A 288,358-nucleotide genomic window follows, 5' to 3' on the forward strand; every position below is an offset into this window, starting at 1 on the left:
AGTGAATTTGGAGGACTCTCGCTTCCAGATTTTAAATCATATTACCTGGTTACAGTGGTAAAAAAACAGCACACATAGATAAATGGAACCAAACTGATGATTTAGAAACATACCCTCACATCTATGGTCAAGTGATTTTTGACAAGCCTATCAAACAGACCCAACTGGGGCAGAATGGTCTATTCAACTAGTGATTTTGGGAAAATGGGATATCCATATCCAAAAGAAAGAAAGAGGAGCCCTATCTCATACCTTATTTTAAAATTTACTAAAAATGGATCAAAGACCTAAATATAAAAGCAAGAACCATAAAGCTCTGAGAAGAAAATATAAGAAAACATCTTCAAGACCTGGTGGCAGGTGGTGGATTCTTAAACCTTACACTGAAAGCATGAGCAACTAAAGAAAACATGGATAAACAGGACCTCCTCAAACTTAAACACTTTTGTGATTCAAAGGACTTTGGCAAGAAGATGAAAAGGCAGCTCATTCAATGGGAGAGAATATTTAGAAACCACATATCCGATAAGGGTTTGATTTCCATTATAAAGAGATCATACAACTCAACAAGAACAAAGCAAGCAATCCAATTTTTAAAATGGGCAAAAGATTTAAATAGACATTTCTCCAAAGAGGAAATATAAATGGTCAAAAAGTACATGAAAAAATGTTCCACATCATTAGCTCTCAGGGAAATGCAAATCAGAATGACAATGAGATATCATCTCACACCATACAGACTAGCCATTATTAAAAGAAAATAGAAAACAATAAGTGCTGGAGAGGATGTGGAGAAATAGGAACACTCCTTCACTGTTGGTGGGACTGTAAAATAGTGCAGCCTCTGTGGAAGACAGTTTGGCGGTTCCTCAGGAAGCTAAATATAGAACTGTCATATGATCCAACAATTCTTCTTCTAGGAATATCTCCAGAAGAACTGAAAACTGTGACAGGAACAGACATCTTCACACTGATGATCACAGCAGCATTGTTCACAATTGCCAAAAGATGGAAACAACCCAAATGTCTATCAACCAATGAATGGATATACATACGATGGAATACTATGCTGCAGTAAGAAGAAATAAAATTGGGACAAATATGATAACATAGATGAATTTTGAAAACAATATGCCAAGTGAAGTAAGCCAAACACAAAAGGACAAACATTAACATGAACTAAATATGAAAAATAAACACGGAGTTAAAACCTAGAGTATAGGTTATTAGGAGATAAGAAGAGGCCTGAGAAGGAATACTGATGCTTAATATATGTAGACATTTAATTAACTTGACTGTAAAAGTGTGGAAGTGGATAGAGTTGATGGTAACACATTATAGTGAGTAGTAGCAGGTTAATAGATGGGATTGTGGCTGAAAAGAATAGTCCAGGGATATAAATGTCAATTGAAAGAAAGCTGGAGAATAATCTAGGGACTGAATAACACAATGAACCCAGAGGTGGATGAGAATTGTGGCTGATGGTACAGATGCAAGAGTATCCTTCTGTGAGCTAGAGCAGATATATGTCACGATTGCACGGTGGTGGGAGTATGGAGAAGCATGAGAGAAATACAACTGGTGTGACCTATGGACTGTGATTGATGGTAAAACTGTAATCATGGATCTATGCAAAAAACGTACTGTGCTGATAACGGACGAGTATGGAAAAAGTGTGCCAAATGTATGCTATGGACCATGGTTAGTGGTAATAGTCTGATGATATTATCTCATAATCTGTAACAAATGTTCTACCATGGTGTAGTGTGTTGGTGAAGGGGTGTTCTATGGAACTTCTACAGATGGGCATGATTGTTTTGTAAACTCACAACTTTTGTCATAAAAAATATATTTAAAAAATAATAGAGTGGATTGGGGGCAAAGACACCAAATGTAAGATATGGACTATAGTTAGTAGTAATATTTTGACGATATTCTTCCATATTTTGTAACAAATGTTTCACAACAATGCAAGGTGTTGGTGGGGGGGGGGGGTGATGTATGGGACCCCTGTATGATGTTATGCATGTTTGTTTTGTAAGCTCACAACTTTCCCTATATACTTGTTTACATATGTTCACGTATGAATAACATGCTTCCATAAAATTTTTTTAAAAACCAAAAAAATTTAAGGGTTAGCTCACAGTTTTGATAGTAAATATGCCAGGCGGTGCCTTGACCCACCCATTCATATTTAAATCATGGCTTTACATTTATAATTTTAGAAAATTAATTCAGATACAAGTTGATAGTCACATTTACTGAAGATGATGAATAGAATCCCTGAGAGCTGTAGGTACCTGTACTGAACGATGTAGCTATGGTTTCAAGGTTTTGATCTTTGCGTTTTTTATCTTTTTTGTTGAAGAGCACGATTCTTAGGAAGGCCCATCCATCAGGTGGTGTCATTTCTGGCCCAGAGCATTGTTGATGGCTGAAGTTAACTTCCATTCCATTCTGTTCTATTCCACAAGTATTTATTGAGCTCCCATCATGTGCAATGAACTGCACTAAGTGCTGTGATAGATACGAAAATAAATAGATAGGAATAAGCTCCTGACCTTAGGGTATTTTATTATCTCAAAAGAGAGACAAACATTTACAAGGCCTAGACATGATACAGAGAAAGATTTGGCAAGTGGTAACTTAGATACAGGGCCAAAGAAAACTTTAAATTCCATGGGTGTTTACTTGGAATTTTAAAAGGTAGGGGGAGAATTCGAGCCCCTCTCGATTATATGCCCGGGTAGGACAGCGAGAAATTAGGTTTTTTCATTTGTTTGTCTTTTTTTAAAATAAGCCCAGTGCCTATCACAGTAGCTGGTACTTAACTTATGTAACTAAAGACGAGTTTTAAATGTTGGTCAGTCAAGAAGGGGCAGAGAGTGGGCATTTAAGCTTCAGGAAATAGTATGAACAAGAGCAAAGAAGGGTGACAATGGTTGGTGTGGCTTACTTGTGCATTTGTAGCGTGTACTGGCTCAAAATGGAAAAGTTAATTTGTTCCAGTTCTTGAAAGGACTAAGTGCCCTTCCAAGGAGATAAAACTTTGTCTAAAAGGATGAGGAATCACTTAGAGGTTTGGGGCAGGGAGTGACGTTACCAATTCTATACTGGAGGAGAATAATTGTAAGTGCCAAGGAATGTGGTTAGAAAGGTAGTAAGAACCTTGAAAGGAGGCTAAGTAGGACAGAAGTAGAAGAAACAGTAAAAGGAGCAGGGAGAAGTAGTGGAAAGATATTACAGAGGAACAATCAATAGGATCTGCTGGCCAATTGGATGTGGGTGGCAGGAAGAGGAAGTTGTTGATGAACAAGTGCCTGAGAGAATGGTGACATTATAAACTGAGATGAAGAATGCAGAAGCAGGAAGAGACAGAAAGTAGCAGGCAAAAACCTGGTTACTTTATTGAGCAGTTTTATTTTAGGTGCTTTATATGCATTATCTCATTTGATTTTGATGATGGCATTGTTGTATATAGGAGGAGTCTCCTCAGTTTAGGTAGATTAGTTTACTAATATCAAGTTGGTGGTAGGATGGGGACCCCAACTCAGGTTTAACTCCAAAATTGAAGCTCTTAACCATCACACCATTCCATTGTCTTGAAACATATAGAATTTTCATGTGGATTTATTTTTTGAGAAAATGGAAATGCAAGTCTGAAGCTCAGTAAATAGTTAGGAGTAAAAAAAAATACAGTCTAGGCATTCTTTACACAAAGATGAGTTCAGGTTAAGCTGAGGGAGTTCATAAGTTCACTCAGGAGAGTTTTTAAAGAGAGAAAAGACCAGAACTTAATTCTGGGAGGGTTGGTGCACAGTTCTGACAGTAAGGAAGAGAGAAGGAAGGACAGAGGAGGAAGAAGGACCTAGGAAAAATGAGAACCAGTGGCCCAAGGGACAAGAAAACAAGCAGAAAAATGACCTTACTAAGAGGTTGCATGAGAAGACAGTTTCAAGGAAGGGATTATTCAAATACTTCAAAAATTCTGAATAGGAAGTGGACTATGGCCACTAGATTTGGCATTTAGGAAGTCATTGGCGGCATTACAAAGATGAAAGGACGTACGGCAGCATCTGAGGACTGAAGGATGAATGGGATGGAGGCAAATGACAAAAGTGAATAAAAACTACTTTTCCAAAAAGTGTGGCAGCAAAGGAAATTAGAAAGTATGGTATAGTATTTGATGGTAGGTAAAACTGAGGGAAAGTTTTCTTTTTTAGGACTAGAAAAATGTGAGTATGCTGTTTGGCTCTGAGGAAAAAGCCACCAGAGAGTAATGGACTGAAAATATTGGGAAAATGAGGAAAATCCATAGAGGTATAGAGAAAAGGTGTGCTCAAAAGTGCATTTAGAAGGGATGGCCTGGGAAGACGTAGGGATGCTTCTCCCTCTGCCCCATCCCCGCTCCCAGATTGGATCAGAAGAGAGAGAGATTCGGGAGCTGAAGAGAATTGCTGAAAGAGCTTGCTTAAGGATAGAGAGAATACGGCTGAGGCTGAGGAAACCTGGAGTGGAGGCAGGTTTTAAGAGAAATAACCTCATAGTAAAACCACATGTGATATATGAATATGGGTAAAATTGCATAATATAGATTGTTTTTCTTTGAAGCTGAACAAATGTATGTTAATACTACAATACTATCAGACAAAAAATTACGCTAAGTGAAAGAAACAAGACACAATGTACTACATATTGTATGATTCCACTTATATAAAATGTAAACACAAATCAATTTATAAAGATGAAAAAAAAAAAAAAAGAAATGACGTGAGCTATGGAGAGGGAGCCAACTGGAGTCAAAGGAACTATTTATCTAGCTTGATCGAGGACCCCTCTGAGTTAAGGTGGTTTTAATCTGTAATGAAGCCAATCAGCTGGAATAGTGGCCAAAACTCTGCATCTCTTTTCCGTCCAAAATATTTTCAGACTGTCCTGAAACTCCAGAGATACCTGATTGGATTAGGGGATTTCTCAAATCTCCCTAACCCATTTATAGATCCTTAAGTAAGATTATTCTTTACTGATTTTGTCAGTCTTTGGCTGATTTTACTCCTTTTATTCTTCACTGTCAACAAATTCTAAGGGCATACATACAGAAGTCCTAATAGACTGACACTAGGAAAGAACTTCTTTCACTAAGAGATTTTCATAGAAAAAGATTGGGAATTTACCAAGGAATGGTGAATGTTTCAATCCTGAATTTCAAAATTTTATTCTTTAAAGACTTCAAACCCATTGAGAAACCTGTTTAAAAGCCTTTCGATTGATTCTAGTTTCCAAAATAGAAACAAGTTGAAGACATAGCTAGTAAGTATAATTTAATGTAACAGATTGTCTTCTTCTCATACATCCTATTCCGCATTCTACGTGAACAAACTAATGTTCCAGATTTTCTTATACACTTACATTTACTGTATTTATGTGACAAAGCCAATCCCAGATATAGGTATTAAAGATTGGAACCATGCCTCTGTTACTGTCCCTATGAAAGATAATGTAGGAATGTTATAACAAATATTTAGTTAAAAAAACTGAAAAGGGCTTTGGAAATGTAAAAGTGTAATATAAATGCTAAATAAAGATAATATATTCTGAACAGCAGGCTTCTTTGAAATAGGGCCTTTGAATTCCATTAGCACTCTCTGTTTACATGCTTTTAGGAACTTTTAGGGGGATGTTGCATGAGCATGCTTGTTGCCACACGATACCTAAAGCCTGGTGACCAGCCGCTGAAAGTGGCAAGTTAAATAGCAGATGTAATAATTCACATTATAATAATATTTCTCTTAGTCATTCAGCAAATATTTATTGCACCACTACCATATACAGGAGCACGTCTGGTTGCTGGGAATCCTACTGGGCACAAGACAGGAAAACTTCTCCACTCCAAACTAACATTTATGGATTATGTACCGTGTGCCCAGGATTTTTCTTGTGTGAAGTCATTAAATCCTGATAACAACCCAAATGAGCTAGGTGCTATTAGTATCCCCATTTTGCAGATGGAGAAACTGAGGCAACCTGCCCAAGATCACACATTAGCAAATGGCAGGGCTAGGATATGAACCTCTGGCTACCTGACCCCCATGTTCCACGACTGAGAAAAACGACTTGGGTCCTGGATTGAAGAAACTGACTACCTTTGCCCTCTTCAGTTTTGTCAGGCCCCAAAGATGAGTTACATACATTTGCTCCCTCTGGGTCTTTTGTTGATCTTTGGAAACACTACCAAATTGTCCCCAAGGGGTGAGGGCCTTACTGCAGAAACACTAGTGAAGATGGGAATTTTGCCTATGCAGGCAGTCTCATGGTGACCACAGAGTGGCCAGGCCTCTCAAAGACCAGAATGACATTTGGGACTAGAAGGTCACATGGAGTCTGGGGCTGCTCTGACGCCTGCGGAACATTACCTCTAGCTTTTGCTTGTGTAGGTTAACTTCTGATGCTCTCGACCTTAGGCATAGTTTCTAACGCCTCATGGCCTAGACAACTTAGGGCACCTGGGATCTACCTTTTTCTCCCCATGAATCTTTTAGTTTTTGCAAAGAGCTACCAGCTAACTTTAAGTGCTGTATCTCCAGTTCATCTGACCAAGCATGAGGAGATGATTGACCTGTTTCATCACATTCACTCATGCAGAGAAGCCCTCCAAGCTGACCCCCAGGGCACGCCCTCCTACTTGATCAAATGCCCACTCCCAGACCAATTGGTTGTAGCCAGGAGACTGGGCCAAATGGAAGGAACCTCCTAGAGCAGGGCTCTAAAGCAGGGAGTGGAAGACGAGCTGTTGGCACAGACACGTTCTGAAGTTTGGTTTGTGCCCTCTCTTATTTTTTAATTAAAATGTTTCTGGATTTAGTTTAAATGAGTAGGTGTGTAATGGGGAAATTAACAAATTATTTTTGCTTTTTAATTTAGGAGTCAGGTTTACAGTTCCATATTATCCCACTCCTTTGGATATGGTCTATACTATTTCTATCTTTACTTGCTACCTTCTTTGCACCTAAATGAAATGAGAGTAAATATTCACATCTATTCCAGAGCTCTTTATATATTTAATTTCCTTAAGATGTTTTAAATGTGATACACATTAGAAGTCTTTCATTATCTGATAAGTAATATACCTTTTTCCTTCACCCTCAGCACTTCAATGACATTTTGCTATCACAAGCATTGCTCTAAGAATGTATGCAGATGTGTCCCAGGAAAGATAATCAGTATTCAAATTAAGAGTACTTATAGGAACATTTCACTGTTATCTAGAACAGTAACAGGAAAAATCAAACTAGCTCTGACAAATATCAATAATAAGAATCTTGGCCAAATCAATGATAACGTCATTTTTATACTTGGAAAAACATGGAACACACAATTATGTAGGCTAAAAAAATCAATAACTTGACTCATACATACAAAGTAAGGTAATACATTAAAAGGATGATTTCAGGTATTGTTCATTTAGAAAAATTTCTATGAATAGTTTTAATTTTACCTTCAGACTTGTGACCAACAACACACATTGAAACATGGGTGTTTGGGGTCAGAGAAGTAGTTTGTGGCTAAGAAACAGATCAAAGCTAACTAGCCATTAGGGAATGGAATTCATGACCTTCGTCTCATTAGTGCCAGGCTTCAACCAAGTGCACAAGCTCTTCATTGACAATATTCTGATACCTAGCAGATGCATGTGTTTTCACTCCTTACTTGAAATCCTTTCTCAGTTCCATATCACTTGTACTAAAATGTGAAGGTGTACCTCTATGTGGGGAGAGGGGAAGGACACAGTGTTCAAAGAGACCTTAGAAATCAATTATTCCATTTTCTTTGTCTAACTATAGAGGTCTGAAGCCTGAAACACAAGGTGGTCTGCCCAATGGTCCCCTAATGGCAGCAGGACTGGATTAGAAGGCAACTCTCTTGGACTTCACTCCTGGGCACTGTCACTGTGTGAGGAGCTGGCAGCTCCTGGTGGAAGTCATTCCTCTTCTAGGACTCGAGGCGTGCGTGCTGGAGAACAAGTGGGAAGAGTGTGTCCGATCTGGACAGGACAAACTCAGGGTTAGTAAATGGGAGGTCAGGTGCCTAAACTGAAGTTGATGCAGAGTGGACGTGACAAAGTGGAGTGCAGTGAGAGGTTTCGAAAGACCTCCGAATGGGGGTGGGGTGCTGATGGAGCGCCCCAAAAAGTCTCTAGAGAGTGCAGTGACTTGTTTAAAACCTTCACCATATATAATGACTTTAGTTTCAGAATGATTTAGGAGTGGAATAACTTGCACTTATTTGGGGGGGGGGGAAGAGTTGGGGTGTAGGAAGTAAACATAAAGAAAAATAAAGAAGCAAGTTAATACTTCAGTTTGGGCTGCCAGGGAAATTATAGGCCACCTGACCCGGTTCTGAAGGATGAGGTAGTTGTGCCGCCGCGGTAGGGCAGGGCAGGGTGGCCGAGGGAGCTGGGAGGGTGGTGGAGAATTAGGAGATTAAGTGATTCTGGAAAGAAGGGATTCCTCATGAGTTTCTAAGGAGTGACTGAATGGTGAAAAGGTGCAGGGAAGGCAAAGAAGCTTCTAGCAGTATATTACTATTTCAGTAATAGGTTGAGAAAGATCACGTACACAGGATCTGTTTATATGAATAGAACAATGTTATCTAGATGCCGATTTGGCTTTCTGCCTGTGTCAGATGGTAGCACCAAAGATTCTTTGTGGAAAAAAAACATTTGGTAGCGGCCTTTAAAGCCATTATTCTTCCAGGTGAGGACTTCCAAAATCTTTACCATCCTGAACCACAGCACCTTGGGAACAACCGAGCTGAAATCTTCAGATTTTACTGACGATTTTTGTAGGGAGAAAGAAAATGTACTGTGGAGACCCTCAACTTATGCTTATTTTTGTTAGTGAACAATTCCCAGGCAAGTCTTGCTCTCCATAGCCTTGGGCCCTTACTCAGGCTTTTTCTGATTGGGTCACCTTCTCAGGCACCAATAAGCCATGGATATTGGTCCTTCAAGAATCAGTTGAACCATCACTTCTTCTGGAAAGCCTTTTCTCATGCCCACAAGTACTCCTGAATTGTGGTTGCTTTACAACTCACCTACTCTAGCATTTACTGAACCGTAATGCAATATCCGATTTACCAGATATCTTTCTCACTGCACCGAGTTCCTTGTGGTCAGGGAGGTGTTTTGATCATCTGCTTTATTCCCAGCACCTTGCAGAGTCCTCAGCCATATGTATATGGATATGTATATAAATATGTTTATAGAATGTTGAACCGATCTCTCTGAAAATCTACATATAATACAAACATCATCTAGAAATTATCCAGAGAGGTTGAATCTACAACAGGTTTGGGGGAAGAGGATTCTCAGATTACTCTTAGTTTATACTGGGGTAGGGTCTTGGATTTGCACGTAGCCCATGGCCTTGCTTTCCTTCTCCTTGAGCAGATTGCTTTGGCCATTACACTGCTCGTATTTCAAGGACTAGGAAGGAGAGAGAAGCTGAAATGCAGATCAGTTGGGTAGGTGGTTTGGGAGCACTTCTGCAAAAGGTTGGATGTGCTGTCTGAAATCAACAGTTAACTCTGGACATTTGGGCTTATCTATAGTTCTTGCTAACCCAGTCTTCTCCACTTCACACACGTTAAAGGCGCCACTTCACATATATTAAAGGAAGCTCAAGGGACAAGGCTTGTCCCTTGGTCCCCAAGTATTCGTGGAACCGTATGTCCTGATTTTGGGCTCAAAGAATTCAGCCACTAGACGGACAGAGGAAATCGTCGGATGGTCTACCTCTTCTGGGATAATTTCATGGTGCTGAGGAAAGAATTTAACAATTTATTTTCTGAAGCCTGTTCAAGGAACATTCCTTAAGTGAAAAAAATCCAATCAAAAATAATATTCCTTACACTTTGGAACAGCTTTTTAATACAGAATTTCCATCTGTGATATATTTAAATTCTAGGCCTCAGGCAGCAATTTCACAAAAGGGCCTCCTTTACCTAAGGTTAGATGCAAAATACATGGTCCTTTCTGGAGCTCGGGCCTTCGCCCTACCTACCCGTGCCGGCAAAAAAAACATGCCTTGCTCCCCCCATTTCTGAGCTCTCACAGGCCATGCGGTTTTCTCGCACAGCAAACTCTGTGACTGACGTTGACCTGGTTATCACAAGTTCATTTACTTGACTGATCGTGTGAGGACTCGCACCTAATAGCCAAGGAGAACGACGGGAGCCGTCCGAGAGGAGGCCCGCAGTCAGCAAGCGGAGAGCCGCCGCTCTGCCCTCCTCTGCTTTTGGTGCGTTAACAAAGACAGGTTTGGGTGCTTGGGGCGCTCAGCCATCTTGACTGAGTACATGTCGAGGGGCGTCCTCGCCCTGCGCCTCGCTGAGGGACCCGAGCGCCGATGTCCCCGTCGACCCGTGACTCCCCACAAATCCCACAGCCGAGGCCTAACAAGTTTCAACTGTCACTGAGGACAGCGGCCACTTCGAAGAGCAGAGCACCGGCGAGCGTGATACGCCCGCTTCCCCACGCACCCTTCGAGTCCTCCAAGAGGGGGCAGGTCGGGCTCGGTGACAGCTGAAAACTTTATTTCTTATTTTTTTTTTTCCTGACCTGGAGCGTGCCTTCGGCCTGGGGGCAGGGTTTGCGCAAGACGAAGGCCCGCTCTCGCCCGGCTGAATGCAGACATCGAGCGGCACATGGTGGATTGGCTGCTCTGAGAATTGCCTAAAAAAAAAAAAAAAAAAAACTAAAGTGAAAAAATAGACAAAGCCATCTCTAACCTTCGTCGTCTTTCCTATTTGTTTTGACCGCTCTCGCCGCGCCCCCGAGCCGGCGGCGGGGCTAGCGAAAAGATGCACCTGAAGCGGGGTCTGCGGGCAGCTGCATTCGCCAGGCGCCTCGCTCGCCGCCTTGCAGCGGCGGAGGCGCAGCGGCAGTGGCGGCGAGGCCGCGCGAGGCTCCCCGGCGGCGGCGGCGGCGGCGGCACCGGCACCAGCGCAGTTTCCCCTCTCCCCAGCCCTGACTCTACGCGCACATGCGCACTGCGCCCGCAGCCCTGGACCATTTGTCAGGACTACTCGTGAGACGGAGAAAAAAAAAAGCGAAAATTTGGGGGTAAGAAGCGGCGGATCTGCTCGAATCGCTCGTTAATCTGGAGATCTGTGCGTGCCCAAGCCATTCGTTGCTTTTCCTGGGCGAGGATGAAAGTTCCGAGACCTACCGAGGGAAGGAAGCGCACCCTGCCCTTGTGAAACAGACCCGGGGAGGGGAAAGGACAGAAGGGGTTTCTCCCCCACTTCTCGCCGCCTCTGGGAAAGAGGAGAAAACTTAATCCCGGGGAAAAAAAGTGGGCCAGCGACTCGGGGAGGGGGCGAGGGGGCGTCCCCGGGCATCTCCCTCTGAAGTAGTGAGTGCGAGTGTGAAAGAGGAACAAAAGAGCGAGAAAAGAGAAAGGAAAAATGGGGGGGAGGAGAGACTTGTATTTTTTCCTCTGCGCGCACCCGGGGAAGGGTGTGGGGGGCCGTGCGGAAGGGAGCCGGGCGAGGCGGCCGCGTCGCGCTCGGCGGGCGCGCGGGCGGCGGGCTGCGTGTGGGCCCCCTCCCCGCGCCCCCTGAGCGTGTCACTTTGGTCCCTTTCATGACACCGGGCGCGGGCGGGGGTGCGGGCCGGGGCGCGGAGGGGGCGGGGGGCGCCGCGGAGCCGCCGCCGGGGCCGCGAGCGCGGCGGCCGGGCCGGGCTGGGGCGGGAAGGGGGGGGCGCGGGGCGGGGGCGGCCGGGCCGCGCGGGAGGCGCGAGCCCCGCGCCCGCCCCTGCGGCCCCCTCCGCCCGTGTGGCCTTTGTGCCGGGCGCGCACCGGGGCGCGGGCGGGCGAGCGCGAGAAGTCCCGGTACGGGCGAGCGAGGCAGTGGGAAAAGAGGCCGGGCCACTTTCTCCGCACTCGGGCTGCGGAGAACGGACTGGTTGAATGTGCAGGCGCGCCTGCCGGCGTGTGCTGGGTGTGCGCGGCGGCGAGGCCTGCCCGGCTCCCACCGCGCACACGCACCCTCGCCCGCACGCACACACACAGCCGGCCCCGCGCGGCGCGGCGCGGCCCGGCGGACCGGAGTTGGCGTGTCCTGCCTCGCCGCCTCCCCGCTTCGCGACCGCCTGTGTGAGAATTTAATCGCGAGCAGCTCCAATTTCCGCCATTTTGGGAAAGTTGCACAAAAATAAACCCGCCGCTTTATTTCTGCCAGGGGCAGGAAAGTGCCCGGGCGGGCGAGGCGGCGCGGGCCCGCGGCGGCCGTGCGCGCGGTGGAGGCGCGGGAGGGCGCGGGCCGGAGCCGGTGCCGTCGCGGCGTTCGCCCCGCGCTGTGCCGCGCCGCCGGGGGCTGCGGGCGTGTGTCGCGAGGCGGCGGCGGCGGCCGCGCGGGCCCGGAGGGGGGGAGAGGGGGGGCAGGGGCCGCGGGGCCGCCGCGCCGGCAACTTGTTTACGCCTTCCTGCTCGCGGGGCGGCGGCGAGGGGTCCGCGCGGGGGCCGCCTCGCGCCGCGTGCGGGCGTGAGCCCGCGCGCCCGGGCTCCGCACGCTCGCGCCCTGGGCCCCGTCGGCCGTCCCCGCGCCGCGGCGGCCGGGCGGGCGGGGGAAGTAGAGGCCGGCGGGGGTGGGGATCGGGAAGCGCAGGAGCCCGGGCATCCGCCGCGCGCGCCCCGCGGGCTGGGGCGGTGGGGGGGGGGGGGGGGCGGGCGAAGCGGGAGGAAAACTTGCGAGTTCTCCCCCCTCTCCCCCGCGTGGGGTGCGTTGGCACGGGCGGGGGGGGGGTGCAACTTTTGTGCGGGTGGCAAAACTTTAATTACCTTTAAAGAAAAAAAAAAAAAAGGCCCAATGATTTTTTTTTCCCTTCCCCCTTTCTGGCCAAAGCTCGGCCCACAGCGCGACCGTGAGAGAAAGTTTGAAAGCGGCCGGTTTCCTCCCCGCCGGCCCCGAGAAGGGGAAGGGGTGTCAGTCGGTCCGTTTGCTCTTCGAAGGAGGTGGGGGTAACGAGCTGTGTTCCGGGGTCGCGAAGACGGTGGCACTTACCCCACCCTTCCCCGGGGAGAAGGAGGTAAAACGTCGCTTTGGTTTCCCTTCTCAGTCCGACCCCCCCCCCCCCCCCCCCGCTTCCTTTTCCTCCCCCTCGCGGCCGATTTTTCGAGGGGACCCGAAAAACGGAGTCTATCCTTATGCAACTTCCTCGGGCGCAGCGATCTCGGCCCTTCCCTCTCCTTGCATCCCTTGGCCGGCGCCTTGACCACCGCGGGACCAGCGCCAGAGGAAGGCATTAAAGATCATTTCGAGTTGTCCAGAAGCAAAAATAGGTTTTTAATTGTTGTAAGTGAAGGGAAACTACGATCAGAAATGGGAATTGGGGGGGGAGGTGCGGGGGGAACGTGCGGCTGGGGCGAGTGCGTCGAATTTCGAGTCTGATTTTCCTTAAGCACTGTGATGGCTTTCTTGGTTTTGGAAGCCCGAGAGAAAGCCTCTGTACTGTCTATCTCCGTCGCGTGGATTTTTGGGCAAGTTTTCAGAAAAACACTGACTCGAGGAGAGAGCAATTTCTCCGGAAAGTTTCAAGTGCAGCAAAATAGCGAACGTGCAAAACTGGCCAAGGGGAGACCTCTAGTGGCTAAACGCATCCTTAAGTTCGTAAGGCCGGGAGCAAAGTTTGGCCTTTACTTGTAGTTTCGTAGTCCATTCAGACGTGGAAGTAGTAGTTGGACGACCTCGGAGCGAGCCGTCAGATGTTGTGTGAAAGGATGCTGATCGGGAATAGAAGGTTTAGTCAACTAGAGAGCAGAAGCAGCTGAGGCTTCGAACCCTGTGACTTCCACCGCCATTACTTACCTGGGGGGAAAAATCATTTTGCTTTCATTCTGGGATTTGGGATTGGTATGGTTTGTTTTTATATTTATAGTTATCTGTGTCTTTGATGAGTTTTCCTTCATGAGTCATGACAAATAATTTGATTTTCAAAACTGATAAAAATACAAAGTGCAATATGGATTTAAACACTTGTAAAACTGAAAAAGACTCTTGGTTGAAAGTTGCCTTTCATGGGAGCTGCTCATTTTTATTCTCTAGTAAATTTTTAGGGTTAGTACGGACTTTCTTGGCTGTATAGTTATAGTGTGTATATAGAGAGAGTTATAGTATATGCAGTTCCTTTTAGTTCTGAGTCTGTAATTTTGTTTCGCTAAGAAATTATTTCTGAATACTTTGTATAATGTGTGAAACACTTAAGTATATGACAAAAGCTGCTTACATAGTATCTATTCCTTTGCTAGTATGTAGTATAAAGTATCTTTAATTTTAAAGATAAAGGCAATATGGGAAATTGAGGTGAGTCCAGTGTGACTTCCACCTGTTTGTCACATAATGGGACAGACTTTATTGGAGGAATTTAGAATATGGAACTGTTCTGAATGATTAAAACCCATTTCGGGGGTGTGGATGTAGCTCAAGTAGGTTGAGCACCTGCTTCGGAGTCCAATCCCCGGTACCTCCTCAAAACAAAACAAAGCAAAGGAGAAAACCAACTCCAGGGGGACTGTGTAACTTAGTGATTGCTCACGGGCTTCCGACATACAAGGCACTGGGTTCAGTCCCTCGCCCCTGTACCTCAATAAACGAAGCAAACAAACAAAAAGCCCATTTCACCTCATATCAAACTAGTTTATTTTATTTTGATATGTAGAGTGGCTTGGGGTGAAATTATGCATATGTCAGTGATTCATAATTTAAGTGTATTATTAACTGGGGGTTGTAGATTTGAAGGCTTATTTTGATGCCAGTGCTTTGAGTTTATCTTTCCTCTCTTTAATCAATGCTAGGCCTTCAGGAGAGGTCTTGGGGTGGACGGCAATCGTAAAGACCTCCAGAAAGTGTTACCTTTCTTCTTGGCTTCAAGGTAAGATTTGCTTGTTCAAACAAATTGCTTGAAATACTTGCCCATATTAAAGGCTGTATTTGGGGATCAGGAAAGAAACTGTGGGACAGTGTTGGCAGGAAAACATAATTTTGTGGGGATTCCTCCGAATGCGTCAAAGTATTGACACAAAGGGTGATTGAGGCTTGAATAAAACATTTGGAGAAGTTTCAAGATTGTCCTGGATTATCTTGGGGCCAACTTAGTTGCCAGATTCTTAGTTGGCATCTCAATTGCACCTGTTTTCTCCTGAAAGTAAATTGTTTTATTCTTTGGAATTGAAAAACTGGGGAAAGTAGAATGAAGCAATTGTAAATGAATATAAGTGTTAGATAGATAGGTACACTGCAAGAGCAGGGAGATTCTGAAACTTTAAATGGCTTTGGGGCGCATTGGTAAAATTTTATAGGTGAAACTTCCAATGCCAACTTTAGGGCTTTTAAGTAGCTTAACCTGGATGGTTTAAGTTCAAGATGGACTGACTTGTGCCAGATATCATGTCTTAGTGTTATAGTGAGACCCTAGTGTGTTAGTACAGACTCTGGCTTTTGAACATGTCTCTGCAGGGAGTAGAGCTGTTGTCCAGTAAGATCCCTTTGGTAACCTTGGAGGAAGCCGGCTTGTCTCAAGTAACCCAGGACCTACTCTAGGGTCACTGGTTGTTCTCATGCAGAGGGGCCGACATCTCGGGTAGAGCATCTGGGTACATATGGACTGCCCTGATGCACTCTACTGTTTATTCTTTTCCTCTTTTCAGCCTCTTTGTTTTCCCTTCTTTCTCCGCCTTGCATTCTAAAGAGGTTGCTAATTCTTGTTTGGAAAAAAAGAAAAGAAAACAAAAGTTCGGCTTAGTTTAGAGTAGGCCTAATAATCCTGATTGGGCCACCTGGTAACCAGGGTGGGTGTGGTCTAGAAGTCCCGGCTGAATAATTACAGATAGAAAAATGATTATTAAAAGGAACTTATTGTCATTTTCTGCTTACAGACCATCTTGAATAATGTATATAGCAAATTAAATTCATGTGGTCCCTGTAGATGGTGCAGCAGAGATGATAGAACAAAACAGCTACAGGAACGTCATGCAGACAGAAGTAAAGTTTAAGGAGAGAGTAAAATGTATTTCCTGGGATGGCAAGTTCTTTGTTTAGATATACTGGGTTGAAGACAGTGGTTATTTGTCTTCATTTGGGGAGTTACTGTGCATTCAGATAGATCACTAGAATAGGGATGAGAAGACTGGATTTAGTCATGAAATATATCACCTTGGGTAAGTCACTTTACTGCTTTCAGCTTTGATTTCCCCATCAAGAAAATGGGAGCTGTAAGATTTGCCTTGCTTCCTTTGTTAACAGGATCAAGTTAAATACTGTATAACCAAGTAAAATATATATAAAGAGTTATTCCAATTTTGGGGGTTGTACATCATCATCTTGCCTTAGTGAGGCTTTATGGGCAGGAGGTGGGTTGTAAAAAAGCAGGACACAGCTAAAATTGTTAGATAGGTTTCTGGTGTGTATATTGTATGGACTTATCAAAATAACTTTCAGGGCATATTTCTTTTCATGAGGAAAAAGTATTTTCACACTATTGGCTTCTTGAGGGAAGCGACCAGGTTTTGACATGGTGCTGATGTAAAGCCCTAAACTTATAATATTTATTCCAAACTAGTCCTTTAGTAAGTTAGAAGTAGTAAATGAAATAAATATCTCAAACTTGCAATGATATCTAATTGTGGAAATGGTAGGGTGAGGAAAGTAGAAGGATTGGTGTAAAGGGAATTGATGTGCTGTAATTAATATTTTAGTTGCATGAGCCTACAGGGAGATGAAAAAAATAGATAACTGGGGTAATAAGTATTTGAACCTTAAGGGCCAGAAGAGGTAAACAACTGTGAGTTTAGGGAAAGACCCAATAGGGTTTTTTCCTCCCTAAGTTTTCTAGACCCTGTTTGCTACTTTATTCAAAACATAGGCAACTATCTATAACTGATAATGAGAAAAATAATCAAAAATACTATCTTATCCTTATTTTCAATCTGAAGATACTGAACCTGACAAAATAAACCCCTCTAAGTTTTGGTTTTATTTCATCTTGCTTCTCATCTGCTCTGTGTTCTAAAAATATCCAAAAATCCAATAGAAGAAAAAGAAGAAATGCATGCCCTGCTTACTTAGCTTACTTGGTTCCTGAGTAATAGACAGCTGGTCTTGAATACTTTCAGCTAGTTTGGTAGATTATTTCTCAGAATTATATATTTCAATCAAGACTCATTATAGTAAATGCAATTAGGATGAAAAATTTACAAGAGAAACTTTTCACACCACTTTATGTGGTGTGACATGGATATCCTTGGGGCACCAAGAATGGGTAACTGGTGTGATCCCTCCAGCACAGCTACTGCTAGTTACTTAACTAGATTTTATTGAGCTCCTACAGTGCCAAACACTAAAACACTAGGTCTTTGCCCTGGAGGAATTTGTTAGACCCTTAACCAAGATTGCATTTGTTGTGCCAGTAGAAAGGAATAAGGGCTCCAACACTTTGGAGCCAGTAGCCAGGAAATGGATTTTTGAGTTCACGGTGGCATCTAACTATGCACATACAGCACGATCCATTGCTGTCTTCTTTTTTAATGCATAACCTTCATAAATGAATAAGAAGCTGTTCGCCTACTATCAAGGAATGCTTGAATTGTACATCTAGCAAGTATGATAGATTTGAACTGATTCTTTCCTTCTTTGGCCACAAGGTGACTTTCTGGTGAAGATCTCTTTGACCACTGTCCCCACCTGCTGCTATTGAGGGTTTCAATTCGCAGAAGATTTTGGAGTTAGGGTGTAAATGGAGATATTGTACTTAAAAAGAAATATTTATGTCTATGTTTATATGTTGTATATATTTATTTATGATATCTTGACATTCAAGGGATCAGAACATATATTTTGTAAAGGTCTTCATTTTGTTAGGCTGAATTATTTCTTTGACACATGCCAAATGAGGCAGTTGTAGCAAATTATGAATTAGTCTGTGTTGATTGTTGGCAGCTATGCACCAAGTAGATGAGTGTAAAGCAAAACATCAGGAAAGAGTTCCCTCAAAGTATAACTTTGACTTAGGAAGTCAAATTGGAAAAGCCCTGGTTAAATGTGAATCAACAGTGGAGATAAATGCAGTAGGTATTTTGGTGGTATGACTGCATGTGATGGAATAACCTATTCCTGTGGTAGGGATCTGGGGGGGATAGGGTGCCCTGTACAAAATATGGGACATGGGGTGGTTCTGCTTTCTTAGATGCAAGAGTTATTGAGTGCCTTCTGAATGTCAGGCATTAAGCTAGGTGCTTCATATTCATTTGCTTGCTTATTCTTTCAGTGAAGACTTACTGGGTGCCTTCTGTATGGCTAGCTACCGTTCAAGGCACTGAGTATTATTTCTGATATTTGTACGAACCATGAGCATTTGGAACTAACTGGTGCTCAGAGATACTTAGTAACTTGCAGTTTGAAAAGTATAGAACTAGAGAAAATGATACCAGTTTATGGTTGTTAGGTCTTGAAGTTTTTGATTTTCAAAATAGTAATTCCTAGGATATTTCTAAGAAAGCACATTTCCAAATTAATGTACTTACTCCTATACCTTGGTTTGCTAGTAGACTTGCTCCAATACCTTGGTTTGCTAGTAGACAAGCTGCAGTTATATTTCTTTTGTTTGCTCAAAGTATAAGGGAAAAATGATGGGAGGAAAACTGTATCACTTCACAATCTTTTTTTTTTTTTTTGACCAAGAAGTGAGAGAAGACATTACCGAGTTATACTGAAAAGAATACTGTGGTCTTGCCCTTAGCCTTGAAATGATCACAAGCTGTTAAAAAAGCATTACTCAGATTAGGTTTGGAGATGATTGCTCTTTGTAGAAGAGACCTGATGAGAAAGTAGAGTTATTCAATAAGTAAATAAACAAAGTGAACAAATGAATGAATAGGATGGGACCTAAATTTACCATCTAAAAATACCATGCAATTTACTATGAAGCCAGAATTCTAAAAGGAAAGCTGAAATGAGGAATAGAGATAATGGTAGGAGAAGGGAGACAAAAGAAAAAATGGAAACAGGGGATATGACTAAGAATGTGCTCCACAACATTGCCATAAATTACTGGTGTTTTACCTTCTAACTGGAAGAGTATGCAGTGGATGTTGGATAACATCTCTTTCATATGAGTTATGGTGCGGCCTGCCAAGCCTTAGCCTCACTTAGAAGGATACCAGTGCATGCACTGATTCCGGGGTTATGGATGGTTTCGCCTTTATTTTTTATTTTTTTAAACGTTTTTATTTTTTTTTAAATATTTATTTTATTTCTCTCCCTTTCCCCTCCATTGTCTGCTCTGTGTTCATTCACTGTGTGTTCTTCTATGTCTGCTTGCTTTCTTGTAATGCGGCACCAGGAAACTGTGTCGCTTTTTTTTGTTGTTGTTGCATCATCTTGCTGTGTCAGCTCTCCATGTGTGCGGCACCACTTCTGCACAGGCTGCACTTTTTTTTTTCCACACGGGTATCAAACCCTGGACCCTCCATATGGAAGGTGGATGCTCTATCAGTTGAGCCACAACTGCTTCTGGGTTTCATCTTTATTGAAGCCCTATGATTTAATAAACATTTTCCTGTGCACCTACTCTGTGCCAGGTCTTTTCAGGATTGGACCATCACTTTGTGTTATGTGTAGTTTTGTGGAACTAAATTAGTTAGCAGACAAACCTTTTGAGTAGGATGGTACAAAGTATCCATATAAGTTCATTTCTGCCCTCTGCCAAGGGTTTTAATGATTGAATGCCGAACAGTGAAATTCTTAAGCACCCAAGTTGGTCTGGTTGCTAAATGATCACCATAGGGATTTGTGGTCTCTTCTGGTAGACTTCAGGCTTCATCCATTGATAAGGAGGTTAGCTCCAAATGGTTATTAAAGATAAGCCTGAAGACTGCACTTCTGTGAGGAAAATAAAATCTGGTCAAATCTAATTTATTACATTCAAATGAGAAATAAAGTGTAATCTTTTTTTTAATTCTATAGTCTATAAAACATGAAGCAAAATAAAAAAGAATAAAATGCTGTTTTTAGCATTTAAAAATTATGAAGTAAAATAAAGCAAGATACTACTTTTAGCTCTTCAAAAAATTTATGTATATCTATATTTATTATTTTTGTTTGTTTTTAAAGAAGCTTTAGATTACATAATCATTGCATCGAAAATATAGGGGAGGGAGTGGATGTGGCTCAAGTGGTTGAGCTCCTGCCTCCCACATTGGATGGCCAGGGTTCGGTTCCCAGTGCCTCCTGGGAAAAAAAAAGGGGAAGCGGACTTAGTTTAATGGATAGAGCATTGGCCCACCACATGGGAGGTCCACGGTTCAAACCCAGGGCCCCCTTGACCTGTGTGGAGCTCACCCACGTGCAGTGCTGATGCGCACAAGGAGTGCCCTGCCACGCAGGGGTGTCCCCCGTGTTGGGGAGCCCCACGTGCAAGGAGTGCACCCCTGTAAGAAGAGCTGCCCAGTGCAAAAGAAAAGGCCAGCCTGCCCAGGAGTGGCGCCACACACACACAGAGCTGATGCAGCAAGATGATACAACAAAAACAGATGCAGATTCCTGGTGCTGCTGACAAGAATAGAAGTGGACACAGAAGAACACACAGTGAATGGACACAGAGAACAGACAACTGGGGTAGGGAGGAGAGAAATAAATAAGTCTTTAAAAAAACAAAAACAAAAAACAACAAGCAAAAAATAAACTAAAAAACCAACTCAGGGAAGCCAGTGTAGCTTAGTGGTTGAGCGCCAGCTTCCCACATATGAGTTCCTGGGTTCAATCCCCAGGACCTCAAAAAAAAAAAAACTAAAAAAAAAAAAATTATATATATATATATGTATTCCCTATACCCCACCTCCTCCCTGTTCATCTACATTAACACAAGTTTGGAAATATGTGTCAGAACAGGCACTTGTTGTGAATCCCTCTAAAGGGTATCAAATTTGTATTATCCTTTTAGTCCAGTATGTTGATATGATAGCTTTTTTTTTATACTTTTTTAAAATTTAAGTTAATACATATAGTAGTCTTTTTGAGGATACTTCTACTTCAAATTGGAATTTGTTACAATCTGTCCACTGAATGAACGTCGAATAAGAGCATTAGATTAGACTGTATTAAAAATGCTATAGGCCTATTAATGTCAGTTTGTGATTTCACTTTCTGTCAGTTCTCTAATGTAGTTTTTTTTTTTTTCTTGAAAGGCATTTTTCATTTTCTGTTTCTCCTTTAGAGGAAGTAAGTAGGTTAGGCCTCAGATTCTCAAATTATTGCTCCTTAAAGTAACAATGCAGGACAGGAAGTTGAGATTTTGTAAAGGTTATCTCTGGTGACTAACCCCTGGGATGATATAATCTATATGGCAGAAAAAAAGAGCAAATGAGAGAAACCAGTGCCTTGTTATAGAGTAGTCCTCATTAAAATATGATCAGGCGATAAAGGGGCAGTATTTTTGAGAAAATAGAAGAAAGAAGGAAACATCGAAAAATTACTTTCATATTTAAGCAAAGACTGGATTAATGGCCCCTGGGTAAATATTCAAGGATCGATGTGGAACGACCCAGATTTTCAAGGATGCTGTTCTTGGTGGTACTAAGATTTCAGTCCTCAATTTGACATGAACTAGATTTTTCCTGCCAAAAAGCGAAGAACTTGGGCCCTCAGGGCGACATTTCACATCTCTCCAGGACGGTTCTCAATTCCAAGGTGTGTAGATTCAGAGTTCTTATCAGGTAGGGTGAGTTCAATATCAAAGCTGGAATCTGTCATGCTTGATATGAAAGGAATATTTTTCTTTGTGGCAATATGTGTTTGTTGAGAGATGCTTCAAGTGCAAGTTTAGGTTTTTCTCTCATCCTTAACTGAATGAGCCTGCTTAAGAAGTGTGAATTTAACTCTTTTGATATGTCCTCCACTGACTCTTAAGTAAGGAGAATTTCTTGGAACGGTAATGTTACGCCTTTACCAAAGCAGCAAATAAATTCTTAGCAGCCTAGTTGTTGGTATTTTCAGTGGAGATGGGATATTTCTCTGACTCCCCTTCTCTCCAGTCCATCCCCCCATTACTCTGGGGCATCTTCATCTTCTCTTTTGTTTGATAAATTTTAGTGATACCTACTGTAGCTATTCAGAGGGGATAAAGATATGAAAAAAATCAAGATTCCTGTCCTTCACCATTTCCTGTAAGTGGTCACAATACAGCGTAATTAGTATTGTAATCAAGGTACAACTTCTGCCTTCTCAGCCCCCCTTCTCTAGCATGTCACCTGCGAACATTCCATCATCCACAGAGGAAGACGCATCGTCGTTACTGTCGCTCTTTTGGGGCGGATCCTAGCTTTGTTCTCTCTCCTACTGGCCTCTTGCTACAGTCTCTCACAGTCGCTTCTGTTTGCCTCTGTATCAGCATTCTTGAAAGCAAGTGCGTCGGTGAATCACAGTTGGTGAGGAAGTTGGTGTGCCTCCTCAGCAGAACTGCCAGTGAGGTTGCCAATGGCCTGTTCTTGGGTGGTCAGTCAGAGATGATGGCCTTACTTTTTTGGTTGTTAAAATGTGCTTTTCTTTGCAAGAACTTGGCAGAGCTAAATGTTATTGACCTTATATCTGCCTTCCAAATTCATTTTGAAATGTTGCTTGTCCCTGAAATCCCAATCTTAGCACTTCTCTGAACAACTTCTTCTCCCTCCCTTCATTGCTGGGCTCCTGAGAAGTCACACAGGGCTCTGTGGGGTGAAGGAGGTGGAAGTTATAACCTCTTTCCAGGGAGATTCCTTTGCCTTCTCATCTCTCTGCCTCCAGATCAAAATTCTGGAGTAGAAGCAGGTGCTTGGCGGGAATGTGGACGCTGGAGAGCAGCTTGTTTTCTTTTCTTCAAAACCATAATAGCCCTCGTGTACTGAGTGTCCACTATGGGTGCAAAGCACTCTAACACACTTTACTTTAAAAAATTCTTACATCTCTATGAAGTCGAAATTTTTATTCCGTTATGTATATGAGGATTATATAGATAAGGCTCAAGAAATTATATAGATAAGGCTCGAGAAAGGTTAGGTGCCCTGGCAAGGAAGATGTTTTACAGCCAGTAAATTGTGATTGTGAAGCAAAGATTCAAACTCTGGCTCTGAAGTCTTTTTTTTTTTTAAGTCTTTCTTAACTGAGTGATTTCAGTTTCCTCATCTGTAAAAATTAAGGATAAGAATTCTTATTAGTCTTTGTAGTTGTGAGTGTTGGGGGAACTGCTCTAGTTGAGATCCCTTTAAATGATAAAGCAATGAGGAAACCCATATGCTACAGGATGTCCTCAGCTCCCCTTAATGTGTTTTAGGGCTGTCAGTTTGGTTTGAGTACCCCTATATGGCCTTGAATTTGTAGAGATAGGATTCTCCCTTTAAAGGCTGTGCATCCTCTGGTGTCATCGAGTTATAAGGGAGGTCATCAGAGAGAAAATCTGAAAATGCAGGCAGGCTTTAGTAGCCTGGGGGCCGAGTCTTTCTCGGGATCCCTGTCTGGGTCTGGTCTTAAAGGACTGCAGGCTCTGGGGACATTCCCAGTATTAGACACAAGGCCTCTACATGGACGCAGGCTGGGAGCTAAGTCAGAAGGTAGCGTCCGTGCAGGGAAACCGCACCTGAATGTGAATACACTCTATCCTGCCCTTCATGTTGCTTCTGGAATGTATTTTCCATAGCTTAGCCTTTTGCAAAACGGGGGGTTCCATGGGACTCGATGTTTCGTGGTGATAGAGTCACAAGGCCAAGCGAGTGTGGGAAGCTGGGCCTTAGATAGTGCTTCGCAGATTGCCAGCATCTCCCAAAGGTCACCAGGGTATGACACATCTCTTTCACAAGACCTTTTTTTCATGGGACACAAATGAATGGTCTCTTAAAAGCCTGTGTTTTGGGGAACAGTCTTTGGGAATGTTGCTCTGGCTTTTATCGTTTTGTTTAGATGTCTTGGTCTGGTCTCCTGTGTGCAGTCAGACGATGTGGGGGTGGGTAAGCATTTGAGAGGCTCCCCGGGGAAGGGTGCCCTGTGGGAAGAGAGCGGGTCTTACATCCAGCTCCCTTCCCAAAGGGCAAATCCTCCTCCATTACTTCGGCGGTGTTTTTTTTTTTCTGGCAGCCCTCTCAAGAACCATGTAAATATGAGGAATTATTATTACCGTTATTAACAATAAAATATCTCCTTTTTATCTAGCAGTCTTGACATCTTGTGATGTAGGTTTGAACACAGGTTGTCTACTATAGGAAATACTATTGAAATAAAATGTCAAAAAAAAAGCCACTGCCTAATTTTAAAAAAATTTAAGATTACTGAGGAGAACACATGCACTAGACTGATTGTTAAAGCAGATACTATCATTAAAACATATTATTGATTTCTTACCCTGCGATAGGGGCAGTGTTTAAGGTGGGAGCCACTGCTCAATGTGGAAGGGTGCTTGTTCTGTCCGCATCTTTCAGTTGGGGAAATTGGTTCCTTTGTCCGAAGTTATAGAATAGGTAATTGTCAAACTTGGGAGAGTGAAATGAAGAGGAGGAAAGAAGGAAGGGGTTTAGGGATGGGTGAAAGGGATAGAAAAAGGAATTTCTGAAAATATGGCACTTTTGGAGGAAAATCCCCGACGTGCACCTATGGAATGGTGACGGAGCTGGGTGGGCACGGATGGCATGTTCAGAGCAGCTTATAGGCCATGTGAATGAGGGGATTCACAGTGGAAAGAGTCCTCTTAGATGATATTTCCAAATGATATTTAGGACTTTTGAGTATCAGTCACTATGTACAGCCTTTGGTTAAAGTGACTGAAAACTTCTACAAGGTAAATAAATGGCCACTTTCAGGTGATGGAAATTAGGCATCATAGAGCAATAGGGAATTGGATTCCCATGGTGGAGGTTGGCTTTTCTCATTGCTAGATCACTCTTCTGTACGGTTAGCACTTTGGCTTGGCTCACGTTATGATTTTAGGGTGAGCATTCCTGACTCACTGTTTACCAAAGACTCTTAACTGACAACTGATAAATTTAGTCCATTGACATGAGGCTTCAGTCATGTTATTTCATATGAATGGCAGAATTTTAATCTGATTCTCAGTTGATGCTTTTGGTTGTAAGTTCTAACCCTGTTGCACAGCCACTCTCAACTCATAACCATATTATCTCTGTACCTTGTTTTTAAAAACCTACCTGTTAGGTAGAAATTATAAAATACTATAAAATTATTAAAACCATTGACCCAATCTTAATGCACATGAACTAGCCAATATTTTTAATAAAATAGTTTGAAAACAATGGTCTGACCAGAAATGACCAGGCAACTATTGGAACACTTTCTCATGAATCCAGACTTTTGGGTTATCTAAGGCACAGACCTGCTCATAAGCTTTGTGCTTGAGCACACTGGGTTGAATTGCTTATCTTTCTGGGGATCCTTACCTTCTCTTTATCTCTGCTCCAGGCAGTCTCTTCATCTTGAATGTGCTGTAGGAGCTTAGCCTTTATGGAGTCCCAGCCTTTGGCTCTGAGCTTCTACTTTATCCACTCAGGGCTGCTGTGAGAGGAGTTGTAGAAGGGAGAATTATGGAGGACACACAAACTCTGTTTATCTCTAGACGATATTGGGCTGCACATAAAAAAATAAAGTAAAAAATTGAGCTAAAGAAGATTCTGGACCTTTGCGAGGGGTATGTTCCAAGACCACTGCAAATTCTCAACTTGAGGACATCATTGTAAGCACATCATTCCTTCCTTAAAATTGCTAAAGTGTAACTGAAAAATTTAAATCATCTTTCTAGACTTTTAACTACCTATCTCACTCAATGAGCAATTTTAGTACTGTCTGGAGAACTTACTGAAACAAATTCACACATCTTGTCTACTTATTTCCTTTTGGAGCATTTGGTAGTTTTGTTCACACAGTGTGTCTGAGTCATCATTGTATTTGACATTTCAGGCTTTATTTTATCTGAAACTTCTATTTTGTGGCTAGGACTACCACTTTCATAAACATTTCCATATTCCCCCCATTCTTGCATCAACACGAGCTTCAACTAGCAGTTTATTTTTTTCTTGTCCTAAATAGAAGCAGAGTTTTTAATCACTTTGTTTACAGTGTCCATGGTAGATATGACAAAGAGGCTACCTGGACCTTGGCTGGGCCAGGTCACTTGCTCCTGCCTTTTGGCTTTATGGCACGTGGGATTCAGACTCACACTTCTGCAAAATGACAAACTACCAAATGCCACGGGAACTTTAGGCCCACTCAGGAAAGACAGAGTCCACAGATAGTCAGACTGTGAACGCCACGGTCCTACTGAATAGTTGTAATACCTGTGTGATGGAGGGGTGAGTTCTACCCTTCCTCTTCCCCACCTGTCGAGCTGATACATTGACAAAGGAGAGCTAAATGCCCAATGGTTAAGTAACTCATGAGTTTTAGAGAAGGTGATTTCTCTCAGTGACTTTTAGTCTAGGGCTTCACTTGTTGGCATCAATAACAAACCAAATATTTTCATGGGAAGTTATGCCTTTCATAAAACAGACTTTTAGTAAACTTGAAACACAACTTAAAAATTCACATTTAATTTGTTTTTTCTTTTTAAATATCCTCTTCCTTTTAAAATTTTGAGTTAAAAAAAAAATTACTAGAGTCACATGATCCAGCATTCAACAAGTAAAAAGAATGTGCAAAGAGAAGGCTTTCTCTTAGGGCTGTCCTGCAAACCATTGCTGTTTCCTGGAGGTAACCAATGTTACTTGTTTCTGATGAATTCTTCCAGAGAGAGTCTATGTGTACATAAGAAATACACATATTTATATATACCCCCCCCATTTTTTCACACAAATAGTAAAGGACACAGTTTTTGTACTTTGCATAAAATAAGAAGCATTAATAGTATCCTGGAGCTCTTTTTATGTGAGAATGTAAAGAGCTTCCCCATTGTTTTTTGCAATAACATCATTATACATTATTCTGTGAATGTGCCATAGTTGTTATCTACTGATGGGTGTTTGGGTTGTTTCTGTGTTTTTGATATTATAAACAATGCTTAGTCAATGAATGTCCTTTATGTAGGTCCTTTTATACATATGTGCAAGAATCTATAGAATCAATTCCTTTTTCTCCATAGAGGCTCCAATTTAAAAGGCCACCATCAAGGATGATGGCCTGTTTCTCCATATTTTCATAACATTGGACTTTAGAATGTAAGAGCGCAATGAGATTCACTACTTCCTAATGTTTCCAGATTACTGGCAGTACATGGTAGGTTGGGATTGCCAGGGATTTATTTAAATGGGGGATTGAGGAGGTTCTTCCCATAGGTACAGTATCCCAGGAGAGAGTCAAGTTGTACAGCTTTGTTTTGGAGTCCAGGAGTGGTGCAGGAAAGACAGAGGAAGTAATTCTGAGGACAGTGTAATATGTCATTTAGTCTGTCCCCCAGCCCTTTTATTGGAGGTTTTGGGCAAGAAGCTTGCAATAAAAGTGGTAAAAGCTAAGCAAACTACTTCGCAAAAGGGGGACTTCAGGAGTGTGATAAAGTTGCCTTGGAGCTGGCGGTCATGATCTCTGCCTTCAGCCAAGACGTCCGCTTCTTGACAAGACATCTGTAGTGGGCATGGTAGGACATGGGCATCAGTGCCCCTGATTTTAGCCATTGGCATCCGTGGCATCTGTACTAGTGGGAACCACAACCTAGGTTGGTGTAGTCAGTGGACCCATGGGCCCAAAAGCTGCCCAGCAGTGGCTGAAAATCAGTAGGATTTGGAGGAATTTAGGAGGAAAGTGGTGGGTTTTGTCTGGTAGAACAAAAAACTGGTCATATGGTACACTTGTAAGATATTTCCTTGGGAAATCTCAGCACCATTGGTGAAAGATTTGGAATGGGATTTTTCTGCAGAAAGGGAAATACTGTATGTGATTTATATTGTGAGTGACTCTATTTCACATCTGGTTTTTGTGGCCCATGGAATCAGGTTTCATGTGGGATTATGGAATAGTACCAGGTGATAATTATAGAACTACAAAACAAATCAAAACAGACCATTTCTAAGTATGAAAAGAAATTGTTTAGCTCTTAGAAATATGATTTGTTGAAGTGAAAAGACTTTGTATGTTTGTACGCAAGTGTGCACACTTACTGAAGATGAAAACCAGGGAGAAAAGCCCTATGAGGGAAACGGACTTGGCCCAGTGGTTAGGGCATCCATCTACCACATGGGAGGTCCGCGGTTCAAACCCCGGGCGTCCTTGACCCGTGTGGAGCTGGCCCATGCGCAGTGCTGATGCGCGCAAGGAGTGCCGCGCCATGCAGGGGTGTCCCCCGCATAGGGGAGCCCCACACGCAAGGAGTGTACCCCGTAAGGAGAGCTGCCCAGCGCAAAGGAAAGTGCATCCTGCCCAGGAATGGCGCCACACCCACACTTCCCGTGCCGCTGACGACAACAGAAGCGGACAAAGAAACAAGACACAGACACAGAGAACAGACAACCGGGGGAGGGGGGGAATTAAATAAATAAATAAATCTTAAAAAAAAAAAAAAGCCCTATGATATCCCAGAAGGAGCAGCTTCTGTTAAAGTAATACTCGTTAGTGGTTGTTCTACCTGATTAATAAATGGTAGAAAAGCACCCAATCTGTGGTAGCCACTCAGCCTTCTTGTGATGGTGAAAATAACCACTGCCTCCAAAATTAGGTGATGGGAAAGACTGCCTAGCAGATCATTTCATGCTATAGTATTTTATACAAAATGTACACAAACCTCAAAATGAAGCAATGGATGTAAACAATTTTACAGATTTTTGATACGTGATTGTAAACAGAGTATACTGTGTTCATTAGCCATGTTTTGTCTAGTAAAAACATGTTCCAAGTTTTAAGACTTAAAAGATGTCATGAAATTTTAATGCAGGTTTTGTATAGTGTGTGCTTTTAGATTTCTCCTACTTTCTACTCCTCCTCCTAGGCACAGGCAGGAGTGTTGCTGTCAAGAATTTTATACATTTATGGTGTTTTAGGTAAAAAGAGACTGAAAATCTATTTGTATTGTGTGTATATATAGATAGATACGTATTTTTCAGTGACATATTGTTTTATTAAAAGAATATGTGCTTTACTGCGATGCAGAAATCAAGAGCGCCAGCCCTTTTAAACTGGTTTCTGAATTTGTTGTGTACCCAGAAGTAATGTAGGGAAAATATGTTTTGCCAGATTCTTGGAGGAAACAAGACCCTAATAGGGTGAGAACGGTGGTTGAGAAAAAAACCTCAGGGTTGGAATACACTGACCTGGGTTCAAATCCTAACTCTGCCACCACCTATAATTGTGGGTGAGTTACTGAACCTCTGCACCTCACTTTCTTCAGTGTAGACCAGAGGAATAATAGAACCCATCTTTTTTGTGAGAAAGAAAGAAATGAAATAACGTATGTAAATTACCTACTGCATTGAATCCTTTTCTGGGAGAAGGGGCTGAGGATCAAAGTAATCAATAAAAAAATGTTTGTGCTCTATTGGACACATAGTAACTGGTGAGCCCTTGTTACCTATTATAATTATAGAGATTGTAACAACCAGGATAGCCATACAAGGTACAACTGGGAATTTCATTACTATGAAGTGGTTTTGGAAAATTTCCTTAACCCTCACTTACCAAAGAAAATATTGGAACAGAGACTCTGGTTATTCAGAGATTTTACTAGAAAAAACAGTTTAACTTTTCTTTTAAAGGATCACTCGGATATTACCTAGTTTATCCACCAGGGGGAAAAATTACCTTGTCCCTCTTCTGTCTATCAGGAAAAAGTTGCCACTTCTGTATCATTTACCAGGAAAATAATTTCATTGCAAATCTTGACCTGTTTAGTGAAGTAGAAATCATACAGAACCCAAGTGCAAGTCCTAATTCACTTCATATTTTCACTATTTCTAGATTAATTCTTCTTTGGAGCTTTACATCTTAGTTACAGTTTTGAGGACTGAGTCTTAACAGAGAAATCTGAAGCTGCTTCAAATTTAGGCAGTATAATTTTTGAAATAATCAGAAACCAACATTATAATATGTGCTAATATTTGTTGTTTTCTCAATTAAAAGGAAATAAGGAAGAAAGAGTATTAAAACATCAATAAATTTCAGTAGAAGATAGCTATTATTCACAGTAATACAAGTTCTTTTGATTATTTTTAAATGAATGCATATTATATATGTAAGGAGACTACACTTTTAAACATTTCTTTGTGGAATTTATCAAGCATATATAAAACTCGAGAGTAGTATAATGAACCATCATTGGCCAATCCAAGTCTTAACAGTTACCGATACATGTCAGTCTTACTTGCCCATATATGGTAAATTCCTCACATTATTTCATCTGCCAATTTCAGAGTGTATCTCTAAAATATAAGGAAGAGCTTCCTGTGTGTGAAAGTTCATGTAATCATCTCCCTAAAAAAAAGCAACAGTATTCTCTAATAGCATAAAATAGCTAGTGAAGGTTCATATTTCTCCTCTGATAATGTTCTTTTTAATTTTTTAACAGTTTAAATCAGGGTCCAGATAAAATCTGTGAATTGTGATATAGTGACTGGGGTAACAACATGTCTCAAATTTTCTAAAATTTAAATTTAAAACTTCCTCTTCTATATTTTTTCTTATTCCTTGAAAAAGTATTTTGAGGAAAAAACAAGTTATTTTTCATATATAGTAGTGGCTCCCAGATTTCTTGGTCTCAGAACTCCTTTATACTCTTAAAAATTATTGAAAACCCCAAAGAGCTCTTATTTATATGGGTTATATCTACCAATATAAACTATATGAGAAATTAAAGTAGGCGATTTAAATATATTTATTTTAAAATAATAATTATTAACCCATTAAAGTAATAGTTAACACATTATATTACATTAGTATACATAAGCATAATTTTTATGAAACATTGTAGTTTCCAAAACAAAAAAATATATATAAGAGTGGTATTATTGTTTTACATGTTTGCTAATTTCTTTAATGTCTGGCTTAATAGAAGATATCTATTCGTATCTCAGCTTCTATATTCAGTTTGTTGCAATATGTTGTTTTGGTTGAAGTGTATGAAGAAAATATGACTTCATGCAGACTTGGGCTTTGAAGGAGGAGGGGTATTTTAATATTAGAGTTGTTTTATATAATGGTGGACACTGTTTGATATTATACCAGAACTTGACAAGTGGTAGTTTCTTAAAGAACAGTTGCAACGTGCAATTTGAAACCCTGTCAGTGAGCTTTCATACTCTGTTAAATTAAAATCATTGATCTATTTTATACTTTGAGTGGATATTTTACCCATGCGTGAGTTTACCATTATGCATCGATCATTTGGAAAATAGTACTTCACTGAGTTACGTAGATCTTCCAAACGTTGAAACATTTCGTTATACGATATTTTTAAAAAGTCACATTCATTAATATCACCACCCATCTCCTTCGAAAGCCTTTAGCTTTTGGGAAACTGTCAGACTCACAGTGGTTAATATAGATTTTCTAAAAATTTGATTTTCCCTTGAAAGTTCAAATTTGATCATTAGCAACATACATTGTCAGTATTTCTTTGAAGAGGCAGGCTCACTTTGTTCACTTGACATAATGTTTGCCAAATATCCACATCCAAATATCCATAGTTTGTTAAATAAAAATGACATTCTGTGAAAAAAGCAGCTTGTTCAGCTTGCATCTCAAAAAATTCTCATGTGCTTTTCCTCGAGATAATCATGCTGCTTTGGTATGCAAACGTGTTTTATATGTTCTTCCCATTTCAAAACATAGAGTATTAAACATGGGTGTATTTCGAGTCGATATTTAGTAAAATGTATTATTTTTTACTTCATTAAGGTTGGGCTTAAGTGAAATTGGCATTGTTTTCCTGAGTGCATTGTGGTGAAGAATACAATGGCTGCTACCACAGTGGAGGGCCACTGCTCCAGCAGTTTTATTCGTGATTGCTTTTGCATCTTCAGTGCAATTGTCAACACAGTGAAGAAGGCATATAAAGTGTTAGTGTTTTTATGAGCATAGTTTTGACTTCTTGGACCTTCCGGGGAAGGGTCTCTGGGACCCTGAAAGGTCTGTGGACCACACTTTGAGAAATGCTGCTGTAGAGTTTCTAACACTTTGGATTTTGCTCCCTATAAACTTTATGGTTGATTTAACATGTTCCTTTGTCTCTGGTGTTTCCTATAAATAGACTTGATCAAATTAGGTTTGATTTTTTTTTTCCTGGCAAGACTACATGGATGGTGTTATATTTGTATACTTAGCAGCTATTGATGACCATTGCCTATAGCGCTTACTTATTAAGGGTTGCAAATGGCAATATTCTAGTTCTCTTATTCTCTCTACATTTATTTGCGGGACTTCTTTCTAAAGAGGAGCTTCCTCCCATCAACTATTAATATTTGGTTGCCCTGAGATACTGTTTGAATGGGAAAGGTAGGGTAAATCCTTTATTCTTCTCTTTTTTTTCTAAATAATGAGTTGGTTCCCTTGTATCCTGAAGAGCTGATTGGTGAAGTGTTACTGGCTTGTTTGATTGTGTGTGTGTTTGTTTGGAGTGTCATAATAAACTCATGAATTTCAGCTTATTTGAAGTGTCTTAATTCATTGCAGCTCTTATCCTTTACTTTGGCAGCAGGAGCCTCTTGAGGTTGGTTTTTGAGTTCTTTTGACATGACCTCTGTTATCTTTGATAGTTCCCTTGCTTTCTGTTTTGACAAGCTGTTCCAGGCTCATCTAGTATCTTTTCTGCTACTGACCAGAAATCAGCTCTTTCTCTACAGAGACCTGGTTCTTTTAATGAGAAATGGTATTTAGAGACTACAATTTGGACACTAGGCTATTTGTTACTATTAAGTATTCCTAGGCTTTTTCAGTGGGCGAAGGTAGGAAATAAGTGTATTTTTAAAAGGTAAACTGTCTCATGAATTCATACTGATGCTTTGGTTTGGGTTTAAAATCCATTGATTTTACATTGGTTATCAAGGATGCCAGTATGCTTGCTCATTTGTTTTATCCCATACTACCCAGATAATAGTCTCAGAATAACAGTGTCAATAAGACCACAAACAATATGACTATAGAAAATAAGGTATAACAATTTAAAAAAAAAGTTAAAAGCATTATCACAGCTTAGCTAGCCAAATAGGTTATCTTAACATAGCCCCCACTATTGGTGCTTACAATAAATTTTGAAACTGTTTTCTGACTTCCCAGAACACAGAATGGCCTGTATTTCCACTGAATTGAAGAACCCAATTGACTGAAAGAATCAGTCACACCATGCATTCATTGTATCAATAGAGCAAACAGTTTATCAATTTAGTGTGGATGACAGCCAAAAATGACCCAAATTTTCTTGTTCTTTTTTTAAATTGTCTAAATAGCTTCATTTTTGTTTTACTATCAATATTTATATTAATTCTATCCTTTATCCATATCTCAGTACTCTTTTCAATATCTTTAAACAGGAAAAGGCTACTTAGAGAGCAAAGAATTTTATCTATATGGCATCATGATTTTTTCATTTGAAGAGAATATATTATGAAACAATGAATTTTTTTTTTAAGAATAGCAACATTTTTTAAATTTTGCGATTTTATTGAGGTTCTTTTCTCCTATGATTTACTATGGATTGCAGTGGAAACAAGTGTTAATTATATATTGGAAGCAGTCAGTTTTAGATCTATAAATATGGGATACTGTGATTAAGAAAATTATGTAATTAAGGGAAACTGAAGTGAAGACTGCTCAAATAAAAATGGCTTTGCATGTGCAATATTAGTGATAGGCCTTTTTGTTTTCCTTGCAGGTTAAAAAATAAATCATGACTGAATCCGCCTCTAGCACGAGCGGTCAAGAGTTTGATGTATTCAGTGTTATGGACTGGAAAGATGGAGTGGGCACATTGCCAGGAAGTGATTTAAAGGTAAGTTATCCATATTATATATAATTATTTTGTATGTGCATTTCTGCATGTTTGTTTTAAAATAAATTTGAATATTTACGTGAAATAAGAATTAAAACAATAAGCATAGCATTGTAGGTTTTAAATGATGATTAGAAATCTAAAATAAACTGTCAAGACAATTTGAAATGCTGGTGGATTGGCAAAAGCTTTTGTCACGTGGGATCTGGGACTCGGGACTGTTTTTGCAGTATGTGCTCATTTTGCCAAAATTGATTTCTGGCTCCAAGGAAGATTGTCTCGGCTTTGATTGTATCACAATGGCCAATAAATGTGCAAATGATAGGCTTAGAAGACCTAGCTTCTTATATTTTAGGCTAATGGGCTTTAACTGTAAGTGAATAACCACACTCCTTAGGTCCTCATTTTCTCATTTAAAAACTGGGTAGTGTTAAAATATTGAATAAACATGACTATTCACCTCCCTTACTGTTTATCCTGTAAATGTAAATTTTTGTATAATCATTTCCTCAAAAGCAGATCCTTCCAGTAAGTCAGACGACTTCTGTATAGATGAGAACTCACTCAGTCTGCTTCTTAAATGTGCTCACCCTGCCTCTTATTTCCCTGAATCCACCCTGGGACCGTATCTGATGCCCCATGGAAAGGGTTATGCAACCACCTACCTGGGGAGCCAATCACCCCCACCCTCCTTTCTAATTTGCTTTTGCTCCAGTCCTATCTCTGGGACCTTGAACCTGTCTGTGGCCCTTTAAACTTTGTGTTTGTACTTGGTCATTCCGGTGTTTGAACTTCTGCCCTCCCTAGCAGGCTCTGATCTGACTTGGCTTACATCTCTAATGCATGTTGCTCTGGGCTGTCTTGAATAGAAATTCCTGCCCCAATAATGACTTCTTGAAATCCAGTCCCTTCTAGTGACTGCTTGACATAGCTTAGCCAGGCTTGCCCTAATTTATCCTCAGTGGTGAGATTTGGACATTCTGGTTGTCGTTGGAAAAGTCCTTGGGTTTTGGTTGGGTTAAGTTTAATTAAGTGCAGTGTGCCAATGTAGCTTTCTGAGTTAGCATAACAAAATATTGCAGGGAGGTTTAGGGAAACCTGGAGAGGAGATTTGGTTTTTAGTCTTAGCTCTTTGTGCCCTTGATCAAGTCAGTTAATCTCCATGGGCCAAATTTCCTCTTCTGTAAAATGAGAAATAAATTAATACTAAGGATTTTACCTGCTCTAACATTCTCCAAATGTCCATCAGGATTAGGTATGATGGAGATAGAGTGCTGAAGCTCATAGATTATTGAGGAGAAATTCTTTCTACACTCCGATAATGTCAACCATACATTAACTGAGTGAGCTTTGTCAGGTTACTTAAATTCTCTATGCTTAGGCATTGTTATCTGTAGAACAGGGATGTTAGAATCTACCTCATGGGGGGCTTAAGAGGATTAAAAAATAATATATGTATGTGGGTTCCCTAACAAACAACTATGTTATCATAAGACAACCCACTGAAGTTAGATGAAGAAATCAGTTAATATATAGAAGTCAATTTCTTTTTTATATGCATCAGATAGTATTGCCATTTTGAAAGAGCTTTTTCTATAAAAGCCTCATGATGGCTGGCCAACTTGACTTATATCACATTTTCTGCTTAAAATCCTTTAGCAGTTGCCCATATCTTTCATGATGAAGTTGCTTAGTTATCACAAGGTGGTTTTTTGTTTCGTTTTGTTTTGTTTTTGGTAATCTGGCTCCCACTCTCCCTTCTGGCTGTGTCTCATTTCAGTGCTGAGTGAGTGCCACACTATTTTCTGCCTAGCCCAAATGCTACTTGAAGATTCACACCTTGGCCCCTTTTCCCAGTTCCCTGTTGCAGGAGTGCCCCTTCACCTCTCCACACTGGGCTAACTAGCTCTCAAATGAAATGGAACTCAAATATCTCCTTCTTTGGGTGCAGTAACGGAAAGAATAGAGAATTTGCTCTGTGACAAGTACTTTACATGCATCTTTTTCTTTAGTCCTTTTGAGGTAGCTTCTATCACTGCCCCATTTACAGATGGGGAAACAGAGGCCTAGGGTGGTTAAGTCATTTGCTCAAGGTCAAGCAGTTAGATACTGACAGAACCGAGTCTTTGGCTTTTCTGGTATTAAAACTGGTGCTCTTACCACTGCTGTACTATTGTCTAAAGTGAGACAAAGTTTTCATGTCAAAGAGGTGCAAAGAAAATATTACAGGAATTTAGAGAAGGTAAACATTTATTTCCACTGGAAGGGTTATTGGTAGCCTTTCCATTTGAGCTTCAAGTGTCTGAAAAATAAATTGGAGTTATTTTTGTAGTTTTTTGGGGGTGGGGATGGAAGGAAGAGAAGAGAGGAGGACTATCAGAAGAGAGCACAGCAAAGAAGACGCAGAGTGGAAAAGGAGAATCGTGCTCTGGAAAGTGTAGTGGTCATCAACAAGACATTTTTGCTTAAGAAAGGTTTGAATACTTTACCACTGTCTAATTGGCTCTTTTAAAACACAATTTAGTATTTGTGGATTAATGTCTCAGGGCCAGCCGTGAGAACAGGCAGGCAGCCAATGGTTAGTGGAAAGGCGCTGCCGAGCTCCACACGCTTAAACCCCTTCTCCACCCGAAATTTACCCACAGCAACTCTGTTCCTTTGGGTCATAAGGATTTAGGCTTTAGGAGTCCCTCAGTGAAAAATGCAGATACATTCCTGAGAGCAATGGCATCCAGAAAGTATAGTTGGCACCTCCCAAGAGCCAGACCCTAACAGCAGGGATGCAGAAACCACACTAAAATTTACCTCACTCAGTACCATTTTGCCTCATCTTGATTAACTTTAAAAGCACTGTAGTTCTTTGCCCTTGAAACAGAGTGATAATCAAACTAAAATTTCATCTCAGCTGTCTTTTAATGATTTATTATTTAAAACATTCACCTAGATGAAACAGGCAAAAGATAATTTGCTTTTACAAGCAAAAATAAAGAAGAGAATCCAAAATCAAAGGTAGTTGAGGCCAAGCCAAACAAAACTTTTGCAACCTCTTATGTGTTTCAGGCATAATTGGTTTCTAATGAGCTTAGTTGTATCCACATACTGAAAAAGTTACATTGTCAGCTGATACGTTAGATATGCTTAATAAATCTTTTCTGTAAAATTTATGGTTTTGATATTCTCGATGGTAGAACTGAGTCATTTGATAAATTTTTAGATTACTTTTTAGCTTTTTAGGTTAAAAGAACTCATCACTTGAAAAAAAATAAATGTGGGTCATTAGATGATGTTCCCATGGTTGCAAAGCCATCCATAGAACTTTCAGAATCTGAATTTTTTTGGGCGGAAGAAATGTTAGGGAATATATTGGTCTTGCAAGAATTCTGTTTGTGGAACTTCGGTAATGACGTGCATCACCAAATGATGTATGTGGTCTAACATTTTCTACAGCAGTAGTAATATCGTGGAAGACAATAAATCCGAATTGAGAAGCCAGAAAAAACTTTACTCTCATATCTTTTCGCATATGAGAGGATATTTTGAAAATGCTTTTGGCTTTTAAATTTTTGAGGTAAAGTAACTTTGGTTAAAGCAGATGTTCTTTACTTTTTCAGGGTTTTAGGATGCCTTTGAGAATATGATGAAACTTGTGATACCTGTTCTCAGAGAAAAACACATGTGCATGTAACATAATTTTGCACATAATTTTAGGGTATTCATTCATCAACCCCTGAAGCCCATCTGTGGACCTAGCTAAGCAGAGTTAAATGTGTCTCTAAGTGACATTGCATCTTTACTTTGTACATAGACTATAGGTTACTTTCTGGCAGTTAATGTTAGGAGAAGGAAAAGATGACTGGAATTAAGTACTGTATTGTAGGAATATATACAGCTTTTCGACTTTGAAAGTATTTGAGCCTAAAAGCTTCTGCATATCATAGGTCCATATATTTATTTGATGATTCCATTTGGTGTTCTGTTTGTGTTTGAAATGCAGGGTATTTTTCACTAGACCAGCAGTATGGAAACTTAAACCACATGAGACTTTCTGTTTAATGTAAATGGTACTGTTTCTCATATTGTGTATTGGCAAAAAAGCATAAATGTTCTCTGATAACAGCCAATAAGGGATAAGTTAGTTACCTGGAATGAATGATCAGGTCTGTGCCTATTTTTCTTTTTTATTTGGAGTGGATTTTCAATCACATTCTTTAGTATCAATAACTGATAATTATCAGGATAGCCTGTCTTTTCTTCTCTTGCCCAGTAGATGGTACTGTCAGCCTTATTTTGAAACATTGTTTTCAGATTTGATCATTTTCAAATTGATTTTTTTGTTGTTGTTTTGATTTCTTTTTCCAAAAAGTGAAGTTATTTCAGGTCCGTTTCTTTCCAGTTACTCACTTTTTGTCACAACTTCTAGTGACATTTATAAGTTTGAACACTAGGTGTGGTACACCTACTATTGCTTGGAAACTATGTAGAAAATGTCTTTGGAAGAAAGCATTCTCATTTCCCTTAACTTTTGCAACTGGTTCAGTCTAGAAAGCATTTAATAATTGTGGACTATGTACAGAAAATTGTTTAAGGTTCTATTTTCACCTGGTGGAAAGAATAATTTAATGATTGGTACCTTTTGCTTAAGAATCTTCTGATTTGCAGGCTGCATATAAGGAGACAAACTAAATAATTCTATTGTCTTGTAGACCAAATAGATTATTTAGTTTGGGAAATTATATATATTTTCATGCTCATAAATATGTATTTGTATGAAACTAAAATCTTTCAGACTTGACCATTTTAAAATTATTTTTTTTTCAGTTTAAGATTTCTTCTTCCAGAAAGTCAAGCTATTTTGTCCTTTTATTACTTTTTCGAATTGTCCTTTCAAATTTTGAACTTTTCTAGCTCTCCATCACCTGTTAATTTTAACAGAATCCCTAAAGTTTTGGGGGGAAAAACCCAGAAGGAATACAGAAAATTCTTTGACGTTCATCAATAGATACTGCAGAGAAGACCACTTTCCTGCATAGAGATAGTGGTGAAGCCTTCAGAGCACGCACACACATACACACACTCACACACTAGAACCAGTCCATTGCAGAAACTTATTTTGTTTGAAGCCTACCATGAGGTGAGAGGAAATGAGGACATTTTCAATATTTGGGATTGAAATGTCCATAAAATCAAAATGCCCTTAGTGGGAAAAAGAAAGGCCCTATAGTTAAAAGACGTGTTCCGGTTGTTTTGGAGAAATAGAGATGTCTATATTGAAGAACTCTTAAGAGCAGTGAAAGAAAGAGAAGTGTAGAGCTGGGCCCACATGGCTCACGCTTCAGCATTCCTTGGACCTGTCTTAGAAGCTGAGGATTTGGAAGGACAGTTCATTTTTTTCTGGACTCTTCCTTTTTGAACTGGCTAAGCTTGTATTAGACAAGTTGATTTATGGGAAAATAGTGTTTCTCTTTTCCCTAACTTCGATATTAATTAAGCAATAATATGAAATTTAAAGACAGTCTTAGCAAATTAAAAGATATGTTTGAAACTTCATATTATATAAGTGAGCTACTAGCTCTGGGGCAGCATAAGGTCATTTATATCCTTAAGTGGTACCTCAGTGCTTTGTTCTCTTCCCCGAATTCCAAAATTAGCAAATCACAAAGGTATAATTGTTTAAATTAATTTTTGAAACATGATTGACGTGCCTGAATACTGTCTTTGTCAGCCATTAAACAGTTACTGTTCTGAGCACGATTATAAATTTTGCCTCTTTCTGCTATGTTGACTGCTAGTTTCGGGTAAATGAGTTTGGAGCCCTGGAAGTGATTACAGATGAGAGTGAGATGGAAAATGTTAAGAAAGCAACTGCTACGACCACTTGGATGGTTCCAACTGCTCAAGAAGGTAAAAAAAGGGCTGGCTGCATTTGAATTTCTTTTCTTTCAAAAGTTTTAAATTAAGACTAAGGTTTTGTGATGGGATGGAATTTTGAAAACCTTGCTGATTTTCATGCCACATGTTCTTAAGTGAATTTCTGTAACGAAACTGAAATGGAGCTGGTGGTTATATTTTAAAATAACTACAAACTGTCTTCTTTCCGAATGCCAGATCTGCTATAGCACAAGGTTAATTGGAAATTATCAAGTAAACCCATGTCATAATAGCCTACCCAGATGATTTTAGCCAACAGTCTGCCCCTTTTTCTCATCTACTCCGATGGTTGTAACTAACACCTACATGCTGATGACTCCTAAATCTGTATCTCCAGCCCCGACCTCTCCCCCGAGCTCCAGGCCCGTATTTCCACCTGCCTACTGGACCTCTCCACCTGGATGTCCCACAGGTACCTCAAGCTCCACATGTCTGAAATGCAGTTCATTTTCCGTTTCTTTCTCCCCTCCCCCAAACCTGCCTTCTTCTGTATCCCCTATTTCACTAGACCTTCCACCCAGTGAACAATAAATCTAGGAGTCATCCTGAATTTGTTCTTTCCTATTCCTGTACCCTGTTACTCCTTTTGGTTTTTATTTCCTAAATATGTCTCAGATCTGGCCTTCTCTACCTATTGTCACTGCCACTGCCTTAAATTAGATCCTTATCAACTCTCACCTGAACTATTGCAGAAGTCTTCTAAGTAATCACTGTACTACCTGTTTCATACTCCCTTCCAATTTAAGTCAGAAGAACTTTTGTAGATTGCTTATCTGACACTTCAGCCATTTTTCTTGCTTCTTTAGCAAAGCCTACAAGGTTCCGGTGCCTTCTGTGTCTCCTCCCCCTCTGTTCCTTTCTTTGTACGTTGTGTTCTGGCACTGCCAGCAGCCCGAATTAGGTGTCATTCTCCCAGCACCTTGTGTGGTTTCATGCTTTTTTTTTTTGCCTTTGCTCTTGTTGTTTCCTTTGGCTGGAATGCCGTTTCTCTCTTTGTCCAGTTGCTAAATTCCTATTTGGCTTTCAAAATCCTCTTGAGGCTTTATATCAGAAAATCCTTCCCTGACCTCACCCCAGGCTGGATGAATCACTTGTTCCTCTGCAGTCCTTCTGGAACTTGTTCATGCTTCTATTATTGCATGTATCACATTTTATTGTAAGTGTTGGTTTTTTTGTCTGTCCTCTCTTCCGGACTCTGAGCTCTCTCGGGCAAGGTCTGTGCTGTCATTATCAGTGTCTAGTGTAAATGGGTGCCTAACAAATGTTTGCTGAATGAATGATTAGCCTAACAATTCAGGCAAAAGGTTATGTCAGTTCCTAAATGATTTGGATAATTATGATTCAGGAAGTCTACCTATCACTAGGCATTAAAACCAAAATAGAGAGATGTCGATTTAGCCAATACAGTAAAATCACTCATCCAGATGTTAGACATGAGATAATATAGATGACCCTTTTTAAATTTTGTCAAAGATACACCTATTGAATAGGATTGTACAGATTGACAGTTTTGTCTTCTGAATTTAGTGGCATAAAATTTTTGCCATTTCACTTTGAACTCTGTAGAAAATGTCTTGGGCAAGCTTTTGTTTATCTTTTCTGCAGGATGTTTTCTTTTTGGTGTGTAAATATGTCTAGTGATTCCTGCCAAGCCCATCCCCTTCTCCTTCCCAGATACCGCTGTTTGATCATTCATTCATTCGTTCATTCAGCAAACATTCTGTGATTGCATTGCTAACAACGTTACTAGAAGAAAAATTCTACGTGTACTGTGGGAAGTCTTTTGTATGGTGTTAACTTGGTTTTGTTCTTTTCATCTTCTAGTCTTTTCTGAGAAGACTGGGATGCCTTTCAGGTTGAAGGATCCAGTGAAAGTAGAAGGGCTTCAGTTCTGTGAGAACTGCTGTCAGTATGGCAGTGTAGATGAGTGTCTTTCTGGAGGAAACTATTGCAGCCAGAATTGTGCTCGGCATATCAAAGACAAGTAGGTTTTTGCCCCAATTCCATCTTATAAAAATGGGTTCTAGAATCAAAGGTCAAGGTGCGTGGGAATACAGAGGTGTTATGCCCTGACATGTCTTCCTTTCGTGCCTTTTTTAGAGACTCCCCCTTTATGGACCCTGATCCGGTTAGCTCATACACAGGTCCCTGAGGCTTTGGTCAGACCTGGTCTGACCAGGGGAGCTGTGGCTCCACCTGACATACCGCCTCTGCCTCTGCTTTCAGCCTCTTCTGTTCACAGGGACACCAGCAGTGACTGACAGTGACTGATTTTCCCATTTGGGACATAACTGACAAAATTCGTATTATCACCAAAAGTGTGTATTTCTTGCATCTAATGGTATACTACAAATAAATGACTTGACATTTATGCTTTGGTGGAATTATGTATATTTTTAATTAGCACGGACGTGGGAGTTGTCTCTTTTTGTTGGCCAACTGATGTTTTACCAAGTTACACATGGCCTGTTTCAGTTGGACTTGTCATTCTTAATAATTGCTATATCCTTGCTTTAAAATCACCCTAAACACTCAAACATCTCTAAATAATTGTTTCTTTTATTAGTGTGGTTAGCAGCTGTGAAAGACTTTAAACTTGTTAGAACCCATTTCACATATACTGCTGGTCCCCTGTGGAAATTAATACAGGGTAATTTCCAATTTCTATTTTGACAACTGTCATATGTCATAATGGTTTTAAGGGTTCCTTCTATATATGATGTTCTCATACCTACAAATGTCTCCCTGTGGTTAAATATTTTTCCTTTAGAGGGCAGTTTTTAAAATAATGTTGGCATTGATATAATCAACATGTAAGTGTTTGATAGGTATTGTTTCCTGTCACTTTTTTGGGGTTTATAAACGCAACAGAGATCAGAAGGAAGAAAGGGACATAGGAGAAGACAACGAGGAAGAAGATCTCAAGTGTAGTCGGAAGAAAAAACCAAAATTATCTCTGAAAGCGGACTCCAAGGAGGATGGAGAGGAGAGAGACGAGGAAGTGGTTAGTATCTCGTATGCCACTTGCGGTGAGCACAGGGGTGCTTCTAGAATGGACCACCTCACGCTTACAAGAACTGGCTCTGGAGCTGGTTATCTAAGTTCATGTACTGGTTCTGTGATTGTTACCATCACAAGTTGCCTTGCTTCTCCCTCCCTTGCTGTCCTCATCTGCAAAATGAGAATAATAGGACCCCTCCCTTGGGGGGGCGATGAAGTACAAGAACCTGGAAATTACTGCTGGGGCGAGAGAGACAGCAGCACAACCTTTAGTGCCCCAGATGAATCTTAAATTCCTCTTGACAGCAAAACACTGATCCCATTGTGGTAAATTTCAGATGGATGTCATAAAATCATGGGAGTGGATAGAAAATGGCAGATAAATATCAGGTATATTTGGGGAGAAATAATTAAAAATGTGCTAATGAAAATAATCCAATTAATGCCACTGAATTGAGCATTTAAAAATTGTTAAAATGCTCAATTTTGCTGTCTGTATGTTACCATAATAAAAATAAGTATTAAATATAACCACCAATGTCCCCCCCCAAATATAATGCTCTTATCCCCCAAAGTATAAATTAACAGTTCTATAGGAAAAGAACTGTGGGTCTTATGGTCTTTCCTCTTAGATCAGTATTTAGCAACCACAATTTCCCGGTTACTCTCCTAGGCAGTGGGACCCAGGCATGAATAAGACAGGATAGGTCTCTCAGGGGCCTTAACTTCTTTTTGGGGAGTGGACATATAATACACCAAGTTCATGGAGATATACTAGCTAGTGATAGGCTGAGACCTAAAATAGGGAGTTAAGACTGGCCGACTGCTTGGAATCAGGTTGTCTTGGAGCAGGTGACCCGAGCAAAGTGCCAGCTCTGAACAGTTAGGAGCTAGGAACCCACTGGGCAAGGTTGCTGCTGGGAAGATGTGCCTAAGGTGCATGTGCAGCAAGTTTTGTTCAAGGAACTCAGGAAGGACAGCTAGTGGAACACTGTAGGTTAGGAGAAGCATGGGGTAAGATGAGGTCCTACAGGGCATTATGATGAGTAAGTTGTTTTCATTTTATCCTGAATGTAATGGGAAACCATTGGAATATTGGAGGCAAAGGAGTACTTTATGAATTATGTTTTGAATGATCACTACAGCTTTGCCGTGTGGGAGCAAGAATAGAATCAGGGAAACTGGGTAGGAATTTATTGTTGTAAACTAGGCAAGAAATGAAGATAGAATGGACTGTGGAGATAGAAGCCAATGGATTTGGGATACATAATAGAGGTAGGACCGTCAGGACTGGCATGTTGTAGGTGGTATGAGGCAGGGAGAAGAATTAGGGCTAACTCTCAGATTTTGGGTTTGAACAATTGACTAGATACTTATGTCATGGATTGAGAACAGGAAAGTAAAGAAAGAGCAGATCTCTGGGTGACATTGAGAGTCAGGAGTCCTTTTGGCCTTGGCGAGTTATAGGTGCTTTTTTAGTGATCTAAGTAAACACGTCAAATGGGCAGTTGGATACACAAGTCAGGGAAGGAATCAGAACTAGAGATACCAATGGGCGGGGGGGGGGGGGGGGGGGTAGATGTTTGGCGTAGAGATGTCCTTTAAAGCCTAGAGAGAATGCTTAGATAGAGGAGAGAAAGGGACCTGGACTGGAGGAGACATCAGCAGGGAGACGTAGGCAGAGGATTTGGTGAGGACCACTGTGGAGCAGTGATGGAGCTGAGGGAATAAAATGCTTCAAGAAGGAGGGAGCTGCATCTGTGCTAGACCAGATTGTAATTCTTGGAAATGGTCTGACTTCATCAATGCCCTCAGGCCAAAACCCACACAGTTCTCCAATGACCTATATTCTTAAAAGTTATGAAGTGAAATTGAAGGAAAAGTACAAAAAACAATAATACTTTCTGACAGCTCTCTAACTTTTTATTGGCGCCAATTTCATGAACCTTTAAAGCCATAATTTTCTTTTCTTATTGCAGGAGAACAAACAAGATGGACGGATCCTGAGGGGTTCTCAGAGAGCCCGAAGGAAACGACGAGGTGATCCAGCTGTATTGAAGCAGGGTGAGTGGATAAAAGGGAAGTTTTATTTGTAACTTTGTGAAATGGAAGGAATTTCACATAGGTAAAAGTTTGCGTCTAATTCTAATGTACACTATGGCAGCAAAAGTATTACTCTGAGTTTTTGTTTGATTAAATTCATCAGTAAAAATTAAGGTTGTGAAGAAGCTTGTAATGGAGAAAAATAGAGATTAGTAACTTCCAGGTAACTTCAGAGCAAGCATGAGAACATCTTTCTTTTCCATCAAATATGTTTCTTTTCTTCTGACCTTTACTAAAACCCCTCTTCCTGTGTTTTATTTCCCAAGATTTTTAGGTTTTTTAATGTTTCCTCTCAAAACACAACCTTTTTCCCTTTCATTGTTCCTCAGGCAGCACTTTGTTGTCCAGGGGAATCCCCTCCTCAGGCCCTTCCTTGTCCTTAACATTTGGCTAGATTGACTTGCCGCCATACTCCCTGCCCTTTTGATCATTTCCGCGGAGGCCTCAGATCCTGCTTTTGGCTAGGGACTGGTTAGTCCTTCACCTCAGGTCACTCCACTTGCTTGGTTCCCTCCCTCCCCTCCCTGGCCGGCCATATTGTCTCTACAGATCAGTGCTGTGAAGGCAGTGCCACCCTGTAGTGCTTGCATTCATTCTTCACACGTTCATCTGTTATCGCCTCCAGAAGGCTTTGGGATGTTTCTGCCTGCCTCAAGCACACAGCCTAGCTTCTGTCAGTTGGCACATGACCTGTTTTACCTCACTGAGAGTAAAGGGAGTAAATTCCTCAGTTACCCTTTACCCTGCCTCAAAATGTCTCTTTCTTCATCCTTTCTCTCCCTTCCCCTATGTTTCTGCTCTGGATGAGACTCCAGGCCCTTGGTTCTTCTGGGACCTTGTTCCTTCCACCATCTTATCTTGTCCTCAGCAATGATGGATTGAGCAGTGTCTCCCAAAGATTTCAGGTTCATCTGGAACCTCAGAACGTGGTCTTAGTTAGAAGTAGGATCTTTGGGGATCAGCTCTCATTAAGTTAGTCAGTTAAGATAAGGTCATACTGGGTTAGGGTGTGTCCTGAATCCAGTGACCGGTGTCCTTATAAGAAGAGGACACACAGACATGAGAGAGTATGACCATGTGAAGACAGAGTCAGAAATTGGAGTGATGTTGCTACAAGACAAGACATGCCAAGTTTGTGGTGATTTGTTACTGCAGTCGCTAGAAACAGGTGCATTTGGGTATTTAGATTTTTTTCTCTGTGTGGGCTCCATCTTTGTCCACTAAGAGCTCATACCCAAAGTAACTTTCTTCCAACTACCCCTCACGCTATCATACTCTTTCCTCCATTCTCATCATTTATCAGATTAATCCGAGAAAATTCGTAATAGCCACCTCTTTATCTTTTTCATGTATGTATTCTTTTGAAAGTCAAAATCTGACTTTTGCCACATTGACATTTTTTTCACCCTCTCTCCAAGATTAGCAGCCATTTCCTAATCACTCAGAGCACCAGCCTTTTCTCTTGATATCTCAATCTCTTGATTTCCTAAGAAGAAATTTTTGAGCATCCTGCTTCTGAAAGTTCTCTCTTTCTGTGGTTTCCTTGATACTGTTCTTTCTTGTTTTTGTTTTTGTTTTCCTGTCTTTCTCATTTACCCTAAGTAGAAGAACTTCTTTCTTCTACCCTTGAAACTATGGATGTCCACTACAGTTCACTTCTTCCCTGTCTCCTTCGGGAGAGGAACAAGGAAAAAAGACAGAGAAAGACTGGCCTTGGAAATAAGAAAGGAGCCAGGCAGAGTAGTGGTCAGAGCAGTGAGAGGTCGCAAAGTACGTGTTCGATTTCTTAGCTTTGCAAATTATATCGTTTTGGTCTTTTTCCTATCAGGTTTGCCTCCTAAAGGAAAGAAAGCCTGGTGCTGGGCATCGTACTTGGAGGAGGAAAAAGCAGTGGCCGTGCCCACGAAGCTGTTCAAGGAGGTGAGAGCACGGCTCGTGAGGGTGAAGAAGCCCGAAGGCAGATCTAAAACTAGTGTTGTCCTGCCCATTGTCTGCGGAGGAAAGATGACTTAGGATAATTTCTCAAACACGTTGTATTTCTGCTGAGAGGCACAGTTAGCCTTGATGTATACACACTTTCCCCCAGGGCCTGGACAGGGGGACACTTCCACATCCACGTGCTCCTTTCTGTCAACACTTACCAGGCTTTCACTCCTTACTTTTAGCAGGAATGCTGCTTCTACTACTGAAAAAATCTAGTAGTTAAGAAAAACTGGCATGGAATTTCTTAAGATTATAGCTTTGGGAAAATAAAAATGAGTTACTCAGACTTACGAAATATCACAATAAAGCATCCAAACATGGGTCACTATAGTTTTATTAACAGTAATAAAAATATTTTGTCATAAGTGGTTAAAAATGTGAGCATCAAGTGTTAGTTCTGAGTAGGAGCCTATACCCCTAGATTCAAACAAGGGCTGGCAAACTTTTTCTGGAAAGGGCCGGATAGTAACCACTTTAGGCTTTTCAAAGGATACAGTCTTTGTTGCAACCACTAAGCTCTTGTGTTGTAGCCTGAAAGCAGCAGGAGACATATGTAAGGAATGGGTGTGGCTATGCACCAGTAAAACTTTTATCTGCAAAAACAGGCAGGGGGCTGTTTGCCAGCCCTGGCTTAAATGGTCAAATTACATTTAATCATTATGGGTAATAAATCTTTCATGGATACCTTTTTACGTATGTATGATACATAGGGAATTTTTAAAAAGTGTTAGGATAATTATATTAAGAGTATTTAATTTAAACATAAAATATTACATATGAACTTCTTTGATAGAATTATTTTCTGGAATTTTAGTCCTTTACAGAGTAGGCCTTTTTACTTTTTTTTTAAGTTTAAAATAGAGCTAATTACTTAAATCAGTAAAACATTCATGTAGTTCACAATGTTAAAAGTTACTAAAAAAAATATGCAGCCTCCCCCAAAGCAACTGCTGTCACCGGTATCTTATATAGCCTTCCTGGAAAATTATGTGTAGATAGAAGCAATATATCTGCACAAGTCACCCCTCCCAATCTTATGCCAAATGGTAACATGTCACGTGCTATTTGGGACTTTGTTTTTTTGGTTTAACTTGACAGTGGAGATTATTCCATCTTGGTTAATTAACACTTTGTTATTCTTTTACACCAATGCGTAGTATTGCATCTTCTCTGTTCCATAATGATTTAAGCTGTTTTCTATTGATTGGCATATAGATATACATTATATATTCCAGATGTTTTGGTAGATAGATGTTTTAGTGGATAACCTTGTACAACTCTCATTTTGCACATGTGTGAGTATCTCTGCTGGATAATTTCCTAGAATTAGAATTGCAGAGTCAAATATAATGCACATTTTTAATTGATATTATGAAATTACTAGAAGTTGTACTGATGTGCAAACCTACTAGCAGTGCATACGTGTATTTGTTACCCTACAGCCCAACAGTGGGTTTTAGCCAACTTTTTGATCTTTACCAACCTGATAAGTGAAATATATATCATTGGGATGTTATTTGGCATAACTTTTATGGGTGAGGTTGAGCATTTTTTCAAGTTTGTAAAATCCATTGAACATTTCCTTTTTTTCGGTGACTGATTATAGCTTTGTGTTGGTCCTTTTCTATGGGATTTTGGGGGTGATTTATCTATTTGGCTAAATAATCTTTATTTTAAGAATGGTAATTCACATTTTCAAACTAGACCCACGAAATTAAATACTAAAGCTGCAGTGTCCTTTTTTATTTCAGTATCAGTCATTTCCATACAACAAAAATGGGTTCAAGGTCGGCATGAAGTTGGAGGGCGTGGACCCAGAGCATCAGTCTGCGTACTGCATCCTCACTGTGGCGGAGGTAAGCTCTGCCTGGTGTTTACTTCTGGGATGAAATGATGATTCTGAAGTTTTAGTACTGAGCTCTTGCTTCATGCCAGGCCTAGTGCTTATTAGTATTTTGTGTACACAAAGGCCTGGTGCTTATTAGTATTTTGTGTACACAAACTCATATGTAGTCTTCACGAGAACCCTGTGCAGGTCCTGCTTTTTACCCCTATTCTGGACAAGGGGACAGACTCAGGAGAGGTGAAGTGAGGTCAGACAGGCCACACAGCTGCAAAGCGGTGCGCGCAGACTTGGATTCCAGGCCTGTCAGTCTCTGTAGCCTTTGCCGTACGGTGTTCTTGACCATAAGAAACAGACCAACAGGTATTTGGATTTTTTTTAGTATTTCAAGGTGGCTCTGAAACTTTAAGAAAAAAGGTTCACATCAGTGCAATCGAGTGTGAAGAGCACTTAGAATTAGTTTTTTTCCCCTTCTGTGTTAGTCTCCTTTCTGCTTCCTCCCTTGAGCCAGTAGAATATAGATTGTATCCTTTTAAAACTGTCCCCAAATAATCAGATGTGTGTTAGTTTGGTTGGCATTGTATTCTTTCAATGATGGAGTGAATTTGTAAGGAGCTTGGCTCCTATAGAACAAAGTAACATCTGGATGATGAAATCACAGTGAATAACGTACATTGACATAGTACATGCCATGTGCTAAGGGCTTTACCTATATTAGCTCATATTAGTTTTGTTTTGTGTTTTTGAATATACTTGGATTACATAAATCTTACATAAAAAATAGAGGGGATTCCCACATGCCCTCACAATAGTTCTTAAAACAGCTTTTTGAGCCCATTTGCCCCATTTCTCAGATGAGAAAACTGAGGCATACAGTTTAAGCAACTTGCAGCTTGTAATAATGTAATGAGTAGTGAAAGGAAATGGCTGGATTCTTTTGTTTATATCCGAAAACTGGTGTAGAACTTTGTTTTCAGTTTTACCAAGAGTGGGAGAATCCTCTCCGACTTGATCAGGCAGGGTTTACTTTTTCCCTCCCGGACTCCGGAGTCTTTGTCAGACGCCCCGAGTTGAAAGGGGAGAGTCAGAGTTCCCCAGTGGGTAATCGGCATTTGTCCTTCCCGATGGATGAGATTGCCCAGGGGAGGACAAAGAATGAGTTGCTGATCCTCAAGAATACCACCTATAAAGGGGTGAGCAAATGAAGGAGCTGGAAAAGGGCACTGAGCAGGAATGGCCAAAGACAGAGAAGGAAACCCGGGGCCTTCGAGCTAAGCAAGGAAAGCGAGGGGCTGTGGTCACCATTCCCAAGTGGGGCGAGGGCTTTAGTGTCCTCGCTCAGGGCAGTTTTCATTGAAGTGTTTGGGATAGAAGCGAGTTTTATCAAAGCATTGCAAGGAAGCAGATGCAGTAAGTGTTGACCGTGCTTTTGGAGAAACCTGGCTGTAAAAATGAAGGCAACTGTAACTGTGGGTACATATTTGTGTATTTGCATATGATTCAGTTCTTCTTGGAGGAAATTTATTTTTTATTTTTTATTTTTATTTCTAGAGAAGCTTTAGATTACATAAATGTTGTGTAAAAAGTATAAGGAATTCCCATATGCCCCAACTCCCTCCTCCATACTTTCCCACATTAACAACATCCTTCGTTAGTGTGGTACATTTGTTAAAATTGTTGAATATATATTGAAGCATTGTTACTAACCATGGACTATAGTTTTATATTATAGTTTACACTCTTTCCCACACAATTTTGTAGATTAAGACAAAATACATAATGGCCTGTATCCATCATTGCAGTGTCATGCAGGACAACTCCAGTGTCCTGAAAATGCCCCCATATTACACCTGTTCTTCCCTCTCCCTCCCCTCAGAATCTCTGGGGGCAACTGCCTTTATATCAATGATAAGAGTTCTTCCATTGCTAGAATAATAATAAGCCTACTTGAGTCCATTGTTCATTCCTCAAGCTGGGATGGTGAGGCCTACTCTGTTTCTAATTGAGACAGGGCTTAGATCCCATGGGGAAAATGGTGGGACTATCTTGCTTGCAGTTACAGACACTCTCTGTTCCTTGGAATGGGCATTGTCCATCATTTGATGGAAATTTATTTTTGTTTATCTAGTTTTTTATTTTAAAGTAATGTTTGCTCACTGTGAAAAATTCAACTTATTCAAGAATATATGTTATAAAAAATAGACATCCTCTATTCCACCCTCTTTCCTCATTCCACATCCTGATATTTTCTCTGCATATACACATAGATATGGATATATTTTTCTCTTTTTTATATATGAATGGTATCATATTATATATATTCTGCAGCTTGCTCTTGTGACTTAATATTATCTTATATGTCTTATTATATAGACCTACCTTTTTCACCATTGGTTAGTACATCCAGTTCATGGACCTGCTATAATTCATTTAGCTGCTCTCATATTGATGAGCAACAGAGTAGTTTTCACTTTCTCATTATTACAAAAAGTGTTGCAGTGAATACCCTTTTATGTCTGTGTTTATTTTTTCTTAAGTATGTCTGTAGGATCCTTTCCTAGAACTGCCAGATTAAAAGTTACAGACATTTAAATTTTTTATGCATGTTGGTATTTACCCTCTAGAAAAAGTTTCCTTTGCTATATTCTCATCCAGAGAGTATGAGAATTTCTTGGCCTACTGAGAGACAGTCTTTACTTGGTTTTTTTTTTTTTTCCCTTCTCTTTTTCCTTCTTCCCTCCCTTCCTTTTTCATTTCCTGAGATGGGAAGAGACTAGGGAAGTTTCAATTCTGAACTCACCACTAAGGAATAGAGTATTGGAAAGTTGCGAGAGCAGATAACTGATGCAGAAGGGATGGGAGATGGTGGGACCCAAGTATGTGAGGAGGGTCAGGCTTAGCATCAGGGGAGGAGCCTCTGGTAGCTTGAGAGGAGGGTTGAGGGAATGAGTGGGTGAGAGCAGGCACAGGACGCTCATCAGTTTGGAAGCAGACATTTGAGGGAACTTCTTTGCCATAGAATATGAATCACCAGCTGAGAGTGAGGATGGGTGGTGGTGGGAAGCTGAAGGGGAGGGGGAGGATTTGAAAAGGCCCTTGTGAAGAAGGAGAAGGGGTACTAGATGGGCAACCAGGAGGCCTGCCTAGCAGCTTGGAGAGCCCAGTGTCTAGGTGTCTAGCGTGCGCCCATGTATCTAGCCATGTAAAGGTGCAGAACAGGAGATATTTGGGTGGATGGAATTTTGCCCAGCAAATGTTTTGGGGAGGACATCTGGGCAAAAAATCTAAAAATATTGGCAATATGTTTTAAGTGATTGCTAGGGAAGAAGGCTTGAGGTGAGGAGGCTGCTAGGGAGAGAGTAGGAGGATCAAGGCGAGCTGCTGAGGTCTTTAGGAAGGGTGAGGAAGAGGTGAATTGGGGCATCCGGGGTAGCAAACTGAAAGGACAAGAGGATATCTTCACAAAGTTCGATGTTTTTATTTACTATTTTAAGAGGCAGAGCAGTTGGCTACAAGGACAAAAGGTCCGTGGGAGTGTGTGTTTGCAGTGGGAGGAAAGAAGGGAGTGGAGAAGCCAGGGTATCGAATGAGTCAATATGATGAAGAAGTCACTCAGGTTCGAGAGGAAGAATTAGTCAGAGCTTTGGTGAGTGAGAGGGGATGTTGGGGAGGTGAGGCTGTGGGGTGATGAGGGGAGGAGGGACAGCCCCGAGGTACAGCTCAGAGGGCAGAGTGGAGGAGCAGAGGCCTGGAGCAGCTGTGCGAAGGGAGGCAGCCCCCTCCTCAGGCCGCCGGGAAGATGGTGTGGGGGTGAGCAGCCTCCTCTTGGCAGAAGACTGGAGAGTGACCAGCAGGTGTGTCTCAGGGCAGTGGAGGCTCAGGAGGTAGGGGATGGTTTACCAGAGCACTGGGGAGCAGAGGGCAGTTGATTCAAGGGTGCAGAGGCTCAGGGCACAGAGCCGTGCGGGAGCCAGAGGGATGTTACTAACGGGCGTATCTCTTGGGCGTATCTCTTAGGCGTTGGCCAGGGACAGCTGAGGAAGGCGGGGTAGTTTTGCCCAGCAGTAAGGATTAAAAGAGAAGCAGCCAGAGCTCCTTGTCAGCGTGGGGTGGGGGTGGGGCCTGGGGACGGCCACCTTCCCTTCTGGAGAGATCTGATCTCCCAGGCACCCTCGTCTCTGCTCTTCAGAGCTTTAGTCCACCTAGGGGAGTCATCCTATATACATTTTTTAAATTTTAAAAGTAGTTTTAAATTTTATGTCATACACATTCAAATTGAACAAATAATTTATAAAGTAAAATGTAAAAAGTCCATCATTCTCCGTTGCCCCTCCCATCTCCCTCCTGTTTCCTCAAAGAAATTATTGCTAACAGTTTGGAAGCTGTCCTTCAAGACTTTGTTTTCTTATGAATTTGCACATGTATGCGTATTTGTGTATAAATACATACACACACATGCACATATATCACATACATATGCACATACATATGCACCTACATAAATATACACATGGATGTGCATATATACTTTTTTATTGTTTTCTTAACAAATCAATTTTATTGAGACATATTAAGCATCGATAACTCATAAACTGACTCACCCTGGATGGGTTTGTCCTGTCACCTGAATTTTAACAATGTGCTTCAGGGAACTTACCTTGGCAGTTACTTTCCAGCTCCTGCGCTGCTTTTGGATCAGTCGCCCTGGCCCTGCACTCTCGTCTCAGCTTTCTCACTCAGGCTCCTGCGGTGCAGGTGCTCATGGCGTGGCTAGAGGAAAGGTATAAAGTGGATCTTCTTGGAGTTTTAGAGGCTAAGCTCTCTCCGAGAGCTGAGGGCAGGTCCCATAAACCCACGCCACCTTTTAGCTCAGAAACACCCACCCACCCACCCAGCCGTGGGGCAGCCGTGGAACCTCCCTGGCATTCCAGGGAGCCTGGCTTATCTAGGTATGATTTGGGAGCATCTGGTCTTTCTTCCTTCCAGCCCAGTTACAGGTGGAGAGGAGAATCTGTTAGCTTCTCTGTACCTGGAGGAGGAGGTCACTGTGTGGTGAACTTGAGGGAGGAGAGAACCAGTCACAGACAGTGCCCCGAGAACACCCCCGGGGACTGCTGGGCCCCTGCTCGTGCCCTGTGGGGACTGGAGCGAGGACACATCTACCTGGGAAAATCATTCTTCACTTCCTTCTTTGTGCTCCTCATGTGACCAGGGAGGTTGCCAGAACCCTGCAGCTCAGCTCTTCCCAATAAGTACAGTAGCTCTTGCCTGGGGAGTTTGTAATTGGTTTGGTTGTTTTTGTTCCTGCTAAGGAGGGTGGTTTGGTTTACATAGGCTGTATCAAAGCTGATAGCCCTGTTAATTGATTTTTGTATATGAAGATTCTCTTGTGGTTTTTTTCAGTTGACCAACCTGCTCTTCCTATTTCAGGTTTGTGGATACCGGATAAAGCTTCACTTTGATGGGTATTCTGATTGCTATGACTTCTGGGTAAATGCAGATGCCCTGGACATTCACCCGGTTGGGTGGTGTGAGAAAACCGGCCACAAACTGCATCCGCCAAAAGGTGTTTTCCCTTTTTGGTCTCATATTTTAAACTCAGTAAAAACTCATTTTCTTGTAAGCTAATTTGGAACTTCTAAGAATTCAGACTTTATGATCATTCAGATGGACCCAATTTTAAGCTTATTGTTCATCATGATGAAAAATATGTTTATTAAAATGAAATAATTAAAAAAAAAAGATCCCTACTTAGAATAAATTATGTCCATGTACTTATTTCCATATAAAATAACATTTACCAAACTTTAACTACAAATAACTTTTAGCTACAGATTTCTGTTAGATGTATATTCTTGGAAAAACCTGATTTAAAAAATTTGTTCTAGCCAGTTAACACAACTAAGTTTATTTACTGATATTTCAGTATATAGAAAATCCTGGGAAATTATCCATTTAAATTATTGATTTTAATATGTAAGAGTTTGGAAAGGAGACACACTAAAAATTGGTGTGAGGGTTGTATTAATTTTCTTATGACGTAGTTCTTCTTAGTATTACAATCTGCTGATGGTTTTGCCAGTTTCATGTGTACATTAAGGTACGTGAGGAATGGATATCATCTTTTTCAGACTTCCCCCAATGTTTTTAATGTATTAGTTCCTCATTTTTCAGCTATTTTTACTTGATGTCAAAAATCTAAGTTACTAGTTTGACCTTTTTTCGCCTATCTCAGGGCTATTGTTTTTTTAATAGACTAGTCATCCTTGGCTTTAAGTGAAAAATTAGTGGCAGAATGATATTTTCAGAGGGCTAAAGGACAAAACAAGAACACGTAGAAGGGAATGGATGCAGCTCAAGCGGTTGAGCGCTTGCTTCCCACACGGAGGTTCCATGTTCAGTTCCTCGTGCCTACTCAAAAAAAAAAAAGCAGAAACAAACAAGCAAAACAAACCTCGGCGAGCGCATGTGGCTCAGTGGTTGAGCATTGCTTCCCACATAGAGGTTCCAGGTTCAATCCCCACCCCAATACCTAAAAAAAAAAAAAAAAGGAAAGAAAAACATAGAAAAGATGATGGTGAAAAAGGAAAGCTGTAAGCCTTTATGTATGACGGCAGTTCTTTTCTTGCTTCCTTCTGGACTTTAATGGAAGTAGAAGAGAGCACATTTGCAGATGAACTGAAATGTCCAATTTCCTTTTTAAAGGCTATGTTAGCTTTAATGAAATTCTGAAAATTAAGGCAAGGCTGTTTCCATTATTGTAATTTGCAGACATGCTTACTTCATAAACCTTGCATTGTCATTCTTGCAGTGAGGAGCAAAAAAGGATTTCATCTGTTTTACTAACTTTTTTTTCCAGCTTCCCATTTGTTCCCACAGTTAGCCTCTCAAAATAGAGCAGGTGAGGGAAAAATAAAGAATTTGACTACTCTGGTTCACTAGCCCACTGCTGAGGAATTCTACCAATATACTGATAGAAATAGCGCTATAGTAAAAACAATCACATCTGGGTACAATGTGTATTTGCTTCCTTGCTCCTTTTCTTATAACTGTTGCCATTCATTCATAATTTAAAAAATAATACCATCTGTTGAAAATAAACATGACCAAATCTAATTTATGAGTTAGACTTTGATTTTTTTTTAAGTAAATCATTTGATTGCTTGATTGGCGCATGTCGGAGTTGCAAATTGAAGTGGGAAGGGAAAACTGAGTATAAAATATTTTATTTTACTGTCTGTTGATACGTGCTTACTCTAGGATATAAAGAAGAAGAATTTAATTGGCAGACCTATCTTAAGACATGCAAAGCTCAAGCTGCTCCTAAGTCATTATTTGAAAATCAGAACATAGTAAGTATTTCGAAAATACTTTCCCTTTCAGAAGGGTGGACATGGAGTGTTTCACAGGATAAATTACAAATAACAAGGAACTATAATAAATTTTATTACTTTGGTAAATAGAGTACTCTTATCTTAATTAAACTTTAAAATCAATTTATAATCTAATGACATCTATGCTATAACAAAATCAGGGTTCCTTTTAATTGAATGGTAGAAGCCAACATAGTACAAAACTCAGGTCTTCTCTTCATGTGAAAGATATAGTTTACAATTGAGGTTCATAAACAATAGTTTAAATTAACTGGGATATTTAATTGTGATTCTTACTTATGTAGGATTGCTGTTCAAGTGGGATTCACATTGCAAGATGAGTCTAGCCCTGTTTAGTTTTACATGCAGGAGGCAGCTGGATGATTTACCTCCACTCCAGCTTACAGCTTTATAGGCAGTATAACAGAGCAAGGCTGGAATTGTGTGCATTTTCTGTTTCTCAACCTGTATTCCTAAGTTTCAATACATGGTCCTCTCTTGGTACTTCAGAGGGGGGCCTGTTTTAGGGCTGCTGTAACAAAGTACCATGAATTAGTAGGTTTAGGCAATGGGAATGTGTTATCGCAGTTTTGGAGACTAGAAGTCCAAAATCTAGGTGACTGTGGGACTGTGTTTTCCCTGAAGTCCTAGGGTTTGGGGGCAGCTGGCCAGCAGTCCATCACTCAGTCTCTGCCTCTGTCACACGGCCATCTCTCCCCTGTCTGTGTCCTTCTGACTGTGTCCACATTTCCTCTGCTTATAAGAAACCAGTCATATTGGATTAAGGTCCACCCTAATCCAGTTTGACCTCCTCGTCAGTAATAGCATCTTCAGAGTTTCTGTTTATAGGATGGAGGGTTAAGACTAGAACTCATCTCTTGTGGGGACATGATTCAGTTCATATTGGGGCCCTGGTATTCCTGGTGCTTGAGTTTTGGTCTCAGTTCTGATCTAATTGGGAAGAAAGGAAGAAAGCAAGCAGGTGGAAAACCAGAATGCCATCTCTCTAACTGATGGGCTAGGTTGGAGACATGGCCTGTGTCTGCAGACAGTGAATGTCTTGAGTCTGAGCCCTAGCATAAATGAGATTAACCAGCCACCCTCCTTCACCAACTGAAGCTCCTCAGGGAGCTGGGCCAAGGTGGACCTGCCCTCGTGCAGAGTAGGAGCTTGGCCCTAGAGGAGCAGAATGGAAGCCATGTCCCTGCAGGATGGCTTATTCTCAAAAGTATGGCCAGGTCCTTCTAAATTCACCCATCAGGGAACCGTGAGTGAGAGACTGCAAGGATGCCAGTAATGTTTCATTAATGGGGTTCCCTCCAAATGGCATTAAGTATCAGGGGTGGGGAAAAAACCAGCTCCCTCCAGATGCACTCCATTTGGCAAACCATTAACCTGTTGTTGTGGGGGCGTCATTCTAACAGCTGGAATGTTTCCTGATTGAATTAAACATACACCAGGATGATTTATGAAGAGGAGTTGAATGTGTGTCTTAATTTAGAAACCTAATAGAGATAATGAGCCAGATTATTTTAAGTCTCTTACTTGACAGATTAACTGCTGAAATTTAAATCCTGCTTTGTCAGTAGGTAGTCTCTGTCAAGAGTGACCCATGAGGAGGTCATGCAGCCTCTGTCGCTTCTCCACATCCCCTAATCCCCGTCTGATTTTCTGATGATGAGTTCAGTCAGGGGTGTGATTAGCTGCCTTGAACTGTCTTCTTCAATTCTGTGCATTACTGGCATACAACTTAATCTTATGCTTATCTAAGGGGCGATTATTTTTCCTATCTCTAGATTCCTCAACCTTGGAATGCTCAAATATTTCTGCTCAGAACTCTGATAAATAATTTTGGGACTTAAATATATAGTAAGGATGTCTGCCGCTCAATTCAGAGAGGACTTATTCTAACACTTTCGGATATACAGCTGTCTACAGTTCTGTAGATATAACTGTAATTACATTAAAAAGAGAGGGAATATCTCTTTTGCTTGAGGTGGTTAGACTAGTATCTGCTTTCTTCAGTCTAAGCAAAAGGATTTTTTTAGAAGGGTAGCAATGACTTATGAGTTGGGATTGGCATAATTGATATCCAAGCCCATTACTCTTCCAATAGGATATTTTTCCTCACAAAAGATTGTAAGGAGTTTATATTTCATTGTACCTCAAGTATTAACTCTTGCTGAGCTTGTATTTTTTGTTCCATGTCCCCCTGTTCCATGAGTTTTTTATTGTTGTGAATAAAAGTGTCTGTGGTGTTAAGTAGAAGTAGTAATAATTTGCAGCCTTTCCTATGTGAAGATGACCTACTTTTAGTAGAGTACTCTTTTGAGAGATCCTTTCAGAAGTGGGAGTGATTTGTACTGACTCATGCACATTTTTAACTTGATAAAGTGCCTATTTTAGGTGTAATAATTTTCATTGTTCAATCTGTAATCAAGGAAAAGCAGGAAAAAAGAGAATTCTCTGGTGACTAAACTTGCCTGACTAGAAATATTCTTCTAACTAAGGTACCAAACCTTATGTTAAAATTAATTATTTCAAACTCGGTGAGGTTGCGGGTGCTGTAGTTTTGAGGCTAGACAGTCTGTTGGGTGTAGCAGGAGTACTTTTTCTTATTGCTGCTTATTGGAAAGCAGCATTCTGTGAAATTTGTGTATGATTTTTAAATTGTTTGAAAACTGTGATGGATGGAGGACCTTAGAACCAGGAGGGCAGAGAGGGAGGAGGTCTAACTGTTAAGTATGTCTTTATCTCTAATTAAATCTATGTGTTTGCGTAGACAGTGATCCCATCAGGCTTTCGAGTTGGAATGAAGCTGGAAGCTGTAGACAAAAAGAATCCTGCTTTCATCTGTGTTGCTACGGTAACAGATATGGTGGACAATCGTTTCCTGGTACATTTTGACAACTGGGATGAGAGCTATGACTATTGGTGAGATATTTTCCATTGCTCTGTTCTTTTTAATTTAATGTTTACCCAAGTAAATCAGGTACATGATTTTTTAAAAATGGTAATGCAAAGCCTATAACAAAAATTAATAATATCTTTACCCATTTCAGATTTTTAACTTCTTACCTGTTCCCATATGGTGTGTATATTTTTAAATGCTTCAGTGGTACTTTGTGATTTGTATTTAATTAACTTTCTTCTATGGAAGTGAGGTTTAATTCTTACACACCCCATACTCCCAACATACATTCATACACATGTACATAGGTATACTCACATTTCCCCCCTATCTTGGGTGCCTTTTATCATTTTCTAATAAATTATTTTAATCTTCTTTTCATATTTTCATGCCCAGTATTTGATTTACTCATTCATAATAGCTATATACAAATATATCAGTTGGGGAATATTGTTTTTACTCCTTCCAGTTTTTAGATATAATGCATAAAGTGGTAGGAGCAACATATTATAAAATTACATAATGATAAAACTATTATAATAATTAAAGCCATCAGATTTTGATTTCACATGTCACATAATGATTTTCCATACCTAATTCTTGTTCAGTGATTGCTATAATTCAGTTTCTTGGTAAAAGTCATTTCTAAAGTGTTTAGTCTCTTAAATAGAACACTTGGAGCAATAAATTTTAGAGAAAAGTGACAAATATCTTTATAACATATGGCTAATGTGAATTTCTGTAAAGATAGCTTTTCTTCATATGATGCCTTTTTATTCAGTTTGCAATAAAAAGTTCCAACAATCTATAGACAATTTCAAGCATATACAAAATTGGAGAGAAAAACACAGTGACCCTCATGGAGCTATTACTGCACCAAAAATGATTACCTTTTGTCCAGACTTCTTGTTCTGTGTTCCTTCCCAAAAATCCTAGCTCCAGGACTATTTTCAGATCTTATAGCCTTTAGCTGGGAATATTTCAGTATGTATCTTTTAAACACAGGGACTCTTTTATTATTATTATTACTCTTTTCTTAAAATATAGCTACAATATTATAGTTAAACATTTTCCCCAGTTTTCTTAATTGGGGTTTTTTTGGTTGTTGTTTTGGTTGTTTGTTTTAGTCTCATGGTTTTCATTCTGAAGAAGGTACACATGTTGTGATTACTCGATGTGTCTCTTATGTTTTTTTTCCTCTTGCAGTCTTTATTGAAGGAACCACTTTGGTCCTTTTGTAGCATTCCCCAGTCTGGATTTGCTGATTGAATCCTTGCGATATGGTTTCTTGTGTATTTCTGTGTCTTGTATTGCCCATAAATTTGTAGTTTTTGTTTTATTTTAAATGCCCTATACCTACCTTGAGTGAGTGAATGGAAGAGAAAGCTTTAAATTTAGAAATACTGTAAGTCTGAATCCTCGTGCTTGTGGGGCACTGTTGATGGTGGCAGTTCCAATGTGATGCTTGGGATCCAGTCTTTTCATTAACAAAGGAAAATAAAGCAGTTATCAGAATTTACTGAGAAGAGAGCTTGTGTTTAAAGTTCTGTATCATTTTGGGGAGAGTGGTTTCACTTAACCTGATTAAACAAGATGAGTGGATTATGCTAGTTTAAGTTATTTTTGTGGTCTTGTATAAATATTTCAAAAGTCTAGGTTATTTATTTGACTAGTGTTTTCTTTAAAAACATTTTTCTGAAAAAAGGTAATATGAAATCGACAAGAATTTGTCACACTTATTTCACTTTAATGCCACATGCCTAGGGGAGAGGATCCTAGTTTCTTTATTTCTTCCCTTCCTCCCTTTCTTCCTTTTTTTAGGAACTCTTTAAATTTTAGACCTTAACTTCCTATTCGCAAACTCCACTCCATCCCCTGGTAACTAACATTGATGATTCTGGACTCTATGAGTTCACTTATTCTAAATATTTCGTATCAGTGAGATCGTACAATATTTGTCCTTTGGTGTCTGACTTATTTCACTCAATAGGATGTCTTCAAGGTTCATCCATGTTGTTACGTGTATCAGAATTTTATTTCTTTTTATGGCTGAGTAATGTTCCTTTGTATATACCATTTTATTCATTCAATGGACGCTTGGGTTGGTTCCATCTTTTGGTAATTGTGAATAATGCTGTTAACGATCATCAGTGTGGAAATATCTGTTTGAGTTCCTGCTTTCTATTCATTGGGATGTATCCCCAGAGGTGGGATCACCAGGCTATATGGTAATTCTTTTACTTAACTTTCTGAGGAACAGCCAAATTGCCTTCATCAGTACCTGCACATTTTAGAATCCCACCAGCAATCAATGAGTTTTACTATTTCTCCACATTCTCTCCAATACTTGCAATTTTCCATTTTCTTCATAGTAGCTATTCTAGTAAATGTGAAATGGTATTTCATTACAGTTTTGATTTGCATTTCCGTGATGGCTAATGATGTTGAGCACCATTTCCTGTGCTTTGTGACTATTGGTATAACTTCTTTGGAGCAATATCTATTTGAGTCTATTGCCCATTTTTAATTGGATTGTTTGTATTTTTGCTGTTCTGTTCAAGGATGTCTTTATAGAGTCTGGATAGTAAACCCTTATTGGGTTGCAAATATTTTCTCCCATTGTGTAGGTTGTCATTTTATTTTCAGTCTAAAATCCTTTGAGACACAAAAATTTTTAATTGCGATGAGGTCTCATTTATCATTCTTCTTTTGTTGCTTCTTCTTTGAGTGAAACGTCTTAAGAAACCATGGCATAACACAAGGTTCTGAAGATGCTTTTCTGCGGTTTCTTCTACGAGTTTTATAGTTCTGTTTCCTATAGGTAGGTCTTTGATCCATTTTGAGTTGGTTTTTGTGTATGATGTGAGGTAGGGGTCCACCTTCATTCTTTTGCAAATCGAGATCTACTTTTTCCAGCCTTATTTGTTACAAAGACTACTTTTTCACCATTGAGTGGTTTTTGCACACTTGTCAAAATCAGTTCACCATAAATGTGATGGTTGATTTCCGAATCCTCAGTTTGATTCCTTTGGTCTATATATATCTATCCTTGTGCCAGTATCATGCTGTATTGATTACTATGGCTTTGTAATACATTTTAAGATCAGGAAATGTGAGTCCTCCAATTTTGTTCTTCATTTTCAAGATGGTTTTTGGTTATTCAGGGCCATATAAAATTTGATGATTGCCTTTTCCATTTCTGCAGAGAAGGTTGTTGAAATTTGGATTGGAATTGCATTGACTCTGTAAATCACTTTGGGTAGAACTGATACCTTAACAATATTTAGTCTTCCAATCCATGAACAAGGAATTTCCTTCCATTAATTTAGGTCTTCATTGATTTCTTCTAACAATGTTTTGTAGTTTTCTGTGTACAAGTCCTTTATATCCTTGGTTAGATTTATTCCTAAATATTTGATTCTTTTCGTTGTTGTAAGTGAAATTCTTTTCTTGATTTTTTTTCTTTCAGTTGCTCATTACTAGTATATAGAAACAGGACTGATTTTGCATTCTTATCTTGTTACTCCGTCACTTTGCCAAATTTATTTATTATTTCAAAGAGCATTCTTGTGAATTTTTCAGGATTTTGGGTGCCTTTTCTTTCTTTTCCTTGCCTAATTGCTTTGGCTAGAATTTCTAGTACAGTGTTGAATAACAGTGGTCATGAGGGCATCCTTGTCTTGTTTCTGATCTTAGAGAGAAAGTTTTCAGTCTTCCACCATTAACTATGATGATAGCTATGGGTTTTTCATATGTACCTTTTATAATGTTGGGAAATATCCTTCTATTCCAGGATTTCTAAGTGTTGTTTTTATCAAGAAAGGATGCTGGATATTGTCAAATGCCTCTTCTGTGTCAATTGAGATGGTTATATCTTTTTTCTTCTTCATTTGGTTTCTGTGGCATATTAATTGATTTTCTTAAGTTGAACCACCCTTGCATGGCTGGGATAAACCAATTTGATCATGGTGTAGAATTCTTTTAATGTGCTATTGGATTCAGTTTCCTAGTATTTTGTTGAGGGGCTTTTACATCTATGTTCATAAGAGATATTGGTGTGAATTGTCTTTTCTTGTGGTAATTTTATGAGACTTTTGAATGGGGATGATATTGGCCTCATAGAGTGAATTGGGGAGTATTCCCTCTTTAATTTTTTTGCAAGAGTTTGAGTAAGATTGGTGTTCAATCTTCTTGGAAAGTTTGATAAAATTTCCCTGTGAAACCATAAGGTCCTAGGCCTTTCTTTGTTGGGAGGCTTTTGATTACTGATTCAATCTCTTTACTATTTATTGGTGTGTTGAGATCTTCTTTTTCTTCTGGAGTCAATGTAGGTAGTTTGTGTGTTGCCAGGAACTTATCCATTTCATTTAGGTTATGTAATTTATTCAGCTGTTCTTAACCTTTTTTTTTTTCAGTAGGGTTAGTAGTAATGTCACCCTTTTCATTTCTGATTTTAGTCATTTGTGTCCTTTCCCTTTTTTCCTTCATCAGCCTAGCTTAAAGTTTTGTTAGTTTTATTGATCTTTTCAAAGAACCATCTTGTGGTTTCATTGATTGTATCTATTTTTATTTTTCATTCTCTATATCCTTCCTTCACTTGCTTTGGTTTAGTTTGCTCTTTTTTTCCTAGTTCTTCCAGTTTTGAAGTTAAATCTCTGATTTGAAATCTTTCTTCTTTTTTAATATAAGCATTACATAATTTAATATAAGCGTTACTTAGAGCTCTAAATTTCCCTCACAGGACTGCCTTCACTGCATCCTGTAAGTTTTGGTATGTTGTATTTTCATTTTCATTTACCTCTTCTGATTTCCTCTTTAACCCATTGGTTGTTTAAGAGTATGTTGAGGGAAGCGGATTTGACCCAATGGATAGGGTGTCTGCCTACCACATGGGAAGTCCAAGATTCAAACTCAGGGCCTCCTGACCCATATGATGAGCTGGCCCACGCGCAGTGCTGATGCACGAAAGGAGTGTCGTCCACGCAAGGGTGTCCCCTGCATAGGGGAGCTCCATGCACAAGGAGTGCGCCCCATAAGGAGAGCCACCCAGCGCGAAAGAAAGTGCAGCCTGCCCAGGAGTGGGGCTGCACACATGGAGAGCTGACGCAGCAAGATGACCCAACAAAAAGAGACAAGGATTCTGGGTGCCGTTGACAAGAATATAGGTGGACACAGAAGAACACACAGTGAATGGACTCAGAGAGCAGATAACTGGGGGGCAGGGAAGGGGAGAGAAATAAATAAATCTTTAAAAAAAAAAGAGTATGTTGAGCCTCTGCGTTGTGCTGTGGGGAAGAGAGACAGGTTTGTAAGCCCTGGAGTGAGGTTCTGCTTGCCTGTGGTCGCTGCTGTGCACCGTCACCATGTCTAATCAGGAGGCGAAATCTTCAACTGAGGACTTGGGGGATAAGAAAGAAGGAGAATGCATTAAACTGAAAGTCATTGGACAGGATAGCAGTGAGATTCACTTCAAGGTGAAAATGACTAGGCATCTCAAGAAACTCAAAGAATCATACTGTCGAAGACAGGGAGTTCCAATGATTTCACTCAGGTTTCTCTTTGAAGGTCAGAGAATTGCTGATAATCACACTCCAAAAGAACTGGGAATGCAGGAAGAAGATGTGATTGAAATTTATCGGGAACAAACAGGGTCATTCAACAGTTTAGATATTCTTTAATTTTTTTCTTTTCCTTTAATTCTTTTTTTGTTTTTAAAAATAGTTCTTTTGTGATTTGGTGCTCAAAACAGAATTGAAAATTGGCACCCCATCTCTTGAAAACATCTGGTATTTTGAATTCTAGTGCTCAGTATTCATTATTGTTTGTTTTCATTGTGTTGATTTTGGTGTTCAAGACTCAGCCCCCTTCATATTGCTCTCTCCTTTTAAAAAATTACATGTGTGCACAGAGAGGCCACATTTTCCAGAACTGCATTTTCAGGCTGTGGTGTTAAGATCGACCAATGAGTATGTTCATAATGACTTTCCAGTTGGCCCTGAGATTCTAGCATGTGATTGCTTCACTGCTGGACTATGACTTTCAGTGGGGGATGGAAGTTTTTCAGAGAACCAAACTATAGAAAAATGACCTTTCCTTATCTTGAAGCTACTTTTAAAATCTGAGGGTCTGGACCAAAAGAAGAGGAATGTCTGGTTGGAGTTGAAATGACAGATATGGTGGGAATAATGACTAACTCCAAAGATGGTTTCACTGAAGAGACAAAGCAGTTTAAGATTAAAAACAATCTTATCAGAAGATCCCAGAAAAGTTCTAATTTTCATTAACAGTTAATAAAGTTATTCATGCAGAAGTGTATACAACAGAAAAAAAAGTATGTTACTTTGTTTATAAATATTTGTGAATTTTCCACCTCTCCCTCTTTTATTGATATCTAGCTTTATTCCATTGTGATCTGAGATGATACATTGTATGATACCAGTATTGTAAAATTTATTGAGACCTTTTTTGTGACTGAAGATATGGTCTGTTCTGGAGAATGATCCACATGCACTTGAGAAGAATGTGTATTCTGTTGTTGTTGGCTGAAGTGTTTGTACATGTGTCTTTCTAATTCGTTTAGAGTATTGTTCAAAACATCTATTTCCTATTGATATTCTGTCTAGATGTACTATCCATTATGGAAAGTGGTATATTAAAATCTCCTATTAATGTAAAACCATCAATTTCTCCCTTCAAATCTGTCAGCATTTGCTTCATATATTTTGAGACTCTGCTGTTAGTTGCATGCATGTTTATTTTTTTATTCAAACTTTATTTAAAATTCAAAAAAATAAAATAATAGAACCAGGCAGCTCAACAAGTTATGGAAACATTACTTCTAAAAAGTTCTCTCCAGTACTTATGTCTAAATATAATTGGGACTTCCTTGTACAAAACATGTTGCTTTTCTCTTCCAGCTTTCAGAACTCTCTCCTTGTCCTTAACATTTGACAGTTTTATCAGTACATGACAGGGCATATTTTTTTTCAGTTTTATACAGTTTGGTTCTCTGGGCTCCTTGGATGTGCATATTCATGTCTTTTGCTAAGTTTAGGAAGTTTTCTGACATTCCTTTGACTATTCCTTCTGCCCCTTTCTTGCTTTCTTCTCTTTCTGGGACTCCCGTATCGCATATATTGGTATTTTTGATGGCATCTCAGAGCGCTCTTCGGCTGTTTTCACTTTTTATATCTTTTTTCTTTCTGCTCCTTAGCTTGATTCATTTGTCTTCAAGTTCCCTGATTCTTTCTTCTGCCACTTCAAATCTGCTGTTGAAGCCTTACTGGGAATTTTTCATTTCAGATATTGTGGTATTCAACTCCTAGTTCTGTTTGGTTCCTTTCTTAGAATTTCTGTCTCTTTATTTAGATTCTCATATTATTCATTCATTGTTTTCCTAGTATCCTTTAAGTCATTCTCTGTATTTTCCTTCATCACCTTGGGCATATTGAAGTCATTTTTTTTCATGTTTAATAATCATTAATTCAGATGTAAAGTTTAATAGAAGCCATTTGTAATGGCTTGGGATTTGTTCTTTTAAAAACAAGGATGGGGGAATGCAGTAGAATGAAGATCGTTTCTTAAAGCGTTTGTCCAAAAATAAATAAATAAATACAGTGTCTGCTATGTCCACAGTCTGGCCTTTGTTGCTGTTTTCTGGATTTTTATCATCTCTTTTTAGGTGGGCCAGCTTTTCCTGCCAAGGCGAATGTGAAGTGCAGGGTCCTCCCTGTCTTTTCTGAGTCTTTGTCTTACCCTGGGCTTGTGCTTGATGGTTTTAGTTTTCTGTTGATAGGCGTTTGAGTGCCCTCTCTCCCCTCAGGCCAGGAGCAGACCTTCTCCCTCTCCTTGGTGTTCCACTGCTGGACTTTAAGCCCATAAGCCTTCACCTCAGGCCGTCCACCTCCCATTGTTTCTTACACTTCTTTCATTATTTCAGTGAGAAGACTAATTCTGGGAGAGGTGGCAGCCTGAGAGGGGTTTCCTAAGTCATTCTTTCCCAGCTGGAAAAAAAGCCAGGGGTTCACAAAGGAAGTCCTGGCTGCCTCCAGACTGCTGTGGAGATAGGAGGGAGGGGCCAGGAAGGGGACCAGGAGCTTTCCCCAGGGCTCCGGGGAGACTGCTTGCTTCACCAGCTCAGCAGGCGCAGCTCTGGGCTCTGACGAAGCGAAGTCTTTATGTCTCCTCCGCGGCCGCGTTTGTCCCGGACACATCCGAACATTGGCCACCCTCGGAGCGGGTCCCCAGTTACCCAAAGCAGCCAGTCGAAAGCTGTGAGCAGCGAACAGCCCGTGCCCACTCTGGTTCTTGGTGCAGTGGATTTTTCTCACCTTTTCTGGCACCAGCAAGCTCTGCGAGGGGCCGGACCCCACTATTGCCAGAGTGAGGTCTGGGTGATGGTAACCACCACATGGAGAGAGCAGTTTACTGGTATTTACCATAAAATTCCCACCTCTTCCTCTCGTCCCTCCGTGGATGTTGTACAGTGTCCTTCTGGACTCTGAGTTTTGAAGGAGTTTATTAAACAGGCAATTCCTGCCTGTTTTAATGGTTTTTCTGGTGGGTAAACTGATTCCTGGAGCTTGCTACTCTGCCATCTTCTCGAAAACCTTTTTTCATAGGAGCAAAAAAAAAAAAAAAAAAAACCAAACAATTCTTCTAGCACCTTAGTGAGCACAGATTATAATTATTAGGACGGATTGGAATGTGCTTGGAGAATTTACTTGTACTTTTATTAACATAAAATCATATTTTGTCAATTGTCAGAAAGAATACAGTGTGTTCTCTTTTCAACAGGCAATTAGGGCACATTGGAAATTGCTTTAAGTGCCCTGGAATTTCTCCACTATTATTAAATATTTTATTCTTTGATCTTTGAATTCTGGAATTATTTTTATCTGCATAAATTAGTTATGTAATTGAGGTTACAAATTGGATTGTCTTTACCAATTTAAATAGTTTGCAAATGGGATTTCCTTCCCTCCAAATTTAGATAGTTATCTTAAATCTCTTTTTAAATCAGTGGGAATTAAAAAACAAATATGTCTTTGTGCATTTGTGGTCCTGCATGTTTCATTGCAATAAAACATTTCTCCCTTCCAAAGGGGCACATTGAAACTTTATGGAGGATTGAAGTAGTTATTGTATGAAAGAAAAATTGTGTGTTTTGTGGGGGAAAAAATTGCTTTAGCTCTTGGATTCTTCTGTGCTTTAGTTGCTGGTGGTTGAAGACTGTGTTTTATTCTATCCCTTTGAAGGTCATTAGACTTAGAAGTAATCCTAAATGTCACAGACTGTGACAACAAGACATGCCTGTAAGATCCAGGATGACGCGTGCACTGCCAGGACCATGCCCTCTCCGAGCAGGGCACACCCACTCCTTACCACTGTCTAGTCTCCGGCTGCCCGAGGGCTTGGCTTTCTGTAGTTCACACACTGAGAGCAAGTCCCTCCCCCAGGCGCTGGGCAAGAATCCTTCTTTTAAGAGATGTTATTTTCTTGTGGTCTTGGGAACCCAGAGGATATCAGCACAGGACTTTGCAGCAGTGAGGTTGCCGCTTCAGCCTGCTCAGTATGGTATCCCAGTGAGTCAGGGCAAGAATCAGCAGCAAAGAGATCTATGAAAAAGTGTTAGTGAATCAGAAGAAGCAGGACTGGGACCTTGTCCCATTATCTTTAAATGGACTGCAAACTTCTTTTATTTTTTTAAAGAGATGCTTTTCATTTACATTTCTAAATCAAGGGTAACTAATTATTTTATGTATCTCTTGAAGTTACATAAAAATTTTTGCAGTGTACTGTGAATGTCTTAGAACGGTGTCAAAGTTAACATGGGTTACATTAGGGAATTTGGTGATGAGAGGGTGGAGATTAAAAGATGACAGGAACACCCTCAGCCTTGTGCTGAGGGGCCTGTGGTCTGGGGAGGAGAGAAACAATCATCGCTGTCTTGACTACGGGCCCCGGATGATTGGAGCCAGCCACTTGCTGCCTTCCTCTACGGTGGCCCACAAATGGGAAATACTGCTGTTTACTCATGGAGGACGTGGGATTTGAGCTGGACCAGGAAGGACAGTGGGAATGGGAATTGACAGGGAGGGTGAGATGGAACATTCCTGGTCACAGAGCACTTGCTTGTGTTTAGGTACAGTGGGGTAAGAAGGTGGGGTGTGTTTGGGGGATGGCAGCCAGTCTGTTGAGCAAATGACTATTCTCTGAACTTTAGTTGCCTCATTTGCAAAAGGGGTTAGTAACCTTTCTCATAGGGTTTCTGAGAATGGAAATATGGCAGTTTTAGGAGCAGAGACAAGTTCACAGAAGTTGGAAGAGCTCAACTAAGAGGCAGCAAGCAGAGAAGTTTCCCCTGAAGGGAAAGGAGAGTCCTGCTTGAGGGGAAAGCAACTTCTAAGGAAGGTGTCCTGCACCCTGGAGCAATTATGAGCTTGTTTGTAGTCTGAAAGAGGCCACTGTGTGTGTGTGTCTGTCTGTCTGATCTGAGTCAGTGGATGGTTAATTGGTAACACCAGGTCCCACAGGCTGGGCTAGACAGCAGACAGATGTTTTCCTTAAGTAAGCTTGTTGAAACATCCTCTGACTCCATCTTCAGACCCCAGCAGCTGGACATTGGCTTTGTTTAGCCTTTAGCTGTGACTGGAAACCAGGATTTCTTCTTTTTCAGCCCAAAAGGCTTGATGAAATCACTTAACCTCTTTGTATTTTCATAAAACAAGGATCCTAAGGTTTGCTCACTTGATGCTTTCATCATAAACATGCATTTTCCATGTGTTATTTCTTTGGTTTCTGACAGACTAGGGCTGATTTGATCTTAGTAGCTAGCCTTCAGAAATAATTTGCTCTTACTTGTGAAATGGACTTGTTTCAAGATGCGTGTGCAAACCCAAATAAAGAAACAGAGAAGTCCAGTGATTAACTTTTTGCCAAAAATTTCACCATTAGTTCTTTGTTATATTTTTTTGGGGCTACATTTATGCCTTTGAACGCTAGATGGGACTAAGAGATGACTTGTTTTATTCTACTAGCAGAAGGGATTTCACGGCCTTCCAACTTTTCAGTGAAGTGTTGCTATCTTATTAGAGTTTTCCCCCTATTTTTATCTTCTCTATTGAGATAGCTTCATTCTTTATTTTCATTGGTGGATTTGATCAAATTTATTTTAATAATTTTTAAGATTAAAAAAGTACCAAATGAGTGTCCATCATGTGCCACAGTATTTTTATTAATGGCAATTTTTGGGAATCTGGCAAATAATTTTAAAAACTACTCTACAGTTTTATTAGACAGGGCAGGAAAAAAGTCAAGCAAATATCATCTATTTGCTTTTTCCCCCTTTTAAATGTCATTGTGTATCAATTAATCCCTTTCCTTAAAACAAAAACAATGTATGATTAATAATTATCTGTGACCAAAATGATGATCTAGGAAAAGCTTTGTTTAGCTGGAAATAAGAGGTCCATAGCTTCACTACACAATTTATAATAGAATAATGCATCTTAAGGAATTATGTATTAAAATATCTTTTATGAAAATATGTATTGTAGGAAAGGTACTAATTGCTGTTTGAAGTTAGCATTCACCAGCTAGTGCTGCTTAGATACCTTTCAACAGTTCTAAAATAATGACATACACACATATAACGCTAATATGGATTAAGGAAAAAAATAGTGTGGGGGAGGGTAGGCAACAAGTAAATAAAGGAAAAAGGGTGAAACTTTTTAACTCTTAAGGTAAAAGTATTTTCTACTGAAATAAGTTCTGAGAAAATGAGCATTAAACTAAAGTTATATTAGCTCATGGTATATTACTCTCCTGAGCTGCTAATTTTGAAAAGCTGGTTGGGAAAGTGTTGACTCTCTCATTTACTTAAAACATTTCTTAGAAAGTTCTTTGTTATTCACGACTCATAAGACTTCTTTATTCACCAGAAACTCTAACCGCTGTTGCCTTGTGGGCTTTCTGCTTACTAATTTCCCATCTGGAGGACTATGTAGAGATTTCCTGAACAACGAGGAATATTAGTAGGGCAAGACTGGTCTCGTCAGTGTCTTTTAGAAGGCCAAGGATTCCCAAACCACATGTATTCTTCAGAGCACTAGAGTCCCACTTGATGGTCATGGGTTGCCCATCTAGACAGCAATTCATAATCATGTATTTTGAGGAAAAGACAGATTAACAATTCGAAACTGGTTGGTTTCCAGTATAATTTCACAGTCTAATAAGTTAATGATATATAACTGTCAGGTATAGTATGCTATGTTTTCCTGAAATTTTTGACCATGGAACCTGATTTTTTTTGTTTGTTTATTTTTAACTTCAGCATTTCATTATCCTAGGGCACATAGATTGGGAAATCCTCTAAATTCTCTAAAGTCAACTTTTTAAAAAATGATTTTAATTATTATGGAATATCTCTAGATGCCTGTATATTTTGAAATATCAGTATAGCTACTCTTTTTATAACTACAACTTCTACTTCCTCTGTTGTGCTTGGTAAATTCTCCACCTGGTGTTAATTCCATCTTTCTGCCTGCCCTCCCTTTCCTCGAGCAACTGCACATCACTGGGGAAAGACGGCAGGACTCTGGCGTCACCCCTCCAGTGACTTAGTCCTCCCCCACGATGCTTCTGCCTTCTCCTTGTCGATTCTTCCAGACCAGTAGGTTTCACACTCCCCCGTTTTCTTTCTCAAGCACCTCACACTTTTCTGAGCCTCTCCCCACTTCCTGTTTCATTGTAGGTGGGGGTGGTCACGGGGTTCAGAAGAGGTGTGGGCATGCTGACCCCCGACTGTTTACCGTCCTCATCTGGCCCGAGTCTGCGCTCTCTGAAACCGAAGCTGCCCCTGCTGCCACCCGAGGGAGTCCTGCCCGCTCTTGTGCACTGGACGCCAGTCCTACCCATGGAGCCAATGCTCCCTCCTCTGCATCCTCCTGCCTTCCCTGTCTGTGGAATTACTCCTACCAGCGCACAGACCTTCGGATGCCTGCTCATGCCTCCTGCCTAGAGCACTGCGTGTGGCCGCTCCGCAGCAAATCTTTCTTTAGTAAACATGTTCAGGTTTCCCACCTTCTTTTGAACCTTTAATTTTGAAGTAATTTTGGACTTTAAGAAAATTTTCATTATAGTACAGAGAATTTCCACTTAGCTTTCCCTAAATATTCCCCAACTTAAAACAGAGCTTCCCTTCTGGTATCTAATATCCCATTTCTCTGCTTTTTCTTAGAGCAGACCTCTTTAAAAGTATTTTCTCTTTTAGGTGTCTCTGCTTTGCCTCTCCTTCCATTTGCTCTTAAACCCCCTTTGTTCAGGCTTCTGTACCCCGCACGCAGATCTTCAGCTTTACCAAAACAGCTCTTGTCATGGGTATCAATGATATTTCATGGATGCATCCAGCGATTGCTTCTTGTTCTTTCGTGCATTTGACCTGTCAGCTTCAGTGACTCCATTTATTTCTTCTTTATTTCTCTTACCTCACTGGTCATCTTCCTTGGACTTCTTTCCCACCTACCTCTTCAGTCCTCTTTCTCTTCTCTCTCACATTCTCAAATTCACCTCAAGTTCTGATGACTCCCAAATTTGGACTGTCACACTTAATTTCATCCTTGACCTCCAGATTTTTATATCTAATCTACTTGACACACTTAACTGTTTGTTAAACCTAATGAAGTTAACAAAACCCTTCACTATGTGAAACCTCATAGACTGTGCCATCCAGAAAACGGCAGCCCCATTCTTCCATTTGCCCATGACTTCACTCGCAGTCTGTATGAAATCCTTCAACAAGTCCTCTTGGTTCTGCTTTCACAATGTGTATCTAGACATGACACTACCTGGTCTCTGGGACACCACTATCGGCTGTTGCATTAGCCTTCTACCAACTTCTTCTCTTGCTCCCTTTAGGGTTTATAGCCTGCACAGCAGTCAGGAGAATCCCTTTAAAATATCAGACAGATTATGTCACTTCTCTGCCTAAAACTCTCCATAGTGATGTTCTAGTTCACTCTGAAGAAAATCCACAACTCTACCATGTCCTCAAGGCCCTTCCTCTCTGACATCACTCCCTATTGTTTGCTTCACTCAGCCTATTCCTTCCTATTCCTGACACGGTCCCACTAGGCTCCTACCTCATAGCCTTTGTGCTGTGCTGTCCCCTCTGCCTGGAATGATTTCTTCCCCTCAGACACTGAGTGACTCAGTTCCTCACTTTATTCACTTCAGGTCTTTGTTCAAAGTCCCCTTATTTGAAAGACCATCTTGACTCTGCTATGTGAAGTTGTACCTCCCCACTCTCACATTCCATTCCTTTGTTCTGCTTTAATTATCTGCATAGCATTGTGCTGTTTGTTTTCTACTTATTTCGTGTATCTTCTCACTGAGTGTTAAGTTCATGAAGATGGGAACTCAGTGTATGCCTTATTTGCTTCTGTATGCCCTGTTTATATCCCAGTGCCTGGATGTCAGAGGCACTCGGTATTTGAATGAATGAGTGGATGAATGAATGAATGGAACATGTTGAATGTTGAGATGAGGAATATGTAGAGCAAGTTTGTTGAGGAGCAGGGAGTCAGATAGGTATCAGGTAGTGTATTAGCCAAAAGGGGTGCTGATGCAAAATACCAGAAATTGGTTGGTTTTTATACAGAGTATTTATTTGGGGTAGGAGCTTACAGATACCAGGCCATAAAGTTACTTCTCTCACCAGTCTATTTGGAGCAAGATGGCTGCCGATGTCTGCGAGGGTTCAGGCTTCCTGGGTTCCTGTGTTCCTATGTTCCTGGGGCTTGCTTTTCTCTGGGTTCAAGGTTCCTTTCTTCCTGGGGCTGGCTTCTCTTTCCTCTGCGTGCTGACTTCCCGGGGTGCCAGCTTAAGTCTTCAGCATCAAACTTCAACATCAAAACTTCGACATCAGAAACCCTCAACTCTGTTCTTTGCCATGGCTTTTATCTGTGAGTCCCCGCCCCTTGGTGGGTGGGGACTCAACACCCTAATCATGGCTCAGTCATGCCCAGGTACAGATCAGATTATAAGCATAATCCAATATTTCTTTTTGGAATTCATCAATAATATTAAACTGCTACAGGTAGGCATCCAAAAAAGTACATGCTTGACTGAAGTAAAGATGACAGGGAGGAGTAGAAGGCAGCAAGTAGAAGAAGGCATTACTTCTGCTTAATACCTGGTCTGGGTCCTGCCGATGGGTGATAGAGATAGTGTGTTTGTTCCCACTTCTGCACATTTGCATTTAAAGAGGCTGAAATCATTTTGGCTTGCCTGTGTACATAGTCTGTGTTTATTTTTCTGCGTGTTCTTAATGCATGGAAATCCTGCATTTTAATGATGCTATCTGTGAATGTTTGCTATATTTAGAGTTACAGAATATAAAATATCTTGGGAGGGGGGAAGAAAATGGTTTACCTGGTGCCAACCCCATTTGATATTTGTCTAATAAAATTCTGTGAGGCATTAATATATTAGAAGAATGGAATATGCTTTGGTTTAACACTGTTCGAGCAAATATTTTTCCAAATCTGTAAGAGGTTCACCCTGTCTAATAAATCTCTGTTATTTTTAGTAGCATTAGTGAGTTTATCCTGATAATCAGAAATTTTTAACTTATTTCTTCTACAGGTGTGAAGCATCAAGTCCACACATTCATCCAGTTGGTTGGTGTAAAGAACATAGAAGAACCCTTATTACTCCACCAGGTTTGTGTTCTTATATGTCTAATATACTTGGGAGTCAGCAGACTTCTGCTGTAAAGGGCCATATAGAAAATACATGGTCTCTGTCATAACTACTCCACTCAGAAATTGTAGTGTGAAGCAGCCATAGATAATGCATAAATGAATAAGTGTAAACGTGTTCCATTAAAACTTTATTTAAAAAGCTGGCAGCTGGCTCATAGTCTGTAGTTTCCCAAACCCTTCTATGTCTTGATTTTATGAGGTTCTGCCTTAATCCAAAACAGAATCTCAAATTTTTCCTTCTTTGGAATAAGAACTCATGTTATAAGAGATCTTTTCTTTTCTCCACTTGAAATTCATTTTTAGACTTTGCATTAGTATACATTTACATGTATTGCATGGCCATAGAAGTGAATTATACAAATCTTAAATGCATATTACAGGTGACAGCATTTGTGGATGGAACATTGAGTTCATGTGTCAAGGCTGGTTTTGGCAAAATCACAACATTCACAAGTGATAATTTGAGGCTTTACATTTTTTACCTAAACTAGAACTCATATATTCTCTTTCCCTTTTTCTGTTAAGATTCTTAATTCTATTTTGATTCCAAAATGGATTTTGTACATTAGTGCTGTTGTACCCCTCTGCTCTCTGAAGTTTGTGGACACTTCAGCTCTCTGTCCCCAGCCCTAGAGCCTTGTCAGCTTATTCATTTCTCTTTGACAGAAAACAGTATAGGTACTGATAGATAGTCTCCTTGTTTTCTGCCATTTGAGTATATTCTCACATGCTGGAGAACAGTTTCTCTGTTCTGGCTTCACCATGATCTATACAGTGGTTAAATATTTTTTAGCATATCACTATTTAGGGTGCCATGGCAAATACTGGTATGAAAAGGCAAGGGTCATCAGCTAACTTAAAGTGTCATTGCACTGTAGGTGGTTGCTCAGTGGATGCTGTCACAGGGAAAGGATAAGGGAGTTAAGCTCATCACTCCTTGGTTTACTAAAAGCTATTTTGTGGATGTAGCCCACAGCGTGTAAGCAGCAGACTGGGGTTTGGCGCTTTAAATGCTTTGCGTTCTTTTCTGATAGCTGGTCCTGTTTGTAGGCTTGCCCCCCAGTTCCTTGCTATAGTGCTTCAGCTAAGGTGCCTGATTCTTTACCTCCTCAGGACCAGTGGTTACTGTGTGGCCACGGCCAAGTCCCTTCCCCTTTCTGAGTTTTCTCATAGGTTAAAGAGAGAAAAACATCTCTCTTGACTTATCAGTGCTGTTTGAAGACCTAAGAGCATTTACGTAAGCAATCTGGTGGTAAGCAGAGACAAAGTGTCATTATTAATGGTTTTGTGGCCAAAATGTGGCCCCTGCCCCAGGGGCAGGAGGCCTGCAGGTTTTCCAGTGCCCAGCCCACCTGTGTCCCGTGGCTGCCCCCGCATCTGTGCAGCTTCTATGCAGGCAGCGCCCTCTTTGCCATTTTTACTGACTCAACTGTGGTGAGAATTCTGTTAGATTTCTCAAATTGATATTGATCCTTTTTTTCCCCTCAACCCCATTTTTGTCCATAACCGTGGATCTGGTAAATCAGCAAAGAACCAGTGAACAGCAGGTAGTTCTAGGTAATCTCCACAGCACCTTGTTAAGATACCTGGGAAGGGGAGGAGTTAGACATTATCACTGACTCACCTGAGGTAGTCTGACTCAGTCATCTGTCTTCTGTTGCAGATTTTAAAAATTTAATAGATGAGAAAACATAGCTTTCTGACAATTAAAAAAAAATACAAAATTGCATGGTAAAAAAAAGTGCCCACTAATAGGACTGATTTGATGGGCTGTGTGATGTGTGTTCTTTGGCTTCACGATGAAAAAGACACCTTTGTCTGGTGCCCTCACCCTGGCCCATTGTCCTTGGCTCTCACTGTCTGTCCTCTGGGCCGATTCCTGTCTCAGTCTCTGATCTCCTGTCCAGAAAAAAGGGACCCTCATCTCCCAGGCTCCTTGGGCATCTGCCCTCCTAGCACACCTCTGCATCTGGATCAATCCCAGGACCAGCCCTGCTGGCCACCACCATCTTCGTTTTCTTGCTAAACACCCAGCACATAAAAAAATCTTACATGTCTCTTAGAATTAGTTTTATTTTGAATTACCACATTCTTTAGAATTAGGTTTATCTTGAATTATCCACATTATACATCATAGTGCATGATTGTTTTTAAAAGCTTAGAGTGAAAGTAGAAATAACCAGTCATCTGTATTAATAGTTTTAACAGTTTGTCATTATGTCTTTCCAGGAAAAAACCTTTTGTCTATATGTATACACATATGCAAAGATGCACAGTTTTATTTAGTAGAATGTTTTGACTTCATTTGCTTTAATTGTGCAGGTTAGGTTCCTTAAAAATATGTTGTAAAATGTCTGTAGACATGGAAATAGGTTTGCCTATTTATTTGTTAAAATTTTTTTATTTTACAGCAGTTTCGAATGTACAGAAAAGGTGCAGGAATAGCACAGAACTCATTTATACCCTTGACCCAAAAACCCATTCAGGTTATGTCAGTTGTCCCAGTGATGTCATTTACAGCAAAAGGAATCCGGTCCAGGAACAAACCTTGCACTCAGCTGTCACATCCCTCTTATCTCTTTCAATTAGGCTCTCCTTGACTTTCGTGACCGCAGAATTTTTGAAGATTACAGGCTAGTCACCGTAATCACAGTAACCCAAACGTTACTCAGTTTGGGTGTGACTGATTATCCCAGAAGCAGTGTGGTGTTCTCGCTGCATCCTCTGAGGTGGCACATTTCATCTCCTTACCAGTGGTGGTTTTTCTGTTTGATCAAGATGGTGTCTGCCAGGTTTCTCCACTATATAGTTTTGTTTTTGTTTTTTTTTTTAACTCTTCTGTAGTTGTTAAATATTTTGTGGAGAGATGATACTTTGAGATTGGAGAAATAACCCATGCTTCCCAAATTAGCTCATTAGTATTGGCATCTCTTAATGTTTCATGTGTGAATTAATTATTAATCTGACAATCACTAAATGGTACTTTTTATAATTCCAGCATTCCTTTTGCATTTATTAGTTGGCATTCTTATTCCCATTTATTCATTCAGTTTATTTACATCAGTTTTCATTGATGGGTTATAGTACATTACTAGCATTATTTATTTTTTACATGTAGATTTTCTCAGATTTGGACAGGGGAAACACCTTAAACAAGTTTCCTTGTCCTTTTAACATGTTCTCACCATTTTCTGAGAACTTCTTATTTTCTGGCTCAACGAGGCCTTTACCTTGTACTTTCTCTGACCCAACCCTCAAGTCAGTCACTTCTCTAGGGATCCAGGTTCTTTAGTGGAGAATGGTATTGAGAAATCAAGATCTGAGCACTAATTCTGTATGTTGCTGCTGGAGTGTTGCTGCTTCCAGGCTCTCTCAGTGACCTGGGAAGTGTATGTGCACACATGTGTTTACATTTCTTCTTATTTCTATGTCTTTCTATAAACATTGAAAGTTTTGAGTTTACACCATTAACATTAACATATAGTACCTTCAAATGTACTATAATTTTTGCACATTTCTATATGGATTTTCATTTCACTTGTTGCTACATTTTCATGTTTACAAGTAATAGTTCATTGTCTTTGCACATATAGTTTAGAGTTATGTAGATTAGTAGAAGTAAAATTGCTAGATTAAAAGATATTTGGGTGTTATTTTGTGTCCTTTTGTAAGACAGTCCATCCATACCAATTGTGTGTATATGCATATATATTTATGTATGAATTTATATATATTTTTCATTTAAAAGGAACAGAGAAATCATGATTAAGATGAACACAATTTCATTATTACAGATAGTTCTTTGTAGCCAGTTTAAAGTCGTTATGTGTAGTATGAACCAAGTGTCCTAGTTTATAGTGGTAACAATGTGTCAGAGTTTTTGTAAGTCACTTTGTGGCTCTTACAGTCATTTTGGTTAAAGCTCCTAGGATTACTTTTCTCTTTCTTTTATAGGGTATCCAAATGTAAAACATTTTTCTTGGGATAAATACTTAGAAGAAACCAATTCTTTACCTGCTCCTGCAAGGGCATTCAAAGTGGTGAGAATAATGCATTTTACACTATTTGATTAATTTGTGTGAAAGATATCATTCATTCATTGAAATGTGAGAACACAAAGCAATGAGAATATTGAACTAGACTAGGAATGGGAGCGGAAGAGAAGGCCAAATAAAATGGCTTTGAATTTCTATAATTTTGAAAATCAAAATTGTTGCTGAAGTTTTTATTGATGACATCTAAAATGTACTTTGAACTTTAAAATCTTCTTGGAAAATAATTCTGCTTGAGACAGTGTGGAGTAAATTGTTATCTTACAGTAAACTTCAGTTTTTCCAACTAGATAACAAAACAGGACAGGATTTTTTTTTAATGATAAATATATTTATTAATTCCTCTGGATTTATGGCAAGCTGAGATGCTATTTTCTCTTTTATTGCTGATAAATCAGTGCGATTAATTATTGAAATTCAAGTCTATCTGCTTTTATTACAGTATCTTTCCAACAAGGGTCATTGCTTCTTGCAATGGTACAGCTTACTATGATTCAAAATAAACCGTATTCCTTTGCAGGGGAAGAATCAAAAATAAAATATATTTTATTAACCCTTTCATCTCAAATAGCTTGCTTTATAATGTGATATATTTAATCTCCCAGAAACAACTCTTTTCATCAAGTGATCCCTTTGGGTATAAATGGCTAGGAATTTAAATGATAGAATTAATGAATAGATATGGGCCCAAATTTAAAAGAAAGGAACATCAAAAAAATTCAAGAAAAAATCATATTACATGAAGAAAGCCACATTAAAGAATGGGTATATAATTCCTTCTGGTAGTAGGTTCAGTATTGAAAAAGGAATGATGTTTAGAATTATACCATATTTATGAAGTATTATTTTAGAAATCATTTCACATATACCTAGTCCATAAAGTAGATTATTCTATGGGATTCAATAAAGGTATGTCTTATACCTTCAAAGATATGAGTAATAATTCCCTGTTCCACCCTGAGTCAATCCATGGGGGAGAATGTCCCTGCAACTCAGAATAAAATCACACTGTAAAACAGGGAGGAGTCAGCATGTAAAGAACAGAGCCCACCAGCCGTAAAAGTAGCATAGTTGTAGAGATAAGATGTTCCATAAGCGTATGGTCGAAGACGATATGCCAGTGGGTCTAGTTATGAAAATCTGACTGTTGTAAACTATTTTGTTTGATGAAATCTTTGGAAGACAGACTGTGTTATCAAGATGGGAATGTTCTGCATAGAAGATAGAACAATGGAGTCCAAAGAAGAATAATTTATTGGCACTTATTGAGCATTGTCCAGAGGAAAAATCAGTTGGACATAGGGGCTTACTCATTTTGAAGGGATGGAGATTATTCAGGCTCATCCTTGATTTCAAGCTCCTCCTTCACTAGACTACAAATCTGTCCATTTCCCTCTATTTGGATCTCTTGCTCACAAAGGAAGGTTTCAATTATTAACATGACCTCTCAGGTATATTAACACTGAGAAGATATTAGATTGCACTTGGCCACTGGAAATATCTGCTCAATTATTGTCAGTTTGGATACTGAGTCAGACACTGGTCCTTTTGAGTATGAGAACATCATCGAGTTCATGGGTCTGTAAAATTGGAGACTGCACTTTCAGATGCCAAGGCACTCTGAGCTGAGATGAGGTTGCGTCCCTTCCTGAGATTTTTTTTTTTCCTCTTTTTTATTTTATTTTTATTTTTTTTAATTTAATTTTATTTTATTTTTTATTGACTTTGTAATAATATTACATCAAAAATATATATGTGAGGTCCCATTCAACCCCACATCTTCCTGAGATTTTTATCTGACTCTAAGTCTAAGCAAAGCAGAGCTACATTGTGGTTTGCTTCAAACTGGGTAAAATTACATCAGATCAGTCTAAAATTGATACCAAGAGAAAAACCAAGATTTCCCGAGTTCACCCTCTTAGATGCTTTGCAGTTGATCATTCCTTGGCCTTTGCATGATTTTCACAATTTTCAAAGCAACCGTTTTATTATGCTCATTTTACAAAATAGGGTACCAAAGCTCAGAAAATTTAAGCAATTCGCTTGGCGTCATATTTAAAATAATCACTTTGCCTCCCACCGCCTCTGATTTTGTCAGTGATTTAAGGGTGTACTCGAGATGTAGTTACAGGTTTCTGGTGACTCGAGGTATAGTTACTGATTTCCTCATTCCTGTTCCTGTAAGAGCTTCTCCATCTTACACGTTTTGATGGCTAAGTCTCTTTTCTTCAGATATCTGTTGCTTTTTACCCTCATTTCACTTGTAATCTCAGTGTCTTATTCTGCCCCTTCAATGTCCTCCCTTTTTAAAAACAATTTTCCATGCTCGTTGATTTTTGCCAACACACCTTCAGGTAATGGGAAAGATTTCTTGTTGTCCCTATGGCTAATCAAATAACCACGTTTAAATTTCATCTCAAGGTATTTTGCTTCATCCTTTCTCGTTCACTCCTATCATTAGGCGCTTGGGCTGTTTGGCCTTCTTCAGGGCTTGTGCCGTGTGTTGGGATTTTGTTTTTTGCTAGGGAGGGTAGGGTCCACCACCACGCCGGGAACTTGAGAGTTGGGAAGGTCTGGTTCTAAATTGCTCATCTTTTTAAAATGTTTCTGTCTTCGTAACATTGAATCCACCCGTTCCACTATTTTTTCCTCTTAATCTCACTTCCTCAAAATTGTCTGTTATCACAGAAACCTCCTCATGGATTCCAGAAAAAAATGAAGCTTGAGGTTGTAGACAAAAGAAACCCTGTGTTTATTAGAGTAGCAACTGTTGCTGACACAGATGATCACCGAATAAAAGTAAGTGTTCTCTGTTGTGGTTTTGTCTGTTTTTTTTTGTTGTAAGATATCTTGTATGGAAACTTTAGCAGACTTTATATGTAATTTATGACACTATATTTAATGTACAACTTATAGTAGCCCTATATTATTACAACCATAGAAATATGCAAATTAGGTTGGTGTGCATTTTTGTGATATTCCTCCAGCCTTTTACTTTAATCTGTAGAAGTTTTCTCTTTAATTATGATTGGCTTTTAATATTTTGAGTATGTTTAGAGAAAGAAAGGAAGCATAACATCATAAACTAATATTTCATAAAGAAAAGTCACAATGCTTGATTCTCTGATAGTATTGTCTTTTTTAAACTAAAGGTTAGTGTTTTTAAATGAAATTTTTTGGATGTAGACATTCAAAAGACTATCCTGTCAATGAAGTAAAAAGAAATAATTTTGTATGAAAATTAAATTTTAATGTTGGATTTTAAAAGTCAGATACCTCATAAAATAAGCAAACATATTTGAAGGGTGGGTCCAGCTTGTTTATGTTCAATTGTGATAAACTGGAGAAGATGTTCTGGATAAGAGACTGGAGGCCTCATCTCTGTTTTTTTTTTAAAAGATTTATTTATTTATTTAATTCCCCCCCTCCCCCGGTTGTCTGTTCCCTGTGTCTATTTGCTGCGTCTTGTTTCTTTGTCTGCCTCTGTTGTCGTCAACCGTCAACCGCATGGGAAGTGTGGGTGGCGCCATTCCTGGGCAGGCTGCACTTTCTTTCGTGCTGGGCAGCTCTCCTTACGGGGCGCACTCCTTGTGCGTGGGGCTCCCCTACACGGGGGACACCCCTGCGTGGCACAGCACTCCTTGCGCTCATCAGCACTGCGTGTGGGCCAGCGCTCATCAGCACTGCGTGTGGGCCAGCTCCACACAGGTCAAGGAGGCCTGGAGTTTGAACCGCGGACCTCCCATGTGGTAGACGGACGCCCTAACCAACCACTGGGCCAAGTCTTTTCTCATCTCTGTTTTTTTTTTTTTTTTTTCCTCATCTCTGTTTTTGACATCATCCATAACTTCACTCTCAAATAGGAACTACACTCATTCTACTTACTTCCTAAGATCGTTTACAGTTCTGTTAGGAATAATAATACTAATAGCAGTGAGATGTTCAGTTTACATAGTATTTTACCAAGTAACAGTGTTCTCACATTTTTGATATATGTAGAAACAATTTGGGAGATTTATGTAATTATCACTATTTTATCAATAAGGCTGGGGCTTGTGGCTCAGAAGATTATATAAATTGCTTACTAATTTCTGGCAGTGGTGAAACTAAGTCTCAGTCTTAGCTGTACATATAAGTTTAAGATCTTTTTCAAAAGAATAAATCACATTCTCACCTGCTTCCAAGGAGATGATTTATGAGAAAAATCAATTATAAAATAACATGAAAAACCTGTAAAAATATGGTGATGTTATAGAATAGAAATTTTAGTGTTTAGTTACTTATTTGTAGATTCGTATAACATTTTATATATTTTTAAGTAATGCAGGGCCTCTATTAAGATTTTTTTAAATTTATTTTTATTAGAGATGTTGTTAAGTTTACAGAAAATGTATGCAGAAAATAGAGTTCCCATATTCACCCCTTGCATACACAATTTCCCCTCTTACTAACACTTTGCATTAATGTAGTACCTTGTTACAATTGATGAAATAATATTTTTATAATAATACTCTTGATTATAGTCCATAGTTTACATTAGTGTTCACTATTTGTTATATAATCCTGTGTTTTATTAAAAAAATGTTCTAGTGAAGCATATTACAATTTAAAATTTCCCTTTTTAATTACAAATATATAATTCACTGGTGTTAGTTACATTTACAATATTGTACTACCAGCAAAACCATCCATTATGAAAACATTTCCATCATCCCAAATAAAAACTCTGTACCAATTAAGCATTAACTCCCAATTTCCCACCCTGGCCCCTAATAAACCTGTATTGTAGGAATAAAAATTTGCTTTTTTCCAATTATTTCATATCAGTGAGATCATACAATATTTGTCCTTTTGTGTTTGGCTTATTTCACTCATATGATGTCTTCAAGGTTCATCTATTTTGTTACATGTATCAGATTTTCTCTTTTTCACAGCAGAATAATATTACATTATGCGTACATACCACATTTTCTTTATCAATTCATCTATTGATTGACATGTGGGTTGCTTCCATTTTTGGGGAATTGTGAATAATGCCACTGTGAACATTGGTATGCAATATCTGTTTGAGTTCCTGTTCTCATTTCTTTTGGGTATATACATAGAAGTAGGAGTGCGAGGTCGTATAATAACTCTATACTTAACTATCTGAGGAACTGTCAAACTGTCTTCCAAGTAGCTACACCATTTTACAATCCCACCAGCAATGAATAAGTGTTCCTCTTTCTCCACATGCTCTCCAGCATTTGTAATTTTCTGTTGTTTTTTTTCAATAGTAGCCATTTTAGTGGGGATGAAATGGTATCTCATTGTGGTTTTGATTTACATTTCCCTAATGGCTAATGAGACTGAGCATCTTTCATGTGCTTTTTGGCCATTTGTATATCTTCTTTAGATAAATGTCTTTTCATATTTGCCCATTTTTAAATTGGGTTGTTAGTTTTTTTGTTGTTGATTTGTAGGATTTCTTTATATCTTCTGGATATTAAGCTACATACCAGATATGTGGTTTTCAAATATTTTCTCCCATTGAATAGGTAGTCTTTTTATTTTCATGCTAAAGTCCTTTGATGCACAAAAGTTTTAATTTTGATGAAGTCCCATTTATCTTTTTTCTTTTGTTGATTGTACTGTGTGTGAAGTCTAACCATCCTGAAACACAATTAAAAGACTTTTAAGGAATAGATTTTTTGGTATAGAGAACTAAAAATAAGGAATATAAAAAAAAAAATAGGTCTTATTCTCCATTGTTAACCTGTTTTTAAAGATTACATGCAATGCATATATAGTTAGAAAATTTTAATGGTATAGAAAGATACACAATGAAATGTTTTTCACCCCAATCACCTCCATGTCTCTTTCTCAAAAGATAACTACTTAATGATTCTTTCCAGAAAAAAAAATTTAGGCACAGCCATCCATATGCATATACTTTTAATAACTGCATGCTAATTACATCATAGGAGTATACCGTAACTTTTTAAACTAGCCTCTGGGTGGTGGACACTCTGATTATTTCTGGTTATTTTCTACTACAGGCAGTAAATTACTGGGCTTATCAGGTCAAAGGTGATATATTTTAAGTGTTGTTTGTTATTGTCAAATAGCTCTTCAGAAATATTACACCAATTAACACTTCTATCAATGGTTTATGAGTGTGCACATTTATTCTCATACTCCCCAGCTCTAGGAGTTACCAAAACATGAACGTTTATGGCAATCTCATATAAGAATTGTATCTAATGGTGTTAATTTGTATTTTTCAGATTATGAATGAAATTAATCTTTTCTTACGTTTATTAACCATTTATTTTCTTATGAACCATGTGTATCTATTTCTCATCTTTTTATTTTTTCATCTTTTGCAGATTGATATGAGGTTTTATAAATTGAGCAGAGCACCTTATCATATATATATATATATATATATATCAAATGTGTTTTTTGGGTTTCTTGTGGGTCTTCTGTCTTGCTTATTATATTTTCCACACAGACATTTTTAGTTTTCAAGTAGCCAAATTCATCAGTCTTTTCTTTTATTACTTTTGAGTTTTATGTCTTCTGTACAAATGCTAGCCCATGCTTACATTACAAATAAATTCATTCATACCTCTTTGAAAGGTATTAAATTATTTTTTAGAAAAGCAATGATAATTAAGAATGCACTTGTTGAAGGAATTTTTTATAAATTGAACATGTTTTTAGTAAGGCATCAGATAAAAAATAGAGAGGTCTTTTCAGCTCATTCTGATAGGCTTGGCCTTTCCAATGAAAGTTCTTCTTCCCTCTCCTGCCTCCTCGCTCTCCCCTCCTGACCTCCCTCCGCTGTCTATCCATTAACTCAGTCATATTGATTGTGTGTTTGGTGTTCATCATGTGTAGCTGTTATAACACAGTCTGTATTCAAGTTGTTTATTGTGTGGAGAGATTCACGATGTATCTGTGGAACTAATGTTCAGCTTTTATTGATGATTATATAATAGGTTGATGATGGGTCAAAGTGCCTTTTTTCTCTATAATCAGTGAGTAAAGTGCTTTAAATAATAAAATAATTTATTAGGTGTTAAGTCTACCATATAATTTAGAAGAATGATAATGGTTACTGTGGGCAGAAATTTTACCAGGGGAATTTTAGTGACCTGAATTGTATTGTTAATTTCCTTTTGCTCTACAGGTTCACTTTGATGGCTGGAGTAGTTGCTATGATTACTGGATAGATGCAGATTCTCCTGATATTCACCCTGTGGGCTGGTGTTCAAAAACTGGCCATCCTCTTCAGCCTCCTTTGAGTAAGAAGCATAAGGAAAACTTAGTTTCCAAGTTCTCATATAGCATGATTAATATTTCCTTATTGCCTGCCCTTATCTCTACATTTTCTTCTTTATATAATTCTTGTTGTTTTACTACATTTTTGATTACCTGATAGCCACAAAAGTATAAAATAAAAAAATGTTAATTCCTGAAAAAGTAAAATGTGTATAGACAATACAGTCTGCTACTTTTATTTAGAAACATCACCTTCGAAAATTAGTACTGGCATTTTGAAAGAAAATTTGACAGACTCTTTAAAAAATTAATGTATTTTAGTCAGTATTCTGATTGTAACATTATACTAGAGCTTTGCAAAATGGTACCATTGGGAGAAACTGGGCGAAGCATACAAGGGTCTCTATTATTTCTTATAACTGCATGTGAACCTACAACTATCTCAGTAAAATTTTCTGTTAAAAATTTCTATTTTAGTTTAAAAAGAAGTGCTCCAAGGACTTTACATACCATCATCTCAGAGTTCAAGGAAATTATATATAGGGTAGAAAAATTTGTGTGAAAATAATAAATTATCGTTGGAGTTTACAAAAATTTAATGTGCCCTCTCAATATAGCAGCTTCACTTTGGGGTGCTACGGTCAAACTTGGAAACAAACAGCAGTTAAACAAATTATGATGGGTTCGTGCTATAGATACCATGCAACAGCCATAAAAAAAATACTGGCATTGAGATGGAAAGAATGTAAGACATCTGTATTGCCCCTTTTTGTAGCAAAACAAAACCGACCACATGACACAAGTATGTACACAGATGTATATATGTTTCTAAATGCTTAGAACATCCTCTAGAAGGGCACACACTAAAATCAGTGGTCAGGGAGGGAAGGTAGTAAAATATGTGGTGGGGGGCCTGGAGTTCTGTAACATGTTACTCTATATTCTGCTGTGTTGTTTGAAGTGATTATGCTATTTACTTGCTAAAACTTGTTTGGAATCTTCTCATTAATTCAGATTCAAATAATTCTCGAATTTGTGACAGTTTGAAAAAGAGTTAGGTCAAAGTTTACTATTTCACTGTTGAAGAAAGATACATTAATACTGTGAACAAACTCAGTGGGAAAAACCTTTAAAAGATTTTTTCAGATTTTCTTTTTATAGAATCTGCTTCTCTTTCGGTTTGTATGTATTGATTCAAAAATAGGACTTTTAGGGATTTTTTCTCCTTTCCTATTCTGATCTTAAGACATTTGATGCTTATAGGCTTCCAGTTAACTTTTTGCAACCCTTTTCCTCTTTTTACTTTGTCATAGACCCCTTAGAATTAATGGACGCTTCAGAACACGGTGGGTGTTCAACTCCTGGATGCAAAGGGATTGGTCATTTTAAGAAGGCGAGGCACCTGGGCCCTCACAGGTACGTGTTGCTGCCATTCACAAGAGGATTTCTTAACTTGGTGTCCCATATAAGCACTGGTTAATGCTGTCCATGCATAATAAATAGATGTGAACTTGCTTCTAAATTCACATCCATACTAAATGTGGTTACCATGGTGATCATGTTGCAATGAAGGGTATATCTGCAGTTGAATATCTTCCTGGGAGAGAATGCATTCACACTTATGAAAATAGATTCACTCTACCTATTTGGCCTCTTCTTGGCAACCTGACTAGTTCTGAAGATACCTAGCTTCTGAAATTATCATTTTGAGTTAAAAACTAGAATAGTGAAAAGACAGTCTCTGTCAAATTGTTTGGAAGAATATAATGTGATTGAATAACTCCTGAATTTGAATAATGGGAGGTGGGCTATTGTAAATTAGCAGCAAAGATTGCAAAATCACTAATATAAATAGTCAAACATGAGAATTCAATATTTTTTTCAGTATTTCTCTTATCCTTAAGTAACTTATCAATGTTTTTCAGCATTTTTCTCTTATCTTTAAGTAACTTAGAAAAGAAACCAAATTTATACATTTGAAATTGGATATATTGTTTAGACAAATTTGGAGTCTTCATAGAAATTTTAAATATATTACAGAAATAAAGAAATTCCTGTAATTTAACTGGAACCTTTAAGAAATAAAAGTGTCACCTATTTAGGCATTTAATCCTAACACCCCAAACTTTTAAAAAATAATCATTTGGCAGTATAAATGACCTACTGCATATTAAGTGCATTACCCAGTAAGAAAAATTATTCCTTGTTTATCTAGTTAATACAAGTTGTGAATCAAATCTGAAGACTACACTACTTTTTGCTTTAAGACTTAACATGCACTGTAAAATTGGTAGAATTAATTTCATATGGCTATAGTTTACTTTTAAAAAGTTCAGTATGTTCCAGAGTAGAAAATGTCTAACCACAGACAGAATGGTGATTACATTTGCAAATAACCATTTAAAAATCCTTTTGGTTGTTCTATAGCTGCAAACCAAAAGTTACGTGATTAATTTAAACTAAGTTAAAAACCCTGCATCTTAGAAGTTACCAAATATTGGCTAGTGAAGACAGCTAGGTTATTTTTCAGATGTTAAATAAGTCTAAATGCCAGAGATAATTCATCAGCTTGCTTAATTATGGATACTATATATATATTCATAAAGTCTTTTGTTCAGTAAATATTTATGAGCTGCAATTTTTTCAATAATCTCAATGTTAGAACTAACATTTATTGAGCATTTATGTACTCATGCTATTGCCTTGCATGCATTGGATAATTTCAAAACAGCCCTCTAATATAGGAACTATTATTTTGTCCCAGTTTTCAGGGAGGCTGCTGTAGCCTCCCTGAAGGGGAGGTTAAATAATGGGCCTTTCTTTTTTTTTTTTTTTAAGATTTATTTTTATTTATTTAATTCCCCTCCCCTCCCCCGGTTGTCTGTTCTCTGTGTCTATTTGCTGCGTCTTATTTCTTTGTCCGCTTCTGTTGTCGTCAGCGGCACAGGAAGTGTGGGCGGCGCCATTCCTCAGCAGGCTGCACTTTTTCCTTCCCGCTGGGCGGCTCTCCTTACGGGTGCACTCCTTGCGCATGGGGCTCCCCTATGCGGGGGACACCCCTGCATGGCGGGGGACACCCCTGCATGGCAGGGCACTCCTTGCGCGCATCAGCACTGCACATGGACCAGCTCCACACAGGTCAAGGAGGCCCGGGGTTTGAACCGCGGACGTCCCATGTGGTAGACGGACGCCCTAACCACTGGGCCAAAGTCCGTTTCCCAACGGGCCTTTCTTGACAGCTGATGAGCGGGGCTCAGGAACAGTATCCCATCTAGCCGAGAGTCTGTCCATTCCACCACTCCTCTGTAACTTTCAAGGTACTGCTTCACAAACTAATCACAGACCCATCCTTCAAAGATTTCACAGACTCATGGAACTATCATAGCTGTACTTCACTTAAATAACGTAGGAAGTACAAAATAAAAAAACTAATCATCAAACTTTGGCAGACGTATCTTTCTACGGGACAACCCCAAGACAGTTCATCAGACTAAAGGAAGTTTGTTCCTTTGTGAAGAAAAGAACAAAGAAGTAAGAAATGGGTGAATACTGCTATATGTTGTTGGGGGCAGTTGGAGATTTAAAACAGTTTTTGGTTTTCCAGGAAGGAGCATTATAGTGGCATCCATAGTCTCTTGGGGATGCTTTTAGGTCTGAGCGGAGAAGCCTGCTGTCACCGCATGCTCTGTGGTGACACTGCTGTCCCCTCCCTCTGATGGCTCGGTCCCTCATCAGGACCACCTTCTGGCGCCCATTTCACAAAGTTTCAGTGTTTTCTTTGGAACATTTCTTCATAAATGCAGTATTACATTAAGAGAAAAACTATGGTGAGAATCACAGATGTGTTTATGGAGAGATGTGATAAAGAAACTTCTGGATCACTGGAACCATAAAGAGAGACATACTCATTTCCTTGGAATGCGAGAGTCAGAAGTATAGATCATGTGGCTTAAGAGACATACAGTGATAAAGGAACTCTGTTAATTTTCTTGTCACAACTAAGGCAAAGTCAGCAGTTACTGTGCCTTGGGTGGCATAGCTGGTTCGCTAGGACCTCAGGAACCAGGGAAGCAACTCGAGAACTCATGGCAGCTGCCACCTCCTGCCTGCGTGCTGTCTGCCTTCTCCTCAGCCTTTGAAGTGGGTTTTCTTAGGCCCCCTGCTGAGGCTGCCCTATTCACGCCACTCAAAGCTCTTTTTCTGGCAGGATATTAATCCTTCACAGGCACAGCCTCTTTTCCATGTCATTAGTGGACTTGTGGAATGGCTGCTGCCTCATGGATATTCTTTGAGCGGTTCATTTCACCAGTGCTTATTTTTGTCCTTGCTGAGAAGGCTGCGTTTAGAAACACATAATGAGAAAATTCTCTTTGGATTAATTTGCTGAAAAACAGCATAAATCAAAACATGCATTCTTCACCGATATAACAAGGACAGTTGCTCTTTTAGCAAGAATAATCAATTCTGTGAACATGTAAGCAGAGGACTATGTTGTGACTAGCATTTGTTGTTGGCTTCTCTGAAGTTTTCAGTAGTTGAATTTGATCTAAGAAGTGTTAGAAACAGAACATGAAATCTCAAAGATGCAATTCAAGCATGCGATTTTTTTTAAATGTTGAAATATAAATGAACAGTGAGACACTTGGATGCAGTACTCTGAACTCTGGGGATAATCCATGTCCAGATTGCCTTGTGCTTTGCTCTAGCCAGCAAGTATTACTATCAGTTGTGCCGTGGTGTTTTCCTCTGTCAGGTCATTCTTTTGGCACGCAGAGGTGTCAAAGAATGGGAGGAGATTAAAGGAGAACTGAGATGATCTGAAGGCAGATTCTTAACATATCTAGTGCTATCTGAAATCTCTTCTATGTAAGGCTTGATCTTGGGGAAATTAAGCAAGGACAGAAAAGTAGAGTATTTCCAACAACCTCTAAAGGGTACTTATAAATTCCATGTAAAGTTTTAAAAATTACAGTAACTGGATGAATACCTGTAAAATGTAAGCCTCGTTTTAATTAAACATCAATCCATCGAGCAGACGCTTGCTAAGTGCCTGCTCTGTGCCGCATTGGAGGGCAGGCTGTGCAGAGGAGAGGGCCCCTTTTCCTAAGGAGGCCTCCGTCTGGCACAGATTTTCAGGGCGCCCATGGAATTACACTCTGGGAAAGCATCACTTTTTTTCTGAGGAGGGCAGAGTCATCATAAATGAGGTGTAGTATGGAGGTTTTATTGCTGTTGTTCATTTGGTTACTTTCTTTAAACTTGATTTACAAACAGTCTATACCCATTTATGCATTTTTCTATTTTATTGTGGTAACAGATATATACCAAAATTTGTCTTTTTAGCCAATTTTAAGTGTACACTTCCATAACATTAATTACATTCACACTGTTGGACAACCATCACCACGAGCCATCAACAAACTTTTTCATCACCCTAGACAGAAGCTCTGTACCCATTAAGCAATAACTCCCCATTTCTCCTCCTCCCAGACCCTGGGAACTTCTGATCTACTTTCTGTCTCTATAAATTTGCTTATTCCAGCTATTTCTTTACGTGTTATTTGTCCTTTTGCATCTAGCTTATTCGCTCAGCATAATGTTTTCAGGCTTCTTCCATGTTGTAGAATATATCAGAATTTCATTCCTTTTCAAGGCTGAGTAATATTCCGTTATATGTATATGCCACATTTTTGTTTATTCATTCAACTGTAGAGAGACACTTAGGTTGTTTCCACTTTTGGATCATTTTGACTAATGCTGCTGTGAACATGGGCATGCAGATATCTGTTTGAGTCCTTGTTTTATTGTTTATTTTAATTGATGTTCTCTGATACAGTGTCTTTTTAGCATTTTTCTTTTATATAATAATAATGGGTGGCATGTCTTTATGCCTTCCTGTGCTCTGGGCACTGTTCTGAGCGCTTCCATGTATTCTCTCAGTTAATCCTCCCTGCACCCCTAGAAGCAGGCACTGTCCTCATCCCTGTTGGCAGATGAGGAAGCAAGTTTATGAGGTTCAGTGGGTGTCCAAGACCAAGTGGTGGTAGGACCAGGATTCACTCTGTGCCTGGGTGGTCCTGACCAGAGGTTGCCATGCAGGGCATAGCGGCATGGTGATGCCTGCCTCCTGTTCTTGCTTCTGTCCTTCCGAAGTGTCAGAACAGAAGGAGGATTTGTGTGAGCGCTGAGAAGACTGGAGATGGTGCTAAGTGTCTAAATGAATGGGTGCATCATTCGAAAGGTTTTAAAGGTGGTAGTGAGGAGCGTTTTGTGGCACCCACTTTTACCATCCCCTTCGCAGCAGCCACCAGCTGACTTTCTACCCCTTAGCAGAAGTGAGGATGAAGATGCATGGACTCATTCAGCTTTCTCAGGGTTCAAAAGAAGAGAGGGGTTAGAATAAAATCTGTACCTCATCATCTCGGTGTCCCTTGGTAAATCACCTAGGCCCTTTAGAAAGTCCCTGCTTTGCGGGACTGAGATTGTTCTTCCTTATAGGTTGAGATTTGAGTTCCTCTCCAGCCCTGGCAACCTGTTCTCCAGAGAAGGGGATTTGAGTCAGTAAGTCTCATTCTGGGGCCCAGCAGTCTTGCCTCTCTCTGAGCTATTCAAGTTTATCAGTGGGGCCCCAGAGAGACATTGTCTTCTTTCATTTATTCAACAAATTTTTATTGAACACTTCTTCTGCCGGGTGCTGCCCTCCTGGAGCTTAGAATTTGATGTTTTCTAAACTATAACATTTACTGTCATGCTTAGTTGGGGACTGAGCACATTTAAGAATCCTCCAAGACTTCCCAATGTCAGAGTCACGAGTGGGGTGAGGAGGAAGACCCGCTTTGCTCAATTCCTTTACTTTCTTTGTACCTGATAAAATTTCAAGGTGAGCGTGCATATGGTTATTCAGTAATTGTAAAGCCAGGCTATTTAATGATGAAGAAACATAACAGGGATTGAGATGTTCTAGAAATAGAAGTATACAGTGTGTGTGTGCGGGGGGCGGGGAGGGGGGAGAAAAAACAATAAAAAACTTTTTTTCCTGCTGGCACAGAATTCAACTAGATATCTTTACAATAAAAATATGTAATATGAGGAACAAAGAATATAATGGAGTCAAAAACGACCCCCAGATATAAGGCTTGGGTAATATCTTTCTTTTATTACAAACCAAGAATCAGGTGCAGCAGGAGGATGAACAGTCTTTTATTTGGGGGCGGGGGGAGGCAGGGGGAATGCTGGGGTCCTAGAAGATGCCCAGTTTGGCTTTAAACATGTTTATTATAAGATCATCCTGGGACATCTGAGTGGAAGTGTTTCAGTGGATAGCTGTAGTTCACCTGGAGTCAGGGTGAGTGGTCGGCAGGGCTCCACCTCGGTCAGGGCAGCCACAGGGAGCTGCGTCTGTTCAGGCTTTTGGCAGTTCTGTGGACAGGTGACCCGAGGTAGCCAGTCAGAAGCTACCATCAGGACTCCGCAGCCGAGCGGTGATGGGAAGAGGTGTTTGCCGCCTCAGTGGTCTGGAGCAGGGGTCAGTGCTACAGCTACCCCCTCACCAGTAGCCTTGCCCTGGGCATTTGGCTGTGCCCGGTTCCCTGCCCAAGCCCAGTTTTCCATCCTTTCATTGAGCAGTCAGATACTCTTTCAGGAGGTTTTTTCCTACTTGACGAACCAGAATAGGCTTTTGTCACTTGTGTTCAAGAACTCTCATTAGTACAGATATCCCATGACCATCTGAAGGGATGGTATTCCAAGGAGAGACTGAGGTAGGAAATGGAGATTCCTTCACATTCTTACTAAATGGTGAAATGAAATAGAATAGAATGGTCATTTTGCTTTCCCAGGTCTGCTGCTTCATTGCTATGTGATTAGGGCAAGCATCCTCTCTACCTGATGTCTAATAAACATTTCCACAATTGCTGATATTACTTCTCTCTACTCATTCTTATCTCAGGAAAGAAAGAAAGGGCATCCTCTTACCATGGGTTCTTCAAGCCCAAAACATCCTTTCTTTGTATCATTCCTCCTCTCCAGTCCATCCACGGGTCTTCTTGGAGGGATCACCAACAGATGTTGTCTTCTTCATCTCCTCAAGCCCCATCGTGGCATTGCTCTTAAATAACTTCTCTTCCTTTAGTGCTGGCCACAAGTAATCTGTTCTCCGCAAAGCTTCTTGAGTGATTGTTTTAAAATGTAAATCATATACTAGCCCTTCCTTATTTAAAATCCTCCGGTGGCTTCAAACCAAATTTAAAATAGAAATGCAGGCTCCTGACCTGGGTCTCCAGGGTCTGACCTAGTATCTCCCTGGCCTCCTTCGGCTTCATCTTGTCCCCTGCTTGCTAGCCGCTCCGTCTGGCTTCTGCTCAGCCATGCCAGGCTCTTCCACATTTGCACTTCCTTCCCTCTCCTGGGATCCTCTACCCCCAGGTGTTCATCGAGGGCCACCTCTCAACTGCTGCACCCTCAGGGGGCCCGTCACGGTCTCCCTCCTGCCATACTATTTTATTCCCTTTATGGCATTTCTCTATATGGGAAATCGTCTGCTTTACTTATTTGTGTATCTGTGTATTCCTTTCTACTCGAGGAGAATAGGGACCTTGACTTTTTATTTACCTCTGGGTCACCAGTGCCTGGAATGGTAATTAGCACATGATAATCGATCCTCCATAAATGGTGTGGAACAAATGAAAGAAATGGTTAAAGAATGAAGTTACATAACTTTCTAAGCCTTAGTTTTGTCATCTGAAACACCTTCCTCGTGTGTGGTTATGACAAAGAAGTAAAGCACTCAGCACAATGTGTGAGATGTAGTAAATGGTCAATCAATATTACTGGGTATTGGTTTTATTATTGCTGGATTAGCATTGTGCAAAATTACATCAACACATGATCCAATGTTGTTTTGCATTGATAATCACTGCAGACTAGCATGTAATTACAAGATAGAACTTATGTTTTTGCTTATGAGATACCTGTGATAAATTATAGGCCCTTATCATAAGCAACTAGGAGCTTTGTCACACACTTCCCTCCTTCTTCCAGAAAGGTATATCAGATTCTCTTGCTGGAGAGTGGACATGCACTGTTTAAAAAATTCCCCTGAATGATTTATCAACATTCTCACTTTTATCTACGTTGAAGAAAAGAACACATAAGACACTAATATAATTTACTTAAGGACCAAACTATTTCCAAATTTAAGGGAGCTTCCTAAAAAGGGAGAGGTAGGGTGGAACATTAATTGGAGGGGTCCCAGTTGTGTATTGAGATACAAATTAGAGCCCAGTTGTTCTGGAGACCAGAATGCCTGAGGCCCACCCAGAGACATGCCCTAATTGAATGCTGATTAGTAGTGGCCTAGAGTTCCTTTACTTGGATCCAGGAATGACCACCAAATGGGACATGAGAGACCATCAAGTGAGCAGAGATGAAGGGAAATGAGCTCGAAGGGCCATTATCCAAGTTGGCCTCTGGTCTTATGTATTAGGGACAGGGTTGGCTAATATCAGGTGTACATCCAGCCTAGAGCCGGGAACATGGGGGAACCTCCTTCCTTTGGGGGCGGCAGCTGGAATAAAGGAAATGAATGGGTGTGGCTGCCCTGAGCCTGAAGGATCACCAGAGAAAGCAGATCAGCTCCATCTCTCTCTCACCTCTCTCCCCGGTCCCCGTCTAGATCACCATGCCTCCTGCCATGCTTTAAGCATTTCTTTGTTTGGCCTGGTTGTTTCCAGAGATGCACAGGCTCTTGGACAATACAGAAAGAATCATGCAGTGACCATTGCTCATTTCCAAAGACTGCATCAGATTGCATCTCAAAATCTAGTGCAAAGACCCACTTTCTATCAGAATATAATACTTCAATTATATTATAGAGATATTTCATATTAGATATTTTTTCATATATACTCAAAATATATATATACAATTGAATTTCAGATTTTCTGTTCTGTAGCCTGTCATTTTTAGTTGGGAGAAATATATTTGCTCTAATGGGAATGTTTTCTTTTCTCTCTTACTCTTTTAGTGCTACCAACTGTCCCTACTCAGAAATCAATTTGAATAAAGACCGCGTTTTCCCAGACCGTTTAAGTGGTGAGATGCCCCCAGCTAGTCCATCATTTCCAAGAAATAAAAGGACAGACACAAATGAAAGCTCTTCATCTCCTGAGATCAGGTAATGAAATTGCTAATGTTAGTGTTGTGATTAGTAGTACCTGATTGAAAGCAGTTTTCTATCTTAGATGTTTTGTGTTCTGTGGGAAAGCTTTCTCATAGGTTGTTGAAAATGTGCCAGATTCAATGTCAGACGATATGGGGATATGTACTTGGACTCAAAAAAAAAAAAAAATTTGCCCATTAAAACATGTCAAATTGGACAGGAGTTCCTCTTACTTGTTCATCTTTTATTTTGAACTTGCTTGGTGTCAGAGTGGGAAATTCCACTCATTTTAGTGCATGCCTGTTTCATATTTCTGAATGAACTGATCATTATTTATAGAGAGCCATGCTTTATAAAAACGATGACAGGCTCCCATGGAGAATGGACATTATTTTTTTAGTGCTCGTTATATGCCTAGTACTTTTTTTTAATTAATTTTTTTATTGTCTTTTTTTCTAAAGATAAATATATCACACAAAACCTTATGTTAAAAAACATAAGAGCTTCCCGTATACCCCACTCCCCGCCCCACCCCGCTCCTCCCACATCAACATCCCCTTTCATCAGTGAGGCACATTAATTGCATTTGGTGAATACACCCTGGAGCACTGCCGCACTGCATGGACCATACTTTACATTGTAGTTCACACTCTCCCCCAGTTCATCCAGTGGGTTATGGCAGGATAAACAATGTCATGCATCTGTCCCTGCAGTAACATTCAAGACAACTCCAAGTCCTGAAAATGCCCCATATCACACACCTTCCTCTCTCTCCCTGCCCTCAGCAACTCCCGTGGCCACCGTCTCCACATCAGTGATACAATTTCTTCCATTGCTAGAGTCACAGCAGTTCTACAGTAGAATTCCAGCAAGTCCACTCCATTCCATATTATATTCCTCCATCTTGTGGACCCTGGAATGGAGATGTCCACTCCACCTCTAAATGGAGAGGGGCTTAAATCCCACATGGCTGATGGATGCAATTCTCCTGCTTGCAGTTGTAGACACTCTCAGTTCCCTGGTGTGGTGGTTGACCATTCTCACCTCCCTATCAGCTCACCTGGGAACATCAAATGAAAACCTGAGAGTAGGTGTTGCAACTCTGCTGAGGCTCAGGGCCCAGCTAGCACATAGACAGTCCACAGATTCAAGTCTCCTGAGTGTACACAAACCCCAGCGCCAGTCACAGGTTGAGTAAAAGTGATAGAAGAGGCATGTGTAGAGAGGTCACATCTGAGTCCAACTCCATCACAATCAGGAGCACCTGAATACTTTCATATGCATTATTTCATTTAATTACAATGTTAATTTCCCCAGAAGATTGTCCATTTTGTTTTGATTACATTTGTCGAGTTGGGTTGGGTTAGAATGTTTTAACCTCACTGGATTATTAAGTAAAGAACTAGGTTTTGTTTGATATATCCTTAAGTAAACGGTCTTTACATTTTATTAGCTGAGGATACTAGTAAAAGAAAGATCAGATTAGTAGAAGGATGTTCCTTAATCTTTAGATTTGGGGGTTCTTTTATGGAGTATTTTAAAATGTAAAGTAGCATAGTTCTTTTTATTTTAATATTTTATAACTTCCATTATTTTGGATGAATGAAGTGACATTTCACTTAATATGATTTTAAATTCACAGCAATGTTATTGGAGTAATGGCTTTTAAAGTGTCAAGTACCCTTAGAGAAAAGCAGTTTTGCCTTATTGGATGAGCATGAAAACAATAACTTCTTCAGTTAATAACAACAGTGATTTTTTTTTTACCCTTCAGAACATTACTGATGTAACATAGGCTCATTTTCCAAATCCGTCAGCCTAAAATAAGGGTGTATCACTTGAAGACATTTCACTTACGACAAATGAAAGTTAAGTGGTAATTCACATGGTAGTAGTTACAGGCACAGACTTCTTTGACGGAGAAGTGTAGAAGTAGTAAGAAGACCTAGGGTTTAGATTTCAAAAGCCAAGATATCATTTAAATATCGACAGAATACTCAGAAGAGCTGGCAGTTCCATCTCACAGCCTTTCACTAAATGTGTAGGCATCTGGACCAGATCTCCTCAGAGCAGAAAAGGCGATAGGTTGGGTTGATCCTTGGGTTTCCTTTTAGCTCTAAATCCCTATAGGAACAGAGTAATTTCTATGGTGGATCTAAATTCCAGTGTCCTCTCTTCTGTTGGGTGAGCCCTGCTTCTTCAGGTCTTCATCCTTTGTTAAGGAGACAAGCTGAGCCATGTTAAGTTTTCTACAATATCCCATTGCACATCTTGCATATCTAAATATTTTTTAAAGTTACACATTTATTTATTTCTTGACTTAGTCATTTGTAGCTAGAAGTAAGCTGAGGGGTTTTAATAGTTGCGTCAGTCAAAAGAAACGTGAGGGAGGCAACCCAAATGAACCCTAAAATTTTAAGGTGAATATTTTCAGTCAAGATTTTTTTCTTTATTTTTTTATGCTGAAGTATTTTTAAGAAATAATTATAGACATCATGGCATTCCAACCTACATACTTCATTAGATCTACCTTAAAAATAACATTTTTTAAATAACCAAAATAATATAGATTTACTTACTCTTAAAGTTGGCTTCAGGTTCTTTTTTTTTTTCTTTTCTTCTGGCAATCAGTGGTGCTCCCAATAATCAAAATGATACATGTTATTTTAGGAATAAATGAGCATGTAGTGGCAACATAGCAAATGTTAGAACAGAAAAGGAAGCTTGGTTGAGTTTTGGAAGAGACAACTGGGTAGCTGCAGCGAGCTGGCTTCTCTGCTGAAAGTGACTTCATATGAGCATATTTTTAATGGTTTGATTTTCCTTCCTTTTTTCATTTTAAAAGTGAACATAACATTATTCTGATTACTGATTTCCTTAACCTGCACTTAAAACCTTTACCCACGGAGGTCCTGAATTGATCATCAATTCAGATTTTCAACCCTAAGTGTCTAACCTAAAATGGAATTTATGCCTCTCCTCTTCCACCCCCTGTACCAAAGCAGCACTTTTGTCTGTTAGTTGAGCCTCCCCTGCCGCTCCTTCCCCTTCTTCCTGGCCCAGGGAGTCCAGCAGGAAGTGAAAACAGCTGAATCATTCTGTGCCTCAAGATGTGGTCTAAGTGTCTCTCAGAAGGTGCTGGTGGTTTCCTACTGCTGTGAGACAGGGCTGTCTCAGACCTCTTCCCTCAGCCATTTTGTCTCCATCCTAAAAGCGCTCATCTTCCATCCTGACTCCCATTAGAATCTTAGAACAGAGGCTAATTAGTAAAAAGTCCACAGTAAACACTGGTTTTTATTATTGTTGTTGAAAGAGGAAAATGACACTTCCTAGTTTCACAGATAATTTCTTTTATTCCTGAAGAACAAAAGGATGGCTGGCCCATTTATTTGGTATTCCAGGATAAACTTGGAATTCGTCTTCAGGCCAGAATGATTCTCATATCAAATTCTATTCTCTTGTCTTTTTCCAATAATCACGCCTCACCTGGATGTACTTTCCGAATCATGTTTTTCAAAAAACATGTTTTTTAAAGTCTTCTTTGCGTCATTCTTAATAATTTATTCACATGTGCTTTCCTAGTTTTACTGTTTTTTAAAAACGTGCTGTGGCACAGCAGGAGACAGTTTGCACCCCCAGAGTCATACCCCAAAAAGAGGTCTTGGTTGCATGTGGTTTATTTAAGGAGTGAAAACACCAGCAGTAGTAGGGGAGTGAGACAGGGAAGTAAAGCTGAGTTGTGGCGCCTTTCACTGCCCTGGACAGCAGGTGGGCAGCCCTGCTGGGAAGACTCGGGCATCCTTGTAAAACAGCCTCAGAATCATCTTCGGCGAAGCCCAGACGGTGCAACGCTCTCTAAATCCCAGTTCCCTTGGTCAGGGTCACGGACTGAGGGCTGCTGTGGGTGGAAGGGCTGGTTCCTTCCTCAGCCTGTCTGCCCTGCTGCCAGCAGCTAAGCCGCTGGAGCCCCGGGGACTCCCGCAGGAGCCCAGCGCAGGTGCGAAGCCGCCCCGTTCCCACCCACCTGCTCCGGGTGTCTGGGCAGTCGCCAACTCCGTGTGATATGCTTTTGATCCAGGAACTGGTAGGATCTGGCTATTAAATAGAGCCAGAATCAATTCACAATGCCAGAAACATGTTCAGAGCCAGTTCACAGGTCACCTGCTTGGGATATGCCAGGTGTGAAGTCTTTAAATAGTCCAGCTCTTGGGAATGTGAGGTAAACCTGTGCAGTTGTTTGGGTGTCCCAGAGAGAATCTTAGCTTTAGTTAAAATATACGCGTCTCTTGCCAACCACTGTGACACCGAGGCAACCATTCAAAGTGTAAGGAGAGGATGACTGTGTTATTGTTTTATGCCTGTGAAGCTGTTAGAACAATATTCTAACAAGATCCGATTTTATCTCCTTGAGTATCACTAATTCCCTGCTCAGAAGTCTCTTTTTTATACATTAGAAAGGCAAAGAGGCCTGGTTCTCTTTTCTGCTACAATAAAACGAGGCAGTCTCATCCTTCTTAAGAGACATGACCTTTATTTCCCAAATCTCACACTTTATGGAAAAGGACCTTTAATTTCTTAAGAGGATTGATTCATTAATTACTTAATTAGGACTTGCTGGAGGGATTTCCCTTGGTGTCTTGATAAGACCCACAGTATTTATTCATTATGTTCCTTTTTTTCACTGAGGTAGGTTTCTTATTTTAAATTACAGTTGAATTGCTTATAATAATCAAAGTGTTTTATGAAGCTTTTCACACACAGCCTCCTATTCATTTGTAGGAGGCACTGGAGGCATTTCAAGTGCTCTTCTAAAGCTCCTTTAAAGTTTAAACCCTGAGGTCACCATTCTCTGATCTTACCTATGAGAGACTGCAGTTCACTGGGGCATGCCAGCACACATCCTTTTCACGTTTAGAAGAGAAAACTCCCTGTGTTTTGCAACTCTCGCTAGCATTCTCTGTTCCCCTCACTTGTTCCTGGAGGCACACGTGGGGCCAGGACGAGGCCCCTCTGAGAATGGAAATCAGCTATTTCGGAAGAAGAAGGGTGGGATTATTTTAAGCTTCCTTTATATTTGAGCTACAGTAAGCGAAGCCAGGTCTCTGGGACTCGGTTCCTGGTATGACTCTAGCCTCACGTCCTAACCTGTATGGGATAGATTTCTATGACTTTTCGCATTCTACCGTCTCCTTTTCTATTGGACCTAGAAAGGTGGATGAAATCAATATACCCCTGCATTGAGGCAAAAGAACTTATTGTTTCATATTTTTAAAATATTATTTTTAACAGGCTTGGGACTGGATAAAACCTAATTGTTTAGGATTTTTTTTTTTTGACATGCAGGCTTTTATTATACTTTTTTTTTCCTCCAAATTCTACTCAATTTATTCATTTTCTAAAAAGATATTACATTAAAAAAATATGAGGTCCCCATTCGCCCCCACCGCCCCCACCCCACCACTCCCCCCATGGTAACACTCTCCCCCATCATCATGTCACATCCATTGCATCTGGTGAGTACATCTCCAGGCATTGCTGCACCCCATATCCCGTGTTCCACACCGTAGCCCATACTTTTCCCACGTTCCATCCAGTGGGCCATGGAAGGACATACAACATCTGGCAGTCGTCCCTGGGGCACCACCCAGGACAACTCCAAGTCCCGAGAATGCCTCCACATCTCTTCTCTTCCTCCCATTCCCCGCACCCAGCAGCCACCATGGCCACTTTTTCCACACCAGTGCCACGTTTTCTCGATTATTAACCACAGTAGTTCATGAATAGAATATCATTTAAGTCCACTCTGATCCTTACTGTATTCCTCCTTCCTGTGGACCTTGGCTTGGTTGTGTCCAAGGAATTGTTTTTGAATGAAAGATAAATGTACCTGAAGAAATACAGCTGGATTTCTTCTAATTCTAATGCCATTGTGTTACCATGTACTTACTCTTCTAATGTTTGTTCTACTAATTTTTACCAAGAGCATAATTAACGTAAGGTAATAAGACATCCAAAATGCCACACATGATTACAGAGAAAAAGAGAATACTAGCTCATCAAGAATATACTTTTTCATGGAAGTGGATTCCACTGGATCTTAATTAGAAGCCTGAGGAGTATTCTTGAGAAAGATTTACCTATGATCTGTTTCAGTTCAGACTAGAGAAATGTCAAAATAAATGGGTCCTTGAAAATTCTCAAATTCCACAAGAAATTGCCGTGTGCCAGGCACAGTGCTCGGTGCTTTGGTCTACACTACCGTGTGGAATCCTTCCCAGCGACCTGATGTGGAATAGGTGCTGTGCCTTCCTGCTTCCCAGAAGCATAGGCACATCTCTCTGTAACAGGTCCCACAGCTGGAAGTAGCAGCTGCAGAGTCTGTGCTCTTATCTAAAAGCTGTTTGGTACTTGAGGAAAACAGCTTGCTTAAAAAAATTGGTGTCAGAATATTTATCCTAAAACATAGAGAAGTCTTAAATAGTAATAGCTTCCATTGATCATATTTTTACTTGATATGTGCCTGGCACTGTGCCTTATGCTTTCTCTACATTATTTTCATAAGTCGTCTGAGTAGCCTGTGAGGTATAGAATCTCTTTATTATCCCTGTTTTACACATGATGCAGCTGAGAGTCAGGGAAGTTCAGTAACTTACTGAAGGTCATGTCGAACTAGTAAGAGCAGAGCTGCAATTTGAACCAGATCTGTGCCCTTCAAAGACCTTGTGTGAGTGCTGTGCTGGCTGCTTTCTCCATGTTGGGAGTCTACATCCCGTGCTGTTGAGGACGCACTCCCTTCCTGATGGCATTGTTGGTATTGAAGACTATTGATCGAGAAGAGCAGGCGAAGAAGTTTTATTGAGAGCAGAATTGTCATATTAACATACAGCAGTTTCCAGTTCCTGGAACTGTTCTAAGTGCTGAAGATAGAGCAGTGTCCAAGAGAAACAACGTTCCTGCCCTTGTACATGCTAGTTCAGGAGACTGAGAACAGACAGGCAAACAATTCATATGATACTTCATATGGTGATAAGTGCTATCATGAAAAGTAAACTAGGGTAAGCAGATAGAAAGTGACCACAGTATGGGGGAAATGAAGAAAACAAAGATCTATTTTAGGTAGAGTAGTTTGGGAAAGGGATGTTTCAACAGTCCTGAGTATATGCCCCCAACCCCATCCCCCAAAATAAATATAATTTTCACTGTTGTAGTGGAAATAATAATGGCAAACACTTAAATAGAACTTACAATGGACCATGTTCTTTTCTAAGCATTTTACGTATATATTATTTAATTTTAGTCTTCATAGCAACCCTATGAAGGAGGTACTGTTAACATCCCCATTAATCAGATGAGGAAAATGGAATGTAATGGGTGTGAAATCATACAGCTAGTAAATAGCAGAGCTGGGATTCAAACCTAGGCAGGCAGTCTGGTTGTAGAATGTGAATTTTTAACCATGAACTACACTGGTAAGCAGAACGTTAAATTGGAAGTCTGAGTTCATTGTGAAATTCTATTTCATTCTCTTGTTTCTGCCTCTCTCCTCCTTTCTTTACCTATATTTCCATTTTCCACTTACAGATTGAGAAAGGTATTAAATTTTGGTGGGGATATAATGAGACTTAATAAATTAAGTACTTATATATATATATATATATATATAGCATAAAATACTTCTAGTCATTTTTAAAAAAATAAATCTTCAAGGAGCCTAAGTTGTACTGTGTTACAGAGTAAACTGTAATATCACAGTTTTGACATTCTGATATAATCATGTTCTGTCTGTAATTGGAAGACTATATAGCTAAACTAACTTTCTGCCTAGGAAGCCAAACTTTTAACAAGGATTTCATGTTTGCCTAGAGAAAGAAATTTGTTAAGAGTACCTATTTAATCAGCATTAGTATAGTGAAATTCCTAACTCATAGGAGGAAGAAACATGGTTGCCCAATTGAGAAAACAGTTTTTCTTTTAAATAAAATACAAAACAAATAAGGATATAATCAGAGTCTCCATTTCAGACCACAATAGCACACACACAAAAAGAATATGAAAATAACATTATGGCATAAGAAGGCATCGTCTCTTTAACTTCATATAATGAACATAGGTACTTTGTACAAACCTTCCAGTAATTCAGTCTAATTATGGATTTTGGGGTCAGGAAGACTTGGAGCTAAACTTTACTTGTGACCTTGGGCAAGTTACTTAACTTCTTTAAGGTTTAATGGGTACAACAGTGGGACCTTCCTCCATGGATAGTTATGAAATATCAGACATGCAAAGAGTTCAACCAGTCTTTGGTTCATAGTATGTTATTTATTTTTTTATTCCCCCCCCCCACTGTGGCTTGTTTGCTGTCTGCTCTCTGTGTCCATTCGCTGTGTGTTCTCCTGTGGCTGCTTATCTCCCTTTGTTGCGTCATCTTGCTGCGCCAGCTCTCCGCACGACGCAGGCCATCAGCTCTTCGCAAGGTGCAGGCCAGCTTGCCTTCACAAGGAGGCCCTGGGACGCAAACTCAGGGCCTTCCATATGGTAAATGGGAGCCCAATCGATTGAGCGACAGCCACTTCCCCATAGTATGTTTTTATTTTTTTTTTATTTTTTATTTTTTATTGACTTTGTAATAATATTACATCAAAAATATATATGTGAGGTCCCATTCAACCCCCCCCACCCCCCCTCTCCCCCCCCAACAACACTCGTTCCCATCATCATGACACATCCATTGGATTTGGTAAGTACATCTTTGGGCACCTCTGCACCTCATAGCCAATGGTCCACATCATGGCCCATACTCTCCTCCATTCCATCCAGTGGGCCCTGTGAGGATTTACAATGTCCGGTGATTGCCCCTGAAGCACCATCCAGGGCAGCTCCATGTCCCAAAGACACCTCCACCTCTCATCTTTTCCTGCCTTTCCCCATACCCATCGTCCACCATGTCCACTTTTCTCAATCCAATACCACCTCTTCTATTTGGACATTGGATTGGTTGTGTCCATTGCACCTCTATGTCAAGAGGAGGCTCAGATTCCACATGGATGCTGGATGCAATCCTCCCATTTTCAGTTGTAATCACTCTAGGCTCCATGGTGTGGTGATTGTATGTTTTTAAGAGGTAACTTTTCTTATTACTAGTCAGTATTTCCATATGCCTGGATGTGCTTGAGTAGGATTCTGTTCACTGCAGTGGTTCTTCTCCCCACTGTTCCCTAATGCCTCTTCTGATAGACTGTGTAGATGGGCCCCTCCCTGTCTCCCCTGCCCCCCAGCCCTCCAGCTCTGGGAAACAGTGCACAGAACCACTGGGCTTAATCATTTCTAGTTTTAAGGAATTAGAGGAACCAATACATTAATCGGAAATGAAGCACTCGGACATTTCTTGTGGAGTCCTTTATCTGAATTGTGTTTGAGAAAGTTAGCATCTATGTGTATATATTCCAAGTTTATCTGGGTGCAGTTTAATGAAATGTCAGGAATTAAAATAGGAAAGTGAAAACTGAACATCCTCTGTGATGAACTAGCATGAATAATATAGGAGCAAATAGCTTTTGCTTCTTTTTTGGGCTAGATCTTGGCAGGTCTTGGGAATGAATAAACTTCTGGGGTCAGAGGTTTAATTTTCGTTTTTTATCTCTGTTCCCTCCTAGAAAGAAATAGTCTTTAACCTGCACTTCAGAAATTAGGTAATTGGCATTGTATTTGGCATAGAGAATACAGAGGAACTTTTCTCATGCTTGTCTTGTACCTTTATTATAATAAAGCTTACTTTATTGAAAGGAATGGTATGCTTTCTTAAAACCACAAAAGTGTAACTAACTCTTGACAGTCAGTGATGAGATAACTAACTCTAATCAGGAAAACTGAAATATACAGAAAATTCTAAGATTTAGTTTTAGCCTTTAACCCTTAAAAGAAAAAACAAAAAACCAACCACTCCTCAAGACTCCTAGGAAATTAACAATAACTAATTGGAATTTATTTTCTTTGACTCTGGTAAATACCAATTTTTTTTTTTTAAAGATTTATTTATTTATTTAATTTTCCCCCTCCCCTGGTTGTCTGTTCTTGGTGTCTATTTGCTGCATCTTGTTTCTTTGTCCGCTTCTGTTGTCGTCAGCGGCACGGGAAGTGTGGGCGGCGCCATTCCTGGGCAGGCTGCACTTTCTTTTCACGCTGGGCGGCTCTCCTCACGGGCGCACTCCTTGCGTGTGGGGCTCCCGCACGTGGGGGACACCCTTGCGTGGCACGGCACTCCTTGCGCGCATCAGCACTGCGCATGGCCAGCTCCACACGGTAAATACCAATTTTAAGTGATATCACTGAAATAAAAGATTATTTCTAATAAATATTAATGTAGCTGTCTATAGAATACTTTTCTTCATTGGCAACAATATTTACTGGGATAGAATTTGTAATCTAAAAGAATATTATTTCCAGTTTAATACAAAACAGTTTTGAAAGATGATATGAGCTAATTTTAACATAATGAGCTGAATTTTAACATATTGCAATCAAATATAACTTTAGCACTTTTCTCACAGTGAAGACAAAATTTTCTGTTATCACCTCAAGTAATGTCATTTCTATAGTTATCAATAATTTTCTTACATTTGTTTTACTTTTGCTCTATTTTCCTACTTCCTGTGGAATAAGCACCTCCATAGCCATTTAATTGATTTCTCTTAGAAAAATATATTTTTAAATAACATAATTCTTCCTGATTTTTAAATGAGCAAGAATTCATCAGTTGTGACACGTGTTTTCAGTGTGAACTAAGCAAAGGAGCTCAGGATCAAATGAAATTGCCCGTTTGCCCTTGGAAATGCTCTTTCTAAGATATCAGTCAACTTTTATTTATTGCATGCATACTATGTTAGATTATTATAGTTTTACGTGGAGAATAAGTTAGTGCCTTTATAATTAGAACTATGGAACTTCTTTTATATTTTCAGATTAGATTATGAAGTTTTAAAAGTCAGAAATTTAGTTTTAAAGAAAATATAAGTAGCCTATGCTTTTTTCTTTAAAGCCATTTTGTCCTGGCTTTAGGATAAAGTTTGGAATTACGCCCATAATGGGTGCCTACTGTTTTAGAGCATCCCTTGTGTGTTTCATTTAGCATTAGGTCAACCCTGATTAGAAAGAGGTAGAATCAGTCCACCCTAGGTTTGGCCTGAATAAGCTAGGAAAAGCTTTCTAGAATTGGGCTTGATTCTCCTAGGCCAGGGGTTCTTAATCAGGAATGGTCTGTGAGCTTGAATTGAAATTCAAAAAAACATTATTCTTGTGGGGACGTTTTAGTGTGGATGTGATATATTTATTAAATAGTACACAGTTTAGTGTGGATGTAGTAAGGGGTCTGTGGTTTTCACTTAACTGGCAAAGTGGTCCGTGGAACAAAAAAGGTTAAGAACCCCTGCCCTAGGCCTGTCTTACTCCAAATACCAGAGCCAAATAGTGTATAATGCTTAGGTAAATGGCGTGCATTTTCAAACCATTTCCCTACTTAATATGAAGACTTACCAAACAGTACAAGTACAATTCCTATTGAATACATGTCCCAATTCTCAATGAATTATTCAATAGCTATATTTCCAAAATAGTTCTTCTTAAAATATTAATATAATTCTAGGCCTTAAAATCTCCTTCGTGAACAGTAAACAAAAATTGTTAATGAGGAATATGGGCTTTTATAGATGGTATTAGTATTAATTGCCTTCTTAGTGTAACTACATATCCTCTCTAACAAACTTAGAGGTACCATTTACTCTGAAATTAAGAGAAACCATTGTTGAGATGCAGTTCTAAAAGCTGCTGCTCTTTAAAATATTGAAATACCTATTTTCTCAGAGACCAGCATGCTGATGATGTCCCCATCAAAGAAGAGTTTGAAGAGAGAACAGAAAGTGAAATGAGAACATCACATGAAGCGAGAGGTGGGCATAATGGTCTCATATTATTGATGGATGTTACCATTAATACACAATCAAAAACTTAACTGGAATACTTCTATATTAAGATTTAATTGCATTTGGTTTACTTATCCCTTAAAACAGGCAATAAAAGTTTCTTGTTCAGGACAAATATGGTATGCCATTCATAATTACATGGATTCAGCTGTGGCCTATATAGAAGCCTCTTTCACATGTCTGAATAATAATACATCTAAAGTTTGGGAAGACACTCTATTTGGTCTTGTCACACGTTTTCTTTGATATTGTTAAGGGTATTTGCTGCATATATTTAGATTCAACCAGAATTCACATGTCATTTATTTGGTATAAGAAAATGTTAGTTCAGCCTGATTATGATTTAAGTGATTGTACCTGGTGACTTTGTTTTTCAAGTGCTTTTGTTTGTTTGCTTCAAATTAGTACATTAGGGTAGAGAATGACACCTAATGGCTGTTAGCCTGGAATGGCCTATTTCTTATGTAAGGTTTTGGTTTCCATATCTGATTTTAGAAAAGTAGTGATTTATGGTGAATTTAAAAGTTACATTCTCTACTGTCTTCAGCCTGTCTTATGGCGTTTAATGTAGGATCCTCTGGTAGTTAGGAGCTCTGCAGCTACAGTGCCTGGGTGCTTTAGTTTGCCATAGGGCTGCCACTGCAAACTACCAGAAATGGGTTGGCTTTTACAATGGGAAATTTATTAGGGGTAAAAGCTTACAGTTCTGAGGCCATGAAATGTCCAAATTGAGCGACCGTCAGAGATGCTTTCTCACCAAAGCCAGCTCCTGGTGATCCTGGGGTCCTGCCACGTGGTAAAGATAGCTATAAATCTCTGCCTTCCCTCCAGGATCTACCATCTCCTGGAATTCAGCTGTGGGCAGCCAGGCATAGGGCTTGTCTCTTTCCAGGCCTTCTCTACCAGTCTCAGATGCTCTACTTTCTTCCCGAGTTCAGCTGCAAGCTCTCAGGCAAATGGCTCAGCTCTCCTGGACCTCTTGGCTCTTCCCCGTTTTCCTTCAGCCATCCCTCTCACGGCACGATCAGTGTAACATAGTGGCTCCGTTTTCCTCTCTCTCTCTGTCTCTCTTGTTCGTTCTGTCTTTCTCTGTTTCTGTATCTCTTTCTCTGTGTGTATCTCTGTTTACATCAGACCCAGCAAGAGGGGGAAGACTCAGTCATGCCTCACTGACCTAGTCCAGTCGAAAAGATCTCACACCCACAGGAATGGATTAGTTTGAAAACATATTCTTTTGCTTTTGGGGATTCATAAAGGAATTTCAGGCTGTCATACTGGGTTCGAATCTCATTTGCCTTGGACATGTCACTTGACCCTTCTCAGTGCTTCCATTTTATTTGTCCCCCAAGGCAGATGATGATGGTGATGCCCTCAAAATGTTGCAGTAGGGGTTAAATGAGGCCACATTTGTGACATGCTTAGAACAGTACTTGGCATATCCGAAGTGCTGTATAAGTCTTTGATAATTTTAAAGTTTTCTGATCAATTGAAAAAGAAAAATAATTGATGAAGTTCATGTTATCAGGGTTATGTTGGTGTCTTAGTCAAAGGCTTTGGCCTCTTTGTGTAGAGATGAAGCTCACAGCCTTCACCTCAGCTCCTCCTCTTACAGCTGTGGTTGGCCCTGGGCAAAGCATTTAACCTCTCTGTGCCCTGGTTTTCTCTGTGTAAAATGGACCTAGTGATAGTATCTGTATCACGGAGTTACAGTGAGGATTAAATAAATCAGTGGCTGAGGTGGTAATTAGTAGTCATACTAGTCATAGTTATAGTAGTTATGATTGAATGGAATTAAGTGATCATTGTAAGTTCAGATGGATTTATAATAAAATCTTCTAGGCTCTGAACATTTTGAGGGAGTAATTTGGTGAGATTTTCAGTTTCTTCCTAATATGGTGGTCTCTTAACTTTTCATTTTATTTGCTGAGCTAATATTGATAATTTTCATCTCCATTTAATGAAGATTTTCAGGTTTATTAACATATGATAAGCATGGTATTCTCTTTTATATTTTTGGTAGTTTTATATCCTTTCTAATTTTATGTTTTCCTTTTCTGTTTTTCTTGATTTGAATTACCTGAGATTTTCTGTTTCAGTCTTGAAAAAAGAAACAACATTTGTATTCATATATAACTTCTAATTTTGTGTTTTCCAGTCATTTATTTTTATTTTCTTGCATGTTAAAACCTATGGTTCACTATGCATTTTTTACTTATTGCTTTTTTTTTTCATTAGTGAGAGAGAACTTCATAAAATAAGTTGTTCTGAGAATTTTTGCCTATTGGCCTATAGTTTTCTTCTTTAGTAATTGTTTGTTCAGTTTTAGCTTCCTGAAATGAGGAAGCATTTTCTCCTTTGCAAATTTTTTGAAACATTTTGTTTAAGGTTTTCATAAAATTAATTTTATCTGTAGCGAAATCACATTATGATTGTTATTGTTGACTTTCACCTAACATCTTCTTAGCCTTAGATTTCCATTATCTTTTTGAAATGTTCATTTTCATACGTATTCTGTATGGGAGTTTGGATTTCACTTTCTTGACTTCCGGTTAGTAGTTTATTGTCCCTCTTCACCTGGACCCTGCTGACCTTTGGTCCCAAGCCAGGTCTTATGGTGGTCTCTGAGGGCTTCTCCCTTGTGGTGTTGGGGGCATCCCAGATCCTCGTCAGTGGGTGGCTGAGCCCAGTTCTTTCTGTCCTCCTGCCTCGCTTGACCCACAGGTCTCTGGGAGTCATCACCCCATGTTTTTGATGGCTAGAAATAGAGTCTGATAGTGTTGTGTACAGGAAGTTTGTTGGGGGGCACTGTCAGGAACAGGACCCATAAGGGAGTAGAAGACCCTGGATTGGGTAGAAGGAGAAGTTGAACTGTGAGGTTATCTCAGCAGAGACCTCAGTCAATCTTACCAAGAGCTTGATGGCCAGAGTTGTCCTGAATTGAGGCCAGGACCCAGGCTTTTATACCTCTCCATGGACCACTCCTTGATTCTGGGCTGGGAGAGGGGTATGTCCTTGGGCAAGGAAGCTCTGTTTGGCTTGGTTGGTGGAGAGGGAGGCAGCTCTGAGCCATCCGCAGGCAGCAGAAGGAGAAGGAATGCCTCAGTCCTGAAGGGCGATTTGGGTGGCGTCCCATGTTGTCCTCCATACCCAGCCAACTGGTTGTTCTCTGGTTTTCTTTAAAAAGAAAAGAAAACAGGAGAAAAGAAAAAAAAAATCCTTTCATAAAATATGGGATTAGGCCACCCAGTTTAGTTCACCCTTTTGGTTTTGAACTTTGATCTCACTTCTCCTGAGTTGAGTCTTCTTTCTTGATTTTTGCCTGTAATATCATAAGCCGCCTTGAATTTTTAGACCCAGGCCTTCTTTAATCCAGAAAGCTTCCTTCAATTTTAGTTTTGATCATTACTTCTGTTCTATTTGTTCTCTTTCCTGGTAATAGCTATTATTCTTGTGTTAGATCCAGAGATAATATTCAAAATATTTAACTGGTTTGGCAGCAACGTGCATAGGACATTCAGAGCCAACACTGCCCAAGAGAGCTGGAGCAGCGGCTGGAGGCCCCTTCTGTACCAGGAGTTATCTTTGCTGCTGGGTCATGAGAAGGTCCCTGAAGCACCAGGGTGGGTGCTGGAGGTGACTCTTACTAACCAATTTTTCAGTGTTCTGACAAGTTTCTGAAGTTGCAATATCTTAGCCTTTCCCTCTCTTAAGTCTACTATGTCCTGCCATTTGCTACAGGTTTTAATTCAGCAGTGGGTTTTATTTTCCTGTAATTTCCCAGCCTGTTTTTGTTTTAATAGCAGTCAAGTCCCCTTGTCCTTTGTGAAAATTATTAAATCTTTTATTAATAAATCAGTACTCCCCTCCTGTTGTTTTGAAGAACTTTTTATCAGAGGCCCCTAAGTGATGGCCCTTCATTTTGTCATTTTCGAGTCTAGATACTTTTACACAGGTCTTTCGTGAAAACACTCAGACCACCCCCCAACGCTCCCATTTGGGCGCTGGCAGCATTCCGCTTTCAAACCTGAGCTGAAGGTCAGGTCCATATGCTCTATGAGGAGCCTTCTTTCTTGAGCCGAGTGAGTGTTCACCCCCAATTCCCTTCCCCGAGGGGCAGAAGCAGCGTTTCTAGGGGTGTCACAGGAGCTGGGAGAGGAAGCCCCTCGCACTATGGGAAACATTCAGTGTGGCAGGCACTGAGAAGAAGCAGGCCTACATTTCTTTACTGTGCCAATAGGATTTTAGACAGAGGCCCCTGATAACCATTTTGTTTGGGGTCTTGGAGCAAGTGGATTAAAAAGAAAGAAAGAAACTCTTCATCATTTTTCCAGTTAAATTTATATAATATGTGGAGTTGTGAGCTTTTTTTTTTTCTTTCATGATTCCTGTCAAGCTACTGAATTTGATCTTTGGGGGCTCTTACTGAATCCAATGTGTAACTTTAACTTTCTTTTCTTTTTTTGTTTCTTTCTCTACCTGGAAGATAAAGAGCTCATTCCCACCATCGTAGAAAGAGCCAGTAATAAAGGATTCTATAAGTTGGCCTTCACATTTGAACATTTGTATTCCTGGGAAAGGTGTAGTTTTGTTTTCTTTGTTACAAGCATTCTGTCTCCTCAGTGGCTGCTGTACAGAAAAAGCTGAATTCTCTTTTGTGATGTGCTAGGTTCTCACTTGAAAAATCAGTCTTACTTTTTGCCTCCTTAGCAATTGGTTTGTTATTTTGGTGGTTAATGCTTGCAGTGATTCTTAAATATATTACATGCCTGAGTTAAGTATCTTGAAAGTTAATTTTACCCACATTCCTCAATGCCTGTGAACTCATTTATTTCAGTCAGTCACTGTTATTTTTTAGCCCTTTACATTTAGTTGCCAGTTAGTAACTCTAGTTTTTGTTGTATTTTTTTTTGTTTAATTTGTTAACATATCCCATTTCTTCTGGTTTTTCCTTTCCTTTCACATGGGTAGAAGTGTATTTTATAGACTCATAGAATATTAACCTGAAAGGATTATTGACTCATTTTCATTTTTTCTTTTTATATCCAGTGCATTCTCTGTTATATTCTTTCCTTTCAAGATAGAAGTGATTTCTCCCATTTTCCACATGGGAGAATATGGGATATGTATTTTCTTAAATATTATGTGATCCTCACAACAATCCCATTAAGTTGGCTTTGCCAAGACTAGAGCTAGACAGAGCAGAGCAGGGATTTCCAACTCTAAACGCATCCTCTTGACCACGACCCTGTGCTTTGGGCCAGGCTCATGTCCCAGTGCTCCCATTTTTCTCAGCTTTGGGCATGTCAGGTCTGGGCCTCAGTTTCTTCCCTCCAGGGATAGCCACCTCTCTAAATTAGACAGGGCATTTAGAGATTCTGGTCTCATTTTATCACTGGATTAAAGGAACAGGTCAAAACAAGAGGTCAGTGGGATCCCTGCTGTAAAGGGTGAGCGTTGTTCCACTTGGAAAAGGAAGAAATGGAGTGGCATCTGAGTCTGACAGTGGGAGCAGGAGGTATCCTTCATCTTTTCTGGGGTTTGCCTCCCTTGCAGTGGTTCTGTTGGGCCCTCACGGGATCAGTCCTGTTGAAGCAATCTCACCCTCCATGGTGGTAGAGGGCCCCTTTCTCCTAGGAGACCTCGTGTTTGCTCTAGGGGTTGTTTCCCTCTGTTGAAGGCTCAGTGCCTTGATGCTTCTTTTACAGTCAACTTTAGTAGAAATACCTTCTTATAATGACTAGTGTTTTCCCTCTTCACTTTTTCCTGCCCTAAGCCAAGTCAAGAGTTTTACTGCCTGGTACCCTCAACAAGAAATGCGTGACATGATGGGCAAATTTCTATTTTGGATAATTATATGATTATCTATAAAACTTCATTTCAAGAAAGTCTGTTAAAGTATGCTGTCTGTACATTGCCTTCCACAATTTTGAATACAGTGTAAGTGCTAAATAATTATTGAATGATTAATTTCAATACAGTGAATGGTAATGGTAAATAGTAGAGGCAAGGCTCTACTACCCAGTCTCTCAAGTATCAGTATATGAAAAATATTCCTGACTTGATGTTTTTCCGGAGGGTGTAAAACAGCAAAAAATTCACACAAAGTTCCTCGAAGTTGTTTCTCTTCTATGCTATGTTTCCTTTTTTTGCTCTGATACTAAGGAAGCCCAGCTGTTGATGATGGCTTAATGAATTATCTCCAAAAATGTATGAATTGTTTTCCAAGACACCTAAGTGACCCTTCCGTTTTGTTATTTTTAAGTGACATATTAGTATTTAATTAATTAAACACCTTCTGGTTTTATATAACCTTTATTACCCAAATATTACATATTTATTGTAGAATAATTAGAAAACACAGGGAAGTAAAAAAGTAGAAAATCAAAGTTGTCAGTATTTTCTTTTTCTAATGACACCATTTGCTGAATTCTGGTAAATACTTTTTTTTCAGACTTTTTATACATGAAATATTCTAATAAACTATTTTGCAACCTGAGATTTTTTAATTGAATAAGATTGCAGCCATTTAAATATCAATATCTGTGCTTCTTGCTACATAATATTAAATGTTCCTCTTTATAGATACGTGCTATAACACTTAACTAACCAATCCCCTATTTCTGGTCATCTAGGCTAGCTGTTTCATATCTCTCACTATTACAAAAAGTATTGCAATAAACTTTAGTAGTAAATAAACTTTAGTAGTAAGTTAGGATTAGATCTGTGTGTGTGACATAAAACACATATGTGGTTTATGCTAGGTATAAGAGGTTGATTTCTCTCTCACATATAAAAAGTTTAGAGGTAGGTGGTCCAGGGTTTAGATGGTACTCAACTATATCAGGAAATCAGCTTGCATCCGTCTTGTAGCTCTGCCTTGCAGAGCTTCTATATCCAACACCGTATTACAGCTGGAAGTGGTTACTGGCAGTTTAGCCGTTAAGTCAGTATTCTACCCAGCGGGAGGGAGAGACGAGGTGGGAGTGGTGGTGGACAAGCTAACACTCTTCAAGGACACTTCTGCTTATATCTCTTAGCAGAATGTGGTCATATGACCACCTCTAACTGTAAGAGAGGCCAGGAAGTGTAGTCTTCGTTCTGGGTACCATTATGTACCTTGCAGAGACCCTCACTGTAATTGTCTCATAGATTTCTTTTTTTTCAATTCCTCTCCCCTTCCTGCCGTCCTCCCCAATTGTCTGTGGTCTGTGTCCATTTGCTGTGTATTCTTCTGTGTCCACTTATATTCTTGTTCAGCAGCACCGGGAATTGTTTCTTTTTGTTGCGTCATCTTGCTCTGTCAGCTCTCTGTGTGTGCTGCACCACTCGTTGGCAGGCTGCACTTTTTTCGCACTGGGCAGCTCTCCTTACGGAGCGCATTCCTTGCACATGGGACTCCCCTACACGGGGGACACCCCTGTGTGGCACGGCAGTCCTTGTGCACATCAGCACTGCACTTGGCCCAGCTCTGCACGGGTCAGGGAGGTCCTGGGTTTGAACCCTGGGCCTCCTATATGGTAGGCAGATGCTCTATCTGTTGAGCCAAATCTGCTTCCCATGCCTCATAGATTTTTGTCAGCCTCCAGGCTTAATTATTTCTTTAAGATGCACTTCTAGACTTGGAACTGCTGAGTCAAAGAAAATAACTTTTTAAAACCATTTTGATATTTATTGCCACATAATTTCCCAGAATTTGGGGGCCAATTTACATTCCTACTAAAAGTTAGAAAGCCCTTTCTTCCTTTAATATTACCAGTACATAGGGTATTATCTGCTGTTGGCTTGATTTAATTTTTATAATTTTGAATGAAACAAAATGGTAAATTGTTTCAGTTTGCATGTTCTTTGGCAGTATTTTAAAAAGTAAGAGTATTTGGATAAATCATGGCTAACTGCAACATCACATAATCTAGCAGAGAATAATATATATACTCCTATGCTTATTTGTCAGTCATTAGATTTTTTTTTAAAGATTTATTTATTTATTTCTCTCTCTTTCTCCCTCCACCCCGGTTGTCTGTTCTCTGTGTCTATTTGCTGCGTCTTTGTTCGCTTCTGTTGTTGTAAGCGGCATGGGAATCTGTGTTTCTGTTGGTTGCGTCATCTTGTTGTGTCAGTTCTCCGTGTGTGTGGGGCCATTCCTGGGTAGGCTGCACTTTCTTTCGTGCTGGGCGGCTCTCCTTACGGGGCGCACTCCTTGCGCGTGGGGCTCCTCTACGTGGGGGACACCCCTGCGTGGCAGGGCACTCCTTGCGTGCATCAGCACTGCGAATGGGCCAGTTCCACACAGGTCAGGGAGGCCGCAGACCTCCCATATGGTAGACGGATGCCCTAACCACTGGGCCAATTCTGCCGCCCCAGTCATTAGATTTGTTTTTCTTTTTAACTTTTTATTTTGAAATAATTTTAAACTTAAACGATGGCTGCAAAAAGTAATAAAACCCCCATGCTGGGAACTTCAACATACTGGAGTTTGCTTTAAAAAAAAAAAAAAATTTATTGATACATATTAATAAAGCATACAGTGTATCCAAAGTGTACAAGCAATGGTATGTGGTATAATCACATAGTTGTGCGTTCATAATTTCAGTCATTTTTAAGGCATTTTATTATTTCAATAATATAAACAAAAAACAGACAACAAACAAAATCTGTCAATCTGCTATTTTCCCTGCTATACATAGCTACTCTTCTAGCTATTCTTGCACAGTTAATTATTTCTTTATTAAGCAGTTTTATTGAGTTATATTCATATACCATAAGATCTATCCCAAGCATATAATCAGTGGTTTTTATTTTTTATTTATTTTTGTTAGCTATTAAAAAGTCCTTTATTGTAAGATTGTAAAAAAAAAAATAGAAAAATACCTTGAAAGAAATTACAAATTATAAACAAGAGGGCAAGGCCAGGTTAGATTTAATATAATCAGTTATAAAAATTAGATAGCATGGCAACGTTTATAAATGGAAATAATAATTCAAATATAATAGAAATTAATTATAACAATTCTAATTTTTTAATTACAGCTCTAACTATTGAACATAAAAATCTCTAAGAATGAAATTAATTATTGGTTTAGTTGTTTAATTTCCATTGAGGCCATAATTCTTTCTATAAAATCAAATTCCTATTTGGAAATTCTTTACATCTTGCTGGGACGAATTAATGCAGATAATAATTTGCCAGCTCAAAATTTTATGAGGCAGAAAAACTCATTCTTGTTCAACAGTAGTCACACTAAATCATTACTGATCCAGATAGATTATTTTAATTAAAGTATATGAATAAGAAAGGGTTAAAGAAAAAAACGAAGTGTCCAAAAATATATCTCTTCTCCAGCCCTCATCAATTAAAATTGTTTATTTTGTATGAAAAAAAATTTACAAAATACTTATCGTAGAAACAATTTGCCAGTTGTGCTGAATAATTTTTGTTCATATACTATGATGTTGTTATTTTACATTTATCTGGTCTACTCCAGCTCCTTTTTGGTTACTAATTGCATGGAATACCTTTTTCTAACATTTCTCTTGTAGGCAACATATAGAGGGCTCTTTTTTTTTTTTTCATCCATTCTATCAGTCTATGTCTTTTGATTGGGGAGTTCAGCCCATTAACATTCAGTGTTATTACTGTAAAGGCATTACTTCATCCATTTTGTCTTTGGGCTCTCTGTGGTCATTTCCCTCAATTGTCTGTCTTTTTATCCTTTAGTTTACCCTTCCTAATAATCTTCATTTCTAAACTCTTCTCCAAATCTCTTGCCCTTTTTCCTTTCAGGCTGCAGTACCCCCTTTAGTATCTCCTGCAAATCTGGTCTTTTGGTAAAATATCCTTTCAGTTTTTGTCTGTGAAAACTTTGAACTCACCCTTATTTTTGAAGGACAGCTTTGCCAGATACAGAATCGTGGCTGGCAGTTTTTCTCTTTCAGTACGTTAAGTACATCATACCACTTTCTTCTCTCCTCCATGATTTCTGATGAGAGGTAGGTATTTAATTGCTTTGAGGTTCCCTTGTATGTGATGCTTCGCTTTTCTCTTGCTGCCTTCAGAATCCTTTGTTTATCTCTGATATTTGTCATTTCTGAATAGTAGGTGTCTCAGGGTCGGTCTATTTGGATTTATTCTGTTCAGTGTGCACTATCCTTCTTGAATATTGATATTTATGTCCTTCATAAGAGTTGGGAAGTTTTCAGTTGTTATTTCCTCACCTATTCATTCTGCCCCTTTTCCATTCTCTTCTCCTTCTGGGACAACGATAATGCAAATGTTTGTGCATTTCATGTTGTCATTCAATTCCCTGAGACTCTGTTCCATTTTTTCCATTCTCCTGTCTTTGCAGTTCAGATGTCCTGTCTCTGAAATCACTAATTCTGTCTTCAAGCAATTCAAATCTGCTTTTATGTGCCTCTAATGTATTTTTAATCTCATCCATCATGTCTTTCATTCCCATAAGGTCTGTTACTTTTCTTTGCAGTCTTTCAAATTGTTCTTTATGCTCCCCCAGTGTCTTCTTAATATTTTTTCACTTCTTTAATCATATTTTCTTTAAATTCTTTGAAGTGATTTAGGAGATTTGTGTGATTGCCACTGATTGTCTTAAATCCTGTGTCTCTTCAGGATATTTGGCATGTCAGTATATTGGTGAATTTACTCTGATGGCTAATATCTCTTTCTTGCCTATTGCTTTTTTCTCCCCACAGTTCCTCTTTGATATTTGGTTCAACTTATTCTCAGTTTTTAAAATTGCCCAGTTTAAGTTTTCAAAATTGGGCCAAGGACTCACTAGTGGGATGCAAATTTTTTTCTCAGGGGTTGGATATGAAGAGCATGAACAGTTTTTGTCCATGCAATTTCCAGATAAGCCAGCAGATGGCACTAGTCAGTGTACCTTTCCATGGAGGTATTTCAGTCTCAGCTTTCCTGTCTTTGTGTGTTGAATCTCCAGATTAGAGATTCAAAGCTGGCTCTCCTGGCAGAATTCACTGAAAAAAAAAAAAAGGATCCTGACCTCCCCTCCCTTTTCCCTTGAAATAGCTGACAGGAAGGAAGGCGTCTGCTCCCCGCTCAGTCTGCTGCAGCAAGCCAGGTGTTTTACCCCAGCTTAATATCTTGAGGATGGGGGAGGGGAGTACTTCCCATCCACCATGGGGGCTTGGTAACTCACACTCATCTCTCTGTCCCTCACCCTCCTGGGAGTTGTGTAGCACTGTCTTGGTCTGCTAACTCTCAAAGCAGGTCCCTCAGACAGCTTTTGGGTCTTTCTCCATTGTTTTTGTGAGAGCATTCAGCTCTGCCTGTTAGTTCATTGCCATCTTCCCACAATCCTTCTAGATTTATTTTTAACAAAGTGATATATTATAGACTTGATATGATTTTATTCTCAAATGCTTATTTTAAAAAGTATTATTCAGTAATGTCAGCAAGCCTGTATTATTATTTTCCTCCTGTGGTTCTTTATTCAGGATAGATTCTTAATGAAAATGTTAAGGCTGCTTCTTACCTGAGAAAATGATCATTTATTTAGATTTCTTACAAACTCTGATTTGAATTAGCCCAAGGACCATAAACCTGAGATAAAGCCTCAGTAGTATATTCTAGAAGCTTGTGTACCATGACCAATAATTGTTAGGACTTCTGCTCTGCCCAGACATTATACAACAACGTCATCAGATGCTTATTGCTACAGTGAAACACATTTGCTGTTGTCACAGCCCGAAAATAGCCATTTTACAGGCATCCGTCTGTGAAGTCAGTGGCAAAGTTCTTCCTAAGGGAACACAGGTGAAACACAGTAATTACAGACTCTACTGCAAACTTCCATTTGTTAGTCAATTACAAATTTGCTTATAACGAGGAAGCACTCTCTTTGATCATTTTTTTTAAATTTACATATCACTTATCTCTTGTCATTTTTCCCTAAGGATCTTTTTTAGGAATGTTACTGTTGTTTTTCTTTTTAAGAGAGTGAAGAACCCATTCAGAAGAGGTAAAATAATTTTCCTGAGTCATTTAAGTAGTTGGGGGTGTAGCAAGGGCTCAGATATATCTCCTTTCTTCAGTGGGAAAGGGAACTCAAAATTAAGCTATTCATAATGGAGAGATCTGTGTCTAGTTTTGTGTGACTAGTGAGTCCTCTGATTTGGTCTATAGATGTAGCAGTTATATTTCCATCCTCATCAGATAACAGGACATTCAAGAGAGATCATATGAGAATTTATAGTACAAAAACCTACCTATTGACTCATTTATTCTACAATTATTTTTGGTCAGCTTTTAAGTCATACATATACACAAGGTATTTCTTTTAATTTACTATAATTAAGTAGGAAGATAAGAAGTAGAAAAAATTCTTACAGAGCCAGGAAATGTTAGTAAAGTTCCTGTCACATATGCAAAAGGAGGGAAGAGTGGGAGAGGGAGGGTACACATCTGGAATAGTGTATCAAGGGGAATACTTGATCAGTGGGACCACAAGGGGCTCCAGGGAGGATGGGAGAGAGCGTTTAATTTGGCTCCTGGAAAGAGGACAGCATGTTACACAGCAGTATCCTTACTGTGCCTGGGGGTGGGGGATGGGGGTCATGATATCAGAGTTCAGGGAAGTATTGGAAATCTGGGTGTGCATGATTTTTGGTGGCCTAGTAGGGGAGACAACCAAATGAGGAAGGAAATGGATGGGTGCATATCCATCGTGTGGTCTTCTACAAAAATGTCTCTCTGGTGAGCCTTTCGTACATCAGGAATGATTGCTACAGAGGGAGTTTTCATTTATGGAAATTGGATTGAATGCTGTATTTTGACAACAGTTTGCTCCACCCTTGGCTATAATGCCTAGGAGATGTCTTAGGGAATCTCTTGCAGGTCTGAGAAAGGACTTCTGCCCACAGCTACTTTGTCTGGGTGATATTGTGGTTCTTAGCATACCAGTGGGTGATGAAGCATGTGTGGGGAGCATCCTTTTTCCTCACAGAGGTGTGATGGGATCCATCCAGGGAGTCTTCTGCTCGCCCCGTGCTGGTATTCTCCTGGCACTTGGGAAGGGAATGCTTGAAATTGAAATGTGGAAAGAGATCTGAACAGTGCATCCCACTTCTATGCAGTATCTCCTGGCTTGTGGGCTCCAGGATCTTCGGGGTGCTGTGTTCTGTGATGGGGAGCTACTTCTCAGCTGGTCCTGGTCTGACATTTAGTTAGGACATTCCTCAGATTACTCCAGTATCTCTCATGTTCACAAAACACTCAAAATCAATTTTTAGGCTATGTAAACAGTTTCAAAAAGAAAAAAAGTATTTCCTTTTCACGGATTAGTGAGTGGTAGACATAGAAATCACCCTTGGTCTGTTCTGGGTCCCTTGGTAAATAGAACAGAAGTTCTGTGAAAGTACAAAGCTGGAAACCTAATAGGGCAGATAAGGAAGCAATTTGACCATATACCTTTAGTAAAGTTTCATTTCTGGAAACTTCATGAAATAGAGAAAATGCCTTTAAAAAGTACAGTTTTTCATGCAGGTGGATAGTTTGAGAGCAGGGGTTAGAAATATGGCCCTAGTAAATTGATGGTGGCAGAACTGTCTTCCAGAACAAAAGGCTGTGTTTCCTGAAATAGCATGTTGTCCATCAGACCCACTCTTCCTACCTTTGGCACTGAGCCAGCTGCTTGAGCCACTCTGTTTGCATTTATTTTAATCCATATCGCATGTTTAAAAACAAAACAAAGCAAAACGTGGGGTTGTTTTTCTTTTCAATTCAGGGAATCAAATGCAAATTCGCTTAAATGAAGTTGCTTTCTTTGTGATTTTGGATTGGAATCATGCCTAACACACTATTTGGTTTCCAAGGAGATGGCATAGTACATGGCTGTTAAATAGTACAGTTGCCCCATTTGTCAGGAAAATCGTACCAGATTCCAGAGAATCAGTCAGCACAGAAGAATCATCCAAGGAAACAGTTTTAAAGTGGAACAGGCAAAGTTGGGTGTTAGAATTTGAGTGGTGTATGTGTTTAGGCCTATCTATAAGATTAGGTTCAAAGATATGCAAAAGCTTTCACAAATGCAGGGTCTTCTGAATTTTTAATCATCTCTTCAGAATGGCTCAGTTAGTTTTCTGAGGAATAATTCCAAGCCTTAGAAATGAACTGTGAATGATCCAATGATAGCAGGTAAAATGATGGAGTGAACAGTGCAAATGTTTGTACAGCAAAATGAGTTATAGAATAACTGACATTTAATATGGGACAAGAACAATCTAAATACAAATTATAAAGTAGGTTCTATAGTTTTACTATGTTGTAAATTCAGAAATCTTACCATTTCCTTTAAGCCTGTCTCATGAAAGATTTACCAATACTGTATTTCAAAGAGTTGTTAAATTCTTAGGAATTTCTGAGATAAAGGGAATGTTTTTAAGTAATCCCATATTTATGTTAAACAGAAATGTCTTAAACTCTGGGAAACTTAAAAAGAACAGCAGTTGATACTGATTCATACTACTTGCCATGTAATAGATAATATGATCTAAAATGAATTATGTGAGAACAGTTGAATGAAATGTGGAAAGAGAGGGGCAATGGTAGCTTTAAAAAAATATATTGGAAGAATTGAAATGGCTCATGTGGGGCAGATAATAGCATTTTTCTGCTTGAATTGAGTGGGGTAAAACTAGAACCACTGGGTGTGAGCTCCAGTAAGTGATTTTGACTGAGCATAGTCTCTAACATTCAGAGCAATTCAAAATATAGATTAGGCAAGTTTATGAGAAGAATTATTAGAGAATCACAGTAAACACTAGGCAATAAATTTTTAAAGAACTGTACCACTTACAGTAACATCAGAAAACACCAGATAAATAGGAATAAATTTAACAAAAGATGTGCAAGTCCTCTACATGAAAACCGTAAAACATTAGCAAGCAGTATTAGAGAAGACCCTCAGAGATGGAAGGACATACCGTGTTTATGGATTGGAAAACTCAATGTTATAAAGACATCATTTCTCACCAAACTGATCTCTAATCGGTGGCAACCCCAACCTAAACCCTAGCATTTTATTAATAAGCTGATTTTCTAAAATTAATATGGAAATGCAAAAGGCTAACGCTAGTCAAGGCAATCTTGTAGGAGAACATAGCCGAAGTACCTGGGTCACAGATATCAGTCCCGTTATAAAGTTATTCTAATTAAAGTCAGTGGATTGCTACGGAGACGCTGGTGGAACACAGGAGAGAATCTGCAAGCACACCACATTTATATTTATGATAAAACTGGCACTGCAGTACAGCAGGAAGTCTTAGAGGAAAGCAGAGATTATCTTCCTGACCTTGAAGTAAACAGTTCTTCAGTAGACATACAAAGCAATAACCACAAAGGAAAAAATTAATAAATGGTATTTTATTACAATTCAGAACATCTGTTATCAAAAGGCCCTTTTAATAAGAGAGTGAAAAGGAAAACACCAAAGGAGAGCAAGTGTTTCTAATACATATTTCCAACAAAGGATTCCTACCCAGAATATATATATATATATATAAAAAACAGTAGCAGTTTCTACAAATCAATAAGAAAAAGGCAAGATAACCCAATGGGAAAATAGGCATAAAACATGAGTAAACATTTTAAATAGGAAGAACTCTATTTAGGCAGTAGACATAAGAAAAGGTTCTCGGCTTCATTTGTTTTCAGACAAATGCAATTAAAACCACTATATTATCCTATTATGCACCCACCAGTGTGGTTAAAATAAAAGAGGTAGACATATCTCATATGCTCTTGGTGTGTGGTATATATGTTTATTAATACAACCATTTTGAGAAACTGACAGGTTTTGATGAAGCCAAATGTGACAGTTTGAGATTATTTATGAATCCCAAAAAGAATAAGACTATGTTTGTAAACTAGTCTATGTCACTGGGTGTGATACCCTTCGATTAAATTCTAAGGTGTTACATTTACTTGATAAAATCAATTTAGGACTTGATTTGACCACGATAGTAGGGCATGACTCAAGTTGAGTCCCCAGCACCTTGGTGGGCTGATATAAATGGGCAGTCCCTCAGGAAGACACAAGAAGAGCTCTGTCATTCATCCTGGGGGCCCGGGTAACTCATTCACCTGAAGAGAACAGAGTAGCTGAGAACGCCCAGAAAGAAGCCTTATGCCGGAGACTGACATAGGAAGCCTTGAGAGACTAGGCAGAGATCGCCTGCCATCAACAGGTGGTAGCTGACTTTGGTAAAAAACGACCTTTTTATGGTACCTTTAGTTGGACTTTCCACAGCATTAGGACTATAAGGTATTACCTAAAATAAATACCCTTTATAAAAGCCAGCAAATTTCTGGTACTTTGCATCAGCACTCCTTTGGCTGACTAATACATCGAATGTACCTCAAAGTTTCACTCTTCAATATATATGCAACAGAAATACAGACAGTTGTTCAAAAAATATATATGTATAAGAATATTCATCGCAACATCTGGGTAATAGGCAAAATTTTAAAACAACTCAAATGTCCATCAGCTCCAAAGGGGTAAATTAATTGTGGGCAATTCATAATAATGGAACACCATACAGCAAAGAGCAGATGAACTACAGCTATACACAACATGGATGAGTCTTACAAATATGATTTTGAGAGAAAGAAATCTGGACACACAAGATTCCTCTTACAGTTCAAAAGCAGGGGTAGACAAATCTATGGTGTGAGAAGTCAGGTGTGACAAATTGAAACTGTACGTGCCCCAGAAAAGTCATGCCCTTAGAGTTAATCCATTCCTGTGGGTGTGAATCTATAGTAAATGGGACCTTTTCATCCAGTTACTTCAGTAAAGTGTGACCCAGGGTGGGTCTAAATCCTCTTACTGGAATCCTTTATAAACGTGATGAATATGGACAGAGAGAGAGAAACTGAGAGTAAGTCCCAGAAACCAAAAGCTGAAATCAACAGAACACAGAAGTACAGATAGAAACCCACAAGAGCTGAGAGAGGAAGCCACAGAAATCAGGAAGCTGAACGCAACAAGACGTGGAGGAGAAAGGAGACGCTCCCATGTGCCTTCCCGTTTGACAGAGGAGTCCAGGGTCGCTGGCAGTCGGGCTTTGGGGAGTGAACATTGCCTGATGCCTTGATTTGGACATTTTTCACAGCCTCAGAACTGTAAGCTTGCAACCTAATAAATGCCCATTGTAAAAGCCAACCCATTTCCGGTATATTGTTTTTGGCAGCTTTAATAAACTAACATCAGGGAAACATGTTCCCTCGATGGGTTGAGTGTGACTGGAACTGGGCACGAGGGGGCTAGGTGTGCCAGCTGCATTCTGTTTCTTGATCCAGGTGTTGATTACATGGATGTGTCCACTTTGAGAAAATTCATTAAGCTGTACACTTTTGTATACTTCCTATAAATATTTTTCTTCAATTAAAAAAAAAAAAAAGCTTACTTTAAAAAACCCTTAATGGTCTGAATGCCTAAACCAGGTAGCCATTTGGTGAAGATGGTATAGTGGAATATCACGGTAGCAGGGCTGCTGTGTGAGGGAGGGTACATGAGGCAGGGGTGCCTTTCTAAGGTGTTGTAAGGAAGAAATTTCTGTTCTAAAAGATCATAAGGGGATACCCATTTATATGCTCATAAGTCAAGAGCCCAAGGACATAAATCATTTGCTAGAGAATCACTGTTTTAAGAGAGCAGTAGTAATACAGCTGGGTTTGGATTCAGTAGATCTAGCAGAATATTCTATTATTTTAATTTGCACAAAGGAAGACTGATCAAATTGTTTACCTTATTGCTAGTTTATTTTCATTGAAATAATTTCCTATTCCCTTCTTTCAAAAAGCTTTAAGTTGTCTATTAAAAAGTCAGTACAATTAGTAAATAGTCATTGAGAGAACAAATCTGATGAGAGAACAAGTACAAGGACTGTAATGGGTCACAGGTTTCAGGATTCTCGTATACAATTTGGCAGGGAGCTTTCTGACTTCCAAAGCAGAAAAGGAAACCAGTACCATGTCTAGAGCAAGATGGTGTTTTTTTTTCCTTGATACTGAAACTGAGGCAAAGTTCTTATCTGAAGCATTAGGACATCATGATGTTGTCTGCAACCCTGGCTGGTGTAGCAGACATCAGCTGGATTTACAGGTGGTATCTTAGAGTCACTTTCTGGAAAGCCAGAGGAGGGAGTATTATTCAGTGAGTACCACGCTGAAGGAATCAGTGCTGTATCTACCTCACCCCCAGTCTCGTTATTTGGGAGCAAGTGTGGCATTTGAGGCTTTACGGCCCCTTTTCAGAAAGTGATTTCCCATATGTTTCAACTGACCAGGTACCCGGGAAGAACCCACCGTCCAGCAGGCACAGCGTCGGTCGGCCGTCTTTCTGTCCTTTAAGTCCCCAATTCCTTGTCTGCCCTTGCGCTGGGAGCAGCAGAGCAAACTTCTCCCAACTGTTGCTGGAATCCCTGCCAGTAAAGTTTCCAAATGGAGTACAGATGAGGTATGTTTTATTTTCTTTGTCTGAGACCAGATATGAGTACTAAGTTATGGGGTGGACACTGTGAATGTGTTTGGGTTTTAGTCTTTTGTTCTGAAAGAGACGTTATACTGAGGGAAACTGCTAAAGTGTGGATTTCTTTTTAACGGGGACTTTGCATGTTACTTTTGACAGGTGTCAGAATTCATACAGAGTTTACCTGGGTGTGAAGAACATGGAAAGGTATTTAAAGATGAAGTAAGTGTTCTGTTAAATTGCAGTATGTTCTTAATGGGATCAGAGCACTGAAATGCAGTGAATAGTGAAATGTGAATTCGCAGAGGTGGGAGGAGATGAGTTATGTTGAAATTAACAAATTGTTATTTAGGTGTCCAACAAGCAGCATGAATCAGTTGTATAAAAATGTCTTTGATTAAGATGTGATGCTAAAGGAATGTCTGTAAGTAGCATTTTATGATGCTTCACAGCAGTAGTACTAAACTTATTATATATACAGTTATATAGTTTATGGTACGGAAAGAAGCCAAAGAAATACACAAGCAGCATTTTTGTTTATTTTTAATAAAGCGAAATCTTTTCCATGATTTTTTTCACCTATCATTTTAACAACACCAAAATCAACTCCATTTGGTGCTTGTACTAAATAATGATACCCTGACTGCTAAAGCAATGCCTCAGCTCTTTCATTTTTTCAGTAATGTTTAAAATAACTGGTATTTATTAGTCTGCTTTTGGATGATTTTTATTAGTTGTTTTCATCTACTTGTCCAATATTTCTAAATAAGGGATGATTAATAATGATATCACCTCTGTAGAGTATTAGAATAAAAAGGAATGTGATTTCTACCTCACTAGACGTAGTGGTGTGAGACACTGTCCCCTAGAGACCTCTGGAATATGTCACTGCCTGCCACCTCCATCAAGCAGGGCAGTCAGTTACGGCTCTGAACTTGGCCATGTGGAATGCTGCCAGAAGGCAGAAGTAGACTGATCTCAGAAGGCTCTTTCCAACGTCTGCTCTCCACAGTGATGCACATATGCACCTCATTTGCCCCCATGGTTTATTGGACTGTTACGAATAGCAGGCTTCAGTTATGAGCCTGGCACAACCTTAGGCCAGCAAAGAGTCCAGCCGCTGGTGGTCAGTGTCCTTATACTGTTAGACATCATTCATGCTTTATACGCCTGCCTCTTCTGATTTAAGATCTTATTTCAAAAATGCTTACCTCCTTTCTAATTGATCTTTAATTGGCAGTTGTTCAGATTTTGAGTTTCCCCAACTTCGAAATCTAAGTGACTTTGTATACTGCTCTCAGCTAATTTCCGATCCCTGAATGGACTCTCGGATATACAAAGGGCGTTGTTGCTCTTTTTCTCTGAAATACATGTAGTCGTTACCTTTATAAAATAATAAAACAATTTTGAAAATAAATTTGCATTTTGCCCGTTTTAGTTTCCTTGGCTGCACAAGCAAATGCCATGCAGTGGTTCAGCTTAAACGATGGGAATTTATTTGCTTGTGGTTTTGAGGCAAAGAGGAAGTCCAGATCAAGGCATCATCTATGCGATGTTTTCTTCCCGAAGACTGTTGTTCTGGGGGTGGCTGCGGGCGGTCCTTGGTCCTTAGCTTTCCTGTCACAGGGCAGTGCACGTGGCGCCCTCTCCTGGCCTCTCACTTCTTTTCCAGGTTCCCCTGATTTCAGAATCTGGCTGCTCCTTCTGCAGCCTTCTGTATATACATCTGAAATTCATTCTCTTATTAAGGACTCCAGTAATAAGTTAAGACCCATCCTGATTGAGGTGGGCAACATCTTAACTGAAGTAACCTTATCAAAAAGTCCTATTTACAGTGGGTTCACACCCATAGGAATAAATTTGATGGATTAATAACATGTTTTTCTGGGGAACATATATTTCCAAACCACCACACCTATTTTATAAATTATATTTTTGTTTCTGTTAATATCTAGATCATCCATATAGGTTCACTCTCTTGTTTAGTTTAAGTAAATAAGATTCAAGTTCAAATTCAAAAGGTCATTTATTTGAATAGTTTTTTCTTCATGGCGTATTATTTTTGGAGATACTCCTCAAACCCCAGGTATCCCCAAAGCCAGATCTTTCCTTTGAGAAGTGGGATAATGAGCTTTCCCTGTCCTATTGTGTCATTCATATACTCAGTCCTTTATTCATTCACCCTGCAAACATTTGTTACATTCCTACCCTGTGTTACTCCGCATTGTGCTCTAGTAAGAAGGATGCTTCAAAGATAGGAAGACATAATCCCTCCTCTGAAGTGCCTCACATCCTCAGCAGGCGTTGGCTTTGAGTCCTAGGGTTGAGCCATAATGCAAATCTTGTGTAAGTCATCTCTAAAAGGCAAGCTGTGAGTATCAGGCTGTTCTACTATTGGAAACCACCTTCGACTTCTCCCTCTCTCTCACACATTCAGCTCAAATCTGTCCAAATCCTGTATTTTGAAAACATGGGGATTTTGACAACTTCTCTCTACCTCCTCCACCACCTTCCTGATCCAAGTCATCATCATCCCCCACCTGGATTAATGGCAATTCCCTCCTGTGGGGGGTGGGCTTCTATTTTTGCTCCCCTGCAATCTATTCCCAGCACGGCCAAGGCGATCCTGCTAAAACAAGTCAAATCATGCCACTCCTCTGCTCAGCTCCTTCTGGTTGCTTCATAACCCCTTCCGAGTGCCTGCAGTCTGAACTCCCGTTGCCTCCCTCACCTCCTGACCTTTTTCTGCTCCGCCCTTTGCCTATGTTGTTCCAGCCAAGCTGTCCGACTTGACATTCCTCAGTTTTGCAGCACGTCTGGCTCTTCCCACTGCCTGGAATGTTCCTCCTCCAGATGTTCTCCGTGCTCGTTCCTTCTGCCCAGATACCACTTTCTCAAGGGATCTACCCTGACCATCCTACTTTAATGCCATCTGCTGCCCCACCCAACTCCCCAGCCAGCTTTATTTTTTTCACAGCACTAATTACCTTCTAAGTTATTAATTTACTTATTATGTTTATGCTTTCTGTCTTTCTCCCACCACTAGAATGCTAGCTCCACCAAGAATTGGTGTTTTTTGTTTGTTTTTTGTTCTTTGCCTGTTTTATTCTCTGCTCCATGCCCAGGCCCTAGAAGAGTATCTGGAACATGGAAACAGTTACTAGGTTTTTGTCGAGTATATATATGCATACCCTTATACTTTTAGGCTTATTCCGACAAGGAGATTGTCACCATGATTTACAGAATCCAAACATTTGAAAGGAATAATGAGGGCACAGTGGAAAGAATGGCCTGGAAGGCTAGAGCCCCTGCTTCCAAATTCTGTTCCTAGTTTGGGGCCATTAGCAAGACAATCTCTGAAGCTTTCAGTTTCTCTAGGAGTTAAACTACTTTCTATGCATTACAAAAGCTGATGAAAAAATAAGCTCAGCAGTTAAGGCAGTGATAACAGTTCTTATAACATTACAAGATGAGGCGGCGGACTTGGCCCAGTGGTTAGGGTGTCCGTCTACCACATAGGAGGTCCGCGGTTCAAACCCCAGGCCTCCTTGACCCGTGTGGAGCTGGCCCATGCGCAGTGCTGATGCACGCAAGGAGTGCCCTGCCACACAGGAGTGTCCCCCGCGTAGGGGAGCCCCACGCGCAAGGAGTTCACCCCATAAGGAGAGCCGCCCAGCGCAAAAGAAAGTGCAGCCTGCCCAGGAGTGGTGCCACACGCACAGAGAACTGACACAACAAGATGACGCAACAAAAAGAAACACAGATTCCCGTGCTGCTGACAACAGAAGCAGACAAAGAAGACGCAGCAAATAGACACAGAGAATAGACAACCAGGGTGGGGGGAGAAGGGGAGAGAAATAAATAAATCTTAAAAAAATAAAATTACAAGATGACTCTAGTTCTTACTCTCTAAGTACACAGAACTTAGATTGACATGGTTTTTTAAATTTTGTTTCTGAAAATGAGTAAGGAAAATCTCGATTACATTAGCACTGGTGAACTGTGTGCAGAATTTAGAAGTACTTTTTAGTTGAACTTTTAGTTAAGCTTACTTAACCCTGTGGCTTGTCCTCATGCCACATATGGGAACAGCCTGAGTGTAGATGAGTCTGGCACTAGCCTCAAGTTGTGTCACTTTATAATAAATAATAATCATCTACCAAATCTTTCCATCTCTTTCCCCTCCTGACGTTTCAAATCTCAGCCTCTCAGCACTCTGGGAGCTTCCTTTTCTTGGTCATCTGTCACGTTAAACTCAGTAATCTCCCGGTGACTGCGTTTCTGCTTCAAGGCTTCAGTAGGGCCCAGGTTATTACAGCCCAGTCCGTCTTTGTGAGGGGCTCCTTGGGCTGGCATGTTAGGTGACACTTTCCTTAAGGACTTAGAAGACTTTTATCAGGCTGTCCATTCTCCTAAGCTCTGCCTTAGTTAAGTGGAGTGTTAAAAGATCTTATATGCTGCCGTATAACCCACTGAATGGACTGGGAGAGCATGAACTACCACATAAACTGTGATCCCTGCTGTGTAGCAGTGCTCCAAAATGTATCATATCAAACGCCGTGACTGTGCCCCGCTAATGAACGAGCTTGGTGATGTGGGAGGAGTGGGGGTGGGGGAATACAGGATCCTCTTATATTTTTTAAGGCAACATTTTGTATGATCTGTGAATCTTTTTTAAAAAATTTTTTTAATCTATGTTTTAAAAATCTGCTTTTCTGACTGGCCTTGGGCTGTAAAAACAGCACAAGCATATGAGACCAGAGCAAACCTTTCCAAAAATGCCTACCGCCTAACGCATGCTACGCCTGGGGATTCATACTGAATGTCGCCTTTTAGGTTTATGACAGCAGAATGTTTTCTTGCTGAAAATTAACACATTTGTTTCACAGAGTTGTTCTATAAGATGACTCTATTTCTTACTCTTACATAGAATTTAGATTTATAAGATTGTGGTTTTTTTGTTTGTTTATTTTGTTTTCAAGGAGAAAGGAAGATCTACTTAATTACATTAGCCTTTATTTAGTGAACCGTGTACAGAATTTAGAGCACATTGCTATCAGGGCTTCTCATGTACTCTGAGGCAGGAAGCAGGAGTGTGTGTTTCTTTTTGTGCAAAATGAGAAAACTGAAAGAGAAGTGAATTAAAATTTTTACGGTAGTACAACACCCTAAGAGCTGAAAGTCATACCAAAAATTTAAAAAAAGTTGCCACCTAAACCAAAGGTTATTTTCATAGTCTTGGGCAATTAACCGGTCTTACACTCCCCTGTGGATTGCCATTAACAACTGGTTTTCTTTCTGCCTGTGAAGATAGATTGTTGCCACTCTAAAATGAATGTTATCACTAGTTTTTTTTCCTTTATGGTAGAAGGCTAATTAAAAAAGAATTGTTGGCCTGTAGCTATGTTTACCTGTTTTGCTTATGTCCACAAAGATTTGTGTACCTACTATCTTTTCTAATTTAAAAACCTACCATGATATGATCTAGATTTGGGACACACTCAATTTTTTCTATATTATTCTTGACTTAGAGCCCAAGTCAGAGTAACCACAAGAAGTTATGGGCACCTTGCATTTTACTGTGGACTGATTTTTTAGACCAGTGAGTTTTACATTGCTCCCAGTCCACTTCTGGGTGTATGCAATTGTCCTGTTAGAAATGAGGAAAGTCCATTTCTCAGGAACCGTTGTTGCACCCCTGAACTGTTACGTGTGCTGTGTGGTGTTGCTGTGTAGGAAAGACAGCTATCATTTAACCTTGAACATTTCAATCCACAACACTTAATTGGATTAATTCACATTCTTTTGTTTTTCTCACGTTTTAGCAAATCGATGGAGAAGCATTTCTGCTTATGACCCAGACAGACATTGTTAAAATTATGAGCATTAAGCTGGGCCCTGCTCTCAAAATTTTCAATTCCATCCTCATGTTCAAAGCTGCAGAGAAGAACTCTCACAATGAACTTTGAAGATGGTGAATTCTGTGTACCATCAGCTTTCTGCTTTACAGCTCATGTTTTATTCAAAGCACAAGGACGATTGTAACTCTTAAGTGAGAAGTCTTCAAAACTCAAAGAGTAACGCTATCGGATTATTTATATTCCTCAAGAGACAATATATATGAATTCTTATGAAATTGCTTGAGCTTTTAACCAGGCACTGTCTAACAACAGTCATCTTTTGGTTCTGTTCACTGAGCTAAATTTATCTTTGTAAATCTTTTTGAGGCTGGGGGTGGGGGGTGGGGGGAACCTTCATTAATTATTTATGGATAAAGGGGTCAGAATGAGAACTTTTGGCATTTTGTAAACATTGTTGAATTCTTTTTCATGTACACTGTTTCTTTTTCAGTACTCGCAGGAAACTTTTTATATAATCGAAGTTCAACTTAAACCAAATTAGCCAAAACCTGGCTAAATTTAGCCAGTTGGGACTGTTACCTGTATTGTTTATTTTGTGCCATATTTTGAATTGCAACATTATGCTAAGTATAACTTTGCAAGTCATGATATTGCCTAACTGCTTGTGATAACTTGTTGGGGCTGAATAGCTGTAAAAATTACTTTTCTTTAAATCAGTGTTTTTACTTTTGCACGAATTGTCAAGCAAATTACTTTTTCACCAGCATCTTTACTACAGTTACCAAAAACGTGTATATAAAAGAATGAAATTGAAAAAATAAAATATATAAACATAAATAAATAAGGTAATGTATTTGAATGGCATCCATCTCATACATTGTGGTGCCCTGTATGTTTACGAGAGTCAGATGGTGTCAAAGGATATACAGTTACATTTGGGGGCAAGGTTTGAAGGATCTTGAACTATTTATGAGATTATCTTGAGCTTTTCTCTAATTGTCTTTGAAGTAACTGTGGTGCTTTACAGAGATGAAGGACTTGGTCTGTTGACGGAAATGCTCTTCCATAAAGAGCTGTGTCTCAGATCTTACAGTGTCCTCCAGACCCAAAGGGCTTCTTCAGGGTTGGCTGAAGAGAGAGTGTATAGATATTACTGAAAAGGCAAAGTGCAACACCGTAGACACAAAGATTCCAAATGCTCACCGATCAGGGAGGCGATTTCCCAAAGCAGTTATTCAAGTACCTCCGTTGTGGAAGGATTCCTTTTTCTGTAGAACGCTTTGCCTCTATATATAAGCGAACAGATGCACTTTAAATGAACCCTTGATTCCTTTGAAACTGCTAGCTGGTAGTGTTTATTTTGCAAGAATGCATTTCTTAGGAAAAAAAGGAAAATTATTTTATCAGCCTTTTGATGTAGTTTCTAATTCCAGGATTGGAAATTTATTCAAGGACTATCTTTAAAATAGAAAGTTTGTACCATGCTCTCTGAATTCTGGGGAAAGTTCCACCTCTCTCCTTAGTTGCTCTTACTTTTTCTGATATCCCCATGGTCTGGATTCCCATTGGAAGTCCATTAGCGTCCTTTGCATTTGCCATAAATCAAGGTAAAACAGGGTGAGTGACATCAACAGTGTCCCATTCATTTCTTTGCATGAATCTGCTTTAAAATTTTTTCATTGTTTTTCCCCTTTTATGTTTGTTCAGACTTTGTACATTCAAGTTGCACTTGTTATGTCTGATATGAATGAAATAAAGTCTTAATTGGAGATGCTTTTTTACATCTGTATGATTTTTAAGAAAGCTTGTTTTAGTTTGCTAAGCTTCCAAAAGCAGGTACCATAAAATATGGTGGCTTTAACAATGGGAATTTATTAGCTTAAAAGCTTACAGTTCTGAGACCATGAAAAGTGTCCAAATCAAGGTATCAAGACAATACCTTTTTCCTGAAGACCAGCTGCTGGTGATCCTGGACTCCTCTGTCATATGGCAAGGCACGTGGCGGCATCTGCTGGTCTCTCCCTTCTCTTCTAGGTTTCGTTGCTTCCAACTTCTTGCTTCTGTGGCTTTCTCTATGTCTGAATTTCATTCTCTTATAAAGGACTCTGGTAAGAGGATTAAGACCCAAACTGAATGAGATGGGTCACATCTTAAGATCCTACTCACCAAAAGATCCTTACAGTGGGTCCATACCCACAGTAATGGATTAACTTCAAGAACAAACTTTTCTGGGGTACATACACCTTCGAACCATCACACTTGTCAATAGGAGAGGCAAGGCAGAATGAGTGAGTCATACAGCTATGTCATGAATCTATAGGATTCAGAATTGTTTGTTAAACTATGTCCCAGGAGATAAGAAGAGTGGACAAAAAATTCCAAAAGTGTACTGTTAGATCAAGGTGGATTCTTCCCCATTTAGGATATTGCCTTCCTAGTTTAAAGCATATACTAAAATGAAAGATGCTTTTAAACACTTTTACATTTTCTTCAAAGCATCCACTCATTCTAAGCAGCAATATGTTGTACTATGTTAGAGACAAGGCATGGAGATCCTTAGAGTGCCAGAGGTTTAGTGTTCCTCAAGAAGGGGCAAACCTTTTCACCGTGTTCCTGGAATATAGATAAGTGTTTTATTTTATACTTTTTAGGAGGTACCAGGGATTGAACCCAGGACCTTGTACATGGGAAGCAGGTGCTCAACCACTGAACTACATCCACTACTCTAGATTTAATGTTTTTTGTTGTTGTTGTTTTCCTATCTGGTTGCATCATCTTTTTGGTGCATTGCTTTGCGTGGGGCCTGCACTTCACTGCACAGGTCTAGGACACATTTTGTCTTTTTTTTTTTTTTACCAGGAGGTCCAGGAGATCAAACCCTGGTCCTCCATATGGGAAATGAGAGTCAATTGTTTGAACTACAGCCACTTCCGTAGACTTAAGTTTTAACAGAGGAAATGGACAGCCATGATGGAGAGTGGTCTCTTAAAAAAGAGGCTTAGTGTAAGAGAAAAGCGAGGAGGGAGCGTGGAAGTGGACAGGGCCTATCCCATCTTAAAGAGCTCAAAAGCAAAAAGCATGGTGCAATCCAAATGCAACCTGTCTGCAGGTTGAAATATGTCCCCAGTTTGCAACTTCTTGATTCAAGGGACTCAGCCTTTCAAGAAAACGGTTAGGTACTATTGAATATCTACCAAAGGCCATGAAGCATCCATGGGTCCCTGCGGCTCTACCGCCATCATTCTGTGCCAGTCCAAAGGAACAAAGAGGGGTTTTATTCAAGTTCAGCTATAGGGACAACATACCCCATAAGGAAAGGAATCTTTTAAGAACTTGGTAAAGTCATTTGAGAGGAGAAAAACTAAGAAAGATCATGGAGGTAATTTGGGAAAATAAAGGAGAGTTTGTAAAGAACTGGACATTCACAGAGAAATGGAGACTCTGGGATAAGGATTCGTTTATGCAAAAATGGCACGTGCCTTATTGTACTCTGCCTGCCCATTCTGGTGTAAGTAGTTAATGAATAATCCTTGTAGAGATGGGCAGCTGACCTTTCATATCCTTTTATCTTACTGACTGACATATCGATGAGTCAACCATCCTTTCAGAGAGCAAAGGTATTGTCTACACAGCCATAGTTATCTCAGTGACAGAGCATTTTGTGCTATTTCTAAAGATACGTGCTCTAGAAATCTTTCTTAAGTAATTTACATGAACACCTTTCTTCATAAACTTTTTTTTAAGTTGAAGTCACCCAGGAAATGCTCATCACATTATGATACAGGTATTAACACATTTAAATCTCTTCTGTCCCCAACTCAACCTGTTCTAGCTTTCAGAACTGAAAGCAGTTGATAGTTCATAACATTCAGGGGCACCTTGAAATGCAGTTTTTCCATGTAGAAAACCTTGGAGAAGAATGATAGTGCACTGACTTATGTTCAACCCAAAAGATACCTATGCAGCACTGTTAGGAGGAAAACAGGTAGAATTACATCATGTGGCTCTTAGCCAGTTATGCGTGCAGGATGAGGCCCTGCAACTAGAAGCCTGAGAGAGGCTGCAGTCAGGTCCAGGAACAGGCCTGACCAAAAACTAGACACTGGTGCCCAAATGGCTGCAGGAGTGAAGAGCCAGGAGAGTGTTACAGGCCAAACAAGCCCACCAACAACCACCCAAAGGTGGGAACAGCCCAAGTGGCCATCAGTCAGATGAATGGATAAACAAAATGTGGTATATATGTGCAGTGGAATCAGTGGAATACTATTCAGCCATAAAAAAGGAATGAAATCCTCATACATACAACAACATGGATGAACCCTGAAAATGTTATGTTGAGTAAATCAAGCCAGACTCAAAAAGAAAAATATCATCTGATTTTACTTCTGTGAAATACCTAGAATATGCAATTCATAGGCAGAAAGTAGATCAGAGATTATGGGGTGGGGGGAGATGAAGGGCCTATGAGGAGGTATTGCTTATTAGGTAGAATTTCTGTTTATTGGAAAGATTCTGGAAATGGATGGTGGTGATGGTTGCACAGCACTATAAATGTATAAATGTAATCATATCAAAATGGTTAAAGTGGCAAATTTTATGTTACATATATGTTGCCACAACAAAATTTTAATAGAAAAGCCCATCAGCTCAAACCCAAGTGGCAAGCAGAGCAGATAGGAACCCCAGAGGTCTTCCTGAGGGGAAACCAGAAACTGGGTGGAGAGCCAAGAACAGGTGAGTGTCTGAATCTCAGGGGAGGGAAACCACTGGAGAGGACAGTCTCACCGATGATCAGAACCCAGGCCAGTGGAATCAGCCAGTGGTAAGGAGTCCTCCAGAACCAAGCAGCCCTTTTCTCAACAAGTAAGATCGAACAAAACCAAAATGCCTGGGCCGGGCAGGACATGGGGAGGAGTGGTGAGCTCTTACCATGTTCAAATTCGAAATGTTTCCAGGCAGTGCTCAGTCCAAAGAGGGAGCCCAAAGAAGCCGAAAGTTTGCAATTCCTGTGATTAAATCTTTCAAGGGTTTGCAATTCCTGTGATTAAATCTTTCAAGGGTGAGTATATTAGTTCTGGCTGATGCAAGGAACCAGAAATCTGTTGGCTTTTATAAAGGGTATTTATTCGGGCAGAAGCTTACAGTCACAAGGCCATAAAGAGTAAGTTACTTCCCTCACCACTGTTGCCACATGGTGGAGCAAGATGGCTGCTGGTCTCTGTGAGGGTTCAGCCTTCCTCTTCCACTTAAGGCTCCGTGGTCCCAGATTCTTCTGATCTCAGCTGTAGGCTGGCATAACTGCCCAGGGTTCGTTTCTCTCTGGTCTCTGCTGCTCTGTTCTTTTCACAAGGTCAGTTGTGAACTATCAGACAAATGGCTCAACTCTTCCTAGGGCTCCAATAAATTCTCTCTGCTGTGTCTTTCTCTGTGTATCTACTGCTCCTGTATGTCTACTGCTGTGTAAGAGTCTGTTTTATCAGTTTCCCAAGGCAGAAGAGACTCAACCCTGCACACCCTAATGATGTACTCAGATCAAAGCTCTAATCTTGATTTAATAAAGTAAAAGTGAAACCTTTGAATTTAATATAATCAAAGGGATATCATGTCCAAAGGAGCAGACCAATTTACAAACAGGATCAATTACCTTTTTTGTAATTCATAAGTAATATCAAACTGCCACAGTGGGCATGTTGAGAAGATGGAAGTAGATACTACTGCAAAAAAATTTGAGTAAACCTGAAATGTAGATCTTTCCAAAATTATTGTCCTTGAAAGTAAAACTTTAACCATGGGATTTCTTAGAACTCAAAGCAAAATAAACAAATGATTCTTTATTAAGGCATGTTTTATTACTGAATTTCACAAAGAACTTAAGAATCTAAATAGAAATATAAAAGGCATTGAAATTGGTTAGTATCTTGGAGACAAGATGATACTCTAATAACTCCCTCTGCCCCTACCTTAAATCAAAGCAATTTTTATAATGTTTTTGCTGCCCCATAGGTAATTCTGATAGAATATTTTGCATACAACTAAATGACTGGGTGTTGAAATCCTACTTTTCCTTTTCTTTTATAGAGGGAAAATAGGGATTATGCATATCAAAAATCAGTGTCTCTAGGAAATTGAGGGTTTGGGACAGTCTTCTTGGACATTTGATCCCAAATACATGAAAGGCAGCTACGAGAGCGGCCACGGCCGTAACACAGTCATCCATCTTGGTGAGCCTTTCTTTTTCTAAATACAAAGAAAATTCACAGACATTGATGTTGAAAGGGTTTTTAACTTCTAACACGGGCGTTGACACCTGCACCTAAAATAAAAGATAATGGAGTCACTACCCAGTAATGTGTGAAATAGCTACATAATAAAACATACCTGAACTCAACTCTGATGTTACGAGTTTGTTGCAATTCAGATTATTTATAATCATGGCAAAACACACTTCAAAAGAGCCCACTAACCTGCTTTTAAATAATTATTCTATGAAAATGTGAAAGGACAAACCAGTGTTCATCCACATATGGCATACCTTTTCATTCACAGCCACAAAAAGGCTAGGGTCATCCCCAAAAACATCCGGGAGGAGCAGGCATGTGGCCGTCATCTTCATATCTGTCAAAGCAAACACATTTACAGTGCAAACGATAGTTAGTTTTTACCAATTGTTGTAAACAAGGCCGGTATTAAAACAACTGGCATTTCCCCCCAGTCATTAGCTTATTCAGAGAAGAAAAAAATAACTAATCTTTTTAGATCAGTTTTTCTCAACCATTTTTTAAACGAACATCCCCTTCTAATAAACATTAAAAGCCCATGATCTGCCCTCCAGATCACTGATTGGAGAAGAGTTCTATGCATTCTCTCCTATCAGCTAGATGATTTAGCACTTTCCCTTGTGATTTGCATAAACAGGTTGCTTGATCCTTACATATAATTTTGCTACTATTCAGTGTGCTTTTTCGGTCTATAACTTCAGCCCCTCCCCCATGTGAGAACACCTTTTTTCTTAGACACCAGTTGTTGCATTGCATTTTCCTAAATCCTGATACACACACTTGCCAATTACCCTGAATTACACAGGTGGCTGAGAGCAGGTCCTCCCTCCCCTTGTTTACTAACATTTCAACATGTCTTCATCTGTATACTGTCTCATTTTTTCTTGCAAAGCAATATTGATTGGGTTATCCACAACTGAAAAAGAAGTCAGTATATTTTCTGAATAGGATTCCAAAATGTGCCTTGTTTTCTTATAAATATCTGTTCTTGTAAGAAGTTGGAATTCTTTGAACATCTGATAAAAGACAAAATATATATATATATATATATATCATCAGACAAGGAAATAAGCTAATATATAGACTGTAAAGAAGTAAATATTTAGAATAAGCCTTGTATGTTAGTATAAAATATATACTATTTTTTATACTTTTTTATTAAAGTAAATAGATCACAAAGAATGTTACATTAAAAACCATTAAAAAAAATTTAAAAACATAAGAGGTTCCCATATAACCTACTCCCCACCCTCCCACCCCATCATTTTTGTAAATTGTAGTTTTTGAAGATATATACATCACACAAAAACAGTTATGTTAAAAAATATAAGAGGTTCTCGTATACCCCCCTACCCCACCCCCACTCTTCCCATACCAACAACCTCCCCCATCATTGTGGCACACTCATCGCACTTGGTGAACACATTCTGGAGCACTGCTGCACCACATAGATAATAGTATACTCTGTAGTTCACACTCTCCCCCAGTACATTCAGTAGGTTATGGCAGGATATATAAAGTCCAGCATCTGACCCTGCAATATCATTTAGGACAATTCAAAATCCCAAAATGTCCCCACATCACATTTCCTTTTCCCTCTCCTTGCCCTCAGCAACTACTGTGGCCACATTCTCCACCCCAATGCTACAATTTCTTCTATTACTAGTCACAATAGATTTATAGTAGAATACCAGTAAGTCCACTCTAATCCATATTTTATTCCTCATTCTGTGGACCCTGGGATGGTGATGTCCACTCCACCTCTGGATCAAGAGGGGGCTTAGATTCCACATGGATGATGGATGCAATTCCTCTGCTTGCAGTTGTTGGCACTCTTGATTCCCTGGTGTGGTGTTTGACCATCTTCACCGCCCAGTTAGTTGACCTGGGTAAGTCCAATGAACCAGAGAGTAGGAGTGGCAACTCTGCTGAGGCTCAGGGCCCAGCTGGCACATGGGCAGTCCAGAGATTCAAGTCCCCTGAGTATATAACAACCCTAGCGCCAACCACTTCTGTTCAGTAAAAGTGACAGAAGGGGCATGTGTAGGAAGGTCACATCTGAGTCCAGCTCCATCACACTCAGGAGCACGAATTCCAAAGTAGGGCCCTCTGATATGGCACAGAACTCCAAATCCATCTGCCATGACCATATACCCTTTGGATCTCTGTAGCCTTCAGGAGAACCAGCACCTAGGGTTGTATCTACTTTGTCTCTCTCGGGGGTCCTGCTGAGGTGTGCATGAGCATGACCCCATACTAGATATTTTTAGTAGCTTTAGTGAAGAAGGAAAGATTTAGACTGGGGGAGAAGAAAAGAATGAAAGCCTGAAGTGAATAGGAAAAGATTAATAATGGACATAGAGGAATTTGAAGCCCATGAAATTAAAACTTTGAATGTAGATGACTAAATAAGGGTTCCAAAATATATATGCATGCCTTAGGTATTGGGGTTACCCAGCTGTAGCAGTTTGATATGGTTATGAATTCCAAAAATAGATATTGGATTAGGTTTGTAATCTGGTCTGTACCTGGGCATGATTAAGTTATGATTAGGGCTTTGATTGGGCCACATCATTACATCATTGAGTCGCCACCCCTTAGTGGGCAGGACTCACAGGTAAAAGGCATGGCAAAGGACAGAGTTGAGGGATTTTTTGGTTAAGATTTATTTATTTATCTGTTTATTTATTTATTCCCCCCCCCCACCTTTGCGGCTTGTTCCTTTCTTTTGCTGTCTCTTCTCTGTGTCTATTCGTGCACATTTTTTCTGTATCTGCTTGTCTCCCTTTGTTGCATCATCTTGCTGCACCTGCTCTCCTCAGCGTGTGGGCCATCAGCTCTCTGCGGCACATGGGCCATATGCTCTCCGCAGTGCGTGGGCCAACTGGCCTTCACAAGGGACACGAATCCAGGGCCTTCCAACTGATTGAGCCACAGCCACTTCCTGAGTTGAGGGTTTTTTATGTTGGAGTTTGATGCTGAAGCCTTAAGCTGGATCTCCAGGAAGTAAGCACAGAGAGGAAAGAGAAGAGAGGAACCCTGAGCCCAGGAAGAAGGCAGCCCTAGAAAGAGAGGAAGCCTGAACCCAGAGAGAAGCGAGACCCTGGAAGAGAGGAACCCAGGAAACCTGCACCCTTGCAGATGTTGCCAGCCATCTTACTCCAACATATGATAATAGACTTTGTTGAGGGAAGTAACTTATGCTTTATGGCCTGGTATCTGTAAGCTCCTACCCCATATAAATATCCTTTATAAAAATCAACCAATTTCTGGTATGTTACATCAGCACTGCTTTGGCTGATTTACAGAATTTGGTACTGACAGATTTGCCAGTTCTTGCAATAATGTCCTTTATAGATCCGAGATCTAATCCAGGATCCCTTGTGAGATTTATATTTCATCTCTCTTAGTCTCCTCCAAGACTCCTTATATTCTCCTTGAGGAACATTTGAAGAGTAAATACCAATTACTTAGTAGAACAGCCCTCAAGCTGTGTTTGTCTAATGCTTCCTCCTGATTGATGCATTTTTAGAAGAATAGTGCGTAATTAGTACTGGCATCTCTTACTGCACAGAGGACACAGGGTCCGAGTTTGTCCCATTTTCAGAGATTTAACTTTTATTATTACTTGGTTAAGATGGACTGCCAGGTTTTTACCACTGTCACCTAATGCATATATTGTACTAATAAGTATTTTATGGGGAGATACTTTGAGCCTAGGTAAATATCTCGTTCCTTATCAAACTCTCCTTCACCAGATTTATCATCTATGGATGATTTCTGCCTGAATCCAGGATTACTACTGTAGCTGCCAAATTGTGATTTTTAAATTCTATCATTCCTTCTAAATTTATTAGTTGGCATTCTATTATAATGTAGAACTTTCTCTTCTCCCACATGCATTTACTTATTCATTTATTTATAACACTGTGTTACTCAATGGGTGATCCTTTCATTATTTATATTAAAGCTCAAAATGTCCAGATTTGGTCTTTGGGAGCCACTGCAAGCTGACTCCTTTGTCCTCTTGACATGATGTATCAGCCTGTGAGAACTTTTTTACTTTCTGGTGCTACACAAGATTTCAGGCTTATCTTGAACATTCTCCACTCCACCCTTGGGATCAGCTATTTCTCAAAGAGCCCTGGCTTCCTTTAGAGAAAAATGGCATCTGGAAAGTAAAGTTTCAGCCCTAGGGGTGATATTGAGCTAGACTTTCTCACAGAACAAAACTACAGAAATATATATTGGTATATATATATATATACACAGAGAGACACACATTACATCTGTCTGTATATCTCTATATAAATACTAAAAGGCATGAGTTCATGATACCTTCAATTCCAATCCACACCACACCATATTTCTAACACCCTACAACAGTGAGAAGCATACAACCCCCCAATCTTCAATGTAGCTACTTATTTGTTTAAACCTCCCCCAGGGCCATTAGCCAAATTTCCAGCAGTAAAATGTCAATCAGAGACAAGCCCCCCTCGCCACAACAACCTCAGCCTAGAGTGCCAGTACAGTGCTGGATCTTGGACACACCTCTCTCCCATAGCTGAGGCATACCAATGTCCACCCTCTATCCCCTTCCCCTCCATTGGGTGCACTGGCCATAACCTTGGCCCCAATAAAAAGGAAGGAGGAAGAAGGATGAAGGAAGGAATGAAGGTCAATGAGAAGATGCAGCCCTAGGCATACTGTCTCTTCCCACCTTGTTCTTTGTTTTATAATCTCCACAATATGATGTTACTATTTTTCTTTCAACAGTTAGTGGTCCTTCAAAGAAATTAAGAGATGCCATTAAAAGTTAATCTTTTATATTTACCCATATGTTTATCACTTCTTGTCTTCTTCATTACTTCCTATAAATGTGTGCTTACTTACATCAGCTGCCATTTCCTTTGAGCCTGAAGAACTTCTTTTAGCATTTCTTGTAAGGGAGGTCTGCTGGCAGCAAAGTCTCTCAACTTTTGTTAACCAAAATTTCTTTATTTTGCCCTCATTTTTTTGTCTTTATTCATTTTTTTAATATTACATTCAAAAAATATGAGGTTCCCATATACCCCCCACCCCCCTCACCCCACTACTCCCCCCATAGCAACATTCTCCTCCATCATCATGAGACATTCATTGCATTTGGTGAATACATCTCTGAGCATCGCTGCACCTCATGGTCAATGGTCCACGTCATAGCCCACACTCTCCCACGTTCCATCCAGCGGGCCATGGGAGGACCTACAATGTCCGGTAATTGTCCCTGCAGCACTACCCAGGACAACTCCAAGTTCCGAAAATGCCTCCACATCTCATCTCTTCCTCCCATTCCCCACTCCCAGCAGCCACCATGGCCACTTTCTCCACACCAATGCCTCATTTTCTTCAATTACTCATCACAATAGTTCATGAATAGAATATGAGTAAGTCCACTGTAATCCATACTCTATTCCTCCATCCTGTGGACCTTGGATTGGTTGTGTCCATTCCACATCTATGTCAAGAAGGGGCTTAGATTCCACAAGGATGCTGGATGCAATCCTCCTGCTTTCAGTTGTAGGCACTAGTGGCTCCATGGTATGGCGGTTGACCTTCTTCAACTCTATGTTAGCTGAGTGGGGTAAGTCCAATAAACCAGAGTGTAGGAGCTGAAGTCTGTTAAAGCTCAGGGCCTGGCTATCATATGGTCAGTCCAGAGATTCAGATCCCCTGGGTATATATTAAATCCCAGCACCAACTACAATTCTGGTAAAGTAAAAGGAAAGGCTTGTGAAAAGAGATCACATCTGAGTCCAGCTCCATCACACAGAAACACCAACTCCAAAGAAGGGCCAACTGACATGGCACTGAACTCCATCTGCCATGACCATAAAACCTGTGGGTCTCTGTAGCCCTCAGAAGAACCAATACCTGGGGTTGTATCTACTTTATCTGTCTCTGGGACTCTGCTCAGGTGTGCATAAGGGCAAGCCCTCTGATAACCTCCCAACTCTTTTTTAGAGACTCAGAGCCATATAAACTCATTTGTCCTTTCCATTTCCCCCTTGATTTAGGTCAAAAAGCATTTTTAACTCCTGTTATTATATGTAGACAGAGATATTCTGCTGGTCTGAGTTGAGCCTTTTATTCAAGGTCATTTTCTAGTTACATCATCAGCTGGTACTTGGTAGTAACCCCTCGGCACCAGGGAGGCTCATCCCCAGGAATCATGTCCCACACCGGGGGAAAGGCAATGAATTTACATGCTGAGTTTGGCTTCGAGACTGGCCACATTTAAGCAACATGGAGGCTCTCAGGAGGTAACTCTTAGGCATACTGCTGCTCTAGGCCTTGTTCTTATTTCAGGTGCACAGGCTCACAAGCATAGTCATTAGTATCAGGGGCTCATTGTTGGACCTTCATTCTTTTTTGGTCTTTGCAATTGCACTTGGGGGATTGTTGCTGTTCCTTTAGGGACTGTGATAGAGCTCCCCTGGCTAGGAACTCAGCACTCCTTCAGTTGTTGTTTTTAATTGTTTCCACTATGAAAATATCCAAACATTTTTATGCACCCTGGATATATTGCCCTCATTTTTAAGGGATAATGTCACTGGATATAAAATAACATGATTGACACTTTTTTTCCCATGACTCTTTAAAGATATGGTGTCACTGCCTTCTGGCCTCTGCTGTTTGTGATGAGAAGTCATATTGTCATTCCTCTTTTTCCTCTGGCTACTTTCTAGATAATCTCATTATCTTTGGTTTTCATCTCATTGACCATGTTGAGCTTAGGTGTGGTTTTCTTTGTATTTGTTCTACATGAGGTTTGCTGAGCTTCTGTGATACAGAGTTTGGTATTTTACACAAAAAAATTTCAGAAAATTTGAGCCAGTTATATCTTCACAAATGTTTTATACCCCATTTTTACTCTCTCCTCTCCCCTCCTTCTAGGACTCCAATTACACATATTTTAGATGTTCCATAGATCACCAATTTTTATCCTTTTCCTCTTTCTCATTCAGATTGGATCATTTCCATTGATCTTCAATTTACTGATCCTTTCTTCTGCATTTTTCAATCAGCTAGTGAGCCAGTCTTGTGATATTTTCATTTCAACTAAAAGAATTCTTTTCAGTTCTGAACTTCCATTCAGTTGTTTTTTCTTATGTTTTCCATTTTTTGTTGAGAGTCCCCACAGTGATAATATATTCCATGTACATGGATTAAATTGTGCCCCTTTCCAGGGTGTTAAGTTTTGTTCTGTCAGGTAATTAAATTACTGGGATCCTTCGTTATCTTAGTTTGCCAAAGATGTTATAACAAATACCTCAGACTTGTTGGCTTAACAACAGGAATTTATTCTCACTGTTTTGAAGGCTAGGCACCCAAAATCAAGGTATCAGTAGGCCATGCTTTCTCCAAAGTCTGTAATGTTTCAACAGTGGCTTGCTGACAATCCGTAACTCAACCTCTGCCTTCAACACCTGGTGATCTGTCTCATTCTGTTCCCCTGCTTTCCTCCTGTGTCCAAACTCCCTCAATATATAAGGCCTCCACTCATATTGGATTAAGGTCCATCTTGATTCATTTTAGCTTCATCTTAATGGGATCTTTGAAGATCTTCTTTACAAATGAATTCACATCCACAGGACCAGGAGTTAGACTTGAACATGTCTTTGTGGGAGAGGGGTGTGCGAATCATTTGTAACACTCATCTTGTCAGACTTGGTTTTATGACTAGCTAAGGAAAGATCTATTTTGGTTTTGTTCTTAGTCCTAGGTTATGGCACTTACCCTATTCACTCACAAGGTATGGATATTCTGGAATCTCAAGTGAATACCCAAGGTGCTCAGCAAGTTCTCTCCACTCTGGCTGGGCCAAAATTGTTTTTCAGTGCTGTGTGAACTCTGATATCAGCTTTCAGTCCTGCAGTAGCCTCTTTAAGGCACTGAGGATTCTCACATTGCATATGAAGTCTGCACATTCCAATTTTCCTCCAATGACCCCTAGGGACCCCTGACAGATTTTCTGCTCCCCCTTTTTTTGTACCCTGCCCTGCAGAAACCATCTGCTTCATCATCCCCAAATTCCAATCTCTGCCTGTTCATCTCATTAAGACTGCCATATTCTGCTTGTCTCCCATCTTTCTGTGCTACAATCTAAAAAGTTACTCCAAAGCTGGGGAAATAGTGAGACTCAAGTATTTCCCTTTATTCAAGAATAGAAGTCCTATTGTCCAATGCTTGAAAGAAGTTGCCTATTTTGTTTCTTCAGTTGTATCCATGCTAATGCGGCAAAGTTAAGTCCAGTATCAGCTACTTCATCATGGCCAAAAGCAAAATTCAGATTTTTCTGTTTTCTTTTAAGATTGTATTAGCTGGTGATTCTTACATACTTCACTTAAGTTTTAGGAGATGGTTGTTGAGTTTCTCAGCAAGGTGGAAATTACGTTGTCTCAAGGATTTACTAGAAAAATTTTTTAATTGTTTAAATTAGCATTTAGTATTGTAGCAGTTTGGCATTATTTATGAATTCCAAAAATAGATATTGGATTATGTTTGAAAACTGGTCTATTCCTCTGTGTATATTAGATTGTATTGGGTTTAGAGGTTTCACTTTTACTTGATTAAATTATGATTAAGGCTTTGATTGGGCCATGTTAGTAGGACACTGAGTCCCTGCCCATCAAGGAAACAATGCACAGAGAAAATAACACAACAGAGAAGAAAGTGGGAATTTTAATGCTGGTGCCCAAGATAGTAAATACACAGAGAAGCAGAAACGTGAGGAAAGAGAGAAAGCTCCATTAGACACGACAGAAGCCCCAGGAAGAGAGACAAGCCATTTGCCTAATAGTCTACAGCTGACTTGCGGAGAGAACAGAGCAGCTGAGCCCAGAGAGGACTGAACCTCAGGAGAGAGGACTCATTCTTATCCCAGCCTACAGGTGATTTTGGAAGAAGCTGGGACCAGACTACAGGTGATTTTGGAAGAAGCTGGGACCACAGAGCCTTAAGAAGAATAGGGAGGCTGAACCCTTGCAGATGTCAGCAGCCATCTTGCTATAACATGTGGCAACAGACTTTAGTGAGGGGAGTAACTTATGCTTTATGGCCTGTAACTGGAAGTTTCTACCCCAAATAAATACCCTCTGTAAAAACCAACAGATTTCTGGCATTTTGCATCAGCACCCCTTTGGCTGACTAATACAGGCATTTTCCTCCTTGTCTCTCTTCACTCATCTCCTACTTGTCTTGTGCCACACCTAATAGATACAGTGACAAATCCCTAGTAAGTAATATTTTATATAGCTTAATAAAATTATTTAAATTTTGTTTTCATTTTAGATTCTCTGTTGAAGGAAAGTTTTTTTCGGCTTCCTAGAAAGAGATAAATGAGTGCAGGATCTGTGTCAACTGCTGGTTTCAGTTTCCCACACCTGCTGCTTCTCTTCCTCCATGACTGTATCTGTAAACTTCCTACGAGCTCTAGCGTTTCTCATACTAGTACTAACAAAATTAGTGGTAGGGGAAGTTTGGAGCAGGCTCAGCTGTTCTACCACAGGATTTGTTTGTTCTTTGGGTATTTGTAAATAAGGTCAAGCCTGCTTTTATTTTGGAAAGCACAAAAAGAGCTGCGAAGGGCAGAGGTAGGGAGGTACTTCTGGAGAAATATAAAATGATTAATTTTCTTGCTTAAAATAATAAATACACAATTCTCTTCTGTAAGTATAGTCATTAAAAAATGCTACTCCAGTCCAAATTTTGGATCTAAAGGGTGACATACCTGAAGGAATCGGGGAAAAGATCTGCATATGACAAATAGGGAGGCTGAGACGAAGCATGGGAGGTGCAAAAAATACAGCCTTATGTGTGAAGTCTCCTCTTTACTCCTTATTCAGACCATAATGGACCTCAGACTTACTATCCTTTACTGTTCTTAGAAAGGTTGCTTAACCAGAGATCATCTGTTTTAAATCTTGTTTAGTATGCACTCCAATGGAAGACCCTAAGTCTGCACCAATAATAAGCCTATTAACCATTCTCTAACTCATCCAACATTCAACAATTTAATACTATACATTGGTTTCAACCAAAGTACTCTGTCAGATACTTTAGGAACTACTAAGATGTTTAAAACATGATTCCTAAATCTAAAAAAGTAGATTATCAATTTCTTTAAAACTCCATTTTGTAGGTGTGTCCTTTTGACATACTTTTCTAATGGCCAAAGGCTACCAACTATAACTGCTTCCAACTACTGACAAAATCCAAAGATAACAAGAAAAAAAGCAATAGCCAAGATAGGGTTGCTGAGAGGATTAAATAGAATAATCCACAGAAAGCACTGAGAACATGTCTGCCACATAGTAAGCACTCAGAGGTCTGCTATTGGTGCTATTAAAATAAAACACACAGGAAAATTCTGATTTCAGGTTTTTTGGGGAGAAAAAATCTTTTCATTTTCAATTTGGTTGACTGCATCCACAGAATTCTTCCATGAAATTGATGTTCAGGTAAAATTTTAATCTTTCATTATATACTATGTATTACATACTACAGCTGAAATTACATTAAAACTGCAATAAGACCCTTTAGTAACTACTTTAAGTAAATTAAATAGAAAGGTATTTGTTTTACCCATTATACTTCATATATCACTCATGGTGGTCATATACACCACATACTCTACTTAAGTGATTTGGGATCATAAAGGAAATAGGTTTTGAGTAACATGGCATCTTAGCAGTTCCATACACTACTTTGTTTCAATATACACAAATGGAAAATGCTTCACATTGTCAAAATACTCCTAGCTTCCACAAGTGTGCAATGATAGGAAACTCTTTAATTCTGAGGAAGACATTCACCTTCAGTGTGTGTTATCAGAATATACTTCCTGAAATTCCTTTCAAAAGGCCTAGTGGTAGCCCCTTTAACTTCGCACACTATACTGAGATTCAAACCCACTGTCTTGCAACATTACCCCATTACCATTCCAAGAAGAAATTAGGAGAATTCAATGTGGGCAGTATAATCAGAGAATATCATAGGTACATAGAAATACCTGATAAGGGCACTTTAAGAAGGGAAACATTTTGAGAATGTCCTTCAGAGGAGTTCTGCTGTCAATCAACTTTCTTCTTATTTCCAAAGTCTGGCTCATCCTGTTGTCAATTTCTCTCCAGTCCTTTTCTGTTTTCACATATTCTTGCTGCAACCAGTTAATATGTTCATCTACCACAGAATCTAAACAAACAGCTTCTTCCTGAAAAATATTGTCAAAATAGCAATATATTCCATGTTTCTAAGTGGCAGTTTGATATTTCATGAAAACTTGAATTACAACCTGTTATTAATGCACTCATAAGGCAAGCATTGCCATGTGTAATTACACTTGGTCTTGAACACAGTAAAAAAAGGGGCAATCTTTACCTCTACAAACAAACTAGTTAATCTCTTATTATAGAATTATAATCTGTTTTCTTGACAGATCAAAAACTTACTGTATTTTCTACACATCTTTTACATGGAAACATAGAATATCCAGAATGTCCAAATTTAACAGGAATATTGTTTTAATTCTAGGCATTTACATTTTAGAAGACAAATGTGAAGAAGAAATTAAAAAGCTTTTAAATTAAGGCCTTGTTGTTGTTATTATTTATCTTTTACCTTAAAATACTACTACACTTCCAAGCTCTAATGCAAATTTGGATTTTTTTTTTTGTTTTTTAAATGTCTTTTTATAGCAGGAGTACTATGCTGTAATTCAAATCAAAATAATAACAATGGGTATTTTGCAATGATAACTTATCAAACTCTCACTCATATTCACTACACACTTGGGTGCTGCTGGGGATTGAATTATGCCTCCCCAAAAAGACCTGTTCAAGTCTTAACCCATGTTTCTGTGGGTGAACCCATTTGAAGACATTATTAGTGACACTGTGGCCAAACCAAATGAGGCAGATCTTACCCAATATAGTGGAAGTCTTTTTAAGCAAGGAACTTGGACTGGGAAGAAGAAGCCAGAAGACAGAGGAAACCAAAGGAGTAGATACAAAGGGAGAGAGACTGACATGTGAGGGAGGATTCCTGGAATGCTACAGACTCCAGGAGAAAGCAAGCCCTACCGATACTTCAATGTTGGGCTTCTGACCTCAGAAACTATCAACCAGTAAATATTTCCATTGTGTCAGCCCACCCATTATGTTGTATTTGTCATAGCAGCTCTGGAAAATTAAGATAGTTACACTGAGTTGGGATGGGACAGCTAGGAAATATCTCACATATTCAAGTTAATGATCTAAGACAGAACTGAGGAGACTAGGAAAAATATCTTTCTAGAAAAATCTGTTAAAAGGACATTCAGATGAACTTCAGCTGAATTGAAAGAGTTGGCAAACAATCTGGCTGACCAAACTGTGCACAGACCTTCCTTGTAAAAGGTGAAAAAGTGACAAGTTACCTAAATGTTTACACATCAAGGCTTTTACAAACACAAATTAGGAAAGCTGCAGGTAGATGAACATTCTGTGGACACAGAAAGACTGGCAAGACATACACCAAAAACAAATTCTTAAAAAAATATAACTTATCCAACCAAAAAAGGAATTCCTATACTCATATAAATGTAATTAGAATATGTCTTTCCACAAAGCACTTACCAAGACCTACTACTAAACAGTCACAACAGAGAGCATTCTGAATTTATACAAAATTTTCCAGAGAATTGAAAACAAAGGAATATTGTCCATCCCATTCTATGAAACCTCTGTAACATTGATTCCCAAACCTGAAAGAACAGTTTATAAAAAAAGAACATTATAGGTCCACCTAACTCATTATTAGCAAAATATTAAGAATAAGGAATGACTAACTTGGGTTCATCTCAGAATGCAATGTTCTCTGATATCACTAAGGGAACATTAGTAAACTAAAGAGAAGTATCATTGATAAACTTATTACATTTTACCTACTTTAATACTGAAATCTTAATTTTGGAAAAGTAGGTTTTGAGAAAGATAGCATATTAATAGTTCTATAATCTCCCTGGATTAACTAAGTATGTAAATATCATAAATTGCATTAACCAATTACAAGAGAAAAACATGATCATTTCCAAAATGCAAAAAAAAAAAAAAAAGCATTTCATGAAATTTAATACTCTTTTTTATGAGTAAAGAAAAAAAAGTTGTCAAAATAGGAATAGACCTTCACATCTATGGCCAAGTGATTTTTGACAAGGGTGCCAAGTCCATTCAATAGGGAAAGAATAGTCCATTCAACAAATGGTGCTGGGAAATCTGCCTATCTATACATAAAAGAATGAAGGTAAACCCCTACTTCACCCTGGATACAAACATTAATTCAAAATGGATCAAAGACCTAAATATAAGAACCTAAACTATAAAATTCCTAAAAGAAATCATAGGAAAATAACTTCAGGAGCTTCTGATAGGCAATTCTTAGACTTTATACCAAAAGCATGAGTAACAAAAGAAAAAACAGATAAATAGGACTTCATAAAAATTTTCATCTTTTGTGCATCCAAGGACTTCCTAATAAAAGCAAAAGGACAACCTACTCAATGGGAGAAAACATTTGGAAACCTCACATCCAGTAAGGGTTTAATATCCAGAACATATAAAGAAATCCTATAACTCAAAAATAAAAGGACAAATAACTCAGTTTATAAATGGGCAACAGACTTGAAAAGACAGTTTTTCCAAAGAAAATATTAAAATGGCCAAAAAGCACATGAAAAATGTGCAAAATCATTAGCCATTAGGGAAATGAAAATCAAAATCACAATGAGATACCATTTCATACCTACTAGAATGGCTACTATTAAAAAGTGGAAAATAACAATTGTTTTAGAAGACGTAGGAAAATGGAAACACTCATTATTGGTTGGAATATAAAATAGTGTAGCCACTGTGGAAAACAGTTTGTGATTCCTCAGAAAGTTAAGTACAGAATTACCATATGATTTCTAGGTGTATACCCAGAAGAATTGAAATCAGGGACTCAAACAGATATTTACACATTTTTTTACTCATTTTTAAAAATTAAAGTTAATAGATCACACAGAATGTTACATTAAAAAACATAAGAGATTCCCAGGTTCCCATATAACCCACTCCCCACCCCCCCACCCACATCATTTATGTAAATTGTATTTTTTTTGAAGATATATAGATATTTGCATATTGATGTTCAAAGCAACATTATTCATAATTGCTAAAGGTGGAAGCAACCCAAGTATCCATCAACCAATGAGTGGATAAACCAAATGAGGTATATATATATATATATATATATGGGATATTATTTATATTTATATTTATATATATATATATAAACAGGATATTATTCAGCCATAAAAAGTAATGAAGTCCTGACACATGTGACAACATGGATGAACCTTGAAAACATCATGTTCAAGACACAAAAGGACCAATACTGTACGATCTCACTGATATGAAATAATTAGAATAAACAAATTCATAGGATCAAAAACTGGAGTGAGATTTCCAGGAGCCGGGGTGGAGCTGGGGAGTGGGGAGTTGATGCTTAATGGGCTCTCTGTTTGGGGTAATGGAGGGGTTTTGGTGGCAGATGGCAGTGATGGTGGCACTGCACGTTCATAAATGTAATTGATACCACTGAGTTGTATATTTGAATGTGGCTGTATTTATGTTATTAGAATAAAACTCTAAAAAACAGGACTGTACAGCACAGACATTGGGATTAATAATATAATTAACTATCATTTTAATTGTTTCATCAACTGATCAACTGTAGCAAAGCTACCACACTAATGCAGTGTTAACGATAGGGAGGACTGTGTGTGTGAGAGGAGGGTATGGGAACTCTATTTTCTGCATGATTGTTTTTGGTAAACCACAACTTCTCCAATAAAAAAAAAGTTGATAATAATAAAAAATAGAAGAAGAAAGTTTCAAAACTGTAAAGTTATCTACCAAAGTCAAGAGCTAACATCACTTTTAATGGTGAAATATTTGAAGAATTCTCTTTAAAAATCAGAAACAAGATAAAAATGCTCTATCATATGCTTACATGGTGGTTTGGAGCTGTATGTACCCCAGGAAAACATGTTCTTAAATGTAATCCATTTCTGTGGGTGTGAACCCATTGTAAATAGGAACTCTTAATGAGGTTACTTCACTTAAGGAATGTGCCAGCCCAATCAGAATGGGTCTTAATCCTATTACTAGAGTCCTTTATGAGTGGAGTGAAATTCAGACAGAGGGAGAGAAAGCCATGGAGAAAGAAGCTGAAGGCCAACGGAACCCAGAAGAGAAGAGAGAGGCCAGGAGAGGCTGCCACATGCATTGTCATGTGACAGAGAAGCCCAGGACTAAGGATCACTAGCAGGCAGTCTCCAAACACCAGTCTCTGGGAAGAAAGCATTGCCTTGATGATGCCTTGATTTGGACTTTTTCTTAGCCTCAAAAATATGAGCTAATAAATTCCCACTGTTTATGCCAAACCATTGCATGGTATTTGCTTGGGCAGCCAAGGAAACTAAAACACCTTAGATTCAGCCTTATACTAGAGATCAAAGCAAAGGTACTAAAATAAGAAAAAGAAATAAAAGGTAAAAGAAATGAAAAGTTAGAAACAAACTTATTATTCATAGTTGATGTGATTTACAGAGAAAACTCAAAATTATGTAGATATAAACTCTTAGAATTAAGGAGAGAATTTGCAGAGTAATTGAAAATAAGACAATATAAAAAATATACAAACAGGAAATGTCATTTTTAAAATAATGCAAGTCATATTGACTACATGTTGAAATTATTCTATTTTTGGGATGTTGGGTTAAATAAAATATACAATATTTTTAAAATATCAATTTTTTATAATGACTACTTGTTGAAATGATAATATTTGAAAATACTGGGTTGAATGAAATATATTAACTTTAATTCTACCTGCTTCTTTTTCGATTTTTTAAATGTGGCTCCCAGAAGATTTAAAATTACCTGTATGGTTTGATTATATTTCTGTTGGACAACACTCACCCGTTTTCAATTTTATTGCCATCAAAATGAGTTTTGAAATGATGTTTCCCCTATGTAACCTAAATAGCCTCTGAGCTTAGCATTCAGATATGTTATCTTAATCAACAGTGAAAATTTTCACCCAGGCAAGTGTGCTCTGTGCTTGCAAGTGCTTGACTGGTTTGTAATACTTCTCAGTAAATTTATCACCTGCAGATGGCTGTAACTGCATTATGGCCAGAATGCAATTAACTGTAAACATTTTTTCCCCAACTATCACTGTCTTCTTCAGTTTTGCACCATGAAAAAAAAATCTGTAGGAAAGGTGATAAAAATCATCAGCATTTATACAATAAAACATTATGTGTCACATACACTAAGAAACAAACAGCAAATGCCATAAGAGAAATCAAAAGGAATTTAGTAAATATTCTCAGCATTTGCCTATCTAAGTAGCTCTCGCTTAACTTTCAATTCCAAGTTATTTCTACTCTCTTCTCTTTCCATTCTTCTGTCTTTTCCAGTTCAGATGTTCTGTCTTTGAAATCACTAATTGTCTTTGAGCAATTCAAATTTGCTCTTATGTGCCTCTAATATATTTTTAATCTCATCCATCATGCCTTTCATTCCCATAACATCTGTTAACGTTTCTTTGCAGGTTTTCAAATTGTTCTTTATGGTCACCCAGTGTTGTTGTTGTTTTTCAAATAATCATCACTAACATTTATTGAGTGCTTACTACTGGGTAGGCAGCATTTTGCTATTGTTTTTTATTTTAGGAGGTACCAGGGATTAAACCTGGGACCTTGTACGTGTGAAATGCTATACTCAATCATTGAGCTACAACAACTCCACTAAATAGTCTTTTTCCTTCTTTAGGGAGGTACCAGGGAATGAACTCAGGACCTTGTATATGGGAAGCAGGTGCTCAACCATCAAGCTACACCTGCTCCCCCCAGTGTCTTCTTAATTTCCTTTATCTCTTTAGTCATATTTTCTTTCAATTGTATTAATGTAGGAGAGTTGTATGATTGGAGGATTATGTTATTATCATTGATTAACTGTTTTAAATTCTGTATCTCTTCAGGATATTTGTTTTGTTCCTTTGACTGGGCCATCTTCTCCTGTTTCTTAGAATGGTTTGTAATTTTTCGCTGATGTCTAGGCATCCAAATATGTTGGTGAATTTACTCTGATGGTCAATTTCTCTCTCTTACCTATTGTGTGCCTGTGTGTGTTTTTATTAATAGCTATTCTTTGATATTTGGTTCAACTTAGTCTAAGTTTTCAAAATTGCCCAGCGTAAGTTATCAAAATTAGGCCAGGTACTCACTAATGGTATACAGATTTTCTCCCAAGAGTTGGGGTACAGAAAGACCCAAAATCAGTTTTTGTCCATGCAAATTCCAGACTGGCCAGCAGATGGTGCTCGTTGGCACATGTTTCCCCAGAAGTGTTTCAGTCTCTGCTTTCCTGTGTTTTGGTTTGGCCAGAGCTGACATTCAAAGCAAACTCCCTTGACTTCCCTTCCCTTTTCCCTTGTAACAGATAACAGGGAGGAAGATATCTGTTCCCCTCTCAGCTGCAGTAAGCCAAGGGTTTTACTCCAACTTAACATATTGGTAGTGAGGCAGGGGAGCCCTTCCTGCCTGCAAAGGGTGTTTGGTAACTCATGTTTGTTGTTTTGGTTATTTCATCGCTGTGTCCCTCCCCCTCCTGGGAGTTGTGTAGCACTATCCTGGTCTGCTGACCCATAAAGCAGGTCCCTCAGACAGCTTTTGGCTTTCTCCATTGTTTGTTTTTGTTTCTCCAGAGTTGAGCCCTGCCTGCCTATTCTGACACCATCTTCCTGGAACTCCTCCATTTTATTTCTAAGCCAAAGAAAACTAACAAAAGAAACTACTGAATTGGCTTTCAAAGCTATGGGATGTGTGTATACCCAAGAAATAGGAAAAGAAAATGTTTTAAAAGAGAGAGATTAATGATAAGAAGAGTGTTAGTGATTGAGTTTATGGTGGTTAGCTGATTTATTTATTTAGCAATTACTTGGTAGGCTTTGGGACACAAGGATACCTGATAAGTATTTATTAAATACTGTGTCGCTGTCTTGGACACCATGCAGGTTATGAAGGAAACATAAGGTAGCCTTGCTGACACACCCATGGCATTCCCAGCCTATGTTTGACATGGTATTTCACATCAGAGTGGGGCAAGCTTTTAGTTTCGTTTCCTGCATGTTTCAGACTCTAAGAAATATCCTTAAAATTAAGGTCACACTACACTCGAGATCACCTATTCCTAGTAGTGAGGGCCCAGAACAAATCTCCAAATTAATTACCTAAAAAAAAAAAAAAAAAACCTAGGTGCAAAACAAATATTCCTGCTTTAAGTTTTTTCCTCATAACATATGGTAATGGTTCTCTTAGAACTCCACTTGGATGTAGTACAAGGATAGACACAGTCTGACATTCCTGGGGAGGGTGGCAAGATAAGCCTGGCCCTCAAACATGCCTCCATCATGTCACAAAGGGATAGGAAAGTAACAAAGAAATAGATCCAGAGCCTGCCATACTGTACTTGGAGGCCCTGGCTTGTCTTGGGACAGGCAAGATTAATGCTTCTGTACCTAATGACCCCAGTGTTCAGGGGCCTAAAGCAACAAAAGTTTATTTCTTATTCATGCGATATGTATAACTTGAACCCTGCTTCTCATCTTCTTTACCCAGGGACCTGGCTCCACTGTATAGAATATGCTCAGTCACCACTGCAAGGAGAAGTGGCTATGGGGAATGATATACAGGGCCTCCAATGCCCGTGTCACTTCTGCTCACATTTCAGTCGTCAAAACCAGTCTCATGAAGTGAAATACAACCAACCTACTGGTTGTCCAGAAAAGAACTAGTTTAACTTGTGAGTAGCAGAAATATCTATGCCTCTGGTGTGCCTGTTTAGTGACAGCATAGCTTCCCCTATACTTTTAGCCATTTTGAGGTAGGGTTTTCCATTAGCTGTAGCCAAAACTATATTAATTAAGACAGCAGAACACCCAACTGCAAAACCAGAAGTTTCCTAAATGAATTCTAGAGTCAGCAAAAGTATCCTTCAAAAGTGAATGAGAAATTAAAATAGTCCCAGATAAATAAACATAAAGAGAAGTCTCCACATAGAGAAAACTTTATTGCAGGTAGGGAAAAAAGCAGAAGGAAAGAAGCAAAAGTTCCAGCAAAGTCTTCAAGTCTTTTCTATACTGCATGAAGAACACAAAATAATTTTTCACCAAATAATCCAATTTAGTGTGGATTTATCTCATAAAGGTACAGAATAGGTGGACTTGCAAGCCCATGGTAACATGAATGGGTCTTAGAAACTGTATCAGTGAAGAAAGTGTACGAGGAATGAGACAGAGTACACCATTGGCATCAGTCAAATATATAGCAACCTGAAATGATAGTGCATTTGGAACACTTGCAAACAAAAAGATAACGTAGGAAACACAGTAGCCCAAGGATGGAGGTGAGGAATATAGGGAATAGAGAAGAAATGAATAAAACAAGAGAAAGGCCTTACACAAGGCAATTATAATATGTGCCATGAAGTCTGAAGTTTGATTAACTCAACTTTTAATACTGAGATTTTAAAAAAGAAGATAAAGTATTAAAGAAAAGGATAATTAAGAAGTATAATAAAATATAATGTATAAAGTATAATTCCAGTAGGCTACCATGTAGTTTCTTACAACTCCTAATTGCTTTTTTTTTTTTTCAGGACATATTGCACATCCCTCATACATGGGAAGCAGGCATTCAACCACAGAGCTGTATCCACTCCCCCAGGGGAGTTGGTGTTTTGTTTTGGGGAGGTACTAGAGGTTGAACCCAGGACCTCGTACATGGGAAGCAGACACTCAACCACTTGAGCTACATCTGTTCCCCCCATTTGTTTTTAAAACCAGTGTTTTCAGCAATCACTGCATCTAATTTAAACAGGATATTGTTGTCAGCAATTTGCTAAATTACTCAGTTAAATCTATTGTTTGAGAATCTAATCAAATATCTGTTAATAAAGAGGAGATGAAGTATAACAAAAAACAATTAAGAAAAGAAAACAGATTTATCAATTCATGGGTTACAAATTAGTTGGACCTAAAACTGAAACTTAGATGCCTAAGAAGCGAGAGCCCAGCTGCTGCAATTGACTGGGTAACCAAAAAGGCAGCCCATGAGGGCTTGAGGTTGGAAAGGCAGTTTTAAACATTGCAGAATACCCAGCATTTTCTGGGAATTGGTCTGGGAACATAGACTGGGATTCTGCCAATATAACTTGATAAGTCTACTTATTAATAGCAACTGCCTACAAGGAGTCCAGATACATTAACTCCCAGGTGGATGGTTTGGTGTCGCTATGCCTCAGGCTTTGTAGCCAAAGAGAACATGGTTTAAACACTGCTCAGCTGGCACAGGAGACTGGGGTGAGAGGAAGTATGGGACAAAAGGGCTGCAGCCTCCTTTCAGACCCCCACAAGTTCTGCAGTCATCTAAGTTACGTGCAGAAGCCCATGTGATAGGACTAAGAAATCTACCTTCCTTCATTGGGCATCTACCAGCAGGCCTTGCATAAGTTCTCTCCAATCCCCAAAGGAAAACAACAACAAGGAAATCCCTCCCCCTGTGCTGTGCCTCCTCAAGCTCTTTCTTCCTCTGATTTAGCCAAACCCACCTCATGCCTTTGAGTGAATGACCCAGCTCTGACCTCTGCAACATGGGACTTAATTTTCTATATTATGGAAATAGAATGTCAGAAATTTTAAAAGATGTGCAAGATAATGTGACGGTTATATGATGTGTCAATGTGACTAGACTTTAATCAAACTCTGTCTACATGTTGTGAAGTTTTGTAGATGTAGTTTTGCCCCAGATGGCAGAAAGGTCAAAACTATTGTTGCAATTTACATAATCGATCTGGTTGAAAAGACCTGGTTGAAAAGGTCCTGGCATGGGGCTTAGCAGGGTTCACCAGGTGATCCAGGCATGTCTGGGGGTGAATGAGGAATAGCCACAGAGGGCACAGCTAGTGAGGAATGTGCTTCTGAGAAGGAACAGAAAATGTGAGTGTACCCAACTGACTCAACGGTGATGCATCAGCACGAGAGAAGAGCTGCAGTGTAGCCTTGTGTTCCTCAGGCCCCAGGCGCTGGACCTAACACTGAGTTTCAGTGTTGGGGACAATTGTTAGTTGCCCAGTGTTACCATTTGCTGGGGACTGAATCATGTCCCCCATAAAAGACATAAGCTCAGGTCTTAATGCCTGGTCCCAAAGGTGTGAACCCATTTGTAAATAAGATCTTTGAAGACGTTATTATTGTTAAGGGCGTGGACTTATTTATGAAGAGGATCTTCAAAGATCCTATTGAAATGAGGCCAAATTGGATCAGAGCAGGCTTGAATCTATACGACTGTGAGTCCTTATAAAGGCAAAGGAAATTTGGATGCAGTCCATCAGAGAAAACCAAGGGAAGAGACCGAGGAGAAAGATCACCAGGTGATGGAAGCAGTTATTCTTCAACAAGGCCAGGAATCCCAAATGATTGCAGTAAGCTTGCTCCAGAATGCTACCGACTCCAGAAAGCATGGCCTGTGGATACTTTGATTTGGACTTCAAAGTCTCGAAAACCATTAGTCATTTTTCCTGTTGTTCAAGCCAACCCATTGTGTGGTATTTGTCATAGCAGACCTGACAAACTCAGATGACATTCATCAGTTCCAATGAATTCTGGTGGGACAAACATCACAGAAAGAGTGAAACTGAATGAATAAAATTTCAGTTCTTCTATAAAGAAACTCCATTTTTAGTATACTGAAAATAAAGTTTTTAAGACAAAATCAATTTATGCATTATGCATTCTTTGACAAAAATTACTCTGAATTTGTGAACATAAAATATATTTTAAAATAAAATTCTATCATGATTTCAGTTTTTAATTGGAATATTCCTCTGTTTCTAATACATTATACCACTAAATTTAGGAAAACTTTCACCTGTCTTGCTGCTTTTATTCAAAGAGCAGACATAAAATTATATCAAATGATACTGACTTATCATTTGAAAATCTCAGTAAAAGCTATAGTAAGATATGTAAAGTATGCACAACTTAAATATGCACTTAAATACACCCAGATTTTGCATTATGCATGTTGCTTGGGTGAATGATTTACAAAATTTGTTAAAAATATTCCTGTCCCCTACAGTTTATAACTTGTACTAATAAAACTGAAGGGAACACATAAGCTGCTCTGTTAATATCAAATGAATATACTAGCTAAAAAGGAAATAAAATATTGACCCCAAGTAAACCAAGCTTCTACATTTGGTAGCTGTTCATCCGTAAGAAGTTCTTTCACTTTATCAGGGGGGTGAGGGGGGAATGTTTCTAAAGGCATTTGGGGCTCTGAAGTAGTTAAAGAATATTTACAGGATCTGAGATAACAAGGACCCACATGGACATTTACGAGCAGTAGAACCCAGGGCTTCTGAGGCAGGAATCTCCAGGCCCTCCGTGGGGCCTCAGCCAGAAGCTTGTGACAGCCCCTCCAGGGCGGGGTCAGGGGCCGGGGAAGGGCAGTGGAGTTCTGCATCCACGCACTGCTGAGACCTTGACTCTAGAGGCCGCGTGTAGTCAATGTATTAAAACTTTCTAGAGCACTAAGAAGAGCAAGAACACAAGATGCATTTTAGGGTGAGAGCAAGAGAAACTATTCAAGGACCTGGAACTTACGGGTTTCCCCAGGTCTTTTTAAAGATTGTGAAAAATAAACATGAAATGCTCAGTAACACTCTCTGCTCAAACTGTTTTTGGAAACTTCTTTTAAAAATACTGAAAGTCAGTGAGATACCACTTTACACCCACCAGGTGGCTATCTTTGAAAAAACAGAATATAACAAGCGTTGGTAATACTTTCGATGCATTAGAACCATCATCTATTGTTCGTGGGAATGTAAAATGGGGCAGCTGCTATGGAAAACAGTTTGGCAGTTCCTCAAAAATTTAAACAAATAATTGGCATATGACCCAGCAATTCCACTCCTAGACACGTACCCGAAAGAACTCAAACCAGGGGACTCAGCTCAGGCACTTGTTCGTTAATGTTGTTTGTAGCATGATTCACAATGGCCAAGAGGTGGAAACACCCCAAATGTCCATCAACAGATGAATGGATAAACAAAATGTTGAATATATAAACAATGAAAGGGTAGTCAGCCCTAAAAAGGAATGAAGGTCTGCTAGATGCCACAGCATGAATAGTCAACTATTATGCTAAGTGAAATAAGCCAGACGTGAAAGGACAAAAATTCGGTCATTATACTTATCTGAAATATAAAATAGGCAAATTCATAGAGACAGAAAGTTGATTTGAGGTTGAGGGATAGGGGAGATGGAGAATTATTGCTTAAAAGGTGCAGAGTTTCTGTTTGAGGTGATGAAAAATTTTGGTAATCAATGGTGGTGATTGTTATGCAACATTATGAATATGATGAATGTTCCTGAACTGTACACTTAAAATGGTTAAAATGGCAAGCCTTAGGTTATATGTATTTTTACCACAATAAAATTTTTAAAATAACACCAAAAATATGTATCATCCAAACTATAAGCCATATAAAGCATTGACATTGTTGATTTCTAACTACACCTCAAATTTTAAAAGACTTATCTTATTTTGTTTTACTAAATGCTATTATTTCTTATCCTTCAATCAATCAGTAAGTTATCGGAACATTTAAAGAGTCAACCTTACTTTTATCTGGACGATTTGAATTTCATCACATCTTAGATCAGTAAGAGATTTCCTTCTCTGGCCTCTGCGATGTCCAAATTTACACTTATTTCTCATTACTTGTTCATCATCTTCTATGGGTCTTCGAACATATTTAAAGCGGTCTTTGAGGGCTCGTTTCCATAAAAACTGTGTGAAATAACCACCCAGACCAGTTAATATTCAAGGAGATGGTAATAATATAATATAATATAATATAATATAATATTATATTATATTATATTATATCCAATATAAACATTAAAATCTTTGTCTATCACCCTTGGGCTTGAAATTATTTTCACAGCATAGCAATGGAGATAATATACCTATCCTTTCACTTATCTTCATGGCAATCTTGTGAGACAGCTGTAAAAATTATAACCCATAAGTTATAGGTAAGGAAATTAAGAGTCAGAGAAATTAAAATAGTTTCTCAATGTCACAGAGCTCTTGGATAAAATGTGCTGGTTCTTGAGCCTGAAGTTTTAACTCCCAAACCTGGATACCTTCCACCACACTCTGTTGCCTCCCAGCACATTCCACTTTTCTAGTGGGCTCTAGAAGAAAACAAAAAACAAAAAAACAAAAGTGATGCTGGATTATGAATGCAAGATATGTGAGACTAGAATGCAAGACTAGATATGTGAATTAATGCGTTTTCTTTAATCAGTTTTTCTGTCATCCCTTGAAATTCACTTTGGTGAATAGTATTAGCACTAATTTCTCAAATATTTGCATAGTATCTGCTGTTTCAAACACAAACACCTGGTTTCTGCTCCAGAAGGGAGGGGAACCGACAGACCTAGCTTTTAGTCTAGCAGATGGACAAGTAATTTCAATATAGAATGACAAGTATTATCGCAGAGGAAGAGACCTTCTCTTATGTCTTGCTAGAAAATCATGGAAGCCTTCCTGTAGGAGGGGCATCTAAGTTGGGGCCTCGGTCTTAGGGGTTAAGGGTAGGACTGGGGAATGCCGGGTGGGTGGGAGGTTAGGGGTTCCAGGCAGATGAAGCAGCCAGGGCAGAGGAGGGGCAGGAGATCTGCTGTCTCCTGGAGAAGTGCCGAGATTTTGCATGGCCACAGCCCAGAGCTGAAGGCTCAGGAATGGTGGGGAAGGAGGAAGACTATGAGGCTGGAGAGAGGCCAGCCCGGTGCTGAAGGCCCGTGGTGACTCCATCACTATGGGCTGAGCTGTGTTCAAGTCCTAACCACCCCAAGGACCTCAGAAGGCACCTTATTTGGGCATAGGTTCCTTGCAGCTGGGATTAGTTAGGATGAGGCTACAGTGGAGTGGGATGGGCCCTGATGCAATGACTGGGGTCCTAATGAGAAGAGGAAATTTGGAAAATTTGGACACAGACCCAGGGGAGAAGGACATGTGTCCATGGAGGCAGAGATTGGAGTGGTGCAGCCTCTAGCCAGGGAAGGTCAAGGGCGGCCGGCAAACCACATGGAGCCGGGGAGAGGCGAAGAAGGGGAAGGATTCTCCCCTAGAGGTTTCAGAGGGCGCGTGGCTCTGCCGGAGCCCTGATTTTGGACTTCCAGCCTCCGCCCCGTGAGACAACAGCTTTCGATTGTTTTGACTCACCAAGTTTGTGGTACTCGGTTACAGGAGTCCCAGGACACCAAGCCACTCAAAGAGGAGCTTCAGTGGGTCCTGCTGATCTCGTTGGCCCAGAGCCTATGGACTCGGATTCGGTAGGTGGGGGTGGAGTCTAGGTGTCTGTGTTTTTTTAAGCTTTCAGATAATTGGGAAACCCTGCTAGGCCATGCTGAGGTGGGAGAGTAAATGGTCAGATTTGGGCTCTGGAAGAAATCTGTCTGGTGTGTGGAGAATGTTTGGGACAACAGCCCCAGCGCACACCTGGGCTTCTTTTCAACACAGACCAACACTCCCTCTCTCCTTCCCTCCAGGTGGCCCCAGTCTTCTCTTATCTACTTGGCTCCAGATCTCAGCGTTGGCTCCCTCATGGATGCTTTGTGGCCTCCCAACAGCTCATTTCCTTAGGGTATCAGCCTCGCCTTCCTTCATGGTATTACTGGTATTCACCCTCATCTACTGGAAGTGTTTTCTCTTCCTCCTTCCACCTGTTCCTTCCTTTCTACCTCCATCCCTCCTTCCTTCTTTCTTTCCACAGCTTTACTCACCAAACCCAGTGCAGAGCTCCATGCACAAGCAAACTATACATTACCAATAACTCATGGCAATCATCTGGGAAGCAGAGGGACCGAGGGGTCCAGACAACAGGCAGAAAGAAGCTAATTAGAAGCTGGACTCCAAAGTCTTAGGCCTGGCTTGACGAGTGACCCTGTGTGTGCCTGACCCCCACAATTCTCACAGCCTGAGCCTCCAGGCTGCTCCTCAGCCCTTCATTTTCCTGGAATGCCCTGTGCGCCAATAGACCACCCCAGGTGAGTGCCAGAATGGGGAGTATTTGCCACCAGACAAATCAGTGTTTTCCTCACATCCCTGGCCCCAGGTAGGTAGTAGCTGGGTGACTTCAGGCACATTTTCTCAACGTTCATTCCTCGTGGGTGTATGGGAATGCCTCTGAAAGAACACTCACCAAGCACCAAGGGTCTAGCACTTAGATTTTGTTCCTTGACTGTTACACCATTCTGAGTTACCTGACTTAAGTCCCAAAGAGGATGTTCCCTTCCCTTCAGAAAGCACCGTGGCCTACGTTGGGAAGACGTAGGGTCAGCCCGGCTCCAAATCAGCCAACTCACCTTGAACAAGAAACCCCCTCAGCCTTAATTTCTCCAACTATGAAATGGGATAAAAAGACCTGTCCTATCAACCACACTGGGTTTATGGGAGACTCAGATGAGTAGGTATGCATGCAAGATATGTGTAAACTAAAATGCTGGTCACGAAACCCGAGGGCAACCCTGATGACGAGTGCCATGGGCTGAGGGCTGGGCATGGGTAGCTTTGGCACTGATTAAGCTCCTGGGTATGCATGGGTCGGAGACGCTTTGTCCCCAACCCCCAGCTTGTGGGACTGGACTCCATTACCACTGTTACATAACAGCTCAGAAATAAGGGCTGATTTCTGTTTTTCTTAGCTCCAAAATATGAACTAGTGCAAGCCCACTTTTATCCCCTCATGCTTACTACAGCTCTGATATGCCTGTAAACCTGTGGAACCTGGTGGGAGGTATTATAGCAATCAACTGCTAGGACAATCTTAAATTGCCAATTTCTTCTTCTCAGTCTCTCCCTTCTCTCCTTATTAACTGCCTTATAGGAACAGAAAAAGGACAAATCAAATGCAATCTTCCACATGAGTATTCAATCAGCAAGTATTTACTGAGCCTCTGCTGTCTGCCTGGCAATATGAGGCCTCAGATAGGCAGGCTCAGTAGAAAATACTTGAAAAAGCGAAGAACAACCCCCCTTCTCCATACTTGGCCTGCTGGAGGGAGTGTGGGAAGTCCTACATGGATAAAGCTCTCCTCCCATCAGTGTGAAATAAAAAACAGCCCTCAAAGTGTGGGCCTCCTGATATATAAAGCCACACCTGGCATCCCCAGCAGGACCCCTGCCCACCATTTGTAAGCTAAATAACATCGTCAGGAAACATTCGGACAAACCTGGAATGTGCAACTGGAACAGACTCATCAGTAACAGAGAGAAGAAAAAGAAAGGCAGGGAGAATGTCCTCGATTAAAAGAGACTAAAGAGACGTAACAAGCACATTTCAATGCATGGTCCTTGATGAGATTTTATACCAAAAAATCAGTTTTAAAATCTTCATTGAATAATTGGAGAAATTTGAATATGGACTGTATACGGTAATAAGGAATCAGAATCATTTTCTTAGTTACAAAAATGGTATTTATGGTTATGTAGGAGGCTGTGCTTATCCTTATGAGATACACACTGAGGTATTTGGGCTACAACTTGTTTTCACATAAACAACCCAAACAAACCAGCAAACAAACAAAAGGACAGGTATGAGAGAGGAAAATTAGTGTGTGACTCTAGATCAGTGATTCTCAACAGGGGATGATTTTGCTCCCAGGGGACATTTGACAATGTCTGGAGATATTTTCGGTTGTCACAGCTGTGGAGGGTGCTTTTGGCATCTATGGGTAGAGCACAGGGAAGCTGCTCAATATCCTACAATGCACAGAGCAGCTCCTCCCAATAAAGAATGCTCCAGCTCAAAATGTCAATAGTGCCCAGGAAGCTGATATGGCTCAACTGATAGAGTGTCCGCCCACCATATGAGGGTCCAGGGTTCAAATCCAGGGCCTCCTAACCTGGGTGGTAAGCTGGCCCACGCGCAGCGCTGCTGCGTGCAAGGAGTGCTGTGCCATGCAGGGGTGCCCCACGCTCAAGGAGTGCCCCACGCTCAAGGAGTGTGCCCTGCAAGGAGAGCCGCCCTGCGTGAAAAAAGCACGGCCTACCCAGGAGTGGCACCTCATACACGGAGAGCTGATGCAACAAGATGACGCAACAAAAAGAGATGCAGTTTCCTGGTGCCACCTGACAAAGCAAGCGGATGCAGAAGAACACACAATGAATGGACACAGAGAGCAGACAATGGGGGTTGGAGGGGGGGAAGGAAGGTGTGAGGGGGGAGGGGAGAGAAATAAATAAAATAAATCTTAAAAAAAAACAAGTCGATAGTGCCCAGGCTGTGAAAGCTTGATCAAAATGTGTGTTCACATGAGCAATTTTTCAACTGCGGTGTAGATTTGCAATTTTCCAAAAGAAAAAGTTGAGAATAAAATTAGCCTTAAAACAACAAAACTCTTACACAATGTTCTCAGAAATTTTCTGTGATCTCCACTGTAACATTAGAAACACAACCTCACACACAATTAGACAAGCGGAATTGGGGTAAACATCCAACCATGTGCCAGAGTTTCCTCTTCCACTCTACTTGGTCTTTTGGTCACAAATGTGGCCCATAGCCTGCTATGCAATTTTGCATGACTCTTGATCAGTTAACCATCTTTAGTTAATTCCACTGGGAAAAGATGGGGCCAAAATATAACAAGAGCAAGGCAAGCAGGAGTCCTTCTTTTCTGTTTGTCTCACTTTGAAAACCATGAAACTAAAGGTCAAAATGCTAGATAGACATGTATTTGCTTATGCAAGCAAAGATTCTCTGGAAGGAATCTTAACATTGGTCACTTCTGGAGAGGATAGTTGGTGGCTGGAGAACACGGGTGCGAGGGAAACTTTTCCACTTACCCCTTGTGTGGCTTCTGAGTTTTGAATGATGTGAGTGTGTAACTGGTTCAAATGGTAAATTTAAATTATTTTTTAAAAATATTAACTGTCAGTGTAAAAGGAATTCTGGGGAGCCCTTTAAATCCACATCAGCATGCCTGTCCATGTGGGGGCTCCAGGCTTCCAAACCAAGAGGCAGGCAGGTCCAGACAGAGAAGCTTGAGTTGAAACCTCTGGAGCACTGGGTCTCGAACCTGACTGCACACTGGACCCTCGTGGAACCTTTTAAAAACATTAATGCCAGGCCCCACCCTCAGACCAATTAAACAGAATCGCTGAATACACTAACGCACAGCTAGAGGTGAGAACTGCTGACCCCAAAGATCCTCAGGACTTGACTTTTTATTTTTTTCTACTTTAGGATGGCAGAGAGCTAGGGTGAGAGGGCCAAGCAAGTCTGGAGATGAAGATCCCAAAGCCAGATACATCCCCACCGGGTTTAACAGAAGGCAAGGGACATTCCACTGATGATGGCACTGATTTCTCAGCTATCACATCCTTTCCTTTCTCTGCTCACACCTCCTAAAACCGTTCCATGAGACCCACCACTATACATGAGCTTCCAAGTAACTTTGAGAGGGAGATATATGATGTTATACATGTTTGCTTTGTAAGTTCACTTTTACTATGCACTTATTTTTTATGTATGTTCATAGATAAATGTTCTAGTAATATTAATAACAATAATAGGCTGGGTTGGGGGGAAAATATACCAAACGTAAGATACTTTGTTTCATAATAATGCTTTGCAGATGCTCTTTAATCATTAGTTCAAAATGTTTCACAAAAATGCAAGGATTGGTGGCAGAGTAAGGTGAGGTATGAGGGCCCTCTACAATGTTATGTGTGTTTGTTTTATAAGTTCAGAACTATTACTATACACTTATAGTTTAGGTATGTTTACATATTAGTGGGATACTTCAACAAATAAAAAATATAAATTGTCAAAAAAAAAAAAAAAAGAGAGAGCGAGAGAGAAGAACTGAGGATGGCAGGAAGCCACATCAGAGACAAAGAAACCCAGGGCAGAGAGCCAGAGATTAACAGATGGTGTCCAAAGAGCAGAGCCAGAGAGAGATGCCAAAGCAAAGAGACAGAGACTGCCAGAGAGACAGAAAGACAGAGAGAGAACCAGGGGCCAGACAGAGACAAAAGGTCAGGGGAAGAGACAGTGAAACAAGTAGACCCAGATGGACAGACAGAACAAGAGAAGGAAAGACAGAAAAACTAGAAGGGGAGGAGGCATAAAAGCACTGCACAATACAAAACTATCATTCAGCGGGGCGGAGATAAGGGAGATGGTGCTAGGAGGTCACTTACAAAGCCACAGCCGTCCTCGTCCAGGAAAGGGTGGGCCTGCAGCAGGGCGTTGACCACATCATTGTACTGCTGGGTGCTGGGGTACCTGTTTGCCACAACAAGGAAGACGTATTTCACTGCCAATGGTCCATGTTCCTGCCCTTCAGTTCAGTGAAAAAGATACTCACTTTTTTCCACATCTTTGTCCATAACATATAAATAGTGGGTGATGTTAGCGTTACTAGATACATGTCATCCAAAGGCTGAAGAGAGTTGATTCCAAAGGGTTTCACCTCTACTCTGCCAACAGACCCTCCCCCAAAGCAGCAAGTCTGTCCTGTTATACTCACAGTGAGCCATCCAGATACTTGGTCATGTCGGCCTGGAGGAACTCAATAATCCTGATCCGCATGCTGTGATCGGGACACTTCTGCTCGGCCAGCATGCATTTGACGTCATAGGGAAACTCTGGTAAAACATAGGACTTAGTCCACTGCAAGGCTCTGTTCCTTGCTAGACCATGTTTCACATTCCTTCTGTTAAATAAAAACACATAAAGAATGAATTCTATTCCAAACTTAGACATCTTATTAATTTTTATTCTCTACCCCTGAGAACTTAAGATATGAACCACTTTCTCTTGACTTACATATATGGAACTCATCAGCCCATCTTCCAGCCATTCTTCTATCCACAAACATGTGAGGGCCTATTATGGGTCTGTTTTCTTTCCCTTTGCACACATTTAAGTACATTTAGTTCTGGGGGAAAAAGTGTCAGGATTCTACAGATTTTAGAATACAGACTGAAGTTGGAAAAAATAATAATATGTCTTGAAGAGGAAACTTATAATGTATTGCTCAAAATTGGATATCTTATAAAAAAGATAAGTTGCAATTCAGCAGTACAAATGAGGCACATGATAAAGATAAAATTCTTCTTTTGATTAATTTATCCTGTTTGATTCACAGTGAAATAAGAGGTCCACCTAACTTAACTGATCTTTGGTTATTTTAATAAGGCAAAATTAGTTTTTAAATTAAAAAATAAGTATTAGATATTCTATGATTCCTTTCAGACAAAATTTCTAGAAAAGACTATGGTAAACAGTAGTTACAGAAAGGTTGCCTGGGGTGGGGGTAGGAGTGAGGACCGATGGAAGGGGTCGTGAGGAAACTGGAAGATGGAAGTGTTCCAAAATGGATTTTGGCAATGGTTGCCAACTGTATAAATTTGCTAACATTAATTGAGCTGAATACTTTATATGGGTTAATTTTATGTTATATAAATATTACCTCAATAAAATTATTTTAAAAAGTAAGTATCAGAACCACTTTAAGACCTTCAAGTTAGTGACTGTTCATTCAGTATGGAAAAAGTAGAAGAATGTATAGTTAAATTTCCAAACAACAGTTAATCAGAGGCACTGGGTAGCATTCAACCTATTTCACTAACAGGATTGATTGGAATGGAAGTAAAGGAATTAAGGCAAGCCAGAGTAGATGACAAAAACAGAAAGATGTCCTGAATTAGCCTCTGTAGGCTAATACTCTATACAACCAAGGAATCCACAGCGGTCTAAGTAATATTCAGAGGAGTTTTGAAAGGGCAAGCCTCCTTTAGAAATTCAGGCTGTACTTACAAGAATACATGAGATAAAGGAATATGGAGAGTAAAGAAAGCAAGAGAAAGCACGCTCTTCTCTTTTTATAAGCCCCCTCTCCTTTTCTCCCAGTTGGGAGTCACTATATGAATGGTAAAAACAAGTCATGGCTAAAATGAGTACACAAATAATTAATACTTGATACAGTACAGCAACAGACATTTTCCAGACATAAATCTTTGCTTCAACCCAAACCATTTTCCCATATGTTTTTCTCTCATTTCATTCATGCATTCAATCAATATTTATTGGGGTCTACTATGGGCCAATTACTCTCTTACATTCCCCACCTCCCTCCATATTCTAATGTCTTGTTTCTTTCTCCCATTGCCAAATTATTGCTTCACTCCCTTATCTACTCAGACCAGGGGTGTAATGATGAGTTTTCGGCTGCAGTATATGCCTTCTCAGGGGTTTCAAAAGGTGATATAACTGGGAAGGTGTTAAAGGAGGTTTTTTTTTAGGAGGTGGAGAGGATTGAACCTAGGACCTTATATATGTGAAGCAGGAGCTCAACCACTGAGCTACACCCACTCCTCATCCTGCAGGCTTTTGACTTTGCCAGCTTTTACTTGGGTTCTTCACCAATAGATAACTTTAATATCCTATGGCTATAAAATAAGGTTGCAGCAATTCAGACTTTCTTGTCTGTGTCTGACAAGATATTTTTTCTACATGTCTCTTCCCAGCAATGTCAGTCTAGCAAGGTATTATTTTATCAAACAGCCAGGACATAAGAAGATATATCCATGCTTTATCATTTATTTATTGGGATCTACTGTGGGCCAATTACTCTCCTACATTCCCCACCACCTTCCTAATAGAGTCACTGGGCAAAATCAGAGGAATCAAATTTCCCATTGTTTGCATTTTAAAAATTTAGCATATATTCTGGAAGTGACTAGAACCCAAGCTAGGCCAACTCATTCAGAAGAAACCTGGTTATTACACAAGAATTGTGTTACTCATCAGAAATTTCAAATACATTCTATTTTGGAAGCAGATAATTGTAGGCACAACCATTTCCCATTTATAAATGATATTTGCATTGATTAAACTGGATTGGATTAAAAGAATCTTTGTGGTGAGGTTAAGATTATTCGTAATATCTTTACCACTAACTCTTCTCCTCCTCTCAAAGTATAGTCTGATGGGGCTTGGCTAAAGTGAGGAAAATGACCTTGTTAAGAATAGGCCCAGCTGAACTCTAGCTCTGTAAGCAGAACCTAAAAGAGGGGAACAGAAGTTGAATCTTGGTAGGGATTAGAAGAGATGTAGATGCTATATGAGGGTAGGGACTATTTGCTTATCCCCAGTGTTATAACATTGCTTAGCAGAGTTGATGCACTATGATTTTTGATGAAAATAATGCACAGAGTCTGCTGGAAGGAGTAGTTATTTGAGCAAGGCTGAATTCAGTTTGGTCTGGGCAAAGTTTTGAACAGTTCAGCAGTTCCTCCTTGCATTTATTACCTTGGTAAATTCAACTCTCTGTTTATGCTCTAAACGTGTCTCTCCTACCACTCCCTTCCAGCTTTTCTTAACCTCTTGCATCTTCATCTCTTCCCTTTAGTTCCCTGAAACTGCTTCCTTAAAAGTCAGTGACTTCCTCATTTACAATGCCTTTTCACCCTGGCCTTTTCCATGACATTCTAATTGCATTTGGTACTGCTAACCACTTCTTCACAATCTTCCTTTCTTTCTTATCTTTCTTGACAAAAATTTTACTTTCCTGCCTTTTCTTCTTTGCTTTATTTGCTGACTTATTTCTCCATCACCTTCTGGGAGAGTTTATATAGGACTTGGTCCTTGCCCACATAAGCCGCTGCATTGATGTATGCTTTCTCCTTCAGAGAACTCATCCAACCCCATGGGCTCAGCTCTGAGCTCTATGTTGCTGGAGTACAAATCCATCACTAATAATCTCCTTCCCATGCTGTTCTCAAAGATCTCCAACAATAATGTACACATTATCTCATAATCAAATGCCCAAAATAATTCATATTTTTCTTTTTCAAAACCAAGATCATGTTGCAATTTTCTGGTTTCATTTACTGTGCTGCTTTCTCTTAGCAACTCAGATTTAACACCTTGGCATCGCTTTATCTTACTTCATTCCCCACACATAAAAGTCACAAAAATTTCCCCACATCTGACTGTATTTTTCTACAAGGTAATACCATATTCCCAGCTATTCCCCACTCAAACATGGACTACTTCAGTAGTCTACTAGCAGAGTTCTGCTTCTAATATGGCCAGCTTAGCTCATATGGGACCAGCAACCCCACAGTTAATTACTATAAGTGCCAGACAAAATACAAAAAAAAACTTAACTGAAGATGCAGGTGAGTGGACAAAAGCAGGCATATACTGAAGAGAAGTCTACACTCAGACTACATGGGTGAAGTTCTTCTTTTATGGTTTTTAGGCTGAAGATGGTCCTGTGTCAGTGTTGTTAAAATTCCAATAGAAAATTTGTAGTCTTTCTGGACTAAAGAATCAGAGGACAGATTTTGGAGCAACTGCAATTTCTGAAAAGTGGGAGGGGAATCCCAGAAAGGAGAGAGCTAATGAGGAGGAACTACAAATTCTGTGTATAAACTGTCCAGATCTCCAGTTCAACCCTTACCACACATGTGCAGGGCAGAATATAGTAGCCCAACTAAGGATGAAAGAACTGAACTGAAATTTGAGCTGACACCCAAGGAACAGCATTTACAGTTTGAGTCAACTGAGTTAGCTGTTTGCTAAAACAATCAATCAATATTCTGCATAAAACTGTAACAGAATTGCATCTCTACATTACAACATTTAAAATGTCTGGTATACAATAGAAAATTAGTTGGCATACAAATAAACAGAAAAATGTGACCCACTCTCAAGAGAAAAGACAGTCAGCAGAGCTGACACTGAGATTGTCCAGTTATTGGAATTAGTAGACAAAGATTTTAAAGTAGCTGTTATAACAGTACTCTGTGACTTAAAAGAAAATATGCTAGAATGATTGAAATGTCAGGAAATCTTAGGGCAGGGAAATATAATTTTTTTTTGATTGTTCTAATTTTCTATTTATTCCTTCTTGACAATATTCAGACAGATATTTTCTTTTGCTACTACAAACATGCAATCAATTAATGATATATCCAAAAAGCATTGATTAGGAGATTGGTGTATTTCTTATTTCCTATTGTTGGAGCTATGAGGTGGATGGCTGTTTGTTGTCTTGATTGATTATTTATCAGTATTTAGTACAGCATCTAGGACTGTTTATAGAAGTTTAGAACTTTTCATTTTGGACAGCAGAATTTTGGGCAGGGGCCTCTTGCAATTATTTTGCTGCTACTGGCACTTTACATGGATCCACATCACTATGATGTATTTTTTTGTCTTTATTTTTTTAAATGTTACATTCAAAAAATATGAGGTCCCCATACACCCCCAAAGAGAAATAGAAATTATTAAAACTAACCAAGTAGAAATTTTTAAAAAGAAAAATACAAAATATGATACTAAAAATGTACTGGATGGGATTAACAATACCATGGATATGAAAAAGGAAAGGGTCAATGAACTTCAAGACACAGATCAATAGAAATGATCCAATCTTTAAAATAAGGATTAAAGAGAATTTTTAAAAGGGTAATAGCTAATTTTTCTAATTCCATGTCCTCACACCTTATCCTCCTCTATTGCCCCTGAAACTTTCTCCTACTTGACCTTCTATATTACATAAAACTGATTTCATCATGTCAGTCAGGTGAAAGGCCAGGTGGAGGTAGCTCATAGCTTCCCAGGCTCTTTGGTCCAAGGCATAACCCAGGGTCCCAGTACATGAAGGTGGCCTTGCTTTAAACAATCACTGTGCCCAAGAGAAAGAAGCAATTCAAGATCTGGATCCACAACTTCTGGTTTGATTGAATGATCATAGCAAATTGTGCCAAATCAGGGCTATTTATCATGAACTCGGACAAGTTAAGAAAACTGTCAACAAGGCTGTTCAGCAGGAAGTAAAATCTTTCTTCGGCTTGCCTGTCTCCCAGATTCCAGTAGTGGAAACTCCTTCTGGGACTGGGAAACCCTGTGGCGATGATACAATGGATGGCTGGAGGGAATAGGCATAATATAACTGTCTCCAAATAAAGTACAAATAGCTGGCTGACCATCCCTTAGGTACTTCCCTGTTGCTGCTGTCCTACATTTGTCCTGTTTGAAGAACACCTGACCTTCAACTGCTGCTTTTGAAGCAGTTTCTACTGAAAGGTCACACTCATGAATTGCATGTCTGCCTTTGTACCTGTCACTGGAGTCAATAAGAAGTTTTACCTGTCTCTGGGCTATTGTGATCTCAGCTATGAACCATTTTCAATTCAAATATCCAAGAACCCAGCATTTTGGCAACTATTCCCAATCTATTAGGGAATTCTGTGTACTGACACCCTTTCACGTATAAAAAGAATGCTGGGATTAGGCAGGAGTCAATTTGGATATTTAACTTCAAATTTGAAAGTCCCATAGTTTAAAGAGCAAGTGTAAGGGAGAGCTACAACTTCATATTCAATATTAGACCTCTGCCTTTTGTAATTCATCATGCTCAGCCTCACCCTTATTCCACTTATCATAGACTTGATAACCTTCCTGTTTACCAACAATGTGATCTCATACTTTGAATGACATAGGTGTTTCAGAATTCACTTATCCCCAGCAATCAGACACTGTGCAGTGAACATGTGGTGCACATCATTTGGGACCTACTGCATTGTGTTTATCTCTTTGACCAAAAGCCTCATCAGTATCTGGTCTCCCCAAATGTAGAGCAACTGCTTCCTATGTCTGCGAGTAGCTCTGAGACAGGTGCATCCTTCAATTCCAGCCCCTCAGGTCCTGGGATTCCTCAGCGGGGAGGAAAATAACTATGATTTGTTACATACTAGAATGTAAAATTTGCATTTGGAAGGAAAAACCTGGCCCTGTGCTCTGAATTATGACCCCATTTGGAGCTATTATATGTTGATGGTTATTTTATCCCCATGAAAGTGATCTTGCTCTAGGGACAAAGTAAACTAGTGAAACTCTAAGCCAGAAAGCATCAGTGTTTCTTTACGGATTGGAGGAATCTTAAGAGTAGAAAATTGTTGCCTCCAATTAGTTGGCTTTCAGATTCAAGGGAATGTTTCATTCTCCCTTTTCTCATCTCCACACACAAAAAAAGCAGATAATAGAATTTTCAGATTATACCCAAAATTTTAAAATCCAATGGTGGGTCACTTTTTAACATCCAAAATTTGAACCCTCAAATTTGATAATTACAATTATTCACAATATGGTCTAATGCTGTGTGCTATCTTATGATCAGTGAAATCTCAGATCCAGGCAAGACAAAAGCTTACTGGATCCCCAAAACATACTATGCATGTGTCAGCAGTTGCCTGTTTCACCCAGACAGCCTCAGTTCCCTCATTCTTCTAGGCTCCTCCTAAGCCCTCTTTTCTTGATGAATTCTTCTCCCATTCTTCTGGCCCTCATGTTGTCTTCTTTGTCTGAACCTCCAACACTGCCCAGGCGAATGCTGGCCCTATGGGCACTCAAATATTTATTGACTGTTATCTGTTTTGATTTCTCTATGTCCTTGTTGAGTGGAACAGCTATGAAAAAAAGGTTGTAGAAAATTTTTAGGAATATTTGAGAGAGACATAAAATATTAAATATAATATGCTCTAATAAGTAAATATAGTTTTAATTCTATAAATTTGTATTTTCAGTCATAAAAATGACCTTTCAAGAGGAGAGTTTGATTACATTAACACTCTACTCATGACAAAGGAACCATTGGTTTGCAAGGCACCAAACCAACATGCCACTGAAAAGAACTGCCAGATCAATTAACCCTTAAGTCTGAGATAGAAATCTCAGTCATTAGATGGGACTGTTATGCTTGGCATATCTTTCTTGAGACTAAATCCATCTCCTTTTACTTTACCTGGACAGGAGGCTTGGCAAGAATCTGCAATCAGTTAAAGGTGAGAGAAGTAGGCCATTTTTGTTACCAGCTACCACTAATCTGAAAAGGAGAATATCCAGGTCATTGTAAGTATCATTTTCCAGGAAAAGAGGTGGGAGTGAACAGGAGAATAGGTAGAATTTTTTCCATTTTCTTCATTGTTGACTCTACCCAATAAATAGGTTTCTTTGATTTAAAAATAAAATGTCTTTAATCAAGAGTCCTCAATGCCATTAATATGTGTAGGTGGGTTTGAGAGATTTAAATAAGCTATCTTTAATTACTCTAGCAAGCTCAGGGGCTATGTGAAACATCTTCTTACTTTTATGGTACTCCAATCTAAAATTTTAAAATATTTTGCACTGTTTATTTTATGCTTTCTAGTGTTTGATAGCATTTTAATTCTTAATTTCACATTTAAATGAATTGACTTTGTGAAGTTTAATATTTTCATTTGTGTTTCTGGTTTCCTGAATGTTTCCTATTAAAATGATTTGTTTAAATGAGAAAAAAAAAAAAAGCCAATGGGAGATGAATGCTAGCAAGGCAGATCCAGGGGTTGGAGTGGGATCTTCGGGGCACCAAAGGATATATAAGAATTAAGACTGTAGCTGTGGAGAGTTACAAAAAAAGGTGAAGAATCAGAAGAAGAAAAAAATTTCCCAAAGGAGTCTTCTCAGCATCTCAACTGGCTTCAGCTGCAACCCATATCGCTTCCTTGTAGGACTAAGGAGAGTCACGTTCAGCTGAACCCTTGTTGACTTTTGGAGTCAGAGTCAGCCCATGAGTCATCCCTGCCTTCCTAAACTTCAGGGCAAATATGACATCTTGCTCCACGTGTACCTCGTTTAGGAGTCCTTGAGGGACTGTGATGTTTTTCTAATCCTATAAAATAGTATCACTTTGTGGTCCTCTAGGCAGAAATTAAGGGACAAGTGAAGCACTGTGCTGTGAAGAACAGCCATTGTAGCTACAAAACCTGGTCTTCATATCTGCAGTACCACCAGCACTAGGACTCCCACCAAGGAAAGAGAAAATAGTCACAGATACCATGCTCTCCGGGATGGAGCAAAGAGATTTTTCCCATAAGCCACCCGGTTTTGTGATCACATTTTTTTAATTCTTCTCCACACCCAGGCCTGCAGACTTCATATGCTGAAAAGAGATAGATTGGGATGCCCAGTTTTACACTGAGAATTCTAAAACAAAATAGCTTGTAACCACAGGAACATCTAAAAGCTTGAATGTTTTTGGAACATAGAAAAAGAAGAACCAGAGGGGACTTAGAAATTTATCTAAGGACCTTGCTGTCTCCTTGCCTTAGGATAGAAAAGGTTGTTCTTACACTTCTTTTCAAAAAGGGGGTACACTTTACCAAACTACAAGGTAGGCAGAAACATTGCTTCTGTGTTCATTGTGCCAGGAACCTATGAAGTTACCTGCTTTTTCTTAACTTGGCAAGAGTTTCCATTAAGAAAACAAAGTAAACAAGAAGTTTTGAAAAGCCCAATACAGAAACACATGCCAATGAGCAAGGCGAGGTGCCATCTTTGAAAACAGTGGACAGTGTCATTGCCAGGCACACATGAGCTGTGAAGGAAGTGATATTTTGTTGTTGCAAGTGATGGTACACACCACTAACTTGAAATACTTGCTCTGCATTCTCAGCATTTTGATGTTTGCTTTTTCATTTATGTTTCATAGTTCTAGGCTTTCACATCTTCCAATGGTACTTATGAGACTCCCAGAGGAATGTGGGTTCTGAAATGCATGTACGGAACACGTGTGAACACATCATCAAGCACAGAGAAGGGGCAGAGTTGTGGATGGGCATCAGGCATTATGCTCTGGCACAGACAGGCAGACACAACTCAAACCCTCAATGCCCTTGGCTGGCAGTGTAATGTGCAAGGACCCAGAAACCTCTGGGATCCCAAATGATCAAGGGGGGGAAAAATCACACAGAAATAAATTGTTTATATCCTCCCATTCTCCAGTCCTCTTAGTATTGACAGAAATTAAAAAAATCCAGAAACCCAGGCTTTACCGTCAAGATTTGCACTTACTGACAGCCACATAAACAGGCCTTAGAAAGCTGTCATGTCTGATAGCAACTCTTTCGTTCTCCTTTTTTCCACCTCATTTACATATTTGACAGCAAAAGCAATGAGAAATCACCTACTCAGTGCAAAATGGTTCAGTTACTACTATTTTGTAGTTCAAAGGCATCAAAATCTGGTGGTTCAGACTTCTGGATTCTGACTTCACAGAACAGCTTACTTCCAAAACAGAGCCTCTTTTTTCTTTTTTTTAGGGTAGAAAAGGAACTTTTCAAAACTGGTTCAAAATGTTGGTTTTGGTGCCTTGTGGGGCAAAATCTTCAGTGCCTTGGTCTTCTTCTAGCCCTATATCCCCATAGGCTGTGGTTTGACAGTCCCTCCAAGGTAATTTTATAAGAATCGAAGACTTCCGTCTGAAGGTATTTAAGTAACCTGATTTATCACCAGCTATCACAATGGGTAAGGACATTCAGTGGCTCTCGATAAATGTAGAAAACTGCATCTTTGAACAAAAATAGTGAGGCCCTCTCCTTGAGAGGTTGTGTTATTAACTGATCAGACTGCTTCCTACTGGGCATTTACTTGCAGAGAATGTTAATATGTAAAGTGATGAGAAGAATCCTAGCTTTATTAGAATCTCTTTTGTGGCCCCATCTGACTCAGTTCTATTGGATGAGTTGTTGGACATCAAGTTATTTCACATGGCTATCCTCACCCAGCCACCCAAGTTAGAAATACAGGAGGAAACTTGTCAACTAGCAAGACACTCCCTTTCCCAATAATTAATCACCAAGCACTGTTGATTTTATATTTAAATATTCTTTTCATGACCATTACCACTGACTTATTAGGAGGCTCATCATCTCTCACTTGAATTTCACTCTAGCAGCCTGGTGGCTCTTCTTCCTCCTATTTTTATCCAGCTCATTCTCTACATCACTGCCACACACAGTGATCTGTAGACAACAATGTATGTCTGATCAAATCACTTCATTGCTTGATGCCTTTGATTATTCCCCATAACCTATAGCAGTTATTCTCTGCTCTCATTCTACATTGGAATTAATAAATACTGATGCCCAGGTCCCACTGCTAGAGATTCTTCTTGGTCTAGTGCCTTGCTACTCAAAGGGAGGTCTAAAATGCCATTGGCATTACTTGGGAGCTTGTGAAAAATGCAGAATCTTAGACCCCACCCCTGGCTTGCTAAATCAGAAACTTCATTTTAACTATTAATAGATACCCAGGTGACTTAAAAAAATAACAACAACTTTTTATCTTACAATAGTTTCAAATATACAGCACTATTGCAAAAATAATACAAACACAATACAGAGAACTCCAGTGTATCCCCATCTTAACCCCAGATACTCAGATCCACCAATATTAACATTTTACCCTTTTTATTGTCTATCTATCTATCTTCTGAGCATTTCAGAGCACGTTGCACACATCACATACTCTTTGAATACATAATGCTTCTACGTACTTTTCCTACGAACAAAGAAATTCACTTATCCTTCAGTGCAGTAATCGAGTTCAAGAAATTTAACATTGATATAAGGCTTACATTCTATTTTTCACATTTTTCTTATGTCCCCATAATGTCTTTGAGCCTTTTCTCCTTCATTCTTAGATCACATACAGTTCCATGTATTGCATTTAATTGTCATAATCTTTTTAGTTTACTTTTTTTTAAATTGTGAAAACATATATACAACCTAAATATTCCCATTCCAACCCCACCCAAGCATTTTATTTAGTGAGATTAATCACATTCACAATGCTGAATTCCCCTCACCACCATCCATTACTACAACACTCCCTTTACCCCAAAGAGAAACCCTACACTTATTTTGTATTAACTCATCATGGCCCCTGTCCCTGATTCCTGAAATTATCTGTACTCCACTCTATGTCTCTATTAGTTTGCATATTCTCTGATATTGCCTTTGTGGTAACCATAGGGCTTAAATTTAACATCCTAAATCTCTAACTATATAATTTGCTTTGGTGTCATCTTAACAACTTCAATAGCATATATGAACTATGTTCCTATACCCCTCTGTCCCCCCATCTTTATGCTGATCTTGTCACAAGTTACATATTTATACATTATAAGTCCAAAACCATTGATTTATCTACATTTTATGCATTTGCCTTTTAGGTCCTGCGGGAAGTAAAAAGTGGAGCTACAAATCAAAAATAAAATAGTTCTGGTATTTATATTATTTCATGTCATTATCTTTACCAGACATCTTTATTTCTTCATATGGCTTCAGTCTATTGTCTAGTAATCTTTGGTTTCAATGTACAGAACTCCCTTTAGCATTCTTGTAGGGCTGGTCTAGCAGTGACCAAGTCCCTCGGCTTTTGGGCATCTGGGGATGTCTCCCTTCCTCCCTCATTTTTGAAAGACAGTTATGCTAAATATAGAATTCTTGGTTGGCAGTTTTGTGCTTTCAGTACTTTAAATATGACTTTCCACTTGCCTCCATGGTTTCCAATAAGAAATCATCACTTATCTACTTGCAGCTCCCTTGTATATGGCACATTGATTCTCACAGCTTTCAGAATTCTCTTTATCTTCGGCATTTGGCAATTTGATAATAAAATGATATTGTTTGGTTCTATTTGGGTTTATCATTTTTGGAGTTCATTGAGCATCTTAGTTGTATCCACTCATGCCTTCATTAAATTTGGAAAGTTTTCAGCCATTATTTCTTTGATTATTCTCTCTGCCCCTTGCTCATTTCTTCTCTTTCTGGGACTCCTGCAATGTGTATATTGGTATGTTTAATTGCCTAATGGTGTCACACTGGTTACTCAGACTGTTTACTTTTCTTTGTTTTTTTTCCCCCTCTTTCTGTTCCTCAGACCAGATGATTTAAATGTCTTATCTTCAAGCTCACTGGTTCTTTCTTCTGCTAGCTTCAATCTGCTTTTGAGCCCTTCTAGGGAATTTTAAACTTCTGTTACTGTGATCTTCAGCTCTGTTTGGTTCTTTTTTCATGATTTCCATCTCTCTATTGATAGTCTATTTGTGTTCATCTATTATTTCCTGACTTGCTTTAGTTCTTTGATCATGCTTTCCTTTAGTTCTTTGGGCATATTTAGGGCCATATTTGTAAAGTCTGTCTGGAATGTCTCAGGTCTGATCCTTCTCACTGATATGTTTCTGATGCTTTTCTCTTCTCCTTTGCCTGGCCATCACTTCCTGTTTCTTTGTATGTTTTGTAATCTTTTGTTGAAACCTGGACATTTTGGTATTTAATGAGTTATTGCCAGAACTTAGACACTGAGGCATCATTCCTTCAGCTTGTATGCCGCTTTACTTCCCCAGTCTTTGCGGATTGACCCTAGAGTGCATGCTCTTCTGGGCTTATCCATACAATGAGTTTAGGGAAGGGGTCTCCCAGATCCTTTCACAATCCTTAATTCACATGTGCCTTGTCATGAACCTGTGTGTTTGATCCTAGGAATTCTCCAGTTTACATGGGTATGAATGTCCCCCCCTCCCTAGGAAAAAGTTTCCTCATGGTCCCAGACACTACTGTATGTCTTACAGCCAGGAATGCATTGCGGCAGGCAGCCACCTCACTGCTCTCCCACCACATGCTTTCTGTAGGAGGGCTCTGTGAGCTGAGTTCTACATGTGGGCAAGTTCTGGGACAGCAAGAGCCTCACAAAATCATCAGACAGACTGGGTCAGACATACATGCTCCCAGCATGTGCATGAAGGTTACTCTGCCCCCTCTGGAATTGGGACCAGGCCTCAGTACTAGGAGCACAGAGTAGGTCCAAGATGAGCTGATGAGGGGAGGAAGAAGAGAGTATCAGCCAGGGTGGTGGCAGATCCTGTGGCTCTTAAGTGGCCTTTTTATTGCTTTGGCACTTACCCTGTTATTGCAGTCCTTTTACTGTTTTATGGAGCTTTAAGAAAGTTCTTGCTGGTTGTTCAAAGCTTCAATGGAAGACAGAGCCCTGAAGCTTCTCACTCTGCCTTCTTAATTGGGCAGGGTCTCCCAGGTAATTCTGAATTATGCAAAGTTGGAGAAGTGCTGGTCTAGGGCATTGGCATTTGGGGTTTAAGTCTCCCAGGTAAAGCTAATGTGTAGTCAGGTTTAAGAATTACTGCCTTGCAGAATACAATTTAGGCTCATGAGCATGAAGTCCCCTTTTTCCCTCTCTACTGATTCTCTTCCTGTTTCCAGGAACTCTATTTTCTCTGCCTCTCTCACATCCCAAAAATACTTGCTTATACATAGTTCCTTGAGTCCCTCATGCTGCTCCAAGTGTTGGGACCTTTGCACATTCTGCCGCTTTGCAGTGAATGTCTGTGTCCTCTCCCCACCACTTCCCATCATTTCTACTCATCTCTCAAAATCCTCCCTCTGTGTCTGTGATGCCTTCCCCCAGACACCATCTCCATGCTCACTCTTGGAAAGTCTCATTCCTCCATCTATGCAAACTTTGTATTCCATGAATTTCCTCTTATGCATATCTTTCTCAGTATTGCAGTTATTTACTTACATACCTTTCTGCTTTCCTAGATTCTGAGTTCACCAAGGCAAGGACTAAATTGTCCTCCTCCACACCCAGTGTCTAATACGATATCTGCCTCATGGTATTGATTCAATTACTACTGGACTGAACCAAAGAGTAAAATAAGTTAGAAATCAAGCTTACTTTGGATCTCTCTAAAGATTCCAGTGATATTCAGCTAGCACAGTTAATTGGTGACAGCCAGGAGTCAGGAGATCTTTATCAGGAAAGTCAGCATAAGCCCAATTTCCCCTGATCCTCCACTTCCTATTTGACTGGATTCAGATAGCCTCCATTGAAGGAAGGTTCAGTTCTTGTTCAGTGGCCGATGTTCCTCACTCCATTTGGGTCTCTGCTCACATGCTACCTAGTTGGAGTCAAAGGATGTCCCTGAAATCCCAGTTGTGAGAAAACGTCCCTGTATTCTATTGCACATCTGCACAGACACACCCCAGTCACCATCTCCTTTTTTGCGTGTGTTATAAATCTTCATAGCACTTGAACCAGTTTATAACATAATGTTTCTTTATTGTTTTTTCTAGATTTATTTTATTGATTGATTTCTCCTCTCCCTTCCCCTCGTTGTTGGGGCTCACTATCTGCTCTCTGTGTCTGTTCATTGCATGCTTGTCTTCTTTTTAGGAGGCACCGGGAATGAACCTGGGACCTCCCACATGGGAGGGAGGCACTCAATCACTTGAGCCACATCTGCACCCTCTTTATTGTGTTGCTGTCCTGCTCATTTTCTTTAGGAGGCACCAGAAACCAAATCCAGGACCTCCCATGCAGTAGGCAGGCCCCCAGCTGCTTGAGCCACGTCTCCTTCCTGTGTCGCATTTACTTTTCATTTTTCTCCCTTTTAGAATGTGACATGTGCAGTGGAAATGCATTCTGGTCTGCTCACTCACTGCTGGGCTCCTCTGGGCCTACAACAGGGCCTGACTTAGAGTAAGCCCTTGTGCATTAAATACTATTTGTATATTGAATGAATGACCAGACCCTGACTTATGTAAGACATCTTTAAGTCAGTACCTAAGGTGTTTTCCATAATATTTAGATTGCAGGATGAAATTGAAAAGTGATGTTAAAAGATCTAAGTATTTTACTTTTTTCAGCCCCTGCCCCACCCCCCGTCCAGTCTATAATATTTAGATGTTATGCAAAGAAAGAGTTATGTGTTAAAGTTCCACAGGTGTTCTTACAGGAGGACTCCCCACAGCCTTTCCCATTCTAACACATACTGGGAATCTCATGAGGGAACAGAGATAGTGTGTATTGTGCATTGAATTTTATATGTCCTCAAAACACGTTATTAATCTTAATAAGTATTCCTGGGGGTGAACTCATGTGTAAATAGGACCTTTTGAAGATGTTATTTTTAAATAAGTTGTGGCCCAACTCAAAAAATTAAGGGTGAGCCTTAATCCATGTTTCTAGAGGCCTTTATTAGCAGAAGAAATTCAGACACAGTCAGAAAAAGTTAGAGAGAGAGGAGCAGGAAGCCAGAGGTGTTGGGAGTCAGTGCAAACCAGAAGGGCAGACAAAGGAGAGAGAGATCATCATGTGACGGGAGGTAGAGATATGAGACCAGGAACCCCAAGGATTGTGGCCAGCCAACTAAAACATGAGAGACGTTGGGGAGAAGGCATTTCCAGGCTGATGCCATGCTTCTGGACTTCTGGCCTTTCAGATCATGAATGAATAAATTCCTCTTGTTAGCCAACTCATTGTGTGGTATTTGTCATAGCAGCCTGGCAAACTAAGACAGTATGTACTACTTCCAAAAGGGAGAACATTTAGGTATGAGTGTGCCACACACCCATGTGATAGGAGATGGTGGGTGCCTCCATTTTGCACTGACGTACCCTTCTTGCTCCACTGGCCTGGAATTCAGCATCTAAACTGATAATTACTCACAAGTGTTGCATCTAAAGTCTCAGCCTGCCCCTCTCATTCTTTCTTTGAGTTGCTGAAGCCCCTCTCTTCCCTCATGGTATATACTGGTTCACAGTACTTGTTTCCACTTTGTTGTCTATGGCATCCATCGACCTGCCATGCCAGGCCTTCGGGAAGGACTGCAGCCTAAATTCTTTATGCCTGAAGCCTTGAGCCCCTGGGAAGTCTTCTGGATACCACTGGCCTCCCCGGGGTAAACCCTGCTGCTACCACTTTGCAGCCATTGTTAGAACTGAGACCAAAATTTTCTAGGCCTCTTTGGACCCTGTGCCTTGATAACTGGCTTGATAATTAAAAAAAAAAAAAGCTAAAATTTATGAGCTCCTACTATGTGCTGCATCCTGATCTAAGAATTATGTAAATAGTAACTCTTTCATTGATTTATTTTAAAGATGAGAAAATTAAGGCTATGTGAGGTCATGTAACCCACCCACGGTCACTCAGATGGTAAACAGAGAGCTAGGATTTAAAACTCATCTTTATTGTTTCCTTATTTGGCTGCTCCAGACTCACCAATACTGGTCTTTATTAGTGTTGGGCTTTGGGCCTAAAAGCTCAGCTTAGCCCTCTCCCACCCCATCTGCCTTGTATAGCGGTGATTAAACATCATGCTATGGCTTGGATCTCAAGATATTCCATCTCACTTCAATGGCCAACAAGGGTTTTTCATTCTCTAATAAGGTCGCAGATATTTGACTCAATTCAGAAAATGCTAGTACATCTGCTCTTTCAAACACTTGTTGACCATCTGCTCTGTGTCAGGCGCTGCTAAGGTGAACAACACTGGTCCTTGACACTTTCCAGAGCTCGTATGTCTATGAGGACTCAGACATGCAGGAAGTGAGAAGAGTAATCACACATCCTAACGGAATGTCTCCTGATGGACCTGGAACCAGGCTGGCACACTTCACATAACCTTCCCTTTATTGGGTCCTAGGATAAGGTATACATGACCATGTTACCTTGTTGGAGTTATGCATCTTATGTGCTTGCAAGCCGCATGTCAAGTGGTGAAGATCAACTGACTGAAATTTTTTTTGTTTACTGGACAAAGGCAGAAGCGTCAGATCCTTCTACATAGCACAGCAAAAGCCAGACCAAGAACAATTTTTCATCATCAAACTAATTTTAAACATGCATAAAACCATGACTAATTTATAATTATGCCCACAGGCTGAAGAAAAACACCTACATATGTACATATAAAGTTCTAGTAAAGTATTTTTAAAGTAACATTCAGGAAACCTCTACCTGTTTATCTGATTTCAGGCCTAATTAGGTGCAAAATGAGAAGTGAAAAGTTTCAAGTAGCTCAGAAGGAAAATACAAAGGATTGCAATGCAAAAAAGAAAGATTTCCCTAAAGGATATCCAATACACATTGAGGATGGAACTTAATAATCCTTCCATCAAGCAACCCAAGTATCCAAAACCCTATAAATGGATAAACAAAATGTGGTATATGTGTACAATGGAATAGTATTCATTGGTAAAAAAAAAAAAAAAAAAAAAACAAGTCCCGATACATGCATTTAACCTTCAAGATATCATGTTGAGTTAAATAAGCCTGGACACAAAAGAACATTGTTTGATCTTACTGATATGAAATAATTAGAAAAAGCAATCAGTAGTCAGAAACTAGAATACAAGTTAAGAGGAGCTGGGGAAGGCTGGGGGATGGGGAGATAAAACTTAAATTGTACAGAATTTCTATTTGGGTTGTTGGAAAAGTTTTGATAATGGATGTTGGCGATGGTAGCACAACTTTGTAATGTAATTAACAGCACTAAGTTTTATATTTGAATGTGGCTAAAAGAGGAAATTTTAGGTTAGATATATTTTACTACAATAAAAATTAAAAACAGACAAACCAGGTACTGTATCACACAAACAATAAACCCTACTGTAAACCACTGACTATAGTTTAGTGCAATTATTGAAGCGTTCTTTCATCTGTTATAACAAATGTACCACACGAATGAAAGGTGTTAATGTTAGGATGATTTAGGGGGTTCTGTATCAATGTTAAGGGTCAACAATAGGGGGATGTCAGTTTGCCAAGGGGCTGCCAATGCAAGATATCAGAAATGTGTTGATTTTATAATGGGAAATTTATTAGGATAAATGCTTTCAGTTCTGAGGCCACAAAGTGTCCAAATAAAGTCACCATCACAGATGCTTTCTCACCACAGTCAGCTACTGTTGCTCCTAGCATCCTGCCACATGGCGATCAGGCAAGTTGGGCTTACCAGTCCCTCTCTACTTATCCTTGAACTCAGCTGTGGCCAATCAGTCATTTCTCTGTGATCCTTGGCTCCTTGAGTCTCTTGGGGCGTCTCTCCTTGAGCGCAGCTGTGGGTGAACCTGGCCTCCTTTCTCTCTCACATAGCAGGGTTAACTATTGCAGCTTCCTTTCTCTCTGTGTCTCTCTCGGTATCTCCACTTATATTAGGCCCAGGAGGGGACAGAGACCCAGCGGGCTCACACCTCACTAACACAGTCCAATCAAAAGGCCCCACACCCACAGGAATGGATTAGTTCAAAAACATAATCTGCTTCTTTTTGGGATTCATAAAAGAACTTCCAACTGTCAGAGGGGATATAAGGGAGTGTGGAATTTTTCCTCTTGAAGTAATGAAAATGTTCTAAAAATGAGGTGATGACAGCACAACTCTGTGACAAAACTGAGAGCCACTGAGTGCACACTTGGGATGGACTGTACAACGCATAGGATTGTATAACCCAGAGAACCCCATGGTGGAAGATGGACTGTGGTTATCAGTACAAATATGAGAACATCCTCTCATGGATTATAACAAATACACAATACTAATACATGATATTAACAATAGAGTGGTTTATGGGGAAAATACACCAAATATAAGCTATGGACTATAGTTAGCAGTGATATTTTGGTGATGCTCTTTCATAATTTTTAACAAAAGTTTCATAACTATGTAAGGTGTTGGTGGTGGGATGATGTATGGGAATCCTGTATGTTATGCATGATTATTTTGTAAACTCACAACTTCTCTAATAAAATAAATAAATAAAGGAGCGTATTTTGAGTAATTCAATAAAGAGCAACAGTATCACCTGACCCCAGAGAAACTGTCCCCTTGGAACACACAATTCATCTACTGGGACACACATCTTGTTTTCACTTTCACTACTGCTAGAAACTTTTCAAGGGCAAAATCAGGTAAATTCTTGCTTAAAGACCTTCTTTTTCTTTTTGTCTACAAATAATTTGGATGGAAACACATGTTCATTTTAGGGGACACAAGGCAAACTCTTACAAGAATGGTAACTGCCCCCTTGTATGTTGTGATAAAGCTGCCAGGTACTTTAACATTATCTCATCTGGAACTCATGACTACAGATCAAAGTAGGTGTCCCTCCCCCTTCCCCCCTCCCCCCTCCCCCCTCCCCCCATGGTGCAGAGACCACTTGGCTGACAAGTGGAGGAGAACGAATTCAACCCAGGTGTGCTGGGCCCAGAAGCCTGAGCTCCTTGCAATCCTCCCTGTCCTAGAAGGTAAGCGGTTTCATCAAAGCCCTGTGGTCAAACTCCTTCAGCTTTCCAGCTTGTTATGTGCCAGTGACTTACAAACATCCTTAATTTGACTCTGCTTGAAAAATTAGCATATTTAGGTTCAATCCTATCAAAAGATCTAGAAGGGGATTATTGCTTCCAAAATACTTTTCCTGCTCATGAAAAGATATTCATTGGCCCACACCCTCAGTTTAATTAAAAAACAAACAAAAACAACAATAAAAAAACCAACCTACTGAGACTCTATGGGCCAGGGACTGAGCAAATCATGCTCTAGGCAGAGGGGCAGGAGGAAGGAATCAAGGGCTGCTCCAAAGATTTTCACTCACATGGCTAGATGACGGAGCCACTGTCTGACACAGGTCACTGGGGGAAGAGATTCCTGTCCTTTCCCACCCCAATCCACATTCCTGGATAAAGAACATGGCCTAAAGGAAAATGGTGAAAATAAATGCTCTTATCTGCTCTTTCCCAAGTGCAGTCGATTGCCAGCACAGGGACTCCTGAGCCATTCCTGCTGGTTTCTCTTCCAGAAAGAACTGAACTACACCAAGACTGAATCAGTTGGCCTGCAGGAGTGGAGCTGTTTTCTGGCAGAACTTCCTTTGGAGTCCGTGCTATGGCAAGGCAGTAATGTGCCTGCTAGCCTGAGGGGAGCAGAGAAGTGGTGAGTAGTGGGATAGTCTCATCCTTACCTGGAAAAGTGAGGGAGAGAGGCACAAGGAGGGAAGCAGAATAGAGACAGCCACAGAGGCCAGCAAAGAGCAACAGATCAGAGGCAGAGAGGATGGGCGTGCGGCCCCACCAGTGACAGAGGGACAGCTTCACTTGGGGACTTTCTAGAACTGGTCCCCTCCTGTCCTGAGGAAATGCTTCTCTTACGATCAACTCCCTTTGCCTTAAGTTCGTCCCACTGGGTTTGTGTTTCTTACACCCAAGTTCATGTAATTAGGCAGGAAGAAGAGCTCATCTGCAAACACATTACCCTGAGCTATTGCGCAGATGGTCCAATCCCCCAGCCCAGAGCTTAGCAGACTGTGGTTAGAGAGAAAGACAGGGGACAGCTCAGCACCACTACCTTAGGGTAGTAGCTCCTAACCCTCCTATTTCTCTCCTTTCCAAGAACCATTCCTATCTCTTCTCCTCCCATGAAGAATGAGAAATTCCACATAGCCCAGGGCAGCTCCTCTGATCAGTTCACCTCTCCGTGCCTCAATAATCTGATCTATAAAATGGGCTAACAAGCCTGCCCTGCTTGTAATAAAGATCCAGGATCTTTATTAGGATGAATGTCCTCCAAGGACTTAGGAAAGACAGAGACCTGCTTGGAGAAACGGGGGCATCCTCATCACCCTCAGGCAAAGACGCCCTGCAGGTGGGAGGAAGGCTGTGGGATGAGCCTTCTGGGACCCCCACTGTGCTTAGCACTGGGTAGGAGAGGGCATTGCCTATTTACTAGAACATTCCTTCTCCCTACAGCTGCATTTAGAAGATTCACATTGGAAGGGGTAGTGGAGACCTAGAGGCAGCCTCAGGCACCCGGGGCCACATCAAAGAGAAGTACCAGGAACCAACAAACACTGATGGGCAGAAAGAAGGAGGATAAAACTGCCATAAAAACTAAAGAACTGAACCAGAGTTAAGACCAGGAAGGCCATGGGAAGTGATTCCCCACCTAGGAAGAAGGATGGAGAGTGAGGGGCATCCCCCTCCAGCTCCTTGCTCACCTCCCCAAATAGAAGCCAAGAGGGAAAAGGCGGATGGGTCCTAACACTGAAGGGTCTTGAGGGCAAATGTGGTGGAGAAGACAAGAACAGAGAGGGCAGCTTATGACCAGAGCCTCCTTCAGTGAGAGCCCCTGCTCCAAGGTTCGTCGCAGCCTCATAGGACTGCTGGTGACCCGCATGCCTGGCTCTGTCCCAGGCCAGAGCTGCCCATGGGAAGACCAGCCCCTGGATTTCTCTGATTTTTTATTTTCCTCATTTGTAAAAGAGATGGACTGCAGCCTACTGGACAGGACTGCCCAGTGGGCTAAATGAGACGGTAATGAGAAGGGTTAGGAATACACCCTCACTGGCTATGACCTGGGGGCTCTCCCACCCGTGCTGATATCTCTGCCTTTGCAGGGCAGCCCAGAAATGCTCAGGAGGCTGCGAGGCTCCTGCCGCACCTCACCTCGTCTCACGGCTACAAGAGCCCTGGGGATTTTGTCTAAGCTATATCTTCCCATGTCTGCCTCTCCAAGTCTATGGTTTTCCTTTGTTTCAATGCAACCCATATATTAAAATACTGCACTATGTAAAATTCACTGCAGGAATATAAAGGAAAGATCTACCAACACAGTGCCCCTATCAAGAAAAGTCAAGTTAAAACAACAACTGCAAAGTTCACAAACAAAAACAAAGTCTCCACCCAGGCAAATTCTGTAGGATACCATTGACCAAATAAATTCCATTTTTGTGGTTAATGTCAATTACCCCAGACAGAGAAATCCTCCTTTTCCTTAAGAACTGGTACTTGAGTGCTATGGAACATCATTTCAAAACTTCACTTTTCCAACATGAAGGTCAGAAATTTTAACCTTCTATTACAGCATATCTTCATCACTTGATAAGAAAAAAAGACTTCCAGGAAAACAAAGTTTCCATTGAGAAACATTTTTAAACACATGATATTTCATTAAAAATACAGATGAATATTATCATTTGGCTTTAAAATATTGTAAATTTGGCACCTTCACCTTTGTTTGAGTACTCTTTGGTCAATTAGTCCATTATCAAGGTTGTCAGCTGGATAGAAAGAAGGTGTCTGTTCCCCATGGCTGGCTGGACTGGAGGACTTCTCATCCCTGTTGCCAAGAAAGAAGTATCAAGTGTCAGTAATGCCCCTCAACCCTGGGATGTGGGTCAGGGACTATTTAACAGGGGCCAAAACCACCCATCTTGGCAGCTCTGAGGGCAGTGGCAGGCCCATGACAAACTGTATGATCTGTGTCCACCTCCACATTATACTCAATTCTTAGGGCAATGAAAGAAGGGCCTCCTGGGTCATCTCACTCAGTGGGCCCCATATAGCAGGACATGGCTGGCTATGCTGGCTGTTTTCACGAGTCTGTCCTACTCTCTGAGGTGTGAACATTATCTCTTCCTTTATGAAATGATGGTAACAATAGAATGGACCTTGTGGAGGTAATAGTCTTATGTGGTAACATAAAATGGTTAACTCTATGTTAGACCCATGCCCTGCCATTTTTTGGACATTTTATTACCTATGAAATTTCATGGGCTTAGAACCACACTTCACTAACACCCTCATTTTCTGAGGCCTAAGAAGGGAAAGCAACGTGCTCAAGGCCACGAGCTGCTTCGTAGCAGCGCTAGATCTGACCTCAGTTTTCCTGTCCAGTGATTTTTCTATCCGCTTCAATAAGAGCAACAACTGAAAAAAGACAACGGCAAATACTCCCACCTATTGCATATTTCCCGTCATTTGCCCAAGTCTGAATAGGAAACCAAATATCCTGTCCAGATGTGGCCAACAAATCCTTTTCAAAACAACATACCAGGTGAGCATTAGCAATTAAACGGAATCTGCCGTCAGGTTGAAACCCATCTGCCATCTCTGATCTAGAATGCTTGAGAAGGGGCCTTACGCAACATTTAGTCAACCCACCTCATTTTACACTTGAGAAGTCCTGAAAGGTCAAGCAAAATCTTGAAGGTTAAATGAGTAGCTAAAGGCATTTGAAAACGGCATTTGAAATCAAGCATTTTGATACTAAATTCAGGGTTCTTTCTACTACACCAATTTTCCTCTCTTTATTAAGTGTTTTCTGAAAGGACTTGATTAAATAGCATATTCTCATGCCTTTCTTTCATCATGATTCCCACTTAACAACAGACGGTAACCACCAAATAGAACCAACAAGCATTCTTATCCCACATGAGTTGTGGGTTTGTCATAATAATTCAATCTAAGCACATGATGATATAATTCTTTCAGTGATTCACCTATTCACTGGGTAGGGTGTAACAGCCTAGGTTTGAAACTGCCCTTCATAATTACGTTAACAAAGCTTAACATTCAATGCAGCACAATTTTGGTCTGGGAGAGGAAGGAGAAATTTGCTTGAAGAATTGTAATACATATAACCTTAGCGTGAATTAACCTGGAGTTGGGTACTATATAACTTTTAACAACCTGCAGATGAAGTTAACAGGAATGCTGACTTTTATATAATGAATCCAAGTCAGTGGTAGAACCAGGAATGAAGCCCAGATTTCCTGGCAGTCAGGCCAGTTCTCATTTACTAGAGAACATTATAAACTGATTTGCAGTGGAAACAAGGCTGTGGGTTTGCTTCCAACTTATGCCTAAGGCAATATCAAGATTCCAGTCAACTGAAGGGAACTTCCAGCTCAAAAGTTCTACTCATCCAAGAATGTGGGGAAATTACTTTGAGTTCTCTGAGGTTTACATCTTCTCTTTACTGGAAAGGGGTAAAAAGCATGCATAAAAACTTCATCAAAAACCTCATGTTGAAGAGTGTGCTTTTTATGTCAAAACAAAGTTTAGGAGAAATCCTTCAAATAAAGCAGACGCTGGAAAAAGAAATTCACTCATTTCCAATCCAATGCTTCTAGCCTACCTGTCCCCCTCCCATGTTCCAAATATCGGAGTATTCTAGAAATCAAATTACTTAAACCAGGTTTCTAGCAGGCTATTGCTTATCAAAGAAAAAGAGAAAAAAATATATATTACTACGGATATAATCTGAAAAATTAAAATAAAAGCATGGATTTCATCATCCCTTGCATATTGTTTAAAAAATAAGTTTCTATAGTAATTATTTAATCTTAGAAACCCTGGAAAAGTCTGAACTATATAAAAATCAAATCAAGTCAATGCCTGGGATGAATGTGGAGTATAGATTTATAAGATGAAATTTTCAATTTTGTATTTCCTGTTATCCCTTTTCCTTGCAGAAGTCAATGATTAAAAACAACAAACAAACAAACAAAACATTCCCAAACCTCAAAACTTTTACCTGCTGCTACAAGTATTTTGACAGTATTTTTCTGGGATGCTATCATAGTGGTTAGTATTCCAAAGATACTGTTAAGAAATCAAAAACCCATTGTGGCCACCATGTTTAGCAAATTACATTGTGAAAGTCTCTAGAGGAGAATATAAATTAGTTACCACAAGGAATCGACAACTAATTGATTATTAAATAAATAAATCAGTAAATAGTTTTGGGAAAAGAAAGGAAACAGCCAGAGATGTCCTTCCCAACCCTTAGTTTTAAAACCCAGCCTGCAGGAGTGCATTTCTGCTACTGTGATATATACATTTCAACTGCTTGTTACACAGCAGTGCATATAGAAACTGCCTGCTTATGGGACTTCCTTCAAAGAGGGAGTCAGTGTTAAAAAAAAAAAAGGGATGCTTTAAAAAAAAATTCCTCATCAATCAAAATACAAAATATACCTAGATTGCTGAAGTGTCCTTTACACGAATGTTAGAGGTACTGTATACACAATCCACCTGAAAACGGTCACAGTTGTCTAAGAGATTTAAACCCAAACATCACCCTCGTGAGGGCTCAGCCCCTGGACGAGGCCGCAGTGAGTGCACTTACTCGGTGGCTGCTGCGGCTGGTGTCACCTGCGCTGTTTCTCCAGGCCTTCTGGGACGCTCCAGCTCTTGGCTGTTCTGCTTGTATTTTTTAATTAGATCCATTAGAACAGCCTGGTGCCCAATTTTCTTTACCAGTTGCTGAACCATCCGATCATTAAGTGCTAGCAGGGCTGCCCCGCTTACTTCTTCCTCTGGGAAAAAAGAAAAATATGTTTTCCTACAGGGGTTCAGGGTAAAGCACGGCAAAACCCAAGCACTCTGAACAGAAAAAAGCATCTCTGGTTTTAAAAGGCTCATCTGAGCTTCTCCTCTACAGTTATACTTTATAGAGGAAACTCTGATATTGCATAATTTCAAATCTATGTCTCCTCCTAAGAAAATACCAGAACATGGAGTCACAATAAAAACTTCACTTCCACCTTAACCGCCCTCCCCCTATCTGATTCTTCCTAACAGGCATTCATTTTCTGAGAAGAAAATCTTGGGAAATTATTCTTGGTGACAAGAATCCAACAGTAAATCCAACCCTGTGCAAAAAATACATGTTGCATTATTTAAGGACAAAAGTAATAAAAATGCATTTATCACATTTGCATTTTAAATAACTCTTAAGAATTTATTTGAGTTCTTCTTGAAAGATTATATTCTCCTGTGGAGATGAGGTCAAACTGAAACTCTGCTACAGTCAATAAAGTAATGAATGTTTCCTACTGTAGCAACTCCACATCCAAGTTCACAAGCACACAGACATTAGGCAACGAAAGCAATTTTCAATAACAGAGGACACTCAGAGTATCTAGGCTGCTCAATTTTTAAAAATTTGAAATTGTAAACGACTCACCTTGAAACCTATGAACTAGTTCTCCTAAGTTTTTCTCCACCAACCAACTGCAGACTTGATCAACGGACCAAGTTTCCATTGCCGGATCCTGTAAATACACCTGTAGAATAGAAGGTCAGAGAAGGATTCTTCAGTTTTTCTTTCTGATTATCGTTCTTTTATTTCCCCCATAACAATCAGATCTCTAAGTTCCCTTTTTTGCCAGACTCCTTTAGACTCTCAGTATTAAGTGTCTCTAAAATGACTATTTTCACAATACACATTTAAAGTCACTAGATAATAAAACAAATACTCAGATGGATTTAAGCCTCTTTCCTCCTCTCATTTCTCAAATTTCTTCAGCTTCTCCTACTTTTCCACAGGCATCCCTCTGCTTTACTAACAGACAGCCACAGACGTACAATGGTACCCAATGCTGTACCATTAACACCCAGGTTTCTTCACAAAGAAATAAAGGTGTGAAATTCACCACTACCAGGCTCATCAGGAAGTGGTTGACATTTACAAAAGGGGTGGGCAGGGGAGGAACGGATAAGGAATAGAGAAAACGCCTGATGGAGATACTTAGTAAACCGAGGCTGGCTAACCCCTTGTGATTCCCCAGTTGGGAGAAAGAACTTGTATCTGCTCCTCCTGGCTTTAGCTCGGCAAGAGCCAGCTTTTTCAGGAAAATCTGCCTGTTTCTTTCCTTTCTTCCAATAATACTCTTACATATTCCATTCATTTCTAGACCTGTACTGAACACTGTTATGATTGGTAAGATAACCAGGAAAAACTAGTATGTTGCTTGAAGACCTTTTTTTATTCAGTTGTAGAGATTCAAAATGGGAAAGTCATTAAGTACTTTAATGATTGTCCAAATGAAAGCAGTGTATACAGGATTTGCAAGGTATATTCTTTATTCAGTTATTTTTGCATCCCACTATTCTGCATCCACATAGAAAACTTCAAACAACAGTACCAAATTCAATGTTTTCCCCCATTTCTCTTAGGCAGCGCATCTCCTATTTTTAGGAGCTTTTAGTGGACTGGAAGGGGGGTGGGGCAGGGACTGAAAAAGGTAAAATATTTAGATCTTTTAACATTACTTTTCTGCTTCATCCTGCAATCTAAATGATTGGCATTCCATTCAGCAAAATTATTTATAAAGACAGAGGGAAAAGCTGCTCTCTGAAGAAGTGAAGTCATAAGGAAGAAAAATAGTTATTAGGGCATATATTTAAATTTTATTGCTAGAAGTTCTAAAAAATCAATATTACTGTATTTTTTCTCTCTGAGTATTTACATAAGTTTCCATTCCTAACGTCATGGTTAGAACGATGGAAAGTGAAAACATGTTTATCATTTCATACTTGATAATATGGAAAGATAACAGCCTTCGAAAATCACTTCCTAGAAGTCTTCTAACAGGTATGCTTCAAAGTAATAAGTTCAGTTCAAAGGAATAAGCCACATTCTCGTAAGTATTCACAAACACCAAGTTGAAAAATTGAAAACAAGGGTTAAATATAGAAGAGTGCTTTTTCTGAATTACAGCAGTGGATTTAATTTGCTAAGACAACAGTAACCACAGAACTCCGCCCCTAGGCTAAGCAGCAGTGTCAGGGTGTGAAAAGTCATTATTTGCGAGGCTCCGGGTGTAAATTAAAAATCACACCTTCCTGTCACACTTCTGGCTTCCTTGTGAAGAGTAGAACCTAGAAAAAAAAATAGAAAAGAGAAAAAAGAAAACAATTCTCTAAACTCCAAGATGAAAAGGTATGCAGAGCAGAAGACACTGCCTTGCAGCTAGCAATGGGTAAAGAGAAATTTGAAAATAAAATGAGCACTTGGAAATCCTCACATTTTTTTTTTTTTAATTCCCAGGTTTTCCCCCAATTCTCTATCTGGGGAAAATAACCTCATAAAAACGTAATAAAATAAGAAAATGGTAAAGCATTTGTCCTTTAGTTTTTCTGAATATTTAAGAAAATAAAATAATACCAGGCTCCAGGCAATGCAACATCTTTAAAGCTAGTAGCAACCTTAGAACTTCCTCTCAGATAAATAATGGATACATTATTTATGATCTTCTACTCCATAAAGGAAAAAAAGTATGCATCAAATTAGAAAAAAAAAAATTTATCCAGCAGCTTTATTCTGAGTTTTGGAAACAGCTGAGAAAGCTTCAAAATATGAGGACATGTATATCCCTAAATAGTTTAAGACAAAATTCAAAGAATTAATGACATTGTGTGATTGCTCTGTCAGAGCTATGCTCATGATTTGATGAAACTGTACTTTCAATTTTAAAAAAAAATTAAAGGGTGTTATCTAATTAAAGCCAGGAAGAGGTAAGACTTTAGCTAAAGCAATCTAAATATGAGCAAGTTTTATTTAACAATTTTTTTTTTTAAAGATTTATTTTTATTTATTTAATTCCCCTCCTCTCCCCAGTTGTCTGTTTTCTGTGTCTTTTTGCTGCGTCTTGTTTCTTTGTCCGCTTCTGTTGTCGTCAGCGGCACGGGAAGTGTGGGTGGCACCATTCCTCGGCAGGCTGCTCCCTCCTTCGCGCTGGGCGGCTCTCCTTATGGGTGCATTCCTTGCACGTGGGGCTCCCCTACGCGGGGGACACCCCTGCATGGCAGGGCACTCCTTGCACGCATCAGCACTGCGCATGGCCAGCTCCACACGGGTCAAGGAGGCCCGGGGCTTGAACCGTGGGCCTCCCATGTGGTAGATGGAAGCCCTAACCGCTGGGCCAAAATCCGTTTCCCTATTTAACAATTATTAAAACTCTAAAGGAGAGTAATGCAAACTGCTGTGAATGTGCAATTGTTATAGAAGTTGAGAGAGGTTTAATTACTCGCATATAGAAAGGCCAGGACTCAGGAATAATTTTGGGAAGGAAAATGGATTTATTTATGACCGGCTGGGCTCGGAGCTTTTAATTTTAAAATTTGAGGCCTGAATAAGATTTTTGAGTTTTTTTATACAGAGAAAGGGCCAAATGATTTTGTGTTTCAGTATGAATGGGGGTCCTCATTCAGAAATCAAGAAAATATGGAGATACTATTGTCAATTTTTTTTCTGTTGGCATTTTTGGCTTTATTTTTCCAGAATACCAAAAGCTGAGACAAAAAGATTCCTAAAAGCTTTGCTGGCAGCATACGCCCTCTCCTGGACCAATGCCTTATCATGCCCTGGGAAAGAGCACGCTTTCTGTACTTGAAGGGGTGGAACCACTTGGTAAAAATCAGGCTCTATTCATGAAAAAGGAGAAAAATTGAGGTACGCAAGGAAGACTGTGGCTGTCACATCCAGTGATGCCTGGGCAAGTTGGCTAGCATCCTTGCCAGGACAGAAGTAGTGGCATCCTGGTATTCCAGGGACCATAATATTGCATCCACTCTGGGCCACTGCTCACTCCAAACATCACCAGACCAGGTGGAAGGAAAACTGGAATATTCCACCAGAACACCTGGTATCCCTATTAATCCTCAAAATGTTTACTGTCCGCATAGCCAACAGCTGGCGGAATGGCGATATGTTAAAGAAGTTAGAGGAAGATAAGACACACACGTAAGCAGAAGATAATACAGAACAGGATGGGGTACTTTAGAAGGCACTGCAGGACTGGGTTTTCCCACATGGTGTTGATCTGAATGACAGGTATGGCTTCAATAGTGAAGGAGTGGTAGAAGTGGGAGCAGGATCATGAACTAAAGGTAAAAGGTCAGAAATGAGTCGTGTTTCAGGACCCAGAAGAGGACCACACTGCCCGGAGAGGCAAACAAGTACTAGGGAATAACAGGAAAGCAGAATCTGGAAGATCCCTGAAGAGCTTGGAATGCTGGGCTGAGCTTATGGACATGCTGAAGGGAAGGCCTTCAAAGTGTAGGGTACTCATGGAACTGAGAGGATGCCCATGCTTAGGAAAGATTATTCAGGCAGCTGAGCCAGATCAATTATAGGAAAAAGTTTTCTTGAAGTAAGTTGTGAATAAGAGGAAGGGTCTAGCCTTTACAAAGGCATTCATTTAAGCATCAACTTTCCTACATTTTAGAAAATATAGATGCTTATATTAATCTCTCAAACACTTGTTTTCTACTTGTACGTTTACAATTTTATGTATATGCCAGCTTTCATTTCCACTTATTTGTGTCAGTTTCTTGGACTATAAAATTATGTAATTAAACCAGATGATCTCTAAAAACCTCTTCAATGATTGAAGTCTAGGTGTTATGTCATTCCTTATACACTTAAGGAAATAAAGCATTTATTTTTCCAATACAAAATGATGAGAAAGAGAATGAAATCTACAAAGCTACTTGACATTGAGCAAGTGAAGGTCACCAGAGGGGCGGCCAGCACTCACTAAGCTGAATCCTGTGAAATTGCCATTATTGTACCTGCATGAGTCTACGATCAGGAAGTTCATCTGGTTCAACTTGTTGATTAGTGAAAACAACTAAGTCTTGGCAGTTTTCTTCATCAAAACGTTTTACAGGTGTCCATAATGCACACCATCCCCAAGAAATATGAGGGTAGGGAGAGGTGGGGAGTACAAGAGTAGTAAATAAAATTTTATATTTTCACATTTACAAAGAAACCAGAAAGAAATTTGTCTGGAAGGTTTAATTCAATTAATGGAAAAAATTTTAAAAATAGCAATACTCCAGAGTCTCACCAATATGCCAGGGCTTTTGGCTTTTGAGTCACACTTATGCCTCATCCTGGCTTCTGCCTGGTTGACTGCCACAGCTAGTGGATCAGCCACACAGCCTCCAGTCCTCTGCATTCTTGCCAGAGATGATGACCGTAAAATACTCAGTTAAATTTATCAGAGCTTGGATCTGTGCCTGAGAAACTTGATAGCTCAAAGATATCAATTCTCTCAGAGTTAATGTATAAATTAATACTATCCCAATTAATATTCAGATGTGGTTATGTTTGAGTATGGTTCTAGTGTTCATCTGGAAACTGAAATAGGCAAAAAAGAGCTAGACAGGCTTGAGAATTGGGCTTGTTCTCCCAGATGTTGAAAAGTATTCATTAAAAAATTTGAATAGATATAAAAATATGGTACTGGAGCCAAAGAGAACAGATCATTAAAAGAGAGAATAGAAACCTACCACAGAAATACATATATGGAAGTATTAAAAATGTGTTTCAAATTGTTAGTGAGAAAAGGAATTTTATTCAACAATTTTCTTGGGACAAGACCTCACATCACTTACAAGATAAATTCCTCATATGAGATAAATACTTAATATGAAAATTGAAATAGAAAATAATTTAAATAATCTGTTTGATATGAGGATAAACCATCCTTTTTATCATATAAAATTAGATTATAAAAGATTGACAGATTTGACTACAAATACTATATTTCTTAAAACTAATAAAAAGGAAAGTATCCCAGAAGAAAAATAAGAATATGCAATTCATGCATTAAAAATGTAAATGATAAGTAAATATATGAAAATGTACATGACCTGTAATTTAAAAAATAGGAAAGAAATTAAATGCCATTTTAATTTATTCTGTGGGAAAAGGTAGAAATTTAAAAAACAGATTGGCAAGAGATCAGGTCTCACATTATCTCACACATTTCTAAAGGGAGTAAAAATTGGTATACTTTTTTCATATGCCCATTTTATAGATGAAAACCCTGAAGTTTACAAAGGAAATTTGCTTAAGTTTCCTTATCCTGTAGGAGGAAGAGTGGATTTTGAATCTCAATTTTTCAACTATAGAGGCTACTAATATAAATCAAAAGCCTTCAGAATACTCCTACACTTTCACCCCAAAATCACATTTCTAGAAATTTATCCTAAAGAAATGAACAAAGATGCGCACAATGCTATATATCATAGCACAAGTTAGAATAGCACAGAAACTGAACAGAGACTAAGTCTTCAACAATAGGAATTGGCTAATGAGTTAGTGATTTATATAAAAAATAGAATACTATGCACCTACTGAAATTTGTATTTTATAATAATAATATAGAAACACAGTCATGAAGTATACTTAAGTGAACACAGGTTTTAAAATAATATGATTCCATTTTATGGAAAGAATAAAATAAAAATAGAACAAAATGTTTGTGTAGCCCAGAGACTGTTAAAACATGTACCAAAAGCTGATGGAGGTTAATTCTCTTTGGTGGAGTTAGTGCATTTTGTTTTCTAATTTGCTTCTGTAAAGAATTTCTCAATAAAAGATTTTTATTTATATTATCAAGAAAGTAAAATATAAAATGTAAAATTCTAAATTTGGCCCATTGATATAATGTGGAATAGATCTACAGACTATTTAAACTTTAAAATATTAGTTTTCTCTTGAAAAATTAGAAGTTCTAGGCTTGGAATGAGTCTGCATAATAAGTATTATTAATCATTTCCAGTGATTCTTACATGAGACAAGCTTGACAACTGGCATGTTTTTTCTGAATAGCCACAAATCTAGTAGTAGCTGCCCCTTGAAAGAAGAGCAAGACTCTCTTTGAGGGGCACCACATTGGACAGAAGCCTAAAAGTAGGTTGAAAACAGGCTGGATCTCAGATCAACAATGCTTATCACCTCTTGAAGGAAGAAGGTTTTGAGAAGTGTGACATATACCCATGGATACATATCTGTGTATGGGCATAATAATATATTTTTGAATACATTTAATTCTTTACTAATTGACTTTTTTTTAGCTCCTAGAGGAAATAATATTGACCAGAAAAAGCATTTGCCATAGCAACCTAAAGGCAGAGATGATGATGTGTGTATTAGAATGTCGGTGCTGAATCAAAAGTTGGAGACTCAGTGCTTTGTGTCTCAGGAAGCAGCGTGCTGGGAGTTCACATCTTTGAAGCAGAATACAGGGACCTTTATGATGTCTTATTTAGCATAGACACAGGCTCAGTGTAACTCCGGTTCCAGCGCTCAGCGCGCATGTGACAGTGCAAGTGCGAATTGCTTATTTTGTAGCTCTGAAGGGTGGCAAGAACTTATGTTATTAAAATATTACAGTTATTAGACTGCTTCTTTGGAGCCACTCATCTGCTGGAACTCATGAAAGCTGATTGCTGTACACTTCTGTAGCGGCAGCTGGGCTCTTGGTCTGTTCCACCAAGTGTTGGTCTGAATTATGTTGTTTACCTCCAGGAAGGAGAGGACAGCAAGGTTGTGGGCTTTCTCAACACAGTGTTACTCATACCCCAGGTAGGAGGTGTGGGGATAAAAAAGGCCTGGGGCCCCTGCAAGGTGGAGCAGGATGAGTGACAGAGTGACAGACATCTTGCTTGCTCATCCAACCCTGATGGAAGCCCTGGCTCCTCTAACTGCAGGCCATGGCCTTTAAACTTTGTGTCAATACAAAGATAATACATGTTTTTTAATAGGCAAAATAAAAAAAAATTGGTACCAATTGGTAGACCATAGCCCATTATGAAGTCCGTGTGTGTGTGTATGTGTTTGAATTTGTGTGTGTGTATGTAAGTGAAAGAGAGAGCGAGCGAAGGAGAGCGCGTGAGTGCGAGCACTTGGGGAAGAGAGGAAGGAGGAGAGGAAAAGGTTATCATGAAGGATGACAAATTGGGTTAAGAGACACATTGGAAAGAAAGTCTCTAAAGAATGTAATAAAATATATCTTTCCATTTAACATGTTTCATAGTAAAAAAAATTTTATAAAATCTCTGCATTTCAATCTTAACTCTTATTCTATCCAATCTTTGATTCCTTTTGAGAATAAATGTAGCACACAACAAAACGTTGAAAGCTGTTTAGAAGAAAAAAATTGATAGAGAAATAAAAAATCCTTAAAAAAATGAAAAAAAAAAAAATTTCCCACAACCGGGCCTACAACTAACTCATTTCAAGCTTCTTAGCTTAGATCACCAAGTGAAAAATGTTTGTCTGGTCAAGTTCCTAGTAAAATGCTACCGGGAAGGTGCGTAAATGAGTTAAGTGGTCACCTTGCTCTCGGCCTAATCTTGACTTCCTTTCTAATTGTCCTCATCCCCTATTGAGTTAGCCCCTTCAGGTTCTCTTTCTGGAACATTTCCTACCCATTGCAGAAGTATTTATGGTACTGCAAGACAGCGGTGGCGGTGTTAGTGATAGGGTCAGGTGGGCAGACCAGGGCAGAGCGAGAGGAGGTGTGACTGAATCATCAGCGGGGCATCTGAGTCATTTCTTCTCTCTCAGCTGAAATCAGAATTGACAATTTGATTTTAACAGGTATTTCTCAATTTACCTAATGATAAGAGTCACCTGTAACAGGGTAAATTGAATTATGGACCCCATTTTGCACATGTTCTTCATCTTCATCGGCATTCCTGTGGCTGTGAACCCACTATTAACAGGGCGTCTTGAAGGTGCTATTTTTTTGGGAAGGTGTGGCCCAGCGGAAACAGGTGGGCCTTACTCCATATTTCTGAAGGCCTTATAAAGAGAAAGCCACAGGGAGAAGCCAGAGCAGGAAGTCAGAAGGAGCCGGGCAAGAAAGGAGAAGACAGTGCCATGCAATGTGATGAAGAGAAGAGATTCAATCCAAGGATTGTGGCAGGCCAGCAGGAGGAATGTGACTGACACTGGGAGGAAGCAAGCCTTCAGCCAGCCCATTATGGGGATTTGTCATAGCAGCCAGGCAAACCTAGACATGAGGTTACTGTATGAATGTTAATTCCCAACCCTTTTCCCCAAAGATTTAGATTCAGGAGACTTGGGATAAGTCCCCAGGTAAATCATTTCTATCATTAGCCAAGTTTGAGAAGCAATGGAAAGAATCATTATGATTTATTTCTAATTTATAAAGTCTAAAAGAGCAAATTCTCAAACCATTCCCAAAATGTCATTTATGCATGAATTATACAATTGAGAAAATTTTATAGCACTTTATAAATATAATCATGGATATATCAGTAGAATGGAAGTCATATTATCATATTTCCAAGAGTTATATTTTTATAAAACTAAGAATGCCAAGCAGTAATCCAATTTTGATGGTAATAAAAGTCAGAGGAGTCATTCAATGCACTGATTTCCTACTTCATGGGTCTTTCATACCTGATAAAATTCTCTAGTTTCCTAAATGGAAGAAGAGTTTCAGAAATGCTATGTGACTTGTCCAAGGACACACAGCTACTTGTGCAGTGATGCAGTTTTTATCAGCCCAGAGGAAAAGAAGTAAAATGAGTTGTATATAGTTGTATATAGTGATACCAGCTTACATAAAGTGAAAGCTCCTTCATGATAAAAAGATTGCCTTTACATTTCCAGTACCCAGCCGTGCAACACACAGTAGGCCCTTAAAGGTTATTGAGTAGGTACTCCTACGCATAGACATATGTAGAGTTACAGCATGAATACACCTGAAGGAAATGATATGCATGTCATATATCCAGGACCAGATGCAACCCAGTTTTCCACCGCCAGTGCCAAAGTCCACTTGCTGTCACTCATGACAGGTTTTGAAAACTGGATTCCTCTTTGCCACAGCTAGAGTCTCCTCCGGAGTCCCAGAGGACTCAAGCAACCTCACTCCTTTAACACATTGTGCACTACCAGTATTTTTCCTCTGTGTGCCATGTTGTGAAAAAGTCTGAGCCAATCTAGCGAAAAAGAGCTGGGAGAGCCAGGAGGGCATGGGCATGGCAGCGGGCCCTTCTCATTTCTGGATCAATAGGGGTGTTAAAACATAAATGAGTGGCCAGCTTCCACCCCAGACCAACTCAACGAGCATGTCGAGGGGGGCTCCCAGGCATGAGTCTTCTAAAGTTCTCCCAGGTGATTCCAATGCACAGTCAGGGCTGAGAACCACTGTGTACAACAAGACAGGAGACCAGACATCCAGAACAAGAAAAGCCTTTGGACTTGGCAATGCTTCCTTGTTGACTCCATCTGCTGTGTGCAACCGACTGAAGAGAGACTCTCCTGGAGGCTTGCAGCTAGGAGGTGTGAACTGACAGTGCTGTGCAGAGGCACTCCTGGGGGTCTGGCATAACCCCAAAGCCCACATTTCTTCTCTTCACAACCACCAAGTTGGCTCTGTGCTGACTGCTCAGGGCAGGCATCTGGTGGTGAGGACACTAGATAACCTTACAGGTGGTTCTGGTTTTTATAAACAAGTGCCTGTGTCCCAAGGGAAGTTTAGGGACTTTTTAGGCTTAGACAGGAGTATCATAATGAAACACGAAGAGAGGAGGCCTTTGCCCAGCCTGGAGGGAACGTTCCCCAGGAGAAGAGGACTTCTGCTTTTCCTCTCTCTTGCACTGCCAAGGAGACAGACACTCCTGAGAGAGAAGTGCCATGCTGTGAGTCTGCACAGAAGGGGCTCTGGGGGCCTTGGCAAAGTTTCCTGTGCCCCAGCACAGCCCGGATGTAATAGGGAACCTCTGGCCCTGAGAACCACGTCCACGGCAGCAGTGGATGTTTTGATGGAAAACTGCGTGTCCAAGGGTAAAAGGCCAGACCGCCGCCTGCCCCTCACCTCTTACCTCCAACGCCTTAGTGTGGAATCCATGACTCAGTTCTGGGGGGAAGAGGTGGGGGAACCCCAGGAAGGACTGGCTTGCTTATCTTTCTCCTTACCCTAGGGGACTAGAGTCTCAAGGCCTGATATTAAATTGCTATATAATGAATGAGAGATTTGTCTTGTCCTCCTGAGTTCTTGGACAGAGACTTATACCTGTGTGACGACATTTTAAAAAAATTAAGTCATAGGTATTAAGAGAAATGGGAGGTGGCAAAACATGAATTAGGTGTACCATAGCATCATATTTTACTTCTCTTATCACATTCATCACAGAAATAGAACTGTTTTGATTATAAGCCTGTGTTTCCCTTCTGGACTCTGAGTTCTCCGAGGACAAGGGCTGTTTCTCATCCAGCCTTCTATGTTTAGAACTTAACTGCTGTGCCTGGCACAGAGCAAACCATCAGTTAATGCTGAGTAGTGAACTGCCTAGGGATGAGCTAGTAGTGGAAGCTCAAAGCAAAAAGAGTCAGCAAATATCAGCCCCAGAGGCAATTTTAATGGTTATTAAACAGATTTAACTGCAGGCTGAAATGTAGGGAAGTTCCATGGCTGGAGAAATTACTTTGCCTTAGTTGTAATCCATAAAGACCAGTACCTGCTCTGACAGACTCTATCAAATGCTTTACAATGATTTGTGATATGTTTAGGAAGCAAAGTTTAAAGGAAAGAATGACTCTGTGGTGCTGTATCGTACGTATGTAGTATAAATTGTGCTGCAGAACAGTGATGACGGATGATGATTAAACTGCTAAAGAAAATAAAGCAGATTTATTTCCACAGAGTTCCTGAAGAAACTAAAACCCGAAGTTATTAATTTGGGCTCGTCAGAAGAATAGTATTACACTGGACCTCTCTGTGTTTACCGAATTTGTGTCACAGCCCAAGGAGTGAATGGTGGAAATGTTCAGTTGGCTCAGGGTGGTTTAGGGTGAGAAGAGGGTGAGGGCAAGCAAGAGCAGTGGAAACAAGAGACCTCTTTGTGCAATTCAAATCATGCCCAGGAGGTGACAATCTGCTATGCTTACGGACAGAGCAAGGTTTAGTCATGCCTTGTTTGCCCTGATTGCCTCCAATTCTGGCATCCTTCCTCTTTAGCTTGGAACAGATGATTTTTAATAAATGTTTGCTGAATAAATTGAATGAACAAATAAACTTTATTTATATGATTAACATCTTGTGGTCAAGATGAAGAAATGTGGGTTGGGTGCTGTATTAATCAGCCAAAGGAGTGCTGATGCAAAACACCAGAATTCAGTTGGTTTTTATAAAGGGTATTTATTTGGGGTAGAAGCTTACAGCTACCAGGCCATTTGCTCACCAAAGTCTGTTGGAGCAAGATGGCTGTCGATGTCTGCCAGGGTTCGGACTTCCTGGGTTCCTCTCTTCCCGGGGTTTGTGTCTTTCCAGGCTCAGGGTTCCTCTCTTCTCAGAGCTTGCTTCTCTTTCCTCACAACCAAGCTCTTCTGTGTGCTTATTTCCTGGGGCTCCAGCTCAAGACTCCAGCATCAAAACTTCAGCTCTGTCCTTTGCCATGTCTTTTATCTGTAAGTCCCCACCCAACAAGGGGCAGGGACTCAACAGCCTACTGATGTGGCCCAATCAAAGCCCTAATCATAATTTAATCATGTAGTGTGAAACTTTAGACAGATCAGTTTACAAACATCATCCAATATCTATTTTTGGAATTCATAACTATATCAAACTGATACAGATACTAAGATTCTGAGGAAGACTTGGAATTGATCTCATATCTGAAAAGTTCTGAAAGAGCTAAAGTCAACCTAGAGGAGGATCTCTAGTGTCTTGCTCCTCAGTTCAGCCTTTAGCTACATCCTTTTCAGTATGTTATCAATGACCTGGGTATAAAAATAAAGACTTCAAAGATCTTAAAAAATGTGTATGTGTTATATAACATATTTTTATTTTATTTCTGACTACAGGGACAGTATACTATCAGTGTAGAAAATTTGGAAAATATCTAAGATATAAAGAAAAAATTTAAACTGAGTACAAATATATTTTAATATAGCAAAGAATGTAATATATAGGTATGTTTCTTATTTCTGTCCTTTCATATATCAGAAGAATTTCTCGGTCATTTAACTTTTAAAACATACTATTTCATGAACAGCATTCCACTTTGTGAAAGTATGATTTAATTGTCCTTTCCCTTAATATTAGATGTTTAAATTGTTTCTGGTTTTGTGAATGTGCTTTGTTATTTAAAACACCACGAAGATGACCTTTTTTTCTTGATGACCTTCAGATGGTTCTAAGATCATTTCCTTGAACAATCAGTATTATTCAGTTAAAAGGTATGAATGATTATAAAGTTTCTGGATTTGTTTGCCAAATGTCTTTCTGAAATGGCTGTTCCAAAAACCTTCCTACGTCACAATATGGACAAACACACAACAATGGAACTCTCTGTGTTGTTAGAAATAGTTTATATCTGTGCTGCCTAATTTAGTATTCCCAAGCCACATGTTATTGAGCATTTGAAATGTGGTTAATGAAACCTGCTTCCTGCTCTGGGAGGGAGGAATACTGGTAGACCTAGTTTTCAGTCTGGCAGAAGGATGTGCAATTTAAGTTCAGAGTCAAAAATATTATCATAGGGGAAGAGAGAGCATTCTCTTATGTCTGCTAGGACATCATGGAAGCCTTCTTGTAGGAGGAGCATCTAAGTTGGGTCTCGGTTTTAGGGGTTAAGGGTAGGACTGGGGGATGCCGGGTGGGTGGGAGGTTAGGGATTCCAGGCAGATGAAGCAGCCAGGGCAGAGGAGGGGCAGGAGCTCTGCTGCCTCCTGGAGAACTGCAGAGATTTTGCGTGGCCACAGCCCAGAGCTGAAGGCTCAGGAATGGTGGGGAAGGAGGAAGACTATGAGGCTGGAGAGAGGCCAGCCCGGTGCTGAAGGCCCGTGGTGACTCCATCACTATGGGCTGAGCTGTGTTCAAGTCCTAACCACCCCAAGTACCTCGGAAGGCACCTTATTTGGGCATAGGTTCCTTGCAGCTGGGATTAGTTAGGATGAGGCTACAGTGGAGTAGGATGGGCCCTGATGCAATGACTGGGGTCCTAATGAGAAGAGGAAATTTGGAAAATTTGGACACAGACCCAGGGGAGAAGGACATGTGTCCATGGAGGCAGAGATCGGAGTGGTGCAGCCTCAAGCCAGGGAAGGCCAAGGGCAGCCGGCAAACCACGTGGAGCCGGGGAGAGGCGAGGAAGGGGAAGGATTCTCCCCTAGAGGTTTCAGAGGGCGCGTGGCTCTGCCGGAGCCCTGATTTTGGACTTCCAGCCTTCATAACTGTGAGACAATAGCTTTTGTTGTTTTAAGCCACCCAGTTCATGATACTTTTTAATGGCAACCCCAGGAAACTAAGATGATGGTCAAAAAGGGAAAAAACCTAGATTCTATCCTAGCCCAGAGGCCACAGCCACGGAAATCTTCTTGAACTTCTGAACATGTTCTACGTTGCTGCATCATATATGGCTGAGCTGACCCAGAAGCAGGCAGAGGAGACGTGAGAACCTTCATACTCCACAATCCAGTGTTCATTAGAGACAAGGGAGGAAAAGAAGGGGCAAGGAGCAAAACTGAAAGCTTCTCTTCCCCCTGATGTCTTTCAAAGAAACAAACACCTACAACTTAAATTAGTCTATTTGTTTCTGAAGTCAAGGTGAGTTAATGTGACAATTTGCCTTTGTATGTCACCCAGTGCTCACCTTTCCAGTTTGGAGCTAGAATCCTTGTCAGCACGTGGATTGTTCTTATATCAATTTTGGTCTAGCATGTAGCTATCAAACTGGTTTGGAGTTTTGATTTATCCTTTGATTGCTGCTAGCAAAGAGGAACTGTCCTCAAATTGATGTTGTCACGTTATTACAAAGTCCCTGATTATTAGGCAACCTTAATTCTCTGCCTTGATTATTAATAATCATTGACGCTTTAAATTTCAAACTGAAAATGGAAAGGATTTGATTTAAAATTCAGATTAAGGAAAGTTTCACACTGTCCTCCCAGCAATGTAGGAAGAAAGCAAATGAGGTGATCAAGGAATCTGAGTTGAATGGAAGAATAAATGTCAAGCATTCTGGAAAGCTTCTAGTCACTATCAATTTCTTAGGAAGGAAGCACTTTAAAAAGCAAGACTGACTGAGAGGTGGATTTGGCCTTTGGGGTAAACTAGATGTTCTTTTTTTAATCAAAGATCCTGAAGTAGAATCACTCAATTTCTATCATCATGGAAGCAGCTTTGCTGAATATAAGATTAATCTAGTATTTGAGATGTACAAATCAACTTTATTTTTAAAATTAATTTTATGGAAATTACTCTCTAATACCATCAACTGTTTCTGTATTTAAGACCTAATCAACTCCTCTTAAAAAGTAGCTTGTGGGTAGGTTTTTCATGCGCCTCTACATGAATAAAACCCCGTGTACTTATAAGGTCATTCTAGAATTGTCCTATTGCCCTATAGCCTTTTTTTTTGGAACGAAGGTTTGTTGTTTAATTGCATGTGTATATTAATGCAATTACAGCCCTCAAAATACTCTAATTCCAAGGGTACCCTTGAGAAAGAAAACTTTCAACAGCAACTGCAATTATATGAAATTCGAATCGTTGCTTCATTTGCTAGCTTTCTAGTGACCTACATAGCTTGTTTTCAATCTTATGCTATAAAAACAATGCCACATATTGTCATTCATTATGAATATGTAATTTACTGTGAGTCCAGGAATCTGTAGAATATATTCCCCCAGAGAATGACTGCTGGATCAAAAGTTAAATGCATTTGACATGGTGGAATTTTGAGAGAAATTGCCAAATTACCCACTAAAGGATTTTTATCAATTTTTTTCATTCTTACTAGCAATGCGTGAGTGGTTCTTTGCTCCCACCATGACATCACTAGGGGATTTTTGCGACTCTTATGTCATTTAGCTGAGGCTTAATTTTCATTTCTCTTATGTGTAAAGTTATCCATTTCTTCCTATGTTCAAGATCTATTTCCACTTTTTTTTAAAGATTTATTTTTTATTTATTTCTCTCCCCTTCCCTGCCTCCCCGCCCAGCTGTCTGCTCTCTGTGTCCATTCTCTGTGTGTTCTGTGGCCGCTTGTATTCTTGTCAGTGGCACGGGAATCTGTGTTTCTTTTTGTTGCGTCATCTTGTTGTGTCAGCTCTCTGTGTGTGCGGTGCCATTCCTGGGCAGGCTGCACTTCCTTTCACACTGGGCGGCTCTTCTTATGGGGCGCTCACCTTGAGCGTGGGGCTCCCCTACGTGGGGGACCCCCCTGCGTGGCAGGGCACTCCTTGTGCGCATCAGCACTGTTCATGGGCCAGTTCCACATGGGTCAGGAGGCCCTGGGTTTGAACCTTGGCCCTCCCATGTGGTAGGCAGATGCCCTATCTGTTGGGCCAAATTCGCTTCCTATTTCCATTTATTTTTATGTGAAGTTTATATTTCTTTATTAGGTTGTTTGACTATTTCTTCCCAATATCAGAGAACTTTTTGGTACTTTTTTAGACAACTTAATGAAAACATAATTGATATACAATAAACTGCACATATTTAAAGGGCACAATTTGAAGAGTTTTGACATATATTTGTGTATATCTAAAGCTCCATGAACCCATCACCATAATCAAGAAAATGAACATTTCCATCACCCTAAAGTTTCACGTCCCCTGATAAGTATCAAATCAATACAACAAACTTGGCTTAAGAGGTTGGTTTAGAACACACAGAGAATATTGCTTGGAGTCTGCCCTACTCAAGTTATTCTGTCCTAAGATTGTGAATAGGTGGCTCAAGCATTAATATTCACTCATTACCATGTAAGCAATTGAAATCTTGTTTTTCTTTGAATTATAATTGTTACATATTTTTCTAAACCATCTGAAATTGCAATACATTTGAAAATGAAATGGAGAACTAAACGAAGATAATGTCTATTCTGCTTTTATTATAATATGGAAACACCTGTTTTTCTCTGATGAATTTAATAAGCTACTGATGGCAAAATTATATGTATTTATGCCTAGTCAGATTGTGTATGATACCATGAAATGCAATTATTATGCAAGCTCTCTAACTTGCCTATATGTAATCATATAGTCTAGCAGCAGAGGAAAATCATACTGTGTACAGTGCTCTTATCATTTGATGCTAATATAAGGCTGTTAATGTTACAAATGCTTTTTAAAAAACCAATTCTGGGTCTTTGAACTGAGTTTGAAAGCAATAATTTGATTTTCTATTGAGCTTGAACTTTGTGGTGAGTTTTGAATTTAATAGTGGTTTCTTTAATGATATAATTTTTTCTCTTAAATTTCTGTTCACCGATCTGAAATCTAGATCTTTTAAGTATAGGTTAACTGTTAGATTAAACACAAAATATCAACAGGCAAAACAATTAATAGGAAGATTTTCCACTTGGACCATAGCCTGAGGTTTGCAGAGCAGACAGTTAAAACTGTATGCTTTTAGATTCCCGAAGTAAAAAGACATTTGAATCAAGTCAGTTGCTTCCTCAAAAATTAAAGGATAAAGTAATTAACTCAGTATTTGAAAATATTTGAAACACAAGTATATAAAACATTTTGTTAAAGTTCAAATTATATAGTAGAGGCTAATTTTGTCAGCATTTAAGAATGATCACAAGAGCAACAGTTATTGAGCAATTTCTACCCAAAATTATTTGCAGCCATTACCTCATTTATTCATCTATATGGTAGCAGTATTATGTTCATTTTATAGTTGAGGTACAGAGATTTAACCAAATTTAATTTAATGCCCAATAAGTAAAGTTGCTGTTTTTTGAACCCAGAGGGAAAAACAGGTATAAAACGGGGGCATTTTCAGGACTTGGGAATCATCCCGAATGACACTGCAATGACAGATACAGGCCATTATATATCCTGCCATAACCTACCGAATTGTGTGGGAGAGAATGGAAACTACAATGTAAACTACATTCCATGCTTAGCGGCAATGCTCCAAAACGTGTTCATCAATTGCAATGAATGTACCACCCTAACGAAGGATGTTATCAATGTGGGAAAATGTGGAAGATGTGGGGAGCAGGCCTTATGGGAGTCTCCTGTATTTTTTTATCTAACGTTTATATTATATATATATATTTTTAAGTATTTTAAAAAATAGAGAAAAGAAAGTTATGTTGTGGACTCAGGGAAGCCCACGTGGCTCAGAGGTTGAGAGTTGGCTTCCCATGTAAGAGGTCCTGGGTTCAATCCCTCAAAAAAACAAAGTTATGCTTTGGAACTGTCAATTAAATAAGGTGGATTTCACACATGTGTTTATCCCTGCTACCTTTCGAAAGATAAAAATAATAGTAAATAAAGAAAAAAGTTTAATTTCATGACGAAAAAGAACAGAAAATTAGATTACAGTGCACAAAAGATGGCCACAAAATTTGAAGGATGGAAACAGATGGTGAATGGTAACTGATTTTGGAGAGGGGAGAAATCTGAACTCAAGGGTCTGCAGTGCCTGCGTGATGAGGCTAAGGGGCAGCAAGAGGCCAGAAGCTCAGGAAAAGGAGTTTCTGTTGGAAGGCAAAAAAAAAAAAAAAAGGGAGGGGAGGCGACAATAGAGCAGAAAATGGGGGATTTGTTGAAAAGCTATGCAAGTAGTACCCCAGCTCTCTTCCCAACCCAAATACAGCTAAGATGGAAACAAGAAAATGATTAACTTAAAAAATTACCTAGGTTATGATGGCCAGTTTACCAAATGAAATCAGTCTTTCATCAGATGAAAATATTGGTGGTATATCATTTAGCTTGTTACTTTTAATGCATTTTGTTAAGTTTGGTGATTTATTTTTCTTTGATTTTTTTACTTTTTAAGAAATTTTATGTTGTTGACATTTTTACTCGGATGCATATATTCCTCCCCGACCCCTGAGACGGCTCCCTCATCTGTGTATTCATTGTTTTTGCTTGTTGTTTGTGATCATTGTCTGCTTGTTGTTTTTGCTCACTGTCTTCTTGCTTTTTTTTTCTTTAGGGGGCACCAGGAATCGGACCTGGGAACTCCCATGTGTGAGGTGGGCATTCAGTTGCTTGAGCCACATCCACTTCCTGCTCACTTTGTTTTTTCTTGTTGTCTACTCTTTATTTGCTCATTGTCTTGCTCATTGTTTTTGCTTGTTGTCTGCTTCTTGCTTGTCTTCTTTAGGAGGCACTGGGAACTAAACTCAGGGCTCCCCATATGGGAGGTGGGTGCTCAACTGCTTGAGCCACATCAGCTCCCTGATTTTTCTTTTCATTGTAGACTTATTTTGGAAGACTGTCCCCTTCTGTTTATTTGATACAGTCATAAACAAGAAACTCAAGACACTGACTGAGAGAAGAGTTAGCATTTGAATTTCATTATGATCAATGAAATATTGCCTGATTTTATCCAGCCCTGATGATAATGGGAAGCAAATAAGTTCAAATTTAAATTAAAGAATAATTTAATTGGGCTATTAAATTAAAATCATCATCATTCTTAATTTTGCTATGATTTTATTAAAGTCAATGACTAACATGCACTTTTAAATAAAAAAAAAGTTGCATTGATTTTTAAAAGAAATGTTTCTCTCCCTAACAGCTCAGCAATGATCTGTTGGTTATGGTCAGCTGAGGACTTAAGGTCAAAAGATTTGGGTGGTGAGAATAAAATCAAATAATGAGCACAAAAGTCTACTGTTCAGTCTGACACAAAATATGTCTCAATTAATGGTAACTTGGATTATTACGGTAATTATTTTCAGATGCATATATTCATTGTAAGTTTTAGTGTGACTCTCTGCTCTCATTACCTTTCATAAACCCTTGGGTAGGGTTTTTTCCTAGCACATTCGCATTCTTTTTTTTTTTAATTAATTAATTTTTAAAATTAAATTGTCTTTTTTTTTTTAAGATACATAGATCACAAAAAATATTACATTGAAAAATATAAGAGGTTCCCTTATACCCCACACCACACCCCCTCCACTCCTCCCACATCATCAACCTCTTTCATCATTGTGGCACATTCATTGCATTTAGTGAATACATTTTGGAGCACTGCTGCACTGCGTGGATTATAGTTTACATTGTAGTTTACACTCTCCCCCAGTCCATTCAGTGGGTTATGGCAGGATATATAATGTCCAGCATCTGTCCCTGCAATATCATTCAGGACAACTCCAAGTCCCAAAAATGCCCCCACATCTCATCTCTTCTTCCCTCTCCCTGCCCTCAGCAACTATTGTGGCCACTTTCTCCAGATCAATGCTACAGTTTCTTCCATTACTAGTCACAATAGTTCTATAGTAGAATACCAGTAAGTCTACTCTAATCCATATTTTATTCCTCCATCTTATGGACCCTGAGTTGGTGATGTTCACTCCATCTCTATATCAAGAGGGAGCTTAGATCCCACATGGTTGATGGATGTGATTCTTCTGCTTGGAACACTTTCTCATTCTTAATGAAACCTTAATGTTTTGCAAAATACTTGACTTTTAGTCCTTGGTAAATATTGAATTGATCTCAATTTTTGAGCTGTTTTAAATTGCTTACTTTTACCGAAAGCTGAATCCCAATGACCGTACAAGGCACAGAAATGATACCAGTGTATTTGATAAGGGTCTAACAGTTTTACTGTTTTAAAAGTGATTAGTAGTGAAGCAATAAGAATAATAGTTGTCATTTTTGACTGCCAGACACATCACACACATATGTATTTACATTTTACCCCATTTATTGAAATAAATGTTATAGGCAAAGAAAGTGAGTTTCAGAGGTAGCCTACCCAACTCAAACAACTAATAAATGCCTAAACCAAGATTTGCGTCTAGGTGTATTTGATTCCAATAGTGTCTCAAAAAGTAAATGCAATCCTAAAAGCATTGATTCAGATTAGTTTTTTAGTTGTGAGGAGTAAATAACTTTATGTCTGTGAAAATTCTCATTAAGAGGATTTCACACATTGCCTGTTTAAAAATATTTATTCGGTAAAGGTTCAATTTCAAATCTAGGATGTTTAAAAAAGAAAAAAAGAAAAAGGGAGTTCAGTTGCTGATTTAGCTAAGTCTCAAATTAGTTAATTTTTAATTTAGGCAACTACTGAATTCTTATCAGATACCTGCAAATTTTGCAAACAAAAGTTTAATCAGTTTGTAAATACAAAATCAAAGATAGATTTCAAATAATGGTTCTTTTCCAGTATAATGAGACTGTTGGATTTGTTCCTTGTAAATTGGAATTATATTTTAATTGGGCTGCATAATTTAGTTTTATTGAATGATTTGATTCAGAGGAACATATTTCATACTTTTGACAAAGACCAACACAACTATACAAAAGACAACTTGTAGCCTCATTAACCTTATAAGATGTGTCAGAAAAGCACATACATGAATGAGGTATTTCTCAGGTAGCATTTTTCCTTGGGAAAGCAGCAAGCATAGTAGTAAAGAATTGACTAAAAAATTCAGAATGATTCCAGGTTCCTTCACCTACTCGCAATGGAATCTCAAGCAAGTTACTTATTATTGCTTTGCCTCTGCTTTTTTTTTTTCCACCTCTAAAATAGCACTGTTGTAGCTCCAGTTTGACAGGATTGTAGCTCCAGGATTGACAGGTTATGGCGATTAACTGAGGTGATGCTTATGAGGCTCTGGAACTGTGCTGGGCACCCTGGGAGTCCTCAGTAAGTGTCAGCTATTTTCACTTTCAAGCAGTGTTCTAGGGGAACACTAATAAGAAGAGTGTAAAGATAAATGCTTGGAAAGCAGGACTGTTGGCTGAAACACTCTAACATGCTCATGGGCTATATGAATTCCCATAGAGGTTGAAGTCTCTGTAGCAGTTTCCACACTCATTTGCATTTGGAATAGTTTGCATGCACACCTATGAACACCCCTAGGAAAATGTTCCACAGAACATTGGGACTTACAGCCTAAGGCTTAGTCATCCTCCATAAAAACTAAGCTTGTATAAAAGGTGCTAAAATGATTTGAATGGTGGATAGAAGGGGTTTCTGCTGTCAAGGAACAAGTAGAAAAATACATCATGATGGAAGAATCCAGAAGGCTTTGGAAAGACTTTTAGCATGGCAGAAGAGTGAGTAATGCTATTTTAATGACATCTTTATTTCATCAGCAGATTCAGTTTTGGGTGGTCAAACCTCCCCTTTTTTTTCAGGGAACATGTGTTCCCAAGTATGGAGGAGTATAAGCGCATTCTCACCACTTCACTGAGAGAACACTTATGACAAAGGAGAGGCTTGCAGGGAACATAAGCTTCTGAAGCTTTCTTTGGAGCAGAACTACAAAATGTCCTCAGGGAGTCTATGAACCCCTTGAAAAAACGTTGCACATCATACGGCAAGACAGAAATCATGTGAAGTACCAACTGAGGTGGATTCCTAAGATTTATGCCAACCTCCCCTGTGTCTAGAGGTGGCAAACTGCTTGAATGGTCTCCCTTAGTTACATGGATGTTGAAAAGGTAGGAAGGTGGGAAAGGTATAACAGACATTTTAATGACTCTCACACCTAACATGGATGGAGATTTCAATCATGCAAAGCTAGTGGAAGCATAGATCAATTTGTAGATGGAGTTGGTTGGCCACCCAACAGTCACCCAAAAAGGTTCTTAGTTACAATCAAAAGAAGCCAGTTCTAGAAGACTAAGCAGAAAGGGGGTTTATTACAAAGATATTCCTAAGGTCACAGAACCATTGGAAGGCCTGAAGGGCCAAGATATCAAGGTAAGTTTCCAGAAAATATATTAAAACCATGCCAACCCCCAAATATATATATATATCAGGAAAAAACTGGAAACAACAGAAAATCAATATAATGTGGGTGCCATGAGCAATGCAACTGTATAAAAAAATGAGTGGCATCTCCATGTTGACTTTGGTGTAATCTATTGGATATATTGCTAAACATAAAAAGCAAGGTGGAAAAATTTTTATAGTTATGCTTCCATTATTTAAGAAGATAAAGGTGTGAATGAATAAGATAAAGAATAAAACAATAAAACACCAAAATTTTAAAAATGGTTACCAATGGGGGAAGGAGGAACAAGGTGGAGAGCACAGAGGTAGAAACCAAACTTCTTTGACAATACCTCGTTTTGTAGATTTAAGTTTGGAATTAGGTAATATAATTATAAAACAAGAGAAAAATTTTTAAAGACTCCTAAAATCTGAAAATGAAATAAAACAAGGAACACTGGGAAATCTGTATTCTGGTTTCTGACTATGAATTTGCTTATTCTAATGATTTCATATCGGTGAGCTCACACAATAGCCATCCTTCTGTGTCTGATTTATTTCACTCAACATAATGCCCTCAAGATTCAGCATATAATAGAATTTCATTAATTTTTAATTTTTATGTATGACTTACTGCATTGTGTGTATATCCCATGCTTTGTTTATCCAGTCATCCATTGACAGACACTTGGGTTGCTTCCATCTTTTGACAATTGTGTATAACACTGATATGAACACCAATGTGCAAATATCTCTTAGAGCCCTTGCTTTCAAGTCTTTTTGATATATATCTAGAAGTGAGATTGCCATGTCATATGTCATATACTTAACTTTCTGAGGAACTGCCAAACTATTTTCCACTGTGAATGCACTATTTTATATTTCCATCCACCAACAATGAATGGGTGTTCCAATTTCTCCACATCATCTCTAATACTTAGTATTTTCAATTTTTAAATGATAGTCATACTGGTGGCTGTGAAATATTATCTCTTTGTCATTTCAATTTGCATTTTCCTAATGACTAATGTTATTGAGCATCTTTTCATATGCTTATTGGCCATTTATATATTAACAACTTCTTTGGGGACATATCTATTCAAGTATTTTGCCAATTTTTAAATTGGGTTATTTGTCATTTTATTGTTGAGTTGTAGGATTTTAAAAAATACATTCTAGATATTAAACCTTTATCTGATAGGTGGTTTCCTAATATTTTCTCCAACTATAGATTATTTTTTAATTTTCATGATGAAGTCCTTAGATATATACAAGTTTTTAATTTTGAGGAAGTTCTGTATATATATTTTTCTTTTATTGTTTGTGCTTTTGATGTAAAGACTTAAAAACCATTGCCTAACACAAGATCCTCATCATACTTCCCTATATTTTCTTCTAGGAGTTTTCTGTTTTGGGTTCTTATGTTTAGGTCTTTGAAACATTTTGAGTTAATTTTTGTATATGGTATGAGATAGTGGTCCACCGTCATTCTTTTGCAAGTGGATATCCAAATTATTTTTTTTTGATCTTCTCTTCAGATTGTTTATTACTAGTGTATAGAAACACCATTGAATTTTGCATGTTGATCTTGTACCTGACCACTTTGCTAAAATCATTTATTAGCTCCAGTAGTTTCGTTGTGAATTTTTCAGGATTTACTAGGGTCATGTCATCTGCAAATAGAAAAAAATTTACTTCTTCCTATACAACTAAGAGGTCTTTGGTTTATTTCCTTGGTTTGCTCTGGCTAGAACTTCAAGCACAAAGTTGAATAACAGTGGTGAGAGTGGGCATTTTTGTCTTGTTCCTGATCTTAGAGGGAAATATTTTAGCCTTTAACCATTTAGTATGATGTTAGCTATGGGTTTTTCATATATGCCCTTTATCATGTTGAGGCAGTTTCCATCTATTTCTAACTTTCTAGGGATTTTTATCAAAAAGTGGTGCTGGAGTATGTAAAATGCCTTTTCTGAGATGATAAAGTGGTTTTTTCCTTTGTTCTATTGATGTAGTGTATTACATTAATTGATTTTCTTATATTGAACTATAAATTCCATACCTGGTATGACAGTTTGAAGCTGGATGGACCCCAGAAAATTGTGATCTTAGAGTTAATCCATTCCTGTGGTTGTGACTTTATTGTGGGTGAGAACTTTTGATTAGGTTACTTGAGTTAAGGGCCTTTTGATAAAGTTACTTCAGTATTGGTGTGAACCAAGGTGAGTCTCAATCCTCTTCTTGGAGTCCTTTATAAATGGTATGAATACTGAGGGAGAGAGAGACAGAGACAGAGACAGAGAGAGAGGAAGCCAAAAGCTGAAGTAATGAAACCCAGAAAGGAGACCAGCAGACATTGCCATGTGCCTTGGCATATGACAGAGGAATATAAGATCACCAGCAGCTGGTTTTCAGGTACAAAGAATTGCCTGATAATGCCTTGATTTGGACACTTCCATGGCCTCAGAACTGTAAGCTTGCAATTTAATAAATCCCCATTGTAAAGGCCAACCCATTTCTGGAATATTGCATTCTGGCAGCCTTGCAAACTAAAATACTTTGTATTAAACCCATTTGATTATGGTGTACAATTCATTTTTTTAAAAGATTTATTTTATTTATTTATTTTTTTAATTCCCCCTCCCCTTGCAGCTTGCTTGCTGTCTGCTCTCTGTGTCCATTTCCTGCTCATTCTTCTGTGTCTGCTTGTCTTCCTTTGTTGTGTCATCTTGCTGCGCCAGCTTTCTGCAGACATAGGTCATCAGCTCTCTGCAGATGTGAGCCATCAGCTCTACATGGGCATGGGCCAGCTTGCCTTCACAAGGAGGCCTTGGGACTTGAACCCAGGGCCCCCCATATGGTAGACAGGAGCCCAGTCAATTGAATCACAGCTGCTTTCCGGTGTACAATTCTTTTACCATGCTGTTGGATTCAGTTTGCTAGTATTTTCTGGAGGATTTTTGTATTTATATTCATGAAGTATATTGAACTTTAATTCTTTTCTTGTGACATCTTTTTCTGGCTTTGGTATTAGGGTAATCTTGGCTTCATAGATGAGGTAGGAAATGTTCCCTCCCTTTCAATTTTTTGGAAGCGTTTGAGCAGGATTAGTGTTAATTCTTCTTGGAATGTTTGATAATGTCTGGATCTTTAATTTGTTGGGAGCATTGCTATGTATCTTGGCATGGTTATCTTCAAGCTTATCATGTTTGGACTTTGTTGAGTTCCTTGGATGTGTATATTTATGTCTTTCATAAATTTGGGAAGTTTTCTGCCACTATTTCTTTGAATATTTTTTTTTTCTCCTCTTCTTCCCTGGGACTCCCATAATACTTATATTGGTATGATTGATGGTGTCCCACAGGTTTCTTAGGCCATGTTCACTTTTTTTTCAATCTTTGTTCTTTCTGCTCCTCAGCCTGAATCATTTCAATGATCTTGTCTTCAAGTTCACTGACTCCTTCTTCTGCCAGCTCCAAGCTGCTCTTGAAATTCCCCTGGGAATTTTTCATTTCAATTATTGTGGTCTTCAATTCTAGTAGTTCTGGTTTTCATTTTTTGTTAGTAATAATAAACCTTATTTTTAAGAATGTTTTAGATTTTAAAGAAAAATTACACTGAAAATATAGAGAATTCCCACATCACACCCACACCCACATACATAGTTTCCCCTATTACTATTATCTTACACTAGTATAGTACACTTGTTACAGTTATTGAATCAATTTTGAAGCATTGCTACTAACCAAAGTCTATGGTTTACATTACAGTTTACATTTTGTGCTGTACAGTTTTATAGACTTTGACAAATGTATAATGTCATGTGTCTACCATTGCAGTATCATAAAGAACAATTCCACTGCCCTAAGAATGCCCTGTGTTCAGTCAAACATCACACCTCCCCCTCCCTTCTGAACTCTTGGCAACCACAATCATTATATCAAGGTTACAAGTTCTTCCACTATCACAAGATAATAACTACAGTAACAATAAACCTACTTTTGTCTGTGGTTACACTCCCCCCTTATGTTTATTCATTCCTCTATCTTGAGGGATTTGGGATGATGTCTACTCTGACTGCTTCAGGCTAAAAGGTAACTAATAAATCATGAGGAAGTTGGAAGGAATTGTTTTGCTTGCAGTTGTAAATACTCTTTGTTCTGGGGGATGTCTATTACCATTTTGTCAATTGTCCAGGGCAAGCCTGAAGGACTGGAGAGTAGGAGTTGGCTACGACTCTGCTAGAATTCAGGGCTCAATTCAGGGCATATGAACAATTCAAAGATTTAAGTTTCTGAGAGATATATTTAAAGGGTATACTGAAAATTATAGATTCAGAAGGAGTAGAAGACTCACAAGTACAGGAATTATAAATGAATATAACTATGCTATATTAGAGGAATAGATTGTCATATAATTCCAAATAGGGCCTGCCGAGGGTATATTGTGCTTTACTTCTGGTGTCCAGATGTCTTTAGCTCCCTCAGGGACACTCTTATTTCAGGCTTTGTTTACTGTGGCAATTAGTGAAATCTGCCTGAAACACAACTCGCTTTGAAAACTCTTAGCCATAAGAATTTTTAAAAATTTAATGTTTCCCCCTTTTAGTCAAGGTTTTTTTCCAAATGCATTGCTGGTTAGCACTTGGCAATAATCCCTTGGAGCCAGGGAGGTTTATCCCCAGAAGTCATGCCCATGTTTGGGGGGTGGTAATGAGTTCATTTGCTGAGTAGTCCACATTTGAGTAACAGGGAGGTTTACAGGAAGTAACTCTTAGGCATTAATTATAATTAGCTTAAGTTACGCTTTTTTTTTTTTTTACAGGAATAAGGTTCTTATGTACAAGCATTAAGACTGAGAGCTTGCATTGACTGCCAAAGTAAATATTGCCTCAAGTAGTGGGGCACTGGAGGGCTCTGGAGACATCCAGACACTATAGGCAGCATGGACAGCTCGGGAGTTTGGTGCCCTGCTGTTGAGCCCTACTTTGGGATTTATGCTCCCCAGTGTGGAAGAGTTGGACTCACTTGTGGTTTCCCTATATGTGGTTCTTCTGCCCCTTCTATTTGAACATAAGGTTAATACTAGAGTACTAAAGTGTATGTCCAAGAGATTTAAATCTTTGGGCTGTCCATGTGCCAGCTGGACCCTGAATCTCAACAGAGTTGCTACACTTACTCTCTAGTTTATTGGACTCACCCAGGACAACTAACAAGGAAATGATGATGAACAATGACTATCCCAAGGAACAGAGAGAGTCTGCAACTGCAAGCAAGAAAATCCCATCCATCTGGCCCATGGATTTAAGACCCCTTTCAATTAGAGGTGGAGTTGGCATCGCCATCCCAGAATCCTCAGGATTGTGGAATGAACTATGGACTAAAGTAGACTTCAGTTACATTCATGAGGGTTTACTCCTATGTTTTGTTGTAGGAATTTTAGTGTTTTAGCTCTTTGTTAAAGTTTGTGTTAATTTTTGTATACAATGGTCCACATTCAGCCTTCTGCATGTGGATATCCAGTTGTTCCAGCACCATTTTTTGAAGACTCCTCTTTCATTAAATTGTCTTGAGTTTCTGGTCAACATCACTTGACACTTAACATGAAGCTTTATTTCTGCCCTCTCAATTCCATTCCATTTATCTGTAAGTCTTATATGTCTGATTCCCATACCACACTGTTGTGATTGCTATAGCTTTTAGTGAGTTTTGAAATTGGGAAGTGTGAGTTCTCCAAGTTTGTTCTCCTTTCTCAGAATTGTTTTGGCTAATCTGTGTCTCTTGAATTTCCCTATGAATGTTAGTATTGCCTTGTCAATTTCTGGAAAAAGCAAAGATGGAATTTTGACATAAGTTGTGTTGGATCTGTAGATCAATTGGGAGTGTATTACCCTCTTAACAATATCAAGTCTTCTGATCTATGAACACGGAATATTTTTCCATTTACTTAAATCTTCTTAAATTTCTTCAAACAATGATTTTTAGTTTTCAGAGTATAAATTTTACAATTTTTAACTAAATTTATTCCTAAGTATTTTATTATTTTTGATCTTTTGTAGATGGGATGGTTTTCTTAATTTCATTTTTGACTTATTCATTGCAAGTATATAAAAATACAATTGATTTCTGTGTATTGATCTGTATTCTGTATCCTTATTTATCTCATTTATTAGTTCTAATAATTTTTAGTGGATTCCTTAGGAAAATGCCACATGTTAATAGAGATAATTTTACTTCTTCCTTTCCTACTTTCCTATCTAGATGCCTTTTATTCCTATTTGCTCTATAACTTCTAATGCAATATGGTGTAGAAGTGACAAAAACAAATATCCTTGTCTTCTAGTCTCAAATCCTTATCTTGTCCCTCATCTTGAGGGAAAGCATCCAATGTTTCACACTTAAGTATGATAATACCTGTCGATTTTTTGTAAATGTCCTTTATCAGGTTGAAGCAGTTGCCTTTTATTCATAGTTGTTGAGTTGCTTTGTTCCTTCATTCTATTAATAGCTGGTATTACATTTATTGATTTTCATGTGTTAAACCAAGCTTGAATGCCTGGAATAAATCCCATTTTGGTCATATTTTTATATGTAGCTGTATTTACATGTAAAATATGCTATTATTATAATTCATATGGATATATATTTTACATATAAAATATTCTAGTGCTTTGCTGAGGATTTTTGCATACATTCTTCTTCATAGGATTCTTTATAATCCTTTCTATTTTTATAAAGTCAATAATTATATCCCCTCTTTCATTCCTAATAATAGTCATTTGAGTCCATTTCTTTTTTTTCACTTAGTTTTGCTAAAGTGTTGCCAGTTTTGTTTATCCTTTTAAAGAAGTAACTTCTGGTTGCATTAATTTTTTTTCTATGCTATTTTATTTATTTCTGCCCTAATATTTATTATTTCTTTTCATCTGCTTGCTCTATCTTTGGTTTTCTCTTCTTTTTTTTAGCTTCTTAAGATAGAAGATTAGTTTACTGATATGAGTACTTTTTTAATCTAATCATTTACACCTGTAACTTTGCCTGTAAGTACCGTTTTATCTAAATCTCATGTTTTGGTATGTTGTGTTTTCATTTTCATTTGTCTCAAACTATTTTCTAATTTCCCTTGCAATTTCATCTTTGACTCATTGGTTATTTAAGAGTATGTCATTTAATTTTCTCAGATTTGTGAGTTTCCCAAATTTTATTATGCAGTTAATTTCCAATTTCAGCATAATCTAAGAATGTGCTTTGTATGATTTCAATCCTTTTAAATTGATAGAGACTTGTTTTATGACCTAAAATATGGTCCATCATGGATAATATTCCCTGAGGGCCTAAGAAGAATGTGTGTTCCTCTTTTCCTGGGTTGAGTGTTCTATATATGTCTGTTAGGTCTAGTTGGTTTAAGTGTTGTTCAAGTCTTTGATTCTACTTTAAAAATTTACTGTCTTGTTGTTCTATCTTTTATGGAAAGTGAGACGTTGAAGTCTCCTTCTATTATTGTTGAATAGCCTATTTCTCCCTTCAATTCATGATGGTTTTACTTCATGTATTTTGGGGTTCTGTTTTTAGGTGTGTATATGTTTATAATTGTTTTATCTTTCTGATGGATTGACTCTCTTATCATTATAAACAATTTTTCTCTTAAAATATATTTCAGGGGAAGTGTCTATGGCTGAAGCAATTGAGCTCCCATTTACCATATGGAGAACCCAGGTTTGATCCCTGGGACCTCCTGGTAAAAAAGAAAAAAAGGTGTCCCAGACGTGCATGGTAAGGTAAGGTTCAAGACCCCTGTGTGGTGCAGAATGGTGCAAGGCCCCTGAGTTGTTAAGCAATGTGCCAAAAAGACAAGGATGCAACCAGATAGAACAAATAAATAAAAAATAAATAAAATATATTTCATCTGATATTAGTATAGCCATTCCATCTCTCTTATGGTTACTCCTTGCATACTGTATCTATTTCCATCCTTTTATTTTCAGTCTATTTGTGTCTATGAATCTAAAGTGTATTTCTTTTTGACAGTATATAGTTTCGTTACGCTTTTCTTAAATCCATTCTGCTAATGGGGAATTTAATCTACTTATACTTAATGTAATTTTGATAAGGTTGGATTTTACATCTACAATTTGCTATTTGTTTTCTCTATGTCTTATGTCTTTTTTCTTCCTTGATTCTTCCATTTTTGCCTTCTTTTGTGTTAGATATTTTCTAGTTTACCTTTATAATTTACTTGGGAGTGAGAGCAAGGCAAAGATCTTGGAAAAACCCTTTCCTCCCTGGCCCAAATTCCCTTTAAGATTCCACCTGACAGCCTGTGTTGCTTTGAATGTTTTATGTGGACCCCAGAAAATTATGTTCTTAAATTGAACCTATTGTGACCCTTTGATTAGATTAGATCAGTTAAAGGTCATTTGATTAGATTGCTCCAGTAAGGTATAGCCCAGGGTAGGTCTTAATCCTCTTACTGGAGTCCTTCATAAATGGAGGAATAAATACCTCAGACACAGGAAAAAAGTGACAGAGGCAGAGAAATCCCAAGAAGCAGAGTGTGAGGTCTCAGAGGCCAGAGGCTGGAAAAACACAGAGGTACAGAAAGAGGCCCCTGAGTATCTGAAAAAGAATAGGCCTGGAGGAAAGGAGAGAGATGAGCCATATGCCTGATCTCAAGTGAAATCAAGGAAAAAGTGAGCCTGGAGGAGAAGGCAGGTGAAATCAAGAAAAAAGTAAGCCTGGAGGAGAAGGCAGAGACTGGCAGAGTGACCACTATGCCCAGCCAGGTGCCTGATCACCCACAGCTGAACTTATGAGAAAGCACCTTTAGATGACACCACCATGTGCCTGATTGCCCACAGTGGCAACCTGGGGAGACAGCATCTCTTGATGATGCCTTGATTTGGGTACTTCCATGGCCTCAGAACTGTACGCTTTTAACCTAATAAATCCCTATTGTAAAAGCCAACCCATTTCTGGTATATTGCTCCTAGTAGCTTTTAGCAAACTGAAACACATCCCAATCCACCTGCTGTTTTAAAGCTTTGTATAATAATGGCTAAGAGAACAAAAGCATGTATTGAAAAGATTTCTGCAGCCTGAAGACTCATCTGATTTTTGTTTCCTGTGTCTTATGGAGGGAGAATCCCTTGGTGTTATCTAAAACACCTGTTCACCGGTAGCCTCAGCTTTTCTTGGTTTAAATTCAGTTGCAGTACCAGAGCAAACTGAACTTCAGAGATGTGCTGTGCTTGATGGTTCTCTTGACCACTAGAGTTTTGGTGTTACACTCAAGCTATACCTGCTCTCTTGTCCCTGAAGAATCTTCTTCTTTTCAGTGGGTGCTTTGACAATGCCCTTGATAGAATTATTTTGACTCTTATTCCCATTGTTATAGGAAGCTCCAATGTTGATTAATCATTTACATTTTCAAACACCAAACACGCTTTCTTTTTGCCTTAACTGTGCAGGGTTTTCTATATGCATCATGCAACTTTGAAGTTTGATTCCAGTTGTTCTGTATTCTTTCCTTAAGAATTGCATAAGACTTTTGAGGTTACAAAACTTAATTGTAGCACATACTATTAAATGTAATTAAGCATCTTTTATATTATTTGTCAGCATTAAATGATGTCAGTTTTTGCTCCTGTCCCCTCTTTTCTGTTATTAGTATATAATTTCTTCATTATCAGCATTTATAACATTTACGTTCTGTCACTATATTGCTATTATTTGTTTTAGTGTTAGATCTACAATTGAGCCTATTCAAAAACTTGCCATCAATCCTTTTCTGTAGCTTCCCATCACCTCTTAATAGAAACAGATATAGAAAGATAATGTATATATATATAATCTGTAATATATATAATATATTAATATATAATATCTATAATATATATAATCTATAATTTTGGATCAACTGATCCCCCTGCACAGTGTGCACTTTCAAAATGTATTTTTATTTAGAAAATATTCTTGCATTATAGCTTTAAATATTTTGATGTATTACATTACTTTTCTTTTTTGGGGTATACCATTATATCTTGGATCTCTTTCAATGTATCATCTTGTCCCAATACTTTAATTGTTTTATGTCCTCTACTGAATTTTCTTCAGTTTGTTCTTTGTGGCCCTATCAATATTGCTTTCATTTCTGTAATGGATTAACTTTTCTTTGACATCTTTTTTTGTCCTTTTATATCTTATGTTTCCTTTCTTCTTGCTTTCTCACAATTTCTTGACTAAAATGTTGCATTTGTGGTCTTGTCTCAAAAAAGCAATTACTTTATTTAATTGCTTTAATTCATAGAGAAATATTTGGCCACAGTTTCTATCTGCTCAATGGTAAATATTCTTTCTTATTTTATATTCCTGTCTTCTTCTTTTTTTTAGCGGTATATTTCATAGCTCATGTACTGGTTTCTTAATGATCATATATTTATGACAAATTCACCAATAACATGACCCATTTTAAATCAGTGGTTTATTCAAAGTAATTATTCTCCTTGAAGTGCAATGCTCCATAATTAGCCTTAGGAAACTCATTTCAATCCTGTAGACTTTATCCATTTGCTTGAAATTGTTAAATGACTACTATGGCTTAGGTTCTGTCTTAGTAAAATAGGCTTTAAATGCCCAGTACTAATATTTTTCCACTCTTTGATGTATATACTTATAACTTGATCTTACTTTATTGAAATTTTTCTATTCTTACTAAACAGTTTAATTTTAAATGTGTATTCATTTTATAAAAACATTAGACATAGAAATGAGGAAATAAAAGAATGTGAAGATAAAAAGAATGTGAAGAAATTTAAAGATATATAAGTTCTGTTCCATTAACAGTAGACATGTGTTAACAAAGCCGCTTTGATATAATAATGGGTACCATTAATTGTGTTCTACAGATCAGGCACCACACTGGATTTGTATATACTTTATCTCTAACTCTTATAACAATTCTGTTACTTATGCATTATTTATTCTTTTTCTGTACGAGCAAAGTAAGTTGCAGAATGATTAGCCCAAGTTTACACAGCTAGAATGTAGTCCAGATCCAGGGTCTAATAAATTCTGTAGGACACCATGCCTATGCCTATCCCTTCCACTTTTATCTCTCTCTCTCCTCTCTCTGCAAATTTTTACAATGAGAGTTATTACTTATTATAGGTCATATACCCATCATTTATTTCCTCTCCTAAATCTTTTCCTTTATTAGAGGTTTCCTCTCATCAGAAAGGGTGACAAAGTCAGACACTTACCCTCTAACTCCATTCTCCCCTTGTAAAAGACATAGTCATGTGACCCAATAGTAGTCAAGAGGACCAAGGGGGAATCTGCTGGGAAGCTTCTAGGAAAGGTTTTCTTCCTTAACAAGAGCAACAACAACAACAAATAAGGCACAGAAAGAAGAACTCCTTTTTTTTCCAGCCAAACATGTATCTACATGTGTGGGACTGTAGCAGCCATTTTGTGACCATGATGATGGCATAAGCACAAAATAGACAAGGCCAAGATGTCAGACTGGAAAGAAGGAAAAGGTCTGGATCCTTGACAACATTGATGAGCTGCTTAATTAACCTTGGAACTCAAAGCTTCTTATACCTTAGCACAGTTTCCATATGAGATCCTTATATCAGTTTCTCTTCTGTAGCCAGTAGTCATAACATTATAACACAGAAGAATTTGCTTGTTTAAATTATTTAGATGTCCTTTATAATGGAATCTAAGACAAGCACCTGTAATTGTATTCCAGAGAGCTTGCAAGACCAATGACGACTCTCCACTAAATATTACTATGTGAAAATAAAGACAAAAAATTTCATAGTCATTACCATTCTGTGCAGAATCTTTTCTTGTTTGCTATGATTCTTCTTGGACATAAATTCTCTTGCTCAGAGATCCCTCTAATTTTTATGGGCCTATTTCATTCCATTTTTAAGCTAGGAGAGCTTTTGTCTCCCGACTTATCTGCTTATGATTGTACATTGTGTCTCTATGTATTCCTCCTCCAATATTCGTGGAAACAGATGTTGTTGCCTAAGCTCTTTCCTCAACATAATAAATAAAACAGGATTGAAATAAAAATATTTTCTGGTTTTAAATTTGTTTTAAACATCATACGCAGATGTTCCAGTTGATCTAGATGTTGTTAAATGGATGAGTGCTTTTTTCTATCACTCTGTAAGATATGTAAGTTCAGCTTTGTGAAATCATATGGGACAAAGGTATTTTACAAGTATGCCAAAATCACTATTCGGCTGTCTCACATTCTTTTGGAAATAGCTGCTTTGTAAATAACTCTCTAAAAATATTTTTTTTGTCTTGGCATACACACACAAGTCTTTTGGTCTCACAGTTGCACTGGCATAATCTAAAGTACTTTAGGAATCATAGAGATTAGGTCAATATAAATAATTGTTATCCACTAACTCTATTTTAAAAATAAATTAGAAGAGGTGCTCTCCCGGGAGCTGCTAACTGCGTGGTAGAGCTGGAGCCACAGCCACCGCCTGCACTGCTGCCTGCGCTGCATGGTCTTCAATGAGTAAACATACTCCTTTTTGTGGAGTTCTTGTTTACACGTGTGTGGAGTTACTGTAGAACAATGGAGATGACTGTCAGGCACAGCATGACCTGTCTGTGGACAAGTGAACTGTGGCAACTCATTACCACTCTGCCAGGAAACCCCTAAGAGTGGATAACCTGGACACAGAAGTGGTGACTTGAAATCCACAGAGCATTTTATGAGAGTTCTCATCCGGATGGGGTAAACCTCAGTGCACTTCTTTATGTTGCCTCAGTATTACTGGGTTGAAGAATCACTGCTTCTTGTTAGGAGGTTCATTTCATTTCCCATTACTCCCAACTTCATACTCAAAGCACTGAGAATTTCAAGTCAAGTATAGTGAAGTGGATTTTAGTTTGTTTTTTTTTAAAATACAATAAACTTTATTTTTAAAGAGGTTTTAGATTACAGACAAGTTACATTGGAAGTATAAGGGATTACCATATACCCCACTCTTCCCACATCTTCTCCTACTAATAACATCTTACAATTGTGTGGCACATTTGTTGCAATTGATTAATAAATATTGAAGCTTTGTAACTAACCAAGGTATATAGTTTGCATTGTGGTTTACACTTAATTTCAATGCCCTAAAAATGCCCTATGTTCCACCTATTATTCCCTCCCTCTCCCCTCAGAACCTCTGGTATCCACTATCTTTATATCAATGTTACATGGTCTTCTGGAACTACAATATTAATAAGTTTACTTTGTCCATGATTGCATTTCCCCCCCACCCCCTTATGTTTGTTCCTCAACCTTGAGGATTTTGGGGTGGCGATGCCTGCTCTGCTTCAGATTGAGAGAGGGGGTTAGATCTTATGGGGCAGATGGAAGGAGCTGCTTTGCTTACAGTTGTAGATACTGTGTGTTTTTTTGGGATGGGGGTTGTCCATCATCATCATTTTGTTAGTTGTCTGGGGCAAGTTGATAAACTGGAGAGTAGGTGTTGACTGCAACTCTTCTGTGATTCAGAGTTCAACTGGCATATGAACAGCCTGAAGATTTCAGTCTCTGAGACATATAATTAATGGGTATAGTGCTAATTATAGGCTCAAATAAAAGGGGTAGAAGAATCATGTAGAGCTATTATAAATGATTCTAACTCTGTTACATTGGGGAAATAGGCTATCATATATTCCAAGGGAAGGCCCACTGACAGGGTGCTGATTTAAGGGATTGTGTGCCTTGCCTAGAGTGTCTGGATGGCTCTAGAGCCTACAGGAGCACCCCTATCTTAGGCTTTGTTCACAGTGGCAGCTAATGAGGTCCTCCTGAGACATACATAAGTTTAACATCTGGAATGGGCTCCCCACTCATCTTGTAATCTCTTAACTATAAAAACTGCTTTGTATTTGATGTTTCCCCCTTTTGGTCAAAGTCTTTTTCCAAATGCATCACTAGTTGGTGCTTGGTATTAATTCCTCAGTGCCAGGGAGGCTCATCCCCGGGAGACTTCGTTTCTTTACATCATTTCTGTATTCAATTTTTTAAAAGTCTTTCATAACCCTATTGAGTGTTTTTTAACTAAATTACCATGACTTGAATGAAACTCCCAGCTCCTGTGGAGGTCACTAACAAGAACATGAGATTTCTTGTTACACACAATCCAACCAATGCAAGCAAGCAAATTTGTAGAGGAATTTAGAGAGTTACCACAATAGTAAGAGTAAGAGAAACTACTTATGGCACAGTTTTTGTGGAGAAAGATGGCATCCATGTTCTTGATTGGTCTTTGGATGATGGTGCACCACCATTCATCCAGATTGTTGATGATTAGCTAAGTTTTGTAAAAATAAAGTTTCTTGAAGAACCTCTTGCTGCATTGCTGTTCCTTGGTCCTGGGAGAGCTCCAGTGCTTGTTGCCCTAGCATTGATTGAAGGTGGAATGAAATATGAAGATGCAGTACAGTTCATAAAGCAGTGCAGAGCTTTTAATAGCAAGCAACTTTTGTACTTGGAGAAGTATCATCCTACAATGCAGCTGCACTTCAAAGACCCCAATGGTCACAGAAACAATTGTTTAATTCAATAAATCTGGGGTGCCTTGGAAGTGGAACTTGAGAGAGAAATTATTAGCCAACATGTTAGTGAATAAGTCTAATGAAGCTTCTATAGGAGTATTGAAAAGCATTTTTACCATGCTACAAGTGTGACAGAATTCTTAGGGATACAATCAGTCTATATGGATACTTAGCAAAAGATTCTTGCTGGCTGGCATTTAAAATGGGCTTATCATTTGTAACAGATGACCTTGATTGAAATCAGGTAATATTTAATTATAAATCTTCTTTATATCTGTTCCCACACCAGTATCTTATCAATATATAAGAAATTTAGAGAGATTAGGTGCCAAAATACACATCACAATATTTGCATGTTTTTAGTATCATATAGAATTTACAATTCCAGGAACTACAAACACTTTAGACTTTATGTTGTTTAGTCCTTTGGTCATTTCAAACATTGAAAGTAGGGCCTAGGTGGTTATTTGCCTGTTCAATTTGTGTTTACATCTTCCACATTCATACCAGTATACATCAGGCTTATACAACCATTGAATTTTGTTGAATTTTTACTGAGTCTTGTGGTGATTATTTCATGTCTATCTACAAATTTCACTCTGTGATGTTAGAGAAAAGCTCCATTTTGAAAATCTGCATTGTACAGAAGCACAGGTCTTTAATGTCTTCAAACAAAAAGCCTCACAATTAATTTAATGTTTGCACTTTGGGGTACAACTTAACAAGGAAGGCCTGGCAAAGGAATGGAAGTAGGTTATTAAATATTTTTAGTAAAATGTTGCTTTCCTCTTGTGCAGAACCTATAGAATGTGCTCCTTAATTTTGTAAATATTTTTTAAAAGGTAGAGATGCTTTGTTATGGTAGGTACAATAATCTTAAACATAAAATTTCTGAAATTCTTTTAATTTTTCCCATATCTATTGGAAATAATTTACCAACTGTAGTAGTCAGCCAAAGGGGTGCTGATGCAAAGTACTAGAAATCTGTTGACTTTTATAAAGGGCATTTATATGGGGTAAAAGCCTATAGTTACAAGGCCCTAAAGAGTTCAACTCAAGGTTACTTCCTCACCAAATTCTATTGCCATGTGTTGAAGCAAGATAGCAGGCATTGTCTGCAAAGGTTCAGACTTCCTTTTTCTCTTAAGGTTCTGTGCCCCAGCTTCTTCTGATTTCAGTTGTAGGGCTCGTCTCTCTTCCCAGGGCTCGTTTCTTTCTGGGTGAAGCTGCTCTGTTCTTTTCACAAGGTCAGTTGTAAACTATCAGGTGAAGGGCTCATCACTCTTCCTGGGGCCTCTGCTATGTCTATGGAGCTGTCTCTCTTCCTGTGTTCTTCTTTCTATCTACTTCTGTGTTCTCCTTGAGTGAATGTTCACTTATATAGCCCAAAGAGAAGCTGGGAACTCTAATGCAACCCTAATGACATGGTCAAATCAAACCCCTAATCTTAACATAATCAAGTAAACTTAAAATCTTTGAATTTAATACAATCAAAAGGTATCATGTCCAGAGGAACAGATGAGTTTACAAACAAAATCAATTAACTCTTTTTGGAATTCATAAGTAATATCAAAACTGCTATACCAATGATTATTTCTGTTTGACATGTGAATTTTTTTCTTTCTCCTTCCAACCTCTTGCAAAAAAAAAAAAAAAAGTGGATTTCTGCTAATGAATTTAGCAAACATCTAATATTTTATATGCTTTTGAACTTTGTAAGTTAATATTCAGATACTTGGTAACTTGTTTTATTATATAATTGGTAAAATTATGGTGTGTATTAATGTTAGTTCCACCATATATTTATACTGTGGGAATATGTGGTTATAGTTCTGTGGGAAAAATAATTTGTCATTGCTTACCAACTTGTAAAAACCTAGTGTGAGAGCTTATCTAAATAAATAATGACATACAAAATAAGTAAATAAGTAAATAAAATAATAAATAAGAAGAACAATGTAACTGCTAATAGAATAAAAGAAACATGTCAAAGACCATTAATTCCCTATCCCTCAACTACTCTTTCTACCACATCTCAATACCAACTCTCCTCTCTGGTTGGATCAAACTTTCTTGTAATCACTTGTATCTAATCTACTCAAAACATTATAGAATTATTGAGCTTTCATTTTCAAAATTTCATTTTCAAAAACCTCTCTGACTTTTAAAAGGGTCTTTGTTGAAGTTATAATGCATACACAACAAAATGTACACATTTTCAATGCAACAGTTTGATTTTAACATAAATATATATATATCCAGGAAACCAGCATTCACATGACGATAGAGAACATCTCTAGCCACTGGGGACACACTCTCGTGCCCTTCCTGCTGCTCCTCCTGAGAGGCAAACACTCTTCCAACTTGTAGTGGGAGAAATTAGTTTTGCCTCTTCTTGAATTGCATATACATCTTTTTTAAACTTTTCTTTGCCTTTCCTTTTCTTTCCCCCTATTCCATTGGCTAGCTCCTCTAGAGAAATGATGAGTAGAAATAATTATTCTCCAAATATCATAAATATTATTGAGCACTTTTAAAAATCCTTATTGGCCTTATGGATAGCTTCTTTTGTGAAGTCACTATTCAAATTTCTTGCCTATTTTTAAAAATTGAGTCTTTTGTTTTATTTGTATTGATTGAAGGATATCTTTCTATACTCAAAGCATGAGTCCTTTTAGACATATGTTTTGAAAATGTTTTCTTCAAGCTCTTTTTTTTAATAAAAATGTTTTTTTAAATTTTGCAAAAAGTTTACTACATTTACATTAATACCAATCATCTAACAGTGAAACAATCTTTACTTATACAATGTAAAATTATTTTTTCTTGGTAATAAATGACTAGAAATATTCCACTTTCATAAATCTACAAACCGATTTTTTGCTCCTCAGAGCAAAGTTAGGAAAGCAAAAATAATAATTACACAAGTGGAAAGCACCAAGACAGAACTTTTTCACCTTTAGGGCCTGATTAGTTGTGGTTAAATATAACCTCTAGGACTAGAATAATACTGTATTTGAAAAAAAAAAGATAACACATACAGAGATGTAGAAGCAATGAAAAATGCCCACTTTCAACATAAAATAAGACAATAAACCCAATCATACTTGTTTTTTAATTAATGTGACATTTGCAAAATATATTCATGTGCCATTTTTCTTCCTCTTTAGTTCATTTTATACAATTATGATTGTGCCACTTCTGTTAATCCGGTGTCACATTAAACTAAATATATTCAATTACGTGGATTTGCTGTAATTTATCCATCAGAGCTAGATCCTTCAACTGAAACAATCTTAATTGCAATTTATTCCAACTGGTTAAACAGATTATTGAACCCTATCCTCTTAAAAAACCTGGGCCAGGATGAGAGATCATGTGTGAAAGTGTGTATATTTGTGTGTTTGTATGTATATGAGAAATCAAGTGCAACCCAGAGAAGACTGACACAAACAATGGCCTAGGCCCAGCTACCCCAGAAAGAACTGGGCAGCCAGATACTGAATGATCACCAAACAAATCTGAGATTGAGCAGTGGGGAAATCAGGGAACCTGTCACCACACAGAAGGATCTGTGACAGGTTTGGCAAGCAAAGCACAGCCACACTAGAAGACAATAAGTCGTGACAGCGGCTTTTCAGGTAGGGATCAGGATTGAGTTTGGCTGCCCCTGGAGGGATTCCCAAGTGTTGGCAGCTGAGGATCCTGGCACTTCCTCAAAGGGCCATTTTGTAGCGGCCCTTGGCAGAGGTCCTGTGTCTCACTCTGTGAGAATGTGGCAGGGATCCGAGAGTCTGACCTGGGCATCTCTCCTCCGAGCCCCGGCGGTTCTTCTCCCAGTACAGGGGCTGTCCACACTGTGAGTACTGCCCTTGCAGAGGTGTGACCAAAACGAAGAACCACCACTACCCTTCCACTTCCAACTCAGTCTCAGATGGGCTAAGTCCTGTGCCTGTGGTGTCCCTGAGTTGGCACTGCCAGCATACCATGTGCTGGACTGCAGTAACATTTGGAGTCAGCAATCAAATTTCAATATGAGCCAGTTTTTGTTTTCTCAATAGCTGTTTCCACCAAGATAGTTTCCGAACGCAACTTATAATAGGTAAGGCAAAGACTAAAAGAAAAAATATTGCTAAAATATGGTAGAACAATTTTTTTAAAGGTCAGTCTTGAAATTCCTTAAAGGAATAAAAAGGAAACGTATTTCTTTTCCATTTTCTATTCCCTTGTTCATTGCTTCAAGGTGAAAAAAACCACATTAAGGATCCAGTGTTCCTGTTAAACCAGATATAATTTCCTCCTGCCCCTTCACCCACACAGCAATCTTAGATGAATACCTAACCATTTTGTTCCCAAATTTACCATCATGTCTTTGGGCATGTTTATACAGCTTTTTAATTCAGTTTCAAAATCCACAAGATTTTTTTAAAGTAAAATTTTATTGAGATATATCATTCATACATGAACATACATAAACAATAGATGTATAGTAAAAGTTGTGAACTTACAAAACAAATATGCATATCATCATATAGGGCTCCTTTGTATCACCTTACCACAAACACCTTGCACTGTTGTGAAACATTGTTGCAGAGTACGCAATAGCATTGGCAAAATATTACTACTAACTATAGCCCCTATCTTATATTTGTGTTTCCCACCCAACCCACTTGATTTTTTTTAAATTTCTCTCCCCTTCCCGCCCCCCGCCCACAGTTGTCTGCTCTCTGTGTTCATTCACTGTGTGTTCTTCTGTGACCACTTCTATCCTTATCAGTTGCACTGGGAATCTGTGTTTCTTTTTGTTGCATCATCTTGTTATGTCAGCTCTCCGTGTGTGCGGCACCTTTCCTGGGCAGGCTGCACTTTCTTTCGTGCTGGGCGGCTCTCCTTATGGGGTGCACTCCTTGCGCATGGGGCTCCCCTATGCGGGGGACACCCCTGCATGGCATGGCACTCCTTGAGCACATCAGCATTGCACATGGGCCAGCTCCACACGGGTCAAGGAGACCCAGGGTTTGAACTGTGGGCCTCCCATGTGGTAGGCAGATGCCCTATCCATTAGGCCAAGTCTGCTTCCCCCCACCTGATTATTAATACCCTGTCTTAGTGTTATACATTTGTTATAGTTCATGCCAGATCATTTTCATATTTGTCCTGTTAACCACAGTCCATCTTTTACCACAGGACTCCCTGTGTTGTAAAAAACTCCCATGTTTTGTACATTCCATTCAAAGTGTATACTCATGACTTTCATTTTTATCACACAGTTGTGCTGTCATGACCTCAGTCAGTTTTAGAACGTTTTCATTACTCCTACAGCAAAATTCCCATATCCCCTTATAGCCCCCTACAGTTACCTTTTGGAATGTATATATCTTCTTTGCCATTGCTACAAAATATTATATTATTACTATAAATTATTATATATAAGTTACATTAGGTGTAAATTTCCTGTGTATCACCATATTCTTAACATTTTGTCAAGGAACATTCTTATATTTATACTATTAACCACGATCTTCATCCACCGTGGATATCACTGTTGTATATTCCCTAGATTATTCTCTAGCTTCTTTTCAATTGACATTCACGTCCACAAACTAGCCCTTTCAGACGCAATCTCAATTATGAATCTTCAGTGCTAGTTATACTCACTATACTGTGTTATCATCAACCCTACTCATTTCCACAGTTTTACAATAAACATTATTAATAATTACACATATATTGAACATCAACTCCCATTCTCAACCTATGTTCTATTTCTTCATAACCTACACTCTAGAGTTTACCTCCGTGAGTTTATTCATCATAGTTAGTTTATATTAGTGAGAACATACAATATTTGTCCTTTTGTGTCTGACTTATTTCTCTCAACATAATATCCTCAAGGTTCATCCATGTTGTCATATGCATCCTGATTGCATTTCTTCTTAGAGCTGAATAGTATTCCATTGTGTGTATATTCACATTTTGTTATCCATTAATCAGTTGATGGAGACTTGGGCTGATTCCATATTTTAACAATTGTGAACTATGCTGCTAAGAACATCAGTGTGCACATGTCAGTTCACGTCCTTGTTTCCAGTTCTTCTGAATATATTCCTAGTAAAGGGATTGCTGGATCATATGGCAGTTCTATATTCCGTGTCTTGAGGTACTGCCAAACTGTCTTCCACAGAGGCTGTACCATTCTACACTCCCACCAAATGTGAAGGAGTGTTCCTGTTTCTCCACATTCTCTCCAGCACTTGTAGTTTTCTGTTTTTTTGATGATGGCCATTCCATAAGGTATGAAATCGTATCTCATTGTAGTTTCGATCCACATTTCCATAATAGCTAGTGATAGTGAACATTCTTCCATGTGCTCTTGGGCCATCTGTTCAAATCTTTCACCCATTTTTTAATTGGGTTGCTTATCTTTTTATCACTGAGTTGTATAATTTCTTTATATAACATGGATATCAAACCTTTGTCGTATATGTGGTTTTCCAAATATTTTCTCCCATTGAGTAGGCTGCCTTTTTACTTTCTTGACAAAATCTTTTGAAGAAAAAAGTGTTGAATTTTGGGGAGTTCCCATTTATCTGTTTTTCCTTTTGTTGCTTGTGATTTGGGTGTAAGACTTAAGAAAATACCACCTACCACAAGTCTTGAAGATGTTTCCCCACATTTTCCTCAAGAAGTTTTAAGGTTGTAGCTTTTATATTTAGGTCCTTAATCCATTTTGAGTTAATTTTTGTTTAAGATGTGAGATAGGGGTCCTCTTTCTTTCTTCTGGATATGGATATCCAGTTCTCCCAGCACCATTTGTTGACTAGACTGTTATAGCCCAGCTGGGTGGGTTTGACAGCATTGCCAAGAATCACTTGACTATAGTTGTGAGGGTCTATTTCTGAGTTCTCGAATCAGTTCCGTTGGTCAATATGTCTATCTTTTTTTCTCTCTCTCTCTTTATTTTTATTTTAAATGTTACATTTAAAAATTATAAGAGGTCTCATATAAGACCCCACACCCCTCACCCCGCTCCTCCCACGTCAACAACCTCTTTCATCATCATGGCACATTCATTGCATTTGGTGAATACATTTTGGAGCACTGCCGCACCACACAGATAATGGTTTACACTGTAGTTTACACTCTCCCCCAGTCCACCCAGTGAGCCATGGCAGGGCATACAATGTCCAGCATCTGTCCCTGCAGTACCACCCAGGACAGCTCCAAGTCCTGAAAATGCCCTGACATCATCTTTATGCTAGTACCATGCAAAATCCACAGCATTTTTTAGACAAAATGGCACAGTTGCATTCTTTTAAATGCTAGCTATGATTTAATAATTTTTTAAAAAATTTGTTATATTATACATACATAAATTTTTAAAATGCTCTCCTTACTAAAAGGGATTTAGAGATGTGGCTCAAGTGATTGGGCTCCCATCTATCATATAGGAGGTCCCAGTTCTGACTCCAGGGACATCCTGGTGAAGGCAAGCTCGCCCACGCAGAGAGCTGGTTCTCGTGGAGAGCTGATTCAACAAGATCATGCAACAAAAAAAGAAACATGAGGAAAGACAATGAAAGACACAACAAACCAGAGGGCTGAGGTGGCTCAAGTGATTGAATGCCTCTCTCCCACGAAAGGTCCCAGGATTGGTTCCCGATGCTTCTAAACGAGAAGACAAGAAGAAAAGACAAGCAGACACAGAAGAATGCATAGTGAATGGACACAGAGAGCAGACAGTGAATGCAAGTGGCAAAGGCAGAGGGGATTAATAAATAAGTCTTTTTATAAAAAGGGAACTTTATTTGGTCTCTTGAAGACGTGCCTATGAGTTCTTCTAAAAGTCCTGAGGAGGAGCGTCCTGACACCACATTATGCAAACATACAACTTCTCTTTTTCTGACTCCATGAACTAAATCCCCTTCTATACATATGGTCAGATTTAAGGATCAAGTTAAAATCCAATATGATTTCAGTTAAACTCTCAGGGTGCTACACAATTACAACATGATTTTAAATTCATATTAGCATTCAAATTTTTAAATTTTCCTATATTTATCCTACAAAAGTTTCCTGGACCATAATATTAAGAAAGAAATTAAAAGAATTTCATATTATACTGTAAAGTTCTGATAAACACTCCATTTATAAGAATTTATCTATTAGCTCAACACAATACAACCTCGACATGTTACAAGTATATGGACAAACAGTAATTTTTAAAACAAATTTTGTTGATACAATCAATAAAGCATATAATTCATGCAAAGCAATGGTATTTCCTATAATCACTGCTGTGCATTCATCACATTATTATTTCAATAATAATAATCATAGTCAAAAAACAAACAAATAAACAAGTAAATTCCTTACCTCTCAATCTCTCTATGCTTCCCCCACTGTACATAGTTGCTGTTTTTAGTTGTCCTATCCAAAGTGTATAATCAATGGCTTTAGTATAATTGAAATGTTGTATATTCATCACCTTAAAAATTTTAGAACAATTTCATTACTCCTAAAAGAAAGACACTATACTTAGTATTCCTTCCTCAGACTTCATAACCACTAATCTCCTTTCATCTTTATAAATTGATTTATATTTATGTTTTATGTAAATGGAATCACACAATATGTACTACTCTGTGTCTGGTCTCCTTCATTTAATATAATTTTTCTTTGTCTGATATTAACATTTTGTACTATTTACTTAATTTTGTTCAGCTTCAAAGAAAAAATAGTCTTATATACGCAATTCTACCCATATTCATATTTCACATAATATATTTAGTTCGTAATAGGACAATCACACAGAATTTGTCCTTTTCTGTCTGGCTTTCTTCACTCAACATAGTGTCCTCCAGGTTCATCCATGTTGTCCTATGTTCCACAACTTCATTTCTTCTTACTGCTGCATAAAATTCCTTTGTGTGTGTACTCCACAATTTGTTTATCCATTCATCAGTTGATGACACCTGGGTTGTTTCCAACTTTTAGCAATTGTGAATAACACTGCTATGAAAATCAGTGTGCAGATATCTAGTCGTGTCACTGCTCCCAGTTCTTATGGGTATATACCTATCAATGGTATTGCTGGGTCCCATGGCCAGTCTATATTCAACTTCCTTAGGAACTGCGTAATAGTTCTCCATAGTGGTTGTACCATTCTACATTCCCATCAACAGTGCATAAGCATTCCTATCTCTCCACATCCTCTCCAGCATTTACAGTTTCCAACTTTTTAATAGTGGCTAGTCTAATAGGTGTGAAAGGATAGCTCATTATAGTTTTGATTTGCATTTCCTTAATCACTAGTGATGTTGAACATTTTTTCAGGTGGTTGTTTACCATTTGTATTTCTTCTTTGGACAGTGGTCTTTTCAAGTATTTTGTCATTTTAAAATCAGATACTTTGTCTTTTTTTGTTGAGTTGTATGAGCTCATGGATATTAAGCCCTTATCAGATATTTGATTGCCAAATATTTTCTCCCATTGAGTCAGCTGCTTTTTCACCCTCTCAACAAAGTCCTTTGAGGTGCAAAAGTGTTGAATTTTTTTTTCTCTCCCCTTCCCCCACCACAATTGTCTGTTCTCTGTGTCTATTTGCTGCGTCTTCTTTGTCCGCTTCTGTTATCGTCAGCGGCATGGGAATCTGTGTTTTTTTTCATTGCGTCATCTTGTTGTGTCAGCTCTCCGTGTGTGTGGCACCATTCCTGGGCAGGCTGCACTTTCTTTCGCACTGGGCGGCTCTCCTTACAGGGTGCACTCCTTGCACGTGGGGCTCCCCTACGCGGGGGACACCCCTTCGTGGCACGGCACTCCTTGAGCGCATCAGCACTGCACATGGGCCAGCTCCACATGGGTCAAGAAAGCTGGGGGTTTGAACCGTGGACCTCCCATGTGGTAGGCGTACACCCTAACCACTGGGCCAAGTCCACCACCCCAAAAGTGTTGAATTTTGAGGAGATCCCATTTATCTATTTTTTCTTTTGTTCCTCATACTTTGGGCATAAGGTTTAAGAAACTATCGCCTTCCGCAAGATCTTGAAGTTGTTTTCCTACATTTTCTTCTAGTAGTTTTATGGTAGTTGTTTTTATATTAAAGTCCTTGATCCATTTTGAGTTCATTTTTGTATAAGGTGTAAGATAGGGATCTTCTTTCTTTCTTTTGGATATGGCTATCCAGTTTTCCCAGTACCAATTGTTGAATAGGCTGTTCTAATCTAGCTGGGTGGGCTTAACAACCTTATCAAAAATCACTTGACTGTAGATATGAAGGTCAATTTCTGAGTTCTCTGTTAGTTTCCATTGGTCAATTTATCTGTCCTTATGCCTGTACCATGCTATTTTTTCACTACTGTAGCTAAGTAATATGTTTTAAAGTCAGGATGTGAGAGTCCTCCAACTTTGTTCTTCTTTTTAAGATATTTTTGGCTATCCAGGGCCCCTTATCTTTCCCAACAAACTTGATTATGGGCTTTTTGATTTCTGCTAAAAATGCTGTTGGGAATTTCATTGGGATTGTGTTGAATCTGTAAATCAGATGAACAAACAGTATTTTAAATACAAAGTCCTTAGCTGTGTATCAGAAATAGATTTGGGTAAAAGTGCAAGCCTTCTACTGAGTCATGGCAAATGTGGTCCATCTTCTCTGCAAGAAGCAACCATTCTTTGGCCAAGAGGACAAACATTCCCCAGAGGTTGGCAAACTCTTTCGATATTAGGATCCCTTTTCTGAAAACATCTCTAAGGCTTAAACCACAATTTCCTCTTCCTTATGGAACTGAATCTCACTTACCATGAAGTCACTGTCAAAAACTCAGAGCCTGAGAAGTGATTTCAGTGCTTCCGGCATCGGGCATGCAATCACTAAAATTCTGGGATCAATGCATTCCTTGAGCATGGTTTGCTAAACAATACACCTCCACAAGTAACATTATTCCCCCTTATTCCTTTAAAGTCACCTGCATTTTTCCAACCAGCTGTGTGGCCAGCTTCATGTGTTCTGTGTGTCTGAGTCATAGGTCCCCTTGGTAACCGGGTTAGCTATTCTCAGGCTCAACAAGTAGGATTTATTTACTTACTTATTTACTTATTTATTTACTTATTTATTTATTTATTTATTTATTTTTAAGGTATTAGGGCCAGGAATTGAACCCAGGACCTTGTACGTGGGAAGCCAGCACACAGCCACTGATCCACAGGGGCTCCCTTTATTGATCATTTCATTTGTTTGCTTGTTGCTTGTCATTGTTTTTGGGAGACACTGGGAACCGAACCTGGAACCTCCCATGTGGGAAGCAGGTGCTCAAATGCTTGAGCCACATTCGCTCCCCGCAAGTAGGATTTAAATCTGATGGTCTCGTGTTCTGTAATGTCATCTATTTGCTTTTAATTTAATTAGCAATTGATTTTGATGACTCCATCATCTCCTTAGACTTGACTTCAAAGTCCTCAGAAATCTTTTTGTTAGTTTCATTTCTTTTTTCCTTCCACTTTCCTTTCAATACCTGCATTTCTTACAGCCCTCACTCCTCCTGGCTGGGGCCCTCCACTTGTTTGCACTGACTGGGAAACTGGCACATTCTACCATCTTCTTGGTGTCTCTTCCTCATATAAACTCCTATAAAACTCAACCTGGCTATGTTCTTTGAAGGACAGTTTGATGTAGGAATTCCTACTACTCTGTAATGGATCAGCTTCTTCATTAGGAGACACTGGGTGAAGAATAACCACTATTTTGACACTTTCCCAATTCCAGCAGCCTGTTCTTCAATGAACAGAATTTGGGAAAGAGGAATGGCCATGCAGCATTCATGATTTTTCTGATCTCTCCAAATCAATTGGTGTGTACTAAGGAGGGCCCAGCGTCAAATTTTACCTTCTCTTCACCTTGTCGAAGCACATACCATGCTGAGGGTCACCAGGGTCTCCCTGGGCTCCAGGAGGCCAGGCTGCAGGTTCACATCATGCCCCATAGCTGCCAACAAACCAAACTCTGCCCCTTCCAAATTCTTTCCACTCTCTTAATGGTCTCTTGTTTTCTTCTTCTTCTTTATTTTGTTTTAAATGTTACGTTCAAAAAATATGAGGTCCCCATATGCCCCCACACCCCACTCCTCCTACATCAAAAATCTCTTCCATCATCTTGGCACATTCACTGCACCTGGTGAATATATTCTGGAGTACTGCTACACCACATGGATAGTGGTCTACATTGTAGTCTACACTCTCTCCCAGGCCACCCAGTGGGCCATGGCAGGACACACAATGTCCAGTGTCTGTCCCTGCAGCACCACCCAGGACAACTCCAAATCCTGAAAACACCCCCACATCATATCTCTTTTTTCCTCTCCCTACCATCAGCAGCTACTGTGGCTACTTTCTCCACATCAATGCTACAATTTCTTCCATTAATAATCACAATAGTTCCCCAGCAGGACACCAGTAAGTCCACTCTAATCCATACTCTATTCCTCCATCTGTGGACCCTGGCATGGTTATGTCCAGTCCCCCTCTACATCAGGAGGGGCTTAGATTCCACATGGAAGATGGATGCAATTCTCTTGCTTGCAGTTGTAGGCACTCTTGGCTCCCTGGTGTGGTGGTTGATCTTCTTCACCTCCCTGTTAGCTGGCCAGGATAAGTCCAATAAACCAGAGGGTAGGAGTTGCGAGTCTGCTGAGCCTCAGGGTTAATGGTCTCTTTTGATGCACAGAAATTTTTAGTATTAATGGAGGCCAAAATAAAATATTCTTTTATGTTTTAGAACTTCCTTTTTTAAAAAGAATTTCATATGAATGGAATCAAACAGTAAGTACTCACTGTTTTTGATCTGGTTTCTTTCACTTAGTGTAATTATTTATATATTCCATTGCCTGATGTGGCGGTTTGAAGCTGTGTGTACTCCAGAAAAATATCTTCTTAAATTTAGTCCATTCCTGTGAGTATGAACTCATTCTAAGTAGGATCTTTTGATGAGGTCACTTCACTTAAGAAGGTATGGCCCAGGTCAATCAAGATGGGCCATAATCCTATTACTGGAGTCCTTTATATGCAGAAGGAAATCCAGACACAGAGAGAAAGCCATAGGAGCAAGATGCTGAACGCAGAAGGGGAGGGAGAGACCAGGAGATGCACCATGTGCTTTGCCGTATGACAAGCTAAGGGCCACCCCAGGATCATTGGCAGCCAGTCCCAAAATGCCTCAGGCTTTGGGAGGAAAGCATCCCTTTGATAACATCTTGATTTGTACTTTCTTTTAGCCTCAAAACTAGAAGATAATAAATTCCCATTATTTACGTTGACCCATTTCATGGTGCTTGCTTGGGCAGCCTAGAAAACTAAAACACATGGGTATGACAAAATGCATTTATCCATTCACCTGTTGTGGACATTTAGGGCATTTCCAGTTTTCCTTTTTCTTTTTCTTTTTTCTTTTTTTTTACTACAAATAAAAGTATTACATTTGTATACAAGTCTTTGTATGGACCTATGCTGTTATTTCTTCAGGTTAAATACACAGCTGTGGCTGTGTATTTTGATATTTATAGATATCTGTTATCAGATTAAACGTGTTTCTATTATTCCTAGTTTTAAAATGAACAGTTGTTGATTTTTATCAAATGCTTTTTCTGCATCCATTGAGGTGATCATAGGGCTTTTCTCTTTTAATTTGATAATGGGGAGAACTACACTGATTGGTTTTCAATGTTTAAATATCAGGATGTATTATCTTTCTATTATATTGCTGGATTCAATTTGCTAATATTTTATTTAGAATATGTGCATCTATGTTCATAAGAAATATTGGCATATCATTTCATTTCTCTAATGTCCTTGTCAGGTTTTGTTATCAGAGATGCTATGTTCTCAAAAACAAATTAAGATATGTTCCCACTTTTGATATTCTCTGGAAGAGATGGTGTAGAATCAGTGATATTTTTTCTTTAGATGATTAGTAGCTATCTAGGCCTGGAGTTTTATTTTGGAAACGATTTTTCTTTGTTAGAGATTATTTTCATTAGATTGTTTGGGTTGTATCCCTCAGGTTTTATTTTCATTATTCTTAAGTTTCTTTTTTTTTTATTTGGCAGTTTGGAAGTCTTTAATGATCTTAACAAGTACATTATCAATAGAATGGCTAGGGGGGAAACCAGATCTTATTGACTAGAGATAAAATTGTGAATTGAGAAAGTAGAAACAATATCCTTTTCAAGACTTATGGTCGTGAAAAAAGAGGGGGAAGAGAGAGAGAGAGCAGTAGCTTAAAGGAGAAAGAGAAAAGTGAGCTGGTTCAGTTCCTAAAGGATGAGAGAGGAGGAAGACTAGGCTTAGGTTACTTTCCCTTAGGTTTTCTGCTTGGCCTGTAGACAGGGGTGCAGATACACATTAGATCAAAAGATACAGTGAGTAGAAGCAGTTTCCTTTTGATGTTCTAAGTAACTGATGCAGTGAAGAGTCTGCCAGGCCAGAAGAGCCCAGAAATTGAACTCAATGTATTTTTTGAAATTAAACTTTTTATTTTAAGAAAATTGCTTTAAATAAAGTTATAGTAAATAATACAGAGAAATTCTGTGTAGCATTAACCTAGTTCCACCAGGGGTAACATCTTGCAAAGCTATCATGCAATATTATAACTAGGATATTGATATAGATGCACTCCAATGGTCTTGTGCACATTTCTCAGTTTTATCTGTGTGTTTGTGTATTTAATTCTAATGCAATTTTATAGTGTGTAAGATTGTGTATCTATCACCACAATCAAGATATATAACATTTATATCACCACAAGGATCCCTCAAGGTTTCTTTCACAGCACACCCACTTCTCTCCCCCTACCCCACAGCAGTCCTTACTCCTGGCAACCTCTAATATCTTCTCCATTCCTGTAATTTTGTCATTTCCAGAATGTCATAAAATGGAATACTACATTCTTCCCAAGTTGTTATGTGTATCAATAGTTCCTCCCTATTTATTGCTGAGTGTTATTCCAAGGTATTACATGGTTTCAGAACAAGGTAGTCTATGCCTACAAAAAATGTTGCTGAGTGTATTGATAGGGGTTGCCTTAACTCAGAGAAAATTGACATCTTTACAATGTCAAGCCTTCTAATCTATGAACATGGTATGACTTTCCATTTTATTTATGTCTTTGATTTCTTTCATTAACATTTTATAATTTTTAGCATATAGATTGCACGGTTTTTTCCTATTTTATTGCCCACTTGTATTTTTTTAAATTAGAGTAGTTGTGATTTTATAAAACAATCATGCATACCATACAAGATTCCCATACATGGCCCCACCATGTGCATGTTTTGTTACATTCATATCTAAAAATTTCATTTTCTTTGGCACTATTGTAAATTGCATGGTGTTTTGAATATAAGATTCCATGTGTTCATTTTTAGTATATAGAAATGTGATTGATTATTGTGTGTTTATCTTGTATACCATGATGTCACTGAATTCACTTACTAGTTCTGGGAGTTTTTACTTAGATTCATTGAGTTTTCTGCATAAAAAAGAGTGTCATCTGCCAATCGGGACAGTTTTCGTTCTCCTTTTCTAATCTGTGGGCCTTTTATTTCTTTTTCTTACCTTTCTGAAGTGGCTAGAACTTTCAGTACTAAGTTAATAAGATTGGGTGAGAAAAAACATCCTTTCCTTGTTCCCAATCTTAGGGGAATAATTTAGTCTTTCACCATTAATTATCATGTTAGCTGAAGGATTTTTGTAGATGCTCTTTATCAAGTTGAGATACTGCTACACTTTTCTAATTTGCTGATAATTTTTACCATGTATGGATGTTTCCTTTTCCCAACTGCTTTTGGTTAATTAATATGCTCATATGATTTATCTTGTTTAACCTGTTGATATGGTGGTTTACAATGATTGAATTCAAGTATTGAACCAGCCTTGAATACTTGGTATAAATTCCAGTTGACCATGGTGTATAATTCATTTTATACATTGTTGGGTTCTAGTTGCTAATATTTGTTTGAGGATTTTTACGTCTAAGCTTTTGAGTGATATTGATTCGTAGTTTTCTTTTATGGTACTGTCTTTGTTTAGTTTTAGTAATAGGGCAATATTGGTCTCATAAAATCGGTTTGGAAATTGTATTAGTCAGCCAATTTTGTAGAAAAGATTGTACAAAGTTGTGTTCATTCTTCTTTAAGAGTTTGATAGAAATCTCTGGTGAACCACCTAGGGCTGGAGATTCCATTTTTGGGAACTTTTTAAAATATGGCTTCAATTTTTTTAATGGTTATAAGACTATTCACATGATCTAGTTCATCTTGGTTGAGTTTTAGTAATTTGTGGGTTTTGAGCACTTGATCCATTTCTTCTAAACTGTTGAATTTATGAGCATAAAATTGTTTGTAGTTTTCCCTTACTATCATTTTAATGGCTGAAAGATCTATAATGATACCCCTAGTTTCAATCCTGATATTGGTGATTTGTATCATCTTGCTTTAAATTTTTGTCAGTCTTGCTGGAAGTTTATCAATTTATTGATGTTTTCAAAGAACCAGCTTTTTGTTTCATTGAATTTTCTTTATTGTCAGTCCTGTTTTCAATTTAATTGATTTCTGCTCTTACCTTAATTATATCCTTTCTTTGGGTTTTTGGGGTATTCTTTTGCTTTTTTCTAGTTTATTGAGGTATGAACTCTTGTTTATTTGAGACTTTTCCACTCTTCTCATATGACCATTTAGTGTTGTACACTTCCCTCTCAGTGTTAGTTTAGCTATATCCCACATATTTTCTAATTTCCATGGTGATTTCTTCCTTCATGCTTGGGCTATTTAGAAGAGGTTGCTTAATTTTCAAACATTTTTGCCATTTCTTATTATCTTTCTGTTATTAATTTTCATTTTAATTCCATTGTAGTCCATGAGCAAACTCTGTATGCTCCAACATTCTGTAATCAATTTGAGAGTTTTGAAAATTGTGAAAATTCTTTAAAATAATTTTGTGCAACTCTTCATTGTAAAATTGAGGTAGCTCATTTTAAGAACTGAGATCATTGAAATAGAGATTAGTTTATTTTTGGAAAGTACCACTGACTGAATAAAGTCGTAGCCCACTGGGTGAACTGGGGGAGAGTATGGACTACGATGTGGTTCTCCAGAATGTATTTGTCAGGTACAGTGGATGTGCCACAATGATGGAAGAGTGTGTTGATGTGGGAGGGGTGGTGTGGGTGGGGTGGGAGGTATATGGGAACCTCATATTTTTTGAATGTAACATTTAAAAGAAAATAAAGAAGAAAAAAAATAAAAATAAAAAAATGAATTAAAAAAAAGATTAAAACTAAAAAAAAAAAGGAATCAGAACCAGAACCCAATACTTTTGACTCTTAATACAAAACGTTTTCCAGCATCCCACACTGCCATTTTCTGCCTGCTCAAATTCCCTCATTGACTACTTTGAAGTATTTTAAAGCATTTCACTTTTATATACTTCAATAAAATATATGGGCATTATCTCACATAACCACAAGCCATTCATACACCTGACAAAATGAACATTTATTCTTTGGTATTATGTAAATTCCAGTCTAAAATCAAATTATCCAATTGTTTCTGAAAATTTGTTTTTATAACTCATTGGTTCAAATTAGTATCCAAGTAAGGACTCCCCCTTACAATTGATTGCAATATCTCTTAATAGTCTTAACACATTTTCCTACCAACCCCAATTTTGCTTTTTTTTTTTCTTTTATACCATTGATTTGTTGGATAAATCTGGTTAGGTTTGTTGAACTCTTGATACTCAAGAGAAGCACTGGCATCAGCTGAGAGCCTATCTAAAATGTAGAATTTCTGGCCCCACTCCAGACCTACTATATGGGAAGCTGCATTTTAATAAGATCCCCAAGTGAGTTGTATGGCCATTAAATTTGAGAAACATTGCTCTAAAATGTTTCACATCCTACATTTGTGTCTTTGCTATGTTAGTGTCATTTACTTGTTCCTCTGCCTCATATTCTCTATAAATTGAAATTATTTCTATACCAGTAGTTCTCAACTTTGACTGCAAAGTCTTGCTTTCTGGTACTCTTCCTTTTGGGTTCCATTTTAAGAATATTATATATTTTTTCTTCTTTTTGAGAATAATATATATTTTTGATGCAATAAGAAGTCATTTTAAAGAAGCAATCAAAAAAGCAATCAAAAGAAATCTTACCCTGTTGCTCTGAGTTTAAACTTCTTGATCAAAATGCTCAAATAACGCCAGAAGAGTACAGAAATCTATCTGCCTTAAGACCTGGTAGAATTGTGTTGCACTAGACTTTAGGAGAATAGCAATAATACATATGTATACTTTATAAGGATGTATTCCACACTAAATAATTTAACTAGGATATACAGTTAAAGCATAACTATATACAGCAATCTATTAATGATACACATTTCAGTTTATTTTTTAATTTAGTAATTCTACTCACTAATCATTTGGAAAAAAAGTCAATCCTTAGAGTATTGTGGTCAGGCAATTGTCTTTTTGGTCCAGATTGGATTTGTTTTCCCCTGATCTTCAAATCCTCCCCCTCCTCTTCTCTGTGTTCCCTGATCTTTTTTCTTTGCTTTTATGCTCCAAAATGGTTAGGTTGTTATTTTAGGGCTTTTGTTTCCTTACTCTCTGCTTATGACCTTTCTCAAAATTCCTTTAAGTATTGTTGTATGCTGAATAATACCCCCCCAAAGATGTCTACATGCTTATCCCTGTAACCTGTAAATGTGTTACTTTACATAGCAAAAGCAACTTTACAGATGTGAATAAATCAAGGATTTTAAGGTGGGGAGATTATTCTCTATTATTGGGGTTGACCTAATGAGATCACAGGCGTCCTTACAAAAGGCCGGTAGGAGGCTCATAAGAGAGAGATGTAAGGCAGAAAACAGAGGTTGTACTGATGTACTTTGTAGATGGAGGAAGAGGCCATGAGTCTCTAGAGGTAGGTCACCTCTAGAAGCTGGAAAAGGCAAGGAAATAGATTCTCCAGTAGAACCCCCAGAAGGAACTCAAGTCTGCTGATACCTCAGTTTTAGTTCACTGAAACTGACTTCAGCCTTCTGACTTCCAGAACTCCACAATCATAAATTCATGTTATTTTAAGTCACTAAGTTTCTGGTAATTCGTTACAGTAGAAATAGGAAAATATACAAGTATAAATCTTTTTATCAGTTTACTAATTTTAGTTTTTAAAGTTTTCCTGGAAGAATAAACATGAAGTATAGCTAAGATAAGAGTAAGTGGAAAAAGGGAGGCATATCACAGATTTTAAACATATAAAGCTGTTTTAAGAAGTATATTTTTGAAGAAATGTTGACTCACATATGAAGAAAACAAAACTGGTAACACACAACAAGAACTTATGTGTAAATACACATTTACTTTATGATAAAGGTAGTATTTATTAACACTATGTGTTTCTCTGAACATCCATGTTTTCCCTCTTGCAAAAATCTGTATGTGGTGTACCCTCTTATGTGTACCCTCTTATGTGTTATGTGTAACTTATGTGTAAATACACATTTACTTTATGATAAAGGTAGTATTTATTAATACTATGTGTTTCTCTGAACATCCATGTTTTCCCTCTTGCAAAAATCTGTATGTGGTGTACCCTCTGCTCATTCTTCTTGTTCTATTTGTTCCTCTACTTGTTGCCTGTCTAACTCCTGTTCATCATTGGGAATTAACTTTGTGTTCACCTCTTCCAATAATCCGTTTCTGAAAGTCCAGGATAAATTGCATGTCCTCCTTGTTTCTGCTGTGTATAGGTAAGTTTATAATATGGTAACAAGCAATCCCTATATATTAGTGCCTTAACACAATAAACATTCACTGCAAGTTCCGGCCAACTCTCAGAGCTGTTGTCCTCCATACTGTGACTTAGGGACTTGATTCACTCTGCTACAATCTTTTTGGTCCTACCATTTCAATTCAAGTTCTCCTCCACAACCACCACAGTGGAGGAAAGATGAAATTAGAGAATCGTGCTTTTAATTGCCTCAGCCCAGAAGTGGTATGTAGCACTTTGATGTAATTATGAATTCCAAAAGTAGGTATTGGATTATGTTTGCAAACTGGTCTGTCTGGAGTTTCACATTGACTTAATTAAATTATAATTGGGGTTTTGATTGGGTCACATTAGTAGGGTGTTGAGTCCCCACCCACCAAATAAAAGACTTGACAAAAGAAGAGAGTTGGAGTTTTGATGTTGTAGTTTTTGGTGCTGGAGTCTTGAGCTGGAGCTCTGGGAAGTAAGCACACAGAGGAGCTTGGTCACAAAGAAAGAAAGGAGACCCAAGGAAGAGAAACAAGCCATTTGCCTAATAGTCTACAGCTGACCTTGTGGAGAAAACAGAGGTGCTGAGCCCAGAAAGAAATGAACCCCAGGAAAAGAGGAACTCAGGAAGCCTGAACCCTGCCAGATGTCAGCAGTCATCTTGCTCCAACACGTAGCAAAAGACTTCAGTGAGGAAAGTAACCTATGCTTTATGGTCTGGTTACTGTAAGCTTCTACCTCAAATAAATACCCTTTATTAAACCAACTAATTTCTGGTATTTTGCATCAGCACCCCTTTGGCTGACTAGTACATGGTGCATTATTTGCCTACATTTCACCAGCTTGAACTATATACACAGTCCCACCCAACAACAATGGGTTGGGACCTATACTCTTCCATGCACCTGGAACTGGAAGTTGCAGAACCACAGAAACGTCTACCATACACTCTGAGCTAAGCATGAATATAATATCATTTATTACACCATAGTGTAGTTAGATAGAAGGTGCTTGAAATGTGGATATGATTATACTCTTTGCAATTAAGTCAACAACTTAGGTATGAATTTTTACTAGCTGTGGAGCTAGTAAAGTTAAGTGGTAGCACTTAACTTACTGCATGATGTTGATAAGTTACTTCACATTATAGTTTCTTATATTATAACATAAATTTAACAATGTCTATCTTGGCATGTTGCTGTAAAGAATACATAATATAGTGGTAGTAAAGTTCCTAGCACTATGCTTGGAAAACAGTAAGCACAAAATAAACAGCAGACCTTATTGTATCTGAGCCTTTGAGCTGCCATCCCTCAGGAACCCTACCTTATTGTCTCGTTCTCAAATTTTAATCTCTTTCTTTCCCTTTGACTCATTTTCAGTTGAAACAACAATCTTACCTCAGTTAAAAATAAAACCAAACGACACAAACAAACTAAAAAGTCTTGTCCTTAAGTCCACTATCTCTTTAGGCTATTTTTTCATTTTCCTTTTTCTTACCCTGGAACTTCTCAAATATTTCATTTTGTATTGTGATAATTTTCACTAGCCACTTCTATGCTCTAAATTCCCATTCATTTTTCAACTCATCATAATCTTACTTTCCTTTTCCTATAGTGAAACCACGCTCTTGCAAATCATAACCAGCCTCATCATAACCAAGCTCTTAAACTTAACAAGCATTTTGCATTGTCATTCTTTCCTCCTGCTTGACATCCTTGTTTCCTTTTCCTTTGATGAAAACACACAGTCCATGTCTCTTCCTCCATTTACTATCTCCAAACCTCCTTTCCTGTCCTGGTTTTCTCTTTCTGTCTCCTCCAGAGGGGTCCTTCCAGAAGGTTCCCTCTATGGCCCCCTTCTTCTCTCTCACATTCTTCCCCTCGGCACTCCCTTTCACTCTCAAATCTTCAATATAACACCTCCAGAAAGGCCACTTCCAAATCTAGACCTCAACCCCAGCCTCTCATCTGAGTTATGGTCCAACTTCCCAACTGTCTAATTAAATTTTCACAAGAATGTCATTCCGACATCTCAAATTTAGTGCAGCCCAAATTGGATTCTGTGCCCATTTGGCAATTGTTCACTCTAATTTTGGGACTTATCACACAGTGCCTTATATTGTAGTTATTTGGAACACTGTCTAGCAGATTGCAAAATCTTTGGGGAGTCTTTGCCTTCTGCCCTCCTCTTTTGACTCCTCTCTTTATTCTTTCATTAAAATTCAGTAGTCAATCATCTCTACTACCATCAAGTATCTATTTGATAATTATAATATGTGCAATAATATAGTCTGATAGAACTGTTTGCACTAAACATGTGGTATAACATAATTGAGCACAGTAGGAGTCCCCACAATTTAAACTGATGGAAAAAGAGAAAATCTCTCCCTTATTTATTCTACAGTATAAAATTAAATTTCCCATTTACTTCAGTTTCACCACCATCAGGCCTGCACTATTGTGGATATTTAAGGAGGTTTGGAGATGCATGGCTCCCAAGACAGGGAAGACACAAATTCCCTTTCTCTAAAGAACATGAAAGTTCCATAATAGCAGTTGCCTCCCTGGAGCATCACCAGCTAGAGCTTAGCATCTGGGATAAAGTGGGTTTTGTTCTAAATTTGGAATATCACATCATCATGCTATTTCTCTCCTTTTGAAGTAGGAATACAGTGATAAACACCTGCCACACATCCAGTGGCTTGCCAGATTTTTCTTAAGGAAAAAATGGGGAACCAAGACAGCTCAGATTGTTTCTTCTGGCAGGAATACTGCCACCTTACCTCATAAGCTATGTCTCTCTCTGTATACAGAGAGATACTTCTATGGCTACACTAAAGAATTATTTCTCTCTGTTCAAGAATGTGATGCATTATTTACACATAATTATGTTTGTTCATTTTTTAAAATTATTGATTTTATTTAAGAATGAATTTTCAGCATTGTTGATGGTTCACATAGACCCTATCCAAAAGGTAGTATCAATAAATTGTAGGGATATCCACCTGTTATATGAACCAGTGAAGATGGATATAAATATATATAAAAGCTTTGCCATTGCTGACCACAACTCACCATAACTTAGAGCACCAAACCCTTGTTTTTGGTCTCCCTATTTATTTAGGTTTGCTTGTATCTTCCTGGCCAGGGTTTTGTGGCTTCATAATCAGACATGGATCCTTACTCTAATTAAGTTTTTGCTACCCTTATGATTCCTTTTCTGACCCCTCCCAATCTTCTTGCCTGATCCCTCATTTGGCTTTTGTGTCTTTGACAAGTGACTCCCTACTTCTTGTACCGTTTCTCTGACTCAATATCTGTTTGTTTCCTTGCAGCTAAACAAATAACATAATGGGTTGGCTTAACAATGGCATTGATTGGCTCACAATTTCAGAGGCTAGAAGGATTGCTTCCTCCTGGTGTTGCAATCTTTGGGCAGTGTCTTCTCCTTTCTCTTCTGGGTTCTGTTGACTTCCTGCTTCTGGTTGCCCTCTGTGGCTTCTCTTCTGCAACAAATTTCTTTTGCTTATAAGGACGTCAACCATATTGGATGAAAGCCTATCCTTATTCAGTTTGGGCACACCTCAACTAATAACATCTTCAAAAGACCTATTTAAAAATGAGTTCACACCTACAGGAACAGGTGTTGGGACCTGAATATACCTTTTGTGGGGGAAATGATTCAATCACCATTAGCATCATCCTCTGCCCCAGGAGAACTTTGTAGTATGGAGATTCAAACATGGATTAATGAATGGTTTTCACTCTCATGTTGGCATTCTAGAGAGAAAATCTAATCGAATAATTAGAAACAATTTAATATTATTATCTTTAGAATGGGAAATAAGCTTCTTAGCATAGAATCAATAAGGATTTTCATGATCTAGTCATTGACATAGACCATTTTACTTTGTTTATTTTTTGTACTTGTCCAATTGAGAAAAAAATTAAAAGATCGATATAAATCCTGTTATTTCAGTAATCCCAGGCTCAGAAAAGACAGATAGGACCCATACTTTACATTTGCTTTAGGCTAATCTCTTGTTAGGAGAGCTAAACTCTGAAGGAGAGTACCAACCAACTCAGGTCCAATTAGCTGACTGTAAAAGACATTTATGTTGTTGGTTGCTTGTTTTTGTTAGCTACTGGTACTTAAGGAAATCTCTGTGATATCACTGGCTGGATACAAATTTAAGAAACAGACAGCTCAGGAACTATGTCTTCTCTTATGCCCATGGACTATTCTCCAAGTTAAACAATATGTTAGATCACAAAAAAAGTTTTGATAAATTAAAAAGTATTGAAATCATACAATGTATCTTCTCCATCCACAAGGGAATGAAGCTGGAATTCAATAACTGAGGGAGAAATGAAAAATTCACACACATGATAATTAAATATCACACTCTTAACAAACAACAGGTCAAAGAAGAAATCACAAGGAAAATTAGGAAACTATCTTGAGGCAACTGAATACAAAAACACAGCGCATCAAAACTTACAGATTGCAGTAAAGACAGTAGTAAGTGGTAAATTTATAACTCTAAATGCTCCCATTAAAAAAGAAGAAAGATCTCAAATCAGACACTTTGCCTCAAACCTGAAGGTGTAGAAAAAGAAAAGATTTTAAAAAAGTGATCAGAAGTAAGGGAATAACAAAGATAGCGGTGGAGATAAATGAAATAAAGATAAAAAAACAATAAAGAAAATCAGCAAAATCAAAGGTTGGTTCTTTGAAAAGATCAATAAAATCAACAAACCTTTAGGCAGACTGGCAGAAAAAAAAGAGAAGACACAAATAACTAAATTTGGAATTTAAAGGGGGGGCATTACTACTGACCCCACAGAAATAAAAAGTATTATAAGAGGATACTATGAACAATTGTATGCCAACAAGTTAAATAACCTAGATGAAATGGACAAATTTCTATACTGCATCAAGAAGAAATAGAAGACCTCAATAAGCCAATAACAAGTAAATAAATTAAATCAACAATCAAAACCTACCAAGAAAGAAAAGCCCAGGACCAGATGGCTTCACTGATGAATATTATAAAACATTCCAAGAATTAACACCAATCCTGTTCGAACTCTTCCAAAAAAATTGAAGAGGAAGGAGTACTTCCTAACTCATTCTATGAGGCCAATATCATCTTAATGCCAAAGCCAGATAAAGATACCACAGAAAAAATAAAATTATAGACCAATATTCCTTTTGAGTATAGATGCAAAAATCTTCAACAAAATACTAGCAAATAGAATCTGCACATTAAAAGAATTATTCACCATGATCAAGTAAGATTTATCCCAGATGTAGAAGGATAGTTCATATAAGAAAATCAATTAATGTAATGCATCACATTAATAGAATGAAGGAAAAAATCACACATGATCATCTCAAATGACAAAGAAAAGCCATTTGACAAAATTCAGTACACCTCCTTGATAAAAACACTTTGAAAATAAGGAATAAAAAAGCATTTCCTATATGATAAATGGCATATATGAAAAATCCACAGCTAACATTGCACTCAATAGTAAAAGACTGACCTTTCCATCTACCATAAGATCAAGCATAAGACAAGTATGCCCACTGTCATAACTGTTATTCTACACTGTGCTAGAAATTCTAGTTAAAGCAATTTAAAAAAGCAAGAAAAAATAAATAAAGAAAGGCATCTAAATTGGAAATGAAAAAGTAGAACTTTATTTGTAGATGACAAGATTCTATATATAGAAAACCCTATATAACTTATTAAAAAGAAGTCAAACACCCAATTAAAAATGGGCAAAATACTTGAATAAATATTTCTTTGAAGAAGATACACAAATGTGCAATAATCATCATGAAAAGATGCTCAACATCAGTATCCATGAGAAAAATGTAAACAAAAACACAATGAGTTACTATTTCAACAACCACTAGAATGGCTACTATTAATAAAACAGAAAATAGCAAGTGTAGGAGAGGATGTAAAGAAATAAGAACACTTGTTCTTAGTGTAAAGTACCATGGAAAAGTTTCATGATTCTTCAGAAAGTTGAGTATTGAATTATCATATGATCAGTCAGTCCCACTTTTTGGTATATATCCAAAAGAACTGAAAGCAAGAATTCGAACAGATATTTGCACACCGATGTTCATAGTGGCACACTCACAGTTGCCAAAGATGGAAGGACCCAAGTGTCCATCAATCAATGAATGAACAAAATGTGATGTGTAGATATAATGGAATATTATTCAGTTCTAAAAAAGAATGAATTTCTAATACATGCTACAACATGGATGAACCTTGATGACATCATGTTGAGTAAAATAAGCCAGATATAAAAGGACAAATATTGTGTGATCTCACTGTTATAAAATAAGTATAGGAAGAAAATTCATCAAATCAGAAACTAGAATACAGATTAGCAAGGGCTGGTTTGGCGGTAGGGATTGGGGAGTTGATGTTTAATTGGTGCAGAGTTTCTGTTTGGTGTGATGGAAAAGTTTTGGTAATGGATGGTGGTGATAGTAGTACAACATTCTTAATGTAATTAAAACAACTGAATTATATATTTGTATGTGTTTGAAAGAGGAAATGGTAGGTTGTATAAATGTTACTAAAATAAATTTAAAAAAACATAGGCAGATACAGGTCATTATGTATCTTGTCATAACTTACAAAATATGTAACTTACGAAAGTGTGTAGGAGGGAGTGTAAACTACAATGTAAACTATAATCCACGATTAGTGGCAATGCTCCAAAATGTGTTCATCAATTGTAACAAATGTACTGTACTAATGAAGTATGTTGTTAAGGGAGGAAAATGTGGGCGGAATAGGGAGTGGAGCATATGGGAATCCCCTATATTTTTAATGTAACCTTTAGGTAATTTAAGTATCTTTAAAAAAAATAAGAAAGTATATAATAGTTTCTATCTTTAAGAACAATTTGAGTGCTCAAGAAAGTTTTACAAATTTGAAAAAAATGTATAGGATTGTACAACAAAGTGATCCCCAATGTGAACCAGGGAGTTTATTTAATAGTATAATTTTAATAATATATTGTTTAATCAATCCTAACAAAGCTACTACACTAATGCAAATTGTTAATAATAGGTAAAACTCTGTGTGTGTGATATGGGGTATATGAGAATTCTGTATTTTCTGCATGATTTTTCCATAAATTGACAATGTCCCTAAATTAAAAAAAAAAAGTTAAACAGGCAAATAATATTCAAAAGTAAGCTAAATGAAGCTATATTAAAATGTAAAAATGTACTTTGAGAGAAAAAGCTTTAGTAGGGATAAAGATGGCAACTACACATTTATAAATCATGCAAGTTACAAGGTAGTAACAATATTTCCAAATTTATATGCATCTACATAGTGTATCTCCATCTATAGAGAACATTTTGCACAATTATAAGGAGAAAGGGACAAATCCATAAGTAAAGCAGGAGATTTAAATGTTCCTTGTTTAGTAATAATATCTCAAGCAGACATAAAATTTCCTTATTTTCAGCACTGTTGTTTTTTTTTTAGGAAGTTTTTTTCTTTAATTCTCTCTTTTTAAAAAGATAAATAGATCACACAAAATGTTACATTAAAAAACATAAGAGGTTCCCATATACCCCACTTTCCACAACCCCACCCCACCCCGGCTCCTCCCACATCAACATCCCCTTTCATCAGTGAGGCACATTCATTGCATTTGGTGAACACACCCTGGAGCACTGCCACACTGCATGGACCATACTTTACATTGTAGTTCACAGTCTCTCCCAGGCCATCCAGTGGGCTACGGCAGGATATACAATGTCCTGCATCTGTTCCTGCAATATCATTCAGGACACCTCCAAATCCTGAAAATGCCCCATATCACAACTCTTCCTCCCTCTCCCTGTCCTCAGCAACTCCCATGGTCACTGTCTCCACATCAATGATATAATTTCTTCCATTGCTAAAATCACAACAGAGAGGGGGCTTAGATCCCACATGACTTATGGATGTGATTCTCCTGCTTGCAGTTGTAGACACTCTCAGTTCCCTGGTGTGGTGGCTGACCATTCTCACCTCCTCGTCAGCTGACCTGGGTAAGTCCAATGACCCAGAGAGTAGGTGTTGAAACTCTGCTGAGGCTCAGGGCCCAATTGGCACATGTCCAGTCCAGAGATTCAAGTCTCCTTGAGTACACACCAACCCCAGTGCCAACCACACGTTCAGTAAAAGTGACTGAAGAGACATGTGTAGAGAGGTCACATCTGAGTCCAACTCATCACAATTGGGGCACAAATTCCAAAGTAAGGCTCCCTGGCAAGGCACTGAACTCCAGAACCATCTGTCATGACTGTAGAACCTGTGTGTCTCCTTAACCCTCAGGAGCACCAGTACTGTTTTTAATAGTAAAAAAGAAGAAACAACTGTTTTAAGTCAAGGAAATGGATAGCTAAACTGTGGTTTATTTATTCATTAGATTAATATTCAACTATTAAATGAATGGACTAGATCTCATGGATAACAGAAAATTCTCAAAAACCAATATTAAGTGACAAAAGAAAGTTGCAAAATATTACATATTAGTGTTGTGCCCAAAGGAGCTATGAATTGGATATGTGAATATGGAGCTTTGAGAGGAAATTTTAGGCTGAAACATAAAGTTGGCATTTGTCTGCATATATCTTTTTAAACCATGAAAATGCATAGGGTCATCAAGGAGAGTGTGTAGAGAAGAGAGTAGTTAGAAGCCTGGGGATTTTCAGCATTTACGTATCAAACTAGAAAAAGAATCGAGCAAATGAAATCCAGAAAAGCAGCTTCACTGATAAAGAAAAGAGACAAATTGGAAGAGTTTTCTTTTGTATTCCCTCACCGCTTCCTAATGTGAATGTGGTGGGATGACATCCTAAGATGTTCAGAGCTGCAGGAGCAATTTTGAAACCATGCAGAAGCAAGCTTGAGGATGACAAGCTGACTTGCTAAGAGAAAGAACCTTATGTCATGGAGCCACTTGATTAATTTGAAACTTGACTACTTCTAAAATTTTGTTACATGAGGTAAGCATCTATTTTTTAAATGTCATTCCTCATTGTATTTTCCATTACTTGAAGCCAAAGCATCTTATTCTTTCCTAGTAACTATTTAGCAAGTCCATCTATATCCCAGACAGAGGAACTTTGTGCAGAATAAATGTATCTGGAGTTGCACAGAACTTTAAGACAGGTTCACAGCCAGGATCATAGTCCAGGAGAAAGAAATTTAAGTTAAAATAAAAAGAAATAGTAGGGCTTTTTGATTACAGATATGAAATAATAAAGGCAGTGTTTTAGGAACATTAGTTTGGTCTTATAAGATGAAGACCTTCGGGTATAGGAACAAAATGTATAACAGATGTTATTTCATTCGAACCTTATAACCACCCAATGAGGAAGGTACTGTCCATGTCTTTGAAATAAAGAAATTGAGGCCTGGGGAAATTTCAAGAATTTGCTCTTGACCAGGCATTCACAAGACTGAAACCAGATTTGTTCAACTCCAGAGTTCTGGGTCTTCTCTGCGTTCTTTCATGCTCCACTGTCCCTCCTGAGGCACCTGCTGCCTTTCTCCTCCACCTGTCATTGAATCAACTCAGGGCGGGCCAGAGTGGGGAGAAACGGGAGTCAATGAGGCCTATTAAGTTATGAGAAAGGCAGCTGCAGGAAAGGAAAAGGGAGGGTCAGTAGGGAGGCATGTAAGAGGAGGAATAGTGAGCCTTCATGACAAACGTGCATGGAGGATGAAGCTTGACTACTTCTAAAATTTTGTTACATGAGGTAAGCATTTATTTTTTAAAAGTTGTTGCTAGTTGTACTTTCCATTACTTGGAACCAAATTAGGTTTCATGATAGTGATGTCAAAGGGACATCAAAGTTCTGCTTGTTCCCTTTTCCTTGGTAGAATACTTAGTATTTGTTGCTTTCATTCTCTCAGGTATTTGTAGTCTAGCTTCTGCCTCACTATTTTTTTAAATTTGTTTTCTAGACACTTATCCTTGACCTGCTAATTGAAACTCAATATACATAATTTTCATTTTTTCTATTCTCCTTGCCACCTGTGCACTTTCTTCTCAAGAACTCTCTCCTTCATTGACTTATCTGCAAAACTGGATTTATTCTTAGAGAAACATTCTTTCTCTTAAAATCTCTCCCTCTACCCACCATTTATTGGCTTCATTCCTTACCTATCTTCTTACTTGGTTGCATTTTTTTCCTTCTGTCTTCTAAATGAGCTCTTGGAGGTATGTCCCTTACACTAATGATCATTGTCTATTTTGTCTTCTAGAAATTTTCTGAACAATCCCAGCCCCTTTGATGTGCTAATCACTGAACTTCTTACAAATATTTACTAACAACTATTACAAGACATTTTATTTAGCTATTTCTACCAATATATGCCTTATTTGCTTAGGAATAATTTTATGTCTTTTGATAGCCCCTATAGTGCCCATCATGTTTGTATCTAGTAAACATTCCATTCATTTATTTATTCATTCATTCAATAAATACTTGAATGGCAGGCAGAAAAATGAGTAAAGCAAAATTTTAAAAAAATTAAAAATGTGAAGCAGAGAAGGGAAACAAGGTGGCAATTTGAGGAGAATGTGAAAATCCACATCCTATTTTATCTTTTTAACCTGATGGCATTGGGTTTACTTAATAGCTGCTGGAGAGAGAGAGCATTCAAGAGGGAGAAGTAGGCTAAGGGTTAGGCAGGGATTCCTGACAAGGGTGACGCTGCTAAGAATTACAGGCATGCTGAAGTCATGATCTCCTCTGCACCAGGTAGCAGGTTCTTCTGCCTTGAGCAGCCAGTGTGTTATCCAAATATTGTACTGTTGTGAGCCATTTGCTGGAAAAGGCTGGGAAACCTTGCTGTGGAGTTTCCAAAAAAAATAGTAGGGATGGTAAGCCAAAGGACCAGGGGATGGTTTGGCTTTGAACAGGAAAAGGATCAACTCCTGCAAGGTAAGTGGGGAAATTAGGGTGGACATTCATGTGGATGGCTCTACAATTTGGGCAGCGGTGAGGAAGGGAGTTCTCATCTGATGGCTTCTATCTCCTCTGCAAAGTAGATAAGATTTTCTAGGATGTGAGGAGGGGATTGAGGGTTTGAAGATAGTAGATAAACTTTCCAGAATTCAGAGGTGAGTGGAGAGTGAGTTGCCAAGATACATAAAGTCAGATTGCTGAACAGTGCTAAGACCGTTGATCGCAATCTTCTGAGTGTTACGATCTCCCTGATAAATGCACACTACATAGCTATTTCGCTTGGTTTAGGAGAGTATCTTTTTAAGTGTCTACACAGTTTTATTCTTTATTTTGTGCTGACAACCACCATTCTTCAGTTAACTGCTATGCACCTTATTCTAATCTCTTATTCCATTTATTAGGCCAAAGTACTGTCAACTGCGGGCTGCTTTTTGGGGGACCTTATTAATGTTGTCCTTGTACCACTATATATAATACGTAATAATGCTTAGCATGGTGCACAGGTGACATGGATGGATCAACTTAGGAGAGGCATGTGACTGCTGAGACTAACTTAAATGCCAGCTGTATTTTATAAGCTTTTAGCATAGACCTGTTGCTCTGTGACACAATATTAATATGCTTGGTTTGCATCTTTCAAAGGACAAGCTTATCTGCTGTGCAATAGTCACCATATGTATTTGAATAAACTAATGAAGAAAGATGTTTGTTTTCTTGACTCCGTTTTCTACATTTTGGCCTATTTGTGCAGAAAGTTGCTTAGGAGGCAGAATTTATTTTCTGCTTTCAGTTTTGTGTTCTCCTCTTCCTATGTTTCTTTAAATTATCTGATAAGTTTACTTGTTTACCTGAGAAGTAATGTGAGGTAGAAGAAAGGTTTTTAAAGCAGGAGTCAGATGATCTATGTAGCTGGTAGAAAACTTAGATCCCCGCAGAAACATAAATAAACTGCCACCAATCAGATCTTGCAATCTTTTACCTATGCTGTATTCCAAGCTTTATTACCTATTAGCACTATGATATAGATAAATCATCTACCTTCTATGACTTAATGCTGTTTTACCTAGGGCATAGTGTTCTGGTGAGAATTAAATAAAACGATTTTATAACAGAAACTTCAGATTGTGCAAATATACAGCATTATGATTAAGGCTTGGGCTGTTGAGTTGGGCTGCCCGGTTTAATCAAGTTAAGTGAGCTTCAGCAAATATCCTCTCCTCTGTGTTTCTCATCTGTTAGACCACTTTACGGGGTTGTTGTGAGATTACATGAGATGTGCAAAGCAGTCAGAAGAGAGTAAATAGAGCAAATGCCCAGTAAGTGATGGTTATTATTATTAAATATACCATTGTTTTTAAGTCTAGACCTATAACAATACCAATATTTCAAATGGAGAGGACATCTTTAGGTTTGTTAGCCCTGCTACTTCCCTCCCCTCAGGCTTCTTTTACAAAGGGAGTAACCAATCATCCTGGATTTACTGGAACAGTCACAATGTCTATATTTGGCCCATTATCCACTGTATTTGGCAGACTTTTCATTCTGATGCTCGGGTTGTAAAATATGAGTACCATAAATATTGATGACAATTGACTTTTTTAGGATAGTAGCTAAGCCTTACTAGTCAAGCTAATAGTGTATTCTGTAGTTTGATGGAGAATTTGCAAATTAGTTAGCCAGTCATCTAAAAAGCCTCACATCTTTTACACAGTATCTTGGTGATGGATTTGTAATATCATGCAAAGTTATTCATGAAGTTTTTACTCTAATCTCATAGTTACAGTTTTTTAAAAATTTCTACGAATCTGCATATACCAGCATCATCCAAAACAATTTGTTGATACAAGATTTTATTTGCTAACACTCATGTGGTTTTACCGTTTCAAACTCCTACTGGTTTTTCAGAATTACTTGATTAACTGTCAGGTTTCCTTCAGTCACATAAGCATATATTTAGTAAGTTCCCAATTATAAATTGTATTAAAGTAACTATATGTGGGCAGATCTGTGATTTCTTAGTGTATCTCTATACCAGATGTGTTTACATGAAAAAATAATTTAACTTAGAAGAGGAAAACAATAATTAAAAAGTATTCAAAATTTTGGAAGTTTCTGTTAGGTGGCCTATATTATTAGAGCTAATTAATACTTATCTATCTTTGAGACAATCTTTAGGATGGTATGCTAGGGTTATCTAGAGAAACAGAACCAGGAGGAAAAAAATGTGTGTATGTATGTAATTTAAGAGATTTATTATAGGAATTGGTTCACACAACCTGGGGAATTCTCACATCCAAATTCTGCAGGGCAGGCTGCAAGTTGGAAACTCCAGTGAAGGTGAGGTTGAGTTCCCCAGAAGAAGCTGGCTGGCTGAAGTAGAGGCAAACATTCTTCTTTCTGACCTCTATAATCGTCAACTCTGGTTTTAAGACTTCCAACTGATTGCTAAGGGCAATCTCCTTCATTGATTGTAGATACAGTGAGCCTTAGACAGCAGTCATCTGACTATAGATGCAAATCTTCACAGTAACAATTAGGTCAGTACTTGCTTGACCAAACAACTGAACACCATAACCTAGCCAAGTTGGCACATGAAAACAAACATCATACGTGGGTTTTACTGAATTATAGACAAGTACGAAGTAATTATTTTCTCACACTTATAGAGAGGAGATGAAGAACTGGCCACCAAGGAAGGTTCTCACAGGTTGACAGGGAGTTGGCAAGGCCACTATAACCCAGATCTGGTTCCTGGCTTTTCAGGTTTAAAACCTCCATTTTATCAGGTCCTCAATCCATTGGGTCTCAGGAAGGACTCATAGGAGTCAAACTCATTTATAATTGCTGAATAATCATTTATACTGGAGGCTGTTTCTATCTAAAGATTAATCTCAGGCACCCCTCCCTCCAAGAAATCCCCAAGAACCTGAATTAGTATTTAGAATATGTTTAAAGTGTCAACAACTAGAGTAAAGGTAACTGGACAGTTATTTCTATGCCAGAAGAGCAATTTGATTTTATATTACAGGCTAATTCTATTTCCAAGGATGCTGGGTTGAAGGATATTTTGAGACCACATATGAAGCCAGCAAAGAGGAACACTATGACCTGAATGACAATGTCTTATATCTGCCCAATTCTGCTGATGTGGGCCATGCATACCTTGTATCTGTCACCTTTGATCTAGGCTGTTGAAAAAAAGCTCCTGGGTATCCTTGACCCATTATATATTACCCCACTCTAGTTATCCCCCCTAATTATTGGGATACAGGTATCTTCCAGATGCATTGACCCTTTCTTTAAGACATAGATGGAGAAAAATCTTATTTTCCACTTAATGGCTTTCTTCCCCAACCAAGCAACCACCTTTCTATTACTATATTTTTCTGGCCCAGAATTGAGGTCTTTCCAGAGCTTCCATAAACAGCATCCTAGAAAGAGAAACCTTCCCTGAAATATAGGGAAAATACATAATATACATAATATTAAAAGTTATTAATTCTGTAAGTACCGAATATTTTACTGGCAGAAGTGTTTGACTTTATCTCCATATTTAGGGGAATTCCATGCCACTCTAGGCTAAAAACTTGTTTTTGGTATTCCACTCTATGAAAGACTTTATAGTTTGTCTCGTAAGTTTCCAAATTTTTCTAGGGTTGACTTTTGGTTTTCTAGGAGCCTTTTGGTCACTGCTGTGAGTGTGAAGAGGTACTCACAGTTGAGCCTCTGTGTACAGATGGTTATGGCAGCAGGTACCAAGCCTGGTAAGGCTTCACCCCTTACCAGAAGAAGGCACACGATCTTGTGAGATACCTTTGTTTATGAGATTGTCCATATTCTGTAAAGAACACCCATTTCACTCCACAGGCATTTCTATTGGGCATGGCAATAGGAGGTGACCGATATGGATTTGAAGAGTAGGCAAGCAAGAATAAACTATTCACTTTTAAATAGTAGTTTCATAATTATTTTTTAAAAAAGAAACTGCTTATTTAAGAGAGTATATGTGTGTATATTTGGATTTCAGTTTGGATTAGTCTAAGGATATCATGTAATATATACAAGCCTTCAAAAGGTTTTAAGCATTCTGTAGAACTATGAAAATCACTTACTGTTGTTCAGTTTATTATTGTTGCTATTAATATATTTTTTAAAATACTGGAACCACAAAGTCAATGTTAGTTCTTTCACAATCTTTGACCTCAGAAGCTACGAGTAAACAAGTCAAGCCAGAGGCACAGGTGTGGTCCTCTCTCGTTAGCAAAGCGGTGGCTCCTGTGGCCACCATGCAAGGGAATTGAAAAACAACATCAGGAAACCTAAAAGTCACCAAGAAACACAAGCTTCCTGGCACTCTGCCAGAGGAAGGAAGGAGATTTGAGGGACTTGGGGTACAAATGCCAGTGGGGAGTCAGGATCCAGACTATTTTTATTGCCATTGCATTTGTTACCCAATGTCCTTGACTATCCTTTTCCAAGTTCCTGTGCCACTGGGGGTAAATGCGCCCTCACTAACTTTTGACTCGTGTATGTCAACCTTCCCAGTTTTCCCCTTCCATCTGAGAAAGCAATCACCTAGTAATATCACACGAAGGAGAAAACCCTTCTTCAGTTCACAAAAGTGCAAGCAATCTTGTTACTCAATTAATGTAATACCTGTTTCTGAGCATAACTTCCCTTTCTAAATCCAAAGCCCAAATGGGCTTCAGATACATAGAAAAATGAGAGAATAGTGTAATCCTAGATTTTCTATTCTTATATTGGGGATCATAGTCTCCCAGGATTTTCTGTTATGCATATCTATTTGGGTCACAGAATCATTTTCAGTATGTTTCAATTGTTTCAAAGACTGTAAAACATCATCACCATAATTGCCTTCAGATCTTTATGAATATTGTAATATCTGTAATGTGAATGCAATTTAGAAAATGCTATGTTTCGTTGTGAGAAGATTTCATTTCATATACAGTGAGTTTTAGAATGCTTTATGGGTAGAATATTTTTAGGAATCCTTCATATGTTTTATTTCATCACTGTCTAAAAGAATAATTTGCTTTCCCCGGTTAATTACATCTGCCTTCTAAAAAATACTTTTTGGCTAATGAAAATATTTAAGTTCTTTTTGTTTAAAAAGCAAGGCACAAAATACACCATTATAACAAAATGTCATTATATTGTACATAGACGTAATTCTGGTTATAAGCTAAGGAACACAATTTCCTTGAACATCATAGTTTTCCTGTTCTATTTTAGTGCTATACTTTTTCCTAGCAATACATAATGAACTTCTATTGAATTCAAAATTACAGTGAATGTGCTCTCTGCAGATAATTTAACACCTGTATATTCCCAGGCCCTATAATTGTAGATTGCATCTCTCAGGGGCTTAAGGATCTGAATTATATTGCAAAATAATGAGCTGAAGACTGATTGCAAATGTATATTTATTAACATAGCCACTAATTTTTTATTTTTTATTTTTTACCGCTTTGAATAGATGTGTCTTCCGGCTAGAGGCATTCAGTAACCACAGCAATGTGTTGGTTTTAGCAGGTTTAGATCTTGAAAAAAATAAAACTGTGCTTAATATTCTCCCCCTGGGGATCGTAAAGGGAGAGTCTGTCAGTGCTGAACTGAATATCAGGGAGCTGTTCCTTGGATATGTCACCTCAAGGCCAAACAGTCCTAGGATGGAGAGGACAAAGAGTCCAGCTGGACCAGATGACCCTGACAAAAAATCACGCCTTCTGAGCACCATCTCACCTCCTCCCCCAAATCAGGTAGCTATAGAGGGCAGGAGCTGTATTTGGAAAGGAAAAGCAATTAGGTAAGCCAACAGAAATGACCTCATACCCATTCTTTCATTTTCTATATTTGAAGAAGTGATGTTAGAATCATTTGAGCCGAATCTTTCATTACAATTGAGTCTTTTCTACCGTGAATCTCGATGATATTCATCTAGCTACCAAAACAGGGATTTATGTGTATGGCCAGAATCACAACATATTTGGGCTGGGAGGGAATTTAGAAATCATCTAAAAATAAACAGGCACATTTTGTTAGCGATGAGGGAGCTGAGGCCGGGAGACTGTTAAGTGTCCAGCCAGAGGTCAGAGGCCAGAGCAGTCCCCCCCGCCACTGTCCCACCCTGGCTGCTGCTGAGCCATCTGCCCCTGCCGCTGCTTACAGAGTAGTAGTCCAGCTCTTCCCAGAAGCACGAGGGGGCCTCCTCCAAGGGCATGTCATCCCACACTTTGAAACCAGCTGAAACTTAAGAGTATGGAGACCACCTGAAGTGTTGAAATGTCTGAAAACCTCTGTGGGGCTACCGCTTTCTTTAAGTCTCTTTCCCGATTCCTCTCCTTGGTTCTGGTCTGGAACCATCTCACTGAGAGGGATCAAATATATAAAAGGAAATGCTTTATGGACTACAATTTCTGATGGTCATATCTAGGGTTTGTGGCGGCTGGGTTGGCCTGACCCAGCCCTAGTTCCTTTTTCTCCCCCAACCATGGCTGAGCTTTCATCAGAGCCAAGCATGCAGTGTTGAGCCAAGGAAAATATGGGTGGTTATGAGTCAGAGTGTGGGTATGAGCCAGACTAGGGGGAGGGGATCTTTTTTTGTTTTTTTTTCTGTTGACTGACCTGGGGTGTCAGCTTATACATATTTTCTTAGTGGAGCTTGCCACTACCTCATATGTGTTAAGGCTAGGATTCATCATCTATACTGCACACCTCGGGTGGAACACACAAGGCTTGGGACTGTATAACACAGTGAACATGTGGTGGAACACGTTCTGTGGTTAACAGCCCAAATATGAGAATGAACAATCTTAAGACATGGTGTTAATAACAGGGGTGTATGGAAAAAATACACCAAGTGTACCCTATGGACCATAGTTAGTGGTAATAGTTTGAACATGTTCTTTATAATCTGTAGCAAATGTTCCACAACAACGTAGGGTTTTGGTGGAGGGGTGATGTATGGGAATTCTGCACGTTATACATGATTGTTTTGTAAGCTCACAACTTCTCTAATAAAATAAATAAATAGAAAGAATAGGACTCATTATTTATAACTGAGGTATCAATAAGCTGAAAGAGGGGGAGGGAAAACCTTACCAAATAACTATGGAGACCTAGATTTATAAATTGGGCTGGCTACTTTTAATCGTATCAACTGTGACTGTGTTTTGTGATTTTAAGTGAGGGAACTTCACTGTTACTTAAGAGTGAGAAGTAAAGTCATGGAACTGCCAAAGGACAACTTGCTTCGAACCTATTTTAAAAGGACTGTGGGAAACCAAAAAGAAAGTAGTGCATTGGTTCCTGAGTCAAACTTGTTCTTCACACTGTTGCTAAGTGCTCTTTCCTTACCAGGTCCTTCCTGGTCTCTCCCCTCAGCCAGGACTGGAATCGGGTCTTTTTTTACCACCTGTGTCTTGGGGCTCATCCCAGGCTTAGGTAGGATTCTGAAGTAATTTTACCCCGTTCGCTCTGGGATTCAGCATCAAGTTATGCTTACTGCAGTTTAGACCCTGATTTTGAGGCCCATTCTGGGTTTGTGCCTTGTTTTTAATAACTGACTTATTTTGTTGAAGATTTTATTTATTACTTTTAAGTTTCTCTTTCTTTTATTGTTTTGGTCCCTGGCTTTTGTCTTTCATGGTAGATGTTTTTAACAATAATCCAGTGAGTTATCTGGCTGGTTGCTCTTTTTTAAGAGTAAGTTATAAAAAAGCTGCTGGTATTGTTGCCGGATTTTCTCTAGGTTCTTGGCTAAGCTACAAAAAATGAATTATAAGTGCAAGCCAGTTTAGTTAGGCCAGTAATTTATTAAGGAAGTGAGAAAGAGAAGTGGAAGAAAAGAACAGATCATGGGTCTCAGGTAGAGAGGAAGGGGCTGAAAAGAGATAAAGAGGGCTCATTTACACACTGCAGATCCCCAGGTTTTACTTGTGTGCTGGTCCAGGCAGGGAGAGAAAAAGGCAAGAACAGGGCAAGGGAAAAAAGGAAGAAGGTGAAAAAGGCCCGATTTGAATTTGGCGCTTGCTTTTTAAACCATTAATTATTCCACCCCTTTGCTAATGTCGGGGGAGGAATCCCAGCTATGAGTGATCACCCCACCCCGCAGTCCCTTGGGAAGGCCCAGGGATAAGGCCGGGAGGAAATCTCTCAAGGTTCTTCCAGCAGCCGTCCTGTGGGGTATCCACAGCCACGTGTTCAGTGGCAGCGTTTTCCCTGCCAGGTCGCAGATTCATCTCTTTATTCCCTAACTAGCCTGCTTTAGTATTATCTTGGATTAGCAATTCATGTTGAGGCTGTGGCAGGCTTTGGCATTGGAGGATCATGTGCTTTCACCATCTGAGGAAATTTTCTCTCGGGCAGCAGTTTCCTCAGAGCTAGTTCAGCAGTAGTTCTCAAACTAGCCTTGTCAGACTCCATCAGAGGTCTGTTAAAACCAGGTGGGAGTGGCTATAGCTCAGCAGTTGAGGGCCTGCTTCCCATGTCCTGGGTTCAATCCCTGGTACCTCCTGAAAAAACAAAAACAGAAACAAAAATACCAGATGACTGGGCCCCACCCCAAAGTTTCTGACTTGTTAGGTCTGGGATGAGGCCTGGGAGTTTGCACTGTTCAAAGTTCCCAGGTGATACTGATACAGTTGGCCTGGGGACTACCACCTTAGTGCAGGGTTTCTCAACCCTTACGCTCTTGACACATTGGCCTAGATAATTCTTGGTTGTGGGGACTGGCCTGTGCAGTATAGGGCGCTTAGCAGGATCCCTGACCTCTCCCCATTAGGAACCAGTAGCACCGCCCTCCCCCAGTTGGAAGGGGAAACCAGTTCGGAGGACCCAAACTTTCCCCAGACATTGCCAAATGTCCCCTGAGGGCAATAATGCCCCAAGAGGGAACTACGACTGCCTTTAAGTAATCGTTCTGTCTCCTATCGGGAAATTAAAAGCCAACTGTAAGCAGTCTGGGAGGCAATAGGAGACGGCATTTGAGAGTCTCACTATTCAATTGGGTGACTCTTTTTAATTCCTTTGTTTTCCGTATTGCAATCTCATCAACCCCACCCCACTCCTAATTTTCAGTTGTAAGTCTCCTTAAAGGTAAATCTCCTTTTCAGTGGAGGTGGAGGAGGACCAGTATCCTGGGGAAGGGTTTTGGGGTCTATACAGTTTTAATCCATCCTCAAATTTGCAGCTTTGCCCTGAAATTCTGCCTTCAGAGACTCCAAATACCACTAAATTTTGAGTCTTTCTGAGGTTCAGTAGTGCTAAGCAGCTTCCTCTGCCGTAGTCCCAAGGCTCCCTTGTTTCTGATGGTTAAATCAATGACTATTCATTCACTTGCTTTCCTGATTCCAAAGGATTGTGACATCTTTCATTAGTTATCTACTCCCCCATTCTCTCTGTTCTTATAGATTTATGCCGTTTTATGTATTTATTTTCATTTTTGAGTAATACAAAAGAGAAAAAAATAAGCAAGCTATTAATCTGCTGTGGATAGCCAGAATTCGATGCTACTTTTTAAAAAATTAATTCATTCTTTAAAAATATTACATTAAAAAAAATGAGGTCCCCACGCACCCCCCCCACCCCACCACTCCCCCCACAGCAACACTCTCCCCCATCATCATGACACATCCATTGCATTTGGTGAATACATCTCTGAGCATCGCTGCACCTCATGGTCAATGGTCCACACCATAGCCCACACTCTCCCACGTTCCATCCAGTGGGCCATGGGAGGATCTACAATGTCTGGTAATTGTCCCTGCAGCACCACCCAGGACCACTCCAAGTCCTGCAAACGCCTCCACATCTCATCTCTTCCTCCCATTCCCCACACCCAGCAGCCACCATGGCCACTTTCTCCACACCAATGCCACATTTTCTTCGATTACTAACCACAATAGTTCATGAATAGAATATCAGTAAGTTCACTTTAATCCTTACTTTATACCTCCATCCTGTGGACCTTGGATTGGTTGTGTCCATTCCACATCTATGGCAAGAGGGGGCTTAGATTCCACATGGATGCTGGATGTAATCCTCCTGCTTTCAGTTGTAGGCACAATTGGCTCCATGGTGTGGTGGTTGACATTCTTCAACTCCATGTTAGCTGAGTGAGGTAGCTGCTACTTTTTTGAAACTAGGTTTTGGTCAGAGGGAGTGTGGAAAGAGCATAAAAATTATATAAATTGGAGAGATAGCAGTCAATTGTTTTGGTTGGTGATGAAGAACAGAAATTTGAAGACACAAAGAACATTCTTTTAATATTTCATTTTTCGCCTAGAGCTTGATTATTTTACTCTGCTATTGTCTGTTCAATAAAACAACATTTGAAGCTAAAAATATTTCAGCTCTGAAATATTCAGAAATAAAGAAACCTGTAAAGTGGATACCTTTGAGGAAGATAATATTTATTAAAACGCTTTAAAATTTTCAAATATACACAGATATTGAGTTTGATTCCTCACATAAAAACATGCAGATTATGGGTCTTTATTTTACCGATAAAATCATGGCCATGGGAAGCGGACTTAGCCGAATGGATAGGGCGTCTGCCTACCACATGGGAGGTCTGAGGTTCAAACCCCGGGCCTCCTTGACCCGTGTGGAGCTGGCCCATGCGCAGTGCTGATGCGTGCAAGGAGTGCCCTGCCACGCAGGGGTGTCCCCTGCATAGGGAAGCCCCACGTGCAAGGAGTGCGCCCCGTAAGGAGAGCCGTCCAGCGCAAAAGAAAGTGCAGCCTGCCCAAGAATGGTGCTGTACACACGGAGAGCTGACACAACAAGATGACGCAACAAAAAGAAACACAGATTCCTGGTGCCGCTGATAAGGATAGAAGCAGTCACAGAAGAACACACAGAGAATGGACAGAGAGCAGACAACGGGCAGGGGGGTGGGTGAGGAAGGAAAGAAATAAATTTAAAAAAAATAAATAAAATGTTTTAAAAAATGAAAAAAAAATTATAGCCATATATTCTTACAGTTAGACTTGTTTTCTACTTCAAAATAACACTGGCATTAATCCAAGTTGCTAAAGGTGAGTTTGACACCCATTGAAGAACTTGGAGATTTTTGCTCTTCTTGTTGTTTATGGTTGTTATTAATATCCTCGTCAGTGGAGTCACTTCATCCTTCTTCCTCAGATGCAGTGGGAAAGAGTGGTTTATGTATTAGTCATCGTTGCTCATGTATAACCCCTTTTTCTTATTGTCAAAAGAGCCCAACTGGCGACTTCAGGGCATCGAGTGGGATTTTGCCATAAGAAGTAACCAACAAGGATATTTAATTTAAGTTCAATAATTAACAAAATGACAGCTGGAAATTCTTCATGGATAAATATCTGGCTCTGGGAAAATCACTGGTTCTCTCAGGAGTAAATCTGCATCAATAGGGGAATTGTAAAATCACAGCTAAAATGGACCGCCTGCCATACAAATTAAATTTTGACATGGTATTTTACACTTGTGAGCTTTCTATAGGTATGTGAGCAAAACTGCCCTCCAGCTACTTCTAGGAATGAGCAGTGCATTTTGAGTATTGGCACATTAAAAATATTGGTTAGCACATATCCATTAAATATAAATTAATATTTCCATTGCATTATGACTTATCTGAATTCTAACATATGGACATCTGAAGACCCCTACTGAAATTATGTGGTATATCAAGCTTTCAAGCTAACAAGTATTGAGAAATAATTGTGTTCTTGATTTTCACAGCAATATCTGTTGACTTATCTTGGCATCTTGAGAATGAACTAAGATGGGACACGATTAGAAAATGTGTGCAGGGAAAGCAGGAGTCACAGCAAGTTCATAGTATGTCAGAGGAACACACACAAACATACACATATACAAACACACATGCACACATTTTTCCCCCTTATTAGAGAAGTTGTAGGAACAATCACGTGTTAAATACAGGATTCCCCACCACCACCACCACCTTGCATTACTTGGAACATTGATGACAGTAATAATGAAGTCTTGGGAGGAGAGCAGATGTAGTTCAAGTGGTTGAACTCTTGTCTCCCATGTACAAGGTCCCTGTTTTGATCCCCAGTACCTCCTAAAAACAAAACAGATGGAAAAACCAACTTGGAGGAGCCAGTATAGTTCAGTGGTTCAGTGCTGGCTTCCTACAAACAAGTTCCTGAGTTCAATCCCTGGCCCTGGTACCTCAAAAAAAAAAAAAAAAAAAAAAAAAAAAAAGACAGTTTACCTTAGGATCCAATTTTTTGTGTAGTATAGTTCCATGAATTTTTAAAGGAATTTAGTTTGTTACCACATATATAATCCAAGATTTCTCCATTCAATCATCTTCAGATATATTTTCAGTGCTGTTAATAGCTTTCTCAATGGTGTGCTGCCATTCCCACTCCATTACCAAAATATTCCCATCATTTCAAATAGTAACCCTGTGCATTTTAGGCCTTAACTTCCCATTCCCTATCCCCACCCCATCCCCTGATAATTTATATCCTAGGTTCTCACTCTATGAGTTAACTTATTCTAATGATTTCAAATCAGTGAGATCATACAATATTTGTCCTTTTGTGTCTGGCTTATTTCACTTAGTGTGATGTCTTCAAGGGTCATCTGTGTTGTCACATGCATCAGGACATCATTCTGTTTTATGGCTGAGTGATATTCCATGGCATGTTTATATCACATTTTGTTTATCCATTCATCGGTTGATGGACACTTAGTTGCTTCCATATTTTGGCAATTGTGAATAATGCTGATATGAACATTGGTGTGCAAATATTGGTTGGAGTCCCTGCCTTCAATTCTTTTCGGTGTATAACTAGTAGTGGGATTGCTGGCTCATATGGTAGTTCCATACTTAGTTTTTTGAGGTACTACCGAACTGTCAACAGTGGCTGCATCATTTTACAATGCAACCAGTAATGAATGAGTGTTCCTATTTCTCTGTATCCTCTCCAATACTCTTTGTTTTCCATTTTAAAAAAAATAAAAGCTATTTTAATCGATGTGAATTGGTATCTCATTGTGGTTTTGATTTGCATTTCCCTAATGGCTAATGATGTGATTTCTGGTCATTTGTATATCTTCTTTAGAGAGATAACTGTTCATGTCTTTTGCTTATTTTTAAATTGGGTTGTTTGTCTTTTTGTTATTAAGTTGAAGGATTGCTTTATATATACTGGATATTAAGCCTTTATCGGATATGCGGTTTCCAAATAATTTCTCCCATTGAGTAGGTTGTCTTTATTTTCATGATAAAGTCCTTTGAGGAACAAAAGTTGTGAGTTTTTTTGTTGTTGTTATTGCAGTTTTTTATGAGATCTCGTTTATCTATTTTTCTCTTTTGTTGCTTGTGCTTTGGCTATAAAGTCTAAGGAACCATTGGCTAACAGATGTTCCTGAAGATGCTTCTTTGTTTTGTTTAGGAATTAGATAATTCTAGCTCTTATATTTAGGTCTTTGATATATTTTGAATTTATTTTTGCATATGAAGCAGGGGACCTCCTTTATTTATTTATTTATTTATTTTGCAAATTGAGATCCAGTTTTCCCAGTACCATTTGTTGAAGAGACTATTCTTTCCCAATTGAGTAGTCTTTGCAACCTTGTCAAGAATCAGTTGGCCATAAATGTAAGGGTTGATTTCTGAGATCTTAATTCTATTCCATTGGCCTATATGTCTGTCTTTATGTCAGTACTTGTACTCTTTTGATTACTGTGGCTTTGTAATAAGTTTTAAGATCAGGAAGTGTGAGTCCTACAATTTCACTCTTATTTTTCAAGACGGCTTTAGCTATTTGGGAACTCTTGCCCTTCTATTTTTTTAAATTTAATTTTATTTTATTTTTAGGTAACAGGGGCCAGGGATTGGACTTAGACCTCATTTGTGGGAAGCCTGTACTCAACCACTGAGCCCCATCAACTTCTCTGAGCTGGTTTCTTCATTTGTTTTTCCTGTTATTTGTTTTTGTTTTTTTCAGGAGGCACTGGGAACCAAACTTGGGACCTCCCGTGTGGGAGGCGAATACTCAACAGCTTGAGCCAAATCTACTTCCTCCATATAAATCTGATGATTGGCTCTCCATTTCTGCAGAGTAGACTATTGAATTTTGATTGGGATTGCATTAAATCTATAAATTGCTTTGGGTAGTATGGATATCTTAATGATATTTAATCTTCAAGCCATGAATATTTATTTGGGTCCTTCCATTTATTTGTGTCTTCTTTAATTTTTTTTGTTAGCAATGTTTTGTAGTTTTCTGTGTACAGTTCCTTTAAATCCTTGGTTAGATTTATCCCTAGATATTTGATTCTTTCAGCCACTATTGTGAATGGAATTTTTTTCTTAATTTCTTTTTCCGAGTGTTCATTGCTTGTGTATAGAATCACTACTGACTTTTAAGTATTGATCTTGCACAGCGCCACTTTTTGAATTCATTTGTTAGCTCTAGCTTTGTTGTGGATTTTTCAGCATTTTCTATATATAGGATCATATCTTCTACAAATAGGGGAAGTTTTACCTCTTCCTTTCCAATTAGGATGCCTTTTATTTAATTTCTTGCCTAATTGCTCTGGCAAGAACTCCCAGTACAATGTTGAATAACAGTGGTAATATTGGGCTCCTTGTCTTGTTTCTGATTTTAGAGGGAAAGCTTTCAGTCTTTCACCACTAAATAGGATATGTTAGCTGTGGGCTTTGCTTTTAAGTTTCCTTCTATTCCTAGATTTCTAAGTGTTTAATTTTTTTTTCCAAGAAAGGGTGTTGCATTTCATCAAATGCCTTTTATGTGTCATTGAGATGATCATATGGGTTTTTTTTCCCTTCATTCTATTAATGTTGTATATACATTTATTTATTTTCTTATGTTGAACCAACCTTGTATGACAGGAGTAAATCCCACTTGATCATGGTATATAATTCTTTTCAGATTCTGTCAGATTCAGTTTGCTAGTATTTTATTGAGAATTTTTGCATGTATATTCATAACAGATATTGGTCTATAGTTTTCTTTTCCTGCGGTATCTTTATCCAGCTTTGGTATAAGGGTGATGTTGGCTTCACAGAATGAGTGGGGAAGTGTTCCCTTCTCTTCAATTTTTGGGAAGAGTTTGAGCAGAATTGGAGTTGTCTTCTTGGAATGTTTGACAGAATTCCCTTGTGAAACCATCTGGTCCTGAGCTTTTCATATTTTGGAGGTTTTTGATTACTGATCCAATGTCTTTACTAATAATTGGATTGTTGAGATTTTCTGTTTCATCTTGAGTCAATGTAGGTAGTTTGTGTGTTTCTAAGAATTTGTCAGTTTCAGGCATACAGTTGTTCATAGTTTCCTCTTTCATTTCTGATTTCCATTATTTGTATCCTTTCTCTTTTTTCTTTGTCAGTCTAGCTAAAGTTTTGTTGATCTTTTCAAAGAACCACCTTTTAGTTTTGTTGATTCTATTTTTGTTGTTTTTCTATTTTATCTCTGCTTTAATCTTTATTTCCTCCCTTCTGTTTGCTTTGTGTTTATTTTGCTCTTCTTTTTCTAGTTCTTCCAGTTTGAGCTTAGGTCTCTGATTTCAAGTCTCTCTTCTTTTTTAATATAAACATTTAGAACTATAATATTTCCCTCTTAGCACTGCCATTACTGCATCCCATAAATTTTGATATGTTGTATTTTCATTTTCATTTGCCTCAAGATATTTCCTAATTTCACTTCTGATTTTCTTTTTAAGACTGTGCTGTTTAGTTTCCATATATTTTTGAAATTCTCCCTTTCTCCCTCTGTTACTGATTTTTGGCTTCATTCTGTTATGGTTAGAGAATATACATTGTATGATTTCAATGTTTTTAAATTTATTGAGACTTGTTTTTGACCCAACATATAGTCTATCCTGGATAATGATCTATATGCACTCAAGAAAAATGTTCTCACTGAGTGTAGCATTCTATACATGTCTGTTAGGTCTAGTTGGTTTAGTGCATCATTAAATTCCTATAATTCCTTATTGATCTTCTGAATGGATGTTCTGCCCATTATTAAGAGTTATGTGTTAAAGCCCCCTACTATTAATGTAGAACCATCAATTATTTCCTTCAAATCTGTCAATATTTGCTTCATATATTTTTGGGCTCTGCTGTTTGGTGTATATATATATATTTATAATTGTTACAACTCCCTGTTAAATTGTCCCCTTTATCAATATGTAATGATAAAGGGACCATGCTTGTGCCTTGTAACTGTTTTTGACTTTATGTCTATTTTTTCCAATATTAGTATAGCTACTCCAGCTCTCATTTGGTTACTGCTTTGTATGGTATATATATTTTTCCTACCTTTCACCTTCAACCTACTATATCTTTGATTTTAAGGTAAGTCTTTTCCAGACATCATATAGTTGGGTCATGCTTTTTTTTTTTTAATCCATTCTGCCAATCTCTGTCTTTTGACTGAAGAGTTTAATCCATTTACACTTAAAATCACTACTGGGTCTTTCTTCTGCCATTTTGCTCTATAGCCTTTGTAAGACTTAAACTTTTTTCATCTCTTTTTCAATTCTGCTTCAACCTTCTTTTATATTTATTTGCTTTCTTTTGTCTTACCATATTGATTGACTTCTTATTTCCATCTAGATATATTTTTCATCTGTTTTCCTTGTGGTTACCATAGGGTCAAAATTTAAATTCCTAAATATATAACAATTATATTTGGCTTTATACCAACTTAACTTTTATAGCATGAATATAAAATTTTCTTATACCACTCTGTCCTCCAACCATTTTTTGTACTTGTTACCACCTATTTCTTTGCACATTGTACATCCAAAACCTGCATTTATCATCGCTTTTTATGAATTTTCATTTTCGCACATTTAGGAAGTAAGAAGTGAAGTTACGTACCAAATAAGACAATGCAATAATATTGGCATTTATAATTACCCAAATGGTTAACTTTACTGTAGGTCTTTATTTCTTTATGCTGCTTTGAACCAGTCTAGTGTCCTTTCATTTCAGTCTGAAGAACTCCCTATAGCATTGCTTGTAGGGCAGGCCTAGTGGTGAAACACTGCCTTAGCTTTTGTTTATCTGAGAATGTTTTAATCTCTTCCTAATTTTTTTAAAAAGAGTATCACTGGATATAAAATTCTTGGCTGGCAGTTGGTTTCCTTCAGCAGTTTAAGTATTTCAACCCACTGCCTTCTTGCATTCATGGTTTCTGATAAGAAATCAGCATCGATCTTATTGGGATTCCCTTGTATATAATGTGTTGCATTTCTCCTTCAGCTCTCAGAACTCTCTCCTTCCCCTTTGTATTTGTTAATGTAATCAATATATCATAGGGTGCCTTTTTCTTCATGTTATCCCGTTTGGTGTTCTCCTGTTCTGCTTAGCAAATGCAGCCCTTCAGCTAACTTTCCCTTGCAGTCCTGAGGAAGCCCTGCCTTTAACTCTCTACCACCTCTGCCCATCTTCAGGGAGGATTGAAAAAATGGCTGCTGCAGCCTTTGTCTGGGGCAGGTTGAAACAACAGCTGTCCTCAGAGCTGGGACTCAGTGATTCAAATTAGCTAATCAAAAGCCAGGATCATTAATTGGTCATGCACACCCCTGTTCTTGTCTCTAGCAGCTAGCCAGGGACTGGATTCCACAGCAGCCTGTTGAGAGCATGGGGGATGGGCCCTGTAGCTGCTGCTCGAAGAGAGTAATTTACAGTTCTTTACCACAATTTATCAACCTCTTCCTCATAGTCTTGCCTGGATGCTGTACAGTGGTGTTCTGGTCTCTGGAGTTTCAACATAATTATTTCAAAGATTTCCTGCCTGTTTAATGGTTATTTTGGTAGAAGGGCTGATTCCTGGGGCTCCCTACTTTGCCATCTTCCCTAGAGTTCTACCCACACTTTTTTTTTTTTTTAACTATTAGACTTAACTTTTTAGAGCAGTTTTAGGTTTACAAAAAAAAATAAGGCTATGAAAAGCGGACTTGGCCCAATGGATAGGGCGTCCACCTACCACATGGGAGGTCCACGGTTCAAACCTCAGGCCTCCTTGACCTGTGTGGAGCTGGCCCACGCGCAGTGCTGATGCGTGCAAGGAGTGCCATGTCATGCAGGGGTGTCCCCCGCATAGGGGAGCCCCACGTGCAAGGAAAGCGCCCTGTAAGGAGAGCTGCCCAGTGCGAAAGAAAGTGCAGCCTGCCCAAGAATGGTGCTGCACACATGGAGAGCTGACACAACAAGATGACGCAACAAAAAGAAACACAGATTCCCAGTGCTGCTGATAAGGATAGAATGGTCACAGAAGAACACACAGCGATTGGACACAAAGAGCAGACAACTGGGGGGGGGAGGGGAGAGAAATAAATAAAAATTAAAAATAAAAAAATAAGGCTAGTACAAAGAATTCCAATATACCCCCTTTCCAAGCCCACCCCCATCCCACAATTTCCCCTATTATTAACATCTTGCATTAATGTGGTATTTTGTTACAATTGGTGATCCAATATTGATACATTATTAGTAACTGAAGTCTATAGTTTAGGGTTCACTCTTTTTGTATACAGTTCCACGTGTTTTGACAAATGTGCAATGATATCTATTCACCATTATGATCATACAGAAAAGTTTCACTACATTAAAATTTCCCTGTGCTCCATTTACTCATCCCTCCCTCCCTCCCCTGGTTCCCTAGCAACCATTAATCTTTTTGTTTCTATAGTTTTCTCTTTTCCAGACTTTAATACAGTTGCAATCATATAGTAACTAACCTTTTCAAAATGGTTTCTTTCATTAAACAATATGTATTTAAAGTTTCTCCATGTCTTTTCATGGCTTCATAGCTCATTTCTTTTTATTGCTGAATAATATTCCATTCTGTGAATATAGCAGTGTGTTTATTCATTCACCATTTGAAGGCTATCTTGGCTGTCCTTCCCTGTTTTGGCAATTATGGATAAAACTTCTATAAATACTCACATGCAGGTTTTCCTGTGCACATGCATATGATTACAGGCGGTTTAGTTTTATAAGAAACTGCAACTGTCTTACAAAGTTGTAACATTTTGCATTCCCACCAGCAATGAATGAGAGTTGCTTTTGCTCCAAATGTTGTCAGCATTTATTGTCGGTGATTATTTATTTATTTGTCATTCTAATAGGCATATAGTGGTATTTTGCTGTTTTAATTTTCAGTTCCTTAATGAAATATGATCTTGTGATGATTTGAAGCTGTATGGGCCCCAGAAAATTATTCTTAAAGTTAATTCATCCCTGTGGGTGTAGACCCTTTGTAAGTAGGATCTTTTGGCACATAGGATCTTAACTTAAGATGTGAATCACCTCATTCAGGGTGGGCCTTAATCTTCCTACTGGAGTCTTTTATAGACAGGGAACTAAAAAGCCACAGTCTCAGGCCTGCCCAAGGCCGAAGGCTGGAATCAGCAGGATGCAGAGACCTGGAAAGAGACCCGAAAGAGTCTAGGCCCACGGAGCAGCTCGAAGCTGAAGAGACAAGACCTGGAAGAGAAAGGAGACATGAGCCATTCACCCGATCACCCACAGCTGAGCTCCAGAGACCAGCAGAGTTGCCATTATACCCTGCCATGTGCCTGCTGGCCCACAGCTGAGCTCGGGGAGAAGGCGAGTGGGAGCGAAAGGCAGAGAGCTCAGCAGAGACCAGCCGCCATTGTGCCCCTCCCCGTGGCAGGAGTCCAGGGTGGCCAGCAGCCCCCCTTTGGCGAGACAGCATCTCTGCTGCTGCCTTGATTTGGACATTTTCACAGCCTCAGAACTGTAAGCTTTTAACCTCATAAATTCCCATTATAAAAGCCAACCCAGGGGATTGGCTGTAGCTTGGTGGTTGAATGCCTGTTTCCCATGTACAAGGTCCCAGGTTCAATCCTCACTACCTCCTAAAAACAAATCAAAACAAAATAAAACAAAAAACAAAAACCCCCAACCCATTTCTGTATTTTGCATGACAGATTTTAGCAAACTAAAACAGATCTTGAATATCTTTCATGAATTTATTTGCCAAGTATATATCTTCTTTGAGGAGGTATCGGTTAAGATTTTTTTAATATGGAATAATTTGTTTATATGTAATATGATATTTTTATATATAATATGTTATTTTGTTTATATGTATGTTATTTTATGTTTGTTTATATATAAGATATTTTTATATATAATGAGATATTATCTTATAAGATATTTTAAATTGGATAGGTTATTTCCTTATTGATGTATTATTCCTTTGTATATTTTGAATGAGTCCTTTATCAGATATGTGTTCACAAATATTCGCAAGCCAAGTATATGGCTTGTCTTTTCATTCTCTCACCAGTGTCTTTTACAGACCACATGTTTTTAATTTTAATGAAGTTCAACATAAATCTTTTCTGTGTGGGGCTTTTGGTGTAGTATCTATAAACTCATTGCCAAATCCATGGTTACATAGATTTTCTCCTATGTTATTATCTTCTAGAGTTTTATAGTTTTGCATTTTATATTTAGGTAAGTGTTCATTTTGAGTTAGTACTGTTGAGAGATGTATGGTCAGTATATAAATTCAAATTTGTGCGGGGATGCCCAGTTTTTCTAGCATCATTTGTTTAAGAGATTATCCTTTCTCATTGAATTGACTTTGCATTTTTGTGAAAGAAAAGTAGACCATATTTGTGTGGATTTATTTCTGGGTTCTCTTTTCTATTTCATTGACCTAATTTTCTATTCTTTCACTAATACTACACAATCTTGAATATTTTAGTTTTTATAGTTTAAGTCTTAAAGTCAGAAATGTCAGTCCTCCAACTTTGTTCTTAAGTATTTTGTTGGCTCTTTATGGTCTTTTGACTTCCCATATAAATTTTAGAATCAGTTTGTTGATATATACAAAATAACAAGTAGGATTTTGATTGGGATTTGGTTGAACCTATAAATCAATTTATGAAGAACTAATTAAATAACATCATTCAGTCTTCCTTTTAATACATGTGTAATATCTCTCCATTTATTTAAATCTTATTTCTTTTATCAGAATTTTAGTTTTCCTAATGTAGATCTTATGCATATTTTGTTAGGTTTGTTCTAAGCACATCATTTTTTATTCTAATATAAATGGGATTATGTTTTTAATTTCAAATTCCAGTTATTCATTGCTGGTATATAGGAAAACAATTGACCTTTGTATATTAACTTTATATCCTGTAACCTTGTTATAATTTCTTATTCATTCTAGGACAGGAGTTCTCAACCTTTTTTGTTCCATGGATTCCTTTGCCAGTCAGGTGAAAATCATCGACCCCTTATTAAGTCCACATTATTTAATAAATACATCATACCTGCACCAACACATCCACACAAGAATAATGTTTTGTTTTTTATTCCAATTCAAGCTCATGGACCCCTTTTAAGAACCCCTGTTCTAGGAGGTTCTTTTGTTGTTGTAAATTCTTGGGATTTTCCACATAGATAGTTATGTTATCTGCATACAATGACAGTTTTATTTATTTTTTCCTTCCTTCCCAATCAATATACCTATTATTTCCTTTTCTTTCCTGGTTTCATTAACTAGGGATTCTAGTATGATATCAAATAGAACAATGATTGGTGACATCCTTGCCTTGTTCCCAATCATGGGGGAAAAGCATCTAGTTTCTCACTATTAAGTATGGCATAGTTTTTTTTTTTTTTAGGTATTCTTTATCATGCTGAGGAAGTTACCCTCTATTCTTAGTTTTCTGAGTGTTTTTATTATGAATATCTGTTGGATTTTGTCAGTTATTTCATATCTATTGATGCAAGCATAAGATCTTTCTTCTTTAGTCTGTTGATATTATAGATTACATTAATTGATTTAAGAAAGTAAACTAGCCTTGTATATGTGGAATAAATACCATTGGCCAAGGTATATAATTCTTTTTATACATGATTGAACTCAAAGTTTTAATATTTTGTTTAGGACTTTTGCATCTATATTCATGAGAGATACTGGTCTTTAGTTTTCCTTTCTTGTAATGTCTTTACCTGGTTTTGGTATTAAGGTAATGCTGGTTCCATAGTATGAGTTAGGGAGCGTTCTCTCTGCTTATGTTTTCTGGAAGAGATTGTAAAGAATTGGTGTCATTTCCCCCTTAATGTTTGGTAGAATTTGGTATAATATATTTTTTACCAAACAGAAGCAAAATGCAGGCTTTGGTTGACCAAGATGATTGTGTAAGATACTTCAGGGCTCTTTCTCCCCACAGAATCTTTGATCAACTAGCAAAAACTAGTACAGCTGTCTTCCTCAGAGCTCATGGAAACAGTTGAAGGGTTGTGGTAACCGGGGCAAGCACCAAATCAAGAAAACACGCCTTAAAAATGGTAGTAGTTTGTGGTGCCCTTGACCGCCCCTTCCTCATCCCCTTTCTGAGCATTTGGTGTTGGCCTTCATACTCATTGTGGATCCCTGGTCCTCTTCTGGAGGGAGAAAAGGAAGCCCTACAAGCATTCCGTGGTGCCCGCATATCCGTGCCAACCCATCAGGGGCATCCTGCAGGATTCAACCTGAAGCAGAATGCTCATCTCTTGCTTGCCATCACAAGACTTACCCTGCAGGCAGAAGCTGCTTGTGCACAGCTAAAGCAGTAGGAGGAAGAATAAAATCAAAGCAGCCTGGGGCAAAGGATTACTGGCTTCAAGACACACTGCGAAGCACTTTGAAGGAGGGAAGTCTATTTATAGGGAGTAGAAGGCACACTCAAATTCCAATAAATGGGGGAATTCCTAAGGCCAGGACAAGGCATGGGCCCAGAAAAGAAGGAAAAGAACATTCGTTTTTGCCTCAGCCTGACCTTCTTGATAAGAGATTTAAACTCTGAAGGAGAGAATAAGCCAAAACTGAGCAAATTTGAAGAACTTTGAAAGTATTCTTTGTATTGGTATGTTTGTTTTTGTTAGGTCCTGGCATTTAAGGAAATCTCTGTCATATCACTGACTGGAATCAAACTTAAGGAATAGACAACTCAGGCACTAAAGTCCAGAGGTAACACATTAAAATATTAAAATGTACAGTGTGTAACAAAAGATTACAAAACAAACAAACAGGATATATGTTTTATACCTACTAGAATGACTATGATTTAAAAAATGGAGAATACCATTTGTTGGGGAGGATGTGGAGAAATGAGAACACTAATTCATTGTTGGTGGTAATGTAAAATGATGCAACCACTTTACAAAATGATTGGTCGTTCCTCAGAAAGTTAATGATAGAATTGCCATGTCACCCAGCAATCTCACTTCTAGTTACATACCCAAAAGAAATGTAAGCAGGGACTCAAAGTGATATTTCCACACTGATGTTCATAACAGCATTACTTCCATCTGTCAAAAGATGGAAACAACCCAATTATTCACGAACGTGTGAATGGATAAAGAAAATATGGAATATGCATGCAATGGACTATTATTCAGCTGTAAAAAGGAATCAAGTTCCAATATATACTACAACATGGATGAACCTTGAAGACATTATGTTCAGGGAAATAATCCAGACAAAAAGTCCAAATATTGTATGATTTCACTGATATTTAATAATAGAAATAATCAAATTCATAGAGTTGGAAACTTGAATACCAGTTACCAGGGGTCAGGATGTAGGTAGGGAATGGGGAGTTAGTGCTTAATTGGTATAGAGTTTCTGTTTGGGGTAAAGGAAAGATTTAGTAATGGATGCTGGTGACAGTAACACAACATTGTGAATGTAACACCACTGAATCATATATTAGAATGTGGTTTAAAGGTGGAAATTTTAGGTTATTTCTGTGTTATTAAAATAGAATTAAAAAAAAAAACAACAACTGTAGGACTTTACAACACAGTGAATCCTAATGTGAACTATGGATTATAGCTAATAGTATAGCCATAATAATATTGTTTCTTTTGTTGTAACAAAGGTGCCACACTAAGGTAAAATATTAGTAGGGAAAATTATATGTATAAAGGGGTGGCAAAAGGGAATCTATACTTTCTGCATGATTTTTCTGTAAACCTCCAACTGGTCTAATACATTTATTTTAATACACAAAATAAGTCAAATGCAAATATAATTTGAGGGTCAATAAAAATTTGGAATGAAGGAGGTGTATGTGGGAATAATTTCACAAAAGCCAGGGAGATATGTTGGCATATTCACTCCATTAGGTATTTGGAGATATAATTATGTGACTTGGACCTTTGTTTCTTTGTTATTCGATTTTTTATCTGTAAAATGAAGATGACATTTCTCCTTCTTAACTCTCTAGAGGTTTATAAGGATTTATCAAGATAACACAGGTGAAAGCATTTTATAAGATATAACGCTTATATGAATTTAAGTTTTTGCCAAAAACAGAGTAAAACAGAACTAGTTATGTCTGTAAAAGGTAGTTTGGTTTATCTACCTGCCAAGACTTTCAAGTCATTTTATTCTGATGGCATTTCAATTTGCTCCAAACACTTTTAAATTGTGTAGATTAAAACTGAGTATAGTATTTTTAGTGTGAAATAGGATTGAAAATAATTTAAAATTATTATTTAATAGTAATATACCACATAGATGGTGTTTTCCCCACATGTATAATACTTGTTAATTCCATAAAGAAGAGCTCCCCCAAATAGAATGCTAGGGGTGTATTTATTTCCTCTGTAACTATGCACCATAAACTTAGTCACCTAAAAGAATATGGATTTTTTATCCTTCAGGTTCTGGAGGGCAGAAGTCCCAAATCAAGGTGTTGTCAGGGCTGGGTTCCTCTTGGAGGCTTCAGAATGCTCTCTTTCCTTGTCTTGTTCAGCTCCTAGGGTCCACCTGCTTTCCTTGGCTAGTGGCCCCCTCCTTGCATCACTAACCTTTTGATTCCATCATCTTTTACTATGGATCTGAGCCTCCTGCCTCCCTCTTATAAGGACCCTTGTAATTACATTGGGGCCACCCAGATAATCCAGGGTACCCTCCCAAGGCTAAGATCCTTGCCTTAATCACATCTGCAGGTTCCTTTTGC

General features: G+C 38.9%; 2 protein-coding genes and 1 pseudogene across 15 annotated transcripts; 1 reads left to right on the forward strand and 2 right to left on the reverse strand.

Moving 5' to 3' along the window:
* Positions 1-10,903: 10,903 nt before the first annotated feature.
* On the forward strand, positions 10,904-134,478 carry L3MBTL3 (L3MBTL histone methyl-lysine binding protein 3). Of its 14 annotated transcripts, none has more exons than XM_058307417.2 (25): positions 11,362-11,414; positions 12,907-13,090; positions 13,230-13,356; positions 14,856-14,932; positions 33,872-33,988; positions 39,778-39,889; positions 40,254-40,328; positions 41,741-41,900; positions 42,788-42,920; positions 44,896-44,980; positions 46,848-46,939; positions 48,754-48,858; positions 54,276-54,411; positions 56,106-56,197; positions 59,001-59,152; positions 74,775-74,851; positions 78,848-78,933; positions 81,634-81,744; positions 86,120-86,234; positions 87,525-87,627; positions 96,236-96,385; positions 108,227-108,312; positions 126,667-126,836; positions 127,008-127,070; positions 132,674-134,478. In XM_058307417.2, the coding sequence occupies exons 5-25, from the start codon at positions 33,887-33,889 to the stop codon at positions 132,815-132,817; spliced, it is 2,349 nt and encodes a 782-aa protein (XP_058163400.1). In that variant the 5' UTR covers positions 11,362-11,414; positions 12,907-13,090; positions 13,230-13,356; positions 14,856-14,932; positions 33,872-33,886; the 3' UTR covers positions 132,818-134,478. The 14 variants fall into 14 exon arrangements, with proteins under 14 accessions (XP_058163398.1, XP_058163409.1, XP_071074760.1 ...); XM_058307416.1 differs by lacking the exon at positions 11,362-11,414 and adding an exon at positions 11,852-11,894; XM_058307420.1 differs by lacking the exon at positions 11,362-11,414 and adding an exon at positions 11,884-12,158.
* A 4,047-nt stretch (positions 134,479-138,525) lies between these two features.
* SAMD3 (sterile alpha motif domain containing 3) lies at positions 138,526-195,788 on the reverse strand. The gene is made up of 10 exons (XM_058307429.2): positions 195,634-195,788; positions 194,794-194,983; positions 191,893-192,000; positions 169,726-169,911; positions 169,397-169,481; positions 162,806-162,973; positions 150,044-150,244; positions 139,832-140,003; positions 139,242-139,324; positions 138,526-139,022 (listed from the first exon to the last, which is right to left on the reverse strand). The coding sequence occupies exons 1-10, from the start codon at positions 195,710-195,712 to the stop codon at positions 138,765-138,767; spliced, it is 1,530 nt and encodes a 509-aa protein (XP_058163412.1). The 5' UTR covers positions 195,713-195,788; the 3' UTR covers positions 138,526-138,764.
* Positions 195,789-243,092: 47,304 nt separating this feature from the next.
* Positions 243,093-244,399, reverse strand: LOC101419873 (vacuolar protein-sorting-associated protein 36-like; annotated as a pseudogene).
* Positions 244,400-288,358: the final 43,959 nt, after the last annotated feature.

Source organism: Dasypus novemcinctus, chromosome 11 (assembly GCF_030445035.2).
Source record: "Dasypus novemcinctus isolate mDasNov1 chromosome 11, mDasNov1.1.hap2, whole genome shotgun sequence".
Taxonomy (NCBI): Eukaryota; Metazoa; Chordata; class Mammalia; order Cingulata; family Dasypodidae; genus Dasypus; species Dasypus novemcinctus.

Excerpts from the sequence above, each read along its gene's own strand:
- L3MBTL3 (XM_058307415.2), top strand. The coding sequence starts at position 33,887 with ATGACTGAATCCGCCTCTAGCACGAGCGGTCAAGAGTTTGATGTATTC. Across the intron at positions 126,837-127,007 it reads CCAAATGGAGTACAGATGAG|GTGTCAGAATTCATACAGAG; the intron begins GTATGTTTTATT and ends TACTTTTGACAG. Across the intron at positions 127,071-132,673 it reads GAAAGGTATTTAAAGATGAA|CAAATCGATGGAGAAGCATT; the intron begins GTAAGTGTTCTG and ends CTCACGTTTTAG.
- SAMD3 (XM_058307429.2), bottom strand. The coding sequence starts at position 195,712 with ATGGAAACTTGGTCCGTTGATCAAGTCTGCAGTTGGTTGGTGGAGAAA. Across the intron at positions 169,912-191,892 it reads CAAAGAGTACTCAAACAAAG|AAGGAATGTGAAACATGGTC; the intron begins GTGAAGGTGCCA and ends TTTATTTAACAG. Across the intron at positions 169,482-169,725 it reads AAGTATCTGGATGGCTCACT|GTACCCCAGCACCCAGCAGT; the intron begins GTGAGTATAACA and ends TGTGGCAAACAG.